The sequence below is a fragment of the Rhinoderma darwinii genome, chromosome 1 (genome assembly GCF_050947455.1).
Source record: "Rhinoderma darwinii isolate aRhiDar2 chromosome 1, aRhiDar2.hap1, whole genome shotgun sequence".
Taxonomy (NCBI): Eukaryota; Metazoa; Chordata; class Amphibia; order Anura; family Rhinodermatidae; genus Rhinoderma; species Rhinoderma darwinii.
The window spans coordinates 483224904-483493955 of record NC_134687.1 but is presented as its reverse complement, the minus strand read 5'-3'; the positions used below and the strand labels follow the sequence as shown (position 1 = coordinate 483493955).

The 269052-nt window shown below is 43.1% G+C and overlaps 1 protein-coding gene and 1 long non-coding RNA gene across 7 annotated transcripts; one reads left to right on the top strand and one right to left on the bottom strand.

The window, feature by feature from the left end:
- Positions 1-25722: 25722 nt before the first annotated feature.
- ATXN2 (ataxin 2) lies at positions 25723-172903 on the bottom strand. 6 transcript variants are annotated; one of them, XM_075834827.1, is made up of 25 exons: positions 172380-172903; positions 140737-140770; positions 105086-105145; positions 100772-100843; positions 99718-99868; positions 97520-97665; positions 93228-93319; positions 91444-91644; positions 91120-91304; positions 90524-90733; positions 77244-77426; positions 76794-76988; positions 73234-73338; positions 72773-72843; positions 71688-71995; positions 70451-70514; positions 59079-59231; positions 56511-56577; positions 53364-53548; positions 52013-52145; positions 37030-37080; positions 33948-34090; positions 31272-31496; positions 26423-26588; positions 25723-26322 (listed from the first exon to the last, which is right to left on the bottom strand). In XM_075834827.1, the coding sequence occupies exons 1-25, from the start codon at positions 172466-172468 to the stop codon at positions 26294-26296; spliced, it is 3318 nt and encodes a 1105-aa protein (XP_075690942.1). In that variant the 5' UTR covers positions 172469-172903; the 3' UTR covers positions 25723-26293. The 6 variants fall into 6 exon arrangements, with proteins under 6 accessions (XP_075690942.1, XP_075690960.1, XP_075690968.1 ...); XM_075834845.1 differs by having other exon boundaries at positions 56517-56577; XM_075834853.1 differs by having other exon boundaries at positions 56517-56577; positions 91444-91641.
- Positions 171576-179367, top strand: LOC142659106 (uncharacterized). The gene is made up of 3 exons (XR_012850267.1): positions 171576-173021; positions 177617-177691; positions 178941-179367. It is a non-coding gene; the product is annotated as an uncharacterized LOC142659106 (long non-coding RNA).
- Positions 179368-269052: the final 89685 nt, after the last annotated feature.

Sequence of the window (269052 nt, the reverse complement as noted above, 5' to 3'; positions counted from 1 at the left end):
ATATTTGTGTAGCAACTTCTCCCGAGTACGGAAATACCAAACATGTGGTCATAAATTGCTGTTTGGGCAAGCAGCAGGACTCAGAAGGGAAGGAATGCCATTTAGCTTTTGGAGTACAGATTTTGCTGGATTGATTTCTCTGCACCATGTCGCATTTGTAATGCTCCTAAGGTACCAGTACAGCGGAAACCCCCAAAAGCGACTCCATTTGGGAAAGCACACCCCTAGAGGAATTCATCTAGGGGTGTAGTGAGCATTTTACCCCCCAGGTGTTTCATAGATTTCATTAGAATTGGGTAATGAAAAATTAAATTTTTTCCACTGAGACGTAGCTTTAGGTCAAAATGTTTCATTTTCTCATCAAATAAAGGAGAAAAGGCACCCCAACATTTGTAAAGCAACTTCTCCAGAGTACGGAAATGCCCCATATGTGGTAATAAACCACTGTATGAATACACATCAGGGTTCAGAAGGGAAGGAGCGCCATTTGACATTTGGAGATCAGATTTTGCTGGATTGGTTTTTCTGCACCATGTCGCATTTGCAAAGCCCCTTAGATACCAGTACAGTGGAAACTACCCAAAAGTGACTCCATTTGACAAACTACACCCATTGAGGAATTCATCTAGGGGTGTAGTGAGCATTTTGACCCCACAGGTGTCTCATAGATTTTATTAGAAATGGGCAGTGAAAATGAAAAATTACGTTCTTTTCCAATAAGACGTAGCATTAGTTCAAAATGTTTAATTTTCTCAACAAATAAAGGACATAAAATTTGTAAAGCAACTTCTTCAGAGTACGGAAATACCCCTTATGTGGTAATAAACTGCTGTTTGGATACACGGCGGGATACAAGGGAAGGATCACCATTTGGCAGTTAGAGCGCAGATTTTGCAGGATTGATTCCTTGGCGCCATGTTGCATTTTCAAAGCCCCTGAGGTACCAGTACAGTAAGAACCCTTGAAATGTGACTCCATTTGGTAAACTACACCCTTTGAGGAATTAATCTAGGGGCGTAGTGAGCATTTTGACCACACCGTTTTTTGCTGAATTTATTAGAATTGGGATGTGAAAATAAAAAAAATTAAACATTTTTTTTGCAAAAAGATGTAGTTCTAGCCCAAAATTGAGCATTTTCACAAGGACTATAAGAGAAAAGCACCTCAACATTCGTAAAGCATTCTCTCCAGAGTAAGGCAATACCCCACACGTGGTCATAATCTGCTATTTGGACACACAGCGGGGCTCTAAAGGGAAGGAGCGTCATTTTGTATTTGGAGTGGAGATTTTACAAGATTCGTTTTTTGACACCATGTTGCATTGAGCTATAGTACCAGTACAGTGGAACCCCCAAAAAATTACCCATTTTGGAAACTAGATCCCTCAAGGAATTTATCTAGGGGTGTAGTGAGCATTTTGACCCCACAAGTGTTTTGCAAAAATGAGTACAGAATAGATGTTGCAGATTGAAAATTGGCGTTTTCCACAGATATGCCATTTCAGTGCCCAATGTGTTGTGCCCGGCTTGTACCACCGTAGACAGACACCCCATAAATTATGTTAAGCGGGTTCTCCAGAATACAGTAATACCCCATATGTCGTCATAAATTGCCGTTTGGGCACACTGCCAGGCTCAGTTGGACCACCATTTGGCTTTTGAAGCACAGATTTTACTTGGTGTTTTACTAGTATTTCAGCTTATAATGTGAGGGCATATGTAAACTGGGCGGAGTACATCAGGGTATATGTAATCCCTGCAGAGTACATCAGGGTATATGTAAGATGGGTGGAGTACATCAGGGTATATGTAAACTGGGCGGAGTACATCAGGGTATATGTAAGCTGGGCAGAGTACATCAGGGTATATGTAAACTGGGCGGAGTGCATAATAGGATGATGTAATAATTGGGTGAATGAATAATCCATGGATTGGTGTGGTATGCTTTGAACCAATCCTTTATGCACAGGCCGGGTTTATTGGGTATTATACAAAATATCTGTGCTCCAGTATTGCCTAATCTTTGACTTCTTCACTAGCCCTATAAGCAGCACAAGGCCCTAAAGTTTCCTCATCTCCGCTGCATCTACAGGGTCCACCTGTGGGATCCAGCAAATGACAATGTGGGGTATTTAATGAAATTCTACTGGACCTAAAAAATTAGTCTGGGCCGTCATTTTGCATCATTGCATTTTCAGAGTCATAACGTGTTATTTTTCTGTTGACGGAGCTGTGTGAGGGTGCGTTTTTTGTGGAACGAGCTGTAATTTTTATTGGTTTCATTTTGAAGTACATGCGATTTTTCTTTATCACTATTTATTACATTTTTTGGGAGATGAGGAAACCAAAAAACAGCAATTCTAGCACGGTTTTGTTATTTTTTTTACAGTGTTCACCGTGTAGTATAAACAACATGTTAACTTTATTCTGCAGGTCGATACGATTACAGCGACACCAAATGTATATCTTTTTTTACGTTTCACTACGTTCCCACAATAAAAATACTATTTTCTAAAAAAAAAATCATGTTTTAGTGTCGCCATTTCCTGACAGCCATAACTTTTTTATTTTTTAGTTTATATCGCTGCGGGAGGACTTGTTTTATGTGTGACGAACTGTAGTTTTCATTGGTACCATTCTGCTTTACTTGCAACTTTTTGATCACTTTTTATTAAAAAAAATTTGAGACAGGATGACCAAAAAATGAAATGCTGTCATTGTTTTTTATTAAAAATGTTTATGGTGTTCACCGTGCGGTAAAAATAATGTGATATTTTTATAGATCAGGCCGTTTCCGAACGCGGCGATACCTATTACGTCGTTTTTTTCAGGTTTTAATTTTTTTTCTAATTATAAAGGAGTTTACCATGGAAACAGGACGATTATTGTTTTTATTAGCTAAAACTCTTATTTATTAATTTTTCTTTAACTTTTTTTTTTACACGACCTGGGGACTTGAAGATCTGGTCTACTGATCCCCGGTACAATACACTGCACTACTTATGTAGTGCAGTGTATTGTAACGGTCATTCTTCATCTGACAGTTAGCGTATTAAGTCTTGCCTCGAGTAGGACCGAATAGGCTTCCATACCTGGGCAACCAGGAAGCCTAGCAACGGCTTCCTGGTTGCCATAGCAACCATCGCGGGGGGGCCCAGAGGAAGCCCCCTCCGTCAACCACTTCAATGTGGCGGACGCCATTGACTGCCGCATTGAAGGGGTTAAACGGCGGCGATCGGCGTTATAAACGGCCATCGACGCCGTTGCAGCGGGATGTCCGCTGTGTATTACAGCAGACAGCCACTGAAGGTGAAGCGCACACAGCTACTGTGCCCGCTTCATCTACAGGGCGTGACTGTACGCCCTTGTGCGGGAATGCACTGAGAATCAGGACGTACAGTCAAGCCCAATAGCGGGAAGAGGTTAATTTACCCATTAGAAGTCTATGAGGGACAGTGTCAAATACCTTTGCAAAGTCCAAAAACACTGTATCCACAGCAGCCCCTCTGTCTAGGTTTCTGCTCACCTCTTCATAAAAACAAATCAGGTTGGTTTGACAGCTTGTGTCCTTAGTAAAACCGTGCTGGCTGTCACTTATAATACTATTTTTTGTCACATAATCCTGTATGTAGTCCCTCAATAGCCCCTCAAACATTTTCCCCACAATGGATGTTAAGCTTACTATAATTACCCGGGGAAGACCTAGAGACCTTTTTGAAAATAGGCACCACATTTGCAGTGCATGAATCCCTTGGCACTATACCAGTCACTACTGAATCTCTAAATATTATGGAGAGGGGGACAGAAATAACTGAACTAAGCTCTTTAAGAACTCTAGGGTGTAACACATCTGGTCCCATGGCATTGTGTACATTTATTTGATTTAATTTAGCTTGGACCATATCTACATTCAGCCAATTCAGTATATCAACTGATATATTAACAGTACTGGCAGCGGCTACATCAGCTGCTCTTTCTTCTGTTGTATATACAATGCTAAAGAACCCATTTAGTAACTTTGCCTTCTCTTGATCCCCTGTGACCAACTCCCATTACCACTATCTAGGGGTCCTACATGTTCAGACCTTGGCTTTTTTGCATTTGGGATTGGTTTTACTATCCTTGGCCACCTGCCTTTCATTGTGCATTTTTGCTGATTTTATTACCTTTTTACAAATTGTATTAATTGCTTTATAATTTACAAAGGCTACAGCTGTACCCTCAGATTTGTATTTTTTAAATGCCCTTTTTTTTGTCAAGTATTGCCCTTTTTACAGAAGGTGTAAGCCATGTGGGGTTTAATTTTAGTAGTTTATACTTGTTTCCTATAGGAATAAATTTTGCACTATAATTACCCAAAGTAGATTTGAAAATCTCCCATTTATTATTTGTACCATTATTTGACATTAGTTCTTCCCAGTCTATATCTTGAATTGCAGCCCTCATCCTGGGGGAATTGGCCTTCTTAAAATTAAGTGTTTTTGCCTTCCCAGCCTGTGTTTGTTTTTTACAGTATAGGTAAAATGTAACTATATTGTGATCACTGTTACCGAGGTTTTCACGAATATTGACATTCCCAACAAGCTCTGCATTATTTCGAAATGACCAGATCTAACAGAGCTTCACCTCTAGTCAAGTCTTCCACAAACTGGCCCATAAAATTTTCCTGCAACAGGTTGAGGAAATTTCTCCCCTTTGCAGTTGAAGCCGAACCATGACACCAATTAATATCCCGGTAATTAAAATCTCCCATTATCACTACAGTACCCCCTGTGCAGCCCACTCCATCTGTTTATATAGCTGAACTTCCATCTCCTCAGTTATATTGGGGGGTCTATAGATTACACCAAAAGTCATTTTTTCAGTGTTTACCTCCCTTTGTAATTCCACCCACAAGGTTTCAACCTCCTCACAATCTTCACCCTCTAATGTCTCTTTCACACTCGCCTTCATATCACTTCTCACATACAGACATACACCACCGCCTTTCCTATTTGTCCTGTCCTTCCGAATAAGTGTAAAACCCTGTAGATTTACAGCCCAGTCATGAGAAGAGTCCAGCCATGTTTCAGCAACACCAACTATATCTATATTTTCTTCCAGTGCCAAGGCCTCTAGCTCCATTTTGCTTGCTAGACTTCTAGCATTTGTGAACATAAACTTTAAAGGAACAGTGTCACCAACTATTTTTTTTTTATATCAGTTTGATGTTAGTGTTTTATTAAAAACGTTTGTATTTGTGTGTTACTTTTTTTTATTTTTACACTTTTTCTTCCCTATGGGGGCTGCCATTTTTTTTTCCATTTCTGTATGTGTCGATTAACGACACATACAGACATGGAATACGGCAACTCCAGTCCCATAGGGACTGCGAACAGGGCCCGTTCTATCCACTATGGTGTACGCCGTCTCCCACACTATGGCATGCGCCGCTCCCACACAGTCCAATTTGAAATGCGCGTCGTCCGGCGCCATTTTCCTGTGGACCGGAAGTCGCAGCCGGACAGTAAGATTACTACTTCCGGTCGCGGCTTCCGGACTTGTGCACATGGAGCAGCGGCAGCAGACGGAGCGGACGGTCCGGAGGGAGCGGCGGCGACTGGAGCAGGTAAGTGATTTCTATGTATGTTCGTGTTTTACTGTGTGTTTACTAGTGTATGTTAACCTACTACACTGTGTGTTAGCTCAAAAAATGGCGACACACAGTGTAGGAGGTTAGACCGTTCAATCCCCTCGTTTCTCCCGGCACTAGCCAGGATAAAGGAGGGGGGATTCTGAGAGCTCACTAGAGCGAGGGATTTTTTCCCAATTTTGCAGCATAAAGCAATGTGGTTGCTTTACCACATGCAATGCTGCAATTTTGGGAATTGCTCCATCTAGTGACCAGCAATGGGAAATATTATAAATTAGAATCCAATTGAATCCAATTTATAATATTTCCTGACTCGTGAAAAAAATAAAAAAAATTAGAACAATGTTTAATCACCCACACACTAATTGTTTAACTAAAAAAAACAAAACATTTTTTGCTAACAACACATTCCCTTTAACTTGCCTTTCAGATTTTCACTTTCAGTATCAGAAATGTGATGACATTATTTGGGCATTTTTATTTTCATAGCTGTTTTGGAACGAAAGGATCTCCTTATCTTGTTGCCAATTATTGGTTTGGGGAGGGAGAGGGAGTGGCTGCTTAGTAGGCTGTGGATACAAATGCAAGGTGAACATGCTTGCTGAACGAGAGATTAGTTTGAAACGCGTAGGCTTGCTGCATCCTCCCCTTTTTTGCTCAATGTATTTTAAAGTGGATTTCTAATAAAGTTGGAAGAATTTCCTTTTAAAACGCTGGATCAATTACCTTTCTATGAAGCACTTTCCTCCACCCTTGGGAACCTTCTATTTCCCCTCTTTCTCCCTTGCGGATTTCTCTAGCCTAAATCTTCTTAAAGGGACGAAAAGGTATTTTTTAAAACTCGGGATATCCTTTCCTCTATCTGTGGCCTTTTCCAAAATATCATCTAAGATAGGGCCAAAAAGAAATTCACCATGACCTGGGATAGCACATAACTTTGATTTGGAAGATAAACCACCCTCAAGTTTTTTAGCCTTAGATCTCTATGGGCTGATTTAGAGAGGGAGGAGGTATGAGCAGTTAATTTGACCACATCTAATAATACGCCGGTCAGGAAATCTACTACTTTTTGGATAGTGGGCAGGGAAGCAAGAATGTGTTCTCTGAGAATTTACTTGCGATTCCAGCCACTTAAGCCAAATAAGGGCTCTAGCGGTGCATGCGGCTGCAATTTTGGGCTTAAAAAGGAGACGGCTGCTGACTACCAGGCTCTCTTTTAGAAGCTTTCTGCTTTTTCTGTTAGAGCAGGGGTCTCAAACACACTGCTCCTGGGCCACATGCGGCCTCTGCGTCTCATCTGCGGCCCGTGGTGCACCGAAGCTCCCGAGACATCCTCAGGACAGCAGTGAGCAGGCTGAAGGAGCACCGAACACACACCCCCCTGTAGAAAATGCTGCACCGCCCCTCTGTACATTACGCAGGGCCGGCATCTGCACCCGGTGAACCCGGGCAAGTGCTCATCATGGCTCCTTAAGAAGTGGAATCCCTGCCCAGACAATTGCCGACACACTTGCTGGGGATTTCACTCCTAGAGGGAGCCCCTGACTAGGAGCGGAATCCACCCTCTCTGGTAGTGCCACCCAGCCCCCCTCCCGGTAGGTAGCACCTTTGGGTGGTCCCTCAAGGAGAGGAATCCCCAGCGAAAAGCATTGCTGACACTCTGGCCTAGGGTCCCGCTTCAGGAGAAGCCCCTGACGTCACTGTCCTGTAATGTAATATTTTTATAGTAATGTAGTATTATTATAGTAATATATTCTAGTAGTGTTATAGTAATGTAGTATTATTATAGTAACGTAGTATTATTATAGTAACGTAGTATTCTAGTAGTTCAAATAACTAATTGATTAACAATAATTTGTATTGTATCAAATTTGAAAGTAATGCGGCCCTTTTATCTGACCGAGTTTGAGACCCCTGGGACAGAGGATCTTTAATCCCTTAACGACATCCAATGTACTAGTAAATTGTTGTCGTTAGGTAACGCAACACAATGTACTGGTATGCCGTGTTGCTGACGCAGGCTCAGAAGCTGAGCCCGTACCCTCGCCAGCGTCAGCTGTTTATTACAGCGGACGCCCTGCTGCATGGCAAGGACCGGAGCTAGCCAACAATCCGTCCGATTAACCCTTTAGATGCAGCTCTTAAAAGCGAGAGCGCTGCATCTATTGTGTTTACTAGCAGATCGGAACCCCACAATGCAATCGCGGGGTTCCGTAGACTGATCTGGCAGCCTGGAAGCTAACAATGGCCTCCTGTCTGCCAAGTACTTCGAGCTTCCGTCCGGAGGTGGGGCCTAAAAGGCTTCTGGCCGAAAAAGACGGCGCAGGCTCAGAAGCCGAGCCTGTGACATCAGCCGTGGGTGTCAGCTGTAACGGCAGGGAACGGAACTAGCTCCGATACCTGCCATTAACCCCTTAGATGCCGCGATCAAAAGCAATCGCGGCATCTTAGAGGTTTGTAGTGATCGGCATAGACACGATTTGATCGTGGGGATGCCGATTGTTGCTATTGCAACCGGAGGCCTAAGAATGGCCTCTTGGTCTGCCACGTTTGATAGCCTATGAGGCCCCGCCCACAGATGGGACTTAATAGGCTTGCGGTCAGTGAATGACTGACAGCTCTAATGCATTGCAATATGTGGGTAGTGCAATGTATTAGAGTAAAGATCAGAGGTGCAGGCCTTCAAGTCCCCTAGTGGGACAAAAAGAAAAGTTAACAAAGTTGAATAAAAGTGTAAAAATAAAAAAAGTTTCAAGTTAATAAAAATAATAACTGCCTTTTTCCCTATAAGAAGTTTTTTATTATAGGAAAAAAATGAAAACTTAGAAAAAAAAAAAAAAGTAGATATATGGTATCGCTGCATCCGTGGCGACCCAAACCATAAAACTATTTTTCCCGCATGGTAAACACTGCAAAAAATAAAAAATAAATACCAGAATCGCTATTTTTTTCAATCACCCAAAACATGGAATAAAATCAGTACCAATAAAAAACCAAGTCCTTACACAGCATTTTTTGACTGAAAAATAAAAAGTTATGGCTCTCAGAATATGGTGACAAAAAAATAAATAATTTTTTTTTTAATTAAAAAAAAAACAATATACATTTGGTATCGTCATGATTGTATTGACCCGCAGAATAAAGTACATTTGTTATTTATAGCCTACGGTGACCACTGTAAAAAACAGAAAAAAACATTGTCAGAATTGCTGGGTTTTGGTCACCTTGCTTGCCAAAAAATTGAATAAAAACGTGACCAAAAAACTGCGTGTACCCCAAAATGGTACCAATGAAAACTAAAGATTGTCCTGCAACAAATAAGCCCTCAAACAGCTCCGTTGGAGAAAAAATAAAAGTGTGCAGATAGTTCCAGAAGCAAGATCGGGCGCCATTTATCAGTACAACACCGGCCACATATCTATGAATTATTTTTTATTTATCGCATTATTATTCCCTCTTATTATACCCTGATGTACTCCGCACAGATTACATATGCCCCCACGTTATAAACTGAAAAACCATTAAAACCCACACAGAACTGCCAAGCTAAATCTGCTTGCGTTCCAAAAGCCAAATGGCGCTCCCTCCCTTCTGAACCCCACTGCGTGCCTAAACAGCAGTTCACGTCCACATATATGGTATCGCCATACCCGGGAGAACCCACTTAACATTTTATGAAGTATTTGTCTCCATCTCTCCAGTGGCACAAACAGGGCGCAACATATTGTGCACTAAAATGGCGTATCAATGCAAAAGGGGTTAAGGAGGCCAATGTCATCAAAGGGTAAGGCTGTTTTCCTATATACTTTAGAAATTGTCACATCAATATTGGGAGCCCTATCCCAACTGGTACAGGCACTATTTAAAGGAATATTTACAATTTACCCCCTTAGAAATAAACACCTTTCTTGTCTGGCTTTTTCCATTCTTTTTTAGATAGGAGATAAAACATTAACATGCCCACGAAAACATCTTCTCTTGCGCCCCTCCAGACCGCCCACCATGACATCATGAGCGAATCTAGGTTCCTTAGTGTCCTCAATCCTCATAGTAGACTTTTGTCTTTATACGCAACCGGCAAGCATGGATGGCCCCCTTATCGATAAGCGGAAGAACAATCTTAATGTAATTCTCCACTCTTGTAGATCAGATTTCCTTCCCCTAGACTACACACTAGGTAAACCTTATATTTTCCCGAGGACACTTGGGGCCTCCCCAGGTTGGCTACTCCTCTTAAGGGAAAAACTATTTTTGAACTTGACAAAAAAAATAAAATAATGGATCCTTCATAGATGGTCTTCTCAATACAGGCTCGGCACAACTTTATAGCATAAGGTTTCACTTTGCCAAAAATTAAGAATAAGTAATGCACATTGTACAATGTTTTCGGTTAGAAGTTTGTCGAACATTTAGTTACAATTTGACATGGCGTAGACCTACACCACTTTTCTTTCTACAAAAGGCCAGATAGCAATCAGATTAGCCGAAGAGCGGGCACTGAAGATGGCTAACTTAAAGGAAAGAGAAACATGAATTATCTGAGAAGTGAGATCAGCCATATCCTGTTGTGGCACTCCTTCCAAGATACTGCAGTGCAGCAGTTTACTCTAAGATGGGCAGGCCTTACTCAGGCGAATGAAAATGCTGGGTGCAGAGCAGAACCTGCAGTCACACATGCAGATTCGGTCTGGAAATCCAGCTTCTTGTCAAGAAGGTCACGGAGTGATGCCGTGTCGGACAGTAGAATGGTGGTACTCTTAGACAGCCTCGAAATAGGCAGATTCTCATTTTGAGAAATGACAATTTAGAGCTCAATTCTTCCTGAAACAGTATTAATGCATTTTGTAACAGCCAGATGGCTGTTAGGATGCTTCCATTCCTTTGTTTGGAAAACATAGCCTTTGGCGCTTCAAGGGTGCCTTTTCCTAAGAACGGGTGACTGGGTCATCCTTTATATGAAAGGGAACTGAAAGAATATATCAACGCATGCATAGCGGCTGCCAATTGTGAATCCTGCTTAGGTTCTGAATTAGAGGATACAGTGGAGGAATGCGACTGATACTGGTTTGAAGAAGTTTCTCCATTGACAACCAACAGAGGACCTTATAAGGGAACATCTGCGCAGCTTATAAGATCTACCATGTAAACTTTTTATGAAATCTGCCTGGTGGAATACTTGAGGACATGTCACAAGGGAGTAAAGAAAAAGAAAAAAAAGAAAAACTAAGGGTGTGTTGACATCAGCGGTCGGTTTCCGTTGATGGGTGCCGTCAGACCTGAAATCAATGGTAATGGAAATGAAAGCTATTGCGTTTATGGGTTCCTCCAATGGAAAAATGTGACGGAAGCCACCAACGGAAATCGAACGCTGATGTGAACAGGCCCGAACAGTGTCAATGGGAGAAGCGATTCCTGGAGAGAGCTGAAGCTACAAAAAAAATAAAAATAGAAATATGTGACCCCCCCCCCCTTGTAGAAAACAGATTAACAGCCCTAATTGATGGACAATCAGACCCCTGGTGTTGTGTACCACCCGACAGACTGAAGATGGAATCTCACGACTTCTGGAGCACCAGCTGGCGATAGGATTGCTTCTGCCCATTTTGGGCCCCATGCACACAATCGTGCCTGTAATCGCTGTCCGTGATCACAGGCACAGCCAGCCACCCGCATCTGCGGGCCTAAGGCCCCCATGAACATGACCATAGATTTAGTCCGTGATTACGGATCCATTTATTTCTATGGTCGACTGACACTATATTTACGTGTTTGTGTCACAGAAAGGCTCCGCAAAAAATGTCCTTTTTTTCAGACTGTGTTTCTATACTTTATATGGGAGCACGGCACGCAAATGCGGTTGGGCTTCCGTGCCTCTAATCATGGACTGTGATTACAGGCACTGTCATGTGCATGGGGCCTTAAGCTGGAAAGTGGTGCTGGTACTAAGGAGCTGCAGAGGCACGATGCGGGAAACCACCCCCAGAAAAGCTCGCTTTGGAGAGAGGTCACCCTACTCTGATCCCGCCTCCAGAAAGAATACTCCCTACCAGCAGCCAAAGAAAGAATGCCGACAGAATGTGAAAGAGAGGGGGCGATGTGTTAGCGGATAACGGTGGGAGCAGCGCAGAGTGCTGTTTGTACCCCTACCGATGGGAAAATATTTAATTAGCAGGCTCTCCTACAAATGGGCCTTTTACAGAAAAAAATTATAGGGTTCACTGCAAGATTCTCCCTTATATAAGGAATGGAAGTCTATGGCCTATAGAGTCCCAGTGCGACAACCCACCTGCATCTAAAAAAAAAAAGAGAAAAAATACATATATATATTATATTTAAAAAAAAAGTATCAGGACATGGCTGCCTCATACAGACACTGGATCAGTGCGGAAAAAATTTATTCTATATATATATATATGAAATAATATTAGAGGAAGTCAAGAAGCGCTACTTCATCCGGAGGTGGAAAGAAATTGAGTTAAGTATTTGAGTATTTAACCCCTTCACGCACATGATGGGAACTGGTGTTTTCACGCAATTCCACATAACTGTACGTGAAGGAGATGGAGCTGGCTCAGGAGCTGAGCCAGCGACATAACCGCCGGGTGACAGCTGTATGTTACAGCTGGCACCCTAAGGTATCGGACAAGGCCGGAGCTAGCCTCCGATCCGAACGATTAACCCCTCACATGCTGCGTTCAATATGGATCGCAGCATGTGAGGAGATTATAGCCACCGGCATCCCAGCAACGTGATCGCTGGGTTGCCGGTGGATGCAAAGGCGATCGGAGGCCTAATACTTACCTCCCGGTCTGCCAACAACGAAATCCTCCTATGCCCCGCTCGTCGGCGGGGCCAAAAAGGCTTCCGGTACCATCGACAAGAAGCTGAGCCGGCGTCACCACCAGTGGGTGTCCGCTGTATGTTACAGCGGACATCCCACTGTAAAGGCAGGAACCGGAGCTAGCTCCGATTCCTGCCATTAACCCCTTCAATGCAGCGATCCAATGTGATCACTGCATCAAAGTGGTTTGTATCAAATCGGCAGCCTGCCATGCGATGGCAAGGCTAGCGACTGCTACTATGGCAACAGGAGGCCTAACAGTGGCTTCCTATCTGCCATTACGGAAGCCGATTAGGCCCCATCCGGAGGCGGAGCCTGATCGGCTTGCTGTCAGTGAACAACTGACAGTTCGAATACATTACACAACATAGGTAGTGCAATGTATTAGAAGATCAAACAAATAGTTGGACCTTCAAGTCCCCTAGTGGGACTAAAGAATAGTGAAACTTTTATTGTATTTTTTACAACTTTTATTTTACAAGTAATAACATAAAACACAAATCACCCTTTTTCCCTTATCAAGTCATTTATTATTGAAAAAAAATGATAAAGCCATACATATTTGGTATCGCTGCGACCGAAACTATAAAAATATTGTTATTTATTCTGCACAGTGAACGCCGTAAAAAAAACAAAAAAAACAATACTGACATAATTGCTATTTTTTGGTCACTTTGTCTTCCAAAAATTGAAATAAAAACGTGATCAAAAAGTCGCATGTACCCAAAAATGGTACCTAGAAAAACCATAACTCGTCTCGCAAAAAACAAGCCCTCATATAGCTCCGTCGACGAAAAAATTAAAAAGTTATGGCTCTCAACTTGGTGACAGAAAAAATCCATTCTCTTTACAAAAGTTATTATATTGTGCAAAAAGTTGTAAAACATAAAAAAGTGCTATAAATTAGGTATCGCTAGAATCGGACTGACCCGCAGAATAAAGGTAACATGTAATTTATAATGCGTGGTGAACGCTGTATAAAAACAACTAAAAAAAATGACAGAATTGCTGTTTTTTGGTCACCTTGCCTCCCAAAAAAAAAAAAGGATAACAAGTGATCAAAAAGTCGAATGTACCCCAAAATGGTACTAATAAAAACTACAGCTCGCCCCGCAAAAAAACAGCCCTCATACCACTAAGTCTATGAAAAAATAAAATTCGTTAAGGCTCCAATAAGTCAGGAAAGAAAAAATATTCAGTTGTGCCGACCCGAGGGGAACATTTCTTCTGTTTCAAGTGGCGAATTATCAAGGCCCCTAAAATTAAGGAACCAGGAAGGGGAGGGACCAAACATATCTGCTGGAAGCGAGGGCGCCCGTATTATACCAGGACAACACTTTCCCAGCAAAATTCCCGAAACTGCAAAGATGCCGAGCGTGGACCAAAAGGGGAATAAGGAAGGACCATTTATTAGTGCTACACCGGCCTGTGCAGAAAGGATTGCTTCACAGCGTAACACACATCTATGGATTTATTTATTTTTTTACCCCATTATTATACCACCTGACTATGCCCCTTATATACGCCGCCCGGCTTACATGTACCCCCACATTATAAACAGAAACACCAGTAAGACTCCAAACAAAACTACTACCAAGCAAAATCCACGCTCAAAAAGCCAAATGGCGCCACCTCTCTTCTGAACCCTACAGTGTGCCCAAACAGCAGTTTACTGCCACATAAATGGCGTCGCCATACTAGGGAGAACCCTTTTTCCAATTTTTGGGGTGTGTGTCTCCAGTGGCACAAGCTGGGCACGACATTTGCCACTGAAATAGCATATCTAGGGAAAAAATTTAATTTTTACTTTGCACCTTCCGCAATCATTCATGGAAAAGGCCTGTGGGGTGAAAATGCTCACTACACCCCTTAATAAATGCCTTAAGGGTTGCAGTTTCCAAAATGGGGTCACTTCTCAGCAGAGCCTCTGCAATTGTGATCCAAGACTTTGTAAATTGCCAAATTAGGCCTTAATTTTACATGGTACGGTTTCACTCCTGAGCCTGGTTGAATGTCCAGGCAAAAGATTAGGGCCACACGTAGGGTGTTTCTAAAACCAGGAGAAACAGCATAATAATAAGAGAGCTGTGTTGTTATGGTGGCACAACTATGGAAAAAATCCAATTTTCACTCTGCAACATAGAGAGCACACCAATTTCTGCCAATCACCTGCGGGGTTAATATGCTCACTATACCCCCTAGGTGAATACCTTGAGGGGTGTAGCTTCCAAAATGGGGTCACTTCTGGAGGGGATCCACTGTTTTTGTCCTACAGGGACTTTGCAAATGCGACATAGCGCCCAGAAACCAATCCAGCAAAATCTGTACTCCAAAACCAAATGACGCTCCTTCCCTTCTGAGCCCTACTCTGTGCCCAAACAGCCGTTTATGACCACATATGGGGTATTGCCGTACACAGGAGAAGTTGCTTTACAAGTGTTGGGGTGCTTTTGTTCATTTATTTGTTGAGAAAATGAGAAATTTTCAGCTAAAACGACGTCTTATTGAAGAAAAAGGATTTTTTTTTATTTTCACTGCCCAATTCTAATAAAATCTATGAAACACCTGTGGGGTAAATATGCTCACTAGATGAATTCCTCATGGGGTGTAGTTTTGTGAATCGAGTCACTTTTGGGGAGTTTCCACTATACTGGTACTTTAGGAGCTTTGCAAAAGTGACATGGTGTCAAGAAACCAATCCAGCAAAATCTGTGCTCCAAAAGCCACTCCTTCCCTTCTGATCCTTGCCGTGTGCCCAAACAGCAGTTTATGACCACAAATGGGGTATTCTTTTACTCGGGAGAAATTGCTTTACAAATGTGGTGGTGCATTTTCTCCTTTAGTCCTTATGGAAATTAGAAAAAATTAGCTAAACCTACATTTTCTTTGAAAGAATGTAGATTTTCATGGCCTACTTCCAATAATTTCTGCAAAAAACCTGCGGGGTCAAAATGCTCACTATACCCCTAGATAATTTGCTCCGGGGTATAGTTTCCAAAATGGGGTCACTTTTGGGGGATTTCCACTGTTTTGGCACCACAAGAGCCTTTCAAACCTGACATGGTGCCTAAAATATTTTCTAATAAAAAGGAGGCCCCAAAATCCTCTAGGTGCTCCTTTATATTACTATCTCTCTTACAAGCAGATACATTTAAATTTAGAAAAATGCAAATTTTTGCAATTTTTCGCTAAATTTTGGCGTTTTTCACAATTAAATACTCAATGTATTGAGCAAATTTTGCCAGTAACATAAAATCCAATGTGTCACGAGAAAACAATCTCAGAATCGCTTGGATAGGTAAAAGCATTCCGAAGTTATTACCACAAACTGAAACATGTCAGATTTGAAAAAATTGGCTGTGTCCTTAAGGGGGTTAAGGTAACGCGTTTCAACGCCGGACTGGCGCTTTCGACTGACCTAATACTTTAAAAGCTACAGGCAGTGTGGTTTATATACATAAAAAACGCCAAAATGCCCCCCTGACAGTTCCAACCACCAATCAGAGGAGACAAAGGTATACAAACAATGATTAAAAACAAAAAAAAACTTTATTTAAAAAACATATAACAAAGGGTACAATAGAATGCCTATTCATATGTTAATGTTGATTAGCTGTATTTATTTGATTAAAAAGACTAATATAGAAAGTTGTAAGATATGCCCAGAGAAGTGGACACATCTACTTGGCACCAGTAAATTTCTAAGGGTAGTCGACCTTCTAAAAGTCATATTAGGTTTAACAGGTAGAACTTTTGTTCAAGTGTTGATCATTAAAGGGAACCTGTCACCAGCATTTCACCTATTGAACTTTACTTATCCCTCACTGGCCGCTGCTATCAAAAGTTCATTGCCGTTATCCCCTCTCCTAAACTCCTCCGACTGTTAATAACGGTCTGCAAACATTTTGCGCCTTTTATCGTAATAATTCGGTGTCCCTTTGTGCGCACACCCCAGAAGAGGACATCAATACACAAGTGTGCTGGGGGAAGGCGAGGAGCTGTCAATCAAAAGTAAGGAGGCGAAGTAAACTCGGAAAGGCTTGAGGAATGAAGATATTACTCTTTTCAAATGAAGATTTGACTCTTTTCAAATGAAGATCTTACTCTTTTATGCTCATTAGCATACAGTGTGGGAACAATCAAAAACTGAATACTAAAAGGTACAGAGCCGACTAAGAAGACAATTATAGGTCATATAGAAATTATTTTTCACCCACTTCCACCAGGTATTGCTGGTTTAATAGGTGAAATGCTGGTGACAGGTTCCCTTTAAGTAAAATATACCAATACTTCATTAAAATACCTTCATTTAATTTATGGTCAGAATTAAAAGTGGTTAAAAAATTATGTTTTGTCCTTAAATCAACATCAGTTGTTCTTGGTGGCGGCTTATTTTGTATTAGGCAGTCACTTTGTGAGTATGCAGACGCCTTTTTAATAGCCCCCTGAATTAGGCTTTCTGGATAGTTTTTCACAGTACCGTTTAGTCAATGTTTTACACAGTGTTAAATATGCATCATCACCGTTTTTTCTAATCTTTTTAAATTGGCCAAAAGGAATATTTGTTAGCCATGGTTAAAATGGGGGTTGGCCGAATGCTGAACTCTGATTGGCCGCCTCCCGTCCCTGCGCTCACGGTCTACTGAGCCTTATACTTCGGGGTTATTTATTTGTTTTTGGGGATGCAGTGCATTTCCACTCCACTCACTCCCTTTCCTCGGCTTCTGACATATCATGCCCTAACCTCTAAACTCCCTGGCTTAGATCCTTCGGTCTATGTCGATTTCTCTGGGCACATCGTTACATACTTTCTATATTAGTCTTTTTAATAAAATTAATATAGCTAATCAACATTAACATATGAATAACCATTCTAGTGTACACGGTTATGTTTTGTTTTTTTTAAATAAAGTTTTTGGGATTGAATTTTTTTTATTGTTTGTATACCTTTGTCTCCTCTGCTTGGTGGTTGTAACAGTCACTCAGGGGGCATTTTTTTTAATTTTTTTTATGTATATAAACCACACAGTCTATAGATTTTAAATGTATTAGGTCTGATGAAGGCGCCAGTTCGGCATTGAAACACGTTACCTTAACCCCTTCCCGCATTATCACGTACATGCACGTCGGGGAATGAGGCTGGTTAGCGCATTCCCACGTGCATGTACGTGATGCAGTTAAACTGTCACAGCGCCGCGGGGCGAGGTGACAGTTCAATGCAAACTGCTGTCCGAGACAGCTTAGCAACAGAGGTAGCCGACAGGGGACCAATGAAAGTGGTCCCCTGTCGGCGATCGCTGTGATAGGTCTGTCAGTGCAGACAGACCAATCACAGTTAGTGTGACTTGTTTTTCTACAGTCTCCGTCTCTGAGCTCCTCTGTTGGTTTTGAGAGGAGTTCAGAGACGGATCTAATTTTACTTGTGCATGAAATATACCCCCACAGCCTGATTAGTCACCCCCAGTGCTGACCAGTCAGTCACCCCCAGTGCTGACCAGTCAGTCACCCCCTGTGCTGACCAGTCAGTCACCCCCTGTGCTGACCAGTCAGTCACCCCCTGTGCTGACCAGTCAGTCACCCCCTGTGCTGACCAGTCAGTCACCCCCAGTGCTGACCAGTCAGTCACCCCCAGTGCTGACCAGTCAGTCACCCCCAGTGCTGACCAGTCAGTCACCCCCTGTGCTGACCAGTCACCCCCTGTGCTGACCAGTCAGTCACCCCCTGTGCTGACCAGTCACCCCCTGTGCTGACCAGTCACCCCCACAGCCTGATCAGTCACCCCCACAGCCTGATCAGTCACCCCCTGTGCTGACCAGTCACTCCCACAGCTAGTCAGTCACCTCCTGTGCTCCATCAGCACATCCCTGTGCCCCATCAGCAAATCCTTTTGCCTCCTCAGCACCCCAGTGTGCCACATCACCCAATCAGTATCGTCTGTTGCCTAGTGACAGGCATCACTGAATCAGTTCAGTCTTTTTGTACTTTAAAAAATACAAAAAAATATATATATATAAAAAAATATTAAAAAAAACATTAAAAAAAAAAAACCTATAAAAAAAGTTTGTTAGTGAGCGACAGGGATAGTAAATTAGTTAGGGATAGTACCAGACTAGCTTGTTAGAGTGTACGGGGTGTAAGGTTAGGTAGTCAGGGCTAGTTAAAAATAATTTAGGGTAGGGCTAATTAGGGTTAGAGGTTCAGGGAGTTAAAAACTATTATAATGACAAAGCGGGTATTCACTGCTGAAGAGGCGTACGCCTTATTCTGTGCAGAGTCAGAGTCTGACAGTGGAGATGAGGTGACATTTTTGATGTCGTCATCCTCAAGTGACACATCTAGTGATGAACCCCCCCCCCCTCGTAGACGTTCTAGGGCTAGTGCGCAATCACAACCAAATTCAGATGCCCCTGCGTGGATTGCCCCTGATAATTATATGCCCCAGGTGCCTGAATTTACTGCCACCCCAGGCACCAACGTGGACACTACTGGATTCAGAGAGATAGATTTTTTTAAATTATATTTCTCTGATGAACTAATTTGTCTTATGGTACAGCAGACAAATATTTATGCGGCACAATTTATTGCCCGCAATCCCAACAGTTACTATGCCAGGCCCCAAAAATGGACCCCTACCAATGCAAATGAAATACTGAAATTTTGGGGCCTATTACTTAACATGGGCATTACAAAAAAGCCCTCTATTCGCGCCTATTGGAGCACTGATATGCTACACCATTCCCCACTTTACCGCCTCACCATGCCTAGGGCTCATTTCGAGATCCTGCTACGGTTCCTGCATTATAACAATAATGAGGAATGCCCACCCACAAATGACCCCAGTTTTGACAGACTGTTCAAAATTAGACCTGTAGTGAACCACTATAATTCAAAATTTAAAGAGATTTACACCCCACAAAAATGCATTGCAGTGGACGAATCCTTGGTTCATTTCAAAGGCAGGCTACACTTCCGCCAGTACCTGCCCAACAAAAGGTCTAGGTATGGCGTGAAGCTGTATAAAGTGTGTGAAAGCGCGTCTGGATACACTTTTAAATTCAGAATCTATGAGGGAAAAGATTCTGCAATAGAGCCCCCGGACTGTCCCCCTGTCCTAGGAATAAGTGGGTAGTATGGGATTTGCTGCACCCCATACTAGATCAGGGATACCATCTATATATTGATAATTTTTACAATAGTGTCCCCCTTTTGAAGTGCCTTGCTGTTAGAGGAACCGCAGCATGCGGCACAATCAGGAGAAACCAAAAGGGTCTCCCCAAGGACTTTGTAGATCATACAGTGCGCCGAGGGGAAAGCAGGGCTGTTTGCAGTGACAATTTGCTGCTGGTCAAATACAAGGACAAGCCTACAATGCCCTCAGAAAAACAAGAACTGGTATAAAAAATTGGCCGTATACCTGACACAAGTGGCACTATATAATTCCTTTGTTTTGTATAAAGGACTTTTTGCATAGGGGGACTTTTCTTGATTTTCAAGAAAAAATTATTACAACTTTGATTTTTGGAGACCAGGAAGGGGAGAGTGGCAGTGGAAGCAGCAGTGCTTCTGGAATAGTGGGCTCAAGAATTGTTCATGGGCAGCATTTCCCTGGCGTACTTCCCCCCACTGAAAAGAAAAGGAGGCCCCAAAGAAGGTGTCGAGTGTGCTCGATGAGGGGCATTAGGAAAGACACCACTCACTGCAGTGAGACCTGCCCCTCTAAACCGGGCCTCTGCATTGGAGAGTGCTTTCGAGTATACCACACCTCTGTTGATTTGAATTAAGTCCCTTTTCTTCCTGCCTTCTATCGCCTGGGTATTTACTTTCTAAAATTTATTTTATTTCCCATTTTGTCCCAATTGACATTTAAAAAAAAACAAAAAAACTACCAAATAAAACTAAAAATTCCCATTATACCCCTAGATGAATACCTTGAAAGTTTCAATTTTATTCAAGGAGGCATTTTATGAATTTTCTAAATGTTCTGACACCCGTGTTGCATAAAATCTTACGAGTAAAAAGTGGGCCCTAAAAACCTCCTCGCACTCCTTCAATTCTGAGTTCTGATGTGCAATCCTGACATCCCAGTAAAACCACTAAATAGAACTAAAAATTTCCATTATACCCCTAGATGAATATCTTGAAGCACAGGAGAAAAGGCACGCTAAATATTAAGGCCTCAATATTTGCAGGGTCTAAATACTCACTACACACCTAGATGAAAAGCATAAGGGTTATAGATTTCAAAATGTGACCCTATGTTGTCACTGAAATGGCATATCTTTTTTTTTTTTCAAAATGTAAGATGACCTGTAATGACTATGTCCTGCCGCACAAAGCTCAATTTGTTTTACTGTATCGTGAAATGGGAATATTTTTTTTATTTGGAGGATCTCTAATAATCGAGCTGTTCCATATCAATACACAATGGGCTTTACTACAGTTTTCTACGGGTTTTTACTGGATCTCTTACACCACGACAATACTTCTGGCAATACTGACATTATTTTGGCGACTAGTGATCCATTACTGTTCCTATATATGGTTTTGGACACGGTCCCTTTATATATTCTGTAGGTGATTGGTTGTTTGTGTGCATAGCGGTTCCTACCTTGCCGGGCAGGGGTCTGTTATGGTGTACCGCGTCGCTTGGTACGTTCGTCCCTTATATAGGGATTGATGAGGCTAAAGAGACGTTGTATGACCTGTCACTATAAAAAAACAAGATGTCATCATAGCCCTTCAGGTGTTTTTATCTCGTGAACAAACTCCAGTTTGCCACATAGTTGGATACGTTTTCCTCCATTTTTTTATAAATATATTGGCGTTCACTCCAGAACAGTTGATTTTTTCCCACTATAATTTTTTATATATCAGACTAGAATGCTGTTCACAACGGCATCAGAATGACACATATGTGGGACAATTGCTTTGTTAGCAAGACATAGTCAAACAGGCAAATACATTTTTCAGGACATGCCTCCTTTATGAGAACATAGTGGTCAACATGCTCACTACACTCCTGAATAGCTTAAGGTGTGTAGTTTTAAGAATGGGTCATTTCTTGGGGGTTTCTATCATTCTGTCAGTTCAAAGCCTCTCCAAATGTGCATTTTCAAGCAAAATTGGTGCCCTAAAAGCCTCCGTGTACTCCCTTCCTTTTGGGCCCTGCCGTGTGTCCAGGCAACGCATTAGGGCCACAATGTGGGTATTTTTGAAAACAGGAGAAACAGGGTGATAGATTTTGTGGTGTGATTCTTCATTTTCATGTTCGCTTTACAAAGAAATCGGTCTTCAAACTGATACTTTTAGGAAAAAAGTGAAATTTAATTTATTTTCACCTGCTATGCATTCAATTTAGCAAAAAACTGTTGGGTCAAAATACTTACTATACCCCTAAATAAATACCTTAAGGGGTCTAGTTTCCTAAATGGGGTCGTTTATGGGGAGTTTCTATTGTTCTGACAGCTCAAAGCTTCTCCAAATGTACAGTGGGGACTAAAACATTTTCAAGCAAAATATGAGTCCTGAAAGCCTCCGGGTGCTCCCTTCCTTTTGGGCCTAGCCATGTGTCCAGGGGTCTAGTTTTCTAAATGGGGTCATTTATGGGGGTTTCCATCATTCTGAGACCCATGAGCCTCTGAAAACCTGGCTTGGTGCAGGAAGACAAAATGTACTTCAAAACGTAAAAAATTATTATTCAATTTGTAAGTCCTCTAAATTGCTGAAAATGTATTTAATTTTTTCAAAAGTGCTGCCAAAATAGAGTAACGAGATGGAAATATATATTTAATAAAAAAAATTGTACAGTATGTATGTACATATGTGACATATTGCAGCTAATAGGAAAAAAATTTTAATTTTTACAACATTTCTTCAATTTTTTAATTAATTTCCGCAAATCGTATCAGTCTACTTTTACCACTAAAATAAAGTACAACATGTGACGAAAAAACAATGTCAGAATTACTTGGATATTCAAAACTTTCGCAGAGTTATTCTCTGATAAAGTCAGACATACCAGATTTGAAAAATCTGGCTTGGTCATTAAAGGAACAGTGTCATCACAAATAATTTTTTTATATGTTAAAGATGTTAGTGCTTTAATAAAAACGTTTATTTTCATTTGTGTGTTTGTGTTTTACTGTTTCTTATTTTTACACTTTTTCTTCCCTATGGGGGCTGCCATTTTTTGTTCCATTTCTGTGTGTGTCGATTAACGACACACACAGACATGGAATACGGCAGCCACAGTCCCATAGGGACTGCGAACGGCTCCCGTCCCATTGACTGCCGTGTACGGCGTCTGTGTGGGAACTGCGCATGCGCCGCTCCCACACAGTCCTATTCGAAATTGGCGCCGTCCGGCGCCATTTTCCTGTGGACCGGAAGTCGCGGCCGGACAGTAATATTACTACTTCCGGTCGCGGCTTCCGGACTTGTGCACATGGAACAGCGGCAGCAAAGGGAGCGGACGGGCCGGAGGGAGCCGCGGCGGCAGGAGCAGGTAAGAGATTTCAATGTATGTTAGTGTTTGTGTGTGTTTACTACTGTATGTAAACCTACTACACTGTGGGTTACCTCAAAAAATGGCGACACACAGTGTAGGAGGTTAAACCTTTCAAACCCCTCGTTTATCCCGGCACTAGCCAGGATAAAGGAGGGGGGGATGCTGAGAGCTCACTAGAGCGAGGGCTTTTAACCCAATGTTGCAATGCTGCAATTTTGGGAACTAGCTCCATCTAGTGACCAAAAATGGGTAGTATTATAAATTAGAAAAAATTTATAATATTTCCTGACTCGCGAAAAAAATAAAAAAAATTTGAACAATGTTTAATCACCCACACACTAAATGTTTAATTTTTAAAAAAAAAACATGTTTTTCTGGCAACACATTCCCTTTAAGGTCCAAACTAGCTTGGTCATTAAGGGGTTAATAAATACTCCTTAAAATACTTAAACTGTAGCTAAACGTTCACAAACTTCGGACGTCAGAAGTTTGTATTGGTGGGGGTCCGAGCACTGAGACCCCCACCAATCGCTAGAACGAAGCACTCGTGTGAGCTGCTTCATTTCTGTTCGGCTTTTTCCGGAAAGTCGATGTATCGGGAGTACGGGCTCATAGGCTCCGTGCTTGGACCCCCACCAATACAAACTTCTGACATGTCACTAAGACATGTCAGAAGTTTGTCAAACATTTAGCTACACTAACTCAATTTCTTTCCACCTCTGGATGGAGTAGCGCTTCTTGACTTCCATATATATATATATATATATATATATATATACATACACATACACACATTTTTTCACACTGATCCATTGCCACGCGGTGGAACTTTTTTGGTCCCATTGGCTAGGAAGCAGCAGCAACTTCATCCATTGTATGCCTTTCAACAGCGTTGTGCCTGGACACTGCACAACTTTCCCAGGTTGGATAATTCTTACACCTGTATTTCTGTTCAGTGTTGTTTTGGGATTCCGCACCATGAGGCGCTTCTTCCTTTGATTTATTTCAGATATAAAGTCGTACGGACACTAGGCTAAAAGTGAATTAGCCAGTGCCAGAGAATGGCCTGCCTGGGCAGAGCAAAGACTTTTTCCTACCTAGAGTCAGCCTTTTAGTAGGAAGGGTTTATACCCATGGTGCAGTGTCCTCCAGTGATATAAACAAGAAACAGAAAACAACTAAACATCTATCATTATAGGTACTGTTTCAAGCCCTAGAAACTTATTTTAACCTAAAAAGGTACACGGATGCATAATAGGATCCTATAACATTAGCAATGGTGCAGATTATATATATATATATATATATATATTTTTTTTTATTTTTTTCTTCTTAATTACCTTAAAATTGTATGGTGAAGTGGGTGGCATGTGAGATTTACACAATCTGCTACATGCAGTTTTCTAAACTGTGGGGTATACAATTAAATTGCAGGAAGTGCATTCTAGGATTGAAGCTACATACTTGCGTCGCAATTTATACAGCTTATTATTTTGTAAAACGAGTTATCATATTGCATAATTGTTTTAGTAATTTTTGCATAGCGGCAAACCTGACACTGTCGCTGCACTTGTAGAAACCCTTCTATTTTAACCAGGGAGTCTATTGTTTTTGGTTACAATCATAACTAATATATTTAGAAAATTCCTTTTGCTAAAGACACAACGGACACATCTTGATCTTATTTTTGATGATCCTTAATATTTTTTTTCATGTGCGGTACGGTTTTTTTTCATGTACGGTTGAAAATACCACTGTGGATTTAAACAAACTTGTGTGGTTTTGAGCAGGTACTATTTGTATCACTATTAAATAATGAATCTCTAGGTCTGTTAAAAATTGGATGCTGGATTGTGCAGATTGTTTCGAACTCTGCTGTATTCTTGCCAAGACCTGCACTACATGAACAGCATGAAAACTGTGGCAAAACCAAATAGTTGTGTTGACATTTTTCAGTGGTTGCACGGTTTAATAAAGAACCATTTCTTAATAGGTTTCCTAGAAGTACTTTGAATTTAAAGAAACAGTCTCAGTTTTCCATCAATTTCCAATGCTGCAGCTTTTCTTCATTGACGACAATAAGTGATATGAATAAGTCTCATTCACATATAGGTAACATCTGGGTGATGCTGTTGACACGATGCACGAACAAAAAAAACATGCAAGAACCATATATTTAGTGTCCAAAATAGTATATCATGTGTAATCACGAAAGCCTTTCCTACATAATAAAAAAAAAAAGTTGCTTTTGTGGAAAAAGTGTCATTGTTTCCTATAGCAACCAATAACAGTGCAGCTTAAGAAATAACTGCTAAGCTCTGACTGGTTGCTATTGGCAACAAGGCCTATTTTTTCTCAGTTTTGATAAAGGAGGCCCTACATGCCTAGGATTAGGTTTGCCAAGTTACTATTGTTTTTTTTTCCCCCAGAATGAACACTAAAGGACACAGGAACAGAAACAAAGCCAAACACCTTTTTATCTAGTGGGGGCCTAGCAAGTTCACCCCCACGGCTCAATAAACCATCATATCAAATTTCTCAGACATCTGGCATTAAATGGGGTTCTTCCAGTGGAAGCATTTAATCGCCTATCCAAAAGGATTGCTAGGGGTCTGACCCCAACCGATTACAAGAACTGCTGGCGATAAAGCGGTTTTCCCACAACCAACGGTTAATAACATGAACAATTAAAACAAAGTCAATTTTCAGTTTTTAAAACTTTTTTAATTTTTATTTATTTTTTTTACGTTTTTATTTTATATTATCTACAAAGTAAAAGTTTTTTTTCCCTTAACTTAAAAGTTACTCCACTGTTGCAAAACAGTGGCCACATCAAACCGGATTCATAAATAATAATCCATCAGTTTGATAAGAATCTTATTGAATCGGTTTTAAGTTTAGACATAAAAAGGGGTTTTAGAGTCTTGAATTTTTGTTTTTAAGGTGTAGATAGCAGCAAGAATCACTCGTGTTATTTCCATCGCTAGCTGATGAGTTCATAACTTAGAAGGGCCTTTAAAAATAAATAACTTCCAGTTATCAGCAAGCAAAGTGGGGCTGTAGGAGGACCAATGCAGTGCACCGACATTCGGCAAGCTCCTGCATGCCTCTACTCCGTTCGAATTTTTTCACTGCAAGATGATCAGTTAGCATTCCTATTGGAGGTTAGCAGAAATCAGGTGTTTTTTACTTTTTTTTTTTTTTAAACAAAAATGAGAAATTCTAGATGTTGCAACTTCCACTGGAGGTAAGGTGGGAGAAATTTTGGCCTACAAAAGGGTTCCAGCCTTTTTCACAGAAACGAAACTCCAAGTTCAGAGCTGTTGTTGGTGATGTGCTTGCACTAAAGGACAAACAAGAAAAGAAAAGTTGTTAGTACTTAGGAACTGAGCAAAAGAAGTGTTATTTATAAAAATCGATTGAGATTCTGAACCACCGCTCACCTGAAGGATGTGTCATATAGGGAAAGTGTGCAGTTGTAGAAACAGGAATGGGCTGTAAACCACTCTGTGCAAGCGCAGCTTGAGGACCACCTGGTGGCTGTGCTGTCATCAGCATCATCGGATGAGCAGATGGATGAGAAGGTACCATTCCCGACTGAACATGAGCCTTAATAGTAAAAGAGATTGAAAAATTCAGACATGCTCAGAACGTTAACTACTTAGAGGCTCGGTCACCAGATTTTCAAACCCCTATCTCCTATTGCAGCAGATCGGCGCTGCAATGTGGATAACAGTAACGTTTTTGTTTTTTTTTCAAAAACAAGCATTTCTGGCCAAGTTATGACCATTTTTATATTTATGCAAATGAGCCTTTCTTAAGTACAACTGGGCGTGTTTAAAGTTATGTCCAAGTGGGCGTGTATTGTGTGTGTACATCTGGGCGTTTTTACTTGTTTTACTAGCTGGGCGTTGTGAATAGACGTGTATGATGCTGACGAATCAGCATCATCCACTTCTCTTCGTTACCACCCAGCTTCTGGCAGTGTACAGACACACGTGCCCTCGCTCATCCGACGCGATGAAGTTCCTGTGGGAGGAAGTGAGTGACGTCACAGCGTGATCTCGCGAGGACACGCTGTGTGTCTGTGCACTGCCAGAAGCTGGGTGTTAACGAAGAGAAGTGGATGATGCTGATTCGTCAGCATCATACACTTCTATTCACAACGCCCAGCTAGTAAAACAAGTAAAAACGCCCAGATGTACACACACAATACACGCCCACTTGGACATAACTTTAAACACGCCCAGTTGTACTTAAGAAAGGCTCATTTGCATAAATATAAAAATGGTCATAACTTGGCCAAAAATGCTGGTTTTTGAAAAAAAACAAAACGTTACTGTTATCTACATTGCAGCGCCGATCTGCTGCAATAGGAGATAGGGGTTTGAAAATCTGGTGACAGAGCCTCTTTAAGGACTATAAACCAATAAACTATAAACATTTACAGGTTACAAGAAGTTTTTGGTGCTTTCTATGGGTGCTTCCTGGGACATGTGACAAGTTCAAATGAAGTTTACAACGTCCGTGTAAAACTGAAACACGGAACAGAAACGGAGTGCACACGGAAACAAAAATGGACACACGAACCCGTCAAAAACGGCCGATAAAACGGTGATGGAAGTGTGCATGAGGCTTAAGGGGTTTAGACCCCTAAAAAATACCTGGTCATGAAGTGAATGGAAAAGTAATCGTTTTCAGGCTATTTAGCAGGCCAATGACAAAAATGGCATTTACATGCGTTTCCATTCAAGGGTTTGTCTAGTGTAGAACCTCATTTACATATAACCCCAAGAACCCCTTAACAGTCAAATTGAAATAGGAAAAACCATCCCGGACCGATGCGTCTTATTGCAGACCTTTAATTTATGTCCCATATGAATATACAGTTAGGTCCAGAATTATTTGGACAGTGACACAGTCTTCATGATTTGGGCTCTGCATGCCACCACACTGGATTTGAAATGAAACAACTGAGATGCAATTGAAGGGTCGACTATCCGGTTTAATTCAAGGGGTTGAACAAAAATATCCCGTGAAACGTTTAGGAATTGCAACCATTTTTCTACACAGCCTCATCATTTCAGGGGCTCAAAAGTAATTGGACAAATTAACATTACCATAAATAAAATGTTGTTTTTTTAATACTTTGCCTGCAAAGGATTCTCTACAATGACGCCTGAAGTCTGGAACCCATGGACATCAATAAACGCTGGGTTTCCTCCTTTGTGATGCTTTGCCGGCCTTTACTGCAGCTTCTTCAGTTGTTGCTGGTTTGTGCGTCTTCCTGCCTTAAGTTTTGTCTTAAGCAAGTGAAATGCAGCTCCATCGGGTTGAGATCTGATGAGTGACTTGGCCATTGCAGAATATTCCACTTCTTTGCCTTAAAAAACTCCTGGCTTGCTCTCGCAGGATGTTTTGAGTCATTGTCCATCTGTACTGTGAAGCGACGTCCAATCAACATTGCTGCATTTGGTTGAATCTGAGCAGAAAGTAAATCCCTGAACACTTCAGAATTCATCCGGCTGCTTCTGTCACATCATCAATAAACACTAGTGACCCAGTGCCTTTGGCAGCCATGCATGCCCATGCCATCACACTGCCCCCACCATGTTTTACAGAGGACGTGGTGTGCTTTGGATCATGAGCCGTTCCGAGCCTTCTCCATACTTTCTTCCTCCCATCATTCTGGTACAGGTTGATCTTAGTTTCATGCTGTTCCAGAACTGGGCTGGCTTCTTTACATGTTGTTTGGCAAAGTCTAATCTGGCCTTTCTATTTTTGAGGCTGATTAATGGTTTGCACCTTGTGGTGAACACTCTGTATTTGCTCTCATGAAGTCTTCTCTTTATGGTAGACTTAGATACGGATAAACCTACTTCCAGGAGAGTGTTCTTCACTTGGGTAGATGTTGTGAAGGTGTTTTTCTTCAACATGGAAAGGATTCAGCGATCATCCACCCCTGTTGTCTTCCGTGGACACCCAGTGCGCTCTTTTTTTCAAGAATGTACCAAACTGTTGATTTGGCCGCTCCTAACATTTGTGCTCTCTCTGATGGATTTCTTCATTTCTTTCAGCCTAATGATGGTCTGTTTCACTTCCATTGAGAGCTCCTTTGACCACATGTTGTGGGTTCACAGCAACAGCTTCCAAATGCAAATGCCACACCTGGAATCAACTCCAGACCTTTTACCTGCTTAATTGATGATGGATTAACGAGGGAATAACCCATGCAGCCCATTACATAGATGATTGTCCAATTACCTTTGGTCCCTTGAAAAAGAGGCAGCTACATATTAAAGAGCCGTAATTACTAAACCCTTCCTCAAATAAGGATGTGAATACCCTAAAATTAAAGCTGAGAATCTGAACTTTAAGCCCATATTGAATATACAGTTATATAATCAATGTTTTGGTAAACCGCTAAAATTTGTCATGGTCCAAATAATTCTGGACCCAACTGTAGTTAGCATACTTAGCTAATATGCACTGATGGGACCGAAATTATTTAGGCTCTAATCACACGACAGGGTCAGAGTGTTGGCCGATAAAAATGGCAGTTTGTCAAGTTTTTCTCGGCCGTTTTGCATCCGTTCCGTGTTTACGTTTTTGACTCATTTTGAATCAGTTTTTTTTTCCTGTTCGTTTTAAAATCGGATGAATTTGGCAATTTTTTGCCCCACACAGCCACCCCTCTAGGCAGTGCGTCACACAGACTCGCCCCCCCCGGGCAGCGCGTCACACAGACTCGCCCCCCCCCGGGCAGGGCGTCACACAGTCGTCGTCCCCCCGGGCAGCGCGCCACACATGCCCCCCTAGGCGCTGCGCCACACAGCCCCGCCCCTCTAGGCGCTGCGCCACACAGCCCCCCGCCCCTCTAGGCGCTGCGCCACACAGCCCCCCGCCCCTCTAGGCGCTGCGCCACACAGCCCCCCGCCCCTCTAGGCGCTGCGCCACACAGCCCTGCCCCTCTAGGCGCTGCGCCACACAGCCCCCCCCCTCTCTAGGCGCTGCGCCACACAGCCCCCCCCCCCTCTAGGCACTGCGCCACACAGCCCCCCCCCTCTAGGCACTGCGCCACACAGCCCCCCCCTCTAGGCACTGCGCCACACAGCCCCCCCCCCTCTAGGCACTGCACCACACAGCCCCCTCCTCTAGGCACTGCGCCACACAGCCCCCCTGTAGATGGCCCCCCCTTCCAGTAGGGGACCGCTCCAGGAAAAGTCCCTGACGTCACTGTCCATATAGTGACGTCAGGGACTTCTCCTGGAGCGATATCACCAGCCGCTGATTCTGCTTCAGGAGTAGGGGACCGCTCCTTGAGAAGTCCCTGACGTCACAGTCCATATATGGACAGTGAAGTCAGGGACTTCTCCCGGTGTGGAATCCACAGCCACTGCTTCGGCAACGCTGTGGCCAGTGATTAGGGAGCTCCTACAGGGAGCAAAAGAAATAAAAAAAAAATCTCCTCACATACACTTCGCACTGTGAGGGGGAGAAGAGAGTGAGCTTAAGTCAGAAAGCACAGCCGTCACTCGGATCACATCCAAGTGACAGCCGTGTTTTACAAGGCCTCATAGACTTCTATAGGAGCCTTGCAGCCGGGAGAATGGTCCAAAAGAGGGCATGTTCCATTTTAAACCGGGCTGTCAAAAAAAAAAAATCGGCCGTGTGAACAGCCCCATTTGGGTCTATTGTACTAATCAAGCCGCGTGACGGCCGTTGAAAAAACGGCCATCACATGGCCGTGAATCCCTGTCGTGTAAATAGGGCCTTAGTTTGCCATGAATTTTGTTGCAATTTAAAAAATGTTTACAATAAAGACCAGATAATATTTTCACTTTAAAACGGAACTTTTACTGTGCAGGGAGGCGTTGCTGCCGACTACAAACCGCTCTGTCTGCACACGAACTGGCGCCCTGAGTACAGTATTGTACTTTCAACCTTGCCTGAACACAGCTCATGATAATCAGTAGGAAGGTTAAATTAATTCTGAGTTAATAAAGGGGTCCCTCGTTCAGGATCTTCAGAGAGGAAAGCAGTTACAAAAAGTATTTCTCTGGAGGACCTGTCCTGCTTTTCAAAGACAATTTATTTGAATGGGCAAGGTGTAATGCTTAATTTTCTTCGGTGAACGCACTGCTGGAAACTAAAAAAAACACACTAACAGGTCTCCCGACAGATTACAGCTGATTGCTGGGGGACACTTTGTAATCGGTCTATCGTCAAGGGACCGTTCTAACAAGTAGAGGTTGTCCAAAGGTGTCAATCTCTTTATATAAGCTTACTTACCTGAGGCACATGAGCCATATGAGGTGGATTGGTATAGGCAGGCTGCACATGTGAAGGGTGAATTGTGAAAACAGTCTGCTGAGTTGGGAAGCTGTTTTGTGGGGACTGAGCATTAGAACCTGGGGTCATAGAAGGTGGTGTTGGAGCCAGCCCTGTATGGTAAATGGCAGACTGTTGTTGCTGATTTGCAAGGTGCAAAGCTTGGGCTGCCTGGTGTTGATGGTGCTATAAAGAAATAAGAACATTATTATTCATTTTTTCATCATAGGAGGAAGACCAAACAAATTATTCTCTTGCGGGGCTAATAAAGGTTTCCTGGGTAAAAAAATGAATTTAAAAAAAAAATGAATTTTCCAGGTTCACATAGGGATACTCAATGTGGCAGAGAGAGGCAAAAACATTAAATCCGTTATTGCCGAGGTTACAGTGATTGTGCTTTTGAAGTTTCCCTCTTTGATACAAATGCAAAGGGACCATATAAATTCACCAGGAATAGTTCTAAAGGCATTTTAAAAAAAAATTGTGGGCAAGGCTTGAAAACTTAGTGCCTTACCACTGTCAGAACTCTTTCTTGAGAAACAACCTATAGTATGCATGTATTGTATTCAAAGATTGGAAATTTTATCTTAAAGGGAATGTGTTGCCAGAAAAACATGTTTTTTTTTTTAAAATTAAACATTTAGTGTGTGGGTGATTAAACATTGTTCAAATTTTTTTTATTTTTTTGCACGAGTCCATGTAATATTATAAATTATTTCTAATTTATAATACTACCCATTTTTGGTCACTAGATGGAGCGGTTCCCAAAATTGCAGCATTGCAACATTGGGTTAAAAGCCCTCGCTCTAGTGAGCTCTCAGCATCCCCCCCTCCTTTATCCTGGCTAGTGCCGGGATAAACGAGGGGTTTGAACGATGTAACCTCCTACACTGTGTGTCGCCATTTTTTGAGCTAACCCACAGTGTAGTAGGTTTACATACAGTAGTAAACACACACAAACACGAACATACATTGAAATCTCTTACCTGCTCCTGCCGCCGCGGCTCCCTCCGGCCCGTCCGCTCCGTTTGCTGCCGCTGGTGCAAGTGCACAAATCCGGAAGCCGCGACCGGAAGTAGTAATATTACTGTCCGGCCGCGACTTCCGGTCCACAGGAAAATGGCGCCGGACGGCGCCAATTTCGAATAGGACTGTGTGGGAGCGGCGCATGCGCAGTTCCCACACAGACGCCGTACACTGCAGTCAATGGGACGGGAGCCGTTCGCAGTCCCTATGGGACTGTGGCTGCCGTATTCCATGTCTGTATGTGTCGTTAATCGACACACACAGAAATGGAACAAAAAATGGCAGCCCCCATAGGGAAGAAAAAGTGTAAAAATAAGAAAAAGTAAAACACAAACACACAAATGAATATAAACGTTTTTAATAAAGCACTAACATCTTTAACATATAAAAAAATAATTTGTGATGACACTGTTCCTTTAAGAAATGTTAGAGGATTTCCCCAAAAACTTAAAGGAACAGTGTCATCACAAATTTATTTTTCATATGTTAAAGATGTTAGTGCTTTATTAAAAACGTTTATATTTATTTGTGTGTTTGTGTTTTACTTTTTCTTATTTTTACACTTTTTCTTCCCTATGGGGGCTGCCATTTTTTGTTCCATTTCTGTATGTGTCGATTAACGACACATACAGACATGGAATACGGCAGCCACAGTCCCATAGGGACTGCGAACGGCTCCCGTCCCATCCACTTCTGTGTACGCCGTCTGTGTGGGAACTGCGCATGCGCCGCTCCCACACAGTCCAATTTGAAATTGGCGCCGTCCGGCGCCATTTTCCTGTGGACCGGAAGTCGCGGCCGGACAGTAAGATTACTACTTCCGGTCGCAGCTTCCGGACTTGTGCACTTGGACCAGCGGCAGCAGACGGAGCGGACGGGCCGGAGGGAGCCGCGGCGGCAGGAGCAGGTAAGAGATTTCAATGTATGTTCGTGTTTGTGTACGTTTACTATTGTATGTTAACCTTCTACACTGTGTGTTAGCTCAAAAAATGGCGACACAGTGTAGGAGGTTAGACCGTTCAAACCCCTCGTTTATCCCGGCACTAGTCAGGATAAAGGAGGGGGGGATGCTGAGAGCTCACTAGAGCGAGGGCTTTTTACCCAATTTTGCAATGCTGCAATTTTGGGAATAGCTCCATCTAGTGACCAGCAATGGGAAATATTATAAATTAGAATCTAATTTATAATATTTCCTGACTCGTGAAAAAAATAAAAAAAATTTGAACAATGTTTAATCACCTACACACTAAATGTTTAATTAAAAAAACAAAAACATGTTTTTCTGGCAACACATTCCCTTTAAAGGGGTTTCCCCTACTAAATACATTTATCATAACAAATACTGCTGCACTTCCAGTTAAGGTCGCAAAAATGGCCTCCGATACAAGCCAATAACCTTAGCAAAAGAAACATAGCCAACAAACTTTGGCAATCGCTCCAAATTCCGATTTGGCCATTTTACATTTGGACGGAAATCATCTTTAAGCGATGGCACCATTAACATTAATAAACCATAATAAGGAGACCATAGATGTGGGTTTTATTAACGCCATAAGGCAAGATAAGACTATATATGTTTCACATAATCTAAGAATAGAACATTTATTTTACCTGAACTGGGCTTGGTGCTGGATGACTGCCTCCATGTTGAGATTGTTGCTGTCCAGTAGGGGTGGCTGACGGCTGAGGATGAGGGGTGTGTGCGTGTAATGCAGCATTGTGTGCGTACTGCTGTGCTAGTGAGCTAGTAGAAACTGGAAGCAAGAAAAAGAAAGTTAGATTAAAAAAAAAAAAAAGAGTCATGCCTACTTGAGCAGATCTGAGGGTCATTCAATACAAAGGATTATATCACAATGTGTTATCCGTGGATTGCAGGGTAAATTTACATTAGCCTAAACAGGCATTTCCTCTCATTGTACTTGTTTACATTACTGCTTGCTCTGGGGTTGCCATGGCATCAACACACTAGCTCTGCATGTACATCCTGTCATGTGACCTCCATACCTTAGCGCACATTCACATTCAAATGAGTAGAGGTCACATAATAGGAGGTCAGGCTTTATTTACAAGGATTTATTACTGCCAAGTATGAGAGCTGTATATTTGGTGTGAAAAGGGATAGGATTATTCGGGAAAGCAGGTAATAGATTGCACAGAGGCCATGTGAAGACTATTGATGTTATGAACTGGTACAGGACCAGGCTGTTTGGAGACTTTGGGACCAGACACCATCAAGCCATTTTTAACATTCATTAAATTGCTATAATTTTTTTTATTTGTTGGGCTAGCTAGTGATTTTTGCGAAGATTTTTTTCTTAGACAATGCACGTTTCTCTCTTCATCATTATAGTACACATCCTTTTTATTATTTTAGAATTTTTAGGCTTACAGCTTTAAAATAGTAAAAACAATTAGCTTTTTTTTCATTTTAGTGTAATTGTGTCAGGGATAAAATTAAGTAAACCATTGGCGTGGGGAACGTTCCTTTTTTGGGTGGGTATTTTATGTGTATTTATTATTTAGCTCAATTGTTCTTTATTAAACTTTATTATGGCGGCTTGTCCCACATTAACGTCCTTGGGGGGGGGGGGGGAATAGAAAATAGCATCATTTTGGTATAGGTATAGATAGATATTCATATATAGATAGAGATATATATATATATATACCTACCTATACCAAAATGATGCTTTACCAATGATAATAATACCTTCAGAAAATGGAACCATTTTTTTTGTGATGACTTTTGAACCTCCATGTGCCTCACATTAGTAGTAATTAACCCCATCATGTACCTGACACTAACCAAATGTGGTCTATTATGACTGAGGAACATGATGGGGTTAATTACTATTAATGTGAGTCACATGAAGGTTAAAAAGTCATAATAACTCGTTCACATTAACGTTACTGAAGTGTTTAGACAGTGAATAGACATTCCTTGCAGCCAGGACGGGACGTCTCTTCACAATCCCGGCACTTCGTTAACGTTTCTATGGTACTTACAGCAGAGCAAGTGTAATCTCGCCAGATCTCGCTGTAGATGACAGGTTACAGGGAGTATAAAAGAGTATCCGGCACACCAATTTTGAAACAAAGGTATTTTTATTTTGTTTTTAATGCCAGTGGCAGAGTGCAACGTTTCGGTCTAAGTGACCGGATAGCGGCTGGCCGCTGTGTCATGGCGCTCCTGACACAGCGGCCAGCCGCTATCAGCACCACTAGCGCTCATCTATGCGGTTTTCCAGCACGGCCCAGTGCCTGATGAAGGTCACTTAGACCGAAACGTCGCACTCGGCCACTGGCATTAAAAAAAAAAAACAAAATAAAAATACCTGTGTTTCAAAATTGGTGTGCCAGATACTCTTATATTTATATTTGGGTTGGGCCCCTATCCGTGCAAAACCCCACCCTTCCACGTATCTGGTGCTGTCTGAACCTATACACAGGTTACAGGGAGATTATGCTTTGCTCTGCTGTAAATACTACAGAAACGTTAACGAAGTGCAGGGATTGTGAATAGACATCCCGTCCTAGCTGGAAGGAATGTCCATTCACTGTCTAAACACTTCAGTAACGTTAATATGTCAGTATAAGACAGCACATAGCGAACAAAGCAGTGTCACTATGCGCTGACTAAATGAATGGAGAGAAGTGCATGACGCCGATTGGTCACTGATAGGAGTGTATGACGCTGACCACTGTACAACGCCCACTTGGTCTAAAGTAAAAACACGCCCACTTGGGCATTAAGAAACTAATTAGCATAAAGCTAAAATCGCTCCGAACGTGGTAAAAATATATTGTTTTTCTAAATAAAAAGCATAACTGTCACCTACATTATAGCGCCGATCTCCTTATGTAGGAGATAGGGCACTTATAATGTGGTGACAGAGCCTCTTTAACAGGCAAATTTGGCTAGCTATGCACTGAAATACTCTGCTCCCATACAGCTATATGAAACAGGCTCATTTGCCTTAATAGGGTCTGGGAATAATGGGTGACAGCCACTGAGTAGAGGGGCAGTTATTACAAACATATTGGTCGTCAACCCAGCCTTCCTAATAGGCTGTTCTATATTTATAAAAAGTATATATTTTTACAGGTGATTTTTCTTAAAATATCATGTCAAAAATAAGGAGATACTTATTCTTTGCAGAGATAACCTAACTTTCCCCTTCATTTTAATGGACCGTTACTGGACACCTCTCCTGAGAATGGGGAACAGGAACTCTCTTTCTTGGGTTCACATTTTAATGTATGTCTAGTTGACAAGCCAGAAAAGTTATTCATGGGTAAAAACCTCTTTAGGTTGCCCATATCACAGACAATGTAGTATCACGTGTGGTCTGGCTGTCTGTGCAATACCTGGACAGTTAATATCTGAACAGCTGCCTCTAGGATAACCATATAGCCTAAAAACGTATATGGAAAGAGGGTGTGTATGTGTTTGTGTGTTAATCGTACACAACCAAGTAAAAAAACAAAACAAAAACACCCTATATGCAATCTATGGCTGGTCTACTACTATCTGAAACGTAACAAATCCTTCGAGACTATAATGCATCTTTTTATGAGCTCTTCATCCTACCCCACATTTTATGGTTTAAAAAGATGGTATTTGCTTGTAAACACAAATGGTGATTGTAAAAAACATAGTCAAGTAAAAGAAAGGGAATCAAAAACAACTCACTGGCAAAGTAGAAAGAAGGGGCAGTCTCCTTGTTTGGAATTTTAGGACATGCTGAATTTGGGGAAATAGAAATGCAGATTAGCCTTTGATGAAAGCATTGTAAGGCTGACATGATGGACATCGAGTATGACATTTATTCTGCTACAGCTTCCAACTGAGGCAGAAGAGAGACATCATTGTATCTATGTCGTCATGCACACAAACACTGCCACCTAGAGGTCAAGCTATGAAATGACAGCTTAGAATTCTCCAGATTGTTCAAAAAGTCACTGGTTTACTCTCGCCAGACTACACACGCAGCTTTCAATGACACAATAACCAACTGCGGAGGCCTAACCAGTTTAGGTATTGACAGGGACTACACAAGGGCATCACGTTGGGAGTGGCACCGAAGATATACATCTGCTCCCTTTCTCAAGACATTTTTATAAAAAGTTCAGTGCCAAAACCTTTAAGCTGCAACAGAAATCAATGGTTGGCCAAATGCCTCGTAGGTCTTTCACACAGTTTTCCATATTAAATAAATTACTTTAATTAACCCTAACATCACCCTCTTCTATGGTCAAAAATTATTTAAGTAACACCTGAATGTTTGAACACAGTTACTCAGTTTTCACATCGCGGCTTAAAATTAGCCCATTGACCAGCCCCTTTTTTTCCTGCGTTGAAATTCCGTGTGGCATCCGTGTACAGTGTGCGTCTGCGTTTCTTGCGCGCATTTGTTATCTGTATGTCACGCGTTTTTTTTTTAAGTCAGCCAAAAAAATAACTGAAGGAGGGGTTTTATTTTTTTCCCATCATTTCTTTAGCAACTGGGTGCGTGAAAAACACAGACAGCACATGGATGACATCAGTGTGCTGCCAGTTTCTTTCACACACCCATTGATTTCAATGGGTGCATGATACGCAAAAAACGCCCAAGAAAAGGATATGCAGTGAGCTTCACTCAGCAGACCCATGCTGCGTGAAAAACACTGAATGTGCCCCATTGAATTGCATAGGTTCGGGTGACGACCGTTTTAACGCTCGTGTGAATAAGGCCTTATGGGGACTATAGGAGGAGGTTTCAGAAGATTTACAGAGTCTGCAGGAGAGCAAAAAGGAACCACAAGCTGCTGGAAGGTGACAAAAATGCCACTTTCCCAGTAAGAAATATTCTAAAGTTTCATACATTCACATGTACAAAAATCAAAACCACACACACTAATGATAGGAACGCTTTAAACTGTAAAGTGCCAGAGACATTGGATGCCAGTTGCAAATGCGCAAAACATCCACCTGCTGTGCGCTTTTAATAAACGTATGCGGATTACCTGAGCATTCATGCAAACAGAAGGTGGCACACAGAGCCAAGTACAGACTCTTAAGTCAACCCAACAACACAGATTGTCAAGTGATGTCACAACCATAGAAGCACAGATTCAGCCGGAGACCATCTAATGTCTATGGCTGGAAAATAAGACTGGTTTCTATGTTCATGTCAATTTATATTCTTTTTTTTTTCTTTAACAGTAAAATAAATTTAATAAATTAAACAAAAAAACATTTGTCTAAAAGCAAGACAAAACTCTGTGTTCAAGGGCTGAAAATATACATGTTAAATACCAGTAGAACATTAGATGACAAGGCAGCGATTGTCCATATCCTATACAGCATACACTTATTTATAGGATGTGTAACAGGGCTTCTTCTGAATAGGGAATGAAAAACCTCCAACTGTAGAGAAAGCTACAGACAAGGATTCTCTGTTTGGCAAAGCAGCAGCTGATCTTCTGAGAGGGAATTCCCATGATTATTAAAAAGTTCCTTTATATTAACTGGGAAAGTGGACAAAGCTCAATATGTAAACAAAATAAAATGAAAACACGCAAACCTGCTGACATTACTGGTCCTAGAAACAAAAAAAAGCAGTTCTTGTTAGATTTATAAATTGAAGCAGTTCGTGCAAGTTATTTTCCAGCGTATGAACGCGACCAATAAGTCGTCTTCACAGCACCTACCGATGAGAAGTCTCTACAAGGTGATCTACATTCATTACACACAAAATGCACAAGTATTTCATTTAGAAGAGGCGCCTTTGGCAGCCTTGACGTGGATGATGCAAAATCCAAGCTCTGTCAAGTTGCATATCATTAACACTTTATGTGAATATATCCTTACTATATACACTGCCTTGCGAAAGTGTTCACCCCATTGGTGTTTTTCATGTTTCGTAGCATTACAACCTTGAATTAAAATTAATTCTTGGGAGCTTGTACCATTTGAATTTAAACAAAACATGCCTACCACTTTGTTAGGCATGTTACTCCGATCGCTCTTCCCTATACAGTGAAGGAAATAAGTATTTGATCCCTTGCTGATTGTGTATGTTTGCCCACTGTCAAAGACATGAACAGTCTAGAATTTTTAGGCTAGGTTAATTTTACCAGTGAGAGATAGATTATATTTAAAAAAAAACAGAAAATCACATAGTCAAAATTATATATATTTATTTGCATTGTGCACAGAGAAATAAGTATTTGATCCCCTACCAACCATTAAGAGTTCAGCCTCCTCCAGACCAGTTACACGCTCCAAATCAACTTGGTGCCTGCATTAAAGACAGCTGTCTTACATGGTCACCTGTATAAAAGACTCCTGTCCACAGACTCAAGTAATCAGTCTGACTCTAACCTCTACAACATGGGCAAGACCAAAGAGCTTTCTAAGGATGCCAGTCAGGGACAAGATCATAGACCTGCACAAGGCTGGAATGGGCTACAAAACCATAAGTAAGACGCTGGGTGAGAAGGAGACAACTGTTGGTGCAATAGTAAAAAAATGGAAGACATACAAAATGACTGTCAATCGACATCGATCTGGAGCTCCATGCAAAATCTCACCTCGTGGGGTATCCTTGATCATGACGAAGGTGAGAGCTCAGCCGAAAACTACACGGGGGGAACTTGTTAATGATCTCAAGGCAGCTGGGACCACAGTAACCAAGAAAACCATTGGTAACACATTACACCGTAATGGATTAAAATCTTGCAGTGCCCGCAAGGTCCCCCTGCTCAAGAAGGCACATGTACAGGCCCGTCTGAAGTTTGCAAATGAACATCTGGATGATTCTGAGAGTGATTGGGAGAAGGTGCTGTGGTCAGATGAGACTAAAATTGAGCTCTTTGGCATTAACTCAACTCGCCGTGTTTGGAGGAAGAGAAATGCTGCCTATGACCCAAAGAACACCGTCCCCACTGTCAAGCATGGAGGTGGAAACATTATGTTTTGGGGGTGTTTCTCTGCTAAGGGCACAGGACTACTTCACCGCATCAATGGGAGAATGGATGGAGCCATGTACCGTCAAATCCTGAGTGACAACCTCCTTCCCTCCACCAGGACATTAAAAATGGCTCGTGGCTGGGTCTTCCAGCACGACAATGACCCGAAACATACAGCCAAGGCAACAAAGGAGTGGCTCAAAAAGAAGCACATTAAGGTCATGGAGTGGCCTAGCCAGTCTCCAGACCTTAATCCCATCGAAAACTTATGGAGGGAGCTGAAGATCCGAGTTGCCAAGCGACAGCCTCGAAATCTTAATGATTTACAGATGATCTGCAAAGAGGAGTGGGCCAAAATTCCATCTAACATGTGTGCAAACCTCATCATCAACTACAAAAAACGTCTGACTGCTGTGCTTGCCAACAAGGGTTTTGCCACCAAGTATTAAGTCTTGTTTGCCAAAGGGATCAAATACTTATTTCTCTGTGCACAATGCAAATAAATATATATAATTTTGAGAATGTGATTTTCTTTTTTTTTAATTTTATATAATCTATCTCTCACTGGTAAAATTAACCTAGCCTAGAAATTCTAGACTGTTCATGTCTTTGACAGTGGGCAAACTTACAAAATCAGCAAGGGATCAAATACTTATTTCCTTCACTGTACATCATGTCGGCAGCGCGTCTCGCTGTTTACACAGGGAGATGTGCTGACGACAACGATAATATTTCACTTTAAAACTATACAACCAGCAGATGATCGAGGGTTTGCTCGTTCATCTGCTGATCGTTCCCGTTTACACAGGGCAATTATCGCCAATGAGCTTTATATGAACGCTCGTCTGCACAATAATAGTCCTGTGTAAAACCCCCTTAACAGCCATGAACGGCAATCGCTCTGTTCCTGACCGTTTAACCCTTTAGATGCTGCGATCGGAACGAATCGCAGCATCTGAGTAGTTCGAAAGAGGGGGCACCACCCTCTGGCAGCTCATCGCCCTCCCCGTGTCCAGACCGGGAGGCACAGATGATTGTCATGGCAGCCCAGGGGCCTAATGAAGGCCCCCTGGACTGCCTTTATTAACCTCTTCACGGGCTGCGCCGCAACTGTACGTCCTGCAGAGGGCTTGCTTCCCGCACCAGGACCTACAGTTGCGGAGTGGTTCCCGGTACAAACGGTCTTAACGGACAGTGTCTGGGAACCGGGAGGTCAGCTGTCCCCGACAGCTGACACTCCACTCTAGCCGATCAGCGGACCATCGCCGCTGATTTCAGGAATGAACCCCATAAATGCGGCGACTGATTGCGATCGCCGCATTTAAGTGGTTTGAAGCATATCAGCAGACCCCACTAAGTGATTGTGGGGGCTGCCGATGCTTGTTGTGGCAATCGGAGGTCAGACAATGGCCTCCGGGTTGCCATGTACGGAAGCCTCGGAGGAGCAGCCTCTGCCGGTCCTCCGAGGCTTCCTGTCAGTGTGACTGTCACGTCACAATGACAGTTGGGATGCAGTCCCCTTTGCGCACTATGACTTAATAGCACGTCATGGTGCGGGGGTTGATATATGGAGCGGGCTCCATACGCTGCGGGTGTCAGCCGTGTATTAAAGCTGACACCCGAGACTAATGGACAGGAACAGCGATCGTTAGTTAGTATTACAGTATATTACACCAGCGATCCAATGATCGCTGGTTCAAGTCCCCTAAGGAGACTAATAAAATGTGTAGAAGAATTAAAAAACATTTTTCTCACTACTAAAAACTTAAGAAAAATGGGAAAAGTTTTTTTTTTAAACTTAAAGTAATGTAAAAAAATAAACAAAATTGGTATCGCTACGTCCGTAAAAGGTTGAACTATTACAATATACCATTATTTAACTCACGGTGAACACCGTAAAAAACTTAAATAATTTAAACCGCCAAAATCTCCGTTTTTTTTGTCGCCTAAGCTCTCCAAAAAAAATGTAATAACTTTTTGATCACTTATGTACCAAAAAATGGTACCAATAAAAACTACAGCTCGTCCCGCAAAAAATAAGACCTCCCACCGCCCAATCAACCGAAAAATAAAAAAAGTTACGACTCTCAGAATGTGGTGAAACAAAACAATTTTTATTTTAACAAATAGATTTTTTTTTGTAAAAGTAGTATAATATTAAAAAAAAAACTATATAAATTTGGTATCACCGTAATTGTATTGAGCCGCAGAAGTTAAGTAAAAACGAAACCCCCCCCAAATTATGGAATCCGATTTTTTTCCAATTTCAGCCCGCAAAGAATTTTTTTTTCAGTTTCCCAGTACATTTTATGGTACTTTAAATGGTGTCAATAGAAACTACAACTCCTGCCGCAAGAAATAAGCCCTCGCAACACTCTACTGACGGAAAAAGAAAAAAGTTATGGCTCTTGGAAGGCGGGGAGTGAAAAACGAAAATAAAGCAAAAAATGGAGCTGGGTCATGAGCCAACGTCATCAGCGGTGGATGTCTGCTGTATGTTACAGCTGACATCCACCTGTAACGGTAGGAACTGGAGCTATCTCTGATTCCTGCCATTAACGCTTTAGATGCAGCGATCGCTGCATCTTAGTGGTTGGCAGCAGATCGGCAGCTCTGCCCTGCAATCGGAGGACTGCCGATTGCTACTATGGCAACAGGAGGCCTAACAATGGCCTCCTGCTTTGCCATTACAGAAGCCGACTAGGCCCCGGCCGGAGGCGAAGCCTAATCGGCTTGCTGTCAGTAAATGACTGATAGATCTAATACATTGTACTACATAGGTAGTGCAATGTATTAGAAAAAGTATTTGACAGTTGGACCTTCAAGTCCCCTAGTGGGACTAAACAAAAAAGTGTAAAAAAAAAAAGTAAAAATAAAAGTTGTCAAAAGTAAAAAGTAATAAAATAAAACACAACTGCCCTTAGGATTCGCCGGTATCATACTGACCCGCAGAATAAACTTAACATGTAATTTATAAACGCATGGTGAACACTGTATAAAAAGAATTAAAACTCTATGCCAGAATTGCTGTTTTTTGGTCACCTTGCCTCCCAAAAAATAGGGGAAAAAAATAAAAAAAAAAAAAAAAAATAAAAAAAAAAATCGCATGTACCCCAAAATGGTACCAATAATAACTACAGCTCGTCATGCAAAAAATAACCAAAAACAGTCCTCATACCACTACGTGTATGATAAAATAAAATTAGTTAAGGCTCCAATATGTCAGTAAAGAAAAATATGCGGTTGTGCCGGCCCGAGGGGAACATTTCATCTGTTTCAAAAGGCAATTTATCAAGGCCCTAAAATTAGGGAACCAGGAACGGTAAGGCCTAAAACATATATGCTGGAAGCGAGGGTGCCCGTATTATACCAGGACAACACTTCCCAGCTACATTCCCCAAACTACAAACGTGCGGAGTGTGGACCAAAAGGGGATAAGAAAGGACATCATTTATCAGTGTAACAAATATTTTATGGATTATTTTATTGTTTTTTTTACCCCATTATTGTACCACTTGACTATGCCCCTGATGTACTCTGCCCAGGTTACAAGTACCCCCACATTATAAACTGAAATACCAGTAAAACTCCAAACAAAACTACTACCAAGCAAAATCCACGCTCCAAAAGGCGCTACCTCACTACAGCGTGCCCAAACAGCGGTTTACTTCCACACATATGGCATCGCCATACCCAAGAGAACCCTTTTAACAATTTTTGGGGTGTGTATCCAGTGGCACAAGCTGGGTATGGCATATTTGCCACTGAAATGGCATATATAGGGAAAAATTTATATTTTTACTTTGTGCCATCCACAGCGCAATCATTTATGGAAAAGACCTGTGGGTGAAAATGCTCATTACACCCCTTAATAAATGCCTTGAGGGGTGTAGTTTCCAAAATGGGGTCACTTCTCAGCTTTTCTTTTTTTTATTTTCACTGCCCAACTCGAATACAATCTATGAAACACCTGTGAGGTCAAAATGCTCACTACACCCCTAGATGAATTTCTCATGGGGTGTAGTTTCCTAAATAGAGTCACTTTTTGAGCGTTCACACGGTTTTAGTCCCTCAGAGGATTTGCAAATGCGACATGGCCTCCGTAAACCATTCCTGCTAAATTTGAGCTCCAAAAGCCAAATGGCGCTACTTCCGTTCTAAGCCCTGCTGTGAGTCCAGTCATTAATGAACACACGTGGGGTATTGTTTTACTCGGGAGAAATTGCTTTAACAAACGTTGCGGTGCTTTTTCTCTTTTATTCCTTGTGGAAAAGAGAAAAAATAAGCTAAACCTAAATTTTCTTTGAAAAAATTAAGATTTTCATTTTCACAGCCTACTTCCAATAATTTCTGCAAAACACGTGGGGTCAAAATGCTCACTATACCCCTAGATAATTTCCTTGAGGGGTGTAGTTTCCCAAATTGGCTCACTTTTGGGGGATTTCCACTGTTTTGGCACCGCAGGAGCTCTTCAAACCAGACATGGTGTCTAAAATATATCCTAATAAAAAACGGAGGCCCCAAAATCCACTCGGTGCTCCTTTGCTTCTGAGGCCGGTGTTTCAGTCCATTAGCGCACTAGGGCCACATGTGGGATATTTATAAAGACTGCAGAATCTGGGCAATAAATATTGAGTTTCCCTGGTAAAACTTCCTGTGTTACAAAAAAAATAAAAAATGGATTAAAAATAAATTGCTGAAAAAATTATACGAAATTTGTAAATTTCACCTACTTTGCTTTAATTCCTGTGAAACGTCTAAAGGGTTAAGAAACTTTTTAAATGCTGTTTTGAATACTTTGAGGGGTGAAGTTCTTAAAATGGGGTGACTTATTGGGGGTTTCTAATATATAAGGCCCTCAAAGCCACTTCACAACTGAACTGGCCCCTGTAAAAATAGCCTTTTGAAATTTTCTTGAAAATGTTAGAAATTGCCGCTAAAGTTCTAAGCCTTGTAACGTTCTAGAAAAATAAAAGAATGTTCAAAAAACTATGCCAATCTAAAGCAGACATATGGGGGATGTTAATTAGCAACAATTTTGTGTGGTATAACTGTCTGTCTTACAAGGAGATGCATTTAAAGGTAGAAAAATGCTAATTTTAGCAATTTCTCTACATTTTTGAGTTTTTCACAAATAAATACTGAAACGTGTCGAGGAAATTTCCCATTAACATAAATTCCAATGTGTCACGAGAAAACAATCTCCGAATAGCTTGGATAGGTAAAAGCATTCCGAAGTTATTACTACAAAGTGAAACCTGTCAGATTTGAAAAACGAGGCTCTGTCAGGAAGGTCAAAAATGGGCAAAGCAGGAAGGGGTTAATAGCCCGTGCTGCACTATATAGGCAAAAAAATAATAATTGCTGGATTCTTTATTTTCGCAGTGGGCTCATCCAAAAAACTAAAGGTTTAAAGTCCTAAGCGTAATTTCTGTAGGGTTTGACCAGATTTTTAAAAAGCGTTTGGCAAATTTTCCTTTAAAAATTATGAATTCAGTGTAAAGCTACATTCTCTGATTACCCATAATTATGTAAATAAAGATTAACCATTGCATTTAAAAAAAACTATGCAACATTCTTATATACATTGTGATTCAATTTGTCACCATTTCGAAAAGATCTTCTCGATGACCGTGAATGCACGTTCTTGTTTGTGAGAAGAGTAGATCATCAGTACAGAATTTTAACATTAGATTTAAAGGGAAGATGTCAAATGATTATTTTTTTTTTAATATATAATATTGCTTTTAGTTTGAGATTAAAATAAATTTTATTTATTTGTGTTACACTTTTTACTTTACTCTTACTTCTCTATGGGGGCTGCAATTTTTTTTTCATCTCTGTATGTTTCGATTAACGACACATACAGAGATGGAATACGGCACATACATCCCCATAGAGAATGCGAACGGGAGCCGTTCCATTCACTATAACAGACGCCGTCTGTGTGGGAACGGCGCATGCGCTGCTCCCACACAAACCAAAAGGAAGGTCTTCCGCAGAGCGAAATCCGGCGCCATTTTCATGTTGCCCGGAAGCCGCGCCGGGACAGTAAGAGGACTACTTCCGGCCGCGGCTTCCGGCCATATGTTCAAGGCAGCGAAGACGCAAGGAATAGGAGCGGAGGCGGCAGGAGCAGGTAAGTTATGTTTGTGTATGTGATGTGTGTATTACGTTTGTGTATGTTATACTGTCTGATTACCACTGTATCTAATCTTCCTACACTGTGCATTCGCTCAGAAAATGGCGGTACAGTGTAGGAGGTTTGAAGATTCAACCCCCTCCTTCTCCTGGCACTAGCCAGGATAACGGAGGGGAATTGTGTGAGGACACTAGAGCGAGTGTGTCTACCCCAAATTTGCAGCATAAAGCAATGAGGTTGCTTTACCACATTGCCAATGCTGCAATTTTGGGAATTGCTCCCTCTAGTGACCAGCACATGGAAATGTTATATATATTTATTAGAAAATTTCAAAAGCCTTTTTTAAGGTGCCTGTTCAGTTCTGAAGTGGCTTTGAGGGGCCTATGTATTAGAAACCCCCATAAAACACCCCATTTTAAAAACTAGACCCCTCAAAGTATTCAAAACAGCATTTAGAAAGTTTTTTTTAACCCTTTAGGCATTTTACAGGAATTAAAGCAAAGTGCAGGTGAAATTTTCAAATTTCATTTTTCTTGCTGAATTTCAATATTATTCCATTTTTTTTTTCTGTAACACGGAAGGTTTTACCAGAGAAACACTACGAAATATGTATTGTCCAGATTTTCAAAATGTCCCACATGTGGATCTAGTGCGCTCATGGACTAAAATACAAGCCCCAGAAGCAAAGAAGCACCTAGTGCATTTTGGGGCCTCATTTTTATTACAATATATTTTAGGCAGCATGCCAGGTTTGAAGAGGTGTTGAGGTGCCAACAGTAGGAATACTCCAAAAGTTACCAAATTTAGGAAACTACACCCCTCAAGGAATTAATGTATGGTTGTTACAATTTTGACCACACCCTTTTTTCACAGCGCGTATTTGAATTGGGCTGTGAAATTTAAAAAATGAATTTTTTTACAATATGTATTTTTGGCTAAAATTTCTTATTTTCACAAGAAATAAAAAAACAAAAACATTTTGTTGCCCAATTTGTCCTGAGTGCAGCAATACCCCATTTGTGGTGATAAACGGCCGTTTGGGCCCATGTGAGAGCTCAGAAGGAAAGGAGCGCTGTGTTCTTTGCAGTGAAGATTTTGCTGGATTGGTTTTCGGGTGCCATGTCGCATTTGCAGAGCCCCAGAGGTATCAAAGCAACGGAAACCCACTAGAAGTGACCCCATTTTGGAAACTACACTCCTTAAGGCATTCATCTAGAGGTGTAGTGAGCATTTTTATCCCACAGGTATTGTGTAAAAGGTAATGCGCAGCAGATGGTGCAGTGTGAGATTTGCAATTTTCTATATATGTATGCCATTTCAGTGTCCAATATATTGTGCCCAGCATGCGCCACCTGAGATATACACACTATAAATTGTAATGTGGGTTCTCCTGGGTACGGCACTACCCTACATGTAGCGGTTATCTGCTGCCTGGGCACACGGCAGGGCTTAGAAGGGAAGGACCACCATTTGGCCTACTGGATCTTTTCTGGTGCTAAGTCGTGAATGAAGAAGCCCCTGAGGTACCAGTACAGTTGAAATCCCCAAGAAGTGACCCCATTTTAAAATGTACACCCCTTAAGGCATTCATCTAGAGGTGTAATGAGCATTTTGATCCCACAGGTATTGTGTAAAAGATAATGCGCAGCAGATGATGCAGAGTGAGATTTGCAATTTTCTATACATATATGCCCTTTCAGTGTCCAATATATTGTGCCCAGCATGCGCCACCGGAGATATACACCCCATAAACCGTAATGTGGGTTCTCCTGGGTACGGCAATACCCTACAAGTGGCTGTTATCAGCTGCCTGGGCACACAGCAAGGCTCAGAAGGGAAAGATGAGGAGGATAACCCAATGCGGAGTGTGTCAGGGTAGATTAAAAATCTAAGGGATCTATGATAAATTTTAAAACACGATCATACAGAACCCTGGTTTTTCGGGACACTTGTCACATTGATATCCTGTGTCCTCCCTTATCCCCCTCTTATAGCAGACTTTGCAACTCTTGACTATTTTCCTTGTTGCCAGTTTGGGGAACTTCTCCTGGAAAGTGTTGCACTGGTATGATGCTTGTGGCCTCGCTTCCAGAAGTACTTCTTGGTCCCTAAAGATTAGGTTCTTGATAACCACCTCTTGAAATTACAGGAAAGTTCCCCTCTGGCCTGCACATCGATGTAGCACGTGCGCATTGTACAATGCCATCTGTATGATGTGCACGGCCAGCTTCTTATACCAGACCGCATGGCGCTGTAGGGCTTCAGGACTTGATCTGACAAGTCCACCCCTCTCATGTACCTATTGTAGCCCAAGATGCAGTCTGGTTTGGGGGTCTCTGTACTGGTACCTCGTACAGGTACATGGGTACTGGTGTGGCCATGTATTGTTGTCAATACAAGGACATCTCTCTTGTCCTTGTACTTGACACACAATATGTTGCTGCTGGATTGTGCCCAGCTTTCACCCCTTCTGAGTGTTTGCCCAAGCAGAGTCTTAGGGAGGCCTCTCAGATTTCTTCTAGCAGTGCCGCATGCCGCAGGACTTCTGGAAGCGGGACACTTGGAGTAGGACGCTGGTATAAAAATTATCCAGGTAGAGGTGGTAACCCTGGTCCAGCAGTGGGTGCACCAAATCCCACACAATTTTTGCATTAACACACAGTAGGGGGGGGGTGTCATTCTGGGGCTGAATACTGGTGTCCTTCCCTTCATATATCCTAAATTTGTAGGTATACCCTGGTGCACTCTCGCACAGCTTATACATCTTCACGCCATACCTTGCCCTCTTACTCGGCAGGTACTGGCGGAATTTAAGAATTGAAGCCTCCCTTTAAAACGTACCAAGGACTCAGCAATAGAAATACACGTCTCGTGGTGTATGCTTGGGAAAACCGAGCACTGAAACGGTCTAATAGGGGTCTCCATTTTTACAAACGGTCAAAACTGGGGTCATCTCGGGGTGGGCACGGCTCATTATCAATATAATGTAAGTAGCGAAGTAGTGCCTAATTTCTTTTAGGTTCCAGTTCAGTTCTGAAGTTGCTTTGAGGGGCCTATATATTAGACACCCCCATCAAACACCCCATTTTAGAAACTAGACCCCTCAAAGTATTCACAACAGCATTTAGAAAGTTTATTAACCCTTTAGGTGTTTCACATGAATTTAGAGCAAAGTAGAGGTGGAATTGACATATTTATTTATTTTTGTCAGAAAATCCTTTTTATTCCATTTTTTTCTGTAACACAAAAGGATTTACCAGAGAAACGCAACTTAATACTTATTACCCAGATTCTGCAGTTTTGAGAAATATCCCACATGTGGCCCTAGTGCGGTAATGGACTGAAACACAGGCCTCAGAAGCAAAGGAGCACCTAGTGGATTTTGAGGCCTCTTTTTTATTAGGCACCATGTCCGGTTTGAAGAGGTCTTGTGGTGCCAAAACAGTGGAAACCCCCCAAAAATTACCCTATTTTGGAAACTAGACCCCTTGAGGAATTCATTGTAGTTTTCTTGGGGTGCATGCGACTTTTTGATCAATTTTTATTCTATTTTTAAGTGGCGCGGTGACTAAAAAACAGCAATTCTACTATTGTTTTTTTATTCTATTTTTTTTTTTTACAGCGTTCACCGTGCGCTATAAATGACACATTCACTTTATTCTGCGTGGCGATACGATTACGGCGATACCAGATGTTTATAGTTTTTTTTTATGTCTTATGCCGTTTGCACAATAAAATACTTCATATTTTTTTTGTGTTACCATATTCTAAAAGCCAGAACTATTTTATTTTTTCATCAATAAAGCCGTGCAAGGACTTGTTTTTTGCGTAACGAACTGTAGTTTCGATCAGTACCATTTTTAGGTACATGCGACTTTTTGATCTCTTTTTAGGGAGGTAAAGTGACAAAAAAATGGTGATTCTGGTATGGTTTATTGTTATTTTCTTTTATGGCTTTCACCGCGTGGGATAAATAACGAAATAATTTTGTAGTTCAGGCCGTTACGGACGTGGCAATACCAATTATTTATAGTTTAATTATCTATTTTTATTAATAATAAAGGGAAAAAGGGGGATTTTTACTTTTAAAACTTTTATTTTCTTAATTTAACACAACTTTCTTTTTTTAACTTTATTACTTTGTCCCACTAGGGGACTTGAGGGCAGGAGGCCGTGATCGCTATTCTAATACACTGCATTACATGCGTAGTGCAGTGTATTAGAGCGGTCAGCTACTCACTAACAGCAAGCATAGTGGGTCCTGACTTTGTCAGAACCCACTAGGCTTCCGTAGGATAGCCGGACGCCATTGTTAGGCGTCCGGTTGCCATAGCCACCATCGCCGGTCCCCGCTGTAGGAGCTGCGGCAACTGCTGTACGAGACAGCAGCTGTCACAGCTCCTGCATGTGTCGGGAAGACGGCCGAAATGGCTGTTACTCCCGTGACGTACTATAAGGTCATGGAGCGCGAACGATACAGCTACCATGACCTAATAGTACGTCCAGGAGTGGGAAGGGGTTAATAAAAACTCTTTCCATGTACAAAAAGATGCCTTTACATAGCTCTATACACAGAAATATATATGGAAAAAAATAAAAAATAAAAAGTTGTCAGGGGTCACAATATGGTGATGCAAATTAAAAAAATTAATACATTTTTTAAAAAAAATGTAGATTTTGAAAGAATTTTTTTTTAAAGGTACGAAAACCTAACAAGAACTGTATACATTTGGTATCACCGTGATTGTACTGGCCCACAGAATAAAGGTAATGTGTCACTTTCACCATACAGTTAACACTGTAAAAATGAAACCCATAAGAAAATGAAGGAACTGCTGTTTTATTCCAATTCCACCCAATACTGAATTTTTTTCCAGCTTCCCAGTCCATCATCACACATAATATTAATTAGTAACATTAGAAAGTACAATTTGTCCCGTAAAAATTGAGCCCTCATGTGAGGAAAAAACAAATCCATAAAAACGAAAATTAGTCTGGTCCTGAAAGGGTTAAACTGCACAGAGTTATCTTGCGAGATCACGCTGTGATGGGACTTCCTCCCACAGGTTCTTCACCGGAGCCATGGAAGTCTAAACAGACATCGCCTCCAGTCGCTGCAGATCCGGATAAACGTCCTGGTACGGCTGGAGGCGATGTCTGTTGACACTTCCATCGCTCCGGTGAAGGACCCATGGGAGGAAGTCCCGTCACAGCGTGATCTTGCAAGATCACGCTGTGCAGTGAAACAAGCTGGGCTGGAATGAAGAGAAGTGTATGACGCTGATTGGTCAGCGTCATACACTCCTCTGTACAACGCCCACTTGGTAAAAAGTAAAAACGCCCAGTTGGTCATTAACTAATTAGCATAAATCTAAAATTGTTCATAACTTGCTCAAAAATTTGCGTTTTTCAAAATAAAAATCACTGTGCTCTACATTACAGCGCCGATCAGATTAGGTAGGAGATAGGGCACTTGTAAACTGGGGACAGAGCCTCTTTAAATATCAAAAATGAATCGAAGGAGTCACATAATTTGTATTCAGAAAGAAAAGCAGATGCAGAGATTAAGCTGGTGTCTTACCATACATAGCATGTGTTTGTTCTGGAGCTCCATACTGTGCAGCAGATGAAGACACTAAACCAGCCTGAGCATGTGATGGCGGAGCCATCATTCTAGAGTTTCCTTGAATTACAGGGCTATACACATGGGGATGCTGAAAAACCAAAGAAACCAGAAAATCAAATTGTAAATTACCATACAAAACTGAAGTACAAAAAAAAAACAAACAGCTCAGCTAATAGTTGTATTACAAAATATGTACTATTGTAATATGTTGCATTATTAAATATTAGTAATGCATAACATGTTCATATGCAACCAACATTTCTCTAATCAATGCGTGCATGACCCCTTCAGATCTTAAAGGAAGGGTGTCGCGAAAAAAAAATTTTTATATCAATTTGCTTTTAGTGTTTTATTAAAAAATGTTTTATTTATTTTTGTTTGTGTTTTACTTTTTTATTTTTGAACTTTTTTTTGTCTATGGGGGCTGCCTTTTTTTTTCCATCTCTGTATGTGTCGATTAACGACACATACAGAGATGGAATACGGCACATACATCCCCATAGAGAATGCGAACGGGAGCCGTTCCATTCACTATGCTGTACGCCGTCTGTGTGGGAATGCGCAGCTCCCACACAGTCCAAATGGAAGATCTTCGGCCGAGCGACGTCCGGCGCCATTTTCTTGTGGACCAGAAGCCGCGGCCGGACAGTAAGATTACTACTTCTGGACGCGGCTTCCGGACTTGTGCACTTGGAGCGGAGGGAGCAGACTGAGCGGACGGACCGGAGGGAGCGGCGGCGGCAGGTAAGTTATTTCTGTGTATGTACGTGTTTTAGTGTGTGATTACTACTGTATGTAAGCCTACTACACTGTGTATTCGCTCAAAAAATGGCGGCACACAGTGTAGGAGGTTTGAACGTTCAATCCCCTCCTTTCTCCTGGCACTAGCCAGGATAAGGGAGGGGGGAATCTGTGAGCTCACTAGAGCGAGTGTGTCTTCTCAAATTTTACAGCATAAAGCAATGTGGTTGCTTTCCCACATGCCAATGCTGCAATTTTGGGAATTGCTCCATCTAGTGACCAGCACTGGGAAAGGTTATAAATTAGAATCTAATTTATAATATTTCCTGACTCGTGAAAAAATTAGAACAATGTTTCATTTATACACTAACAAAAAAAAAAAAAAAAAAATTTTTTTTTTTCCTAGCGACACATTCCCTTTAAAGATACATTTTCATGTAAGGGTAACGCGAACTGAATTATAGAATCTGTACAAGTATAGGGAAGATAAAGTAAAATCATATTTTCCTAAAATAGACAAGCTTCGTAAACTAATAAGAAATAAAACATTGAAAAGCAAGGTTACCTGTGACTGATAGTGCTGAACATGCTGCATAAGAGGCTGACTAGGGAATTGTTGTGGGCTATAAGCAACATACTGTGCAGAGTAGGCAGGTGAAGTAGCTACTATAGGTGGTCCTGCTGCAGACACCGGGTGCATCATCGTGTTCTGGTGATGCTGATCCTGGCGTTGCTGAGGCATATTTTGTACTGCACAAAACAAAGAAAAACCAAATCAATAATATTTTATACTGTATAACCAGACATCAGATGAAAGTTTAATGTTTTTACCCTAAACTATAATACCACATAATAGTTCAAATAAAGTTGGAATTATTTTTTTATTTGTTTTTCAATAATTCATAGTTAGAACTTGGGAGATGGATATATGGCATAAAAAAAATAGAAATTTGATTTTTTTTTTAATGAGTCAATCTACTTCCTCAGTTTCCTCATCTCTGCTTGTAATAGATCTTATTAGAGATAAATGCCTCTCTCACAAGTTATCAGGCTACTCTCCTCCTCCCCTGGTCTATTGCACTGGTCACTCTTTCAATTCACTGTTAAAATCCCTATTCAGTGAGGTAGAAATGCAGATCGATCACTGAGGGATCAGGTTATAGCTGCCCATATAGGTCTATTGAGAGGGGACAGGAGAACAGGAGTGAGATTCTGGAGAGAAACAGAGCAGTAGGACACCAACAGATGCTGCGGCTTTGGTAAGGGTTTTAGATTATCCTAGTGCTTGATTGACAGCTAGACTGCTCCTTACTGCTGTGTAATGTCCTGCTTCTAGTAAGTGTTTTACAGTTCCACCCCAGTGCTGAACTCTAGTAAAACGTCTATGTCCCCCTCCAGAAGCTCCATACGCCTTCCCCTTCTCTCCATAAACTTCTATCGGCAGCTGTAACATGTTCTTTCAGTGAACTGTCTATCTCTGTCTTGCTGAATAAGAATCGTAGCAGTAAATTCAGGGTGATCGAAATGTTGGGCTGCAGGGGGAAGGAATCTGATAAGTGGAAGGAAGAGACATTTTTCTCTTTTAGTATATCTTACAAAGGTTCTTATATTCGCTTGTGCTATTTATTTTTCGGAATTTTTTTTTTTGAAAACGACAGTTACATTTTAAGCCAGGCAGATCTGCAGATGGCAACAATGGATGCCGAGCCACAAGCCACAAGGCGACCTGTATCCAGGGAGGCTTTGCACGGATACTCGGTAGCACTAGACAGCCGATGAGACACGTCCAGTAATTATTCAGTGGGTGCTCCAGAGAGAATAGCATGAAGGAGTCGGCAAACCCATTCAGTGGAGGTACTGCTGACCCATGCAGAAGCAAAAATTAGTCTAAAGGCCGAGCCAGCAGCCTCAAAGGAGGACCTATAGAAGAACTCTATGCGGCGGTCTGAGGGATTGTGGAACAAGGCTGCGTCCGCCATTAGAGGAGTAGTCTCGGCTGGGCGAGAGACAGGATGGTCCACTGCTGGCGATTTCATTAATTTGGAGAAGCTATCCTCTGGAAAAGAATACATAAGATCCAAGTGTGAAGTCTGGGGAAAAGGTCAGGATGTTTCTATTCCTTGGAGACAACTTCTTCAAACTTTGATAGAGTAAAATGGCTTACGAGGTTCGGTGATATGGAAGGCTAAGTTCACATTTGCGTTGTATAATCTGTTGTTACGCCGATCCGTTTTTAGATCAGAATAAAAATGGATGTGTTAAAAATCCCATTGATTTCAATGGGATTTTGAAACTGCATCCGTTACATCCGTTGTTTTGATTGATTTTGATTTGTTGAATTTTTAACGGATCTGTTTTTATTCTTATTCTGATCTAAAAACGGACCAGAGTAACTGATTATACAACGCAGTGTGAACTCCGCCTAATGTGTCTCGGACCAGATTGATAAGACTGTCCATAGTAGAGGATTTCTTGTTGTCTAGTTCAGATTTTGAATCTGAAATTTCACCTTCAGACAAAACCTTTCCTTTGAGGGTAGGGGAGAGATTGACGAGATAGGAGACACAGATGGCGGGTGGGAAAAAGCAGATCTGACCCGTTTTGGAGGCCTGCCATACGAGGAGGATTTGGATGGGCAGTTCAGAGAGGGTTGGTCGGAAAGGCGGCTCAAGATGCCCACCATGGCCCCTCATTAGTTAAGGCCATCAACAACCGAGGAAAGGGAATGGTCACATTCAGTTTCGGCATGTTTAGCATTAGGCGTTTCGTAATATTGCAGGTGGTCAAGATGGGGGCCATGGATTCTTGGTTTGAATGCTGACATGAATCGTACAAAGGAGTAACATAGAAACTTGGCTGCATGTGGGGCAAACACAGCGAGTTGCATAAGGTTCCTATTAGGCTGGATTCACACGAGCACATTACGTCCGTAATGGACGGAACGTATTTCGGCCGAAAGGCCCGGACCGAACACCCTGCAGGGAGCCGGGCTCCTGGTATAGTTATGTACGATACTAGGAGCCCTTGCCTCTCCGTGGAACTACTGTCCCATACTGAAAACATGATTACAGTACAGGACAGTTTTGCGGCAGGGACTCCTAGTATCGTACATAACTATGATGCCAGGAGCCGGGCTCCCTGCATTGTGTTCGGTCCGGGACTTGCCAGACAGCCCGCTGACCCAGAGCAAAGACAGCCCGCTGACCCAGAGCAAAGACAGCCCGCTGACCCAGAGCAAAGACAGCCCGCTGACCCAGAGCAAAGACAGCCCGCTGACCCAGAGCAAAGACAGCCCGCTGACCCAGAGCAAAGACAGCCCGCTGACCCAGAGCAAAGACAGCCCGCTGACCCAGAGCAAAGACAGCCCGCTGACCCAGAGCAAAGACAGCCCGCTGACCCAGAGCAAAGACAGCCCGCTGACCCAGAGCAAAGACAGCCCGCTGACCCAGAGCAAAGACAGCCCGCTGACCCAGCAGGGACTTCTGCTTTCTACAAACACCAAGCTAAGACTGCATTAGCTCAGTCTCACGCTTCCAAGTGGCAACTACATATACCACGGTCTGTGTCCCTCCAACGAGAGACGAGAAACTAGTTTCTGCACCATGGTCGGAAAAATTCTTCGACATGCTTTAAATCAGTAAAAGCTACTCCATTATTTACATGGTCAACGAATACATAATTATAAAAGCATGTAGACACTTTGTAGTCTCACCTTTACCTGCTCTGTATGTCTTGGCCTGATTGACTGGCACTGTTGTCATTGGAATAGGGTATAATGGCTATAGAGAAAGAAAAAAAAGAAAAAAAAAAGTAAAGAGAAACGTACAGCTGAAAATGAATTGTGCTGAATATGTGCAAGCTGTCAAGACAATCCATGATCTATCTTTCCATATATAAAAAAAAAAAAAAAAAAAAAGATATTTTAGATAACTGATAACTTAGACAAACAAATTGAAACATAAGGGTGTGTTCACACGCAGAGTCAAAAACGTCTGAAAATCAGCTGTTTTCCCTTGAAAACAGCTCCGTATTTTCAGACGTTTTTTTGAGCAACTCGCGTTTTTCGCGCCGTTTACGGCTGTTTTTTGGAGCGGTTTTCAATAGAGTATGAAAAACGGCTCCAAAAACGTCCCAAGAAGTGTCCTGCACTTCTTTTGACGAGCCGTCATTTTACGTGCCGTATTTTGAGTGACGTGTAAAAAAAAGGCTTGTGGGAATAGAACATCGTAATTCCCATTGAAAGCAATGGGCAGATGTTTGTAGGCGTATTAGGGGCGTTTTTTCAAGCGTAATTCGAGGCGTAAAACGCCCGAATTACGTCTGAAACCACTGCGTGTGAACATACCCTAATAATTTTAGACAGCTCACTGAGCTGTTGATGTGGAGTTATAACTGGGGGTAAGAGATTAAAGGAACAGTGTCATCACAAATTATTTTTTTATATGTTAAAGATGTTAGTGCTTTATTAAAAACGTTTATATTTATTTGTGTGTTTGTGTTTTACTTTTTCTTATTTTTACACTTTTTCTTCCCTATGGGGGCTGCCATTTTTTGTTCCATTTCTGTATGTGTCGATTAACGACACATACAGACATGGAATACGGCAGCCACAGTCCCATAGGGACTGCGAACGGCTCCCGTCCCATTCACTTGTGTGTACGGCGTCTGTGTGGGAACTGCGCATGCGCCGCTCCCACACAGTCCAATTTGAAATTGGCGCCGTCCGGCGCCATTTTCCTGTGGACCGGAAGTCGCGGCCGGACAGTAATATTACTACTTCCGGTCGCGGCTTCCGGACTTGTGCACTTGGACCAGCGGCAGCAGACGGAGCGGACGGGCCGGAGGGAGCCGCGGCGGCAGGAGCAGGTAAGAGATTTCAATGTATGTTCGTGTTTGTGTGTGTTTACTACTGTATGTAAACCTACTACACTGTGTGTTAGCTCAAAAAATGGCGACACACAGTGTAGGAGGTTACACCGTTCAAACCCCTCGTTTATCCCGGCACTAGCCAGGATAAAGGAGGGGGGGGATGCTGAGAGATCACTAGAGCGAGGGCTTTTTACCCAATTTTGCAATGCTGCAATTTTGGGAATAGCTCCATCTAGTGACCAGAAATGGGAAATATTATAAATTAGAATTAATTTATAATATTTCCTGACTCGTGAAAAAAATAAAAAAAATTTGAACAATGTTTAATCACCCACACACTAAATGTTTAATTAAAAAAAAAACAAACATGTTTTTCTGGCAACACATTCCCTTTAAGGATTAAATAACTTAAAGAGGCTCTGTCACCACATTATAAGTGCCCTGTCTCCTACATAATCTGATTGGCGCTGTAATGTAGATAAGTGTTTTTTATTTTGAAAAACGAAAATTTTTGAGCAAGTTATGCGCATTTTTAGATTTATGCTAATTAGTTTCTTAATGGACAACTGGGCCTGTTTTTACTTTTGACCAACTGGGCGTTGTGAAGAGAAGTGTATGACACTGACCAATCAGCATCATACGCTTCTCATTGTTCCATCCCATTGTTACAGTGTGATTGTGCAGTGAAAGAAGCTGGGCTGGAACAATGAGAAGTGTATGAGGCTGATTGGTCAGCGCCATACACTCCTCTGTAAAAACCATTGTTATCTACATTACAGCGCAGATGAGATTACGTAGGAGATAGGGCACTTATAATCTGGTGACCGAGCCTCTTTAAAGAGGCTCTGTCACCAGATTATCAAATCCCTATCTCCTATTGCATGTGATGGGCGCTGCAATGTAGATAACAGGAATGTTTTGTTTTTTTGAAAAACGATCATTTTTGGCCAAGTTATGAGCAATTTTATATTTATGCAAATGAGCCTTTCTAGTGGACAACTGGGCGTGTATTGTGTGTGTAACATCTGGGCGTGTTTACTTGTTTTACTAGCTGGACGTTGTGAATAGAAGTGTATGATGCTGACATATGATGCCGACACTTCTATTCACAACGTCCAGCTAGTAAAACAAGTAAACACACCCAGATGTTACAAACACAATACACGCCCAGTTGGAAATGAGAAAACACGCCCAGTTGTCCATTAGAAAGGCTCATTTGCATAAAAATATTAAATTGCTCATAACTTGGCCAAAAACTTTACTGTTATCTACATTGCAGCGCCGATCACATGCAATAGGAGATAGGGATTTGATATTCTGGTGACAGAGCCTCTAAGTATTTGTAGAACTGTACTAAAATACGCATATGCAACGTATACTACTCCGTAGAGGCTAAATTTTCATACATTACCTGTACACCTGGACTCACAGGAACCGGATACATCATATTTGGTGCAAAACAAACTGGCTGTGTGTACACAGGGGTTGGCTGCTGATGTCCCACCATTGAAGGGCTTGGCTGAGCTTGTGGTCGAGGGGAAGTTGGCGTTGTAGAAGGCTTGGGCTGCATTGAGAAGAAAAATGTAAAATTGGCTACATTCTGGGCCTTGAACATCTGTTATAATTGTTCTTGGTGTACCTTGTAACTGCAGTATCCGAGGACTTTAACAGAGCTAGCTCCCTCTGTTAGCCTATCAGAACCCCTGCAATGTGATTGCGAGGTGCCGATGGTTCTCATGGTCTAATAGAGTGCCTTTCAGTTTTACACCGACAGGCAATAATGCTTTGGTATACTAAGTATACCAAAGCATTATAAAAGCAATAAGAAGACTGCATTGTGAATTCCCCTAGTGTGAATAAAAAATAAAATAAATTTTACAAATTGTAATTAAGAAACAGTGAAAACCGTAAAAATAAAATTATTTTTTCCCATATAAATTATTTTTTTGTGCAAAAGTGTTAAACAAAATTAAAATGCAAATGAAAATACAAACGTGTTATCGCTGCCATTGTAATGACAAGCTATTCTAAATGCACCTTGAACCACATAAAATTAAAGATCAGAACGGTGAAGCTGCTGTTTTTCCCAAGCCCCCCCCCCCAAAAAAAATTAAAAGTAAAAATAAAAAATAGTGATATAAAAATATGACTCGCCCCACAAAAAAATAAGCCCACATAAGACATCAACAGAAAATAAAAAAAAATGTTAAAAAAATGTATGGCTCTTGGAATGAGTTTTTTTTTCTCCTACGAAACGTGTTATTTTGCAAAAGTAGTAAAACAAAAAAATAAGATCCTGCCGTAAATCGTATCTTTTTTTCTGCTATTCGGTAACGTTACAAATGCTGCAAGTTCTGTTTTTTTAAGCCGTTCAATGACAGACTCGCTGTTTTTCTTGTTTCCACCCCCCCCCTAAATAAAGCTAATAAAATACAATGAATAATCTTTATGTACACCAAAATGGTTGTATTAAAAAAATACTACTCGTCCTGCAAAAGACAAGACCTCATGCAGGGACAAATAATAATAAATAATAACAACAACAACTATTAACCCCTTTAGGACGCAGTCTATTTTGGCCTTGTGACACAGACTATTATGTTTTCAAATCTGACGTGTCGCTTTATTTGATACGAACTTCGGAATGCTTTTACTTATCCAAGTGATTCCGAGATTGTTTTCTCATGACAAATTGTACTTTGTTAGTAAAAAAATTGTCGATAAATTCAATATTTATTTGTAAAGAAAATTCTCAAAAATTCACATTTTTCTACATTTAAAAGTATCTACTTGTAAAACAGATAATAATACCACACAAAATAGTTACTAGGTAACATTTCCCATATGTCTACATCGTTTTTTTCACATCCTTTTTCTAAGACGTTACAAGGCTTATTAGAACTTCAAATTTTCAAGAAATTCTCAAAAGGCTATTTTTTCAGGGACCAGTTCAGTTGTGAAGTGGCTTTGAAGGCCTTATATATTAGAAAGTCCCCATAAATCACCCCACTTTGAAAACTGTACCCCTCAAAGTATTCAAAACAGCATTCAGAAAGTATTTGAACCCTTTAGGCGTTTCACAGGAATTAAAGTAAAGAAGGTGAAATTTACAAATTAAATTTTTTGGCGGAAATTCATATGTAATCCATATTTGTTCTGTAAAACAAAAAGTTTTTACCAGAGAAACGCAACTCAATATATATTGCCCAGATTGTGCAGTTTTTAGAAATATCCAACATGTGGCCCTAGTGCGGTAATGGACTGAAGCTCTGGTCTCAGAAGCAAAAGGAGAACCTACTAGGGATGCACGGTGCATCGAAACTTCGATACTGTTTCGATACTTTGCATCCCTAAACGGTTCGATACCGCTATTTCCTGTATTTCGATACTTCGCTGCGCAGCCGCACAGCTCAGTATAGTAATACATGAATGTATGGGAGCGCGGCTGCGGCTGTGTAATTCAGCCACAGCCCCGCTCCTGAGTCCTGATAACATGTGCGCACGGTCAGGATGATGCGATGTGGCCAGCGCTGTACTTATGAGCGGCGGCACTGGAGACAGAACATGGCGGGCGCTCTGCAAAACACCCCCATGTTCTGTCCTCCGTGCCTGAACCGCCGCTCATTAGTGCAGCGCCGGCCGCTTCTCCTCATGCTGACCGCGCGCGCACTTTCTGTCAGGAGCGGGGCAATGGCTGTATTACACAGCCCCGCTCTATAACGGCGGAGATCAGAGAAACCTCTCATCTCCGCCGTTATTCCCCTGAATGCTGCGATCACAGCTGACTGCAGCATTCAGGAGAAAATGAGAAGGGGGGATGCCCCTGGATCGCGTCACAGGGAATTCCTGTGACGCGATCGAGGGCCATACCATATATGGGCAGACAGCCCAGGGTCTATTGACGGACACCAGGGCTGTCTTACCATATTTCTTGTTGTTAGGACATACCCAAGTATGTCCTAACAACTGCCTGTGTATTATCCGTCCACAGGTTAATGTACTGGGATATATCTGATATATGTCAGTACATTAAAGTTTAAAAATAAAGTAAAAACAAAGTATTGTTAAATGTAAAAAAAAGACACATTCACCTTTTTTACAATAAACATTAAAATAAGTCTCAATACATAAAATATTCACACATTCAGTAATGGCGCGCACAACAATTTTTTTGCATCCTTTATGATGTGTACGCTGTAAAAAAATGAAATAAACACGGCTTTCTATCACTTATTAATGTGAGGCGCGAGGTGTGATGAATTTACCCTCCATGTTCCTCACATTAATAGTAATTAACCCCATGATGTACCTCACACATTAACCCATTATGACTGAGAAACATGATGGGATTAATTACTATTAATGTGAGGCGCGTTCAAAATTCATCATCACACCTCGCGCCTCACATCAGAAAACGGAAGATTTTTTTTTTTATTACTGTTGGCAAAAGTATCGAAATTGGTATCGAAATCGCAATACTAAACGAAGTATCGGTATCGAAGTCCAAATTCTGGTATCGTGACAACCCTAGAACCTACTGTGTTTTGGGGCCTCCTTTTTTTAGGAAAATATTTTAGGCAACATGTCAGGTTTGAAGAGGTCTTGTGGTGCCTAAACCCCCCAAAAAATTACCCCATTTTGGAAACTACATCCCTCAAGGAGGTTTTTCTGAAGGTATAGTTAGCATTTTGACCACAGGTTTTTTTTGCAGAATTTTGTGGAATTAGGCTGTGAAGATGAAAATCGAATTTTTAAACCCAAAATTTTAAAAAGCATTTTCTCCTGATTACAGCAATACTCCATACGTGGTAATAAACAGATGTTTGGACCCACAACAGGGCTCAGAAGGGAAGGAGCGCCTTTTGGATTATGGAGCGCAGATTTTGCTGGAATAATTTTCAGTGCCATGTCTCGTTTGCAATGCCATGGAGGGACCAAAACAGTGGAAACCCCCAAAAGTAACCCCATTTTGGAAACTACACCCATCAAGGAATTTTTCTAGGGGTATAGTTAGCATTATGACCCCGCAGGTTTTCTGTAGAATTTAGTGGAATTAGGCCGTGAAAAATTAATATCAACATTTTTGTCCACTAAAACGTTAAATGTTTTAATTTTCACAAGGGATAAGAGAAAAAGTCGCCCCACATTTGTAAAGCAATTTCTCCCGAGTACGGCAATACCCCATATGTGGTCATAAATGTTTATTAGAAATTAATTAACCCTTTCAGGACTGATCCTTATTCATTTTTGTTTTTTACTCCGCCTTCCAAGAGCCATAACTTTATTTTTCCGTTAATAGAGTGGCATGAAGGCTTATTTTTTCCGGGAGGAGTTGTAGTCTCTATGGACACCATTTAAAGTACCATATAATGTACTGGGAAACTGAATTTTTTTTTTATTTACGGGCTAAAATTGGAAAAAACTGATTCTTCCATAGTTTTTTGCCTTTTGTTTTTAAGTCTTTCACCGTGCGGTAAAAAGAACAGCTGAACTTTATTCTGCGTCTCAATACGATTACGGTGATCACAAATTTATCAAGGTTTTTTTTTTATATTTTACGACTTTTACAAAGAAAAGTCTATTTGTTAAAAAAAAATCTAAATAAAACTAAATTGTTCTGTATCGTCATTTCCTGAGAGCCATAACATTTTTATTTTTTTTGGTAGATTGAGCGAGGCGAGGACTTATTTTTGGCAGGACAAGCGGTAGCTTTTATTGCTACCATTTTATGGTACATACAACTTCATCACTTTGTCACATTTTTTTTTTTAGAGCAAAGGTGACCAAAAAAAACAATGATTTCGGCATTTTAAATAATTTCTTACAGCGTTCACCGTGCGCAATAAATTATATGTTTTATTTCATTCTGCCAGTCGGTACGATTACGGTGATACCATATGTATATAGTTTTTTTAATGTTTTGCAGCGACTGCACAATAAAATCACATTTTTATAAAATACAGTTTTTGTGTTGCCATATTCAGAGAGCAATAACTTTTTTACTTTTCAGTCAAAAAAAAAACTGTGCAAGGGCTTGTTTTTATTGGTACTATTTTGGGGTAAATGCAAGTTTTTGATCACTTTTTATTCTATATCTTGGGAGGGGTGGTGACCAAAAGATAGGGATGCTGGCATAGTTTTTAGTTTATTTTTTTTGAACATTTTAATTATTTTCCCTTTAATAGCAGGATGTGTGTTTTTTAGCTTATAACTTTTATAAAAAAGTGCGAAAATAATACATTTTTAACCCCTTCAGGACCCAGTCTGTTTTGGCCTTCAGGACATTTTTCAAATCGGACATGTGTTACTTTATGTGGTAATAACATCGGAATGCTTTTACCTATCCAATCGATTCTGAGATTGTTTTCTCGTGACATGTTGCACTTTATGTTAGTGAAAAAATTTGGTCAATAATTTCGGTATTTATTTCTGAACACCAAAATTTGCAAAAATTTGCATGTTTCTAAATTTAAACGTATCTGCTTGTAAAACAGATAGTAATACCACACAAAATACTTACTAGTTTATTATTTCCCATATGTCTACTTTATATTTGCATAGTTTTTTTGAACCTTTTTTTATTTTTCTAGGACGTTACAAGGCTTAGAACTTTAGCAGCAATTTCTCATATTTTAAAGAAAATTCCAAAAGGCCATTTTTTTCAGGGACCAGTTCAGATCTGAAGTGGCTTTGAGGGCCTTATATATTAGAAAATCCCCAGAAGTCACCCCATTTTGAAAACTGAACCGCTCAAGGTATTCGAATCAGCATTCACAAAGTGTTTTAACCCTTTAGGCATTTCACAGGAATTAAAGCAAAGTAGAGGTGAAATTTACAAATTATTTTTTTGCCGAAATTCATTTTGAATACAGATTTTTTTGTAACACAGCAGGTTTTATCCGAGAAATGCTACTCAATATTTTATTGCCCAGATTCTAAAGTTTTTAGAAATATCCCACATGTGGCCCTAGTGCGCTAATTGACTGAAACACAGGCCTCAGAAGCAAAGCACCCAGTGGATTTTGGGCCTCCTTTTTTTTTTTTAGAATATATTTTAGGCACCTTGTCAGGTTTGAAGGTCTTGTGGTGCCAAGCAGTGGAAACACCCCAACAGTTACCCCATTTTGGAAACTACACCCCTCAAGGAATTTATCTAGGGGTATTTGTAGCATTTTGACCACACAGGTTTTTTTGCAGAATTTAGTGGAATTAGGCCGTGAAAAAGAAAATCTACTTTTTTTTCTGAAATAGCATAGAAATGTTAGGAATAAAAGGAAAAAAAGAACCACAACATTTGTAAAGCATTTTCTCCTGATTACGGCAATACCCCATATGTGGTAATATAACTGCTGATTGGCCCCATGGCAGCGCTCAGAAGGGAAGGAGCGCCATTTGGATTTTGGAGCACGAATTTTGCTGGATTGGTTTTCGGTGCCATGTCGCGTTTGCAACGCCCTGGAGGGACCAAAACAGTGGAAACCTCCCAAGTTACCCCATTTTGGAAACAACCCTCAAGGAATTGTTCTAGGGGTATAGTGAGCATTTAGACCCCATGGATCTTTTGCAGAATTTATTAGAATTAGGGCGCGAATATGAATATCACCATTTTTTTCCACTAAAATGTTGAATTCTCATTTTCATAAGGGATAAAGGAGAAAAAAAAAAACCACCAATTTTTGTAACGCAATTTCCCCGAGTACGGAAATACCCCACATGGGGTCATACATTTTTTTTTTCATTAGAAATGAATTAACCCTTTCAGCACTGATCCATTTTTTGCTTTCTTATTTTCATTTTTCACTCCCCGCCTTCCAAGAGCCATAAGTTTTTTCTTTTTCCGTCAATAGAGTGGTGTGAGGGCTTATTTCTTGCGGGAGGAGCTGCAGTTTCTATTGACACCATTTAAAGTGACATAAAATGTACTGGGAAACTGAAAAAAAAAAATTCTTTGCGGGCTGAAATTGGAAAAAAATCTGATTCCATTTTTTGGGGTTTTCGTTTTTACAGCTTTCGCCGTGCGTTAAAAAGGAAAACTTTACTTTATTCTGTGGCTCAATACAATTACGGTGAAATCAAATTTATATAGTTTTTTTTAGATCATACTACTTTTACAAAGAAAAATCTATTTGTTAAAATAAAAATAGTTTTGTTTCACCACATTCTGAGAGCCGTAACTTTTTTATTTTTCGGTTGATTGAGCGGAGGTCTTATTTTTTGTGGGACGAGATGTAGTTTTTATTAGTACCATTTTTTGGTACATAAAGTGATCAAAAAGTTGTATTACATTTTTTTTGAGAGCGAAGGTGACCAAAAAAAAAAAAAAAACTGTGATTTTGGCGGTTTAAGTTATTTACGTTTTTTACGGTGTTCACCGTGCAAGTTAAATAATGGTATATTGTAATAGTTCGGCCTTTTACAGACGTAGCGATACCAATTTTGTTTCTTTTTTTGACATTAAAGTTATTAGTAGTGAGAGAAAAAAGTTTAAATTCTTCTACACATTTTTAGTCCCCTTAGGGGACTTGAACCAGTGATCATTGGATCGCTGGTACAATATACTGCAATACTACTGTATTGCAGTATATTGTTATTTTTACAGGCTTCTGTAACCGCACTATCGCTCTTCCTGTCCATTAGTCCTGGGTTTCCTCTGTAATACACAGCTGACACCTGCAGCGTATGGAGCGGGCTTAGCACGTGAGCCCGCTCCATACATCAATCCCCGCACCATGACGTGCTATTAAGTCATAGTGCGAATAGGGGTTAATGCACAGCGGATGGTGTGAATATTGCAATTTTCCACTGGTATGCCATTTTAGTGCATAATATGTTGTGCCCAGTTTGTGCCACTGAAGACAAATACCTCATAAAACTTTAAGCGGGTTTTCTCGGGTATGGCGATGCCATATATGTGGGCGCAAACTGCTGCTTGGGCACAGAAAGGAGTGACACCATTTTGCTTTTGGAGCGCAGATTTTGCTTGGTAATAGTTGTTTTGGGGTATTGCTGGTATTTCAGTTTATAAAGTGGGGGGGCATATGTAAGCTGCGCGGACTAAATCAGGGCATAATAAGTGTATAACGACGCGGTAAATAAATAATAATGCATAGATATGTTACCGGTGTCGCACTGATAAATGGTGCCAGATCTTATCAGATTTTGGAACAAACTGCACATTTTGCATCGCCACATTCTGAGAGCCAGAACTTTTTTATTTTTTCACAACCGGAGCAATTCGGACAATGTTTTTTAGTTTATTTTTTGCAGCGTTCACCATGTGCTATAAATTACAGTTTTAATTTATTTTGCGGGTCGGTACGATTACGGCGATACCATATGTATTCTATTTTTTTTATGTTTTGCAGCTTTTGTGTAATAAAATCACTTTTTATAAAATAATATTTTATTTAATATTTATTTTCTGTGTCACCATATTCTGAGAGCCATAACTTTTATTTTTTAGTCAAAAAAGCTGTGTAAGGGCGTGTTATTTGCGGGACGGGTTTTAGTTTTTAATGGTAATATTTTCGGGTACATGCAACTTTTTATGCACTATTTTGGGAGGGGTGGTGACCAAAAAAATAGCAATTCTGGTGTAGTCTTTATTTTTTTGGGGGTGTTTGTGCGGGAAAAAAACCAGTTTTATAGTTTGGGTCGTTACATGTGTACTTATAACATAACGTGTTCATTTTTTCCTAAAATGAAAGTTTTATTATAGGAAAAAAAGCTTTGTTTATATAACTTATCTTTACACTTTTTTTTTTTTTTTTTTTTAAAACACTTATTATTACTTGTCCCACTAGGGGACATTTAGACTTGCAGCTTTGATCGCTGCTAGAGTACATTACACTACCTTCGTAGTGTAATGTATTCTAACAGTCATTGTGACGTGACAGTCACAATGACAGTAAGCCCCGGAGGACCGGCCGGAGGCTGCTCCTCCGAGGCCTCTGTACATGGCAACCCGGAGGTTATTGTCTGGCCTCCGATTGCCACGACAAGCATCGGCAGCCCCCATAATCACTTAATGGGGGCTGCCGATGTGCTTCAAACCCCTTAAATGTGGCGATTGCAGTCGGTCACCACATTTATGGGGTTAATTGCCAAAATCAGCAGCGATGGTCCGCTGACCGGCGAGACTGGAGTGTCGGCTGTCGGGGACAGCTGTCCTCCCGGTTCCCGAACACTGTCCGTTAGGACAGTGTGTGCTGTGAACAGTTCCACAACTGTACGTCCTGGTGCGGGAAGCAAGCCCTCTGCAGGACGTACAGTTGCGGCGCAGCGCGTGAAGAGGTTAATTAACTTTTTTTTTTCCAACCTGCAGCACTGATTGCTGCTAGAATACATTACACTACCTAGTAGTGTAAAGTATTCAGACTTTCAGTGTGACGTCACAGTCACTTACAGTAAGCTTTTGAGGTCCAGCCAGAGGCTGGTCCCTATAGGCTCCCATACATGGCAGATCAGGAGGCTGTTGTCTGGACTCCGGTTGCCATGGCAACCATGGGCAATCCCCTTGATAGAATGGGGGCTGCCAATGTGCTACAAACCCCCTAAATGCGGCGAGCACAATAGATTACCGCAAGGGGTTAATGGTTAGGGACAGCTGACCTCCCGGTTCCCGATGCACACGGTCAACACAGTGACTTCCTGTCACTCTGACAGGAAGCGTACCAGAGCCCGATAGCTTATGTCCATGGCAGACACTGAGGCCATTGTTTAGCCTCTGATTGTCATGCCAACCATTGGCAAACCCCGCCATTTCATCGTGGTGTCTGCCGATGTGCTAGAAACCCCTAAAATGATCACAAACGATCACTGCATTTAAGGGGTTAATTGCCGAATTCAGCGTCAAGGGACCGCTGGATGGCAAGAGTGGAGTGTCAGCTGTCACAGACAGCTGACCTCCCTGTGCACAGTTGCCGACACGGTGCACCGGGAACGACTCCGTAAGTATACGTCCTCGTGCGGGAAGTAACCTCCCGCGACGAGGTATAGTTACTGAGTCGTGCAGGTAGGGGGTTAATAATAATAAAAAAAAACAAGCTATGGCTCTATGAGACTTAAATAATAAAAATAAATACATAAAAAAAAAAAAAAAAAAAAAAAAAAAAAAAAAGATGCTACATTCTAAAGACCAAAAATGGGCTGGTCCTGAAGTGGATAAGGGCTCACACAATGGTGGAACAATTAGCCCTAATGGCTGGCCCTCCAAACTAATAAAAATTAGTAGATACAATGCTGTATGTATACAGGAGTGATTTGACATGTCAGCAGTAACTAGAGCTACAATATTGTAAATTGGAAAGCTAGCCTATCCTCCGGATAGGCCATCAATATCTGATCAGTCGGGGTCAGACTCACGGGACCCCCGCCGATCAGCTGTTTGGAAGGGACCACAGCGCTTGTTTGAGCGTGGCTTCCCTTTCTTGACTTATCTGCTTGTACATTAAAGTGAATGGGAGAAGGCTGTAATACTGTGAACTGCTGCTACAAGTATGTCGGCAATTCACAGAAGGAATGAAGCGGAAGCAGCACTTTTAGAGACTGGACAACCCGTTAAGGACACAGCCATCTTTTGATTTTTTATTTTCATTTTTCACTTCAAGAGCCATAACATCTTTATTTTTCCGTCAATAGAGTGGTGTGAGGGCTTATATTTTGCGGTAGGAGTTGTAGTTTCTATTGGTAGCATTTAAAGTACCATATAATGTACTTGGAAACTGAAAAAACATTATTTGCGGGCTGAAATTGTGACAAACTGCGATTACGCCATTATTTTTTGGGTTCCGTTTTTAAGTCTTTCATCGTGTGGTAAAAACAACAACTTAACTTTATTCTGTGGCTCAATAAGATTACGGTGAGATCAGATTTTTTATATTTTACTACTTTAAAAAAACAAAAAACGTTGTTAAAAAAAATAAAAAAAAAGTTTTGTTTTACCACATTCTGAGAGCCGTAACTTTTATTTTTCCGTGCATTGAGCGGTGGGATGGCTTATTTTTTGCGGGACGAGCTGTGGTTTTTATTGGCACCAGTTGTTGGTACATATGACTTTTTGATCACTTTTTATGACTTTTTTTGGGAGCTAAGGTGAGCAAAAAACTGCGATTTTGGCGGTTTACAATTTTTATTTTTTACGGCCTTCACCGTGCGCATTAAATAACACTATATTGTAATAGTTCAGACTTTTTCGGACGCAGCAATACCAATTTTATTTACTCGTTTTATTTTTTACATTACTTTAGCGGAAAAATCGTAAAAGGGGTGTTTTTTGAACTTTTTTATTTTTTTTAAACTTCTAAAAACTTTATATTACTTCTTTTTACACATTTTATTAGCCCCCCTAGGGGACTTGAACCACGGATTGTTAGATCGCTGGTACAATATACTGCAATACTAATGCATTGCAGTATATCGTCATTTTTACAGGCATCTGTTAAGCCCTCATTAGGTCCCTGGGCTGCCATAACAGCCATCGTCACCCCCCGATCTCGTTGCGTTGGGCGGGGGGGGGGGCGATGAGCTGTCGGATGCTGCGGTTGCGATTGACTGCAGCATTTGAGGGGTTAAACATACAGGAGCAGCGCGATCGCTGCTCCTGGCAGTTAGCCCTGAGTGTCGGCTGTAAAACACAGCCGACACCCGCAGCATATGGAGCGCGCTCCAGACATCACCCCCCGCACCAGGACGTACCATGCGTCCTGGTGCGCTAAGGGGTTAATAAGTAAATAAATATATGAAACCAAATAAACAGAAGTAAAAAAAATAAAAAGTAATTACTTGAGCATACGATCGTGGATTGAACTCCTTGGCATTCGGATTTAAAGTAGATTTTCTCACTTGCCTGAAAGAGAAAGACAATTATTATTCAAGTGCAGGGCTCTAAATTAAGTTGGAGGCTGCACTACTGAGATATTCTGATGACAATAGGTCCCATTCTAAAATATTTCAGGTGCAGTGTTGTCATACAAATTTTGAATAAGAGCAATACATTTCTAAGACTATAAGATGAGGAAGTATTACCGTATTTCTCAGACTAGAAGACGCAGTTTTTAGCAAGAATAAATCTGATTGTTTCCTTAATTAACCCCATCCCGACCCACGTCATGAAGGGGGGGGGGGGGGGTGAGGTTTCCAGTGGGCTGCGCTGAGGTGTCAGCTGCTCGAACACTGCAGGTGTCAGCTATGTTTTACAGCTGACACACTGCTATAACGGCCTGGAACAGCGACCGCTGTTAGCGGCATTTATAGGGGTTTTCCCATGAAGGACATTTATGACATATCCACAGGATGTGATAAATGTCAGATAGATACAGTGCCCACCTCTAGGACCCGCACTTATCTTTAGATAGGTGCTAAGCTGCTTCTGTACCTGCCATTCACTAGGATACAGATACGCTGTTTCCATAACTCGACCATGTAATCATTAAGTGGACGGGAGAGCACAAAAAGCTAGAAAGGGGTTATCTATCGGACATTTATGACATATCCTCTGCCTCAAAAACCCCAGTGAAATCAGTGGGAGACGGAAAATAAGCCACGAATGGCTAACGCGGTTTTGAAGGTTTTTTCCTTTGCCTGTTGAAGAAATAGGTAAAAAAAAAAAATAAAAAAAAAATTATCTGCCTGCAAAAGAACTGTGTGAACAGGATCTAAAAAGGGGAAAAAATGTAATTCCTGATCCAGGGAGGAGATCAACAGTCAAGAAATCTATACATAACCACTGATGTTATTTTTTTTTTTTAGAAAATATCTATGCCTTTTTTTTTTTTTGAAGCGATCAACAATTTCTGATCAATAGGGGAATAGTCTACATCAAGAACTGGTTTTAACAGCTCTTATAGTGCAGAAGCCGAGTTTTAACCTTTAAAGTGTTGAGGGGACTTTACATGAAACAGTAGCATCCCCCTCCCTCAAATTTATCATGCCCCCTCCTCTTACACATCTCTTCTGAAGACTAGCTTGCTTTAAATGACTCCACAACTCATTTGTTCAAGGCAAATGGTAATACACTCACTCTGAGGCATTTTCCTTTTTGTCATCCTTGTCTTCGCGATCCTGCTTTCCAGGTCCAGAGGTCTGTACACCTTGTGATGTAACCTCTGGCCCTCTTTTGTGTTCAGAACCACTACTGCTAATAGACGGGGAGATGCTGGGGCTGCAAGGCTTACTGCTGCTGTTGCTTGTAGGTGCATTACTGCCACTTTCACTGGCAGACTCCTTGGAGTTAGAGTCAGACTTGTCCTTCAAAAGTTCTCTGGGCTTCTCCAAGTTATCACAATTTTTTCCAAGAAGCTGATCAATAGCATCAGGACTAGAACGTAACTATAGAGACAAATAAAAATCAGCAAACACCTCTGAAACTTCCAACCCTTAACCCCTTTGTGCTGGGACAATTTTCACAATTTGACAAGCACAAATGAAGATTCTAAAATAAAAAATATATTATTCCCCCCTACATCTATATATTTTATGAAAGAAGACATTGCGAAAACATCACCCAGGACTTAAAATCGCATAATATAATTTGGCATCAAAGCATAACGTTTTGCAAAACATGCAAAAAATTTGCCAAAAGCCCCAAATATTGCTGCCAGAGCTCGATATCACGGTATTAAAGGCAAAAATCTGCATTTAAAGAGTCTCTGTCACCACAATATAAGTGCCCTATCTCCTACATAATGTGATCGGCGCTGTAATGTAGATAAGTGTTTTTTTATTTCGTTTGAGTTATGACCTATTTTAGATTTATGCTAATTACTTTCTTAATAGACAACTGGGCGTGTTTTTACTTTTTGACCAAGTGGGCGTTGTGGAGATAACGTGGTGACAGAGCCTCTTTAAGTAAAACCAGGATCGAAAGATCTATGCTCTAGCACTCTACTTTTTAAGATACAGTCTCTATGTATCCTGGATACAGTAAATTATTTTTAATAAAAACCAAACAAAACAAAAAAAAAAAGCCTTTTTTTTTTTTTTTTTTTTTTTTTTAACTAAAACAGACTCCAAAAAGTTTTCCATGTTCTTTAAGAAGTCATGACGTATTACCATACGCCCTTAGAAGTGATCGGGTTTAAATCCAAAAGGAATTCCAATACATACCCTGAAATCATTTTTAAACTTCTTTAAATCATCCAATTGCTTTCGTTGCTCTGAAACCATTGGCGACACAGCTGAAAATTAAAACAGACAATTGTTTCACATTTTTATAGACCTGTGTTGGACAGTCACAGATGCTTACAAAGGGATTTAGTTAAATACAAACATTTGATTGTACTCCAATGGTCAAACAGACCAAAGAAAATTCTCATCAACATACTAGGAATAGGGCTCCGAACAGTGTTTTTTGGGTTTATTTGTATTGAAAATTCAACAAATCGTAAGGAAAATACATTATAGTAACAATTTAACAACATTGTACTTTGCACGTACTAGAATAAAGCGTGTAGCAACACTTGTTTTTTTGTATCTGAAAACTTTTTTATGGTCCAACATGAATCGGTGCATAGGTGAAAGGTGAATTTTCCCATCAAATTTTATAAAATTTGTATTTATGCACATACCTTTGCTTTCAGATTTGCTAAACGTAGAAGAATCACTTTGTTTAATAGTGTCTCTGCCACCAGCAGGGGAAATTTGCCTCTGATCTTGTAATCGAGAATCCTTAGCTACAAAGACAAAGTAGTATTTAAAGAGGCTCTGTCACCACATTATAAGTGCCCTGTCTTCTACATAAGGAGATCGGCGCTGTAATGTAGGTGACAGTAATGCTTTTTATTTAGAAAAACGATCTATTTTCACCACTTTATTAGCGATTTTAGATTTATGCTAATGAGTTGCTTAATGCCCAAGTGGGTGTGTTTTTACTTTAGACCAAGTGGGCGTTGTACAGGGGAGTGTATGACGCTGACCAATCAGCATCATGCACTCCTCTCCATTCATTTACTCAGCGCATAGGGATCCTTTTAGATCGCGATGTGCTGTCTTATACTAACACATTAACAATACTGAAGTGTTTAGACAGTGAATAGACATTCCACGGGATGTCCATTTACAATCTCTGCACTTCGTTACTCTGTCTGTGGTAGTTACAGCAGAGGAAGCGTAATCTCGTTGTAACCGGTCATCTACAGCGTAATCTCGCGAGATTACGCTTCCTCTGCTGTAACTACCACAGAAACAGTAACGAAGTGCAGAGGAAGCGTAATCTCGCGAGATTACGCTGTAGATGACAGGTTACAACGAGATTACGCTTCCTCTGCTGTAACTACCACAGACAGAGTAACGAAGTGCAGAGATTGTAAATAGACATCCCGTGGAATGTCTATTCACTGTCTAAACACTTCAGTATCGTTAATGTGTTAGTATAAGACAGCACATAAGGATCTAGCAGGATCCCTATGCGCTGACTAAATGAATGGAGAGGAGTGCATGACGCTGATTGGTCACTGATTGGTCAGCGTCATACACTCCTCTGCACAACGCCCACTTGGTCTAAAGTAAAAACGCGCCCACTTGGGAATGAAGCAACTCATTAGCATAAATCTAAAATCGCTAATAAAGTGGTGAAAACAGATCGGTTTTTTAAATAAAAAGCACTGCTGTCTCCTACATTATAGCGCCGATCTCCTTATGTAGGAGATAGGGCACTTATAACGTGGTGACAGAGCCTCTTTAAAGGGAAGGTGTCATGATTTTTTTTTTTTATATTGCTTTTAATATAATATTAACAACAATTTTATTTAATAGTGTTCTCATTTTTTACTTTTTAATGTATGTTTACTTTTACTTCTCTATGGGGGCTGCCATTTTTTTTTTTCATCTTTGTATGTGTCGATTAACGACACATACAGAGATGGAATACGGCACATACAACCCCATAGAGAATGCGAACGGGGGTCGTTCCATTCTCAGAAGCGTACGCCGTCTGTGTGGGAACGGCGCATGCGCCGCTCCCACAAAGACCAAAACGAAGCTCGTTCATAGAGCGAAATCCGGCGCCAATCTCATGTGGCCGTGGCCGGACAGTAAGAGGACGACTTCCGGACGCGGCTTCCAGCCATATGGTCAATGAAGCGAATGCGCAAGGAATAGTAGCGTAGACCAGCGGAGGCAGGAGCAGGTAATTTTTGTTTGTGTATGTGATGTGCGTGTATGTTCGTGTGATACTGTCTGCTGAGCCCTGTATCTGATCTTCCTACACTGTGCAGTCGCTCAGAAAATGGCGGCACACACAGTGTAGGACGTTTGAAGACATTCAAACCCTTCCTTCTCCTGGCACTAGCCAGAAGAAGGGAGGGGGGATTGTGTGAGGACGCTAGAGAAGTGTGTCCACCCCAAATTTGCAGCATAAATCAATGAGGTTGCTTTACCACAGTGACCATGCTGCAATTTTGGGAACTGCTCCCTCTAGTGGCCAGCACATGGAAATGTTATAAATTAAAATCTAATTTATAATATTTCCTGACTTGTGAAAAAATAAAAAAAAATGTGTAATCACTTAAATACAAATTGTTTAACTGAAAAAAAAAAAAATTTCTAGCGACACATTCCCCCTTTAAATAATGTCACCGAACGGGGTGGATATCTGAACCCCTTTTTAAATTAAATGTGCACAAACAAACAACTGATACTCTTATTACAATGTGAACATTATGTGAATGCAATTAGTCCCTTTCGTTTGCTGTGGTAACACTGAACCGGTGGTATTGTCCGGATGATCTGGAAGTAGTACAATAACACGCTTCGGCCCCATGCACACAACCGTAGATTTTGTCCGTAATTATGGACACATCAATTTCTATGGCCAACGGCACCTTCCCGTAAGTCCTATTTTTTTATTTTACAGATCGTGCTCCCATACTTTATAATGTGAGCACGGTCTGCAAATGCGGACAGCTGTGCGCGGCCATCTGTGCCCGTAATCACAAGCCGTCATTACGGGCACAGTCGTGTGCATGGGGCCTTAGAGCCTGTAACTTCAAGCACTGAAATCTTGGCCACTACACAACTTTTTGCACGTGGGAGGGTGGGTTAGGACGGGACTGTACAATGTTTGTAAAGGTTTTATCTTTGTAAAATGGTCAATAAAAACTTATTTGATTTAAAAAAATAAAATAAACCTTGGCCAAATAGTAAGATTTTAAAATGGTTACATTCTTATGTAAAGTAAAGGACCTACCAGGTATTTCCTGTAGTATGTCTAAGTGTTAGGGCTCATATACATAACAGAACCATATGTGCGGAGCAGTAAATGCTCCACTGGACTCAGTGTATAGAGATATCCTGCGCCAAAAGAAATGCTTCTAGGGGAGACTACCTCCTTACAGATCAAGTCCAATTAAACAGGCCTTGTTTTTGGCATCTAGACTTGAAACGATATGTAGGAACTAATATGTAGGGAGAATTAAAATGTAGGGGAAAATAAAGCACTCTAAGCCAGTTTTCTGGTGTTGAAAAGTTTCAATTTGCGCAAAAACTCAGTTTGGGTGCAAAAATGTTAGCGGGACTAAGTGGGAGGGGCGTGGCCACTTACAGCTTCACAAATTCATCATAATGCCAGAAATTATACTGGAAATCTACTCCAGCTCATAGCTGGCTGAGAATTCCTTTTCTGGCACACAGACAGCCAGAGATGCGCCTAATTTATAACGGAGGTGTGTTACTCTTAATAAGTTAGGGCCATTTTACTTCAGCGCTCTGTTCAGTAAGACTGGGGTACGAAATGCCAGTCTTCAAAAAATATGCCCCAAAGTGCAACCATGGTACACATTGTTCTGTTTTAAAGTCTATGACATTAGACAGCTTGTGAGTGTAAGTACTGTCCATAATTTGGTTTTGTGTGAGCACCTGTGAACATAGAAGAACAGCTCCTAATGCAAGTAATTTCTAGGTATATTAGAAAAATTAAGCCAGGTCCTAGATCAAAGGATTCTATATGGACTACAGGGACGCAGGATAAATTACAAAGGTAGAGCAGAAAACGCACTGTTAGTTTAGCTAGCTTTCTTACAAAAGTATGAAACTTGAGACAAGCTAAACAAGTTGTTTTTTTCCCTTCCAAGAAGAAAACAAAATAAAAAAATGTCAACCTAACAACATACATACACACACACACACATACCTTCATTAGAGGGAGTAACTGCTCTATTGGAAGCTGGGCTAGCAGGCGTTGGAGATCCAGTGGGTACCGGCATGGTAACAGATTCTGGTGCAACAGAACCAGGCTGGGGTGAGCTTACAGCTGGTCCTGTGGCACCACTCAAAGCACTTTGTCTTGGAGATCTGGGCCTGTGGGTTTTGGGTGAAAGTCTTTGCACTACAAACAAAGCACAAATTCAGAAATTAAAATAATTTGACAATTGGAACTAGTACATGACATGCACGGTGCCAGATGAGGATTACCATTCTACAAATAAGTAATTTACCGGATGTATATACTGGGCATTAACAGATATTACCCAAAATGACATACATTTGCCTTTTTAGGATTATGTCACACCTCATTAGAAACAAAGTTTAGTTTAAAAAGGCTGCCAGCAAAATAGAGAATTTTTTTTTTTTTTCGACTGACCTCCACTCACAACTGATGACCAAGTGCCACCTGAGGAGCTGTTTCGAGCCACAGGTGGCGCAGACCCTTCTCCAGGCTCATTGCGAGAAACAAATTCAAGACCTCCACACATTGTGCTCCTACCATTAGAAACTCTATGGGTTCGAGGATGCCGCTGTGCCTTGGGAGACATCCTTGGAGGTCCTAAAAATCATAAAACGCTCCAAGTAAACTTCAGTTTAATAATATACATACAAACACTGGTAAATGCTACGCTTGGGAAGTGGGGTTTCACAATTCTTTGCTGAAAACAGGTGCAACTCCACAAAATTTTTGCCATCACAGCAGTCATGAAAAGCAGACAGAATAGCAAAGAGACTACCACACATCTGTTAGCACAAGAACAAGCTTCAATATTTAATTGCAGAAAAGTTAGAATCGGCATGCAGCCAACAAAAGCCATGTAAGTATATTTTTAACACAAATACACAATACATACATCTGGCATAGACATAGGATTTTTGGACCATTTGATAGGAACTACCAGAAGTAATTTAAAATAAAAAAAAATTAAAAAAAATTTAAAATTCCTAAAGCTACATTCAATTTTAAATTAAGTAGTTTACTCCTTTGCTAAGCCATCAGTGCTTCAAGGCTACGTACACCTTTGAAGCCTTTTTTCTTTTACTAAAACAGTATTTTAGGGTGTTGTGCAACTCTAATTTATTTTTATTAAAACATTTTCAGATACAGCTTCTATGTATCCTGGATACATAGAACCTGTATAGTGCGCTGAAACCTGAATTAGTCAGGTCAGCGGGACTAACGGCTTCTGTAACAGCAGGTCTATCAAATGGAAGTTCACAACTTACAAAGTTGCACAACACACTAAAGTATACGTTTTTGTTTTTTTTTAAACTAAAAAATGGAAGAAGCTTCAAAAAGGTTTACCTAGCCTTTAAAGAGGATCGGTCATGGAGTTACAAAGTGCAGTAATCATGCAAATTGTACCTTTGACTCGGGAGCTCCTCCTACAAAGAATACAATCTTATTTCAGGTGCATACAACAGCACCAGCACCGTGCACAGTGGAAAAGACAACAGCACCATCATTTGCCATTACGTCCAGACGTAGTGTAGATTTTCCGCCGGGAAAAAAAATCTGTATGTCTTACATGTGGATTTCACCCTTTGCACTGCAAGAGGCGAAATCTGGAGTGAAAATCTGCCACATTTCCACAGCATGTCCTGAATTCCGCAAAGATTATTTCCGCAATGGCTGAAGAATGTTTTGAAAACTCCACCAACATGTATTGTATTGTAAATTAAAGCAGGCTCATGAGCACAAAGTCGCCGTGTAGCTCTAGACTCGACAGCAGTAGGCTTAAAGGGAACCAGTTCAATGCATTTCGCCTATCTAACCAGCAATACCTGGTGGAAGTGAGCAAAAAATCATTTTCATGTACCCTATAATGATCTTCTAAGTAGGCTTTATAATATTAGTATTCAGTTCTTTAGTGTTCCGTGCCATATGGTAATGAGCATAAAAGTCATATCTTCGTTCGGGAAGAGTCATCTCTTCATTCCTCAGGGCTTTCCGAGTAAACTCCGCCTCCTTACTTTTGATGGACAGCTCCACTTTTCCCCCAGCACACACGAAATCCCGCGCCTGCGCATTGATGTCCTGTTCTGGTGCGTGCACACAACGGGACACCATAGTGGCGCATGCACAGTAACTAGATTTAAGGACAGGACGAAACAGGGAAGGGTATGGGGAACATACACGACGGGCGCATGCGTGCCATCTCAGATGAGATTTTGGCATTGTGGGCGTGCCAGTTTTTGAGCAATGAACTTTTGACAGCAGCTGCCAGAAAGGGGTGGGTAGAGTTCAATAGGTGGAATGCTGTAGACAGGTTCTCTTTATGGCGGTTGTGGTGACGACCGGACAATACGGCTTGTTCCACTTATTCTCACGTTCACGGTTGCCACATACACACCATTTTGATTCAAATCACCTTTCATATTAATGTCCACACCTACCTGATGGTACTCAAGCTAGTTAGTATTTCAATACTGGCAGGTATGGAGTGTGTATGTGGATATAGACGTAAAGCGTGATTTAAGTCAATATAATGACCCTGTAATAACACAAAAAATATTACAGAACCCAGAATGGGAGGTGTGCAACACGGATAACGGTCAGACACGAGATTGTCAACCCATTTTCACCTAAGAGAAGTGGATGAATCAACATTCAATTCAGTTTTCTTCAGGATACACTGTGGCAGATATCGTAGGTCTAGCAACGATTTGTTCATTTTAAGGATGTTAATGGGAGAAAACAAAATTACTAAAAAAAACAAAAACAAAAAACAAAAAAAAACAAAACATGTGAGCTTGTGGCCGATAACCATTTTATATCTGGTCTGTACAACAGGTCATCTAAACGTTAAAACATTTTAAAGATAATTTTATTCCTCCCTTTTGTAAAGATCCCATAAAAACACAATTAAGAAATCGGTTAAGTATTTACATAAAACGTTGGGTGGCCTCGCTCTGTTCCCAATCTAGTAAAATATTGATCAGCTAGTTTAGCTCAACTTACATTGGTTAATGCAATTACTCCTGGTCCTCTTTGGATTTCCTTAGAGACTTCCCTTTTAACCCTGTACTCCTAGTCTGCCCTGATGTGGCACAAAGGTCCACTTCCTAGTGGTTTACACCTTCAAGCTACATTACCCTTCCACGCTTTACTCCTATGGAGAATTGTCCGGTTTAAAGGGGTTTTCCCATGAGGGACATTCATGACAAATACACAGGATGTGTCAAATGCCAGATAGATGCGGGTCCCACCTCTGGGACCCACACCTATCTCTAGAACGGGCCCCTTAAACCCAGTCCTAGCTTTTTGTGCTCACGCGGATTCCGACACTTCCTGATTACATGGTCGGACGTTACGGAAATAGCGTAACTCGCTGAGCTACGCGGTTTCCATAACTCCCATAGTAGTGAATGGCAGTTACACAAGCAACGTAGCATGCGAGCTATGCAGTTTCCGTAACAGTTCGGTAACCAAATCTAGAACGGGGTTTATGGGACCCCCTTCTAAAGATAGGTGTGGGTCCCAGAGGTGGGACCTGCATCCGACATTTATGTCATCCTGTGGATTGGTCATAAATGTCCCTCATGGGAAAGCCCATTTAAGCTACATCTCCAATCTAATATTTCCCCAGCCCCCCCCCCCCCCCACATACCACATACTCATTTATTCCCACCTGGACAGGATTCTACCCTTTTTAGTGTTGGATTGGACGTAAATTAACTAGAGTTCATCACTTTCTTGCAAACAGCCGATTACTATGCAGAGAAACCTTCCCTTCCGCTCATAAACCTTCATCTGAGGAGGAGTTTAGAGTTAATCAAGTATTTTATTTTTTACGATCCTACGTGGGGCAGGATGGGACCTTGGACTATTCTACCTATAAGCTGTTGGCATTATATTCCCTATCTAGAATTGGTCAGCTATCTCTGCTTTATGAATTGAATACACCACAGGATAACGGTAAACTCCAATTTAGGTTACAATGGGAGGAGGATATAGGGTCTCAATTGCCTATCTCCATGAGGCATTGAATGTGTGAAACACTGAGCAGGAGCAGCTGGCAAGTGTCCTTTATGGAAAAACCACTGAAAATCCTCCATAGAGCTTATATGGTCCCAGACAGAATACATATAATATAACCTAGACTACCCCCCCCCCCCCCACACACACGTTTTTGGGGTTACCTTTCCCTTGACTCTACCCATCATACCTGGTGGGCTTGCCCTATAGTACGCACTTTCAGAAAGGATATATGTCTATCAGTTTGTGATGTTCTTAAAGGACGGGTTTCGCGGGGAAATTTTTTTTTAGATCAATTTGCTTTTAGTGTTTTATTAAAACATTTTTTATTTATTTGTGTGTTTGTGTTTTACCTTTTTTTTTTTTTCAAACTTTTTCTTCTCTATGGGGGCTGCCTTTTTTTTTTTCATCTCTGTATGTGTCGATTAACGACACATACAGACATGGAATACGGCACATACAGCCCCATAGAGAATGCGAACGGGAGCCGTTCCATTCACTATGCTGTGAGCCGCTCCCACACAGTCCAAATGGAAGGTGTTCGGCCAAGCGACATCCGGCGCCATTTTCTTGTGGACCGGAAGCCGCGGCCGGACAGTAAGAGGACTACTACCGGTCGCGGCTTCTGGACATGTGTTCTGAAGCAAAAACTAGGAGCAGACGGAGCGTACGGACCGGAGGGAGCGGCGGCGGCAGGAGCAGGTAAGTTATGTCTGTGTATGTTCGTGTTTTACTGTGTGATTACCACTGTATGTAAGCCTACTACACTGTGCATTCGCTCAAAAAATGGCGGCACACAGTGTAGGAGGTTTGAACATTCATTCAACCCCCTCCTTTCTTCTGGCACTAGCCAGGATAAGGGAGGGTGGATTCTGTGAGGACACTAGAGCGTTTGTGTTTACACCAAATTTGCAGCATAAAGCAATGTGGTTGCTTCACCACATGCCAATGCTGCAATTTTGGGAATTGCTCCCTCTAGTGACCAGCACAGGGAAATGATATAAATTAGAATCTAATTTATAATATTTCCTGACATGTGAAAAAATTTAAAAAAATTATAACAATGTCTAATCATGTATACACTAACTGTTTAACTAAAAAAAAATAAAACAATTTCTAGCGACACATTCCCTTTAAAGTATCTCTTCATAGGACTCAGGCAGTATGTTTATTAGGCTAAGTTCACACTACCGTTAAGCTCAGTTTAACTCTCTTCTCTCAGAGGAAGAGATGAACGAGAGTCCAAAACAGAAAGCATCGCTTCCGTTAGAACGACCATTGGATTGAAAATGCTGCAGACTGCACTTTTGCTTTAGTGACAAAAAACAGAAACCTAGCGAACAGAGGCAAACGGAATGCATCTGAAACAAAGGAATTACCATTGAAATCGAATGCTTTCCGTTTGGACGCTCATTCAAAAAAACATTTGCAAAGTTATGAGCATTTTTCTAAACATGCTATTGTGGCTCTAATCGCCAAATAGAAGGTGACTTTCTTTTCACCCCCTTCCTTGCCAAGCAACAGTGTGATCATATAGTACACAGCTTCTACTCCCAACTGTGTATTCAACTGGGGATATCTCCAGTTGTGTCACAGCTAGAACTGCGATCCTGATGTCATATGAAAGATTAGAATCTCCTCTTTTATATGCCACAAGAGCTGTTCTAGGTGGTCGACAGCCGAGCTATGGTTTTGGAAGTGATCCCCCTTCCCTCCAGCCTCCATCTCTCACACTGTGTGAAGCAGCTTCATGCTGATAGGACAGCGTCCGAGGCTGTGAGATAGCTCCACCTCAGGAGAATCGCTGTGGTCACCTCTCACTTCTTTGAAAAAATGCTCATTTACATATTTAGAAAAAAAGCTCATAACTTAAAATAATAAACGCTTTGGGACACAATTTTCACTAGCATTATCAGTGTGACAGCGCCTATTAGATTAGACAGAAGATAAGGCATTACTAAACTAGTGACAGAGCCTCTTTAAAGAGGCTCTGTCACCAGATTTTGCAACCCCTATCTCCTATTGCAGCAGATCGGCGCTGCAATGTAGATAAGAGTAACGTTTTGTTTTTTTCAAAAACGAGCATTTTTGGCCAAGTTATGACCATTTTTATATTTATGCAAATGAGGCTCTCTTAAGTACAACTGGGCGTGCTTAAAGTTATGTACAACTGGGCGTGTATGGTGTGTGTACATCGGGGCGTTTTTACTTCTTTTACTAGCTGGGCGTTGTGAATGGAAGTGTATGATGCTGACGAATCAGCATCATCCACTTCTCTTTGTGAACACCCAGCTTCTGGCAGTGCACAGACACACAGCGTGTTCTTGAGAGATCACGCTGTGACGTCACTTCCTGCCCCAGGTCCTGCATCGTGTCGGACGAGCGAGGACACATCGGCACCAGGCGACAGAGGCTACAGTTGATTCTGCAGCAGCATCGGCGTTTGCAGGTAAGTCGATGTAGCCTCTGTCGCCTGGTGCCGATGTGTCCTCGCTCGTCCGACACGATGCAGGACCTGGGGCAGGAAGTGACGTCACAGCGGGATCTCTCGAGAACACGCTGTGTGTCTGTGCACTGCCAGAAGCTGGGCGTTAACGAAGAGAAGTGGATGATGCTGATTCGTCAGCATCATACACTTCTTTTACTAGCTGGGCGTTGTGAATAGAAGTAAAAACGCCCAGATGTACACACACAATACACGCCCACTCGTACTTAACTTTAAACAAGCCCAGTTGTACTTAAGAAAGCCTCATTTGCATAAATATAAAAATAGTCATAACTTGGCCAAAAATGCTCGTTTTAGAAAAAAAAACAAAACGTTACTGTAATCTACATTGCAGCGCCGATCTGCTGCTATAGGAGATTGGGGTTGCAAAATCTGGTGACAGAGCCTCTTTAAATAGAAAAAATTAACTGTGGAAGCGGTGTCCCCCAATAAACTCAGAGAAGATTACAGCGATTGACAAAAATACTCTTTCCTCGCTCGTGTCATTGGGGGACACAGCGGGGCGTCCAAAAGCAGTCTCCAGTGGAAGGGGATAGAAAACAAAAAACAAGGGGTAAACAGACTTATCTACTCCAGTGCTGCCTGCAGAACCTTACAACCGAGGGATGCATCTGAGGAAGCAAAAAAGTGTGTACCCTTTAAGACTTTGCAACGGTATGGGAATTATGGGGGGGGGGGGGGGGGGGGAGAGAAAAAAACAAAAAACAGGAAGCAGCCTTTTATACCTGCTGAGCATAGGCTAGATGGAGCACCGCACGAGAGGTACCAACATATCTGATGGAGGAACCTTGCCTTTAATGCGATACACCTCACTGCCAATAGCCAACATGATCAGTTAGCCTCGAATGCCTCCCTGTATTCAGATAGTAGATCAGCCTTGCGTGGCAGATGGTAGGGAATGTTGGACAGGATGGAGATTAAGAAGACGCACCACACCTGTCAAGGCCAGTCCGGGACCACCGGGACTGTTGCGATGCCCTCTGCTTTGAGTCGCCTGAGAATCTTGGGAAGAAAAGGCAGGGGAGGAAAGACGTGCAGAAGGCTGAACTGGCTCCTGGAACTGACCAGAGCATCCCGTCTCCGTGATACAAACTATGAACGTTTGAAATTGTACCTAGACACCATCAGCTCCACATCTGGGGTTCCCCGTCTAGTGCATAGCTGCTCAAAGGCATCCGGATGGAGAGCACTCATTGGTCTAGACACTCTCGGCTGAGGAAGTCCACTATCCACTGTGGAAAGTGGACCGCAAATTGAGCCGGAACGCGACCTTCCGCCCTTGACAGGATACTGGCTGACTGACATCACTGTCAAACTGCAGGTCGCCTGCCTTGATAGTTCAGGTAGGGTACTGCCGTGGCATTGTATGGCTGGATACCTCTAGCAAGGGAGTCCAGTAAAAAAAAAAAAAAAAAAAACAAGAAGATCGCCCATAGCTCCAGAATGTGGAGAGATATTCAAAGACTTTCCAAACGCCTCCACGCCTCGAAGACTGGCATCCATTGTTAGAACCGTCCAGTGAAGCAGGAGGAAGGAACCACCCTGAGAGATGGATGAGGGCCATCATTGGAGTGCATGACACACAGTCAGTGGGAGCAGAATAGGATGGTCTAGCTAGGCCGGGTGACAATCCCAGCGGAATAGAATCACCTGCAGAAGTGGATGAAGATGGGAACAAAGTGGTCTAGATTAAATGGTGAAGAGTGGTCTAGTCTGCCAAAGAGATGATAAACTGTCCTGGAAACGAAGAACCTGAGCCCGAAGCCGTATTGAAAACCACTCAAGAAGATTATCTGTATAGATGGAATGATCGAGGATCTCTGGTAATTTTTCACCCAGCCCAAGCAGGCAAGTGTGTCTAGAGTGATTTTAATACTGTCCAGGTTTCCGGAACAAGCTTTCACCGTAATGTCTAGGGAGATCGTGGAGATCCCACTGGACTGGAGGTGCCATGACTGGAGAACACCTTTGTGAACACATTAATGATCATTTGCCAGTTCGAAGGGAAGATCCACAAACTAATAGTGGTGGGACTGAACTACAAACCTGATAAAATGATGTTTGGCCGGACATATTAAGATGTGAAAATAAACTATTTTGCAATGCGCAGAAACTGCCTTGCAGACCATTGCATTTGAGACATGTGCGATCCAAAAATCCTGAAAAGGGTGCAGGCCTGAGTGGGGGGTGACCTTCAGGCAGAGGTTGCCCTGTCGGCACCCTGTTTGGAGGGCTGCAGACGCCAGGAAGGTTGTGCCTTGAAGCCTTGTTTCCTTTTCATGCCCTGTTAAACTGGCTGCCTTGTTAAACTGGGGCATGTGTAGTGACAAAAAGGACTGAACACAAGGACCAGACTTCATGAGAAGACCGGAACGCCAGGGTCTATTCTGAGGCAGAAACATGCTTTTGCTGCCTGTAGCCTCAGAAACTATCTTGTCCAATCACGGTCCAAAGAGACAGGTGCCAGCGAAGAAGAGTGAGCGTTTGGAAGGCAGAGTGGTTGCCCTAGTTTTGAGCCAAAGAGCGCAGCAGATCAACACAGTAAATTCCATAGAGTGAGCAACACGTTAACCTGTGTCTAGCGAAGCTTCATAAAGATACTTTCCTGCATAGTAGTGTTGGTGAGCCATACCAGTCAATTCATATTGGGTGGCGCCAGACACTATACCCTGGCAAAGACAACAGGCCCATTCCATGGCAGCTTTATTTACCAAACTGGAAATTCAACCTAATCTGGCACTCAGACCCGTATTTAAGTCACAGGAAAGAATTAGGTCTCTTAAATAATGTAAAGCCAACTAGTTAATTGGCATTCCAACCAAGTATGGAGGATGAACAACCTAAAGCACATAATCGTAAATAATTAATTTAAAACAAGTTAATAAATAAATTACACTGGTTCCCCAACTGGATTAGGTTGACCACTTTTCATGTGCTCTATCAGGGCATATAGGGGTCATAGAGAACCCCCTTTGTAGCAGCTCTGAACTAATAAAGAGTGGCTCCAACTCTGCAGTACAGTGAAATTACTGCAGAATCCACTAGTGATAGCTTAAAGAGGCTGTCACCACATTATAAGTGCCCTATATCGTTCATGCGGCGCTGTAATGTAGATAACAGCAGTGTTTTTTTATTTAGAAAAACTATCATTTTTGACTGAGTTATGACCTATTTTAGCTTTATGCTAATGAGTTTCTCAATGGACAACTGGGCGTGTTGTACTTTTTGGCCAAGTGGGCGTTGTACAGAGGAGTGTATGACGCTGACCAATCAGCGTCGTGCACTTCTCTCCATTCATTTACACTGCACATAGCGATATAGCTATATCGTTATGTGCAGCCACATAAACGCACTATAACGTTACTGCAGTGTCCTGACAGTGAATATACATTACCTCCAGCCAGGACGTGATGTGTATTCAGAATCTGGACCACATCTCTGCACGTCTCTGATTTATAGCACAGCACAGCACAGCGAGCTCTCGCTGTAAAAGACAGTTTACAGCGTAATCTCGCGAGACTACGCCTGCTATGCTGTAAATCACAAAGACATGCAGAGAAGTGGTCAGTATTCTGAATACACATCCCGTCCTGGCTGGAGGTAATGTATATTCATAGTCAGGACACTGCAGTAATGTTAGTGTTAGTGTATGTGGCTGCACATAGCGATATAGCTATATCGCTATGTGCTGTATAAATGAATGGAGAGAAGTGTACGACGCTGATTGGTCACCGATTGGTCAGCGTCATACACTTCTCTCCACAACGCCCACTTTGTCAAAAAGTAAAACATGCCCAGTTGTCCATTAAGAAACGCATTAGCATAAAGCCAATATAGGTCATAACTCCGTCAAAAATGATCGTTTTTCTAAATAAAAAACACTGCTGTAATCTACATTACAGCGCAGATCACATCATGTACAATATAGGCCACTTATAATGTGGTGACAGAGCCTCTTTAACGACGGGGAAGTCGGATGACCGACCCACAGTGATTAGCTTTCATCCCCAGTGTGTCTTCATTTAGGGAACAGGTTGTACAGCTAGGATTCTATGTAGTGAATATAATATACAGCACATTATTGTAAGATACACTTGCAAAAGAACAAAGAAAAACATTACGTAGACAAAGCTCACATCTACTATAGGTTCTGCTCACACTCATCAGAATCTATCAAAGCCCCAGCAAATTTAAAGGGAAGAATAGCACTGCATGCAGCATTGTTGCTTCCGTTATAAATTGAATCCACAACTCAAATGTGAACATGTTTTTAGGTATCACATGGTCTAGTCGAAAATGATAATTAAAAAGGATTTCTCTAGGTCATCAATATCAGATTGGTGGGGGTCTGACTTCCGGCACCCCCTGATCAGCTGTCTGATTAGGCCTCATATGTCCTCAAAGTTTACCGGGCGCGGTGTCGTACAATGCCACAGCAGCTATGGCTGCGATTGCAGCCCTGACCCACTTGAATGGGACAGGAACTGCAATACCAGGCGCAGTCGCTATGGTGTTGTGACCCCACCGATCTGATATTGATTCCCGATCGTAAGGAGAGGCCATCAATATAAAAGTCCTGGAGAACCCCTTCCCGACATCCGCCGTGCATAAACACTGCGAAAGTCGGGCGGTGGAGTACGGAGCGGGCTTATGGGCTGAGCCCGCTTCTTACAGCCAACACTTCAGCGGGATCCCGCTCATTTAAACCATTGAATGCCGCAGTCAATAGCGACTGGGGCATTCACATAGGTTAGAAACAAAAAAAAAAAAGTTATTGCTCAATTTTCAAACAGTTTTTTCCTTGTAAATGTAGTAAAACATAAAAAAACAAAAAACAACCCACTATATAAAATTTGGTATCGCCGTAATCGTATTGACCCGCAGAATAACGTTAACATGCAATTTACGCTGTAAAAACAAGACCCTCCAAAACATGGTGAGGAATCGCTGCTTTTTTTCCTTTTCCACCCCACACATTTTTCATTTCCAGTATCCCACTACATTATATGGTACAATAAATGGTGCCCTGAAAATCTACAACTCGTCCCCCAAAAAACAAGCCCTCACACGTCAATACTGATGGAAAAAAAATAAAATAAAAAACGTATGACTATTGGAGTGTGGGGAGGAAAATGAAAATCCGAAAAAGGTCTGCGGTGGGGAAGGGTTAAGTGACCTGTATGCAAATTAATAAGGAAGGTGTTGGGAGGATGGGGAGTTGCCGTGCAAACATTAATTCACAGAAAGAAAAAAAAGTGCTCCTATGACATATGATATTTGCAATTTATCATTTAGTAAAATGGAAATTAAATATATGGTCAGAATGTATTAATTCTGTCTAGAACACAAGCAACCATAATCTAAAAGAATAAAATCCACATTCTACAGAACAGATAGAGATGAAAAAAAACTAGGTAGGGGTTCCCTATAGCAAACACACGTGCTATCAGTACATGGGTGACTATAGGCCTGGGCTTCATAGACTTTGCAGCACAACTGATCGATTTTAACAGTTGCAGTCCTACAGATTAAAAATAATTTACGGTATGTATTCTTTTCTTCAATAGTTAAAATCCATCAGTTGTACCGCAGAAAGTCTCCATGCAGCCCAGGCCTAAATAGTTTGTCAGGAATTTGGTATTAAAAAGTGTTTCAATTATTTTCCTTTTTTAAATAGGCTTCATATATACAATTTGGGGTGGCAAAAAAAGTTCACAGAAACACACTATTTCAACCAGCACACAATCTAAATCAGGGGTGAGGAACGTCCGGCTGGACCTTACTCAGACAGCGCTGGTGCCGCGTCATTCGCTACTTGGCTCCGTCCGACCTACCTCACTTGCATTTAGGAGCAGGAGAAGGGTGGATGGAGTCAAGTATGGTGGCGCTCTGAGGGAGGTCGGTGCGTGCCAGCCCAAGAGTGAACCAGTCCAGTCATCTGACCTGAGTCAGTGACGTGAGGTCAGGTGACCGGACAAGTCCACTCCCGTCACAGCACGCCCTGACCGCCGCTACCACCATGTCATACCCTTCTTGGCTCAGTTCGCCCTACTCACTTACATTTAGAAGCAGGAGGGCGGCGCTCTGAGTGAGGCCGGTGTGTGCCGGCCCGGGTGTAGACCAGTTCAGTGACCTGATGTGAGGTCAGGTGACTGGACTGGTCCACTCCTGAGCCGGCACGCACTGACCGCCTCACTCAAACCGCCGCATCCTCATTCACTAGTAGTGAATGACAGTACTTGGCAGGCCCTGTTCTAGAGATAGGTGCAGGTCCCAGAGGTGGGTCCCGCATCTAACTGACATATACAGTGATTATGGCATAAATGTCCCTGATGGGAAAACCCCTTTAAGTAAGTCGGAACAAGTTACTGCTGTGAGCAGTTCTTTTCAAAACTTAGCATTGTAGTCGACTGAGCTCCAGACTGACCGACGTGGTAGCAACATCATCAATAGCGGCTAACATCACACGCCTCACCAAAGGGAAGCAGTTCCAGCCATCACGTTAGGGGTGAGTTATTTAAACGTTTGAGCAAATATAGCAGGCAAACTTTTAAGTTGATAATTTGGTATGGCCTGCTAATGATGGTAGAAATATCCGAATGGCACTAGGCAGAAAAAAAAGGTTGCCCACCCCTGATCTAAATCGAACTCAAACTTCTGAATTAAAAAATAAATGGTTAATGATTGGTGCTCCCACAAGCAAGGGGAAAAGCAGAAAGGAGTGAAAAGTTAAAATGACATTTCATTATCCTACGTCGAGGTAAACCATAACTATTATAAAAAAAGTGAGTGGATAAAGAGATTAGTAGTCAATGCACAAAACATATTTTACAGTAACTAAGGAAATCTCTATAGTAATGCCAGCATTTCAGATACTCAGAAATGACCAACTCCCTAAATCCTCAGTGATGCTGTCTGAGCAATGAATGCAAGCAACACAATGACAAGCTGATCATGCTTTGCAGAACGCACTACGCGCTAGTGCAAGGAATTACTGCATTCCAACTACGCAGTCTTAAGCCAATTATATAGATTACATTAGGAAGCCTGACCAGGGTTGCAGAACACTGAAGCTGTAGATGTGATTATCAAAGTCCTATGAAATCCATAAGCATAGTTGCAGGATGTGGAGGGGGTTTTACAAAACAAACAAAAAACAGAGGCATTGTACCTTCTGAAGACATGCGTTTAGGCATAGTAGAGACAGGAGCTGGAGAACCATGAGCAGAGGGGTGAGACGGGGGCCTGGATGGCCGCGAAGGGGGCCTGGAGGGCGGCCTTGTAGGGGTGGCTGCCCGAGGTGGAAGAGAGTTAGGACCTGACTGGTAGCGAGAAGGTGGGCGGGAGGAAGGAGATGGACAAGGCGATGGCCAGGGAACACCTGACAGAACAAATGAGATGAAGGAAAGTATAAAAAATAAAAATATGGGATGAAAAAGGAGGGAAAAAAACAAGTCAACAGAAAAAGTAAAATAACAGAGGGGAAATGGTTTCTCGCACTAAACCTGCAGTTTTGGCAAATGAATTAAATATGGGAGTAATGCTGAGAGTTTCAATTTACGGATCTGTACTTCTTAATACCTTCAATAATAACATACCTGCCACACATGAAACGTCTCAAAGTCGAAGGGAAATTACAATCTGATACTATTGATATCACTAACTGTATCGAACAATAGAGTAGATTAAAGGCAACGCACTTTGCCTCAATCATAGGTAGAGTGTGAGAATTCAATAAATCCAGACAATACATTTCCAGAAACTTGCCTCCATTTACTACTCTTTGATCAGCTCCAGAATTTGGGCTGAAGTCTGAAGAATGGGATCCAGTTCTTGAAGGAATAGGACCAGAACCAGACTGGCCCATTCTTGGTGAATTCTGTCTTACACCGTGGCTACTCCAGGACATGCCATCTTTACTTCTCTGTCCAGGTGGAACATACTTATTTTCCCTTTAAAGAAAGAAAGAAAAAAATAATAATACATATAAACAAGAAAGCTTAGCCACATTCTTTCAGGAACACACACACACACACACACACACACACACACACACACACACACACACACACACACTTTAACATCTCCTACCTAGTAGCAACAGAGTGTCCTTCTCGCTCACAAACGTTGCGTTGTACCGCAGTATATTTTTCTTCTTCAGACCGGTCATCATTTTCCAAGGCAACACGGGCTTTATACTGGGTACTTGACTCAATCTCTTCAGCTATTTGAGCAGCTCTTGCTTCTCTCTTTAAATACTCTTCCGAATTGTCCCGTTCCAAAGGAACACTGCTTAAAAAGTAGTTAACGTTCTTACATATGTATTAGGAAAGAATAGAATATTAACATGGCACAGAATTTGAAGGGGGTTTTCAGGTTTCAGAAGAAAAAAAAAATGAAGTAACTTTTTCTTATATAATGTAAAAAGTTTTATTTATGTGCGAATATACTTTGCGTAAAACAATGGCAGCCTTCATTGTTACATTTCGAAGGATTAAAATCTGTCTTGAGGTTGTAATGATCACTCAGGTGCATGTACGGTTACAAGGGGGCGCTCTCATAAAATACCTATACCAGAGCTGTGCATCTACCTAATAAGATTTTCAACCTCTGCTCGCTGTAATTCAATGAGAACTCATTGTTTACATCCAAAGTTATTTAACCCCTTCCCGCCGCAGCCATTTTTCGGATTTTCACTTTTGTTTTTTCCTCCCCACCTTCCAAAAGCCGTAACTTTTTTTATTTTTCCATCAATATTGGCGTATGAGGGCTTGTTTATTGCGGGATGAGTTGTAGATTTTCACAGCACCATTTATTGTACCATATAATGTAGTGGGAAATTGGAAAAAAAAAATATTTTTGGGGTGGAATAGGGAAAAAAACTAGCGATTCCTCAATCTTTTCAGTGGTTTTGTTTTTACGGCATTCACCATGCGGTAAAAACTGCATGTTAACTTTATTCTGCAGGTCAATACAATTACAGGGATACCAAATGGATATCGTTTTTTTTTTGTGTTTTACGATTGCTAAAAATAAAATTTGAGTCGTCGCCATATTCTGAGAGCCATAACTTTTATTTTTCCGTCGATTTAGCGGTATGTGGGCTTATCTTTTGCAGGGCGAGCTGTGGTTTATATTTGTACATTGTGGTACATGAGACTTTTTGATCAGTTTTTATTTCATTTTTTGTGGGAGATTAAGTGACCACAAAACAGCAATTCTTAGTTTTAGTTTTGTATTTTCTTACGTTCACCGTGCGGACTAAATAATGCTATATTGTAATAGTTCAGACTTTTACGGACGTGCCAATACCAGTTAGTTTTGTAAAAAAAAATTACATTGTGCTTTAGGTAAAAAAAAACAAAAAAAAACGTTTTTTTGTTTTTTTTTTAAACAAAAACACGGGCTTCATAGGAGTACAAAGATGGCAGACCTGGGGGCCTTCATCAGGCCCCCATGCTAACCAACGGCACCCCCTGATCTCACCGGGGACGATGACGACGACCGTTGGAACGTTACAGGGGGCCGCCCCTCTGTTTTTAGTAATTTAAAGGCGAAGGTCGCTATAGACCGCAGCATTTAACGGGTGAAACTAGCGGGATCGCGCTGAGTGGGATGCAGCTCGTTACCTGGAATTGTCTGCTGTAACACAGCTGACACGCTCATCCTATGGAGCGGACTCAGCCCGTGAGCCCTTCCATACTTCCCACCCGGCGTGCGCCATATATATACGGCTGATATCGGGAAGGGGTTAAAACCATAAAAAACGGATATGCAATGCATACTAGAAAATTTTCTAACTTTTTAGAATACAATGAATAAAACCATTTTCAGAAACCAGAAAACCTCTAATGCAAAACTACTTTTGTACTTACGTATAGGAGGATAGGCTGCTGTCATATGTTGATACCACACCATAATTTTCTTCATTGTATCGAAACATTTCATTGGGATCCCAACCATTAGACTAAAACAGAACAGAAAATGACCGATATAAAACAAGTTTAAGATATAGATATGCACAAGGATCTATCTTTGCTGGCTGTGCCGCTTGGGGGGGGGTGTCTAAATCCCATTCATCGTCCATAAAAGGGTTATTCGAGCCAAATGCATCACCTACCCACTGGATATCCCTTCCAATTGCTAGAACAAGGGCCTCCAGCCCCTTCTCCCCCCTAGTCGCATGACCGTGGCTTGGAGAAGTTTGAATGGAGCAGTGGTTAAAGGAACAGTGTCACCAAATTTTTTTTTTTTATATCAGTTTTATGTTAGGGTTTTATTAAAAACGTTTATATTTATTTGTGTGTTTGTGTGTTACTTTTTCTTCCCTATGGGGGCTGCCATTTTTTTTTCCATTTCTGTATGTGTCGATTAACGACACATACAGACATGGAATACGGCAGCTCCAGTCCCATAGGGAATGCGAACGGGGTCTGTTCCATCCACTATGGTGTACGCCGTGTGTGTGGGAACGGCGCATGTGCCGCTCCCACACAGTCCAATTTGAAATGCGCGCCGTCCGGCGCCATTTTACTGTGGACCAGAAGTCGCGGCCGGACAGTAAGATTACTACTTCCGGTCGCGGCGTCCGGACTTGTGCACATGGAGCAGCGGCAGTGTATGATAACCTACTACCTACTACACTGTGTGTTAGCACAAAAAATGGCGACACACAGTGTAGGAGGTTAGACCGTCCAATCCCCTTGTTTCTCCCGGCACTAGCCAGGATAAAGGAGGGGGGGATTCTGAGAGCTCACTAGAGCGAGGGATTTTTTCCCAATTTTGCAGCATAAAGCAATGTGGTTGCTTTACCACATGCAATGCTGCAATTTTGGGAATTGCTCCATCTAGTGACCAGTGCTGGGAAATATTATAAATTGAATCCAATTTATAATATTTCCTGACTCGTGAAAAAAATAAAAAAAATTAGAACAATGTTTAATCACCTACACACTAATTGTTTAACTAAAAAAAAACAAAACATGTTTTGCTGGCAACACATTCCCTTTAAGAATGTGCCTCACTGATCCATTAAAAGTCCATGACCCGGATAGAAACAGCCAATCGCTTTAGTGATCGGTTCTAGCAATCGGACCCCCACCTATCTAACATTTATCACCTATCCAGTGTATAGGTGATAAATGCTTTTAGCTAAAATACCTCTTTATAGCAAAATCACACGTGTAGTCTATTTTTGATATAACATCACAATTTTCCCCAAATCCGCAACCCAACAGGTCATGATGTGGTAATCATAAATAAAATTTTAAAAAAAATTACCAACACAGTGTCAATGGGATTTCATAAAGTCCCATTAACTACAGTGTAATATCTGGCTAGTGTGAATTCTGGTCTGCAGCCTGTGATTCCACAGATGTCAAACTATACATTAAATCTGAAGATTTTTGGCATGTTGGGACTTTTAGTCCCAGGATGGCTGGACAAACACAGGTTGCAAATGTACAAAAAAAAATAAAAAAAAATTAAAGTACGTATGGAAATATTGAAAGCACACATTGTGACAATATACAGACAGGAATTGTGGGCTTTGGGAGTGTTCACATCAGCCTTCAGGTTCCATTCAACCTTTCCGTCAGAGGAACCGATGAACGGAAAACCGAGCGGAAACTATTGCTTCCGTTTCCATACACAGAAGAAAAGACCAGAGCTTATAGCCAATTTTGTATAAAAGTAAGAAATTATTTATTAAACATATAACAGACAAGCATATAAGGACAAGACCCTAGTGAAATCAACGGAGCGAATAATGACAATTGCTGGATAACGTGTATAAATATGAAGGCTATATTGAATGGTATAGAGGGTATATATTTGGACCCAGAAAGGGTTCCCTATTCATAGTAAATAAACCCTGTAAACCTATTAGATTGGTGGAAAAAGGGGAGAATGGGATAAAGTGTCAGTGCATAAATATATCATTTAGAACAGCCTTACCCATAGCAGCAAAGGGAAGTAATGATCAATATGCGCTCGTCTACATGAACCCCAATGCGCGTTTCGCTATAGGTGCTTCCTCAGGGTGTGTTGTTCTAAATGATAGATTGATGCACTGACACTTTATCCCATTCTCCCCTTTTCCTACCAATCTAATAGGTTTAACAGGGTTTATGTACTATGAATAGGGAACCCTTTCTGGGTCCAAATATATACCCTCTATACCATTCAATATAGCCTTCATATTTATACACGTTACCCAGCAATTGTCATTATTCGCTCCGTTGATTTTACTAGGGTCGTATCCTTATGTACAATTTTAATATATGGTCTGTTAGATGTTTAATAAAATTCTTTATTAAACATCTTTTATACAAAATTGGCTATAAGCTCTGGTCTTTTCTTTGGTGTATGGTTCATAATATGGAGCTGCCTGCATGGTAAATCATGGGGGGATGTTTTTGTTATAAACCGTACCCAGCCCTCATAACTGCTTTTGGAGTTTATATATTGATTATTGCTTCTGTTTGCATTACCATTGATTTTGATGGTAATGCTTCCGTTTGTTTTTGTTCTGTATTGTTTTCACGGAAACAATAGCGCTGTCAACTGCGCTACTGTTTGTGAAAAAAAACAAAAAAACTTTACGGAACGGAAATAAACTGAAACAGAAGCATTACAATTGAAATTAATGGTAATGAAAAATGGAAGTGATAGTTTCCGTTCATCGGTTCCTCTGATGGAAAGGTTGAACGGAACCCAAACGCTGATGTAAACAGGCCCTAACCAGCAACTAAGTACGCTTTCTAATATAGTACAACGATCATATCAAGGGATAACTTCATGCGCTGCATTTAGAATCCTCCTGTCACAGAAGACAATGGTGTCTGCAGTTTATTTGTTGTCTAGGGCATCCATTTTTTTTAAGGAGGAGTTTTTTAAATCTATAGCAATTTTTAATTTTAGAACCTATTATACATACCGAGAAATGTTTTTCTTAAAAAACAAACAAACACAAAACAAACTTTGTAATTTACGGTTTTCCCTCAACATTGCCAAAATGGTCTGAAATGAGACTTTGGCTATATTGGATTATTTTCCCGTCTGTACACACCAGAAATGAATTTTAAAAAAAACAAAAAAAAAACAAGCGGTGGAGGTTCTACAGCATCGATTACATACGTGAGGTACCATTAATACAGGTATCCCTTACAAAAATAAACTAAATGCCACTGTAACTGGAAAAAAAATAAATGAGGCCAGGTTCTCTGTAAGGCTGGGTTCACACGACCTATTTTCAGACGTAAACGAGGCGTATTATGCCTCGATTTACGCCTGAAAATAGGGCTACAATACGTCGGCAAACATCTGCCCATTCATTTGAATGGGTTTGCCGACGTACTGTGCAGACAACCTGTCATTTACGCGTCGTCGTTTGACAGCTGTCAAACGACGACGCGTAAATTGTCTGCCTCGGCAAAGAAGTGCAGGGCACTTCTTTGCAACGTAATTTGAGCTGTTCTTCATTGAACTCAATGAAGAGCAGCTGAAGATATACGAGCGTCACAGACGCCTCGTATATTACGAGGCGCTGTTTTTACGGCTGAAACAGGCTGAAAACAGGCTGTCATTTCAGCCGTAAATGACAGCTAGCATGTGAACATACCCTAAAGCAGAGCACCATCTACAGGTTTTCCCATTGCTCATTATTTAAGAGGATCAGATTGCTGCGCTCTAGGACTATCCTTTAACATGCTTTACACTGCAGCTCTGTTTGTTCAGATGAGATGACAACTGTGTATAAAGCTCAATTCTATTATAAGCCCAACATGAAGTCAGCACAGGAGTAAGTGTGTATTCACACGGTGCGGCAGAAAACGGCACCGAAAAAAAAAAAGTGCGTTTTGACCTTGATTTGCAAATTGCTGTAAAAATGCATGTCTTTTTTTTCTGGTGTGGTTTCAGCCACGTGGCAAAACCACACTGTATGAATACAGTCGAATGGTTTCCAACATAGCAGGGACATAATGGCTATGTACATAACGGACACTAACCATTGCATACATTATTTAATAGTATTAAGTTGGGAAAGAATGTTGTAAATACTCCGAACACAAACATTGTAAACTCATTAACAGAACGCATTTTGAATACAATTAGGCGTAAACCTGCATTTTATACTACGGCTTCAACCATAAGATCTTTTACTTACTACATCTGTATCTAGAGACTCCAGCTCCTCGCTATTAGCAGATAAACTGCTACTAATGAGACCATCGCCGCCATCCCATGGTTCCAGATCTTTCTCCTTGTGCTCACCATTCACTTTAGCAGATATGCCAGAATCGGTGAATCCATCTAAAAGACAAGCATTTGAAGTCAGAATTACAGCTTCATGCCTGATCAACTGTAGTGGAGAGGCCAGAAGTCACCACAATAATAAGGAACTCTCCTGTGTCAGATATCACATTATGTCTAGTGTTCAACCACCACTCTTGGTAGCAACTCCATGATAGGGATAAGATAGAAATTAAAGATCTAGATATAAATATATGTATCTATTTGTGTTCTACTGCCCAGCCTGTAAGCATATGCACATGTAAATCAATCTCCCTAGACCTTGTGGACTGCTTCTTGAGCACTAGATAGCCTCAGATGTAGGCTTGTTACAAGCCAGTAACCCAAGGGGTTTTTACCACAATTTCCATTTATCACCTATTTACAGTATCGGTGATAAATGTATGATCGATGGGGGTCCCACCACTGGGACCCCCACCGATCTCTAGAAAGGGAATCCCGACTCCCATTCCTCCTCACTGCACAATCGCAGTGAGAAGAATTTTGAATGGAGTGGCTGGTTCAGTCGTGAATAGGTGATGCACGTTAATTGTAGGAAAAACCCCTTTAAAGGACCTGGCATGTCAGCCTTCTATGGCTTAGACCAAACACAAGTTAGGCCACGTTCACGTAGAATGGATTTGTTGCATATTTTCGTTGTAGGTTCCGTACCAAAAATTTGCAACATAACTAAAGTACAAAGAGCTTAAATGTGATTTTCTAGAACCCCATTTACATGCTAAGGACAGAAAAATTAATAGGGACTCCGAGGATATGCTTTGAGAATTTTAAATACGGAGCATTCCCTCTCTGTCCCAAATTTCCTATGGATTTCACCTATTGTATTGTGAGGGGCGAAATCCAATTTAAAATCCACATGAAGACCTTCAAAAGTATTAACACAACACCATCATTTCTTCCCATATATTTAGCAGATTTCATCCATTTCAATAAAATGGAGAAATCCGCATCTAAATCCACATTATTTACAATAAGGACACTGCGTCTGGTATTTGCCTTGGGCAATGTAATTAGGCATCAAGGGTAGGAAAAAAATTTAAAAAATAAATTATATTTTTTTACATTTAAAGGAACAGTGTCATCACAAATTATTTTTTTATATGTTAAAGATGTTAGTGCTTTATTAAAAACGTTTATATTCATTTGTGTGTTTGTGTTTTACTTTTTCTTATTTTTACACTTTTTCTTCCCTATGGGGGCTGCCATTTTTTGTTCCATTTCTGTGTGTGTCGATTAACGACACATACAGACATGGAATACGGCAGCCACAGTCCCATAGGATAGGGACTGCGAACGGCTCCCGTCCCATTGACTTCAGTGTACGGCGTCTGTGTGGGAACTGCGCATGCGCCGCTCCCACACAGTCCAATTTTAAATTGGCGCCGTCCGGCGCCATTTTCCTGTGGACCGGAAGTCGCGGCCGGACAGTAATATTACTACTTCCGGTCGCGGCTTCCGGACTTGTGCACTTGCACCAGCGGCAGCAGACGGAGCGGACGTGCCGGAGGGAGCCGCGGCGGCAGGAGCAGGTAAGAGATTTAAATGTATGTTCCGTGTTTGTGTGTGTTTACTACTGTATGTAAACCTACTACACTGTGTGTTAGCTCAAAAAATGGCGACACACAGTGTAGGAGGTTACACCGTTCAAACCCCTCGTTTATCCCGGCACTAGCCAGGATAAAGGAGGGGGGGATGCTGAGAGCTCACTAGAGCGAGGGCTTTTAACCCAATGTTGCAATGCTGCAATTTTGGGAATAGCTCCATCTAGTGACCAGAAATGGGTAATATTATAAATTAGAATTAATTTATAATATTTCCTAACTAGTGAAAAAAAAAAAAAAAATTGAACAATGTTTAATCACCCACACACTACATGTTTCATTTTTTTTAAAAAAACATGTTTTTCTGGCAACACATTCCCTTTAAAATGGCATGACCATCTCAAATCCTTTACTGGAACCCTCTGACTTAGGTTTATACATAAACTACAAATAAAACCAATAACAAAAGTCAGTGTGAGTCGTGCTTAATACATGTAAAAACAAAACATACCTCTTTTTGCATAATTCACATCCATGTCTTTAAATTGCACCATAACAAAATCTGAAGACTTGAATAAGATACTATCCACTATGTCTTCACGCTTTGGCCCCCCAGTAAAGTCTTTATTCTTCTTATGAGCTGCATCAAGCACTAAGTCACACTAAAAAAAAACAGAATAGAAGACAAATCAGATACAAATCTTGGAACGATTCTAACCGATCATTCTGATTAACTACAGTGGTCACAAATATTTCCGACATATCAAAAACGTCATAATAGCAAAGAAAAACATGAAGATTTTAGGTTGATTATTCAGAATTTTATTTATAACATTTCAAGGGGGAAAAAAAAAATCCTAAAGATAAAAAAATAAAAAAAAATTCTCAACAAAACACTATGGATCCTAGGATCAGGCTACGTTCAGGCTTTTGCAGAGTTTTGTTGCAAAGCTTCATGGATCAGTCAACGGGTCCTATTAATTTCTATCCGACAAACTAATACAACAGTCTTCATCCGTTCCATGAATTGTTTTGTTTACAGGGTTGGTCAAGACTATATTTTATTCTTTTTCATTGAATTCAATGGCTGTCAAGCAGTTATTTCATCAAAGTGAGTGTAGCAGTGTAAAAAAATAAACAGCATTAACACACCAATGTGAATCCAGCCATGTAAGCTTAAGGCCTTGTTCTCACAGAGCAGTTTAGATGCTGGGACTCCACAGTACTATGTAAGCAATGTGTCTCCTTCACAGTTACCGGTAACGTGAACTGTAATACAGCCCAATTCATTTGGACAGAAGTGCATCTTGCAGGGAAAAAGCCAAGGGAACCTCAGCGTCTTTGTTCTAACGATCAGTATGGGCCCCATAGTTTTGGGCCCTCACAGATGAGAACGTTAGCAATGTGCCATAACAGTACAAGATGGAAATACCCCTTTAGATTCTATTTAGGATCCACTGCAAGGAGCTACTCTGGTATAGATTGTGAAGCAAATGTAAAAGGAGGAGCAAGGTAGGATAAAAGAGAGACTCAGAACAGGTTTTTTATTGACGGACCACACTTACCTTAGGACTATAGGTTTTAAAAACGCCTTCATACACACTACCATTTTTCACATGTACTTCACACTTCGAACCCTAACAGGAAGTGAAAAAAATAAATAAATAAAGATTGCATAACCAAAACGGATAATGTTCTGTAAATAGCATTTTATCTGGGACAGCATAAGGGGGAACCTAGAAGTCGCCAGTAAGCTGAAGACTGATTTGAAGGGTGACAGCAAGGAATCTGTCACATTCCCTATTAAGAAAAGCCTGTGTGGGGTACATGAAAATTCAGCAAACGTTCTATCTATAAATTACATTTTACAATGATTATGGAAAGGGAAAAAAACACTTTAAAATTGATGACACTCAGGAAAGAGCTCAAAAGTTACAGGAATCAATTTTTTGGTTTTACTTTTTATTATTTTCCTTGTTACATAAATGGAGAAATTAAAGTGGTCGCGCGGCTCTTTCCATTCAAGTAGAAGAGGCTTACAGAAGTAGCCCTGCTCTCCGGATACCTGGGGGTTCCTAGAGATAGCACCCCCACATACCAGATATTTATGGAACATCCTGAGAATGTACAACACATTTCGGAGATGAAAATACCCCTTTAACCCCTTAATGACCAGCCTATTTTAGACCTTAATGACCAAGCTATTTTTTACGTTTTTGAATCGTCGCATTCCAAGAGCTATAACGTTTTTATTTTTGCATCGACATAGCTGTATAAGGTCTTCTTTTTTGCGGGACAAGTTGTATTTTTTAATAGTACCATTTTGGGGGACATATTTATTGATTAACTTTTATTAACTTTTTGGGGGGGGAATAGAAAAAAATCAGAAATTTCGCCACACTTTTTTGCTTCCTAAATCTACGCCGTTTACCGTGTAGTATAAATAACACAATAAGTTTATTCAGCGGGTTGTTACGATTGCAACGATACCAAATTTGTATAGTTTTTGTATGTTTTAGTGTCTCCATATTTGAAGAGCCATAACGTTTTTATTTTTTCGCCGATGCAGTTGTATGAGGGCTTTTTTTTTTTTGCGGAAAGACTTGTAGTTTTTATTGGTACCATTTTGGAGTAGATGCGACTTTTTGATCACCTTTTAATCACTTTTCTTTAAAGTCAGGATTCACAGAAAACAGCAATTTTTACGTCGTTTTTTATTTAATTTTTTACGACGTTCACCGTGCGGGTTAAGTAATGTAACAGCTTTATAGTCGGGGTCGTTACGGACGCGGCGATACCAAATATGTGTAACTTTTTAACTTTATTTTGTTTTGTTTTTTTAATACTAAAGCAGTTTGTAAGGGGAAAAAGTGGGTTTTTCATTTTTTTTTTATTAACTTTATTAAACTTTTTTACTAGTCCCATTAAGGGACTTCACTATGCAATGGTCCGATCGCTATTATAATACACTGCAATACTTTTGTATTGCAGTGTATTACTGCCTGACCGTTTAAAACGGACAGGCATCTGCTAGGTCATGCCTGCGGCATGATCTAGCAGGCATTCACTCCAGGCAGACCTGGGGGCCTTTATTAGGCCCCCGGCTGCCATTGGAGACACAGACACTCGGCGATCGTATCGCCAGGTGTCAGTTGGATGAGAGTCCCTCCCTCTCCAAAACCACTCAGATGCGGTGCTCGCTATTGAGCACCGCATCTGAGGGGTTAAACGGGTGAGATCGATACGAATATCGATCTCACCCGGCAGAGCAGGGACGCTCCCAGCCCTCAGCTGCATCTGAGAGCAGGGAGATTTGACAGCTCCCTGCTCTGTTTACTTATTCCGATGCCGCGACGTAAAAATTCTATGGCATCGGAATAAGGCCCGTTAGTGACCGACGTAAAAAGACTATGGGCCGGTCACTAACGGGTTAACTAAGTAGTAGTTAAAATGCATGCATGTAAACAATAAAGTTTGGCAATGAATAGGAAATGTGATCTGTAAAAACGGAATTAAACCCCCTTCAGCATTTGGTGTATACTTAAAGAGGCTCTGTCACCACATTATAAGTGCCCTATCTCTTACATAATGTGATCGGCGCTGTAATGTAGATTACAGCAGTGGTTTTTATTTAGAAAAATGATACATTTTTGACAGAGTTATGACCTATTTTACATTTATGCCATTGACTTTCTTAATAGATAACTGGGCGTATTTTTACTTTTTGACAAAGTGGGCGTTGTGGAGAGAAGTGTATGACGCTGACCAATCAGTGACCAATCAGCGTCATACACTTGTCTCCATTCATTTACACAGCACATAGCTAGATCATGATGTGCTGTCACTAATGCATTATTCACACGAGCTTGTGCGTATAGCGTGCACAAAAAACGCTGCGTTTTGCACGCGTAGCAGCTCCGTGTGTCAGCAGTATTTGCTGCGTGCCTGCGTGATTTTCGCGCATATGGCACAGTTATGACACTCCGTTTTTATGTTTAGAAACATAAAAAGGCGGTGCTTTTATTTTTACTTTCATTCATGTAAAAACTGTAGCGCGAATCACGCTCGGCACACGGAAGTGCTTCAGTGTGCGATTTTCTCGCACCCATTGACTTCAATGGGTACGTGATGCGCGATAAATGGCCAAGTATAGGACATGTCGTGAGTTTTACGCAGCGGACATACGCTGCGTGAAAATCACGGACTGAACGGCCTCATTGAGTTACATAGGTCCGTGCGACGCGGACGTTCGTGTGAATAAGGCCTAACTCACATTAACGTTACTGAAGTGTCTGGAGAGTGAACAGACATCGCTTCCAGCCAGGATGCGACGTCTATTCACAATCCCAACACTTCGGCAACGTTTGGGTGGGACTTAAAGAGGCTCTGTCACCACATTATAAGTGGCCTATATTGTACATGGTGTGATCGGCGCTGTAATGTAGATTACAGCAGTGTGTTTTATTTAGAAAAACGATAATTTTTGACGGAGTTATGACCTATGTTAGCTTTATGCTAATGAGTTTCTTAATTAACAACTGGGTGTGTTTTACTTTTTGGCCAAGTGGGTGTTGTATAGAGGAGTGTATGACGCTTACCAATCAGCGTCATACACTACTCCCCATTCATTTACACAGCGCTATAGCTATATCGCTATGTGCTATGTGCAGCCACATACACACACTATAACGTTACTGCAGTGTCCCGACAGTGAATATACATTACCTCCAGCCAGGACATGATGTTTATTCAGAATCCTGTCACTTCTGTAGAGTCTCTGTGATATTTACAGTAAGGCAAGCATAATCTCGTTTGAAATGACAGGTTACATAGTAATCTCGCGAGATTACGCTTGCCTTGCTGTAAATATAAATTCGTAAATAGAATTCGCAATAGGAAACGCGAGACAAAATTGACATGCCGCAGTTTCGAAAATACGCATCGTAGGTCAATTTACATCCCAAAAAAATAAAAATCGCAGCATGGACATACTACTTGGAATCTCATGGTCTATTGCTGGTACTATATTACGCTGCATTTTTGCTGCACGCAAATACACGCGGCAAAACTGCACGTAATACGCATAGACCCTAAAATGTCCAAACTATTACAATATAAAAATCATTTAAACAGCACAGTGAATATCATAAAAAATAAATTAAAAAAAAAAAGGCCAGAATTGCTGTTTTTTTATTCATTTATATTTTTTTTCTTTAAGACACCCTTTTCTTATTTCCACCCCCAAAGGCATGGAATAAAAACTACGCTTCTGCCATTCTAATTTTAGTCACCTCACACAAAAAAAAAAAAAAGTAAATAGTAGCATATGCCCAAAACGATACTACAGTTCGCCCTGCAAAAATAAGCCCTCACATCGCTGAATTGACAAAAATCTGAATATGGCGACAATTATAATTTTTTTTTCCAACAATTTCTTTCCTTATTAAAGTAGCAAAACATAAAAAGAAAACGATATAAATTTGGTATTGCCGTAATTGTATCAACCCACAGAATAAAGTGATCATGTCATTTTTATTGCACGGTGAAAGTCGTAAAAAACGAAACCCAGAAAACAATGGAGGACTTGCTGTTTCACCCCACAAGGTTTATTTTTTGCAGTTTCCAAGTACATTATATGGTACAATAAATGGTGCCATGAAAAACTAAAATTTGTCACGCAAAAAACAAGCCCTAATATGGCTTTACCGATGGAAAAATAAAAATTGTTATGGCTTTTGGAAGGTGGGGAGGAAAAAGCGAAAATGAAAATCTGAAAAATGGCTGTGGCAGGAAGGGGGTTAACATCTAAAGAATCAGCTGGTGGTAGTCTAGATTTCATGGATGAACAACAAAGGAAAACCCATGCAGAAAGAACTTACCACAACTGAAGTAAGAATGTGGACCATTCTCATATTTGCATAGATTCCATCAAAAGAAATCTGAAAAGAAGTTAGAAAAACAAAATATCACACTGCACTGTGGTGGTGACTTTTCCAAGTGTCTTCCTGTAAACATGGGGATCGTCTCGATTAGAAATTCACATTTTCATAATGGAGATACAGCAAGAAAGACAAAGACAGCACTTACACACAATCAATGGAACCACTCATTGACATTATGCTGCGCTCACTGAGGGCAGCACAAGGAAGTAACAGACACCAAGATTTCAGCGGTCAGTCAATCATTTGTTTAAGTTAAGAACTTTATAGGAACATACATGCAGTGCCCGGCCAGCCCTGCCAGAGAGTAGAATGGCGCATTTATGAGTTGCCGCTAGCGTCGCCCACTCTCTCCGATTGACAGGTGTCTCCCTATTCAAAGTATTTGGCCATGTTCACACAGAGCAGATACGCAGTGTACTTTTATGCAGCATATCGGCCCTGGAAAGCGCAGGGAATTCCGGCCGATAAACCCAGTTTTTCGGAAAGAATGTCCGCTGCGGAAAAGAGTGGTTGAAAATAATTAAAAAAAATGAAAAGAAAACCACAACAAAGTTTATACTTGCCATGCAGGCCGGCCTCCTGGAATGACGCTGCAGCCCATGTGGCCACTGCAGGCTGTGATTGGCTGCAATGGTCACATGGGATGAAACTTAATCCCAGGAGGCCAACCTGGATGAAGAACAAGAAAGCATAAAAACCTTTTATTTATTTGAAACCGCCCAAAAAATATTTCCCTTTTGAGTTGCAATTTTTGCGACTGAATCTCAGCTATTCCTCCACAAAAATCGCAACACATACTATTCGCTGGAGGTTAAACCTCCCCATTGAATTCAATTAGAATAAAAAGCATAACAGAAAAACCGTGATAACGACGAATAAAATGGACATGCTGCAGATTTGTTAAAAAAAACATCAGATCATCGCAGATCACTTTATGAACGTTTTTTTCGGCTATTTTTTTTTTCTTTTAACGCAGAATACGGATGAGATTTGTTCGCATCACATCCACTCTGCGGACTTTCCGCAATTTAAATCAGTTGCGGAAAACCCAAAAAGTGTTTATGCAACGTGTGAACATACCCTTCGAGAGACATCTGCCAGAGAGTGGGTGTAGCTATTTACAATACAGTTATCCATAGTATCCATGTATCGTTCTCTCAGCTGCTTCTAATGCATACAGTATACATAGAAGCTGTAGTGTGGAACGTAAAATAAAAAATAAATACAATTTAATAAAAAAAACTAGATATTTAAAAAAAAAAAAAAAAAAAAAAACATTAAAAAAGGTTTCCATAGGGAAGGCGTCCCGAAAAATGTTTTTTTTTTTTTTATATATATTATTTCTTTTAGTATGTCATTAAAATAAATTTCATTTATTTGTGTTGTACTTTTTTCTCTTTTACTTCTCTATGGGGGCTGCCATTTTTTTTCTCATCTCAGTAGGTGTCGATTAACGACACATGCAGAGATGGAATACGGCACATACATCCCCATAGAGAATGCGAACGGGAGCCGTTCCATTCACTATAGCGCACGCCATCTGGAAGGTCTTTGGCAGAGCGACATCCAGCGCCATTTTCATGTGGACCGCAAGCTGCGGCCGGACAGTAAGAGGACGTCTTCCGGTCGCGGCTTCCGGCCATATGTTCAGACGCAAGGACTAGGAGTGAAGGCAGCGGCAGGTAAGTTATGTTTGTGTATGTATTTTCATGTTATAGTGTGTGATTACCACTGTATCTAATCCTCCTACACTGTGCATTCGCTCAAAAAAATGGCAGCACACAGTGTAGGAGGTTTGAACATTCAACCCCCTCCTTTCTCCTGGCACTAGCCAGGATAAAGGAGGGGGGATTGTGTGAGGACACTAGAGCGAGTGTGTCTTCTCCAATTTTGGAGCATAAAGCAATGAGGTTGCTTTACTACATGCCAATGCTGCAATTTTGGGAAGAAAATAAGTATTTCCACCGTTGCTTTTGAGAGGTTTTTTGTACGGTTTTCACCCAGCGGTTTAGTTAATGTGGTTACTTTATTATTCAGGTCGTTTCGATCGCGGCGATACCATTTTTTTATTTATTTTTTACACTTCTAGTAAATAAAATCACTTTTTACGGGGGAAGCGGTTTTATTTTTTTTCTGTAATTTTTTAAACTTTATTTAATGGTTTGAATTTTGTTTTAATCCCGCAAGAGGACTTTACAATGCGATCTTCTGATCGCAGATATAATGCTTTGGTATACTTCGCATGCAAAAGCATTAATGCCTGTCAGTGCAAAACGGACAGCGAATCTATTAGGCCATGGCTCTGGCATAGCCCAATAGGCAAATAGCCAGGTCAGGCCCCCGGCAACCCGTTGGCGACCGTGGGCCGCCGATCGGTGACAGAGGGAGCCACCTCCCTCAGTCAAACTACTGAAATGCAGCGGTCTCTATTGACTGACATTTAAGGGGTTAAAAGGCTGGGATTGGAGGTTTCTCCAATCCCAGCTGTTGTAGCAGGAGCATGGCTGTCATTCACACCCAGGTTCCCGCGGAGATCGTGCAGGCACAGCTTGCACGGCGGAATGTGTGAATGGTTGCCTTTCCATGCCGTGTATGTACGTGATTATGCGCCAAGGTGGTAAAGGCTATGTAAACCTTTGAAGCGATTTATTTTTATTTTTTTATTGAAATAATGTATTATGTGATTTAATGCAATTTTGAGGGTTTGACCACTACCGGACAATGGATTACCTATCCACCAGATAGGTCTTCAGTATATCATCGGTGCGGGTCCGACACCCAGATCCCGAACCGATCAGCTGCTCCGGTTGCCTTCAGACATTGGATGTTATTGCCCATTATGCAATGTACGGAGCCAGAAGCAGTTGGCTCTGTACATAGCATAGTGGCCGTGGTCCAGAACCGCAGCTGTGCCGGCATAACGTGGCCGGAGGTTCTGGAATGTATGTCCAGTGCCCGGATGAAGCCAGAGCGGCTTAACGGTGTTGGGTCCGGCTATCAGACCCTTATCCCCTTCAAGACTGAGCCCGCTTTGGCCTTTAGGACGAAGCCGATTTTTCAACTCTGACATGTGTTAATCTATGTGGTAATAACCCTGGAATGCTTTTACCTATCCAAGCAATTCTGAGATTGTTTTCTCGTGACATATTGTACTTTATGTTAGTGAAAAAATTGTCGATAAATTCAATATTTATTTGTAAAAAACACCAAGATTCAGAGAAAATTTGAAAACATTTGCATTTTTCTAAATTTGAATGTATCTACTTGTAAAACCGATAGTAATACCACACAAAATACTTACTAGTTTATATTTCCCATATGTTACAAGGCTTAGAACTTTAGCAGCAATTCTCATATTTTCAAGAAAATTTCAAAAGGCTATTTTTTCAGGGACCAGTTCAGTTCTGAAGTGACTTTGAGGGCCTTATATACTAGAAAGTCCCGATAAATCACCCCATTTTGAAAACGGCACCCCTCAAAGTATTCAAAACAGCACTCAAAGTGTTTTAACCCTTTAGGCGTTTCACAGGAATTAAAGCAATGTAGAGGTGAAATTTACAATTTTTTTTTGCCAAAATTCATTTGTAATATATATTTTTTCAGTACCACAGAAGGTTTTACCTAAGAAACGCAACTCAGTACTTATTGCCCAGATTCTACAGTTTTTAGAAATATCCCACGTGGCCCTAGCGTGCTAATGGACTGAAACACCAGCCTCAGAAGCAAAAGGAGCACCTAGAGGATTTTGGGGCCTCATTTTTTTAGAATATATTTTAGGCACCATGTCAGGTTTGAATAGGTCTTGTGGTGCCACAACAATAAAGACCCCCCCCCCCCCAAAGTGACCCCATTTTGGAAACTACACCCCTCAAGGAATTTATCTTGGGGTATAGTTAGCATTTTGAACCCACAGTTTTGTTGCTAAATTTTATTTGAATTAGTATTGGAAGATGAAGATCTACTTTTTTTCTGAAAAAACAAATTTTTACAAGGAATAAAGTAGAAAAAACACCCCAACATATGTAAAGCAAATTTCTTCCGATTATTACCACATATGGGGTATTGCTATAAACTGCTGTTTGGACCCACAGCAGGGCTCAGAAGGGAAGGAGCACCATTTGGATTTTGGATTTCTGATTTTGCTGGAATAGTTTTCAGTGCCGTGTTGCGTTGCGTTTGCAATGCACTGAAGGGATGAAAACCGTGCAAACCCCCAAAAGTGACCCCATTTTGGAAATTACACCCCTCAAGGAATTTTTTTTTAGGAGTAAGGCACACGACCGTAAAAAAACGGAGCCATTCACTTTCATTGAACACGGACACCTTTCCGTAGCACTACGGAAGGGTGCCCGTGCCGTGGAAATGTTCCGGGAATTATGGAACATGTCCGTTCTTTCGCATTTTGCGGGCCGTGCTCCCATACTTTGTATGAGAGCACAGCCCGAAAATGCGGCTGTCAGTCAGCTGCCGGCCGTGCCCGCAATCGCGGGCCGTGATTGCGGGCACGGTCGTGTGCATGGGGCCTAAGTTAGCATTTTAACGCCACAGTTTTGCTGAATTCATTAGAATTAGTCTGTAAAGTAAAAATTAAAAAGGTCTACGTTTTTCAGCAAAAAAGTAGATTTTTACCAAGGTATAAAAAGGTGAAAAAGCACCACAACATTTGTAAAACAATTTCTCCAGATTACGTAAATACGCCATATGTGGTAATAAAGTGCTGTTTGGACCCACAACGGGGCTTAGAAGGGAAGGAGCACTATTTGGCTTTTTGAGCTCAAATTCAGCTGGAATAGTTTTTGGGTGTCATGTCGAATTTGCAACGCCCCCGAGGGGCCAAAATAGTGGAAGCCCCCCACAAGTAACCCCATTTGGAAAACTACACCACTTAACCCCTTAGTGACCAGCCTATTTTGAACCTCAATGACCAAGCCATTTTTTACGTTTTTTCCATCGTGGCATTCCAAGAGCTATAACTTTTTTATTTTTGCGTCGACATAGCTGTATAAGGTCTTGTTTTTTGCGGGACAAGTTGTATTTTTTTTTTAATAGCACCATTTTGAGGTACATATTTATTGATTAACTTTTATTAACTTTTTTTTTGGGGGGGGGGGGGGAATAGAAAAAACAGAAATTTAGCCCCTCTTTTTCGCGTCCTAAATCTACGCCGTTTACCGTGTGGTATAAATAACACAATAACTTTATTCAGCGGGTTGTTACGATTACGATACCAAATTTGGATAGATTTTGTATGTTTTACTACTTTTACACGGTAAAAACGTTTTTTTTTTCTTCAAAATTATTTGTTTTTGTGTCTCCATATTTGAAGAGCCATACCTTTTTTTATTGTTCCGCCGATGCAGCTGTATGAGGGCCTTTTCTTTGCAGGAAGACTTGTAGTTTTTATTGGTACCAGTTTGGAGTAGATGCAACTTTTTGATCAGGATTCACAGAAAACAGCAATTTTTCCATAGTTTATTTACTTTTTTACGGCGTTCACCGCGCGGGTTAAATAATGTAATAGATTTATAGTCGGGGTCGTTACGGACGCGGCGATACCAAATATGCAAAACTTTACTTTATTTTAGTTTTTTAATAGTAAAAGCAGTTTGTAAGGGGAAAAGTGTGTTTTTCATTTTTTTTTTAAAATTAACTTTATTAAACTTTTTTTAAATCTTTTTTACTAGTCCCACTAGGGGACTTTAATATGCGATTCTCCGATCGCATTTATAATACACTGCAATACTTTTGTATTGCAGTGTATTGCTGCCTGTCCATTTAAAACGGACAGGCATCTGCTAGGTCATGCCAGAGGCATGATCTAGCAGGCATTCACAACAGGCAGACCTGGGGGCCTTTATTAGGCCCCCGGCTGCCATAGGAGACACACTCTGCGATCTTATCGCTGGGTGTGTCGGTGGGGGAAAGAGGGAGCTCTCTCCCTCTCTCCAAAACCACTCAGATGCAGTGCACGCTATTGAGCACCGCATCTGAGGGGTTAAACGGGTGAGATCGATACGAATATCGATCTCAACCGGTCGAGCAGGGACGCCCCCAGCTGCCTCTGACAGCTGAGAGAAGGGAGATTTGACAGCTCCCTGCTCTGTTTATTTATTCTGATGCAGTGACGTAAAAAGTCTATTGCATCGGAATAAGGCCCGTTAGTGACCGACGTAGAAACACTATGGGCCGGCCACTAACGGGTTAAGGAATCTATCTAGGGGTATTGTGGGCATTTAGAACCCACAAGTCTTTTGCAGGATTTATTAGAATTAAGCCGTGAAAATTAATATCAACATTATTTCCACATGTGGTCATAAATGCTTTTTCATTAGAAAGTAATTAACCCTTTCCGGACTGATCCATGTTTTGCTTTTTCTTTTTAATTTTACCCTCTCCGCTTTCCGAGAGCCATAATTTTTTTATTTTTACATCAATAGAGCGGCGTGAGGGCTTATTTTTTGCGGGACGAGCTGTAGTTTTTATTGGTACCATTGTTTGGTACACACACAACTTTTTTAGCACTTATTACATTTTTGGGTTGAGCCAAGGTGACCACAAAACAGCGATTTTGCCATTTTAAATTCTTTTTCACGGCGTTCACCGTGCGAGTTAAATAATGGTATATTGTAATAGTTTGGACTTTTACGGACGCAGAGATACCAATTTCGTGTTTTTTTTTAAATCTTTTTACACTACTTTAGAGAAAAAAAATGTGAAAAGGTTGTTTTTTTTTTGGACTATTTATTAAATTTTTTCCACTAATAACTATTTACTTTTGTTTTTACACATTTTATTAGTCCCCATAGGAGACTTGAACCAGCGATCGTTAGATCACTTGTAGAATACACTGCAATACTAATGTATTGCAGTATATTGTCATTTTTACATGCTCCTGTAACAGCGCGATCGCTTATTCTGTCCGTTAGTGCCAGGTGTCAGCTGTAATACACAGCTGACACCCGCAGTGTATGGCGTGGGCTCAGTGCATGAGACGCTCCATACATCAACCCCCACACCACAACATGCTATTAAGTCATGGTGTGCGAAAGGTTTCATGCGCAGCGGATGGCGCAAAGTGAAAATAAAATTTTTCGACTGATGTGCCATTTTAGTGCACTATATGTTGTGCCCAGTTTGTGCCACAAATAAAACATTAACCGGGTTCTCCCGGGTATGGCGATGCCATATCGGTGGACGTAAATGGCTGTTTGGGCACGCTGTAGGGCTCAGAAGGGAGGGGACTCCATTTGGCTTTTGGAAAACAGATTTAGCTTGGTAGTAGCTCTGGCGTTTTGCTGGTATTTCAGTTTATAATGTGGGGGTACATGTAGGCTGGGCAGAGTACATCAGGGGCATAATAAGAGGGTATAATAATGGGGTAAATAAATAATCCGCAGATATGTGGCCAGTGTCGCACTAATAAATGGCGCCCGATCTTATCCACTTTTGGAACACTGCACATTTTGCATCGCTATATTTTAGGAGCCAGAATTTTTTTATTTTTTTCACCACCGGAGCAGTGTGAGGGCTTATTCTTTGCGGGACAATCTGTACTTTTCATTGGTACCATTTTGGGGTACATGCCATTTATCACTTTTTATTCCATTCTCCGGCAAGCAAGGTGACCAAAAACCATCAATTCTGACAATGTTTTTTTATTTTTTTTTTACGGCGTTCACCCTGGGCTATAAATTACCATTATATTTTATTCTGTGGGTAGATACGATTACAGCGATACCATATGTATATCGTTATTTTTACATTTTGCAGCGTTTGCTTAACAAAAGAACTTATTTGTAAAATAAACTTTTTTGGATCACCGTATTCTGAGAGCCATGACTTTTTTATTTTTCAGTCAAAAAAGCGGTGTAAGGGCTTGTTTTTTGTATTGGTACCATTTTGGCGTACATGCGACTTTTTGATCACTTTATTGTATATTTTGGGAGGCCTTGTGACCAAAAAAATAAATAGTGGTTCTGGCATTGTTTTTCGTTTATTTTATTTGAGGTGTTCACCGTGCGGGAAAAATAATATAGTTTTAGATTATAGTTGGGGCCGTTACGAACGCGGAGATACCAAATATGTACTTTTTTTTACGTGTTCATTTTTTTCCCCTATAATAAAAGACTTATAGGAAAAAAAGCAGTTCTTGCTTATGTCACTTATAACTTTTATTTTTTACACTTTAAAAAAAAAAAAAAAAAAAATATTTTTTAAAAACTCTTTTTTACTTGTCCCACTAGGGGACACTTCGACTTGCAGCTGTGATCGCTGCTAGAACACATTACACTACCTACGTAGTCTAATGTATTCTGTCATTGTGATGTGACAGTCACACTGACAGGAAGCCTACGACGACCAGCCTCCGGCCAGTCCTCATAGGCTTCGGTACATGGCAGCCATTGTCTGGTTGCCATGGGTACCATCGCCAGCCCCCGTGATTTCACGTGGGGGCTGCCGATCTCCGCTAAACTCCTTAAATGTGGCAATCGGAATCGACCGCCGCATCGAAGGGGTTAACTGCCGAAATCAGCGGTGATGGGTCGCCGATCGGCAACAGGGAATGCCGGGCAGACACCATGCACAGTTAACCGCCGCTGCGGTGTAGCGCGGCGGTTAACTGTCAAAGCACTGACGTAACTGCACGTCGAAGTGCGCAAAGTTACTGCTCATCCCGACGTGCATGAACGGCAAGGTGCGGGAAGGGGTTATAGATCATATACCGATGACCTATCCGGTGGATAGGTCATCAGTGGTTTGGTAGCAGACAACCCCTTTAAATCACAATACAATTTTCTTTTTTCGCTAGGTTTTATACATAAAAAAAATAAAAAATAAAAAAAAGCATTTAGAAAATGCCATTTGCGCCGAAACGTGCGTTGGGGGTGGACGCCTGGCTGTGTGGGTCTCTCCCGGCATCTCAATATGGGTATGGTTCATCCCATGTAAATACGCCATTCTTTTTGTATATTTATTGACTTCCCTTCCAGTCTTTATTCCTCTACACGTATAGTGACTGTATATGTACAAAATATTGCTGTGTATATTTATTTTGAACCATATGCATGGTCTGTTTACCTTCCGTTTATGCTTATGTGGTTTATAATACCTTGCATAAATGTTCTGCCGGTATTTTATTTAGTGATATATATATATATATATATATATACATACCCATTTGACAAATCTGTCATCACATTGTGGGCCCTACCTTTTCCCACAAACTTATATAAATATATTTCCTATTTTCATATATGGTCTCTCATTATATATGTCTTTTTCTGGATCAAATCAATAGGGCCATTTAGACGCAGGATTTTACACGCAGCGTTTGTCTGCTGCGTAAAACTCACTGCATGTCTTATTTTAGCCGGTTTTGCGGACCTTTTCGCCCATTTAAGTCTATGGGTGCGTTAAAAAAAATAAAAATGGACAGCATATGGACGACATCCATGTGCCGACAGTGTTTCACGCATCAGTTGCTAAAGAAATGCTGAGGAAAAACAAAAAAAAGGAAGTGCTTGCTGAGGAGAAAAACTGACATGAGAAACTTCTGCCACACGCAAAGCACACTTACGCGAAACGAAAAGCACACAGACAAGACATGCGGTACTTTTTTTGTGCATGCAAATCGGACACGCTCGTGTGAATAAAGCCTATGGGTAATTCTGCAATATCTGGCTCGTGCTGCTATTCTTAAAAAAAATAAAAATAAATATCCATCTATAAAATATATCTATATCTATAACATATATCTATAAAATATATCTATCTATCTAACGGAGGCGTGCTTACCTGTGGCGATTCCACAATATTCATATGTCATTTTATAGTCTGCCTGGTTGGCTTAATAGCCAGACCAGAACAATTGCATTTACATAGAGATTTGTAGATCATGTGTTCAACATTTTTAGAAAACCGGAGTGCCTGCACTCGCGATTACGAATAACGAAAATGGTGGTCTACGAGTATTTAGACAATGAGACTATCGTCAGCAACAATAAAAACAAATTGCTGAAACGCGCACAATATTGACACCTAGAAAGGCACCTAAAGGCTTGGACTCTAAACTGTTTTCACACTGCCTTATTATGGCTCCTTTTTAAAGAGGCTCTGTCACCACATTATAAGTGGCCTATATTGTACATGATGTGATCGGCGCTGTAATGTAGGTAACAGCAGTGTGTTTTATTTAGAAAAACGATAATTTTTGACGGAGTTATGACCTATGTTAGCTTTATGCTAATGAGTTTCTTAATTAACAACTGGGTGTGTTTTACTTTTTGGCCAAGTGGGTGTTGTATAGAGGAGTGTATGACGCTTACCAATCAGCGTCATACACTTCTCCCCATTCATTTACACAGCACATAGCGATACAGCTATATCGCTATGTGCAGCCACATACACAAATACTAACATTACTACAGTGTCCTGACAATGAATATACATTACCTCCAGCCAAGACGTGATGTGTATTCAGAATCCTGACACTTCTGTAGGGTCTCTGTGATATTTACAGCGAGGCAAGCGTAATCCCGCGAGATTACGATGTAACCTGTCAATTTAACATCATGTCCTGGCTGGAGGTAATGTATATTCATTGTCAGGACACTGCAGTAACGTTACTGTGTGTTTATGTGGCTGCACATAGCGATATAGCTATATCGCTATGCGCTGTGAAAATGGATGGAGAGAAGTGTATGACGAAGACTCCTCTGTACAACGCCCACTTGGCCAAAAAGTAAAACACGCCCAGTTGTCCATTAAGAAACTCATTAGCATAAAGCTAAAATAGGTCATAACAAATTATAGTTTTTCTAAATTAAAAAAAAGCACTGCTGTAATCTTCATTACAGCGCCAATCACATGTACAATATAGGCCACTTATAATGTGGTGACAGAGCCTCTTTAAGCGCAAAACTGAGATTCAATAACATTATGGGAAAGTAGTAATAACAAAATTCCTGGTGTGGCTTCTGTATACACGCGACGGTATCTGGTACGGTTTTGGGCACTAATTATTCACGTAGGGCCGTAATGTGCCCATGTTCATGTAACCTTAACCCCTTCCCGCTTTGGCCACTTTTGACCTTCCTGACAGCCTCATTTTTCAAATCGGACACGTTTCACTTTATGTGGTAATAACTTCAGAATGCTTCTACCTATCCAATCGATTCTGAGATGGTTTGCTCGTGACACATTGGACTATGTTAATGAAAAAATGTGCTCAATGCATTCAGTATTTAATTGTGAAAAACACCAAAATTTTGCGAAAAATTTGAATTTTTCTCAATTTAAATGTATCTGCTTTTAAGACAGGCAGTTATACCGCACAAAATTGTTGCTATTTAACATCACCCATATGTCTACTTTAGATTAGCATCTTTTTTTGAACATCCTTTTATTTTTCTAGGACAAGACTTTGAACATTAGCAGCAATTTCTCACATTTTCAATAAAATTTCAAAAGGCTATTTTTACAGGGGCCAGTTCAGTTGTGAAGTGACTTTGAGGGCCTTATACATTAGAAACCCCCAAAAAGTCACCCCATTTTAAAAACTTCATGCCTCAAAGTATTCAAGACAGCATGTAGAAAGTTTCTTAACCCTTTAAAAGTTTCACAGGAATTAAAGCAAAGTAGAGGTGAAATATACAATTTTTAATCCATTTTTTTTGTAACACAAAGTTTTACCAGAGAAATGCAACTCAATATTTATTGCCCAGGTTCTGCAGTTTTAGGAAATATCCCACATGTGACCCTAGCGTGCTACTGTACTGAAGCACCGGCCTCAGAAGCAAAGGAGCACTAGTGGATTTCGGTGCCATATTTTTATTACAATATATTTTAGGCACCATGTCAGGTTTGAAGGGCTCTTGCGGTGCCAAAACAGTGGAAATCCCCCAAAAGTGACCCCATTTGGGAAACTACACACCTCAAGAAAATTATCTAGGGGTATAGTGAGCATTTTGACCCCACAGGTTTATTGCCGAAATTATTGGAAGTAAGCCGTGAAAACGAAAATCTACATTCTTTCAAAGAAAATGTAGGTTTAGCTAATTTTTTCTAATTTCCACAAGGACTGAAGGAGAAAAAGTACCGCAAAACTTGTGAAGCAATTTCTCCCGATTAAAACAATACCACACATGTGGTAATAAACGGCTGTTTGGACACACGGCAGGGCTTAGAAGGGAAAGAGCACTATTTGGCTTTTGGAGATCACATTTAGCAGGAATGGTTTGCGGAGGCCAGGTCGCATTTACAAATCATCTGAGGGGACAAAACAATGAAAACGCCAAAAAAGTGACTCCACTTAGGAAACTACACCCCTTGAGGCATTCATCTAGGGGTGTAGTGAAAATTTTGACCCCACAGGTGTTTCATAGAATTCATTACAATTGGGCAGTGAAAATAAAAACCATCCCTTTTTCATCAAGACGACGTCGTTTTAGCTCAAAATTTTTCATTTTCTAAACAAAGGAAAAAAAAGAACCCAACACTTGTAAAGCAACTTCTCCAGAGTACAGCAATAGCCCATAGGTGGTCATAAACTGCTGTTTGGGCACACGGCAGGGCTCAGAAGGGAAGGAGCGGTATTTGGAGTGCAGATTTTGCTGGATTGGTTTCTGGGCACCTGTGGGAACAAAACCGTGGAAACCCCCCAGAAGTTACCACATTTTGGAAACTACACCCCTCAATGCATTCACCTAGGGGTGTAGTGGGCATGTGAACCCCGCAGGTGTTTTGTAGAAATTAGTGTGCACTCGATGTTGCAGAGTGAAAATGGGATTTTTTTTCCATATATATGCCAATATGTGGTGCCCAGCTTGTGCCACCATAACAAGATAGTTCTCTAATTATTATGTTGTGTTTCCCGGTTTTAGAAACACCCTACATGTGACCCTAATCTTTTGCCTGGACATTTGACAGGGCTCAGGAGTGAAAGAGTACCATGTAAAATTTATGCCTAATTTAGCGATTTACAAAGTATTGGTTACCAATTGCAGGGTTCAAATGTGAAATAAAAAGTGACCCCATTTTGGAAACTACACCCCTCAAGGTAGTTTCACCCCACAGGTCTTTTCCATAAATGATTGCGCTGCGGATGGTGCAAATTAGAAATTAAATATTTTTCCCTAGATATGCCATTTCAGTGGCAAATATGTCGTGCCCAGCTTATGCCACTGGAGAGACACCCCAAAAATTATTAAAAGTGTTCTCCCGGGTATGGCGATGCCATATATGTGGAAGTAAACTGCTGTTTGGGCACGCTGTAGGGTTCAGAGGGGAGGGAGCGCCATTTTGCTTTTGGAGGATGGATTTTGCTTGGTAGTAGATTTGTTTGAGTATTGCTGGTGTTTCCGTTTATAATGTGGGGAATATGCAAGCTGGGCAGAGTATATCAGGGGCATAGGCAGGTGGTATAATAATGGGGTAAAAAACACAATAAAATGATACATAGATGTGTGTTACGCTGTGAAGCAATCATTTCTGCGCAGGCCGGTGTCGCACTGATAAATGAGGTCCTTTCTTATCCCCCTTTTGGTCCACACTCCGCACCTTTGCAATTTGGGTAATTTTGCTGGGAAGTGTTGTCCTGGTAGAATACGGGCGCCCTCGCTTCCAGCAGATATGTTTGGGTCCTCCCCTTCCTGGTTCCCTTTTTAGGGCTTTGATAAATCGCCTCTTGAAACAGAAGAAATGTTCCCCTCGGGCCGGCACAACTGAATATTTTTAATTTCCTGACTTATTGGAGCCTTAACTAAATTTTTTTTTTCATAGACGTAGTGGTGAGGGCTGTTTTTATGCTGGATGAGCTGTAGTTATTATTGGTACCATTTTGGGGGTACATGCGACTTTTTATCCCATTTTTTGGGAGGCCAGGTAACCCAAAAAAAAAACTGCAATTCCGGCATAGTTTAGTTTTTTTTTATATATATACAGCGTTCACCACGCATTATAAATTACATGTTAACTTTATTCTGCGGGTCAGTACGATTCCAGCGATACCTAATTTATAGAACTATGTTTTACAACGTTTTGCACAATAAAATTACTTTTGTAAAAAGAATGTATTTTTTCTGTCGCCAAATTGTAAGAACCATAACTTAACTTTCGACTGAGCTGTATGAGGGCTTGTTTTTTTGCGAGACGAGCTATAGTTTATATAGGTACCATTTTTGGATACGTGTGACTTTTTGATCACTTTTTATTCCAATATTTGTGGGGCAAAGTGACCAAAAAACAGAAATTCTGGTATAGTTTTTTACGTTTATTTTTTACGCTGTTCACCGCGTGCAGTAAATATAATTTTTTTTAGCTCAGGCCGTTACAGTTGTGGCGATACCAAATACGTATGGTTTATAATTTTTTCCCAATAATAAAAGGACTTTATTAGGGAACAGGGTGATTTTGTTTTATTTTATTACTTGAAACTTTAATTATGTTTTCAAACTTTCACTTTTTCACACTTTTTCCACTAGGGGACTTGAAGGTCCAACTGTCTGATTTTTTATTTTTTTTCTAATACATTGCACTACCTACGTCAGTTATTCCCGGACAGCAAGCGGATAAGGCTTCGCCTCCCGTCGGGGCCTAAATCGACTTCCGTAATAGCAGTAAGATACCGCTGACATCCGGTGCTTCTGAGCCGGTGCCATGCATTTGGCGTATGGATACGGCAAAATGCGGGAAGCACTGGTTTTCAATGGCGTACCCATACGTCAAATGTTGGGAAGGGGTTAAACAGGAATGGGAACTATTTCTTCCAGTAACATATACTAGTCCTTCTCAATGAATTAGAATATCGAAAAGTTAATTTCAGTAATTCAATTTACAAAGTGAAACTTATATTATATAGATTCATTACACACAGAGAGATCTATTTCCAGCATTTTTTTTATTTTCACGTTGATGATTACAGCTGTTAATGAAAACCCAAAATTTAGTGTGTCAGATAATTAGATTATTATAGAAGCCCAATTTCAAAAATTATTTTTAACGCCAAAACGTTGGCCTACTGAAAAGTATGTCCAGTATATGCCCTCAATACTTGGTCGGGGAACCTTTTGCATGAATTACTGCATCAATACGGTGTGACATGGAGGCGATCAGCCTGTGGCACTGCTGAGGTGTTATGGAAGCCCAGGTTGCTTTGATAGCGGCCTTCAGCTTGTCTGCATTATGGGGTCTGGTGTCTCATCTTCCTCTTTACAATTCCCCATAGTTTCTCTATGGGGTTTAGGTCAGGCGAGTTTGCTGGCCGATCAAGCACAGTGATATTGTGGTTATTACACCAGGTATTGGTACTATTGGCAGTGTGGGCAGGTGCCAAGTCCTGCTGGAATATGAAATCAGCATCTCCATAAAGCTTGTCAGCAGAGACGCATGAAGTGCTCGAAAATTTCCTGGTAGACGGCTGCGCTGACTCTGGACTTGATATAACACAGTGGACGTATACTGTTTCTCAGTGTCCAAAGTTCTGTTTTCAGATGAAAGTAAATGTTGAATTTCATTTGGAAATCAAGGTCCCAGAGTCTGGTTGAAGAGTGGAGAGGCGTCAATCCAAGTTGCTTGCGGTCCAGTGTGGAGTTTCCACAATCCGTGATGGTTTGGGGGCCATGTCATCTGCTGGTGTTGGTCCACTGTGTTATATCAAGTCCAGAGTCAACGCAGCCGCCTACCAGGAAATTTTAGAGCACTTCATGCTAAACTCGTTCATCAGCTGATCGCATCTTTTACGCAGCACTAAATATTATCCTTGTCGGCAGCACATCTCCCTGTGTAAACAGCTATGGTTTCCGTTTGGCTTTCCGTTCATCGGTTCCTCCGACAGAAAGGTCGAATGGAACCCATGAACGGAAGCCAGACGCTGATGTGAACAGGCCTTTATCTAATGCGCCGAGTCAGATAGCCAGCCCCGTCATCAAGTTACCGACAGAGGGGAGGGGGGAAGCTCCCTGCATCCTGAAGCTGTGTTGGTACGTCACAGCTAGAGAAGAAGCTCCACTTTCGGGACCATATATTAGTAAGTGTCTCTATTTTACATATTCTAACCAATTAGGAACATTTTCTGTCTGCGGGAAACCCCTTTAATAATTCTGGAGCATCTTTTCTTAGAACTCAATTTTGTGCTGTTCCTTTGTTATTGCTCCTACAAATTTATGTATAAATTGACCACTGGGTGTTAACCAGTTGGGAGCGTGTCCCTACAGACTGACATGGTCTAATCAGTGCTGACAGAGTAAGGCCACATGCACACGAACGTAAAAACGCCCGTAATCACGGGCCCATAGACTTCTATTGGCCACGGGTACCTCCCCGTATGCTTATGGGAAGGTGCCCGTGCCGTTGAAAAATATAGAAAATGTCCTATTTCAGGCCGTAATTACGGCACGGGCAGGCCCATAGAAGTCTATGGGGCTCCCGTAGTTACAGGTGACTACGTGTGTGCACCCGTAATTACGGGAGCGTTGCTAGGCGACGTCAGTGTATAGTCACTGTCCAGGGTGCTGAAAGAGTTAAACGATAACTTTCAGCACCAGGGACAGTAACTGCCGATCACAATATAGCTAAAGCTGTAAAAAACAAAAACAAAAAACGTTCATACTTACCCAGAACTCTGCTTCTTCCTCCAGTCCGGCCTCCTGGGATGACGTTACAGCCCACGTGACCGTTGCAGCCAATTACAGGCTGCAGCGGTCACATGGACTGTGCGTCATCTAGGGAGGTCGGACTGGATGTCAAGAGAGGGACGCATCACCAAGACAACGGCCGGGTAAGTATGAATTTTCTTTTACTTTTACTACGGAAAAGGCTGTCCCTTCTCTCTAACCTGCACTGATAGAGAGGAGGGCTGCCGATTACTGCAGTGTAATTTTGCAGCAAAAACGTGCCCGTAAATACGGGCACGGGTCCGTAAATACTGGTGCAATACGTGTGACCAAGGACCCGTATTCACGCCAGTATTTACGGGTGGACAAAAATATGGTCGTGTGCATGGGGCCCAAGACTGTTTAGGGACACGCCCCTTTAAATATGGTAACGGGATGAAATGGACTGGTAACACCCAGTTATCCCTTTATTAATACATATGTAAGAGGAATAACAGAGGAATGCCACAAGAGAGTTCGAATAAAAGATGCTCTAGAATGGTTATTAAATAGGGAACACAAGTATCTACTAAAACAGACCTGCCAGGAGAGGTGAAAGCACCTCTTTAACCACCTTGCCACTTTTCGGTTTTAAATTTTGACTTTTTCCTCCCCACCTTTCAAAAGCCATAATTTTTCTTTTTCAGTCGATATACCCTTAGGAGGGCTAGTTTTTCACAGCATCATTTAACGTACTAAGAGACTGGGAAAAATAAATTGCGTGGTGGAATGAAAAAAAACACCTGATGCCTCGATGGTTTTTTTTGGGGTTTGAATTTTACAGCTTTTATAGTGCAGTAAAAACGACATGTTAACGTTATGTGGGTCAATACGATTACTGGGATATAAAATTTCAAGTTATTTTTATGTTTTACTACATATACAAAGAAAAAGCTAGTTGTTAAAAAGTAAAGAAAAATTGTTTTGTGTCGCCATATTCTGACAGCCATAACTTTTTTTATCCGTCGATTGAGCAGTGATAGGGCTTGTTTTTTTGCGGATTGAGCAGTTTTTATTGATACAATAGACTTTGGGGTACATAAGACTTTATGATCACTTTTTATATCATTTTGTGAGACTAGGTGACCAAACAAATAAAAATACAGAAATTCTGGCATTTTGAAACATATTTTTTTACGGTGTTCATTGTGGGGGTTAAATGACATATTATAGAAGTTCGGACCCTTATGGAGGCGGCGATACCAAATATGTTTATTTTCATTATTGGGGGGAAAAAGGTAAAATGTGCTATTGACCGTGGCATCTAAAGGGTTATACAAGTTTTTTCTCCGATTCAGCCCATTGTTTGGGAGTGTCGGCTGGAACATCCACTGACACCCACTTAGTACAGTGCGGGCTTAGCCCGTGTGCCCGCTTCATACTTCTCCTTGCCGGCTGATGTAACCCTACAGGCCCGTTCACACCTGAGATGGAGGCTTCAGTTAGGGGCCTCCGTCACAGAATCCATTGTTTTTGCCTGACAAAATAGTACAGCATGCTATTAGGTCTGGCAAAATGACAGAGACCCAACGAGACCCATTAAAGTCAATGTATTCCATCAGACGCCGTTGTTTTCCATTACGCAATGGATTCAGAGATTCAATTTTTTCCGTTCTGCTCCTGTGATGGAACAAGGCAACGGAAACACCGTACGCAGATGTGAACCTGGCCTAATACAGTAAAAGGTTTTGTTTTTAAAATTACAATTTTAAAAACCCCATTCACATGCAGCAGAAAAAAAAAATCTGTGCGGAAATGACATCACAGTGTGGATTTTGTAATCAGCAGCACGTCAATTCTGTAGCAGATTAATTGCAGTTTTCACGCTTTGAAATCAATGGGGGGGGGGGGGTGTGTGCTTTAGGGCATTTCTTGGCACGGATTCCGACGTGGTTTCCACGTAAAAATCAGCGCCACAGAACCTTGTGTGAACTTCCCCTAAAGGGTAGAATGTTTACCGGAGTGAAAATTTTCAATATTAAAACGACTGAATGGGCTCTCTGGGAGTTTTAACATTTTAAAGAAGAGCAGGGAAGGGCATAAAATTATAAACTTAATAAGGTACCCACAAATTCAACAGTCCCCTACATCAGCACTGATAGACCCCTGTGCCTCCCTCTTTTGGTCCTGAAAGCTCCACCATTGGTCACGTGCTGCCAATTGCTGGCCTCAGCAATCACATGCGGTTCTTGGAAGCATTGGCTGCAGCACCACAAGACCGATGAACGGCGCATGACCACACCTGGAGCTTTCAGGACCAGAGCGGTGGTGAACGGGGGTGTCATTGCTGAATTGCTGGGGGGGGGGGGGTAAGTACCCGTTCCTTATTTTATACCCTCCCCTGCCCTCCTGCAAAAGCTTTAACTCTTGGATAACCCCTTTAATTATTAATTCATGAACAAGTTAAATCAACTACATAAGACCAATAATACAGAAAGTCCACTCTTGGGATAAACAAAGAAAATTCAATTTAGTGACCCCTATCAGTAATAATGATTTCTTTGCATCAAAATGTAACCAAATGTCACTAAGACATTAACAGCAGCTTTGGATCCATGCACATTCCTCACTTTTAGCAGCTACAATACAGGCTGTGTGTTCAGATAAGATTCCTTAGCTGCTGCTTATTCAAATGACAAAGAGACCCTTTATAGAATATTATTTATATAGGGTTTAAAAACCACAGCATATATAAGGGGCAGTACTGTCAAAAATGCTGTTTATATACACAGAGGAGTTTACTTTTCAGAAAAATAGATCTCGAATAGTACTGGGAAAAACCTGTCTCAAACTTATTACATAAAAACAAAAAAAGTTGGATAGAAGGTGATTTATTACGGAATTAGTTTGACACCTTTCAGAAAGGGACAAATTATTTGCTACAACATTATTTTCTTTACCATGTTCCTAGAAGTATGTTTAACCCCTTAATGGCCAGCCTATTTTAAACCTTTATGACCAAGCCATTTTTTACGTTTTTCCATCGTCGCATTCCAAGAGCTATAACCTTTTTTTTTTTTGCGTTGACATAGCTGTATAAGGTCTTGTTTTTTGCGGGACAAGTTGTATTTTTTTAATAGCACCATTTTGGGGGACATATTATTTATTGATTAACTTTTATTTGGGGGGGGGGGTAGAAAAAAAACCAGAAATTTTGCCACGCTTTTTCACGTCTTAAGTCTACGCCGTTTACCATGTGGTATAAATAACACAATAACTTTATTCAGCGGGTTGTTGCGATTGCAGTGATACCAAATTTGTATAGTTTTTGTATGTTTTACTACTTTTAGGCCTGATTTACACGAGCGTGTGCGTTTTGCGCGCGCAAAAAACGCTGCGTTTTGCGCGCGCAAAAGGCATTTGACAGCTCCGTGTGTCATCCGTGTATGATGCGCGGCTGCGTGATTTTCGCGCAGCCGCCATCATAGAGATGAGGCTAGTCGACGCCCGTCACTGTCCAAGGTGCTGAAAGAGCTAACTGATCGGCAGTAACTCTTTCAGCACCCTCGACAGTGAATGCCGAACACAATATACACCAACCTGTGAATAAAAAAAGACTTTCATACTTACCAAGAACTTCCTGCTTCCCCCAGTCCGGGCTCCGGGCCGTTGCCTTGGTGACGCGTCCCACTCTTGTCATCCGGCCCCACCTCCCAGGATGACGCCGCAGTCCATGAGACCGCTGCAGCCTGTGATTGGCTGCAGCCTGTGCTTGGCCTGTGATTGGCCTGTGATTGGCTGCAGCTGTCACTTGGACTGAACTGTCATCCCGGGAGGTCGGACCGGAGTTATCGGTAAGTCAGAACGTCTTTTTTTTTTTACAGGTTCATGGATTTTCGGAGCGGAAGTCACTGTCCATGGTGCTGAACCAGTTTAACGCTTTCAGCACCGTGGACAGTGACTGTCTCCTGACGTCGCGTACCCGAACATTTTTTACCGGTTTCGGTCAAAACGAGTTTGGCCGAACCCGGTGAAGTTCGGTGCGCTCATCTCGAATTTGACACTCCGTTTGGATGTTTGTAAACAGAAAAGCACGTGGTGCTTTTCTGTTTACATTCAGGAGTTTGACAGCTCTTGCGCGAATCACGCAGTTCGCACGGAAGTGCTTCCGTGCGGCATGCGTGGTTTTCACGCACCCATTGACTTCAATGGGTGCGTGAGTGCGCGAAAAACGCACGATTATAGAACATGTCGTGAGTTTTTTTCTGCGCACACGCGCTGAGCGCAATTCACGCATCGTCTAAACTGCCCCATTGACTAATATAGGTGCGTACGACATGCGTGCAAAGCACGCGCGTCGCACGCGCGTATATTACAGTCGTGTAAATGAGGCCTTACACAGTAAAAACGCTTTTTTTTCAAAATTATTTGTTTTTGTGTCTCCAGATTTGAAGAGCCGTAACGTTTTTATTTTTTCGCCGATGCGGTTGTATGAGGGCTTTTTTTTTTTGCACTCTTCTCCCACTCTTCACACACTGATAGCAACACCGCAGAAGAAATGCTAGCACAGGCTTCCAGTATCCGTAGTTTCAGTTGCTGCACATCTCGTATCTTCACAGCATAGACAATTGCCTTCAGATGACCCCAAAAGATAAAAGTCTAAGGGGGTCAGATCGGGAGGCATTTCTTCTGCGGTGTTGCTATCAGTGGGTGAAGAGTGGGAGAAGAGGGTTGCATTGACAATCCAACACAATGGGCAGCACTTTGAACACATTTTATAAGTGGTCGGAATCTTGTAAATAACTCATGAAAGAATAAAGTAACGTTAAAACCAAGCACACCATTGTTTTTCTTGTGAAATTCTTGATAAGTTTGATGTGTCACATGACGCTCTTCCCATTGAAAAAACTAAAGTTGGATACAAAATGGCCGACTTCAAAATGGCCGCCATGGTCAACACCCAGCTTGAAAAGTTTCCCCCCTCCCATATACTAATGTGCCACAAAAAGGAAGTTAATATCACCAACCATTCCCATTTTATTTAGGTGTATCCATATAAATGGCCCACCCTGTACTATGGATGCCTAAAAGACAACTGCTACTTTACAAAACCAAAAAGGAGGTCGCTGCAAGAGAAATTAATGGGAGAGGGTTTCAGAACGAGAGATATGGGTTGTAATGAGGAGACCAGCGCTATAATATCTAACTGTGTAGCTAATTAAAGGGAACCCGTCACCAGCATTTCACCTATTAAGCCAGCACTACCTGGTGGTAGGGGGTGAAAAATCATTTCTATATAACCTATAATTGTCTTCTTAGTCGGCTCTATAGCTTTAGTATTCAGTTTTTTAGTGTTTCCACAACGTATGCTAATGAACATGAGTCAGATCTTCATTCCTCAAGTCTTTCCGAGTTTACCCCGCCTCCTTACTTTTGATTGACAGCTCCTCACCCTCCCCCAGCACACAAAATCCCGCGCTTTTGCATTGATGTCCTATTCTGGTGTGTGCGCACAAAGGGACACCGGATTATTATGATAAAAGGCGCAAAATGTTTGCAGACAGTTATTTACAGTCGGAGGAGGAGTTTAGGAGAGGGGATAACGGCAATTAACTTTGTATAGCAGCGGCCAGTGAGGGATAAGTAAAGTTCAATAGGTGAAATGCTGGTGACCGGTTCCCTTTAACCCCTTAAGGACACAGCCTAGTTTGGGCTTAAGGCTCAGAGCCGATTTTTCAAATCGGACATTTTTCACTTTATGTGGTAATAACTTTGTAATGCTTAAACCTATCCAAGCGATTCGGAGACTGTTTTCTCGTGAGACATTGGGCTTTATGTTAGTGGTAAAATTTGGTCGATATATTCAGTGTTTATTTGTGAAAAATGTCAAAATGTAGAGAAAATTTAGAAAATAGCATTATTCTGAATTTAAATGCATCTGCTTGTAAAACAGATTGTTATACCACCCAAAATAGTTACTAGTTCACATTTCCCATACGTACTTTAGATTGGCATCGTTTTTTTATCACAATTATTTTTCTTGGACGTTTCAAGGCTTAGAACATAAACCGCAATTTCTATTTTTAACAAAATCTCAAAAGCTCTTTTTTTTTTTTTAAAGGTACCTGTTCAGTTCTGAAGTGGCTTTGAGGGGCCTATGTATTAGAAACCCCCATAAAACACCCCATTTTAAAAACTAGACCCCTCAAAGTATTCAAAACAGCATTTAGAAAGTTTTTTTTTAACTCTTTATGCATTTCACAGGAATTAAAGCAAAGTGGAGGTGAAATTTGCAAATTTAATTTTTCTTGATGAATTTCAAATTTTATTCCATTTTTTTCTGTAACACAGAAGGTTTTACCAGAGAAACGCCACACCAGCAGTGACTAGCAAGGAGGGAGGTTGTGTGAGTGAGAGCTGCTGTGTGTGTGCTGTGTCTGAGTTGAGTGGACCACACCCGGAATCCAGGGAGTTTCCTTTCTTTCACCAGCCCAGGTTTCTATCACCTGCCTGGGCTAAGGAAGCTTCCCTGAAGGAGGCTCCATTCATACATGGAGCCTCAGACCTCTACCCCCTGGAGCATGCAGGCGGGGGGTAGAGGGTCTTCCCAACCTGCTGGGAACGTGCAGCCAGCATCAGGGGTGAGAAGGTCATCCCGTGGAAAGATCTGTGCGGCCCCCCCTGATGCTGGGGCTCTGGAAGGAGCCAGGAGGAGAGACCTGGAGGATCACCCAGGTGGAGGACCAGAAGGCCCAGCAAGGCAAGTCACCCGACCCAGGGACCAGAGTACGGTCGAGGAGTGGGGGCTACTGCGGTCGGGAGAGTCTGTGGAGACCTTCAGCTCCCGCCTAGCTGCCCGGCTGGAAGAATACCGGGACCTCGGTAAGTCCCTGCGGCGGCTGCGGGAAGATCTGGCGGCCGCAAGGGGACGAGCCGCGAAAACATCAGGCGCCAAGAGGTCCCGGTATAATCTACAGGTAAAGGAACTACTTGAAGAAATTAATATGGTGGAGGAGAGGAAGATGGAGATTGTGGTCGGTGGGGGAGCCTTCGGGGAGAAATTGGAGGATGAAAGGTTTTCCCTGATGGCGTCCCCCACGCAAAGTAATGAAACCCCCTGCAAAAGGGGAGTAAAAGCATTGGCTGCTAAAAGTGCAGAGGCAGTGGAGGCCGCAAAAGTGGAGGCCGCAAAAGTGGAGGCCACAGAAATGGAGGAAAGCGTGGAGGTGGAGAGGACGCCTACCCGGGAGGAGACGGGCTCGGAGGACCCCTGGGAAGGCAGTAACGGAGGGGCAAGTGGGGAACTTTCCTGCAGCCAAGGTGTGCAAGACATTGAATCGGGCAGTGGGCACCCCCCGGGGTTGCTCACGCAAATACGGCTGCAGGAGTCCCCAGTGTCCCTCCAGAACTTTACTTTTGGAGCGGAGTTGCCACCAGAGGAGGACAAAGTGCAGAAGAAGAAGTTATGGAAGTTAAGGCGGAAGAAAACAAAGGCGAAGACAGGTGGGGTATCCTATAAATATTCCTACCTGTCTTCCTTGCGTTCCGGACCGGGTGAGAGCTCGGTTCGGGACGCAAACCCCGCAAATCCCCCAGCTCCGGCCTCTACAGTGGGGTCGTGGCGGGTATGTGGGCAGAAAGATATAGTGCTGGTTTTGAGCAATGTGGCCAAGATGGCGCCAGACGCCGTCTCCTGTAAAGGAGGTGGTGTCGATGGCCATGTGGTGCTAGGGGGCGTGTCCCCGTGTCCGGCGGATGGGGAACCTCAGAAGCCGGCCTCTGGCGCAAGCCGGAGACCGGGGGGAACCGGAAACCGGATGTGGCGCCGGAAAACCGGAAGTCCGCTGGTCATGTGACTCGGCCGGCGGACGCACCAAAAAGTGTTGCGGAAGTGAGTTGTGGCGGTAGGAGAGGCTCCGGCACTGCTGGCCACCCCCCGACGGGAGGGGGGGTGTGGTTTGGTGCTGGGAGCGGCTCTAGCTGTGCCTGCGGCCCCTCCATCTGCATCGCCGCAAGGCGGTGGGAGTTGTTTAGCGGACACGGGGGGTGACGGCACCCCTCCTCCCGAACATTGCATTGGTGGCGCAGCAGAAATGGAGGTCGGTGAAGCGGAGGGTGCTGAGGGATTGCCGCCTGAGATATCCGGCGGCACCCCAGAAGTAGCGGCACCTGATAATGTGGAGACCCCAAAAACGACAAACACAACATATAAAAAGCCTATGGACAAAAGGAAGAACTCCGTAACCAGCCTGGCCGGTATGAAAGTTGTGGAGAGGAATGTAAGTGGAAATGTAAATATTGATGGTAATGTTAGTAGTGTTGGTAATATTGTTGGTGGTGGTAATGTTGTGGATATTAATGTTATGGATGTTAATGTGGGTTGTAATATTGTGGGGGGAGTGTCAACCAGTGGCGGGCCGGTTGCTCCTTCTGCCAGAGCGCCCGTCGGCCCACCCATCCTCATCTTCTGGGCCCGGGGACAGCAGTTTGCAACAGCGCCTCCTAGAAGCCTTAAGGGAGGGGAAGCAGACGATAACAGTAGGGGGAGTGCAGAAGGACCTATCCTTTTGGATAAATAGGTATGGTCTGGATGCCTTCCGAGAGAGACGGGGAGATCAGTGGTCGCTCCCAACAACCGGGCCGGCCGTGGCCAGGAGGAATGTGGTCCGTCTCCAGTGGCGTGGCAATGATGCGTGCCCTCCTCGTAAGAGGGTGGTGGAGCTGCTGCTGGAGATGGGCTTCAAGGCGAGTGACATCTACGCCTTGATACATCCTCATGGTACGGCTGAGTTTGACATCAGCTTTGTTCAGCCGGGGGGCCTTGAGGTCTTCTGGGGGAACTAGGAGCTGGTGAAAAGCGAGCCCAGCTGGCGAGGGTTTGCTGCGCAAGCAATCTCTCGCCAGAATGGTCTCAGGAAAGTGACCGTTCTTACCCGTAACGAGTCGCTTTCCTGTGTGGACATCATGACCTGGTTGGGAAGATACGGTGAGGTAGCAGAGATGCCACGGAAGAACTGCGATGAGTTTGGCATCTGGTCGGGAGCCTGGACGTTTATGGTAAAACGTAAGCGTCTGGGGCAGACGGTGTCCCACATACCATCATCTGCTTTCTTGGGAAGAGATCGAATCCTTGTCTTCTACCAGGGGCAGCCGAAGCTGTGTCACCGGTGTGGCGACCCCTCACACTTGAGCGCAAGCTGCACTGTGCAGAAGTGCGCTCATTGTGGGGGGGGGGGGTAGGCCATCTGGCCGCATCGTGTGAGCAGATTAGGTGTAACCTGTGTGGTGACCTAGGTCACCCTTTCAGTCGGTGTCCGCGCTCAGTCGTCAATGTCTGTTCCAACCCTACGGAGAATGTAAGGAGGGAGGTCTCCGTGGGCGAGGGGGTGGACAGAGACGATAGAGCCCAAGAGCAAAGGACGAACGCCAGGAGGGGACCCCCTTCTCGTCAGAGAAGGGCGGAAAAACGCAGAAGGGAACGAGAGCTGAGGAGGACCCAGGAAACTGGGGACTCCTCTGGCTCGGACATGCATGCCCCCCAGGATACTGATGCTCTTGGGGAGGCCGTACTGGACGAGGAGATAAGGAGGATAGAGAGAGAGCAGAGAGCAGAGGGCTGAGGACTCCCAGTCCTCCCACTATGAAAGTGTGGAAGAGGAAGGGAGGTCACAGCCTAAAACAAAACAGGGGACACCGGGTAACATCAAAACAGGGCTAAAAACATCTGGCCCTGCCCCGGCAAGGAAGGCAAAACCTGCACCCCCCTGGTGTGCTCCCCCAACCGATACCGTGTTCTCATGGATATTCCAGACCCCCAGGCCGGGGGGGAGAGCACGGTAGGGAGTCTAGGAGTCGTTGAGCCTCCTCTTCTGCGGGGGCCACTGTCCCCGGGGGAGGGGGTCGGCCCGGACCCAGGAGATGAGAATGGGAGGGGGGTGGTGGAGGTTATGGACTCCTCAACAACAAAAAAAAAAAAAGAGGTAAAGAGGGTGAGGGGTCCTCCTCAGAGGAGAAAGCAAGGGGTGGGAAGAAGAAAACAGTCTAACTCAATCATTTATGATGGCGGCACCCACTCCGTTGACGCTGGCATCGATTAACGTTGCCAGCATTAAGTCGAATATGGCTAGATTTGCAGCCTTTGATTTTCTCGGCCGGGTTGAAGCTGACATTTTGTTTTTGCAGGAGACCAGACTGTCACTTTTGGCAGAGGTCGTGAAAGCTAGGAGGGAGTGGCGACGTGGGCCCTCCTACTGGTCTCTTGCGGCTGAGCCATATAGCGGTGTGGCGGTACTTTTTACCGCACTGGTCACATGCCGGCGGATGATCGAGTTAGAAATGGGGCGGTGCTTGATCTTAGATGTTCTCATGAGGGGACAAGAACTAAGACTCATTAACATCTACGGTCCCCAGACAAAGTGGGACCGGAAAAGTCTCTTCATGAGGATTAAGCCCTTCCTTTTTACAGGCCGACAAGTCATTTTTGGAGGGGACTTTAACACTGTCGTTAGGCCCCAAGATAGAGGAGGTTCCAGAAAGGTACTGGCCTATGATAGTGTCAAGTTGAATAGAATAGCTAGTGATGCTCGCCTGGAGGACATCCACATTCGGTATACCCCAGGCCACTCGGGGTTCACCTATCATAGTGGTAGTCGTAGGTCCAGAATAGACAGGTTTTTTTTAAAGGAGGACGCCATCTCTTCGGCAGTGTCCGTCGTTGAGGTTGAGTTCTCCGATCACTGTATGATTATGTTTTCTTTGAATGTTGCAGAGTCCCTCCAGATGGGAAGAGGTATATGGAGGCTGAATTCTACTCTCCTGGAAGAAGCAGAGATAAGACAGGCCTTCGAGGATTTTCTTCAGAGCCAGGTACCTTTATTGGATCTAGGTGGTACTAAGTCTGAGTGGTGGGAGGTGTTCAAAGAACGGGTGGCTGAGTTTTTCCGTCACATCTCGTGCCTCAGGTCTATGAGCAGGTATCACCTGTATCAAGACATGAGGAGGAAACTCGAACATCTAGTCTCAACCGGAGGTAGCCGTGAGGAAATCTCCGTGGTGAAAGCTCTGCTCAAAAGATGGCAATATGATAGGCACACGTCTTTGGTTCTTGAACGGGATTTCGGGAGGTACCGCTCGCCCGACCCTTACAAGAACTGCAAGATGTCAGTGAGTCGTAAGGTGGTGACAGGACTGGTAGATAGTACGGGCTCCCTGATGAGATCCAAATCAGGGATCCTGGAGGTCATCAGATCCTTTTATTCACAGCTTTTGGGTGAGCAGGATCTAAACCGAGACGAAATGTCGGCTTTCCTGGCTGAAACCATCCCTGAGCCAGGAGCAGACCCCTCGCTTGGTGTTTTGACAGAGTCGATCAAGGAAGAGGAAGTGATGCTGGCGATTGATGGGTTGGCCATCAAAAAGTCGCCAGGCCCAGATGGCTTAACATCTGAGTTTTATAAGGCTTTTAAGGGAACCTTAGTTCCCCTCTTGACTGCGGTTTTTAATGACTGCCTCTCCTCGGGCGCTCTGCCAAAGTCAATGGGCAAGTCGGCCTTGATCATTCTGTCAAAGGGTAAGGATTCGACCCGTATTGAGAACTGGCGTCCCATAGCGCTCCTCAATACGGACAGAAAGGTTCTCGCGAAAGTACTGTTTAATCGGCTGGTGAAGTTTGCACCCCGGCTCCTTTCGTCGGCCCAGCATTGCTCTGTTCCAGGCCGCAGCACCTTTAGTGCTGTCCTCAGTGTCAGAGAGGCAGTGGAGCAGGGACATTCTGGCCGATGGGAGGGGTACATGCTGTCCTTTGATCAGGCCAAAGCTTTTGACCGGGTGAATCACAAGTACCTATGGTCAGTCCTTCTGAGGTATGGCCTACCGGGTGAGTTCGTTAATTGGCTCCAGACCCTATACGCTGGGGCTGAGTCTTTTGCACTGGTGAACGGTTGGACTGGAACCCCCTTTGAGGTTGGGTCTGGTGTCCGCCAGGGTTGTCCCTTAAGCCCCTTGCTGTATGTTTTCGCGATCGACCCCTTTCTTAGGCGGCTCGATCGTGGGCCATTGGCGGGGATGGGGATGGACTTGGAGGATCCGGAAGCCACTCAGAGGTTGGTTGCGTACGCGGATGACGTCACTATCTTTGTCTCCTCGAGAGGGGAGGCAGAGTGGGTGATGTCAGAAGTTGAGCGCTACTCACGGGCATCTGGGTCCAGGATCAACCGGGACAAGTGTGAAAGTCTCTGGCTGGGGGGAGGGGATCCTAGTTTTGATCTCCCGGACACCCTCCCAGAGCCCAAAGGGTCTGCTAAAATCTTAGGCATTGAATTTGGCCCGGGTGATTACCCCAAGAAAAACTGGGAAGGTAGGCTATCAATAGCTGCCCAGAAGGTTGGCCAATGGAAGGGATGGTCTTTGTCCCTTAGAGAAAGGGTTCACCTGGCCAAGGCTTACCTGATGCCCATGCTGCTCTACCTTGGCAGCGTGTGCATGTTGCCAGAGCCTCTCTGGACTCGGGTCTATAGCCTGTTCTTCCAACTGTTATGGGGAAACAGGCTTAACCTAATCAAGAGGGAGGTTACTTACCTACCGAGGAAACTAGGTGGGTTAGGTATGGTTAACCCAGTGGTGTTTCTATTTGGCGAACCTCTTTGAAAGAGAAAGGGCTCCTCTGTGGATATCCTCCTGCAGGGGATGGTTTCGGCCTTTCTTCCAGGAATGGGAGACAGGAGGCCAAGCGAAAGACCTACGTGCACCCCATGGGCACCTCCCGGCTTATGCCGCCCCGGTTCTGAAGGTTGTTCGTCGGTGGGGTCTGGAGGCGAGGGAGATCAAGACCATGTCGAGAAAATTTCTTGACAGAAAGGTCTTGTTGACCTGCTTCCAGAAGCCCCTGGCGCTCAGGGACTGCCCAAGTAGCGACCTCGGGGTGGGATTAAAACTTTTAAACTCTGTGAGGATTCCCCAGAAGTTTTGGGATCTGGCTTGGCGCTGCTTCCATGGGAGGCTGTATGTAAGGGGCAATCTGAAGTTCAGAAACTCCGATGAAAGAGGTTGTCCTCGGGAGGAGTGCGATGACACTCTGGAAAGCATGGACCATTTCTTGCTTCAGTGTCCCTTCAATGCAGAGGTTTACAAACGGGTGGGTGCCTCCATCGGTTGGCCCGGTCTGACCAACCTCTCCTATGCTGGTTGGGCCTATGGGGCATTCGGAGACCTGGGTGGAAGGGATCATTGCACTTCTTTTTTAGTTAGTTTAGTGATCAGGTATTTCACGTGGAACGCACGGTGCTTAGTATCGACTCAGTGTAAAATCCTCCTGGAGGACGAGGTGTGTAGGAATATCATGGGTGACCTGGTGAAGGTCCGGTCTCTGGAGGTTGAGAAACTGGGTGCATCCAAGGCCTCTCGACTTTGGAGGGGCTTTAATTTTAGGGTGCCCTAGGTGGAACCAACCTTCAGGGGGAGGGGAGGGGGTGCCCCTGGGTATTAGACTGGAGGTAGGGGTCTACGCCTGGCCATGACACCGGGAAATAGCAATAGGGACAGAATGAGAGACAGCAGGAGGGACAGACTAGTTTATAAAGTAATAAGGGATAGAGATAGGGCAAGCAAGATAGGTTTAGCGATAGGGACCGGGGTGGTGGTTGGGGGTGGCTTTGGCCTCTGGGCTGGTGCTCTAGGGGGGCTTTCCTCTCTCTCTCCTCTGGTGATGCGCTGAGTAAGCACAAGTAGGTTTTTGTTTTGAGCTTTTTTGGAGACAGAAAAAGGGCTTACAAGCAGCCAAACTTAAGTTTTCGGGTTTATGTATATAGTATGGTATTTTGTTATAGTTATGTGTCGATATGGTGTATAGGTCTATGCATGGGTTTGTGTGAATGTTTAGGTAAGATGGGCAGTAGATAGGTGGGGTGGGGGGCCTGGGGGTGTGCCCAGCCTGATTCTGGACTACGTGGACGTGAGGAGGACATGAGACGTGGGATCGGGCTGGTTGGGTGATGTGTTGGGTGGTGGGGGCCAGCATCTGAACTATGCGGACATGGAAGGACATGAGGCGTGATGCTGGTTGGGGGAGGTGATGGGTGGTGATGGATAAGGTAGTATGTACAGGGTTAGGTATGAATGTGGATAAGTTAATAAAAAGGAAAAGAAAAAAAAACAAAATATATTAAAAAAAAATATATTTTTTTTTAAAAAAAACATAAAAAAAACAAAACAAAACAACAATTTCTTTTTTTATGTTTTGTTCTTTTCTTTTCATTTACATGGTGCACTGAAGTGCACCATGGGATGGTAACTTATTTTTAGAGTTTATTATTATTATTATTTTGTTTATATTTTTATTGTGATTATTATTTATTTTGTTTTGTTTTATATGTGGTGTTTTTTTTTTAGGGGGCCATTGGATGGCACATGGTTTTTAAGAGTATGTTGTATATAGTGTTATAGTTATGTTTTCTTGGGGTTGGGGGGGTTTAGGTGTGTGTATGAATGAGTATGGGATTATAGTTATGTATGTATGGGGATTTATGTAAGAAGGGCCAGGCTGTGTAAATTGTACAGAAATGTACATAAGTTTTGTTTTGTTGTGTTTGTTTTGTAAATACCGTTTATTTTGTAATGTTTTATATTTTTCTATTAAAAGAGTACCAGAGAAACACTACTAAATATGTATTGTCCAGATTCTGCAGTTTTTAGAAATGTCCCACATGTGGCTCTACTGCGCTCGTGGACTAAAACAGAAGCCCCAGTAGCAAAGAAGCACCTAGTGCATTTTGAGGCTTCTTTTTGATAAGAAAATATTTTAGGCAGCATGCCAGGTTTGAAGAGGTGAGGTGTTGGTGCCAAAAGTAGGAATCCCACAAAATTGACCCGATTTTGGAAACTACACCCCTCAAGGAATTCATTTATGGTTGTTACCATTTTGACCCCACAGGTTTTACACAGCACGTATTTGAATTGGGCTGTGAAATTTAGAATTTTTTTTATTTTCACAGGGAACAAAAATACCCCATTTTGTTGCCCAATTTCTCCTGAGTGCAGCAATACCCCCATTTGCGCTGTGCGTTCTTTGGAGTGCAGATTTTGCTGGATTGGTTTTCGGGTACCATGTCGCATTTGCTGAACCCAAGAGGTATCAAAGCAATGGAAACCCACCAGAAGTGACCCCATTTTGGAAAATATACTCCTCAAGGAATTCATTTATGGGTGGTGTGACCATTTAGACCGCACAGTTTTTTCACAGAATTTATTTGAACTGGGCTGGGAATTTAAAAAAAAAATAAAATTTAATTTTTTCCAATAAAATGTCGTTTTGGCTCAAAATTTCTTATTTTCACAAAGAATAAAATACACCATTTTGTTGCCCAATTTGTCCTGAGTGCGGCAATACCCCATTTGTGGTGATAAACTGCCGTTTGGGCTCATGGGAGGGCTCAGAAGGAAAGGATCACATTTGCCCTGCTGAGGATTTTCTGGTGCGAAGTCATGTATGCAGAAGCCCCTGAGGTACCAGTACAGTTGAAACCCCCGAGAAGTGACCCCGTTTTAAAAACGACACCCCTTAAGGCATTAATCTAGAGGTGTAGTGAGCATTTTGATCGGAGACATACACCCCATAAACTGTAATGTGGGTTCTCACGGGTATGGCAATACCCTACATGTGGCTGTTATCACCTGCCTGGGCACACAGCAGGGCCCAGAGGGGAAAGATGAGGGGGATAAGCTGTGCAGAGTGCATCAGGGTAAGTAAAACTGGGGTAGATTAAAAATCAAGGGATGTATGATAAATTTTAAAACACTTTCATACAGAGCCCTGGTTTTTCAGGACACGCGGTACATTGATATATTGTGTCCTCCCTTATCCCCCTCTTATAGCAGACATTGCACCTCTTGACTTTTTCCCTTCTTGCCAGTTTGGAGAACTTCTCCTGGAAAGTGTTGCCCTGGTACGATGCGTGTGGCCTCGCTTCCAGAAGTACTGGGTGCCCCCCCTTCTTGGTCCCTAAAGATTAGTTTCTTGAGAACCACCTATTGAGATTCCGGGAAAGTTCCCCTCTGGCCTGCACATCTACGTAGCATGTACGCATTGTATAATGCCATCTGTATGATGTGCACGGCCAGCTTCTTATACCACACCGCATGGCGCTGTAGGGCTTCAGGACTTGTCAGATCAAGTCCACCCCTCCCATGTACCTATTGTAGTCCAGGATGCAGTCTGATTTGGGGGTCTCTGTACTGGTACCTCGCACAGGTACATGGGTACTGGTGTGGCCATGTATTGTTGTCAATACAAGGACATCTCTCTTGAGCTTGTACTTGACAATATGTTGCTGCTGGATTGTGCCCAGCTCTCACCCCTTCTGAGTGTTTGCCCAAGCAGAGTATTAGGGAGGTCTCTCAGATTTCTTCTAGCAGTGCCGCATGCCGCAATACTTCTGGAAGCGAGGCAGTTGAAGAGTAGGACGCTGGTATAAAAATTATCCAGGTAGAGTTGGTAACCCTGGTCCAGCAGTGGGTGCACCAAATTCCACACAATTTTTGCATTAACTCCCAGTAAGGGGGTGGGGGGGGGGGGCATTCTGGGGGCTGAATACTGGTGTCCTTCCCTTCATAGATCCTAAATTTGTAGGTATGACCTGATGCACAGCTTATAAATCTTCACGCCATACCTTGCCCTCTTACCCGGCAGGTACTCGCGGAATTGAAGCCTCCCTTTAAAATGTACCAAGGACTCATCAATAGAAATACACTTCTCAGGGGTGTATGCTTGGGAAAATCGGGCACTGAAATGGTCTAATAGGGGTCTCCGTTTATACAAACGGTCAAAACTGGGGTCATCTCGGGGTGGGCACGGCTCATTATCAGTATAATGTAAGAAGCGAAGTATTGCCTCATTTATTTATTTTTTTTAGGTTCCAGTTCAGTTCTGAAGTTGCTTTGGAGGGGCCTATATATTAGAAACTAGACCCCTCAAAGTATTCACAACAGCATATAGAAAATTTATTAACCCTTTAGGTGTTTCACAGGAATTTAGAGCAAAGTAGAGGTGAAATTTAAATTATTATTTTTTTTTTCGAAAAACCTTTTTATTCCATTTTTTCTGTAAAACAGAAGGTTTTATCAGAGAAACGCAACTCAATACTTATTGCCCAGATTCTGCAGTTTAGAGAAATATCCCACATGTGGTCCTAGTGTGATAATGAACTGAAGCACCGGCCTCCGAAGAAATGGAGCACCTAGAGGATTTTGAGGCCGCCTTTTTATTAGGCACCATGTCCGGTTTGAAGAGGTCTTGTGGTGCCAAAACAGTGGAAACCCCCCAAAAGTGACCCTATTTTGGAAACTAGACCCCTTGAGGAATTCATTGTAGTTTTCTTGGGGTGCATGCGGCTTTTTGATCAGTTTTTATTCTATTTAAGTGGCGTGGTGACTAAAAAACAGCAATTCTACTATTGTTTTTTTTATTCTATTTTTTTTTACAGCGTGCACCATAAATGACACATTCACTTCATTCTGCGGGGCGATACGATTACGGCGATACCAGATGTTTATAGTTTTTTTATGTCTTATGGCGTTTGCACAATAAAAATACTTTCTGTAAAAAAATCATTCACTTTTTGTGTTACCTTATTCTAAGAACCAGAACTTTTTTTATTTTTCCCATCAATAAAGCCGTGCCAGGACTTCTTTTTTGCGTAACGAACTGTAGTTTCAATCAGAACCATTTTTAGATACATGCGACTTTTTGATCTCTTTGTATTCCATTTTTTGGGAGGCGAAGTGAACAAACAATTGTGATTCTGGTATGGTTTATTATTATTTTCTTTTATTGCGTTCACCGTGCGGGATAAATAACAATCAATTTGTAGTTCAGGTCGTTACGGACGCGGCGATACCAATTATGTCTACTTTACTTGTTTTTATTAATAATAAAAGGACTGATAAGGGAAAAGGGGGGATTTTTACTTTCATTTTCATACAACTTTTATTTACTTTGTCCCACTAGGGGACTTGAGGACAGGGGGCTCTGATCGCAATTATAATACACTGCACTAAATGCGTAGTGCAGTGTATTAGAGCTGTCAGCTACTCACTGACAGCAAGCATAGTGGGTCCTGACTTTGTCAGGACCCACTAGGCTTCCGTAGATGGCATAGCGGGACGCCATTGTTCGGTGTCAGGTTGCCATAGTAACCATCGCTGCCCGCTATCATGTAGTGGGCAGTCGATGGTGGTTTAACCCTTAAGAAGCCGCGATTGCTACTGAACGCGGCTTTTAAAGGGGTTAATCAGCGGGGACACCGTGATCGTTCCACGCTATAGGAGCTACTGCAACTGCTTACGAGACAGCAGTTGTCACAGCTCCTGTATGTATCTGGAAGATGGCCGAAATGGCCGTTCCTCCCGTGACGTACTATTCCATAATGGAGCGCGAACGCTATGGTTAGCATGACGGAATAGTACGTCAGTGAGCGCGAAGGGGTTAAACATATTGGGGGAGATTTACTAAGCTTAATGTGCCCAAATTCCAACTCCATTTGCACCCAAAAAATGGCGTACATGCTTTATGCCAGATTTATTATGACGGACACTTTTTGTGCCCCACTAGATAGTTTTGAAAAAGGGTCTAGAAAAGGGGGCTTGGAGCAGTGTTAAAATGCGGCAAAATTTTAACGCAAAACATTAGTCTATAGTAAGCCAACCAAGAGGTGGAAAAAGAGAAACAAAAACAAAATTGTCTAACATGTCTAGCAAGATGCGCCAAACCTATCACAGCGTGCACCACTGATTAATTTGGCGCATCGGTCGGCCTTATATAGTTTTAAACTGTGTAAATTTAAGACCGTAATAATAATTCTCCCCCAAGGTTTGTGGATACTGAAAAAATGATCCAGTGTCTTCAGATCATTTGTCTTGTTAGAAACTAAACTAGTATTTGTAACAACTATCTAAAACAAGCTGAAAATCAGATCGTGTAGGAATAAAAATAGTCTTATCAGAACTTACAGATTGAGGAGGTCCTTTTCCACTGCTTCTCCCTCTGCAAAAAATTAAAAAAGCGAACGTTAGTTTTAGAATAGTGTGATGTATAAAGGTATAAAGACACGCTACAGTCTATTATGGAGGTTGTGAATTAAAAACTAGCAACAATACAGCAAGCAGTGCATTTTTTTTTTCTACTAAACCACTAACCATTGCCCCACAAAAAGCCAGTCCTGTTTGCCACTAGGGCTGAAATGTAAACTTCGTAGTCTTGTAAATGTTACTGAACACAGCAGATAGATAAACAGCACACACCATCAACCGTCATGTCAATTTACATGTAAACGTTTTGAGGGGAAAAAAAATAAACAAACCCTCGTTCCTAAGGGCTCATTCAGACAAGTGTAAAACTCGTCCGTGTAAACAACGCACAGCACACCGACTCATTGATTTCAATGGGGCTGTTCACACTAGCGTGAGTTTTCACGCAGCGAGAGTCCATTGCTTGAAACTCACTGCAGGTCCTATATTGGTGCGTTTTCACGCATCTACGCGCCTATTGAAGTCCATGTGTGCATGAAAACCACGCACAGTACACGGGTGCACATCCATGTGCTGTGCGTGATTTACGCATCAATTCCATTGAAAAAAAAAGTGCTTTGCGGGTGCATGAAAAAACACATACCACACGGACCAGATATACGCACATTTTTTACGCGCGTAAATCTGTCAGGCTCGTGTGAATGTAGCCTTAGGCTCCTTTCACACCACCGTTAAGCTCCGTTTAGCTCTCTTCCATATGCAGAAGAGATGAACGGGAGTCTAAACGGAAAGCATCGCTTCCATTAGAATTACTATTGCCTTCAACGGTAATTCTTTTGTTTGACATGCACTCAGTTTACCTCTATTCGCTAGGTTTCTGGGGGTTTTTTTTTATTCACAGAAGCAAAAGTGCTGCAGACTGAAATCAATGGTAATGCAAACAGAAGCTATGGTTTCCACCGACTGAAAGGTCTGACGGGACCCATCAACGGAAACCGAACACTGATGTGAACACGTCCTAAAGGCAGGGGTTCACACTGTGCGCTTTTAACATAGGTTTTTTTATTTTGGTAGATGAACTACTGTTCAGAGACACAGAAGGTTATAACCAAAACTGAGTGTGAACCCAGTCCAGTAATAGAGGTTACAGCCGGATACATTTAAAGTGGTTACTCATGCTCTTTAAATCTCCTTGGTTATGTTAAAATAAATACACAAGGCTGGTGAAAACTTTTCCCAGGATATCTGACCACATGTAAAGCTAGATGAATAAAGGCTTCACTCGGACCCATGGTGGCTACGAGCTCTAGAAAACCATTGGTATTTAGAACTATATGAAAGAATAACCGATATGAAACAATCTTCAGTTCTCATATGCAGCTTGGATTTGTGATCTAGAGAATTTGGCAATTGGCGCAATTAGGATATATCCATACGTGGCAGATTTGATGCAGAAATCTGACTATCCTTTTCATCTGAATGGGGTTTGCACAAATCCGTTCACATGCTGCCCAAACAACCCTATTCAGTTGTACGAGATGAATTAGTTGCAAAAATTCCTGCAACGAATCTGCCACATGTGAATGTACCCCAAGCAACTTTATATACAGGTTTATGCACAATCTAATGCCCTATAAATGTGTCAGCTAACAGACTGTCTTATGACAATACTATGGGGGGTAGAAAACAATTCTCAAGAAAATGTGTCAAGAACCCTCATAGCTGCCAAGAGAAACGTCACCGGACCCACTAAACATTTTCTATAGCACATGAGCTACTGCTACTCCACAGCAAATAGATAGCGTTATCCACATTTGCATTTACATGTACAGTGACCATCTGGGAAATGTGGAGTACAGTACTGCTTTACAGAAGCTCCAATATTAAGTTCAATGGACTTTGGAAGTTACATGTACTAGCAGCAAGATGCGCAAACTGCTAGAAGTTTTTGCCAGAATGTTAAATCTAAACCCAATATATCAGTTAAAGAGGCTCTGTCACCAGATTTTGCAACCCCTATCTGCTATTGCAGCAGATCGGTGCTGCAATGTAGATAAGAGTAACGTTTTTATTTTTAAAAAACGAGCATTTTTGGCCAAGTTATGACCATTTTCGTATTTATGCAAATGAGGCTTGCAAAAGTACAACTGGGCGTGTATTATGTGCGTACATCGGGGCGTTTTTACTAGCTGGGCGTTCTGATGAGAAGTATCATCCACTTCTCTTCAGAACGCCCAGCTTCTGGCAGTGCAGATCTGTGACGTCACTCACAGGTCCTGCATCGTGTCAGACGAGCGAGGACACATCGGCACCAGAGGCTACAGTTGATTCTGCAGCAGCATCAGCATTTGCAGGTAAGTAGCTACATCGATTTACCTGCAAACGCCGATGCTGCTGCAGAATCATCTGTAGCCTCTGGTGCCGATGTGTCCTCGCTCGTCCGACACGATGCAGGACCTGGGGCAAGAAGTGAGTGACGACACAGCGTGATCTCTGGAGAACACGCTGTGTGTCTGCACTGCCAGAAGCTGGGCGTTCTGAAGAGAAGTGGATGATACTTCTCATCAGAACGCCCAGCTAGTAAAAGAAGTAAACACGCCCCGATGTACGCACATAATACACGCCCACTTGTACTTTTACTTTTCAACACACCCAGTTGTACTTTTGCAAGCCTCATTTGCATAAATACGAAAATGGTCATAACTTGGCCAAAAATGCTCGTTTTTTAAAAATAAAACCGTTACTGTAATCTACATTGCAGCGCCTATCTGCTGCAATAGCAGATAGGGGTTGCAAAATCTGGTGACAGAGCCTCTTTAAGGCAGGATTAGACAAAACCAGGGCATCATGGCAACTAGAAAACCAGCCAAGACTACTGGGTTTTGCTTCCTGCCCTTCATGCATTTGGCAGCCGTGTGTTTACACGCAGTGCCCAATGTATTAACCCTTTCCCGACCAATGACGAAAATCAACGTCATGGTCAGCTGCTAGATCGCGCACCATGACGTTAATTGTCGTCAGTATTTCAAACTGTCACTCTGTGTAAACACAGAGTGACAAGCCCGCGCTGACAGCTGTCCTAGACAGCTGACACATCAGTCTTGCCGGTCAGCGGACCATCGCCGCTGCTTTCGGCAATTAACCCCTTAAGTGCGGCGACGGATTGGCTGTTTTTTTCCTCCTTTAGCCCATGCGAAAATTCAACATTTCAGTGGAAAAAATTTTATTAATTTTCACATCCTAATTCTAATAAACTCTAAATGCTCACTATACCCCTAGAAAAATTCCTTGAAGGTTTTTCCAAAATGGGGTCACTTTTAGTCGGTTTCCACTGTTTTGGTCCCTCCAGTGCATTGCAAATTCGACATTGCACCGAAAACCATTCCAGCAAAATCAGAAATCCAAATGGCGCTCCTTCCCTTCGAAGCCCTGCTGTGGGTCCAAACAGCAGTTTATTACCACATATGGGGTATTGTTGTAATCGGACATTGCTTTACAAATGTTGGGGTGCATTTTCTTCGTTATTCCTTGTAAATATTAAAAATTTCTATGTTGTTTCAGAAAAAAGTAGATTTTAATTTTTACAGACTAATTCCAATATATTTTGTGAAAAACCTGTGGTCAAAATGCTAACTATACCCCTAGATAAATACCTTAAGGGGTCATTTATGGGGAGTTTCTATCGCTCTGGCAGCTCAAAGCCTCTCCAAATGTGCAGTGGGGCCTAAAACATTTTCAAGCAAAATATGAGTCCTGAAAGCCTCCGGATGCTCCCTTCCTTTTGGGCCCGGCCGTGTGTCCAGGCAACGCATTAGGGCCACAATGTGGGTATTTTTGAAAACAGGATGATAAATTTTGTGGTGCGTTTCTTCATTCTCATGGTCGCTTTACAAAGAAATCGGTCTTCAAAGTGATAGTGAAAATTATTTTTTTTTCACCGGCTATGTATTAAATTTAGCAAAAAACTGTGGGGTCAAAATACTTACTATACCCCTAGATTTAAATTTTTTTTTTTTTAATATCAGTTTTATGTTAGGGTTTTATTAAAAACGTTTGGATTAATTTGTGTGTTTGTGTGTTACTTTTTTCTATTTTTAGGCGGGATTCACACGACCGGGTCGTTCCCGAGCGTCGGCCGGTAAAATCGGCCATTTTGCCCAGCCGGTTTGCATTAAGTTTTGCATCCGTGCCGGGCCGGGCAGATCCGGACAGTGACATCAGCGGCAACTCCTGAAGGGGAATCCCCATGTGTTCGGGGATTCCGCTTCAGGAGTTTCCCCGGATGTCACTGCCCAGATATGGACAGAGACATCAAGCGCTCTGTCCAGGAGCGGAATCCCCGAAAACACGGGGATTCCGCTCCTTCAAGGAGCTAAAGTGCGGCTAGCACATAGCAGAGCGGGAAGATACCTCCCTGCTCTGCTATAGTGGCGTCGCTGCAGTAGTAGCAGCCGCAGCTGCTAGCGGCGCCATCGAAGGTGTCGCCGGGCCAGGGTGCTTTTCAAGCAGGGGAAGGGAGCCAGCGCAGCGCTCCCTTCCACCTGCTGTACACCCCGGCCCTGCCACACCGTGTACAGCGATGTCATTCATCAGAATGGCATCAACTCCTCCTCCTCACATGCACTCTGCGCTGTGAGGAGGAGATAGAGCGCAGGCTCCGGAAAACCCGGCCATCACTCGGGACACATCCCGGTGATGGCCGTGTATTACCCGGCCCCATAGACTTCTATGGGAGCCGGGCACCCGGGCGAAGATAGAGCATGTCCTATTTTTTGACGGGCGGTTTTTCCATTAGGGGTCTATAATTCCTAATGCAGCCGGGTGCCGGCCGATTTATGAACGGCCGGCACCCGGCCGGGAAACCCTGCCGTGTGAATGAGGCCTTACACTTTTTCTTCCCTATGGGGGCTGACATTTTTTTTTCCATTTCTGTATGTGTCGATTAACGACACATACAGACATGGAATACGGCAGCTCCAGTCCCATAGGGACTGCGAACGGGGCCCGTTCCATCCACTTGTGTACGCCTTGTGTGTGGAAACTGTGCATGCGCCGCTCCCACACAGTCCGATTTGAAATGCGCGCCGTCCGGCGCCATTTTCCTGTGGACCGGAAGTCGCGGCCGGGCAGTAAGATTACTACTTCCGGTCGCGGCTTCCGGACTTGTGCACATGGAGCAGCGGCAGCAGACGGACCGGAGGGAGCGGCGGCGACTGGAGCAGGTAAGTGATTTCTATATGTGCGTGTTTCAGTGTGTTTTACTAGTGTATGTAAACCTTCTACACTGTGTGTTAGCTGAAAAAATGGCGACACACAGTGTAGGAGGTTAGACCGTTCAAACCCCTCGTTTCTCCCGGCACTAGCCAGGATAAAGGAGGGGGGGATTCTGAGAGCTCACTAGAGCGAGGGATTTTTTCCCAATTTTGCAGCATAAAGCAATGTGGTCGCTTTACCACATGCAATGCTGCAATTTTGGGAATTGCTCCATCTAGTGACCAGTGCTGGGAAATATTATAAATTGAATCCAATTTATAATATTTCCTGACTCGTAGAAAAAAATAAAAAAAATTAGAACAATGTTTTATCACCTACACACTAATTGTTTAACTAAAAAAAAAAAAATCATGTTTTTATGGCAACACATTCCCTTTAAAGGTAATGTGTCGCTAGAAAAACATTTTTTTTTTTTTAGTTAAACAGTTAGTGTATAGGTGATTAGACATTGTTCTAATTTTTTTTATTTTTTTCACGAGTCAGGAATTATTATAAATTAGATTCTAATTTATAATATTTTCCAGCGCTTGTCACTAGATGGAGCAATTCCCAAAATTGCAGCATTGCATGTGGTAAAGCGACCACATTGCTTTATGCTGCAAAATTTGAGAAAACTCACTCGAACTAGTGAGCTCTCAGAACCCCCCTCCTTTATCCTGGCTAGTGCCGGGAGAAACGAGGGGATTGAACGGTCAAACCTCCTACACTGTGTGTCGCCATTTTTTGAGCTAACACACAGTGTAGTAGGTTAACATACAGTAGTAAACACACACTAAAACACGAACATACATAGAAATAACTTACCTGCTCCTGCCGCCGCCGCTCCCTCCGCTCCAAGTGCACAAGTCCGGAAGCCGCGATCGGAAGTAGTAATCTTACTGTCGGGCCGCGACTTCCGGTCTACAGGAAAATGGCGCCGGACGTCGCACAGTTCAACTTGGACTGTGTGGGAGCGGCGCATGCGCCGTTCCCACACAGACGGCGTACAGCATAGTGGATAGAACGGGCCCCGTTCGCATTCACTATGGGACTGTATGTGCCGTATTCCATGTCTGTATGTGCCGTTAATCGACACATACAGAAATGGAAAAAAAAATGGCAGCCCCCATAGGGAAGAAAAAGTGAAAAAATAAAAAAAAGTAAAACAAACACACAAATAAATAAAAAAAATGTTTAATAACACACTAAAGTCAAATTGATCTAAAAAATTTTTTTTCTCATGACACTGGTCCTTTAAGGGGTCTAGTTTTCTAAATGGGGTCATTTGCGGGGGTTTCCATCACTGAGACCGATGAGCCTCTGAAAACCTGGCTTGGTGCAGGAAAACAAAATGTACTTAGAAAATTATTATTCAATTTGTAAGTCCTCTAAATTGCTGAAAATATATTTTATTTTTTCAAAAGTGCTGCCAAAATAAGAGTAACGAGATGGAAATATATATTTAATTTTAAAAAAAATTGTACCGTATGTGTGTACATGTGACATATTGTATTTAAAAAAAGGGAAAAATTTTAATTTTTTAGAACATTTCTTCCATTTTTCTATATTTTTATTAATTTCCGCAAATTGTATCAGTCTACTTTTACCACTAAAATAAAGTACAACATGTGACGAAAAAACAATGTCAGAATTACTCGGATATTCAAAACTTTCACAGTTATTCTCTGATAATGACCAAGCCAGATTTGTCAAATCTGGTATATCTGACTTTAAAGAGGCTCTGTCACCAGATTTTGCAGCCCCTATCTCCTATTGCAGCAGATCGGCGCTGCAATGTAGATAAGAGTAACGTTTTTATTTTTAAAAAACGAGCATTTTTGGCCAAGTTATGACCATTTTTGTATTTATGCAAATGAGGCTTGCAAAAGTCCAAGTGGGCGTGTTTAAAGTAAAAGTCCAACTGGGCGTGTATTATGTGTGTTACATTGGGGCGTTTTTACTTCTTTTACTAGCTGGGCCTTCTGACGAGAAGTATCATCCACTTCTCTTCAGAACGCCCAGCTTCTGGCAGTGCAGACAGCGTGTTCTCGAGAGATCACGCTGTGACGTCACTCACTTCCTGCCCCAGGTCCTGCATCGTGTCGGACGAGCGAGGACACATCGGCACCAGAGGCTACAGATTATTCTGCAGCAGCATCGGCGTTTGCAGGTAAGTAGCTACATCGACTTACCTGCAAACGCTGATGCTGCTGCAGAATCAACTGTAGCCTCTGGTGCCGATGTGGCCGACACGATGCAGGACCTGGGGCAGGAAGTGAGTGACGTCACAGCGTGATCTCTTGAGAACACGGCTGTGTCTGCACTGCCAGAAGCTGGGCGTTCTGAAGAGAAAAGTGGATGATACTTCTCGTCAGAATGCCCAGCTAGTAAAAGTAGTAAAAACGCCCCGATGTACGCACATAATACACGCCCAGTTGGACTTTTGCAAGCCTCATTTGCATAAATACAAAAATGGCCATAACTTGGCCAAAAATGCTCGTTTTTTAAAAATAAAAACGTTACTGTAATCTACATTGCAGCGCCGATCTGCTGCAATAGCAGATAGCGGTTGCAAAATCTGGTGACAGAGCCTCTTTAAGGTCCAAACAGGCCAAGTGATTAAGGGGTTAAGCTGTGTACTGTCACTGACCACAATCAGCTCAATCTCTCCATGCAAAAACAAACACAGACCACTCTAGTGGGGGAGTAAGTACACAGCAGCTGACATACAATCTTCCAGCAGAGGGCGCATTGCTGGTGCACTCTGGAGGTGACTGCATTGGGGAGGATATGCAGTCACACTAAAATCACTGGTGAGGGGACTGAGGGGAGAATCGGAACAGTGAGACTAATATACTTTTTTTTTTTTTTATATAGAAGGGGGGGGTGGATGGTGCATGGCCGCAAAAATATGCAATAGATTTAAGAGGCAAACAACTCCAGTATAAAATGCCAGTCTTCGTAAATGGGAAAGATAGTGATTCCTTTGTTTCTTGGGTTTGGTTTTTATGGGGCTCAATACACGGTAAAAATGAGATAACTTTACTCGATATGATTACAGCAATACAAAATTCATATAATTTTTATATACAATGTATTTTACAGAGGGGAAAAAAATGTGTTTAACAAAAAATGTAAAAAAATAAATAAAATAAAATGTTTTTTTCTTCCTTTCTTTACTTACATCTATTATTTGTGCGTTACAAAGGTTTTTAACTTGTTCCAAACCGTGGGCTGTGTATTTACAGCCAGCGGTCAGGGTCCTTAAAACCCACACCATATACTATTTACGGCGCAGGTTTTAGCTTGCTGCCCGAGCAAATCGGGCAGCTGAATGTTAGGTCTACGGCAGTCAGTGACTGCCGGGGACCCAGAGGAGAGGCTAGAAGCAGCTTTCGCTGCTTCCATCTTCTCTGATCTCTTCTACACAGCGCTCAATAAGCACTGTATATATGAATAGAATAGCGGCGGTCCCGGTGATCATGTCACTGGGCACACGATCGCCGGGATGTCGTTTGTGGCAGGCTTCTGCTGAGTCTTACTAGACCCAGCACAGCCCTATTAGTGACAATAGTCATCATACTTATGTACGATGCTAGGAGTCCCTGCCTCGCTGCAGGACAACTGTCCCGTAGTGTAATCATGTTTACAGTACGGGACAGTAGTTCCACGGAGAGGCAGGGACTCCTAGCATCGTACATAAGTATGATGCTAGGAGCCCGGCTCCTTGCACTGTGTTCGGTCCGGGACTTGCGGCCGAAATACGTCCGTCAATTACGGACGTAATTAGTGTGTGTGCACATACCCTTAACAGCTATAGGAGCACAAAGAGGTCAGACCTGGGGGCCTTCATTAGGCACACAGAACAACCATCGGCACCCTATGATTCTTCAACGGATTAGATGCCGCTGTCACTATTGACCGAGGCATCTCAGTGGTTAAAACGGTCGGGATCGGAGTTACATACAGCCGACACAAGATCGGTATGGCAAGCTCCGGCTGTATACCCTCCCCATACTCCCTTACCGGCTAGAAGGTAGTTATGTCATATGTAAGGAAGGGGTTAAAGGAGTATTCCCATTTTACTATGCTTTAGCCAAAATTATTAGGATACGCCATAACGTTATGAATAGTAGCGATCCAACCTCTGAACCCCAACCAATCCAAAGAATGAAACTGAAATCTATGGTACTGCAAGTTCAGTAGAACTAAGTCACGGTGTTACGTGGGGAATACAGACAGTTAAAGAGGCGCTGCAATGTAGATAAGAGTAACGTTTTTATTTTTTTAAAACGAGCATTTTTGGCCAAGTTATGACCATTTTTGTATTTATGCAAATGAGGCTTGCAAAAGTCCAAGTGGGCGTGTTTACAGTAAAAGTCCAAGTGGGAGTGTATTATGTGTATGTACATCTGGGCGTGTATTGTGTATGTACATCTGGGCGTGTATTATGTGTATGTACATCTGGGCGTGTATTATGTGCGTACATCGGGGCGTTTTTACTTCTTTTACTAGTTGGGCGTTCTGACGAGAATTATCATCCACTTCTCTTCAGAACGCCCAGCTTCTGGCAGTGCAGACACAGCCGTGTTCTCGAGAGATCACGCTGTGTCGTCACTCACTTCCTGCCCCAGGTCCTGCATCGTGTCAGACGAGCGAGGACACATCAGCACCAGAGGCTACAGATGATTCTGCAGCAGCATCGGCGTTTGCAGGTAAGTCGATGTAGCTACTTACCTGCAAACGCTGATGCTGCTGCAGAATCAACTGTAGCCTCTGGTGCCGATGTGGCCGACACGATGCAGGACCTGGGGCAGGAAGTGAGTGACGTCACAGCGTGATCTCTCGAGAACACGCTGTGTCTGCACTGCCAGAAGCTGGGTGTTAACGAACAGAAGTGGATGATGCTGATTCGTCAGCATCATACACTCCCATTCCTAACGCCCAGCTAGTAAAAGCAGTAAAAACGCCCCGATGTACGCACATAATACACGCCCAGTTGGACTTTTACTTTTAAACACGCCCAGTTGTACTTTTGCAAGCCTCATTTGCATAAATACAAAAATGGTCATAACTTGGCCAAAAAGCTCGTTTTTTAAAAATAAAAACGTTACTGTAATCTACATTGCAGCGCCGATCTGCTGCAATAGCAGATAGGGGTTGCAAAATCTGGTGACAGAGCCTCTTTAACCCCTTAACGACCAAGGACGAAAATGAACGTCATGGTCGGCTGCTAGTTCCGCACCATGACGTTCATTTTCGTCCGCATTTCAAACTGTCACTCTGTGTCTAGACAGCTGAGACATTAGTCTCGCCGGACAGCGGACCATCGCCGCTGCTTTTGGCAGTTAACCCCTTAAGTGCGGCGACGGATTGCCGTCGCCGCATTTAAGTGGTTTGAAGCACATCAGCAGCTACCGATGCTTGTCACGGCAATCGGAGGTCAGATAATGACCTCCGGGTTGCCATGTACGGAAGCCTCGTAGGAACAGCCTCCGGCCGTTCCTCCTCTGCTTCCTGTCAGTGTGACAGTCACGTCACAATGACAGTTAGAGTACATTACACTACGTGTGTAGTGTAATGTACTCTAGCAGCGATCAAAGCTGCAAGTCTAAATGTCACCTAGTGGGACAATTTAAAAAAGTAAAAAAAGTAATAAAAATGTTTTAAAAAAAGTGTAAAAATAAAAGTTATAAGTTCTATAATCACTAAATGCTTTTTTTCCTATAAGACTTTTATTATAGAAAAAAAATGAACACGTTAAAAAAGTACACATATTTGGTATCACCGCGTTCGTAACGAACCCAACTATAAAACTATAATGTTATTTTTCCCGCACGATGAACACCCCAAAAAAAAATCAATAAAAAAACGACAGAATCACAATTTTTTTGGTCACCACCGATCTCTAAATAAAGAATAAAAAGTGATCAAAAAGTCGCATGTACCCGAAAATAGTACCAATAAAAACTTCTATCCGTCCCGCAAAAAACAAGCCCTTACACAGCTTTTTTGACTAAAAAATTACGGCTCTCAGAATATGGTGCCACAGAATTTTTTTTTTTTTTTTATAAGTAAGTCATTTTATTGCGCAAACGCAAAAAAAAAAGGACCAAACCTATATACATCTGGTATCGCCGTAATCGTACAAACATGCAGAATAAAGTAAAAATGTCACCTATAGCGTACGGTGAGCGCCGCAAAAAGAAAACCTAAAAAACTGTGTCAGAATTCCTGTTTTTTGCTCAGGAATGCAAAAAAAAATTGAATAAAAAGTGATAAAAAAAAAATAAATAAAAGCATGTACCCCAAAATGGTACCAATGAAAACTACAGATTGTCCCGCAACAAATAAGCCCCCACACGGCTCCATTGTGAAAAAAAAAAAAAGTTCTGGCTCTCAGAATATGGCGATGCAAAATGTGCAGTGTTCCAAAAGCGGATAAGATCGGGCGCCATTTATCAGTGCGACATCGGCCACACATCTATGAATTATTATTTATTTACCCCATTATTATACCCTGATGTACTCTGCCCAGCCTACATATGCCCCCACATTATAAACTGAAATACCAGCGAAACCCAAAACAGAAAAACTACCAAACAAAATCTGCGCTCCAAAAGCAAAATGGCGCTCCCTCCCTTCTGAGGTCTGCAGCGTGCCCAAGCAGCAGTTTGCGCCCACACATGTGGCGTCGCGATACCCGAGAGAACCCGCTTAACGTTTTATGAGGTATTTGTCTTCTGTGGCACAAACTGGGCACAACATATTATGCACTAAAATGGTGTATCAGTGAAAAATTGCAATTTTCACTTTGAACGATCCGCTGTGCACTAACCCCTTTGCGCACTATGACTTAATTGCCCGCCATAGTGCGGCGGTTGATGTATGGAGCCGGCTCACGTGCTGAGCCCGCTCCATACGCTGCGGGTGTCGGCTGTGTATTACAGCAGGCCCCCTCGGTACTAACGGACAGGTACAGCGATCGCTCTGTTACAGAAGCCTGTAAGAATAACAATATACTGCAATACATTAGTATTGCAGTGTATTGTACCAGCGATCCAATGATCGCTGGATCAAGTCCCCTAAGGGGATTGATTAATAAAATGTGTAGAAGAATTATTGTTATTAGTAGTGAGAATTTTTTTTTTTTTAAAGTTAAAAAAACAAAACACCTTTTCGCATTTTTCTTCTAAAGTAATGTAAAAAAATGAACAAAATTGGTATCGCTACGTCCGTAAAAGTCCGAACTATTACAATATACCATTATTTAATTTGCAGTGAACACCTTAAAAAAATTTAATAATTGAAACCGCCAAAATTGCTATTTTTTTTTTTTGTCACCTTCGCTCTAAAAAAAAAAAAATGTAATAACTTTTGAATCACTTTTTATGTACCAAAAAAATGGTACCAATAAAAACTGCAGCTCCTCCCGCAAGAAATAAGCTCTCACACCACACTATTGATGGAAAAATAAAAAAAAGTTATGGCTCTTGGAAGGCGGGGAGTGAAAATCTAAAATATGAAAGCAAAAAATGGATCAGTCCTGAAAAGGGTTAATTCATTTCTAATGAAAAAACTTTTGACCACATGTGGGGTATTTCCGTACTCGGGAGAAATTGCTTTATAAAAAAATGGTTGTTTTTTTCCTCCTTTATCCCTTGCGAAAATGAGAAAATGCAACATTTTAGTGGAAAAAATTTTGATATTAATTTTCGCGCCCTAATTCCAATAAACTCTGCAAAAGACCCGTGGGGTGTAAATGCTCACTATACCCCTAGAAAAATTCCTTGAAGGTTTTTCCAAAATGGGGTCACTTTTGGTGGGTTTCCACTGTTTTGGTCCCTCCAGTGCATTGCAAATGCGACATTGCACCGAAAACCATTCCAGCAAAATCATAAATCCAAATGGCGCTCCTTCCCTTCTGAGCCCTGCTGTGGGTCCAAACAGCAGTTTATTACCACATATGGGGTATTGTCGTAATCGGGAGACATTGCTTTACAAATGTTGGGGTGCATTTTCTTCGTTATTCCTTGTAAATAATAAAAATTTCTATGTTGTTTCAGAAAAAAAGTACATTTTAATTTTTACAGACTAATTCCAATATATTTAGCGAAAAACCTGTGTGGTCAAAATGCTAACTATACCCCTAGATAAATACCTTATGGGGTCTAGTTTTCGAAATGGGGTCGTTTATGGGGAGTTTCTATCGTTCTGGCAGCTCAAAGCTTCTCCAAATGTACAGTGGGGCCTAAAACATTTTCAAGCAAAATATGAGTCCTGAAAGCCTCCGGGTGTTCCCTTCCTTTTGGGTCCTGCCGTGTGTCCAGGCAGCGCATTAGGGCCACAATGTGGATATTTTTGAAAACAGGAGAAAGAGGGTAATAGATTTTAGGATGTGTTTCTTCATTTTCATGTTCGCTTTACAAAGAAATCGGTCTTCAAACAAATACTTTTATGAAAAAAGTGAAATTATGTTTTTTTTCACCTGATATGCATTCAATTTAGCAAAGAACTGTGGGGTCAAAATACTTACTATACCCTTAGGTAAATACCTTAAGGGGTCTAGTTTTCTAAATGGGGTCATTTGTGGGGGTTTCCATCACTCTGAGACCTATGAGCCTCTGAAAACCTGGCTTGGTGCAGGAAAACAAAATGTACTTCAAAATTTATAAAATTATTATTCAATTTGTAAGTCTTCTAAATTGCTGAAAATTTATTTTATTTTTTCAAAAGTGCTGCCAAAATAGAGTAAAGAGATATATATATTAAATTATAAATAATTAAAAAAATTGTACAGTATTTGTGTAGATATGTGACATATTGCAGTTAAAAATAGGGGAAAATGGTAATTTTTACAAAATTTCATCCATTTTTTTATTAATTTCCGCAAATCGTATCAGTCTACTTTTACCACTAAAATAAAGTACAACATGTGCCGAAAAAACAATGTCAGAATTACTTGGATATTCAAAACTTTCACAGAGTTATTCTCTGATAAAGTCAGACATACCAGATTTGACAAATCTGGCTTGGTAATTAAGGTACAAACATGCCCGGTCATTAAGGGGTTAAAATGGCATATCAGTGGAGAATTTTAATTTTCACTTTGAACCATCCGCTGCGCATTAACGCCTTCGCGCACCACGACTTAATAGCATGTCGTGGTGCCGGGGGTTATATATGGAGCGTACTCATGCGCTGCGCCCACTCCATATTCTGAAGGTGTCAGCTGTGTATCTCCTTTATTCATTGTAAAAATTAAACATTTCTATGCTTATTCAGAAAAAAGTAGATTTTCATTTTCACTTCATAATTCCACTAAATTCAGCAAAAAAAACTGTGGAGTCAAAATGCTAACTATACCCCTAGAAAAATTCCTTGAGGGGTGTAGTCTTCAAAATTGGGTCACTTTTGGGGGGTTTCCACTGTTTTGCTCCCTCCAGGGCGTTGCAAACGTGACATGGCACTGAAAACCAATCCAGCAAAATCTGTGCTTCAAAATCCAAATGGCGCTCCTTCCCTTCTGAGCTCTGCCGTGGATCTAAATAGCGGTTTAGTACCACATATGTGGTATTGCCGTAATCGGGAGAAGTATCTTTACAAGTTTTGGGGTGCTTTTTATTCTTTATTCCTTGCAAATTATTTTTATATTTTTTCAGGAAAAAAGTAGATTTTCACTTTCACAGACAAACTCCAATAAATATAGCAAAAGACCTGTGGGGTCAAGATGCTAACTGTACCTACCCCTAGATAAACTCCTTGAGGTGTGTAGTTTCTAAAACCGTGTCACTTTTGGGGGATTTCCACTGTTTTGGCACTACAAGACCTCTTCAAACCTGACATGGTGCCTAAAGTAGAGTCTAAAAAAAAGGAGGCCCCAAAATCCACTAGGTTCTCCTTTGCTTCGGAGGCCGGTGTTTCAGTCCATTACCGCACTAGAGTCACATGTGGGATATTTCTAAAAACTGCAGAATCTGGGCAATAAATATTGAGTTGCGTTTTTCTGGTAAAACCTCCTGTGTTACAGAAAAAAAAAATGTATTACAAATGAATTTCAGCAAAAAAATAAAAATTTGTCAATTTCCCCTCTACTTTGCTTTAATTCCTATGAAGCGCCTAAAGCGTTAAGAAACTTTCTGAATGCTGTTTTAAATACTTTGAGGGGTGCAGTTTTTAATATGGCGTTTAAATTTATTTTTTTACGGCGTACACCATACGGGTTAAATAATGATATATTGTAATAGTTCAGACTTTTACGGATGCGGCGATACCGATTAGGTATATTTATTTTATTTTTTTACAATGCTCTAGGGGGAAATTTGTTTTTGTTTTTTTAACTAAACATTTATTAATTTTTTTACATAAAAAAAATTTAATTTTTAATTATTATTATATATATTTTTTTTTTATTAGTCCCCCAAGGGGACTTCAACCAGCAATCGTTGGATCGCTTGCACTATATACTGCAATACTAATGTATTGCAGTAGATAGTCTTCTGACCGGCTTCTATTAACCCCTTAATGACCGGGCCATTTTGCACGTTAATGACCAAGGATTATTTTTTGTTTTTCCACGGTCGCATTCCAAGAGTCGTAACTCTTTTTTTATTCCGTCTACATAGCCGTATAAGGGCTTGTTTTTTCCGGGACGAGTTGTATTTTGTAATTGTACCATTTTTAGATGCTTATAACATATTGATTAACTTTTATTAACTTTATTTTAGGAGAGAATTGAAAATAAGCAGCTATTCCAGCATTAATTTTCACGTTATAAATTTACGCCGTTTACTATGCAGCGTAAATAACATGTTAACTTTATTCTATGGGTCGGCACGATTACAGGGATACCAAATATGTAAAGGTTTTATATGTTTTTTCTACGTTTGCACAATAAAAACCCTTTTAGAAAAAAATTACTTGTTTTTGCATCGCCGCGTTCCAAGAGGCGTAATTTTTTTATTTTTCCGTCGATGTGGCCGTACGTGGGATTGATTTTTGCGGGACAATGTGTAGTTTTCATTAGTACTATTTTGGGGTACATAGGACTTATAGATGAACTTTTATTTTATTTTTTATGGGGGGAATGGGAGAAAAGAGAGAATTTTGCCGTTGTTTTTTGCGTTTTCTTTGGACGCCGTTCATCCGGCGGTTTAATTAATGTGTTCATTTTATTGGTCAAGTTGTTACGATCGCGGGGATACCATATATGTGTATGTGTGATTTGTTTTGACCGTTTTATTAAATAAAACCACTTTTTGGGGCAAAAAAGTAGTTTTATTTGACTTTGACTGTAATTTTTTTTATTTTTTTTTTCACAAACTTTATTTAACGGTTTTACTTTTTTTTTTTTAGTCCCACCAGGGGACTTCACTATGCGATGTGCCGATCGCATATATAATGCTTTGGTATACTTCGTATACCAAAGCATTATTGCCTGTCAGTGTAAAACTGACAGGCAACCTGTTAGGTCATGCCTCTGGCATCGCCTAACAGGCAGATGCTGAAGACAGACCTGGGGGTCTTTGTTAGACCCCCGGCTGTCATGGAAACCCGACGGCGACCCGCGATTTGTTTGCGGGGGCGCCGATCGGGAGACAGAGGGAGTTCCCCCCTCTGTCAAACACATTAAATGCCGCTGTCACTGTTGACAGCGGCATTTAATGGGTTAAACTGCCGGAATCGGCGCGTGCTTCGATTCCGGCAGTTGCAGCAGGAGCCAGGCTGTGTATAACAGCCGTGCTCCTGCCGCTGATCGCGTGGGTAAACTGTCAGTACCCGCGCGATCACAGGACGGATATATCAGTCCTCCTGCGCGAACTAGCAGCTGCTGAGGACGGATATATCCGTCCTTCGGCGTTAAGGGGTTAAAGAGGCTCTGTCACCAGATTTTGCAACCCCTATCTGCTATTGCAGCAGATAGGCGCTGCAATGTAGATTACAGGAACGTTTTTATTTTAAAAAAACGAGCATTTTTGGCCAAGTTATGACCATTTTTGTATTTATGCAAATGAGGCTTGCAAAAGTACAACTGGGCGTGTTTAAAAGTAAAAGTACAACTGGGTGTGTATTATGTGCGTACATCGGGGCGTTTTTACTTCTTTTACTAGCTGGGCGTTCTGACGAGAAGTATCATCCACTTCTCTTCACAACGCCCAGCTTCTGGCAGTGCAGACACAGCCGTGTTCTCGAGAGATCACGCTGTGTCGTCACTCACAGGTCCTGCATCGTGTCAGACGAGCGGGGACACATCGGCACCAGAGGCTACAGATGATTCTGCAGCAGCATCGGCGTTTGCAGGTAAGTAGCTACATCGACTTACCTGCAAACGCCGATGCTGCTGCAGAATCATCTGTAGCCTCTGGTGCCGATGTGTCCTCGCTCGTCTGACACGATGCAGGACCTGTGAGTGACGTCACAGCGTGATCTCTGGAGAACACGGCTGTGTCTGCACTGCCAGAAGCTGGGCGTTCTGAAGAGAAGTGGATGATACTTCTCGTCAGAACGCCCAGCTAGTAAAAGTAGTAAACACGCCCCGATGTACGCACATAATACACGCCCAGTTGTACTTTTACTTTTCAACACGCCCAGTTGTACTTTTGCAAGCCTCATTTGCATAAATACAAAAATGGTCATAACTTGGCCAAAAATGCTCGTTTAAAAATAAAACCGTTACTGTAATCTACATTGCAGCGCCTATCTGCTGCAATAGCAGATAGGGGTTGCAAAATCTGGTGACAGAGCCTCTTTAAGCTGCTAGAGGGGGTCGACGCCCTCTTTCTAAAGATTTAAATGACGCGGTCGCTATTAACCGTGGCATTTAACGGGTTAAACGAGCGGGATGGCGCTCGAGCGCGATCCCGCTTGTTACTGTGAAGTCGGCTGTAACATACAGCCAACACCCACATCGTATGGGGCCCGTTCCATACCTCCCCTACCTGGCTATGACGTATGGATACGTCAAATGTCGGGAAGGGGTTAAACTCTGTATATGTGCTGCCGTGATTATGTATTCTCCATATTGAAATCAGGCTGCATGACTGCAGCCTCCAATCACCTCCCACAATAGTGGCACAACTGGCATCTACACCACACGGCAGAGGTCTGAGAAGAACGGTGAACGTTATCTATATTGCAAGCTTCAATGTATTACAGCTGTGGACTTCTAAAAAGGTTCATACTCTCTGGCCCCTTTATGCCTCCTGCACATGTGTTTTCACTGCAGTTTCCACAGCATTTTAACATAAATTGACATGCTGCAGATTCAGAAACCACGCGGCAGGTCAATTTCCGCAGATTTTTTACACAGCGTGTGCAAGAGGCCTCAGGCTGGATTCACACATTGCGCATCTGTCACAGATTTTGAGCCAAAGCCAGAAGTGGAGTCAGGAGGAATGAGAAGTATAAGGGTCAGTTCACATTGACACGGAAACCGGCGTGATTATTACAGTCTCTATAATTTCCCCAGGTAAAAAAATGTAAAAATAAATATAAAAAAAACTATCCAACAACGATGTTTTCTGCCTGTCGAAAGTGTAAATTAAACCCAATTTCTTCCCTTATATTTCCCATTTCAACCACTTCTGACTTTGGCTGAAAAATATGCAAAAAAAAAAAACAAAAAAAACCCAAACAAACGTTGTGTGAATCCAGCCTCAGGGTAGTGAGATTATGGAGTGGGCCAACAGGCTGAGCGAGCTCCATACTCAGCGGGTGTGTAATATAGCAGACACCTCACAGCAATGGGCGGAATCAAAGATCACTTTGATTCCGCCAGTTTAACACCTTAAATGCCACGGTCAAAGATATAAAAACACGCAAATTGCTGTTTTTGGTCACTTTAGCTCTCCAAAAAAAAAAACTGAATAAAAAGTTGCATCTACCACAAAATGGTATAGGAAAAAACTACAGCTAGTCCCGCAAATTATTATCTCACATAGCTTAATTGACGGGGAATTTCCCAGTACATTATGCGGTACAATAAATGGTGCCTTAAGAAAACTACAGCTTGTCCCACAAAAAACAAGCATTCATACGGCTACGTCGACAAAAAATAAAAAACTAGGTTTTCGGAAGGGAGGAAAGAACGAAAGCGAAAACTCTAATTGACCTAGTCATTAAGGGATTAGACACAGAAGGAAGGTTGTTCAGTTCGTAAAGAGTTCAATAGAGTACAATATGGCAGATTTATCAATGTATCTACACCAGCTTTCTGGCACAAATACATTGAAAAAATATGGCATTCAGTGCAAACACCATGTTTATGAAGACCCTGCTCCACTTTGACACATATGAACTTAGGAAACGTTAGGAGTTGCACTGAGCAGAAACTATTACCCTCTTAGGGTATGTGCACACGATGAGAGGCTTTTACGGCTGAAATGACACTGTTTTCAGGAGAAAACAGCTGCCTCGTTTCAGCCGTTAAGCTCCTCCTCGTATTATGCGAGGCGTCTGACGCTCGTAAATCTTGAGCTGCTCTTCATTGAGTTCAATGAAGAACGGCTCAAATTACGTTGCAAAGAAGTGCCCTGCACTTCTTTGCCGAGGCAGTCAATTTACGCGTCGTCGTTTTACAGCTGTCAAACGACGACGCGTAAATTACAGGTCGCCTGCAAAATACGTCGGCAAACCCATTCAAATGAATGGGCAGATGTTTGCCGACGTATTGTAGCCCTATTTTCAGGCGTAAATCGAGGCATAATACGCCTCGTTTACGCCTGAAAATAGGTCGTGTGAACCCAGCCTCATAGCATCAGGTCCAACCTAAGCATTGCTTTTAGTCAATGCCAGTTTCATCAACAGGGTGTGCACACATTTGATGAATCTGGCGCATGCTGTACTAGATGAGAGAATAGTGTACCATATACACTAGTCCTTCTCAATAAATTAGAACATCAAAAAGTTAATTTCAGTAATTCAATTCAAAAAGTGAAACTCATTATATAGATTCATTACACACAGTGATCTATTTCCAGCATATTTTTTTTTCCGTTTAATGTTAATGATTACGGCTACCAGATAATGAAAACTTCAAATGGAGTCTCTCAGAAAATGAGAATATTAAAAGTTGAAGATTGTAGACTCATGGTGTCACACTATTTAACACTAAACACCTGCAAAGGTTTCCTAAGGCTTTAAATGGTCCAACAGTCTGGTTCAGTAGGCTACACGATAATGGGGAAGACTGCTGACTTGACAGTTGTCCAGAAGACTGTGATTGACACCTGCCACAGGGTAAGCCGCAAAAGGACATTGCTAAAGAAGCTGTCTGTTCAGAATGTTGTATCCAAGCATATTAATGGAAAGTGGAGAAGAAAAAGGTGCACAAGCAACAAAGATAACCGCAGCCTTGAAAGAATTGTCAAGAAAAGGCCATTCAAGAATCTGGGGGAAGATTCACAAGGTGTGGACTGTGGCTGGAGTCAGTGCTTCCAGAGCCACCACACACAGACGTATCCAGGATGTGGGCTACAACTGGCGCATTCCATGAGACGACAGAAGCCTCTTACCTGGGCTAAGAAGAAAAAAAAAAAGAACTGGTCTGTTGCTCACTGGTCCAAAGTCCTGTTTTCAGATGAAAGTACATTTTGCATTTCATTTGGAAACCAAGGTCCCAGAGTCTGGAGGAAGAGTGGAGAGGCATCAATCCAAGTTGCTTGCGGTGCAGTGTGAAGTTTCCACAGTCCATGATGGTTTGGGGAGCCATGTCATCTGCTGGTGTTGGTCCACTGCGTTCTATGAAGTCCAGAGTCAACGCAGCAGTCTACCAGGAAATGTTCTTGCACTTCATGCCTCCCTCTGCTGACAAGCTTTATGGAGATGCGTATTTCATTTTCCAGCAGGACTTGGCACCTGCCCACACTGCCAATACCTGGTATAATTACCACAATATCACTGTGCTTGATTGGCCAGCAAACTCGCCTGACCTAAACCCCATAGAGAATCTAAGGGGTATTATCAAGAGGAAGATGAGACCAGACCCCACAATGCAGACAAGCTGAAGGCCGCTATCAAAGCAACCAGGGCTTCCATAACACCTCAACAGTGCCCCAGGCTGATCGCCTCCATGCCACGCCGCATTGATGGAGTAATTCATGGAAAAGGAGCCCCACCCAAGTATTGAGCGCATATACTGGACATACTTTTCGGTAGGCCTACGTTTCCGTATTAAAGAATTTTTTTGAAATTGGGCTTATATAATATTCTAATTTTCTGAGACTAAATTTTGGCCTTTCATTAACCGTTGGCCATAATCAACATTAAAAGAAAGAAAATGCTGGAAAGTTTCACTTTAATTGAATTACTGAAATAAAATTAACTGTTTGATGATATTCTAATACATTGAGAAGGACTAGTATATTGAGAAGTCTCCCCCAATATTCCTTAGTGATCATTTATGTACACAAGCCTTTACAGGGTTTGTCTGACTTAGGCGGGATTCACACGACAGGGTCCCGCCCGAGCCAGTGTCAGCCGGTAAAATCGGCCATTTTGCCCGGCCGGTTTGCATAAAGTTTTGCATCCGTTCCGGGCCAGGCAGATCTGGACAGTGACATCAGCGGCAACTCCCCATGTGTTCGGGGATTCCACTTCAGGAGTTTCCCCTGATGTCACTGCCCAGATATGGACAGAGACATCAAGCGATCTGTCCAGGAGCGGAATCCCCGAAAACACGGGGATTCCGCTCTTTCAAGGAGCTAAAGTGCAGCTAGCACATAGCAGAGCGGGGAGATACCTCCCTGCTCTGCTATAGTGGCATCGCTACAGTAGTAGCAGCCGCAGCAGCTGCTAGCGGCGCCATAGAAGGTATCGCCGGGCCAGGGCGCTTTTAAAACAAGCAGGGGAAGGGAGCCAGCGCAGTGCTCCCTTCACCTGCTGTACACCCCGGCCCTGCCACACAGCGTACAGCCATTCGTCCGAATGGCATCAACTCCTCCTCCTCCTCACATGCACTCTGCGCTTTGAGGAGAAGATAGAGCGCAAGCGACGGAAAACCCGGCCATCACTCGGGACACATTCCGGTGATGGCCGTGTATTACCCAGCCCCATAGACTTCTATGGGAGCCGGGCGGCCGGGTACCCGGCCGAAAATAGAGCATGTCCTATTTTTTGACGGCCGGTTTTCCCCGCCGTCAAAAATCGGTCGTGTGAATAGCCCCATTAGGGGTCTATTATCCCTAATGCAGCCGGGTGCCGGCCGATTTATGAACGGCCGGCACCCGGCCGGGAAACCCTGTCGTGTGAATGAGGCCTTAGGCGTCATGCACACAAACTTATTTTTTCCCTCCCGTAAATACGGGTCCTTGGTCAAACGTTCGATCCGTATTGCACCAGTATTTATGGACCCGTGCCATAAATGGACATATATCTTTTTTCAGCCGTACTAACTATAACTATATGTGCCCGTAAATACGGGTCCGGTGTCACCAGTATTCCACCCGTATTTACGGGCACATTTTCGCTGCAAAATTGCACTTCAGTAATCGGCAGCCCCTTCTCTCTATCAGTGCAGGATAGAGAGAAGGGACAGCCCTTTCTGTAATAAAAGAAAAATAAATTCATACTTAACCGGCCGTTGTCTTGGTGACGCGTCCCTCTTTCAACATCCAGCCCGACCTCCCTGGATGACGTGGCTGTCCATGTGACGGCTGCAGCCTGTGATTGGCTGCAGCGGTCATATGGGCTGAAACGTCATCGCGGGAGGCCTGACTGGAGGAAGAAGCAGGGAGTTCTGCGTAAGTATGAACTTATATTTTTTTTACACATTGATCTATATTGTGTTCGGAAGTCACTGTCCAGGGTGCTGAAAGTTACTGCCGATGGGTTTTCAGCACCCTGGACAGTGCCTATCCCATGACGTCGCCTAGCAACGCTCCCGTAATTACGGGTGCACACACGTAGTCATCCGTAATTACGGGAGCCCCATAGACTTTTATGGGCCTGCCCGTGCCGTAATTACGGCCTGAAATAGAACATGTTCTATATTTTTCAACGGCACGGGCACCCGTGGCCAATAGAAGTCTATGGGCCTGTAATTACAGGCGTTTTTACGTTCGTGTGCATGGGGCCTTAGTTTGGATTTCTTTTTTAGCCCTCTGCATCATTAACCCCTTAAGGACGCAGCCTAGTTTGGGCCTTAAAGAGGCTCTGTCACCAGATTTTGCAACCCCTATCTGCTATTGCAGCAGATAGGCGCTGCAATGTAGATTACAGTAACGTTTTTATTTTTAAAAAACGAGCATTTTTGGTCAAGTTATGACCATTTTTGTATTTATGCAAATGAGGTTTGCAAAAGTCCAAGTGGGCGTGTATTATGTGCGTACATCGGGGCGTTTTTACTACTTTTACTAGCTGGGCGTTCTGAAGAGAAGTATCATCCACTTCTCTTCAGAACACCCAGCTTCTGGCAGTGCAGACACAGCGTGTTCTCGAGAGATCACGCTGTGACGTCACTCACTTCCTGCCCCAGGTCCTGCATCGTGTCGGCTACATCGGCACCAGAGGCTACAGTTGATTCTGCAGCAGCATCAGCGTTTGCAGGTAAGTAGCTACATCGACTTACCTGCAAACGCCGATGCTGCTGCAGAATCAACTGTAGCCTCTGGTGCCGATGTGTCCTCGCTCGTCCGACACGATGCAGGACCTGTGAGTGACGACACAGCGTGATCTCTCGAGAACACGGCTGTGTCTGCACTGCCAGAAGCTGGGCGTTCTGAAGAGAAGTGGATGATGCTTCTCGTCAGAACGCCCAGCTAGTAAAAGTAGTAAAAACGCCCCGATGTACGCACATAATACACGCCCACTTGGACTTTTGCAAGCCTCATTTGCATAAATACAAAAAAATGGTCATAACTTGGCCAAAAATGCTCGTTTTTTAAAAATAAAAACGTTACTGTAATCTACATTGCAGCGCCTATCTGCTGCAATAGCAAATAAGGGTTGCAAAATCTGGTGACAGAGCCTCTTTAAGGCTCAGAGCCCATTTTTCAAATCTGACATATTTCACTTTATGTGGTAATAACGTCGGAATGCTTAAACCTATCCAAGCGATTCTGAGATTGTTTTCTCGTGAGACATTGGGCTTTATGTTAGTGGTAAAATTTGGTCGATATATTCAGTGTTTATTTGTGAAAAATTCCAAAATTTTTAGAAAAAAAATAGCATTTTTCTGAATTTAAATGCATCTGCTTGTAAAAGGCTCACACGGAGCTGAAACGTCGCACACGAGTGGAATAAACGAATACATTTTTTCACAAATCTGGTAGTGCTGCCTCACTTATCTTTTACGTATATTGAAGGGTCATTGGACTGTGACCTAAGAGGCTTGCACCCAACCTATATCTTTCTGTTCAGTGCTGCGGGTATATACTTGTTGCTTGTAAAACAGATGGTTATACCACCCAAAATAGTTACTAGTTCACATTTCCCATAGGTCTACTTTAGATTGGCATCGTTTTTTGAACATTATTTTTTTTTTCTTGGACGTTACAAGGCTTAGACCATAAACAGCAATTTCTCATATTTAAGAAAATTTTAAAAGCCTTTTTTTTTTTAAAGGTACCTGTTCAGTTCTGAAGTGATTTTTAGGGGCCTATGTATTAGAAACCCCCATAAAACACCCAATTTTAAAGACTAGACCTCTCAAAGTATTCAAAACCGCATTTAGAAAGTTTTTTAACCCTTTAGGCATCTCACAGGAATTATAGCAAAGTGGAGGTGAAATTTGCAAATTTCATTTTTCTTGCTGAATTTCAATATTATTCCATTTTTTTTCTGTAACACAGAAGGTTTTACCAGAGAAACACTACTAAATATGTATTGTCCAGATTCTGCAGTTTTTAGAAATGTCCCACATGTGTCTAGTGCGCTCGTGGACTAAAACACAGGCCTCAGAAGAAATGGAGCACCTAGTGCATTTTGGGGCCTCTTTTTTATTAGAATATATTTTAGGCAGCATGCCAGGTTTGAAGAGGTGTTGAGGTGCAAGAACAGTAGGAATACCTCAAAAGTGACCCCATTTTGGAAACTGCACCCCTCAAGGAATTCATTTGTTACCAGTTTTGTCACAACGCGTATTTGAATTGGGCTGTGAAATTTAAAAAATGACTTTTTCCAATAAGATGTCATTTTTGATCAAAATTTCTTATTTTCACAAGGAATAAAATACCCCATTTTGTTGCTCAATTTGTCCTGAGTGCGGCAAAAGCCCATTTGTGGTGATAAACTGCTGTTTGGGCCCATGGGAGGGCTCAGAAGGAAAGGACCATTTGGCCTACTGGGGATTTTCTGGTGCTAAGTCATGTATGCAGAAGCCCCTGAGGTACCAGTACAGTTGAAACCCCTGAGAAGTGACCCCGTTTCAAAAACGACACGCTTTAAGGCATTCATCTAGGTTTAGTGAGCATTTTGACCCCACAGGTACTGTGTAAAAGATAATGCGCAGCAGATGGTGCAGAGTGAGATTTGCAATTTTCTATACATATATGCCATTTCAGTGTCCGATATATTGTGTCCAGCATGCGCCACCAGAGATATACACCCCATAAACTGTAATGTGGGTTCTCCCGGGTATGACAATGGCTGTTATCTGCTGCCTGGGCACATGGCAGGGCACAGAGGGGAAAGATGAGGATAAGCGGTGCGGAGTGAATCAGGGTAAGTAAAAATGGGGTAAATTAAAAATCAAGGGATGTATGATAAATTTTAAAACACTTTCATATGGAGCTCTGGTTTTTCGGGACACGTGTCACGTTGATATATTGTGTCCTCCCTTATCCCCCTCTTATAGCAGACTTTGCAACTCTTGACTTTTTCCCTTCTTGCCAGTTTGTGGAACTTCTCCTGGAAAGTGTTGCCCTGGTACGATGCGTGTGGCCTCGCTTCCAGAAGTACTGGGTGCCCCCCCCCCCTTCCTGGTCCCTAAAGATTAGTTTCTTGATAACCACCTCTTGAAATTCCAGGAAAGTTCCCCTCTGGCCTGCACATCTACGTAGCACGTACGCATTGTACAATGCCATCTGTATGATGTGCCCGGCCAGCTTCTTATACCACATCGCATGGCGCTGTAGGTCTTTAGGACTTGATCTGACAAGTCCACCCCTCCCATGTACCTATTGTAGTCCAGGATGCAGTCTGGTTTGGGGGTCTCTGTACTGGTACCTCGTACAGGTACATGGGTACTGGTGTGGCATCTCTTGTCCTGGATACCCAATATATTGCTGCTGGATAGTGCCCAGCTCTCACCCCTTCTTGTTTGCCCAAGCAGAGTCTTAGGGAGGCCTCTCATATTTCTTCTAGCAGTGCCGCATGCCGCAGGACTTCTGGAAGCGAGGCAGTTGAAGAGTGGGTCGCTGGTATAAAAATTATCCAGGTAGAGGTGGTAACCCTGGTCCAGCAGTGGGTATACCGAATCTCACACAATTTTTGCGTTAGTAAGGGGGGGGGGCATTCTGGGGGCTGAATACTCGTGTCCTTTCCTTCATAGATCCTAAATTTGTAGGTATACCCTGATGCACTCTCGCACAGCTTATAAATCTTCACGCCATACCTTGCCCTCATACCCGGCAGGTACTGGCGGAATTGAAGCCTCCCTTTAAAATGTACCAAGGACTCATCAATAGAAATACAATTCTCGGGGGTGTATGCTTGGGAAAACCGGGCACTGAAACGGTCTAATAGGGGTCTCCGTTTTCTGGAATTTAAAGCAAAGTAGAGGTGAAATTTACATATTTCATTTTATTGTCAGAAAATCCTTTTTATTCCATTTTTTTCGGTAAAACAGAATGTTTTACCCAAGAAATGCAACTCAATACTTATTGCCCAGATTCTGCAGTTTTGAGAAATATCCCACATGTGGCCCTAGTGCGGTAATGGACTGAAGCACCGGCCTCAGAAGCAAAGGAGCACCTAGAGGATATATGGACAGCAACGTCAGGGAATTCCACAGAGTCCCGGAGCAGAGCCGACACTAGCGGCTCTGTGTCCCGCGGGCCGCAGATGACAGCCACAGGGGCCGCATGCGGCCCGCGTGCTTGACGCCTGGTATAGAATATAATGCTATCCATTTAAAATATACATCAGGAAATGCTGCTGAAAAGCCCCTGACGTATGTTAAAGAGGACCTGTCACTAAGTCATAAAAAGTGAACAAGCAGTCTCAACTTACTACCGCAGTCTCCTAGACTCCAGCAGTGCTTTTGTTTCATTTCTACAGCCCTCCGTTTCCTGAGATATGGCCCGTTTTTTTTGTGCCAAATATGGTAACAAATTGCTTAGGGCGTGTTCACATCAGCGTTCGTTTCTGTTGAACGGTCTCGTGAGACCTTTCCATTGGAGGAACCCAATGACGGAAAGGCAAACGGCAAACCATAGCTTCCGTTTGTATTACCATTGTTTTCAATGGTAATTCTTTAGTTGCAAATGGTTTGTTTGTCTCCGTTCCGTAAGGCTTCTTTTTTTTTGCGGAAACAATAGCACTGTCGACTGCGCTATTGGCCAGCCAAAACAACGGAAGCTTTACGGAACGGAGACATTACCATTGAAATCAATGGTAATGCAAACAGAAGCTATGGATTCCGTTTGCCTTTCCATTGATGGGTTCCTTCGACAGAAAGGTCTGATTTAACCCATGATTGGAAACTGAATGCTGATGTGAACACACCCTTACTAGCCAAGAGGGCATCAACACCAGTGATTCTCCTGAGGTGGAGCTACCTCACAGCCTCGGACGCTGTCCTATCAGCATGAAGCTGCTTCACACACAGTGCTAGCTCAGCATGAGGCTCACTGTGAGCCTCTACAAGAATCCACAGGATGGAATAATGAGTCTATGCTAATCTATCCTTCAAAAAAGGAAACAAATAAATATACTAACCCAAGTACTATACTAAGAACACCAACCCAACTAAACCCAAAAACACACTCTTGGCCTCTGTTGGTGTAATGGAGCCCTATGTACCCCCATTTCAATGGGTTGTCAGTCGTTCTGGAGGACCTGTCCCGTATTACACAAACACTCTTTGTAACATCTCTCCACTGTGACCAAGCGATGAGGATGCTGAAAAGAACAACCCCCGCTATTAAAGACGACTAGTCAGGTCCCCAGAAAAATTAATCTGGTTTACCTAACCGCGGGGCTCAGGTTCACGCCCCTTTGAGACTGGGCACCGCCCGGTTGTAAATTTAGATATAAATTAGCACAGTAGCCACACGAGATGAACTGGCTGATTGCAGGAGGAACGGTGGCACCTACAAAAATAAAAAACCGTGCTGGAATCAGGGAGAAGCCAACTATAAATAGGTATGGTGCCTATTACTCACACAGTGCATCGAGATCACGCTGTACTGTCATTTACAGCGAGATCTCGCGAGATTACGCTTGTTGTGCTGTAAGTCCCACACAAACGTTACCAAAGTGTCGGGATTGTGAATAGACATCACGTCCTGGTTGGATGCAATGGCGATTTACCGTGAAGACACTTCAGTAACGTACGTACGTGTGTGTGCGCACGTACACAGATAGTGAACAACGCCGGATCACTATGTGCAGAGTAAATGAATGGAGAGAAGTGTATGAAGCGGATTACTCAGCGTCATACACTTCACAACGCCCAATTGGTCAAAAGTAAAAAGACGCCCAGTTGTCTATTAAGAAAGTCATTAGCATAAAGCTAAAATAGGTCATAACTTGGTGAAAATAATCGTTTTTCTAATTAAAAAACACTGATCACATTATGTACAAGATAGGGCACATATAATGTGGTGACAGAGCCTCTTTAAGATACGTTCTACCCCATTACTAGCAAAAGGCTATACCGCAAGTGCAAACAGTCTTATATTTAAAATAACTAGCAAGGCCTCATGCACACGACCGTAGCCATGTACGACCGGGATTTCCGGGTCGGTCGGCCGGCCAGCCACGGAGTGACAGCCGCGAGACGCCTGCAAATCGCGGGCTGTGCACATGGCCGCGACCATTATTTTCAATGAGCCCGGACCGCAGAACACGACTGTAATAAGGCCCGTTCTTTCTGCAGTCCGGACTCCGGGGCCATGAACGGACCGTGAAAACCACGGTCGTGTGTATGGCCCTATAGGAATGAATGGGGCCGCAATTCTCCAGTGGATTTTCGGGGGAATTGCGGCCGCAAAAGCACGTTCGTGTGCATGAGGCCTTAGGCTTCGTTCACATCTGTGTTGGGACTCCTTTCATGGGTTCCGTCCGAGCTTTCCGTCAGGATTCCTCATGGGTTCCCCTGAGACAAACGAATTTCAATGGTGACTGATCCGGTGCAAACATTTCCGTTTGTCACCGTTGTTTAAGGGTTCCGTCGTTTTGACGGAATGAATACCGTTGTCGACTGCGCTATTTTGACTTGTTTCAGTTAGGATTCCGTTCATGGTCCCCTGACAGAAAGATCTGACGGAACCCATGAATGGAGTCCCAACGCAGATGTGAACGGAGTCCCAACGCAGATGTGAACGAAGTCTTACTGGTTACCAGGGAGCCGGGTGATGTACACTTGTGTTGACGCACTGATACTAGCACTAAAAAGACTAGGGCAGCTTCCACCCCCACCCTATCGTCAGCATGCATCACCCAGGACCACAGAATCTATGAACAGGCAGGAGGAGGGCTTCCCAGTATCAATTTAAGAAACTGTCCTGGGGTCACAATCTCGTTGGCAGTCAGATAGTTTGTGGAAAGAACGTTTCAGATAAAGTGGGAGATCCTTTTGAAAAAAAAAAAACAAACAAAACATTTCAAGTTATAAACTGAAGTAGCAGTAATGTGGACCGGTCACAACTTGGTAGATCTCAAGACCATCCCAAGTTACTACAGCAGATCTCCACCTCCCTGAGGTTGCCTAGCCCTGGTTTAATGTAGACTATATTACGCACTCATCTTGGCTCAGTATGTATAATCACCTGCGTGAATTAACCAAGGAAAGTAAATAAAAAAGACTAAACGACGAATTTCCACTACTAAAGCAAAGTCACATGTAAATGCTAGTCCTTGAGTTGTCCTCTTCTGTTCAATAGCTTTATCAGTTTCTGGTGGAAGGACACAAATGATAGATGGTTGTATTGGCAGCCTAACAAGGGATGTCACACAGCTTTCCTGGACTCCTGCACAGCAATTAATCCCGGTTTTGCAGGGCTGAGTATGTATCCTGCATAACAAAGCAATTTTACCAGCCAGGAGATGGGTGACAGACAGCACCTGTGGGAGCCATAATGCCAGGTATATATATTGGCACCTAGATTTCTCAGAAACAGATATAACTAAGAAATGGCTGAAGAGGATTTTTGCTTTTCTTTATTTCAGAGGTAACGGTTTTTATTTTCTTTATTTTACAGATCATGCTTTTGACGTAGACCTCATCTGGCATATGAGACATAATGGGAGGATAAAGCTGCTCCGTATGCCTGGTGTCTGATCATCTCCTGCAGAGAATCTTACTCGGTATACCTTGTGACTAACAGCAGGGACAGACATGAAGCAGCGTCATAAACATGTCAGTCGCTCGTCTATATACATGGCTATGTGCAGGGCAGAGAGCGCTGCGACACTTGCAGATCGGGGAATGTCAGCATTCCAGGGAATGGCTTCTCAGTCATCTGTGAGGTCATGAGCCCCCGCTGTATCCGGCAAGGAGACACGATCACGCCGAGGTAATCCACATGCCGGCACCGCACATCAGTGGCTAACCTCGGCAATGATCGTGTACCGCTGCATGGGCAAGCGATAGCACGGGAGAGGGGAGGATTTCAGGAAGCAGCAGAACAGAATGCGCAGCCGGCATAGACGCCCTGTCTGCCATTGGAGAGCACTGCGGATTAACCCCCTCTGCTCCGCCATCAGCATCTCTCGCACAACACATGGAGGAATGGGAACACATGACAGGAGCTCTGTGATCATCCAATGTACTGGACTAGACATGACCCAGCCGGGCCTGATCTCCTCCCGTCCTCTATGTGTACATCCATACCGTACATGATATAACAATCTGTCAATACTCCCTCCCCGGCAATGTCACCATGAGCAGGTAGATCTGTCACCACCTGCCTGCCATGCGTCACTCCAGCCATTACATCCCAATACACAGGCGAGCAAAACACGGTCATCCTGTCTCTGCGGTCATACGTGACCACAGATTACATGGATTCCTGTAGAACCGGCAGGGAGTCCGGCAGGCTGCGACACATACAGGCCTCCACCATGGGCCGGACAGAACACTATTGTCCGTGACTCAAGCAGCAGCCCTGAAGGTGAGGCCTGGAGAGCCCCGCGGCCTAGTCCCTCCGTCACCCCTCCTCCCACACCCGCAACGCCCTTTAATAATATGGCTTCCCCTAGACATCACCCACCTGCCCATGTTCTGTCTGCCTCCTCCTCCGGGCGCCGGCACGTTGGCCCCGCCGGGCTTCCTGTTATTACCGGTCTGCTTCATGGACATGACGGTCCCATAAACAACCGGCAGTCAAAGCAGCTGACGAACCGGGTAAAAAGAAAAACAGCGGCTTCTCCTCTACGTTAAAAATCAGCCACAAAAGTGTTAAAAATAACGACGCAGTCAGAGTGCGGGCCTAGCGGCAACGAGACGCCGGGAACTGGAGCTGGAGGCCGCGCCGGGTGTAGGAGATCACAGCGGCTCAAGTCTCCACGGTTGCCACAGGCGAGCAAGACCAAAACAGTCTGATGAAAACGGGCCGCGGAGGAATACAGCCCTGCGACGTTACTATATCCGCCAGCACAGTGTCCGCGATGTTCGCTCCGCTGTCCACGACCCAAACCAGTTGTAAAATAAATTCACGTCTCCGGTGACTGAATGCCGGGGTGAGCCGAGCTAAACGTGCACCTGTAGATAAAAGCAGAGGCAGCACGTCGGGAACTATTTACGGGAAGTCGGAAGGATACCTGAGAGGGGGCGGGCAGTACGCTATAGAACACGTGAGCCGGTTTGTGCTGCTGCCGCTTGGTTGGAAACTGTGCAGGACTATATTACTGAGGTCGGGAAGGATTATTATAGATTATAAAAACTTGTGTACATTCTGTCTGAATGTATATCTGTTTACACAGAGGGCTATCTGTTGTGGATGCTTCCAATGCTTGCTATCTGAAGGTGTCAGGTTAGGGTTACTCTATAGACTACTTGTACCTAAGCATAGATGTAGTATGTCTAAGAGCCTGTTCACATCAGCGTTGGCTTTCCGTTCCGGGGTTCCTTCGGAGGTTTCCGTTGGGTGAACCCCTAAACGGAAAGTCAAACTGAAACCACAGCTTCCGCTTCAATGGTGACGGAAACATTGCTAATGGTTTCCGTTCGTCACCACTCCGGCAGGTATCCGTTTTAATGACGGAATCAATAGCGGAGTCAACTGCGCTATTGATTCCGTCGGAAAAACGGAAACCTGCCAGAATGGTGATGAACGGAAACCATTAGCAATGTTTCCGTCACCATTGATACCAATAGTGACGGATACGGAAGCTGTGGTTTCAGTTAGACTTTCCGTTTTGGGGTTCACCCGACAGAACCCCGGATCGGAAAGCCACCGCTGATGTGAACAGGCCCTTAGGGCTCATTCAGACGAGCGTATATGTAGTCCGTGTGACGGCCTTAAAACAACGGCTGTCACACGGACTCACGAACTTCAATGAGGCCATTCCCACGACCATTTCAACGGAGCTTGTGATGGTTTCGCAACAAAGTATAGGCTCTGCTCCAGGACTCTGTGGAATACCCTGACATCGCTGTCCATATATGGACAGTGTTGTCAGGGGCTTCCCCAGAGCCGGAGTCCCGGGCTGAGCGCTAGTATAGGCTCTGCTGCGGGACTTTGTGGAATTCCCTGACATCGCTGTCCATATATGGACAGTGTTGTCAGAGGCATCCCCAGAGCCGGAGTCCCGGGCAGAGCGCTAGTATAGGCTCTGCTCCGGGACTCTGTGGAATCCCCTGACATCACTGTCCATATATGGACAATGTTGTCAGGGTCTTTCCCAGGGCGCAGTCCCGGGCAGAGCACTAGTATAGGCTCTGCTCCGGGACTCTGTGGAACCCCCTGACATCGCTGTCCACATATGGACAGCGATGTCTAGGGCTTCCCCAGAGCTGGACCGTGATGTCGGGAGCACAGCTGGAGTACCAGTAGGAGCGCTACTAACGCTCTGCTCGGGACTCCAGCTCCGGAGTAGCCCCTGACATCTCTGGCCGTATATGTATGGACAGTGATGTCAGGGGCTCCTCCAGCAAAGGAATCCCCGGCCAAAGCATCGGCATTCCACTCCTAGAGGGAGCCCCAATAGAGCTATCTACTGGGGGGGGGGGGTGGCTGGCACTATCTACAAGGGGTGTGTGTGTGGCAGCATCTGCAGAGGGCACTGTGGCTGCATCTACAGAGGGCACTATGGCAGCATCTGCAGAGGGCACTATGGCAGCATCTGCAGAGGGCACTGTGGCAGCATCTGCAGAGGGCACTGTGGCAGCATCTGCAGAGGGCACTGTGGCAGCATCTGCAGAGGGCACTGTGGCAGCATCTGCAGAGCGTCCATTATTAAGGCGGGGCTTAGTGTTAGCGGGTGCAGAGGCTAGCACTAACCACCCATTATTACCCCGGTACCCACCGCCACCAGGGATGCCGGGAAGAGCTTGGTACAATCCAGTACCCGACCACCTGTTGCGATGGTCGGGCACTGGGGCGGCCGCTGGCTGGTATTATGAGGCTGAGAAGGGCCAAAAACAGTGGACCTTCCCACCCTTGTAATGCCAGGCTGCTGCTGCTTGCTGGTTATGAAAATGGGTTGACCCCGCGTTGTTTTTTTTTTTTTATTTATTAAATTTAACAATAGCCGTGGGGTCCCCCTAGGGGTGAACCTAGCCCCTCTGCTGCCTGAGGCGAACTAGAAAAAGCCGCCCCCCCCCCCCCCCAAATCTATCAGAGTGCAAATAGTACAGTCTGCACTGCACAGCCCCATATCTTTCCTCGGCAGCCAGTCTCATTTGCGGCGTCACTCTCTGCAATCACATTCAAGCCAGTCCAGGAAGGATCACATTTAGCGCTGTTTTGAAGCGGCACGTCCTGGGCTGGTTTCTTTGCTCTACCTGCTGTATTGTAGTGGTCTGCTTGTGCTGGCTTGATGCCAGTGGTGGATTAATATGATCTTAGGCCCGTGGCTGTACACAAGTTATGGGCCCACATCCCACACGTAAGTATCACCTACATGTCAAAGTACATCACATGCCACTCTGCGGACAGTCTCTTAGCCTGATCATCTGCTGCCACACTCACACTTTCCCACAGCCCACACCACAGTAATTTACATAGATTGTAAGACCAACATTACCAATAATACCCCATACTGTTACTGAATAATACCCCCACACCATAACCACATAGTGGCTTAATAATACCTCCACTCCATGAGAACATATTACTACCACATAGTGACTGAATAATACTCCCATACTGTTACTGAATAATACCGCCACACCATAACCACATAGTGACTGAATAATACCCCCATATTGTTACTGAATAATACCACCACACCATAACCACATAGTGACTGAATAATACCCCCATATTGTTACTGAATAATACCACCACACCATAACCACATAGTGACTGAATAATACCACCATACTGTTACTGATTAATAGCACCACACCATAACCATATAGTGACTGAATAATACCCCCATATTGTTACTGAATAATACCGCCACACCATAACCACATAGTGACTGAATAATACCCCCATACCGTTACTGATTAATAGCACCACACCATAACCATATAGTGACTGAATAATACCCCCATATTGTTACTGAATAATACCACCACACCATAACCACATAGTGACTGAATAATACCCCCATACTGTTACTGATTAATAGCACCACACCATAACCATATAGTGACTGAATAATACCCCCATATTGTTACTGAATAATACCACCACACCATAACCACATAGTGACTGAATAATACCCCCATACCGTTACTGATTAATAGCACCACACCATAACCATATAGTGACTGAATAATACCCCCATATTGTTACTGAATAATACCACCACACCATAACCACATAGTGACTGAATAATACTCCCATACCGTTACTGATTAATAGCACCACACCATAACCATATAGTGACTGAATAATACCCCCATATTGTTACTGAATAATACCACCACACCATAACCACATAGTGACTGAATAATACCCCCATACTGTTACTGATTAATAGCACCACACCATAACCATATAGTGACTGAATAATACCCCCACATTGATACCGAAAAAAAACAAGATCACATATTACTACAACACAGTGTCAGAAAAAAAAACCACGATACTGTTAGTGAATAAAACACACTATATATAGACCAATATTACCACCATACAGTGACCATATAAAGGTAGATGCCAGTTATACACAGGAAATCTGCAGACCATATAAGTGATTACAGTATAGTTATATTGAGTGAGTCACAGGTGACGTCTTCTCAGACTGAAGTCGCTCACTTTCACCTTTTCTTCTTCATCCAGCCAAGACCACAATGATAACTTCTCCCGGACATGATTTTCTAAGCCCTGCAGAATATGACACAGATATCTTTTGGCTCCTTGCTTTTCTCGCGCACTCCCTAACTATTCCCTACCTCTACACAAACTCCCTATACATACTATACCTGGTGCCCCACACAGTAATAGTGCACACACCCGTTTGTTCCCCCAAAGGCCCTACACAGTAAGTGCTACTTTTGTTCCCCTACACAGTGTTAGTGTCCCCTTTATACCTTACTCAGTGATAGAGCCACTTTTAGGGCCCTCACCCAGTAATAGAATTCCCACTCTACTAATATCCCCTTTATGTCCCCACAGATATAATGTCTCCACTCAGTAGTAATGCGGCCTTTTATGTCCCCATTCAGTACTAATGCCACTTTTTCTGCCACACTCAAATGCCTGCTTTATGCCCCCACAATAAGGATGCCCCCTTTTGTATGCCACTTTTTTATGCCCCCTTTTTATTACCTAATAGACTTATGAATTTTAACTGAGTTCAGTGGCCCGGCATGGACGGCATGATGCAGTGACGTCATCGTGCCAGGCTGTTGACGTCATCAGCGTGCTCCTGATCTCTTGGTAGGCCTCAGGTCTAAACCAGGCTGTGGCCTACAAGAGCAAACGGCGGAGCAGGGTGCCAATTGCCAGGGATTGGCTGGAAAATTTTAGTCTGCGGGGCAAGCACACAGCACTGGCCCAAGAGTAGCGGCCCATTCTGGGGGCACTGGGCAATTGGCGCGTTTGCCCCCCCCCCTAACAAGGCTGTGGAAGAACTCTGCTACCTGTCAACAGAAAGATCATCCGCCAGGAGGAAAATTGTTTCTTGATGGCGGTGTACAAGAAAGCCTGACCTGGGAATTAGACTTTTTTGTACTCCGCCATGGGGAAATATTTTTCCCTCTGGCGGATGACTTTTCAGTTGACAGGAAGCAGAGTTACATGAATGGGAATTATTTTTCCTTGACCTCTAGTTTCTATTGTGGCAAATGGAAGTTTTTAACATTTTTATACTGCTAACTTTTTTTTGGTAGGTTCCGCTGGACCGTTTGGACTACGTCGTAGATTCTTTGGACTACTTCGATGATCTACTTTAAAAAAAAAAAATGGTGAAAGAGGGTTGCATGGGGGAGTTTAGATTTCAGTAAAAAAAATTTTTTCTTATGTGTGATTTTTTTAATACTTTATTATGGCCTTAGTAATGGCTGCTGTCTGATTGAGAGTGTCCATTACTAAGAAGGGGCTTCGTGTTAGCCAGTAAAAAGGCTATCACTAACCCCTATTATTACCCCAGTTCTCACTGCCGCGTGGGGAGTACGATCCAGTGCCCGACCATCTGAAGCAACGGTAAGGCAGCAGGGCGGCCACAGGCTGGTTTTACCAGGCTGGGAAGGGACAAAAACCGTGGCCCTTCCCACCCTGGTAATGCTAGGCTGCAGCTGCTTTATTGTATCTGGCTGGTTATGAAAAATAGCGGGAACCCCACGTCATTTTTAAAAAACAAATAATAGAAAAAAAATTATGTGAGATCCCCTCCATTTTTCATAACCAGCCAGATACAATAAAGCAGTAGCAGCCTAGCATTACCAGGGTGGGAAGGGCCACGGCTTTTGTCCATTCCGAGCCTGATATTACCAGCCTGCGGCCACCCCAGTACCCGCCCTTCACGTCAGACAGTCGGGTGCTGGATCGTACCCAGCTCTTCTCGGTACTCCTGGTGGCGGTGGGTACCGGGGTAATAATAGGGGTTAGTGATAGCCTTATTACTGGCTAACACTAAGCCCTTTCTTAGTAATGGACGCTCTTAATCAGACAGCTGCCATTACTAAGGCGGTAATGAAGCCTAACAAGGCTGTGGAAGAACTCTGCTACCTGTCAACGGAAAGATCATCCGCCAGGAGGAAAATTGTTTCTTGATGGCGGTGCACAAGAAAGCCTGACCTGGGAATTAGACTTTTTTTTACCTCTAGTTTCTATTGTGGCAAATGTAATGTCGTGGAAATCCATCGCTCAAAATATATTAGACTGAAATTTATACCAGTACAAACAGACTCTCAAGGCCAGACTCCATTAGTCAGTATCCTAATTAGGATATTTCACCGATATATATCGAGAGAGGAGAAGAAAACACACAGACACAGCTGATATGTTCAAAAATACTCCTCTGAAGGATTTATTACCAAACTCAAACTGTTAAACTGAAATTCAGAAGGGGTGTAAGCTTGAGGTAAACCAATCAGAGACAATGTAACAATATTTGTTATTCAGTAAAAAGCATACAATAAGATACATCCCAGATACATCATTATAATTCTTCACACATTATGTTTACAAGTGTCTTATCTCTCTCTTGGACAGAATATTCTCGTGGAGATGGGGGAGACCTTCCCTCACGCATACTTGCCATCCTCCCATCTCACTCCCTGTCCATCTTCGCATGGGAACCAAGGTCAAAGATAAAACATACGAAATCAACATTACTTGTATTAAAGGAACAATGACTTTCCTATTCACTACAAAAGAACCAAGATGGGAACTCCAGACAAGATGGCTGCTGCACGAAACGAAATCATTTAAACATTATCATCACTTTCACATAATACATATCTTAGTAATTCGGCATCCTGCTTCATAATTCACAATGTAATTTCATACAGAGAATATAAGCAAATAAATCATCCTTCACAGTAAGTTTTTTAAATTTTTATACTGCTAACTTTTTTTGGGTAGGTTCCGCTGGACCGTTTGGGCTACGTCGTAGATTCATTGGACTACTTTGATGATATACTTTAAAAAAAAAAAAAATGGTGAAAGAGGGTTGCATGGGGGAGTTTAGATTTCAATAAAAAAAATTTTTTCTTATGTCTGTTTTTTTAAATACTTTATTATGGCTTTAGTAATGGCTGCTGTCTGATTGAGAGCGTCCATTAATAAGAAGGGGCTTAGTGTTAGCCAGAGGCTAACTAGGTTCTCCAGCATCCAGGGCAAAGATTCAGTTTGGAGGCCCCCCCCCAACCTCTTTCCCGACATCTCCTTCCCCCTCGCCGTGTTTGTTTTCTCTACCAATCAACAACGTGTCATTTCTTTTCCACATTTCTTTTTATGTAACTCGAGCATAAAAACATTTGTACATATTACAAGCAATATAGTTCTATACACAACACCAGAACCAAGCTCAGTGCATAAATACAGCCCCAGAACCAAGCTTAATACATATATACAGCACCAGCACAAATACAGCTCAATTTAGTGCAACCCCTGCTGTATAGGTATGTACGGCGTAAAACTACAGCTCTCAGCATGGCCCGAACAATGACAAGGTTATGCTGGGAGATGCTGTTTCACAAAAAATAAATCATATCATAATCATACCACCCATCATCTCGCTGTAGATCATACAGTGACTACAGTACTGATTAGAGGCAGAATAAATATTTACATTAAGTGACTCACCGGTGACGTCTCAGATTCTAGTTCTTTTTCTCCATCCGGTCCAGACCTCTATGATGACTTCTCCCGGTCACAGCCCATTTCTGCAGTTTGCACCTATAAATAAAGATAAAGTTATCATTATACCACACACTACGCCCCTAAGTATAATAGCGCCATACACTGCAACTCTAATTATAATAGCACTATACACCGTGTCCCACACACACACACTGTGCATAGAGCCCCCTGTAGATAGTGCCCCCATAGAGCCCCCTGTAGATAGTGCCCCCATATAGCCCACCCCTGTATATAGTGTCCCACAAATAGCTCCCCCTATAGTGCTCTACAGATAGCCCACCCCTGTATATAGCCCCCCTGTAGATACAGCCCAGCCCTGTATATAGTGCTCCACGTATAGCCCAACCCTGTATATAGCCCCCTGTAGATATAGCCCACCCCTGTATGTAGTGCTCCACAGATAGCCCACCCCTGTATATAGCTCCCCTGTAGATATAGCCCACCACTGTATATAGTGCTCAATAGATAGCCCACCCCTGTAGATATAACCCACCCCTGTATATAATGCTCCACGGATAGCCCACCCCTGTATATAGCCCCCTGTAGATATAGCCCACCCCTGTATATAGTGCTCCACATATAGTCCACCCCTGTATATAGTGCTCCACATATAGTCCACCTCTGTATATAGCCCCCTTTAGATATAGCCCACCCCTGTATATAGTCCCCCTGTAGATATAGCCCACCCCTGTATATAGTATCCCACAAATAGCTCCCCCTATAGTGCTCCACAGAAAGCCCACCCCTGTATATAGCCCCCCTGTAGATATAGCCCACCCCTGTATATAGTTCTCTATAGATCGCCCACCCCTGTATATAGCCCCCTGTAGATATAGCCCACCCCTGTTTATAGTGCTCCATAGATCGCCCACCCCTGCATATAGCCCCCCCCGTAGATATAGCCCACCCCTGTATATGGTGCTCCATAGATAGCCCACCCCAGTATATAGCCCCATTTGTAGATAGACACCCCCCCCGTGTAGATAAAGTTCCCCTTGTAGATAAAGCCCCCCGTGTAGATAAAGCCTCCCCAGGTAGATAAAGTCCCTCCGTAGATAAAGTCCCCCTTGTATATAAAGCTCCCACGTGTAGATAAAGTCCGCCTTGTAGATAAAGCCCCCCCTGTAGATATAGCCACACACTTTTTTATTACAATTAAAAAAAACAACTATTCAAACTCACCTTAATCCTGTTCCCACGCCGCCCTGCAGCAATGGAGACCTGCTCTCTTCTGCGCAGGTCTCCCGGGGGTTGAACGACACGTATATGAAAGGCGCTGATTGGCTGGGCAGGATGAATTTGCCTGTCATTCAGCGACGGAAGCGCGACTTGTACAAAAGAGCTGAATGGACGGGCATGAAACGTACCCGGCCATTCATGCTTCTAATTGTACCTGTGTCCTATAGACACAGGTACAATTATAGTGCAGGAGGAGGTTGCGCTGGCGCCCCCCACTAAGTTGCACATGGGGCACATGCCCCGCCTGCCCCACCCTAGATACGCCCCTGTATATATATATATATATATATATATATATATATATACTAACGTTCAAAAGTATAGGGTCACTTAGAAATTTCCTTATTTTTGAAAGAAAAGCACAGTTTTTTTCAATGAGGATACCATTAAATTAATCAGAAATACACTCTATACATTGTTAATGTGCTAAATGACTAATCTAGCTACAAACGTCTGGTTTCTACATAGGTGTATAGAGGCTCATTTCCAGCAACCATCACTCCAGTGTTCTAATGGTACATTGTGTTTGCTAACTGTGTTAGAAGGTTAATGGATGATTAGAAAACACTTGAAAACCCTTGTACAATTATGTTAGCACCGCTGTAAACAGTTTTGCTGTTTAGAGGAGCTATAAAACTGACCTTCCTTTGAGCTAGTTGAGAATCTGGAGCATTACATTTGTGGGTTCCATTAAACTCTCAAAATGGCTAGAAAAAGAGAGCTTTCATGTGAAACTCGACAGTCTATTCTTGTTCTTAGAAATGAAGGCTATTCCATGCGAGAAATTGCCAAGAAACTGAAGATTTCCTACAACAGTGTGTGCTACTCCCTTCAGAGGACAGCACACACAGGCTCTAACCAGAGTAGAAAGAGAAGTGGGAGGCCCCGCTGCACAACTGAGCAACAAGACAAGTACATTAGAGTCTCTAGTTTGAGAAATAGACGCCTCACAGGTCCTCAACTGGCAGCTTCATTAAATAGTACCCGCAAAACGCCAGTGTCAACGTCTACAGTGAAGAGGCGACTCCGGGATGCTGGCCTTCAGGGCAGAGTGGCAAAGAAGAAGCCATATCTGAGACTGGCTAATAAAAGGAAAAGATTAATATGGGCAAAAGCATACAGACATTGGACAGAGGAAGATTGGAAAAAAGTGTTACGGACAGACGAATCGAAGTTTGAGGTGTTTGGATCACACAGAAGAACTTTTGTGAGACGCAGAACAACTGAAAAGATGCTGGAAGAGTGCCTGACGCCATCTGTCAAGCATGGTGGAGGTAATGTGATGGTCTGGGGTTGCTTTGGTGCTGGTAAAGTGGGAGATTTGTACAAGGTAAAAGGGATTTTGAATAAGGAAGGCCATTTTGCAACGCCATGCCATACCCTGTGGACAGCGCTTGATTGGAGCTAATTTCATCCTACAACAGGACAATGACGCAAAGCACACCTCCAAATTATGCAAGAACTATTTAGGGAAGAAGCAGGCAGCTGGTATTCTATCTGTAATTGAGTGGCCAGCACAGTCACCAGATCTCAACCCCATAGAGCTGTTGTGGGAGCAGCTTGACCGTATGGTACGCAAAAAGTGCCCATCAAGCCAATCCAACTTGTGGGAGGGCCTTCTGGAAGCATGGGGTGAAATTTCTCCCGATTACCTCAGCAAATTAACAGCTAGAATGCCAAAGGTCTGCAATGCTGTAATTGCTGCGAATGGAGCATTCTTTGACGAAAGCAAAGTTTGAATGAGAAAATTATTATTTCAAATAAAAATCATTATTTCTAACCTTGTCAATGTCTTGACTATATTTTCTAGTCATTTTGCAACTCATTTGATAAATATAAGTGTGAGTTTTCATGGAAAACACAAAATTCTCTGGGTAACCCCAAACTTTTGAACGGTAGTGTATATATATATATATATATATATATATATAGACAAATCAAGGGTAGGAGCAGCACTGCGATTCCTTGCCTGTTAAGGCTGGTGCTCAGCTTTCAAACAGGGAGTGACCTCTCCCTGCACAAACGTGTATCCAAAAAAGAGAGATAGAAGCAGCACTCAAAAAAACTCTGGTTTATTCATCCAGCATGCACTGCAACGTTTCACCTTCTCTATGAAGGCTTTTTCAAAGAAAAAGCCTTCATACAGAAGGTGAAACGTTGCAGTGCATGCTGGATGAATAAACCAGAGTTTTTTTTAATGCTGCTTCTATCTCTCTTTTTTGTATATATATATATATATATATATATATATATATATATATATATATATATATATAAAGATATCTATCAATGTGATTGGTGCAAGTTTAAATTACTTTTTATTGAAAATTATTGTTACTTTTTGAGATACAGCTGCTTTGTATCCTGTATACAGAGCAGCTGTATATAGCGCTGAGACCTGAATCCATTAGGTCGCCTATTATCGATCACATCTAAGTTATGAACTTAGATGTGACCAGTAACGGCTCGATCCTGCAGGACCCGCTGACACTGAATCAGTCAGTCCCGCTGACCTGTCGGATACAGGATTCAGCGCTATATACATTATATATATATATATATATATACAGTGAAGGAAATAAGTATTTGATCCCTTGCTGATTTTGTAAGTTTGCCCACTGTCAAAGATATGAACAGTCTAGAATTTTTAGGCTAGGTTAATTTTACCAGTGAGAGATAGATTATATTTAAAAAAAAACTGAAAATCACATTGTCAAAATTATATATATTTATTTGCATTGTGCACAGAGAAATAAGTATTTGATCCCCTACCAACCATTAAGAGTTCAGCCTCCTCCAGACCAGTTACACGCTCCAAATCAACTTGGTGCCTGCATTAAAGACAGCTGTCTTAAATGGTCACCTGTATAAAAGAAAAGACTCCTGTCCACAGACTCAATTAATCAGTCTGACTCTAACCTCTACAACATGGGCAAGACCAAAGAGCTTTCTAAGGATGTCAGGGACAAGATCATAGACCTGCACAAGGCTGGAATGGGCTACAAAACCATAAGTAAGACGCTGGGTGAGAAGGAGACAACTGTTGGTGCAATAGTAGGAAAATGGAAGACATACAAAATGACTGTCAATCGACATCGATCTGGGGCTCCATACAAAATCTCACCTCGTGGGGTATCCTTGATCCTGAGAAAGGTGAGAGCTCAGCCGAAAACTACACGGGGGAAACTTGTTAATGATCTCAAGGCAGCTGGGACCACAGTCACCAAGAAAACCATTGGTAACACATTACGCCGTAATGGATTAAAATCCTGCAGTGCCCGCAAGGTCCCCCTGCTCAAGAAGGCACATGTACAGGCCCGTCTGAAGTTTTCAAATGAACATCTGGATGATTCTGAGAGTGATTGGGAGAAGGTGCTGTGGTCAGATGAGACTAAAATTGAGCTCTTTGGCATTAACTCAACTCGCCGTGTTTGGAGGAAGAGAAATGCTGCCTATGACCCAAAGCACACCATCCCCACTGTCAAGCATGGAGGTGAAAACATAATGTTTTGGGGGTGTTTCTCTGCTAAGGGCACAGGACTACTTCACAGCATCAATGGGAGAATGGATGGAGCCATGTACCATCAAATCCTGAGTAACAACCTCCTTCCCTCCACCAGGACATTAAAAATGGCTCGTGGCTGGGTCTTCCAGCACGACAATGACCCGAAACATTCAGCCAAGGCAACAAAGGAGTGGCTTAAAAAGAAGCACATTAAGGTCATGGAGTGGCCTAGCCAGTCTCCAGACCTTAATCCCATCGAAAACTTATGGAGGGAGCTGAAGATCCGAGTTGCCAAGCAACAGCCTCGAAATCGTAATGATTTACAGATGATCTGCAAAGAGGAGTGGGCCAAAATTCCATGTAACATGTGTGCAAACCTCATTATCAACTACAAAAAAACGTCTGACTGCTGTGCTTGCCAACAAGGGTTTTGCCACCAAGTATTAAGTCTTGTTTGCCAAAGGGATCAAATACTTATTTCTCTGTGCAAAATGCAAATAAATATATATAATTTTGACAATGTGATTTTCAGTTTTTTTTAAATATAATCTATCTCTCACTGGTAAAATTAACCTAGCCTAAAAATTCTAGACTGTTCATGTCTTTGACAGTGGGCAAACTTACAAAATCAGCAAGGGATCAAATACTTATTTCCTTCACTGTATATATATATATATATATATATATATATATATATATATATATATATTTTAATTAGCGGGGGCAGGTTTATGGGGAAGGATTAGAGCTTGTTCACATCAGCGTTGGCTTTCCATTCCAGGGTTCCGTCGGAGGTTTCCGTCGGGTGAACTCCGCAACGGAAAGTCAAGCTGAATTAGGCCTCATGCCCACTTCAGTTTTTTCCTTCAGGGTGCTATCCGTTTTTGTCACTGATAGCACCCTGAACCCATTCATTTCAATTGCCCCATGCACACCGTTTGATCCGTTCCGTGCAAAGTAGAGCATGTCCTACTTTGCTCAGTGATTCAGTGACCGTGTGGCCCATAGAAGTCAATGGGTCAGTGAAAAAAACGGATGGCACACGGAAGGCTTCCGTGTGCCGTCCGTTTTTGACGGATCCGTTGCCATAGCAACGGCTGGGTGAGCAAAAGTTCACAGACTCACAGACTACAGTAAACATTCATTCCTGAAGATAGGCTCATATTTTCACTCCAAAACACCAAAGTAAGCCAAGCAGAGTAATCTCAAACTGTTCTCTATGCTCTGAAAGCTGCAGAAAACAGCACTAAAAACTTCTTGTAAACATTCTATGGGTGTTTCCTGGGACATGTGACAAATTCAAATGAAGTTCACATCCGTTTTTTAAACGGAAAAACGGAAGCCAAACGGAAGCAAAACGTCCATGTAAAACAGAAACACGGAACGGAAACGGAGTGCACACGGAAACAAAAACGGACACACGGATCCGTCAAAAACGGCCGAGAAAACGGTGATGGAAGTGTGCATGAGGCCTTAGATGACGGCGCTTTCTTCTTGTGTTGGGGGTGCTTTATTTCAATAACATTTTGTATCTATATCTGTGTATTTTCCTTGAATGTTTTATTCCTACCAGTTTAGTAATGGACGCTGACTGATTGACAATGTCCATTACTAAGGCGGTACTTAGTGTTAGCTGGTGCAGAGGCCAAGACTAACCCCCATTATTACCCCGGTACCCACCGCCAACAGTGTTGTTGGAAAGAGATGAGTATGATCCAGTACCCAACCATCTGTAACGATGGTCGGGAACTGGAGTGGCTGCAGGCTGGTATTCTTAGACTGGGAAAAGAAAAAAACAGTGGCACTTCCCACCCTTGTAATGCTAGGTTGCTGCTGCTGTGTTGTATGTGGCTGGTTATGATAAATTGGGTGGAACTCCATGTCTTTTTTAAAAGATATTTCCAAAAAATTAAATAAATAAAAAAATTGCGTGGGGTCCCCCCCATTTTTCATAACCAGCCAGATACAACACAGCAGCAGCCTAGCATTACAAGGGTGGGAAGGGCCACTGTTTTTGGCCATTTCCAGCCTCATAATACCAGCCTGCGGCCACCCCAGTACCCGACCATCACAACAGATGGTCGGGTACTGGATCGTACCTGGCTCTTCCCGGCAGCCCTAGTGGTGGTGGGTATCGGGGTAATAATGGGGGTTAGTGTTATCCTTTGCACCGGATAACACTAAGCCCCGCCTTAGTAATGTACCTTGTCAATCAGACAGCAGCCATTACTAAATCGGTAGTAATAACAGTTTAAAAGAAAAGAAAAAGATATAGATAAAATATTTTATTGAAATAAAGCACCCCCAACACAACCCTCATTAAGCATTTTATTGTAGAAAAAAAGAGCCGTCATCAAAGTAGTCCTCGAAACCGACGTAGTCCAACGACCAAACTGTAAAAAAAACACAAACAAAAAAAAGTGAATAAAACATGTCGTAGGCTTAGATTAAGGCCCATGTGTGATACTGACTGTTATACAATGTATAGAAGCCACAAAGTTGGCTTAGATACAGGGCCCCAGCAGACAGTATCATACATGGCCATACATACATACAAACTAATGTCCGTGGCTGGGGGCTGTCAGCTCCAACCTCCCCCTGACACCCGCAGTCACGAGTCGGCAAGCACTCACATCCACTCACCTCAGCCGGATCCCATAGGGTGTGCGCGCGCGCACGCTCGTGCCCGCTCTTAAAGGGGCAGCACGCGCAGCAGACCTCGTGGATAAACTTTGACCCATGAGTACCCTGGATTATAAGAGGGGTCCAGCCCCCTAGTTCTATGCCTGAGCGTTGTTAAGTTCCCTATCGTTTGTCTCTGTGATGGGCTCCTAGTGTGTTTCCTGTTAAAGGTACCTATATATATATATATATACACCTGTTTCCAGTTCCTGTTCCTAGCAATCCATACATTCCTGGTCTAGCACTGAGCTGTGCCAAAGTCGTGCTGCGCTACATCCACGTCTGACCTGCTTCACCTCGCCTGACGCCCGCCTGCTACCTAGTCCCAGCCGAGCCTGCCCTGCTGCTGTCTAAGCTGCCACAGGTACCTATAGAACTATAGACATTCACCTGCTCCCTGTTGGCCAGCTGCCTTACCGCCAAGGCGTTACGGCTCAGTGGGTCCACAGACCCTTCGTGACACAAACATACATGCATACATACAAACATACTGTAAGGGAATTAGGTAGCGGGACAGTCGTCTCCTGGGGTAGACGGGCACTCGATATCAAACACGCCAGTAAATTTCAGTCCGCACAGCAAAGATGTGGTACTACTGGCCTCAGCCAGTTTTATTTACAGGTTGTACATGAATAAAAAGAAAACAAATAAAAGAAAACTCCATGCCTGTCCGGCACTAACTATACAGTCAGGTATCCTAACTAACACAGTGCAGGCCTAATGCCTGGCACCATAAACCATGCAGACCATACAACCTGTTATGAATGCAGTCGGTTTGCTCTCACAAGCTCCTCTCCCAAGGCTGAGAGAGAGTGTGACTGAACTGCAGCCTTTTTAAAGGGCTATCACACCTGACCCCTGATTAATAGCTAGACAGCCCAAGACCAGGACTGTGTGGATGGAGTGGGGACCCACCCATCTCTCCCCACTCCAACAACCAGGCCCTTTTCCAGGTTTTAGACAAAACCTATTGCAGAGGGAGAACCACATTCTCTGCTGAATTTATTCCGTGGTTGTTTTCAGAAACCAGAAGACAGAAATCTTGGGGAAATATAGACCCCATCCACAACCTCTCCACATGGTCTGTCACAATACATACATGACCCCATATAGTAGTTAGTCCGTTGTCTATGCTCCGAGATTTGATGACTTCGCTCCAATGAAAAGAAAAAAAAAACTCACATAAGACGTTCCCACGAAGATCTGAACGGTCCCATCACTTTTCTTTTTACTCCTACTTTTTCGCCGCTCCCATTCACAATAAAAAAGCGGTGGGCGTAGATGACGTAATCACGTGAGCGTGATATGATTACGTCATCTGCGCCACAACGCAATGTTACTGTGAATGCTAGCGGCGCCAAGTAGCAGTAAGATGGAAAGTGATGGGACCGTTCAGATCTTCATAGGAACTGAAGGAGCTTCTTTTTTTTTTTTAAATCTTTCTTGTGGTTCGCCGGGTGCTGATGCAGGACCGATGCGGCGACTAAACATGTTACATTGGTGGGGGGGGGCAGCTTAGCTAGAGGGGGAGAAGTGGCTTGCCGCAACGGGGTGAAGTGTGTTGCAGAGAAGGGTTGCGTGCTGTTGAAATTCACGGTGTGTTCGTCAAACCAGGCCTGGTTGAGACGAAAATTCTCCCGATGCTGCTAGAACTACAGTATCTAGCAACGTCGGGAGCGCGCACACTGCAGAGCGGCTTGATTGACATCGAGCCGCTCACGCCCCTTTTTATAAAAAATAACCAGCACTTGCTGAGTTATCAAGTTTAACCAGTTCAGGACCGGGCTATTTTGAGCCTTCAGGACCAAACACCGTTTAGCCCTTTTTGGCACGCGTTAGTTAAATGGCTATAACTTTTTTGTTTGTTGGGCTAACGACGTGATATTTGCGATGTTCTTTTCCGTAGACAATGCAGGTTTCTTTTTTTATCATTTTTATACACATCCTTTTTGCTATTTTAGAATTTTTATTCTTAAAGTTTGAAAACAATAGTAAAAAAATAAGCTTTTTTACGTTTCAGCTGTTTGTTTTTGGTAATAACATAGTTTTACCCTAAAATAGACCTTTTATTTGTGATCGTCATTGTCTACCATAAATTTTAATATATTACATGTCTATATTAGGGTAATTGGGTCAGCACTAGCGTTACAACAATGATTGGCGGGGCGGAACGTTTTTTTTGGGGTGGGTATTTTATGTGTATTTATTATAAAAAAAAAATGTGCACTTTACTATTTTTTTATTACTATAGTCTGTCCCTCAAAGGTCAAAAAAGACCTTTGGGGAACTTTATATATTTTTTTTCTTTCTTTTCACCATGTTTTTCCACTGTAACTGGGGCTGCACAGCAGCCCCAGTTACAGGGGAAATCAGTCCTCTCATAGTGACGATTGTCACTAATAGGGCTGTGCTGGGTCTAGTAAGACCCAGCAGCAGTCTGTCAGTAATGGCACCCGGCGATCATGTGACCAGTCACATGAACACCGGGAGGAATAGAGACAGTGGCGTGGCCGCTGCCTCTATTCCTATACACAGCGTTCATTGAGCGCTGTGTACAAGTCATCAGAGAAGACAGAAGCAGCGAAAGCTGCTTCTATCCTCTCCTCAGAGTCCCAGGCAGTCACTGACAGCCGGAGACCCGACATTCAGCTGCCCGATCGCGCGGGCAGCAAGTTAAAACCCGAGCCGTAAAAAGTCTATGGCTCGGGTTTTAAGGACCCTGACCGCTGGCCGTAAAAACACAGCCAGCGGTCGGGAACCAGTTAAAAAAAAGGTAGTTAGGGAATTAATTTTTTTATTTTTTTTAACAGCAAATGATTTTTTATTGAATTTCAGCTTAGAATGTCTAAAAAAAATATTTGACTCAACTTGGGAATTGTAGTAATTGTTATGGCAGGAAGGAGGTGAAGGGAACAAGTGAGCCCTAATCTACCCACCGCCCTGTCCCTGCCTACTTGCAACGACCCGCCCTAGGCGACGGGGTACAACTTGGCGGCGGTCCCTACGCTGACTAAGTGCAAAGGGATACAAACAGGGAACAAGCAAGGGAAGGGGCAGTAGCCCACGGAACACCGTGAGGAAACGGAGTGGTGAACGAGCCAGTCAGGATCAGGATGTAGTGGAGTATACAAACGCAGAGCACGGAGCAGGAAGCAAGCCAGGGGCAGAGCGAAGCAGGATAAGCGGGAACTGAAGCACGGCAGAAGCAGGCTGGAGCAAGGCTGGAGCAAGGCTGGAGCAAGGCTGGAGCAAGGCTGGAGCAAGGCTGGAGCAAGGCTGGAGCAAGGCAGCAGTGGGGCCAGGAATCCAAGAAGAATAACAAGCAATGAGGAAGAGAAAAAGGCAGGTATAAATGGACAGGGGGCGGAGCTAACCCCGACTGACAAGGCCGCGATAGGCTCTCCCACTCCTGAGCCTGCCACCCTGATTGGTGGGAGCCGGTGTCAGTCTAAGAGGTCTGGCCTCAGGTGTCGACTGATTAATCCTGGGAGTATACCCAGACGTAGTGCCTGGCAGATCCTTTACAGTAATGCAGTATTGTTATAGTAATGCAATATTGTTATAGTAATGTAGTATTGTTATAGTAATGTAGTATTATTATTATAGTAATGTAGTATTGTTATAGTAATGTAGCATTATTATAGTAATGCAGTATTGTTATAGTAATGCAATATTGTTATAGTAGTGTAGTATTGTTATAGTAATGTAGTATTGTTATAGTAGTGTAGTATTGTTATACTAATGTAGTATTATTATAGTAATGTGGTATTGTTATAGTAATGTAGTATTATTATAGTAATGTAGTATTGTTATAGTAATGTAGTATTATTATAGTAATGTAGTATTGTTATAGTAATGTAGTATTATTATAGTAATGTGGTATTGTTATAGTAATGTAGTATTATTATTATAGTAATGTAGTATTGTTATAGTAGTGTAGTATTATTATTATTATAGTAATGTAGTATTGTTATAGTAATGTAGTAGTATTATTATTATAGTAATGTAGTATTGTTATAGTAATGTAGTATTATTATTATAGTAATGTAGTATTGTTATAGTAGTGTAGTATTATAGTAATGCAGGATTGTTATAGTAATGTAGTATTGTTATAGTAATGCAGTATCGTTATAGTAATGTAGTATAGTTATAGTAATGTAGTATTATTATAGTAATGCAGGATTGTTATAGTAATGCAGGATTGTTCTAGTAATGTAGGATTGTTCTAGTAATGCAGGATTGTTATAGTAATGCAGTATTGTTATAGTAATGTAGTATTATAGTAATGTAGTATTATTATAGTAGTGTAGTATTATTATAGTAATGTAGTATTGTTATAGTAGTGTAGTATTATTATAGTAGTGTAGTATTGTTATAGTAATGTAGTATTGTTATAGTAGTGTAGTATTGTTAAAGTAATGCAGGATTGTTATAGTAATGCAGTATTGTTATAGTAGTGTAGTATTGTTATAGTAATGTAGTAATGTTATAGTAGTGTAGTATTATTATAGTAATGTAGTATTGTTATAGTAATGTAGTATAGTTATAGTAATGTAGTATTATTATAGTAGTTCAAATAACGAATTAATTAACGATACTTTTGTATTGTATCAAATTTGAAAGTAATGCGGCCCGTCAACTTAAAATTTTTTCTATATGTGGCCCACTTACCCGGCCAAGTTTGAGACCCCTGCTCTAGTCTATGGGGGATCCGTGACAACGAGCCCTCCACTGGTGCACCGCGGACGTGAAAAACTGCAGTTTTGAACGTCTGAGGTTAGCTACGCTCATCTGAATGTAGCCTTATTTAATGGATGTACTATGGCTAGCGGTTTCAGAAACCTGTAAGGGTATGTTCACATGTAGTGTTTTCAGGCATATTCTGCGGCGTTTATGCCTTGAAAAATGGCTGAAAAAAACGGAAGCAGAACGCATACAAACATCTGCCCATTGATTTCAATGCAAAATACGGCGTTCTGTTCCGACGGGGCATTTTTTTACGCCTCGTTTTCCAAAAACGGCACGTAAAAAGACGCCCGCAAAAAAGAAGTGCATGTCACTTCTTGAGCCATTTTTGGAGCCGATTTACTTTGGCTGTAAAAAACGCTGCGAAAATCGCCAGTGGCTTAAAAAATATCTCAAAATCAGTAGCTGTTAACAGCTCCGTATTTTCAGACGTTTTTTAGTAAGCGTGTGAACATACCCTTTGGGTATGTTCACACGCAGAGTCAAAAACATCTCAAAATACGGCACTGTTTTCAAGAGAAAACAGCTCCTGATTTTCAGACGTTTTTTGTGCCACTCACGATTTTCGCTGCGTTTTTTACAGCCGTTTTTGGAGCTTTTTTCAATAGAGTCTATGGAAAACGGCTCCAAAAATGTCCCAAGATGTGTCCTGCACTTCTTTTTCGCGGCCGTTTTTTAATGCGTAAAAAAACTCAGCGAAAAACGCTCCGTCGGAACAGAACGCTGTTTTCCCATTGAAATCAATGGGCAGATGTTTGGAGGTGTTCTGCTTCCGATTTTTGGCCCTTTTTTCGGGCGTTTACGGCCCAAAAACGGACGAAAATAGGCCGTGTGAACATACCCTAAGGCTGTGTTCACACAGAGTTTTTTGCAGGAGAAAAACTCTGCCTCAAAATTCCGTTTGGGATTTTGAGGCAGATTTTGTCCTTCATGCACGTAGTTTGCCGCGATTTTCGCTGCGTATTTCTCCTGCGGCCATTGAGCGCTACGGGCAAAAAACTCAGCAAAATATGCTCTCTCTGCCTCCCATTGATGTCAATGGGAGGTCAGAGGCATAAACGCGCGAAGATAGGGCATGCCCCCGCCTCCCATTGAAATCAATGGGAGGCATTTTCGGCCGGTTTTTGATGAGTTTTGCGGAGCGGTTTCAGCTCCAAAAAGCTCGTCAAAATACTCTGTGTGAATAGGGCCTAAGAATTTAGGTCCATTTATTTCTGATACTTATATAGCACCAACCTATTCTGCACTGCTGTACAGAATTTGTCACTAAATTTTGTAACTCTTCGAGGAAACCCACAGAGAACATATAAACGCCATGCAAATGTTGCCCTGGATCAGATTTAAATCCAGGACTCCTGCACTGTAAGGCAACAATGCTAACCACTGTGGCAACTTAATACTACAGCAACAACTCATCTGTCATCAGGGCAGGATCAAAGTTGGTAAAGGCTCGTGGGCAAAATGATGGGTGGGGGTTCATTCTCATTGTTAGGTTATATTCACACGAAGTGTAAATACTGCAGGTTTTTTGCAATTAATTTCATTGCGGAAAATTCACAGCGTATTACAATAGCAGAGTGGATGAGATTTGAACAAATAACATCCACACGCTGCAGAAAAAAACAGCCAAAAAAATGTTTTTTTAAATTGATTTTTTTATTTATTAATTTTTTTTAAATCCGCAACGTGTTCATTTATGCTTCGGAAAAGCTGCTCTTCTGTTGCAGGTTTTCCACAATTAATTCAATGGGAGATGTAAAACCTGCTACAAGTAGCTAGTGTGGCAATTTTTGCGGTGGAAAAGCTGTGATTCCACCACAACAATCACAAATCAGAAAAAAATTTACCTTTTTGGGTTTAAAATGAATAAAAAGCTTATGCTTACCCCGTTCTCCATTGTTAGGGTATGTTCACACGCAATGACCAAAAACTTCTGAAAATACTGAGCTATTTTCAGGCGAAAATAGCTCCTGATTTTCAGGCGTTTTTGTAGCAACTCGCGTTTTTCGCTGCATATTTTACCAGGGGCGTAGCTAGGGGGGGGGCAGGCGGGGCATATGCCCCGGGCGCAACCCGGAGGATAGGTAAGGGGGGGGCGCCGAAGAGCAGCTGATCGCTGCTGACAGGCGCCCCGTATGTGGGACACCTGCAGCAGCTTAGGAAGAGCCAGGACATTACGGTGTTCTGACTGGGGTCTGTGACGGCCAGGGAGTGGACCAGTCCAGTCACCTGACCTCACGTCAGTGACATGAGGTCAGATGACGTGCTGCAGCCTCTCTGCATCTGCCTCTACTCTGTGCTCTGTGCTCTGCCGAGAAGCAGAGAGGAAGCTCCGCCCACAGCCTGTCCTGACCTGTCAGCAAGGAGACATGGTGAGTGTCTGTGTGTGTAGTGTGTAATGTGTGTCTCTGTGTTTGTATGTGTATATGTTACAGTGTGTGTGTGTGTGTGTGTGTGTGTGTGTGTGTCTGTGTCTGTCTCTGCATGTGTTTGTCTCTTACATCTACTACATTATCTGTACTCAGAGAGTTATCTCTGTGTTATCTGTGGTGTTACATAGGACTGCAGATAACACTACTACATTATCTGTACTCAGAGATATGACTGTTATCTGTGGTGTTACATAGGACTGCAGGGAACATCTACTACATTATCTGTACTGTGTGCTAAATTACAATCTCAGCTCTGTTACACAGTACAGATAATGTAGTAGATGTTACCTGCAGTCCTATGTTACACCACAGATAACACAGTGATATCTCTCTGAGTACAGATAATGTAGTAGTGTTACCTGCAGTCCTATGTAACACCACAGATAACACAGTGATAACGCTCTGAGTACAGATAATGTAGTAGATGTTATCTGCAGTTCTATGTAACACCACAGATAACACAGTGATATCTGAGTACAGATAATGTAGTAGTGTTACCTGCAGTCCTATGTAACCCCACAGATAACACATTGTGCTAAATTACAATCTCAGCTCTGCTACAATGTGTTATCTGTGGTGTTACATAGGACTGCAGGCAACAGCTACTACATTATCTGTGCTGTGTACATATGTGCCTGTGTGCGTATATATGGGTTTGTTTGTGAATGTGTCTTTGTGCTTCTATATTTGTGCCTTTTATGTATTTGTATATGTTCCGGTCTGTGTATTTATCTGCCGGTGTGTGTGCGTATATGTGTCTGTACGTCTATATATTTACCTGTATGTATGTATTCCAGAATGTGTGTATGTATATTTGCCTGTATGTCTAAATATCTGTCTTTATGTATGTACAGTATATACAGTGAAGGAAATAAGTATTTGACCCCTTGCTGATTTTGTAAGTTTGCCCACTCTCAAAGACATGAACAGTCTAGAATTTTTAGGCTAGGTTAATTTTACCAGTGAGAGATAGATTATATAAAAAAAAAAAAAGAAAATCACATAGTCAAAATTATATATATTTATTTGCATTGTGCACAGAGAAATAAGTATTTGATCCCCTACCAACCATTAAGAGTTCAGCCTCCTCCAGACCAGTTACACGCTCCAAATCAACTTGGTGCCTGCATTAACGACAGCTGCCTTAAATGGTCACCTGTATAAAAGACTCCTGTCCACAGACTCAATTAATCAGTCTGACTCTAACCTCTACAACATGGGCAAGACCAAAGAGCTTTCTAAGGATGTCAGGGACAAGATCATAGACCTGCACAAGGCTGGAATGGGCTACAAAACCATAAGTAAGACGCTTGGTGAGAAGGAGACAACTGTCGGTGCAATAGTAAGAAAATGGAAGACATACAAAATGACTGTCAATCGACATCGATCTGGGGCTCCATGCAAAATCTCACCTCGTGGGGTATCCTTGATCCTGAGGAAGGTGAGAGCTCAGCCGAAAACTACACGGGGGGAACTTGTTAATGATCTCAAGGCAGCTGGGACCACAGTCACCAAGAAAACCATTGGTAACACATTACGCCGTAATGGATTAAAATCCTGCAGTGCCCGCAAGGTCCCCTTGCTCAAGAAGGCACATGTACAGGCCCGTCTGAAGTTTGCAAATGAACATCTGCATGATTCTGAGAGTGATTGGGAGAAGGTGCTGTGGTCAGATGAGACTAAAATTGAGCTCTATGGCATTAACTCAACTCGCCGTGTTTGGAGGAAGAAAAATGCTGCCTATGACCCAAAGAACACCGTCCCCACTGTCAAGCATGGAGGTGGAAACATTATGTTTTGGGGGTGTTTCTCTGCTAAGGACACAGGACTACTTCACCGCATCAATGGGAGAATGGATGGAGCCATGTACCGTCAAATCCTGAGTGACAACCTCCTTCCGTCTCCACCAGGACATTAAAAATGGCTCGTGGCTGGGTCTTCCAGCACGACAATGACCCGAAACATACAGCTAAGGCAACAAAGGAGTGGCTCAAAAAGAAGCACATTAAGGTCATGGAGTGGCTTAGCCAGTCTCCAGACCTTAATCCCATCGAAAACTTATGGAGGGAGCTGAAGATCCGAGTTGCCAAGTGACAGCCTTGAAATCGTAATGATTTACAGATGATCTGCAAAGAGGAGTGGGCCAAAATTCCATCTAACGTGTGTGCAAACCTCATCATCAACTACAAAAAATGTCTGACTGCTGTGCTTGCCAACAAGGGTTTTGCCACCAAGTATTAAGTCTTGTTTGCCAAAGGGATCAAATACTTATTTCTCTGTGCATAATGCAAAAAAATATATATAATTTTGACTATGTGATTTTCTGTTTTTTTTTAAATATAATCTATCTCTCACTGGTAAAATTAACCTAGCCTAAAAATTCTAGACTGTTCATGTCTTTGAGAGTGGGCAAACTTACAAAATCAGCAAGGGATCAAATACTTATTTCCTTCACTGTATGTTCCAGCGTGTCCATATAAGTGGTTCATTTTTGGTTTGTGTAGGGGGCGGCAATAGAGAGTCCCGCACAGGGCGCCATCCAACCTAAGGCTGGCCCTGGCTGTCACCAACCCTAGTCAGAAGGAACTCCGCTGCTGCCTGCGCCGAATGACCTCCTCGGCTCCTCCAGTAAGTCACACCAGGCAGAGCGGAGAGTGGTAGCGGTAGGCTACCGCTCACCGGTCTGTTCACAGTGTGGCGCTATTTACAAGGGGTGGGAGTGTGGCGCTATTTACAAGGGGTGGGAGTGTGGCGCTATTTAAAAGGGGGGGGAGTGTGGCGCTATTTACAAAGGGGCAGCGGGCTGTGTGTGGCACTATCTACAAGGGGGGCTGTGTGGCACTATTTATAAGGGGGGCTGTGTGTGGCACTATTTACAAGGGGGGCTGTGTGTGGCACTATTTACAAGGGGGGCTGTGTGTGGCACTATCTACTGGGGGCTGTGTGTGGCACTATCTACAGGGGGCTCTGTGTGGCACTATCTACAAGAGAGGGGCTGTGTGGCGCTATCTACAGGGGGCTGTGTGTGGCCTCTTTAATTTATTTTTATGTTAATTACATTATAGAACTATATTGCTTCTAAAATGTAGAAATGCTTTTATACTCAAGTTACATTAAAAAAATTGTGAACAAAAAATTACATCTCATTGATTGGTAGGGAAAGAAAACATGGCGAGGGGGAAGGAGATGTCGGGAAATAAGTTGGGGGGGGGGTGCCAATCTGAATCTTTGCCCCGGGTGCAGGAGAACCTAGCTACGCCTCTGATTTTACGGACGTTATTGGAGCTGTTTTTCAATGGAGCCAATGAAAAACGGCTCCAAAAACGTCCCAAGAAGTGCCATGCACTTCTTTTTCGCGGGCGTCTTTTTACGCGCCGTATTTTTACAGTGACGTGTAAAATTAAGCCTCGTGGGAACAGAACACCATAAAACCCATTGAAAGCAATGGGCAGATGTTTGTAGGTGTAATGGAGCCATTTTTTCAGGCGTAATTCGAGGCGTAAAATGCCTGAATTACGTCTGAAAACAGTGCGTGTGAACATACCCTTATAACAACGCTTTAGTCTGTTTTCAGGCCTGTCTCATGGGATGACGTTTTATCCCATGTGACTGCAGCAGCCAATCACAGGCTGCAGCGGTCACATGGGCTGCAGTGTCATCCCAGGAGGCCAGGCTGCATGGAGACCAGAGCCATGTGTCGCTATGAGAACGGGGTAAGTATAAGCTGCTTCTTTTTTCTTTTTTTTTAATCACTGCTTTCCGCATCGGAGATAAAACTGCACCACAATTAGGAGCGTTTTTTCGGGCTGAATTCCCTGCGGGTTCTAGGACGGATAGGCTGTGTACTTTTACGCAGAAAATCCGCCTTGTGTTAACATATCTTTATTTGGAAGGAATCACAGAATATACACTATAAGGCTAAAAATATGTTGTCATCCTTCCTAATTATTCAGTTCAGGTGTTGCAAACAGGTGCAAAAAATCAAGCCCACAGTCATGCAATCTCCATAGACCAACATTGGTAGTAGTATGTGTCATACTGAAGAGCTTATGGACTTTAAACATGGTATCGTAATAAGATTATATCTTTCTACAAGTCTGTGAAATTTCTGATCTCCTAGATGTGCCTCTGTCAACTCTAATTGCCATTATTGTGAAGTGGAAGTGTCTAAGTGTAGCAACAACTCGAAGCAGTGGATGACGCATGGTGTGTTAAAATCAATCTCCTATCCTCTGTTACATAACTTACTACAGCGTTCTAACCTGCCTCTGGAAGTGACATCGGCCTATGAACTGTGTCAGAAGCTTTTAATAAAATGGCTTTCCATGGTCGATCAGCTACACACATGCCTAAGATCACAATGCCAAGCATCGACTGGAGTGATGTAAAGGTGCAACCTCACTGGACTCTGGAGCAGAGGAAAGGTGTTCTCTGGAGTGATGACTCGTGTCAGTATGATGCATGAATCTGGATTTGGCAGAGAACGCTACTTATCAGAATGTATAGTGTCTACTGTAAAATATATTGGAGGAAGGATAATGGTTTGTGGCTGTTTTGCAAGGTTTGGGTTAGGCCCCTTATTTCCAGTAAAGGGTAATGTTAATTCTTCACCATACAATGACATTTTAGACAATTGTAGCTACTAACTTTGTGGCATCAGTTTGGGGAAGGCCTTTTTTCTATTCCAGCATGACGGCCCCAGTGCACAAAGCAAGGTCTATAAAGACATGCTTAGAAGAGTTTGGTGTGGGCAACTCGAGTGGCATGCACAGAGTCCTGACCGCAAACTCATCTAACGCCTGTGAGTTGCACTGGAACGCAGATTGAGGGCAGGCCCTCTCCCCCAACATCACTGCCTGACCGCACAAATGCCCTTTTGGCAGAATAGACACAATTTCCCTCAGACACACTCAAAAATCTTGTGAAAAGCCTTCCCAAAAGAGTGGAGACTGTTATAGCTGCCAAATGGGGCTCAACTCCATCAATGGCGGATTATAATATGGGCGTTTCGGGCGGCCGCCCGGGGCCCGAGGCTGCCAGGGGGCCCATCGCCCACGCACACAATCTTAAAAAACTATGCAACTATGCAGTGCTGCCGCGCTGCCCGCTTCCAACTGAATCTGCGTCCACACTGTGTAGCAGCTATGGGGGCATTATACTGTATAGCAGCTATGGGGGCATTATACTGTGTAGCAGCTATGGGGGCATTATACTGTGTAGCAGCTATGGGGCATTATACTGTGTGACATCTATGGAGGCATTATACTGTGTAGCAGCTATGGAGGCATTATACTGTGTCACAGCTATGAGGGCATTATACTGTGTAGCAGCTATGGGGACATTATACTGTGTCGCAGCTATGGAGGCATTATACTGTGTCACAGCTATGGAGGCATTATACTGTGTCGCAGCTATGGAGGCATTATACTGTGTAGAGGCAGCTATGAAGGGCATTATACTGTGGGGGCAGCTATGGGTGGCAATATACTGTGGGGGCAGCTACGGGGGACATTATACTGAGCAATTACAAGAGCTGCAGGTCCAAGGGGGGAGACGCTGTGGTTTTGAAATGGGATGTCCAACAAGATGGCTAGGTGTCTGCAGTAGGCTTTTTGGACAACATTCTTCAAGCAGTAAGTCGACGGTGCAAACAGAATTCCATAGCAACTGTGATTCATATAATAATGGTGGTGTATTTGTACAACTAATAGCCTCATTCAAACAGGCATATTGTACCAGTGTTTAAACGGGTGCGGAATCTGTGTGTATGGTAGGGTTCCGGTTGGCAATGAAAATGTAGATATCGTTCATGTTTAAAGGGAATGTGTCGCTAGAAATGTTTTTCTTTTTTTTTAGTTAAACAGTTAGTGTATACATGATTAGACATTGTTATAATTTTTAAATTTTTTCACAAGTCAGGAAATATTATAAATTAGATTCTAATTTATAACATTTCCCTGTGCTGGTCACTAGAGGGAGCAATTCCCAAAATTGCAGCATTGTCATGTGGTAAAGCAACCACATTGCTTTATGCTGCAAATTTGGTGTAAATACACATGCTCTAGTGAGCTCACAGAATCCCCCCTCCCTTATCCTGGCTAGTGCCAGGAGAAAGGAGGGGATTGAATGTTCAAGCCTCCTACTCTGTGCGCCGCCATTTTTTGAGCGAATACACAGTGTAGTAGGCTTACATACAGTGGTAATCACGCACTAAAACACGAACATACACAGACATAACTTACCTGCTCTTTCCGCCGCCGCTCCCTCCGGTCCGTACGCTCCCTCCGCTCCTAGTGCTTGCTTCAGAACACATGTCCGGAAGCCGCAACCGGAAGTAGTCATCTTACTGTCCGACCGCGGCTTCCGGTCCACAAGAAAATGGCGCCGGATGTCGCTCGGCCGAAGACCTTCCATTTGGACTGTGTGGGAGCGGCGCATGCGCCGTTCCCACACAGACGGCGTACACCATAGTGAATGGAACGGCTCCCGTTCGCATTCTCTATGGGGATGTACCCATAGTGAAGAAAAAGTTTGAAAAAAAAAATTGTAAAACACAAACACACAAATAAATATATTTTTTTTAAATAAAACACTAAAACACTAAAACACTAAAACACTAAAAGCAAATTGATCTAAAAAATTTATTTTTCGCGACACCGCTTGACAACGCTTGTCTTTATTGCAGTCCAAATTTAAACAAGTGCCTATCCAGCATATAAGACTTGCAGTATATTAGTAAAACAAATACCTGGCCTGTCTGGGCACTAACTAAATAGCAGGTTTTCTCACCTATTATAAACCATGCATACAGTCTTTATTGTGTCAGGTTTTCCACGCTATCCTTGTGTGGATTCCCAGGTTCTGACACACTCCGCACTCTGCCAAGCTTTTATGGCTCAGTAACAAGCCCAGTAACTTCACCACCTGTACTGATTTGAGCTAGGAAAAAACTGTGTACTGGAGTGTGGAGAGAATGGCAAGTCCCTCTGCCATTCCATATAAATACAGGCCCGGAAAACAGACCTCAAGGGTAACTAAACTTTTGAAAAAACTTGTGACAAGTCAGAAGGGTCATTTCCATCTTAGACATTTGCGGGATATACATATATGCAAAACAGAAAGCAGCAGCACTCACAGCGAACAAAAGTACGGGTGCCCAGCAAGTAGTCCCGATCCTTGGACTAAGGCTGGATTCACACGAACGTGGCGTTTTTGCGGACGCAAAAACGCGGCGTTTTGCGCGCGCAAAAATCACTTGCCAGCTCCGTGTGTCATCCGTGTATGATGCGCGGCTGCGCGATTTTCGCGCAGCCGCCATCATAGAGATGAGGCTAGCCGACGCCCGTCACTGTCCAAGGTGCTGAAAGAGCGAACTGATCGGCAGTAACTCTTTCAGCACCCTCGACAGTGAATTCCGATCACCATATCTAGCAACCTGTTAAAAAAAAAAGAGGTTCGTACTTACCGAGAACTTCCCGGCCGTTGCCTTGGTGACGCGTCCTTGGTGACGCGCCTCTCTTGACATCTGGCCCCACCTCCCTGGATGACGCGGCAGTCCATGTGACCGCTGCAGCCTGTGCTTGGCCTGTGATTGGCTGCAGCTGTCACTTGGACTGAATTGTCCTCCCGGGAGGTCAGACTGGAGGAAGAAGCCGGGAGTTATCGGTAAGTCAGAACTTCGTTTTTTTTTAACACGTTCATGTTTATTGGGATCGGTAGTCACTGTCCATGGTGCTGAAACAGTTTAACTCTTTCAGCACCCTGGACAGTGACTATCTCCTGACGTTGCGTACCGGATATTTTTTTGCCGGGTTCGGCCAAAACGAGTTCGGCCGAACCCGGTGAAGTTCGGTTCGGTTGTCCGGGTTCGCTCTTCGCAAAGACACTCCGTTTGGATGTTTGTAAACAGAAAAGCACGTGGTGCTTTTCTGTTTACATTCATCCTTTTGACAGCTGTTGCGCGAATCACGCAGTTCGCACGGAAGTGCTTCCGTGCGGCATGCGTGGTTTTCACGCACCCATTGACTTCAATGGGTGCGTGATGCGTTGAAAACGCTGAATCAACGGACATGTCGTGAGTTTTTTGCAACGGACTAACGCAGCGCAAAACTCACGCACATGTCTGCACGGCCCCATAGACTAATATAACTCCGTGCAACGAGCGTGAAAATCACGGGCGTTGCACGCGCGTATTTCCCGTTCGTCTGAATAAAGCCTTAATAATACAGTCAAAAAGATCTTGAAGCACTCCAGTAGATGATAAAAAAAATTGTGGTTTTTATTCAGTCAACATAAATGCTGTTGGTGGCAGTGTGCACCGGGAACGGGGAGGACAGCTGTCCCCAACAGCTGACACTCCCCAGTCACCGGCATTGGACCCGTAAAAGCCGTCCAATGCTGGCGATCGGTGAATCTGTACAGATCCACCGATTACATCATTTCTGCAGATAAAGTGTAAAAAAACGTTCCGGGACTTGTAATTAGTCCCGAAACGGTTACTATAGACACCCCCCCTGCCCCATGTGACCGGCAATTGACCAATAGCAGTGGTCCATTGCCGCCAATTGCCTTGATTGGTGCGTCTGTTCAGACCCACCAGTCACAGTGCATTCTAAGCCGGGGGCGGGTAAACCCCCCGACAGCTAACACTCCCCAGTCACCGGCATTGGACCCATAAAAGCGGTCCAATGCCCGCGATCGCTTCTGCAAATAAAGTGTTGAAAACTGTTTCTGGACTTGAAATTGGTCCGGAAACAGTTACTATGGACCCCCCCTCCTGCCCCATGCCCCATATGACCGGCAATGGACCAATAGCAGTGGTCCATTACCGGCGATTGCTGTGATTGGTGGATCTGTTCAGACCCACCAATCACAATGCATTTTCCACCCAGGGCGGGTGAAAAATACCGGACACAGGCTCTGATCTCTTTGTTGGTGAAGATAAGTTGGAGAGATCAGAGCCTGTGTCATGTTGTGTGCCCCACAAAAAGTTAAAATCAGAATTAACCCCTAATTTCCCTCTCCCCTGTTCCCAGTGTATAAGGGAGATTTTCTTTTTTTTCATCCAATTCGTCACGTCTGTTAGTCAGCGTCAATCTGTAGCGTTAGTTGTCAGTTGGTGTCAATCCGTAGCGTCAGTTAGCGTCAATCCGTAGCTTCTGTTGTCAGTGTCAATCCGTAGCGTCAGCGTCAATCCGTAGCATCAGTTGTCAGTTAGCGTCAATCCGTAGCGTCAATTGCGTCACTTGTCAGTTAGTGTCAATCCGTCACTGTTAATCGCGTCACTTGTCAGTTAGTGTCAATCCGTCACTGTCAGTCTCGTCACTTGTCAGTTAGTCAGCGTTCGTGTCAGTTAGTAAGTGGTACTAAGTGTTATACAAAAACAAAACCCCCAAAAAATAGTTTGTTTGTGTTTTTAGTGTTTTCAGTGGAAAAAAAAACAAAACAAAAAAACTTAGTGTGTTAGTGTTAGTTAGTGTTTAGTGTTTTAGTGTGAAAAACAAAGAAAACTTTGTTATACAACGGTTTGTTACAGCTATGTGTGTATAAACTACATATATACTTAGACACAAATTAATAAAATGGCTGTGAAGCGTTACACCGCTGAAGAGGCGTATGCCATGATCGCATCCGATACGGACTCAGCGAGCGGTGAGGAACAAGAGTTCTTTCTCTCATCCTCATCCTCTAGTGACAGCGAAGAACCTCCTCGTAGTCACAGGAGGGTTAGTGCCCAGGTTCTGCCTGACCCTGAAACTGACGTTCTGCCTGACCCTGGTACTGCCAGCAGTGATTGGACACCCCCAACCAATTACACCCCCCAAATCCCAGAATATACTGCTGTGGCAGGAATTCATGTGCAGATGGAAGGACTGCCTGTAATTGGATATTTCAAATTGTCCTTTACCAACAATTTGATAGAGCTTAAGGTGGACCAAACCAACATCTACGCCCACCAGTTTATAGCCGAACACCCAAACTCGTTTTATGCCCAGCCCAATCGTTGGCAACCAACTAATTGTGCAGAAATGCAAAAATATTGGGGATTAGTCCTCAACATGGGTCTCACTAAAAAGCCCAAAGTGAGATCCTACTGGTCCACGGACATTCTCTATCATTGTCCACTGTACCGCAATACAATGACCAGTGTAATGTCCGTGGCTGCAGGCTGTCAGCTCCAACCTCCCCCTGACAGCCGCAGCCACGAGTCAGTAAGCGCTGGCCCCAGCCTCCTACTCAGGAGACGCCAGCGCTAGCGTCCACTCACCTCTGCCGGATCCCGCTCTTAAAGGGGCAGCACGCGCACTGGACCTCATGGACGAACTTTGACTCGTGAGTACCCTGGACTCTAAGAGGGGTCCAGTCCCCTAGGTCTATGCCTGAGCGTTGTTGTGTTCCCTATAGTTTGTCTATGTGATGGCCTCCTAGTGTGTTTCCTGTTCCAGTCCCTGTTCCAGTCCCTGTCCCTGTACCTATACTTGTTTCCAGTTAATGTTCCTAACAATCCATACCTTCCTGGTCTAGCACAGAGCTGTGCCTAAGTCATGCTGCGCTACATCCACATCTGACCTGCTTCACCTCGCCTGACGTCTGCCTGCTACCTAAGTCCCAGCCGAGCCTGCCCTGCTGCTGTCTGAGCTGCCACAGGTACCTATATAACTATAGACAAATTCCTGCTCCCTGTTAGCCAGCTGCCTTACCGCCAAGGTGGTACGGCCCAGTGGGTCCACAGACCCTTTGTGACAGTACGCTCAGGCCATGGACCCCGCTGGTCGATCCAAGACTATGACAACGTCACAGGAGATGCGAGCGGATATGCTGGACCTTCGGTCTCGACAGGATCAACTCCTCCAGGCGTTGAACTTTCTTGCACGTCGGCAGGAGGCACAAGCTGCCGTTCCTCCTACTACACCTTCTGGCAATGCGGATCCTCAGACTACACCTCTTGGCAGTATTGACCCACGTGTTTCTTTGCCACTTCCTAAAAGCTATGATGGAGAAGCAAGTACCTGTTGTGGTTTTCTTCATCAATGCCAGATCCATTTCAGCCTCTATGCTAGGACTTTTTCGTCTGATGGTGCCAGGGTCACTTTCATCATTTCTCTCCTCACTGGCAAGGCTCTTGCATGGGCGAACCCTATCTGGGAGAGACAAGGACCAGAGACCCGTGACTTCCCTGCCTTCCTCCGGACTTTTCGCGTGGTGTTTGAGGAGCCTGGACGGGTCTCATCTGCAGCGGCCTCTTTGATTAACCTACGCCAAGGAGACACCTCCGCTGGGGTCACTCCTCTAGACTGGCAGGTCACGCTGGGTTACGTAAGACCCGGGATTAGATTGCTCATCATTTCTGGTGGCCCACTCTGCCCAGAGATATTGTGGACTTCGTTTCTTCCTGTGCTGTATGTGCAGCCAACAAGGCCACCCACTCCAGACCTGCTGGTCTGCTCCAGCCATTGCCTGTGCCCAATGCTCCCTGGCAGCATATAGTGATGGACTTTATCACGGACCTGCCTCTCTCTGCTGGATGTAGTGCTGTCTGGGTGGTGGTGGACCGATTTTCGAAGATTGCCCACTTCGTTCCTCTGACCGGTCCTCCTTCTGCTCCTCAGTTGGCCAAGTTATTTATCCAACACATCTTCCGCCTGCACAGCTTGCCGCAGCATATTGTGTCTCATCGGGGAGTTCAGTGCACCTCGAGGTTATGTAGAGCCCTCTGCGGACTTCCTGGTGTGAAGTTGGACTTTTCTTCTGCCTACCATCCTCAGTCTAATGGTCAGGTCAAGAGGATCAACCAGATTTTGGAGAACTGCCTACGCCACTTTATCTCCAAGCAGCATGATGACTGGGTGCAGCTGCTCCCGTGGGCGGAGTTCTCCTACAATAATCACACCAGCGAGTCTACTAGGAATACACCTGTAATGAATCGGGGTGGAAGATGGACAGGTGAGCCCTAATCTACCTGCAACTCAGTCCCTGCCTACTTGCATGGCCCGTCCTAAGTGATGGCGTACAACTGGGCGACGGTCCCTACGCTCAGTAAGTGCAAGACAGAACAACACAAGATAAGGGCACACAGAAGCAAGGGGGGGGGGGGCAGTTGCCCACGGAAACACCGTGAGCAACAGGCAGTGGTAAACGAGCCGAATCAAACCAGGGGAGTAGGTAGTAGCAACGCAGAGAAGGAGAATAGTCAGGCAAGTCAGGGTCAATAACTAACAGCGGTCAATAGGGTGAATAGCAGGAATCGCAGAGTCAGGAAACCAGACAATCACAGGCAAGGAGCATGCTGCAAGTGAGGGTATAAATAGACCAAGGGCGGGAGCTAGAGCCGTCACGTCAGGCCAGGCTGTGATAGGTTCTCCCTCTCCTCAGCCTGCAAGCCTGAGTGGTAACAGATCGTGTCACTCTAGCAGACCTTGGAGCTGATGAGGGCTGATTAACCCCGGGCGTCGACACAGAACCTGTGTCTGGCAAACCCTTTACAGTACCCCCCATTTTATGAGGGGCCACTGGACCCTTACTAGGTGGGCCTGGCTTGTTGGGGAACCGAAGATGAAATTTCCTGAGCAATATACCCAGCGTGAACATCCCGGGTGGGTTCCGAAGTCCTCTCCTCAGGCCCGTATCCTCTCCAATGGACCAGGTACTGGAGGGAGCCTTGGACCATAATGCTGTCCACAATCTTGGCTACCTCGAATTCTACCCCATCCAGAGTAACAAGAGGGACCGGAGGTTTCCTCGATGAAGCCAAGGACGGGGAGCAGCTTTTCAAGAGGGAGGCATGGAACACGTTGTGTATCTGAAAAGACATGGGTAACTCCAACCGGAAGGAGACAGGGTTGAGGACCTCAATGATTTTGTACGGCCCTATATACCGGGGAGCAAATTTCTTGGACGGAACTTTAAGGCGCAAATTTTTAGAAGACAGCCACACCAGATTCCCGACCACAAATAAGGGGTTAGTAGAACGTCTTTTATCTGCCTGAGTCTTTTGTATGTTCTGGGACGCCTCAAAGTTCTTCTGAACCTGGGCCCAGACTGTGCACAGTTCCTGATGCACGACATCTACCTCGGGATTCTTGGAACTACCAGGTGAAACGGAGGAGAACTGTGGATTAAACCCAAAATTACAGAAGAAGGGGCAGACCCCTGACGAGTTACTGACCTGGTTATTAAGGGAAAATTCGGTGAGGGGAATAAAGGAGACCCAATCATTTTCACAGTCCGAGATAAAACACCTTAAATATTGTTCTAGAGACTGATTAGTCCTCTCAGTTTGGCCATTAGTTTCAGGATGGAAGGCCGAGGAAAAGGACAGATCAATCTCCAGCTTCTTACAGAAAGCTCTCCAAAATAATGAAACAAATTGTACCCCTCTGTCAGAAACAATATTGACCGGGACCCCATGGAGACGCAGGATGTGTTTGACAAACAAGGTAGCTAACGTCTTGGCATTGGGTAGTTTCTTGAGGGGTACAAAGTGGCACATCTCACCGAAGTGGTCTATTACATCCCACACCACCGACTTGCCTTGGGATGGAGGTACATCGGTGATAAAAATCCATAGAGATATGGGTCCAAGGTCTCTGGGGAATGGGCAAAGAACATAGTAAGCCCGCAGGTCGGGACCTGGGAGTCTTAGACCTAGCACAAATTTCACAAGCGGCGACGTAGGCCTTAACGTCTTTAAGCAACCCAGGCCACCAATAGGTTCTAGAAATGAGGTGCTTGGTACCCAGGATGCCTGGATGACCAGATAGTGTGGAGTCATGATTCTCCCTGAGCAACTTTTAGCCGGAATGGCAGGGGAACAAACAGCTTGTTCTCAGGAGCAGAACCTTGATCAGCCGCAATTTCGGAGACTAAGTCTGAATCCACGGATGATATTATTATACCTGGGGGCAAAATACAAGCGGGGTCCTCCTCAGGAGGAGAGCTAGCCATGAAGCTACGCGACAGAGCATCAGCTTTAATATTTTTTGACCCAGCCCTATAGGTAACCACAAAGTTGAACCTCGTAAAAAACAACACCCATTGAGCTTGTCTCGGGTTTAGCCTCCGGGCAGATTCTAGGAAACCAGATTCTTGTGGTCAGTAAGGACCGTTACCTGGTACCTAGCCCCCTCCAGGAAGTGGCGCCACTCTTCAAATGCCCATTTAATGGATAGGAGTTCGCGATTGCCAACGTCATAATTTCTCTCGGTGGAGGAGAACTTCCTGGAGAAGTAGGCACAGGGACGGAGATGGGTGAGAGACCTAGTACCCTGGGAATAAACAGCACCCACTCCCACCTCGGAGGCGTCAACCTCCACGATGAATGGCTCCATTTGGTTAGGCTGAATCAGCACTGGGGCAGAGACAAAGCACCTCTTAAAGGAACAGTGTCATCACCCAAAAAAATTTTCATATGTTCAAGATGTTAGTGCTTTATTAAAAACGTTTATATTTATTTGTGTGTTTGTGTTTTACTTTTTCTTATTTTTACACTTTTTCTTCCCTATGGGGGCTGCCATTTTTTGTTCAATTTCTGTGTGTGTCGATTAACGACACATACAGACATGGAATACGGCAGCCACAGTCCCATAGGGACTGCGAACGGCTCCCGTCCCATTGACTGCAGTGTACGGCGTCTGTGTGGGAACTGCGCATGCGCCGCTCCCACACAGTCCTATTCGAAATTGGCGCCGTCCGGCGCCATTTTCCTGTGGACCGGAAGTCGCGGCCGGACAGTAATATTACTACTTCCGGTCGCGGCTTCCGGATTTGTGCACTTGCACCAGCGGCAGCAAACGGAGCGGACGGGCCGGAGGGAGCCGCGGCGGCAGGAGCAGGTAAGAGATTTCAATGTATGTTCGTGTTTGTGTGTGTTTACTACTGTATGTAAACCTACTACACTGTGGGTTAGCTCAAAAAATGGCGACACACAGTGTAGGAGGTTACATCGTTCAAACCCCTCGTTTATCCCGGCACTAGCCAGGATAAAGGAGGGGGGAATGCTGAGAGCTCACTAGAGCGAGGGCTTTTAACCCAACGTTGCAATGCTGCAATTTTGGGAACAGCTCCATCTAGTGACCAAAAATGGGTAGTATTATAAATTAGAAATAATTTATAATATTTCCTGGACTCGTGCAAAAAAATAAAAAAAATTTGAACAATGTTTAATCACCCACACACTAAATGTTTAATTTTTTTTAAAAAAACATGTTTTTCTGGCAACACATTCCCTTTAAGGATCTCAAAAGCCTGGACCGCCTCCGGAGGCCAGTGGAGGAGATCAGCACCTTTACGAGTGAGGTCCGTAAAAGGCTTAGCGATGACTGAGAAGTTAGCAATAAATCTCCTGTAATAATTGTCAAACCCCAGGAAACACTGTAAGGCCTTCAGGTAGGCAGGGCGGACCCATTCTGCCACAGCCTGAACCTTGGCAGGGTCCATGCGGAATTCGTTAGGAGTGAGGATTTGATCCAAAAATGGTATCTCCTGCACCCCAAACACACATTTTTCGGTTTTTGCAAAGAGTTTGTTTTTCCAAAGGGCCTGGAGCACCTTTCTGACATGCTCAATGTGGGAGGACCAGACTTTGTAAAACACAAGTATATCATCAAGGTACACTACAAGAAATACCCCCAGATAGTCTCTTAAAATCTCATTTATGAAATTCTGGAAAACCGCGGGAGCATTACACAACCCAAAGGGCATGATGAGATAGTCTAAATGACCTTCGGGTATATTGAACGCAGTCTTCCACTCCTCCCCCTCTCTGATCCGGATAAGGTTATAAGCCCCCCAAAGATCGAACTTAGAGAACCATTGGGCCCCCTGAACCTGATTGAAGAGATCAGGAATCAAAGGAAGGGGATATTGGTTCCCTGCGGTGATCTTATTTAAATTTCGGTAATCGATGTACGGCCTAAGACCACCATCCTTCTTCCCCACGAAGAAGAAGCCAGCACCTACCGGAGAAGTAGAGGGGCAAATGTAACCCTTGGCGAGGCTTTCCTGGATATAACCTCTCATGGCTTCACGTTCAGGACAAGAGAGATTAAATATCCTTCCTTTAGGGGGCCTTGCTCCTGGTACCAAATCGATTGCGCAATCGTACTCTCTATGAGGAGGTAACTCTTTGGAGGCCCTTTTAGAAAAGACATCAGTGAAGTCCTGAATAAACTCAGGTAGAGTGTTCACCTGCTCAACGAGAGAAACCAAATTAATAGAAAAACATGACGTCATGCATTCATTACCCCATTTAGTAAGATCACCAGTATTCCAGTCAAAAGTGGGATTATGCGTCTGCAACCAAGGGAGACCTAAAATCAAATCGGACGATAACCCCTGCATCACTAACACAGAACACTGCTCCAAATGAATGGAGCCAACCATGAGTTCAAAAACAGGGGTATGCTGCATAAAATAACCATTGGCAAGTGGTGTGGAGTCTATACTCACTACCCGGACAGGTTTAGGCAAATCAATTAGTGGCATAGCTAGAGACATAGCAAATGCCTCAGACATAATATTAGCAGCAGACCCTGAATCCACGAAGGCACTCCAGGTGGCACACCTACCATCAAAAGAAACCTGAAAGGGAAGCAAGATTTTATTAGGCTTCATGTTTACGGGAAATACCTGTGCTCCCAAGCGACCTCCCCGATGGTCACTTAGGCGCGGAAGTTTTTCCGGCTGCTTATTCTTGCGTCTGGGACAGGAGTTCAATTGATGCTTGTCATCCCCACAGTAGAAGCAGAGACCATTCCTCCTGCGGAAATCTCTACGTTGTTGGGGAGACACGGAGGCCCCGAGTTGAATCTGTTCATCCGAGTTCTCCGTGGAAGAACGAAGCAAGGGAACCTCTGGAGCCATCATAGGGTAGCCCAAGGTGAAGGCACCAGAACGTTCAAGTCGTCGTTCCCTGAGACGTCAGTCAAGACGTACCGCTAAAGCCATAGCCTGATCTAGAGAATCTGAGGAGGGATAGCTAACTAACAGGTCTTTCAGGGCGTTCGACAGACCAATCTAAACTGGCACCTCAAGGCAGGGTCATTCCACCGAGAAGCAACACACCACTTCCTAAAGTCAGAACAGTACTTCTCAACAGGTCTCTTACCCTGACGTAAGGTCACCAGTTGACTCTCGGCCAAGGCAGTCTTGTCAGTTTCGTCATAGCTGAGCCCGAGAGCAGAAAAAAAAAGGTCAACAGAAGAAAGTTCAGGGGCGTCAGGAGCCAAGGAGAAGGCCCATTCCTGGGGGCTGTCCTGGAGCCGGGACCTAATTATACCCACTCGCTGGCTCTCAGAACCTGAGGAGTTGGTTCTTAATCGGAAATAGAGTCTAAAACACTCCCGAAAAGAGAAAAAGGTCCTCCGGTCCCCTGAGAACCAGTCAGACAAATTGAGGTGGTGTTCAAGAGGTGAGGTGAAGGGCACTACCTGGGTAGCATCACGCTGGTAGAACCTCTGAGCGAGTTCTTGGACCTGTAGGGAGAGACCCTACATTTGCTGAGCCAGGGCCTCAAGGGGGTCCATAGTAGAGTCAGGGACCAGGGTAAGAAAATGTATGTGGCCTGTGATTATGTAATGAATCGGGGTGGAAGACGGACAGGTGAGCCCTAATCTATCCGCAACTCAGTCCCTGCCTACTTGCACGGCCCGTCATAAGTAACGGCGTACAACTGGGCGACGGTCCCAGGGCTCAGTAAGTGCAAGACAGAACAACACAAGACAAGTGCACACAGAAGCAAGGGGGGGGGGGGTAGGGGCAGTTGCCCACGGAAACACTGTGAACAACAGGCAGTGGTAAATGAGCCGAATCAAACCAGGGGAGTAGGTAGTAGCAACGCAGAGAAGGAGAATAGTCAGGCAAGTCAGGGTCAATAACTAAGAGAGGTCAATCAGGTGAATAGCAGGAATCACAGAGCCAGGAAACCAGACAATCACAGGCAAGGAGCGTGCTGCAAGTGAGGGTATAAATAGACCAAGGGCGGGAGCTTGAGCCGTCACGTCAGGCCAGGCTGTGATAGGTTCTCCCTCTCCTCAGCCTGCAAGCCTGAGTGGTAACAGATCGCGTCACTCTAGCAGACCTTGGAGCAGATGAGGGCTGATTAACCCCGGGCGTCGATACAGAACCTGTGTCTGGCAAACCCTTTACAACACAGTTCTGCATTGTCTACGGCCAGCACCCACGAATTTCTCTCCCGGTGCCTGATACTTCCGAGGTACTTGCAGCTGACTCCACATTTAGAGACTTTTTGAAGATCTGGCAGCAGACTCGATCCTCCATCCTAATGGCAGTGGGCCGCATGAAACGGAAGGCTGACACAAGGAGAAGAGAGCCTCCTCGGTTTCTTTCTGGCACTAAGGTCTGGCTGTCGTCCCGGAATATCCGACTGAGGGTGCCGTCATGTAAATTTGCCCCCAGGTTCCTCAGACCATTCGCGGTTCTGCAGCACATCTATCCTGTCGCATACAAGCTTCGGCTGCCTCCTTCTCTCAGGATTCCCAACTCCTTCCATGTCTCCCTCCTGAAACCTGTGATCCTGAACCGCTATTCCAAGACTCCCAGCCCTGCGGTTGCCTCCAGCGGCCCCTCTGACATCTTTGAGGTCAAGGAGATCTTGGACACCAAGAGAGTGAGAGGAAAGACTTTTTATTTGGTGGATTGGAGGGGGTTTGGTCCTGAAGAGAGGTCCTGGGAGCCAGAGGAGAACCTCAATGCCCCTACTCTTCTGAAGAATTTTCTCTCTCGCTCTGGTCCCAAGAAGAGGGGGCGTAAGAGGGGGGATACTGTAATGTCCGTGGCTGCGGGCTGTCAGCTCCAACCTCCCCCTGACAGCCGCAGCCACGAGTTGGCAAGCGCTGGCCCCAGCCTCCTCCTCAGGAGACGCCCACTCACCTCTGCCGGATCCCGTAGGGTGCGCGCGCACGCTAAAGGGGCAGCGCGCGCAGCGGACCTCTAGGACGAACTTTGACCCGTGAGTACCCTGGACTATAAGAGGGGTCCAGCCCCCTAGTCCTATGTCTGAGCGTTGTTGTGTTCCCTATAGTTTGTCTATGTGATGGCCTCCTAGTGTGTTTCCTGTTCCAGTCCCTGTCCCTGTACCTATACTTGTTTCCAGTTCCTGTTCCTAGTACTCCATACCTTCCTGTTCTAAAACGGAGCTGTGCCTAAGTCGTGCTGCGCTACATCCACGTCTGACCTGCTTCACCTCGCCTGACGTCCGCCTGCTGCCTAAGTCCTAGTGGCATGTGGGACGGTCCGAAAAAAACAGCAGCACCTTCCCAAGACCCTCATCGGCCAATCCCTGCAAATTGGAGAAAGCAGAGCATTGCTGCAGGATGGGGTCCTATGTTTGAAATACCGGGATAAAAAAGATGTATGCATGCTGACATCTATGCATGACACCAGCTGCACCCCTGTCCCCACACGTGGATTCACAACGATGAAGCCTGTGTGCATTCAAGCATATAATGAATTCATGGCGGGGGGTTGACCTGAATGCCCAGGTGTTAAAACCGTATAGTGCCACACGGAAAAGCTACATTTGGTACAAAAAATTGTAAAGCTGGCCACCCGGGTACCTATTTGGAGTACCAAGAGAAAATTATAAAATTTCTATTGCTTTGGAGACAAGGTGGGGGAAACATCTGCTGCTTCAAGTAGTTCTTGCCGTATCGTTCCTGAGCAGCACTTTCCAAGTTAAGTGCCTGCAACACCTAAAAAACGGCGGGCACAAAAAAGGTGTCGTGTCTGTGCAAAAAGTGGTATCCGTAAGGATAACATATATCAGTGCGACACCTGTCCATCAAAACACGGACTCTGCATGAAGGACTGCTTCCGCATCTTCCACACCTCCCTGGATTAAAAAAAATGTATACTTTTAAAACCCACCCCCCCTTTATCATTCTGGTCTTTTACCCATTTTTAAAATTGGACACTCTAAAAAAACGTGTAACAAAACTAAAAACCCTCCTTATACCGCTAGATGAATATCTAATACTATAACAAATGTGTATGATCTGCACACTTTTTTTAGGCCTATGCTTGTGGCTAAAAATTATCCAAGTAAAAATAAGGCCTCAAAATCCTTGTGGTGCTTCTTCACTTCCAGGGACTGCTATGTGTCCAGACAACATATTTAGACCACTTTGGGGGTATTTCTAAAGTCAGAAGAAATACCCCAATAAATATTGAGGCACTTTACTTCACTTATATACTGTGTCTGAAAAATCTGCCCAAACAAATGGTGCATTTGTAAAAAATTTAACATTTTATTTTTCAAGCCAGAAAAACTATGGGGGTCATAAAAGTGATCACACCCCTACATAAATTCTTTGAGGGGTGCAGTTTCCAAAATGGGGTCAATTCACTGTACTGGTACCCCAGGAGCTCTGCAAATGCGACATGGCACCTGAAGACCATTCCAGCAAAATCTGTGCTACAAATTGCGCTCCTTCTCTTCTGAGCCCTGCTGTGGGTCCAAACAGCAGTTTATTATCACATATGGGGCATTGCCGTAATCGGAAGAAATTGCTTTACATATTTTGGGGTGCTTTTTTTCCTTTATTCCTTGTAAAAATGTAAAAATTCTATGTTTTTTCAGAAAAAAAAGTAGATTTTCATCTTCACAGTCTATTGCCACTAAATTCTGCAAAAAACCTGTGGGGTAAAAATGCTACCTATACCACTAGAAAATTTTCTTGAGGGGTGGAGTTTCCAAAATGGGGTCACTTTTTGGGGATTTCAACTGTTTTCCTTCTTCCAGGGTGTTGCAAACACGACATGGCACCGACAACCATTCCAGCAAAATCTGCGCCCAAAAATCCAAATGTTGGTTCTTAATTTCTGAGCCCTGCTGTGGGTCTAAACAGCAGTTTATTACCACATATGGGGTATTGCCGTAATCGGGAGAAATTGCTTTACAAATGTTAGGATGCTTTTTCTCCATTTTCCCTTGTAAAAATTTAAAAATTCTATGTTTTTTCAGAAAAAAAGTAGATTTACATCTTCACAATCTATTTCTACTAAATTCTGCAGAAAACTTGTGGGGTCAAAATGCTAACTATACCACTAGAAAAATTCCTTGAGGGGTGTAGTTTCCAAAATGGGGTCACTTTTGGGGGGTTTCCACTGCTTTGGCACCACAAGACCTCTTCAAACCTGACATGGTGCCTGAAAACACTACGTGTGCACATACCCTAAGAGTCAGTTCACACAGAGTTTTTGGACGCGGAAAACGCATCGGAAAACGCACCAAAAAACGTCTGAAAACGCCTCCCATTTAATTCAATGGGAGATGGAGGCATTTTTTTTTCCCGCAAGTGGAAAAACCGTCTCGCGGGAAAAAGAAGCGACATGCCCTATCTTCGGGCGTTTACATCTCTGACCTCCCATTGACATCAATGGGAGGCAGTAAAAGCGTATTTCGCTGCATTTTTACCCATCAATGGCCGTGCGCGAAAAACGCTGCAAACGGCATGCAGGGAGATCAAAATCTGCCAAAATTCAGTTTCTGCCTGTAAAAAAACTCAGTGTGAACATACCCTTATCCTCTAAACATAACTCTCAATGTCTTGATTAGTAGGGATTGATTTCAGGTAATAATTACCCAGATAATGTAGAGTTTATTTCTCCTCACTGGGATCCTCAGGAAGGCTCTGTGACTCCACAACTGAAGGAGGTTGCCCCCTCCTCCCATCCCATTAGTTATCCAACTTAGGCTGGATTCACACGAGCGTTGCGTTTTTGCGCGCGCAAACAACGCAGCGTTTTGCGCGCGCAAAAACCATTTGACAGCTGCGTGTGTCATCCGTGTCTGATGCGCGGCTGCGTGATTTTCGCGCAGCCGGCATCATAGAGATGAGGCTTGTCGAAGCCCGTCACTGTCCAAGGTGCTGAAAGAGCTAAATCTTTCAGCACCCTCGACAGTGAATACCGAACACAACAGCGAAAAACCTGTAAAAAAAAAGATAAAGTTCCTACTTACCGAGAACTTCCCGGCCGTTGCCTTGGTGACGCGTCCTTGGTGACGCGCCTCTCTTGACATCGGGCCCCACCTCCCTGGATGACGCGGCAGTCCAAGTGACCGCTGCAGCCTGTGATTGGCTGCAGCCTGTGCTTGGCCTGTGATTGGCTGGAGCTGTCACTTGAACTGAAGTGTCATCCCGGGAGGTCGGACTGCAGGAAAGAGACAGGAGTAATCGGTAAGTTAGAACTTCGTTTTTTTTTACAGGTTCATGTATTTTGGGATCGCAAGTCACTGTCCATGGTGCTGAAACAGTTTAACTCTTTCAGCACCATGCACAGTGAATGTCTCCCGACGGCGCGGACCGGAATTTTTTTTGCCGGGTTCGGCCAAAACGAGTTTGGCCGAACCCGGTGAAGTTAGCTTCGGTTGTCGGGGTTCGCTAATCGCAAAGACACTCCGTTTGGATGTTCGGAAACAGAAAAGCACGTGGTGCTTTTCTGTTTACATTCATCCTTTTGACAGCTGTTGCGCAAACACGCAGTTCGCACGGAAGTGCTTCCGTGCGACATGCGTGGTTTTCACGCACCCATTGACTTCAATGGGTGCGTGATGCGTTGAAAACGCTGAATCAACGGACATGTCGTGAGTTTTTGGCAACGGAGCAACGCTGCGCAAAAAACGCTGCCATGTCTGCACGGCCCCATTGACAAATATAGCTACGGGCAACGCACGTGAAAATCACGCGCGTTGCACGCGCGTATTTTACGTTCGTCTGAATAAAGCCTTATAAGAATTTTGAATGCTATGCAGCAAATCTTTGTGAACATGGATTTAAACGGGTTATCAGCAGGATCACAAAATAAATAAAAAACCCACAATTTGTAAAAGCACATTTCTACACTACTACAACTACTCTGCCTGCACAAAATCACACTTCCGCAGTACTCACCACTTTTGATATAGCCGCTCACGAATCTTTCAGATAGCCGCGACAAGCAGTTTCTGCATGCTTTGAAACTACAGTTCCCTTCATGCCCTTCCTTTCCTTATAGGCCTGTATCTTCGCTCCGCTCGCTGATACAGTGTGCATGCGCTGGGAAATGCCAGCCGGAGATAGAGCTGAGGAAGAAGGGGGCTGGCTTACTTCCTCTGTGTCGTGACAGTGTCAGCCCCCTAGCTGTGACATGCTTTGATGATGCGCCGACACTATGGACTGGGGTGACCGCTATTTGTCACGGTATGTGCCGGCGCGTCATCAAAGCAGAAAGAACTACAGGACTTCCAGACGTGTGACTGTTTTCCCAAACGGGGCATCACCACAATATTGGAGCTAAATGTATATTAGTAAGTGTCCTTATTTTATGCATTTAGCGCACTGAAATATAATTTTCTGGAGCTGGATAATTCCTTTAACCGGTTTTACAGCTAAATGACCATAGAAAATGTCACAATTTTGCTATGCGCTTCTTTAGATGATTATAACTCTGTAGGTGAATAAAGTTTGTCAGGGATCATTACCATGTATATTGTTTGCAAAAATATTATCCTCACACATATGTATATACATTTCAGTTCTTTGTGTAATATACTGATATATCAAGTTCTTTGTTCATGACGGACACGCCTATGGAGACACCGCCCCTGGAATGAAAGAGGAATGCACAGAAGAACTTACAGCTGAGGAGCCAATGGGGCTTAAGCACGTCCCACATCTCTAGGGAGGAGACATGTGTCTCTTTGTGTTCTTTGTTCTAAAATAAAGTTCAGTTGACTTCCTGTTCTATCTGAGGAAAGCTGTGTACCAACATCTCTCTGGCTGGTTTACTTCTTTCCAGGCATGCCTTCAGCTTTCAATTTACAGAGGTGGTTATTCGGTGTGAAATAACAGGGAGAAGGAAGCTACCCTGAAATTCGGACCTGACATTTTAATCTTTGAATTTTACACTCTTTTTAAAGGACAGATAGGGCTTTGTTTTAGTGGCATTTGTCAGTATACATAATTTTTATTTTTTTCTCTAAAGTGGGCAAAATTGGAAAAAAATGCAAGAATTTAGCAATTGCGTCAGTTTATACTAGCATTTTTCACACACAGTATAGACCACAGACAAAATTAATCTCCTTTCACATTCTTCCTCTTCTCCCGTGCATGGGGATACCAAATATGTGTGCTTTATTCACTGTGCGGGCATGTGCCAGGGCTTGGCATAAAAGGAGGCTTTTTGGCCTTTTCAGTTCAGGAATTCTGCACTTGATTTTATAGCTGCATACTGTTTTCTGGGGGGCCTAATGCTGCTGAAACATTAGAAACACCCCATAAATGACTTAATTCACACAAGTAGACCCATAAGGTTTTCTACAAGGGGTTTATCATATTTTTAGAAAGTCTAGTTTTCTTCTGAAAGTTTCTTGAATAAGATGGAACAAAATAAAATTAGCATTTTTTGGCAAATGCGTCAGTTTAATTCTAGCATTTTTCACACAGTATAGAGTACGGACAAAATTAATCTCCTTTCACATTCTGCCACTTCTCCTGTGCATGGGGATACCAAATATATGTGCCTTAGGCTGGATTCACACGAGCATGTTCGGTCCGTAAAGGACGGAACGTATTTCGGCCGCAAGTCCCGGACCGAACACACTGCAGGGAGCCGGGCTCCTAGCATCATAGTTATGTACGACGCGGAAAACCAATTGTTTTTCGCATGGTACCACATGCCCCAGTTCTTGCAGCATGCAAATGCCTAAACAGGGGCACACTGGAAAAAAAATTATCGCAGTACAGGTGGTACCCCTTGTGAAGCAGAGGCTGCATTATCTCCCACATTATCTTACTGCTGGTGGAAAGATCAGGGGGGCATCCAGGAACATTTATTGTGCGGTCCCGCCTTTCATAAATTCTGAAGGCGGTGGTATATCCTGACCCACTTTCACACAATTTATAAAGCTTAACGTCATATCTTACCATTTTGGAAGGTAGATATTGGTCGAAAGCTAAGTTTTCCATGGAAGTTGAGGAGGGATTCGTCCACACTTACATTTTGCTCAGGGGTGTAGAGTTGCAGAAATAAATTATTAAGGGAATTTTTCAGTGGTCTTATTTTGAACAACCGATCACGGTTTGCATCGGTACTTGGGGGGGGCCTGTGCATTGTCAGTGAAGTGGAGGAACCTCATTATTGTCTCATAACGAGACCTGGGCATTACTGCAGAATACACTGGGGTGGCTTGGGCGGGTCTTGTTGACCAGTAAGACCTAATGGAGGGCTTTTTTTTACAATACCCATATTTAGGGTGAACCCCACATTTTTTTTTAATTCCTGCAAATTGGTGGGCATCCAATCTCTGGCATGGGTGGATGAAGGTTTCTGCCTTATATACTGAGCGGCATATAAATTAGTTTTGTGGACAATCATATTTAGGATGTCGTCAGTAATAAATAAATGGAAGTAATCCATTTGGACAAAATTTGTATTGTCCACAGTTATGCCAGGAGTAGCAGTAAATCTGTGGATTCTAGACCCAAAACATGGACCTGTTGCCCATACAAAGCCCTGAACTGGAGGGACCAGGTTGTCCCATGCTACAGCACTACTAGGCCCTGCGCTTTCATGTTCCGCTGTTTCTACTGGGATAACGTCCCCTGAAGAGGAACCTGAAGTGACGCTATCATCGTCACTGCCTACAACAGGTTCCATTTCTGACGCCCTCTCTGATGCAGTCTCAGACTCTGACCACAGTATGGCATATGCCTCCTCAGCACTAACGAACTTCCTCGCGATAATGCCACTAACACTAACTAAACAAACAATTATTTTTTTAATTGTTTTTTTTAAAAACGCACAAACTAACTGGTATAAATATATATATCTACACTACCGCTAACAAAAAAATAAACGGCTATTGATATATATATTATATATGTGGATATATATTTAATTATATATTCCCTACCTGCCTATTCTTATAGAACAAAAGATAGATGGATAGATTGTATAGATAGATAGAAATCTATCTATACAGAGAATGTTTTATAGTGTAAGGCCCCATGCACACGACCGTAAAAACGCCCGTAATCACGGGCCGTAATTACGGGCCCATAGACTTCTATTGGCCTCGGGTACCTCCCCGTATGCTTATGGGTAGGTGCCCGTGCCGTTGAAAAATATAGAACATGTCCTATTTTAGGCCGGGCAGGCCCATAGAAGTCTATGGGGCTCCCGTAATTACGGGTGACTACGTGTGTACACCCGTAATTACGGGAGCGTTGCTAGGCGACGTCAGTGTATAGTCACTGTCCAGGGTGCTGAAAGAGTTAAACGATCGGAAGTAACTCTTTCAGCACCAGGGACAGTGACTGCCGATCACAATATAGATAAAGCTGTAAAAAAAAGAAAGACGTTCATACTTACCCAGAACGCCCTGCTTCTTCCTCCAGTCCAGCCTCCTGGGATGACGTTACAGCCCATGTGACCGCTGCAGCCAATCACAGGCCAATCAATGGCTGCAGCGGTCACATGGACTGCGCGTCATCCAGGGAGGTCGGACTGGATTTCAAGAGAGGGACACGTCACCAAGACAATGGCCGGGTAAGTATGAATTTCTTTTACTTTTATTACGGAAAGGGCTGTCATTTCTCTCTATCCTGCACAGATAGAGAGAAGGGCTGCCGATTACTGCAGTTTAATTTTGCAGAGAAAACGTGCCCGTAAATACGGGTGGAATACGGGTGACACCGGACCCGTATTTACAGGCACGGGTCCGTAAATACTGGTGCAATACGGGTCGAATACGTGTGACCAAGGACCCGTATTTACGCCAGTATTTACTGGTGGACAAAAATACGGTCGTGTGCATGTGGCCTAACACTGTATTTATTTTTTTTCACAGTATTCTTCTGGCAGCAATTCTCTCAAGTCTCTTCTTCTTCTCACACTGAAACAATGTGTGAAGACAAGAAAAGAGGCAGGAGATTTGCTGCCAGGAATTCCAAAATAAAAACAAATGTGATCGCTGTGATAGGTTTTTGCAGCAATCACATGTTCAGGGACCATCAGATTGGTCCCTGATACTCTGCCCAGTGCCTAGAGCTGTTAGTAACAGCGTGGGCACATGGCTGTGTGCACGCGCTTGCGTGCACACTATATTCTGCATTGAAATGCATGTGATCGCTGTGATTGGTTGTCACAGCGACCACAGGTTCAGGGACCAAAAGATTGGCCCCTGACACTCTGCCCAGTGCCCAGGGCTGTTAGCAACAGCCAGGTCACAGGGCTGTGTGCACACAATCGCGCGTGTACACTCTCTGAAGTGCCGCCGTAATTAGTATATACGGCGGACTTCACAGACCCTGACTGCTGGCCGTAAAAATACAGCCAGCGGTCGGGAACCTATTAAAGGGGTTTTCCTATGAGAGACATTTATGACATATTCACAGGATATTATCCAAAAAATAAAGTATTTGAAGCAGCACAAATCCCGATATCAGGAGCGGTGTCACGCTGTAAAATCAGACAAACCCAGTCTGACGTCATGTAATCCTCAGAAAAAGCATGGTTGAACAGCAGCACATTCAACCATGCTTTTTCTTAGGATATCCACAGGACATGTCATAAATGTCAGATAGATGCGGTTCCCACTTCTGGGACCCGCACTTATCTCCAGAACGGGGCCCCCTAAACCCCGTTCAGCCGCTCTGTGTTGCGGCTGAACCCGGTGAATTACGGCCATAAAATAGGTTATATGGTCGTAAGTTATGAAAACAGCATAGCTTGCTGAGCTATGCTGTTTCCGTAACTCCCATAGAACAGAATGGTAGTTACGGAAACGACGTAGCTCGCATGCTACGCTGCTTCCGTAACTGCCATTCACTACTATGGAAGTTACACTGTTTTCATAACTCCCGACCGTACAACCAGGAAGTGGCCGGGAGGCAGCGAGAGCATAGAACGGCAGAACGGGGTTTAGGGGCCACGTTCCGGAGATAGGTGCGGGTCGCAGAAGTGGGACCTGCATCTATCTGACATTTATAACATATCCTGTGGATACGTCAGAAATGTCCTACATGGGAAAACCCCTTTAAGCATTAGCTTATCTGGGTTAAACTGTAAAGATGGGGGTAAGGAAACAGACAAGTGAGCCCAAATCTACCCGCCACTCAGTCCCTGCCTACTTGCAACGACCCACCCTAGGCGACGGGGTACAACTGGGCGACGGTCCCTACTCTCACTATGTGCACGACAGACAAACAGACAAGGGTAAACAGAAGCAAGGGAAAAGGGGCATTTGCCCACGGTAACACCGTGAGCAACAAGAGTGGTGAACGAGCCGAGTCAAACCAGGAGTATACGAAGTACCAAACGCAGAGCAGGAGAGTAGTGAACAAGCCGAGTCAAACCAGGAGTGTACGAGGTACCAAACGCAGAGCAGGAGAGTAGTCAGTAAGCCAGGGTCAATATGAAGCAGGGTCAAATGGTTCAAGAAGCTGCAGCAGGGCCAGGAAACCTAACGAGAAGAATCACAAGCAAGAAGGAAAAGGAAAGGCAAGTATAAGTAGACAGAGTGCGGGAGCTAGCTCCGTCTGGCCAGGCTGTGATAGGCTCTCCCACTCCTAAGCCTGCCATCCTGAGTGGTGGAAGATGGAGTCAGTCTCACAGACATAGAAGCAGGTGCAGACTGATTACCTATGGGCGTAGATCCAGAAGCTGTGCCTGGCAGATCCTTAACAGTACCCCCCCTTTTATGAGGGGCCACCGGACCCTTTCTAGATGGACCTGGTTTATTGGGGAAACGAAGGTGGAACCTCCTGACCAATACCCCAGCGTGAACATCCCGGGCGGGTACCCAAGTCCTCTCCTCAGGCCAGTATCCTCTCCAATGGACCAGGTACTGGAGGGAGCCTTGGACCATCTTGCTGTCCACAATTTTGGCCACCTCGAATTCTACCCCCTCAGGGGTGAGAACGGGGACAGGAGGTTTCCTCGAGGGAGCCAAGGACGGGGAGCAGCGTTTAAGGAGGGAGGCATGAAACACGTCGTGTACTCGAAAAGATGGGGGCAACTCCAGTCGGAAGGAGACCGGATTGAGGACTTCAGTGACCTTGTACGGCCCTATAAACCGGGGAACAAACTTCTTGGATGGGACTTTAAGGCGCAAGTTCTTGGACGATAGCCACACCAGATCCCCGACCATAAACAAGGGGTTAGCAGAACGTCTTCTATCTGCCTGAGTTTTTCGTATGCTCTGGGACGCCTCTATGTTCTTCTGAACCTGGGCCCAGACTGTGCACAGTTCCTGATAAACGACATCTACCTCGGGATTGTTGGAACTACCAGGTGAAACGGAGGAGAACCGTGGATTAAACCCAAAATTACAGAAAAAGGGGGAGACCCCTGACGAGTTACTGACCCGGTTATTAAGGGAAAATTCGGCGAGGGGAATGAATGAGACCCAATCATATTGACAGTCAGAGATAAAACACCTTAAATATTGTTCTAGAGACTGATTAGTCCTCTCAGTTTGGCCATTAGTTTCAGGATGGAAGGCAGAAGAGAAGGACAGATCAATCTCCAACTTTTTACAGAAGGCTCTCCAAAACAAAGAAACAAATTGTACCCCTCTGTCAGAAACAATATTGACAGGGACCCCATGGAGATGCAGGATGTGTTTGACAAACAAGGTAGCTAACGTCTTAGCATTGGGTAGTTGTTTGAGGGGTACAAAGTGGCACATCTTACTGAAGCGGTCTACTACAACCCACACCACCGACTTGCCTTGAGATGGAGGCAAATCGGTGATATAATCCATGGAGATATGGGTCCAAGGTCTCTGGGGAATGGGCAAAGAATGTAGTAAGCCCGCTGGTCGGGACCTGGGAGTCTTGGACCTAGCACAAACCTCACAAGCGGCGACGTAGGCCTTAACATCTTTAGGCAACCCAGGCCACCAATAGTTTCTGGCAATGAGGTGCTTGGTACCCAGGATGCCTGGATGACCAGATGGTGCGGAGTCATGATTTTCCCTAAGTACCCTTAGCCGGAATTGCAGGGGAACAAACAGCTTGTTCTCTGGAAGGTTCCCGGGAGCTGAACCTTGATCAGCAGCAATTTCAGAAACTAAATCAGAATCAATAGAGGAAATTATTATACCTGGAGGCAAAATACAAGCAGGATCTTCCTCCGAAGGAGGGCTGGCTATGAAGCTACGCGACAGTGCATTGGCCTAAATATTTTTAGACCCAGCCCTATAGGTAACCAAAAAGTTGAATCTGGTAAAAAATAATTCCCATCGAGCTTGTCTCAGGTTTAGCCTCCGGGCAGATTCTAGGAAAACCAGATTCTTGTGGTCGGTAAGGACCGTTACCTGGTGCCTAGCCCCCTCCAGGAAGTGGCGCCACTCTTCAAATGCCCATTTAATGGCTAAGAGTTTGCGGTTGCCAATATCATAGTTACTCTCAGTGGGCGAAAACTTCCTGGAGAAGTAGGCACAGGGACGGAGATGGGTGAGGGACTTGGTACCCTGGGACAAGACAGCCCCCACTCCCACCTCGGACGCGTCAACCTCCACGATAAATGGCTCCATTTGGTTGGGCTGAACCAACACCGGGGCCGAGATAAAGCACTTCTTAAGGACATCAAAAGCCAGGACAGCCTCAGGAGGCCAGCGGAGGAGATCAGCACCCTTGCGAGTGAGATTCGTAAGAGGCTTAGCGATGACCGAGAAGTTAGCAATAAATCTCCTGTAATAATTAGCGAACCCCAAGAAGCACTGTAACGCCTTCAGGGAGGCAGGTTGGACCCATTCCGCCACAGCCTGGACCTTGGCGGGGTCCATGCGGAATTCATGAGGAGTGAGGATTTGACCCAAAAATGGTATCTCCTGCACCCCAAACACACATTTTTCGGTCTTCGCAAACAGTTTGTTTTCCCGAAGGACCTGGAGCACCTTCCTGACATGCTCAATGTGGGAGGACCAGTCCTTGGAAAACACAAGTATATCATCAAGGTACACTACAAGAAATACCCCCAGGTACTCTCTTAAAATCTCATTTATGAAATTCTGGACCGCGGGAGCATTACACAACTCATGAATTCCGCATGGACCCCGCCAAGGTCCAGGCTGTGGCGGAATGGGTCCAACCTGCCTCCCTGAAGGTGTTACAGTGCTTCTTGGGGTTCGCTAATTATTACAGGGGATTTATTGCTAACTTCTCGGTCATCGCTAAGCCTCTTACGGACCTCACTCGCAAGGGTGCTGATCTCCTCCGCTGGCCTCCTGAGGCTGTCCAGGCTTTTGAGGTTCTTAAGAAGTGCTTTATCTCAGCCCCGGTGTTAGTTCAGCCCAACCAAATGGAGCCATTTATCGTGGAGGTTGACACGTCCGAGGTGGGAGTGGGGGTTGTCTTGTCCCAGGGTACCAGGTCCCTCACCCATCTCTGTCCATGTGCCTACTACTCCAGGAAGTTTTCGCCCACTGAGAGTAACTATGATATTGGCAACCGTGAACTCTTAGCCATTAAATGGGCATTTGAAGAGTGGCGCCACTTCCTGGAGGGGGCTAGGCACCAGGTAACGGTCCTTACCGACCACAAGAATCTGGTTTTCCTAGAATCTGCCCGGAGGCTAAACCCGAGACAAGCTCGATGGGCGTTATTTTTTACCAGATTAAATGTTTGGGTTACCTATAGGGCTGGGTCTAAAAATATTAAGGCTGATGCACTGTCGCGTAGCTTCATGACCAGCCCTCCTTCGGAGGAAGATCCTGCTTGTATTTTGCCTCCAGGTATAATAATTTCCTCTATTGATTCTGATTTAGTCTCCGAAATTGCGGCTGATCAAGGTTCAGCCCCCGGGAACCTTCCTGAGAACAAGCTGTTTGTTCCCCTGCAATTCCGGCTAAGGGTACTTAGGGAAAATCATGACTCCGCACTATCTGGTCATCCAGGCATCCTGGGTACCAAGCACCTCATTGCCAGAAACTATTGGTGGCCTGGGTTGCCTAAAGACGTTAAGGCCTACGTCGCCGCTTGTGAGGTTTGTGCTAGGTCCAAGACTCCCAGGTCTCGACCAGCGGGCTTACTACGTTCTTTGCCCATTCCCCAGAGACCTTGGACCCATATCTCCATGGATTTTATCACCGATTTGCCTCCATCTCAAGGCAAGTCGGTGGTGTGGGTTGTAGTAGACCGCTTCAGTAAGATGTGCCACTTTGTGCCCCTCAAAAAACTACCCAATGCTAAGACGTTAGCTACCTTGTTTGTCAAACACATCCTGCGTCTCCATGGGGTCCCTGTCAATATTGTTTCTGACAGAGGGGTACAATTTGTTTCTTTGTTTTGGAGAGCCTTCTGTAAAAAGTTGGAGATTGATCTGTCCTTCTCCTCTGCCTTCCATTCTGAAACTAATGGCCAAACTGAGAGGACTAATCAGTCTCTAGAACAATATTTAAGGTGTTTTATCTCTGACTGTCAATATGATTGGGTCTCATTCATTCCCCTCGCCGAATTTTCCCTTAATAACCGGGTCAGTAACTCGTCAGGGGTCTCCCCCTTTTTCTGTAATTTTGGGCTTAATCCATGGTTCTCCTCCGTTTCACCTGGCAGTTCCAACAATCCCGAGGTAGAGGTCGTTCATCGGGAACTGTGCACAGTTTGGCCCCAGGTTCAGAAGAACCTAGAGGCGTCCCAGAGCATACAAAAAACTCAGGCAGATAGAAGACGTTCTGCTAACCCCTTGTTTATGGTCATGGATCTGGTGTGGCTATCGTCTAAGAACTTGCGCCTTAAAGTCCCGTCCAAGAAGTTTGCTCCCCGGTTTATAGGGCCGTACAAGGTAATTGAAGTCCTCAATCCTGTCTCCTTCCGACTGGAGTTGCCCCCATCTTTTCGAGTACACGACGTGTTTCATGCCTCCCTCCTTAAACGCTGCTCCCCGTCCTTGGCTCCCTCGAGGAAACCTCCTGTCCCCGTTCTCACCCCTGAGTGGGTAGAATTCGAGGTGGCCAAGATTGTGGACAGCAAGATGGTCCAAGGCTCCCTCCAGTACCTGGTCCATTGGAGAGGATACGGGCCTGAGGAGAGGACTTGGGTACTCGCCCGGGATGTTCACGCTGGGGTATTGTTCAGGAGGTTCCACCTTAGTTTCCCCAATAAACCAGGTCCATCTAGAAAGGGTCCGGTGGCCCCTCATAAAAGGGGGGGGGGTACTGTTAAGGATCTGCCAGGCAGAGCTTCTGTATCCACGCCCATAGGTAATCAGTCTGCACCTGCTTCTATGTCTGTGAGACTGACTCCATCTGCCACCACTCAGGATGGCAGGCTTAGGAGTGGGAGAGCCTATAACAGCCTGGCCAGACGGAGTTAGCTCCCGCCCTTCGTCTATTTATACCTGCCTTTCCTGTTCCTCCTTGCTTGTGATTCTTCTCTGTTGGTTTCCTGGCCCTGCTGCAGCTTCTTGAACTACTTGTCCCTGCTTCGTATTGACACGGGCTTACTGACTACTCTTCTGCTCTGCGTTTGGTACCTCGTACACTCCTGGTTTGACTCGGCTCGTTTACTACTCTCCTGCTCTGCGTTTGGCACCTCGTACTCTCCTGGTTTGACTCGGCTCGTTTACTACTCTTGTTGCTCACGGTGTTGCCGTGGGCAACTGCCCCGTTTCCCTTTGTTCTGTGTTTCCTTATGTTGTCTGTCGTGCACTTACTGAGTGTAGGGACCGTCGCCCAGTTGTACCCCGTCGCCTAGGGCGGGTCGTTGCAAGTAGGCAGGGACTGAGTGGCGGGTAGATTAGGGCTCACTTGTCTGTTTCCCTATCCCTGTCATTACAGATACTGGTTCCTTACAGTGACCTTATTCAAGTTACGGTAGTCAATGCATGGCCTAAGACCACCATCCTTCTTCCCTACGAAGAAGAAGCCAGCACCTACCGGAGAAGTAGAGGGGCGAATGTAACCCTTGGCCAGGCATTCCTGGATATACTCTCTCATGTCTTCACGTTCAGGACAAGAGAGATTAAATATCCTACCCTTAGGGAGCTTAGCTCCTGGTACCAAATCGATAGCGCAATCGTATTCTCTATGAGGAGGTAACACTTCGGAGGCCTCCTTAGAGAAAACATCAGCGAAGTCCTGAACAAACTCAGGTAGCGTGTTCACCTCCTCAGGGGGAGAAATAGAATTAACAGAAAAACATGACGTCAAGCATTCATTACCCCATTTGGTATGATCCCCAGTATTCCAGTCAAACGTGGGATTATGCAACTGCAACCAGGGAAGGCCTAAAACGAAATCGGACGATAATCCCTGCATCAACAGTACAGAGCACTGTTCCAAATGCATGGAGCCAACAAGGAGTTCAAAAACAGGGGTATGCTGTGTAAAATAACTATTAGCGAGAGGAGTGGAGTCGATACCCACTACCGGAACAGGTTTAGGCAAATCAATCAAAGGCATAGCTAGAGACATAGCAAATTCCACAGACATGATATTAGCAGACGACCCTGAATCCACGAAGGCACTGCCGGTAGCAGACCTACCACCAAAAGAGACCTGAAAGGGAAGCAAGATTTTATTATGTTTCATATTTACGGGAAATACCTGTGCGCCCAAGTGGCCTCCCCGATGATCACTTAGGCGCGGAAGTTTTCCGGCTGCTTATTCTTACGCCTAGGACAGGTGTTCACTTGATGCTTGCCATCCCCACAATAGAAGCAGAGATCATTCTTCCTGTGGAACTCTCTACGTTGTTGGGGGGACACGGAGGCCCCGAGTTGCATAGGTACCTCCGAGTCTTCCATGGAAGAACGAAGCAACGGAACCTCGGGATGCATCATGGGGGAGTCAGAGGAGAAAACACAAAAACGTTCACGTTGTCGTTCCCTGAGCCGTCGGTCAAGTCGTACCGCTAAAGCCATAACCTGGTCTAGGGAGTCAGAAGAGGGATAGCTAACTAGCAGGTCTTTCAGGGCGTTCGACAGACCCAACCTAAACTGGCACCTTAAGGCAGGGTCATTCCACCGAGAAGCTACGCACCACTTCCTAAAGTCAGAGCAATACTCCTCCACAGGTCTCTTACCCTGACGTAAGGTCACCAGCTGACTCTCGGCAAAGGCAGTCCTGTCAGTCTCGACATAAATGAGTACGAGAGCAGAAAAGAAAAGATCAACGGAGGAAAGTTCAGTGGCGTCAGGAGCCAAGGAGAGGCCCATACTTATGTTCAGGCCCTTCCTGGAGCCGGGACATAATTATACCCACCCGCTGACTCTCAGAACCTGAGGAGTGGGGCTTTAAGCGAAAATAGAGCTTACAACTCTCCCGAAAGGAGAGAAAAGTCTTCCGGTCCCCTGAGACCCAGTCAGGCAACTTGAGGTGGGGTTCAAGAGGTGAGGTGAGGGGCACTACCATGGTAGCGTCAGGCTGGTTGACCCTCTGAGCCAGGGCCTGGACCTGTAAGGAGAGACCCTGCATTTGCTGAGCCAGGGTCTCAAGGGGGTCCATAGTAGTGTGAGGGACCAGGGTAGACTAGGTATAAGGGCTTGTGATTATGTAAAGATGAGGGTAAGGAAACAGACAAGTGAGCCCTAATCTACCCGCCACTCAGTCCCTGCCTACTTGCAACGACCCGCCCTAGGCGACGGGGTACAACTGGGCGACGGTCCCTAATCTCACTATGTGCACGACAGACAAACAGAAAAGGGTAAACAGAAGCAAGGGAAAAGGGGCAGTTGCCCACGGTAACACCGTGAGCAACAAGAGTTGTGAACGAGCCGAGTCAAACCAGGAGTGTACGAAGTACCAAACGCAGAGCAGGAGATTAGTGAACAAGCCGAGTCAAACCAGGAGTGTACGAGGTACCAAACGCAGAGCAGGAGAGTAGTCAGTAAGCCAGGGTCAATATGAAGCAGGGTCAAAAGGTTCAAGAAGCTGCAGCAGGGCCAGGAAACCTAACGAGATGAATCACAAGCAAGGAGGAAAAGGAAAGGCAGGTATAAATAGACAGAGGGCGGGAGCTAGCTCCGTCTGGCCAGGCTGTGATAGGCTCTCCCACTCCTAAGCCTGCCATCCTGAGTGGTGGAAGATGGAGTCAGTCTCACAGACATAGAAGCAGGTGCAGACTGATTACCTATGGGCGTAGATCCAGAAGCTGTGCCTGGCAGATCCTTAACATAAACATTCATTTTTGTCGGGTATTTGAAAACCCATGTAGCCATTTGTTCGGTTAAAAAAAAAAAGAAAAGGTTTTACAAAGCTGTTTTTAAGGGAAAACAGTCTCTGATTTTAAGTCGTTTTTAAAGCATCAAACTTTTTTAAGGCGTTTTTTGGAGCTGCACTTCTTTTTACAGGACGGTCTTTTACGCGCTGATCTTCAAACGGCCACGTAAAAAAATGCCCCGTCGGAACGAAACGCAGTTTTTCCTTTTGAAATCAATGGTCAGGTGCTTGGAGGTGGTTAGCTTCTGTTTTTTCAGACGTTTTTCGGTGCGTTTACAGCCCAAAAAACAGCTGAAAAAAAGCTGTGTGAGCATACCCTTAGGGTATGTTTACACGCTTAACAAAAAACGGCTGAAAATACGGAGCTGTTTTCAAGTGAAAACAGCCTCTGATTTTCAGCCATTTTTTTAAGCAAATAGCCTTTTTGTGCGGCGTTTTTTACAGCTCAAGGAGTGACATGCACTTCTTTTTACGGTGCTTCTTTTTACGCGCCGTTATTTGAAAATGAGGCGTAAAATAACCCCCACGTCGGAACAGAACGCAGTATTTCCCATTGAAATCAATGGGCAGATGTTTGTAGGCGTTCTACTTCCGACTTTTCATTAGTTTTTTGGGACGTTTACGACCCGAAAAACGGCTAAAAATAGCCCGTGTGAACATACCCTTACTGTTTGACCTTGAGCTGAGCAGTGCTGAAGGTCTGGTAGTGGCTAGCCTGAAGCAAATGTTCATGTTATTTGGGAAATCAGGGACAAAAGTTACCATCTTTAAACGTTTTGATTCACCAGTTATTGTATAACTGTGCAGCTTTAGTGTCTACATACATGTGATTTATATAAATTGATGCCCATTGTTTTTTTTTTACAAAGCGCATAGATAAAATAGTATGTATCTATAACAGACACAACATAGGTACACTGTGTATAAATATGTCCTTCTAAATAGGTACTTACAATACACCTATTTTTATTAGATTAGAGAAGGGTCAATTGAAACCACTTTAATGGATCAAAATAATCCTTTTTAATGTGTTTCCATACAATAAGTCAATTGCTTTCTTCCTTAATGGATCAGAATAAGCTTTTTTAATGTATTTGCATACAATAAGTCTATAGTCTTCTTCCTAAAAGGTTATTTTCTTAACAGGTAAAATCCTTGTTGATGGTGTAAACTGGGATTGATCAATCACCTTTTCTTTTATTATGTACCCTATCACAAAAGATTGCTATTGTCTTATTGTACAGACTACACTAAATTAATCATGCTAAGAACAGACATTAAATTAGTGTATTTTTGCCTTGCTCTATCTCTTTCTTTGTAGTCTGGTCAAAATAAATTAATATTTTCATGTTGCTGTGCTTTTATGGTTTTAAAGTTAAAGAAAAAAGTGAAAACCTCAAAAGTTATGATGTATTTCTCAGCACTAAATAATGTATAGATAATGGCAATTCCTGTTCAATTATCTCAGCAAAATTTAATAATGATAATTAAATGTACAGTTTGGATTGCATCACAGGTGCTTCTCTTTAATTTCCAAGTACTGCCAATCTGTACTCACTTTTTGTTCTCTAGCTTGTCATCAGCTCTTGAATTGTGATCTGGGTATTCCCACTGACCTACTCCTTCTCAAAAGAGGAGTTCACACAGAGTTTTTTATGCTGATTTTGACACGGAAACTACGTCGGAATCAGCGGCAAATAACTCCCGAAAACCCCCTTGGGAGGCTGAGGCGTTTTTTTTCTGCGGGCCTCATTGAAATCAATGGGAGGCAGAGAAAGCGCTTCTCGTGGTGTTTTTTTGCCTGCGGCACTCAATGGCCACGGCTGAAAAATGCTGCCAAAAACGGCAAAAGAAGACAGAGACAGCACCACACCTGCCACAGGTTGTATGTGGTATTGCAGCCCAGCCCCTTTGATTTCAAGGCAGCTGAGAGCTGCAATACCAGACACAACCAGTGGTGTAACTACCACTGTAGCAGCCATAAGGGGGCCCGTTCGCACCGCTTGCAGCTGCTATGGCTGCTACAGCAGTAGCGACGCCACATTCAATAGTATCTGCGTCCTTAAGATGCAGATACTATTGAACACTATGGCAGAGCAGGGTGGTATCTCCCTGCTCTGCCATTTACTAGGCTACAGGTCACGTTCGGCCTTCAGCCTATGAGGCGCAGTGACTGGATTCCTGCGCAGGCCGGCGTGATGACGTCACTGGTTCATACCGGTCTACGCAAGCATCCCATCGGCGTTGATGCTTTGGAGCAGCTCTATTAGTCGCGGGAACAGGGTCTAGGTGTGTATAACTTTTTTTGTTTTGGGGGCGCTATCTACAGTGGGGGGGTTGTATGATGTTATCTACAGGGGGGCTGTATGGCGAAATCTTCAGGTCAGGCTGGCTGTATGGCATAATCTTCAGGACAGGGGCGCTGTATGGCGCAATCTTCCGGGGGGCTGTGTGGCGCAATCTTCCGGGGGGCTGTATGGCTAAATCTTCCAGGGGGCTGTATGGCAGAATCTTCAGGGGGGCTGTATGGCACAATTTTCAGGTGGCACTATGTACAAGGGGGGGCTGTGTGTAGAACCCAGGGGAGGTGAGGCCCAGTCAAAAATTTGCTATGGGGCCCAGTCTTTCCTAGTTACGCCCCTGGACACAATCCATGGACAGGTGTGGCGCTGTGTCTGGAAGAAAGCAGCAAATTTTTCCTGATCCTGAACCTCCCCTTTAAGGTCCAGAGATCTGTGAATGATGAAATGTTCAGTGCCTTAGAAACCAAGAAAATTAGGCTTAGGCCCCATGCACACGACCGTAAAAAATATCCGTAATTGCGGACCCATTAAGTCATGAATTGCTACGTATAGGTGTCCGTGCCGTAGAACTGTGCCAAGAATTATGGAGCATGTCCTATTTTTCGTATTTTACGGCCCATGCTCCCATACATTGTATAGGACAACGGCCCAAAGATGCGGGCTGTGGCCCGCGGCCAGCCATGCCCGCAATTGCGGGCCATGATTACGGGCACGGCTGTGTGCATGAGGCCTAAGCCAGTGTTTTTTGGAGAATCTCGGTGTTGATAAATATCGAACTATTGAAATAAAAAATAAATATATAATTATGTGACTAAATATAAATCCTTGGTTGTCCCTCATATTTTTAATGCAGCAAAAGCTCTCATTGTTAGGCATTGGAGAGATGAAGAACCTCCAATTTTTTCCAGAATGGTTGAGAGAAATGAACATTTTTAACATATATGAGAAGACTAGATGGACCCCAAACCATCAATACGACATTTATTTTCAAAATTTGGGAAGATTGGATGCAATTCTCTACTTCAACAGATTGGGACTCAATTTTCCAGTAAACCCACGCAGAGTCAGTTTACACATATATTTTTAATATTATATTGATTGTAATACTTATATGCGATTTCCAAACATTGTTCTTAAAAGACTAACTTAATGATCAGCCTGGTTAGCAGAGATGATGATTGATGTTGTTGTTTGTACTTATTGTTTACTTACCTGTATTGTCATTTCTTTCCATCCCTTGACTAATTGTTCCCCCAGATATTCCTTCATTCCCCTCTCTATGTACTTTCACCCAAAATTAAAAATAAAAAATTAATCATTTTTTTTAATAATTATGCTGTAGGTATGCTATAACCTGTAAATCCTCCATAAACATGGAAGATCACATCATCTGAGAGTGCATGTTTACCTCATTAAGAGAAGGGGGATTAGCCACTTCTAGACACCTCTGGTAGCAACTTATTTATTCCCCCTAGTCATTATCGATGGATCCAGAAATATATTTCTAATCTTCAGTCTACCTATATTGGTGGGAATGTCTCATGAATTTTGTTTAGTTCAAGTACGACTCCCAGGTTTGGTGGCATCTTTTTCACAGCTGTCACTTCAGAAGTCCTGGACCAAGCCCAGTTACAATGAATTGTTGGCAGTTTAGAAAACCCTGTATAATTTTTTCCCCCCACACTGAAATTTCAGAATATACCAATTTGCTCATAGAACATCACAGTTTTCGCATAACTGAAAAAATAAATCCTTGTGAACAATGAGCAAGCTATCTAGTTTTATTATAGAGAAGATAATTCATCTAAACACAACATTTTAGCGGTTCATTAAACCCCTATAGGACCCATCCATTTTTGGTCAGTTCAGGACTACACAAATGTTTTGCATTTTCTGAATGTATATTTTGTTTTTATATTTGCATCGATGTGGCTTTATGAGGTCATGTTTTTAAGTTGTGCTGTCATGCCTGTGGGGTATGTGGACCCACTAGGCCGCACCGCCATAGTGGAGTAGCATCTGACCAAAGTACAGTCAATAACAGTCTCTGGGGTAAGAGTACTGGGATGCTCGGAGTAGCAGACACGTGGCACAGGTGATGCTTGGCGTTACAGATGACACCAGACGTGGCAGATGACACCAGCCATGGCGGATGACACGGACGTGGCAGATGACAACACGACTCCAACACTAGATGCAGCTCAGAAACAGGATACAGGTAGTAGGATAAGGGAACGCTGGGAGCAGGATAACAACTAAGGGACTATTTGCAAGACTAACATGGGAATACAACAACGCTCAGGCATGGAGTGGAAGGACAGAGCCCTTTATGTAGTCCAGGAAGTAAGGCACCCTAGATGCAGGAGAGTGCAGCAACATGAGTTGACGGCTCCTGGGAGGGAGACGCCGACAAGCTCTTAGTGTCCCGCGGTCACTGCTGCCAGTAAGCACAGCGGGCACAACAGTACTTCCCCTTACACCCCCTCTTTGTAGGTCCAGAGCGTAGGAGGAATGAATGTCTTGAGGAGAGTTGGGGCATTGATGTTTTCTTCTGACTCCCAGTACCTCTCCTCAGGACCAAACCCTTTCCAGTCCACCATATAGAAAGCCTTTCCTCTTACTCTATTGTAGTCCAGGATCCCCTTCCCCTCAAAGACATCAGAAGAACTGCTGGGAGCAACTGCAGAACCAGGAGATTTACTGTAGCGGTTCAGGACCACAGTCTTTAGAAGGGAAACATGGAAAGAAATTATTTTGAGAGTAGGAGGCAGTCAAAGTTTATTGGAAACTGGGTTGATCTCTTGTAACACCTCGAAGGGACTGAGGAACCTGGGAGCGAACTTGTGGAAAGGGATCTTCAGACGAATTTTAGAGGAAAGCCAGACCTTAACTCCGGGGAGAAACTGAGGAGGACCCCTTATTTTCTTATTGGCATATGTTTTCATATGATTCACTTCCTGAAGAATTGGTCTGATGCCAGATGTGAAGAAACTACCCGAATGAAGAATTGGCTGCAGGCACTTCAGACATAGTTAGCACAGGAACAGGAACTCGTGGGTGCTGACTGTATACAATATAGGAGAGGAAGTAGTAGACTCGCTAGTATGTGTCACGATCCGTGCGTGTGTGGACCCACTAGGCAGCACCGCCATAGCGGAGTAGCTGCTGGTCAAACAACAGTCCTAGCACAAGAGTACCTTTAATAGTCCAGACAGTAATGGAGGCTCGGCACAGATGAACTTTCAGACACCAGACGTAGTGTATATCAGCAGGCGTGACAGGTGGCACAACATGACTCCAACACTCTAAGGCACAGGAACAAATATAGCACGGGATACAGGTAGCAGGGCACGGGAACAACGGGAACAGGATAACACTAGGGGACCATTTTCTAAGACTAACATGGGTAAACACAACAATGCTCAGGCATTGGGTGAAAGGGCAGAGCTCCTTTTATAGTCCAGGGTGATCATGGGCTAATTAGAGATTATTTTCATGTGCGCACACTGGCCCTTTAAGAACGGGTGCGAGCGCACGCGCTCTATGGGACCCAGTGATGCAAGGCGGAAGTGAGTGGTGGCGTCTCCTAGGAAGGAGATGCCGGCCAGCACTAACAGAGTCATGGCTACGGCCGTTGAGGGGTGAGTAGGAACGATGGTCCGCAGCCATGGCCGTTATAGTATGGTTATTGTATGAGAATTCCGCCCAAGGCAGGAGCTGTACCCAATTGTCATGTTGGACAGAGACATAATGACGGAGATAATTCTCTAGTATCTGGTTGATCCTCTACACTTGACCGTTAGAATGTGGGTGATAGGCAGAAGAGAAATCCAGCTTCACATCTAAAAGATTACACAGGGCTCTCCAGAATTTGGACGTGAATGGTACACCCTGGTTAGAAACAATATGAAGAGGTAGTCCAAGTAGACGAAAGATGTGTTGGACGAACAGATCTGCCAGACGATGAGCTGAGTGGAGGTCCGCAGGAGAAAAGAGTTTAGAGAAGAATCCGCAAAATACTGCCTTACACTTACAATTTTTTTGAAACAGGAGCGCTCCAGCACCAATGGAAGAGGCATCAACCTCCACGGAAAACTGCTAAGTAACATCAGGATGATTAAGAACAGAAGCAGACATGAAGGCACTCTTAAGGTTGGAGAATGCCGACTCTGCCTTAGGAGTCCAGTCCTTACCGTTCACTCCCTTTCTGGTGAGAGCTGAGATGGGAGCAGTAAGGGACGAGAAATTTGAAATGAACTGGCGATAGAAATTAGCGAATACAAGAAATCTTTGTATAGCTTGGAGACCCTAAGGATGTAGCGACGCGAAGTCGGCGTTCAGGCTGGATTCACACGACCATGTTACGTCCGTAATGGACGGAACGTATTTCGGCCGGAAGTCCCGGACCGAATACAGTGCAGGGAGCCGGACTCCTAGCATCATAGTTATGTACGATGCTAGGAGTCCCTGCCTCGCTGCTGGACAACTGTCCCGTACTGAAAACATGATTACAGTACGGGACAGTTGTCCGGCAGCGAGGCAGGGACTCCTAGCATCGTACATAACTATGATGCTAGGAGCCCAGCTCCCTGCACTGTGTTCGGTCCGGGACTTCCGGCCGAAATACGTTCCATCCATTACGGACGTAACATGGTCGTGTGAATCCAGCCTCACTTTCTCTGTGTCCATTTGAAGACCAAGATCGGAGACAATATAGCCCAGGAAGGGCAAGGACCTCCTTTTTTCAGATACGCACTTCTCCAGTTTTGCGTGCAATTTATTCCCCCTAAGCGGCAACAAGACTTGCTTCCGATGCGTCGTCAGATCAGGTGAGTAGATCAAGATGACGTCCAGATATACCACCATACAGAAATGCAGGAGATCACGGAAGTTGTCGTTCACGAACTCCTGGAACACTGCAGGAGGTTACACAGTCCAAAGGGCATGCCAGAACAGGAGGCAGGCAGCGGTGTAGACATCGTGGTCCCCACTGGAGGACCTCTCTAAAATTCCAATCTAGGACTGGAGCATGTTGGCGAAGCAATGGTAATCCCAATAGGATGGGGTTGATAGCTTTGGACAGGACGTAGAAAGCAATCAGCTCAGGCTAGGGCTATGCAGCAATTTTTGCCACGACACAGAGTCAAAAATCGCTGTCGCATGTAATGAAAGTGAATGTGGTTGCTTTACGACCAGTAAGTTGCCACGACACAACAGTTGCAATAAGTCCAACAGGTTTGGATTCCTTGCGACTGTGGTGATGCTGTCAAAGCAACTTGTGGGTTGCAAATTGACCACATTCACTTTCATCACCTGCGAAACAGCGAACTTTGGCTGTGAGAACTGTGGCCAAAGTCCATGTGTAACCCTAGCCTTAGTGGCAGCCGAGGGTAAGGGTATGTTCACACGACCTATTTTCAGCTGTTTTTCGGGCCGTAAACGTCCTGAAAAACAGCTAAAAATGCGGGGGCTGAACGCCTCCCAACATCTGCCCATTGAATTCAATGGAAAAAAACGCGATCCGTTCCCACGGGGCGTTTTTTTGTTTTTTTCATATTCAAAGTTTTTTATTGTTTTTTTATACAAACAGGTACAAACACAATTAGGGAAAATGTGTCCCCACAAATAAAGAGAACATGACAGATGAGGGCACAGCCCAAACATGAGGGTGAACATCACATCCTATAAAAAGCGCAAAGTACAATAGGAGTCTAAGGAAGCATATGAGAAAGGAGCATCGCTTAAGAGAGAAAATAAATTTACCACAGTTCAGCTTCCCATACGTCCTAAAATGCAATGGCAATAGTGGGCAAGAGTAATCACAGGAAGCCGATGGCCACTTAAGACAGACACAAGAAGGGAAGGAGAAGATAGAATGGGAAACAAACAAGAACAAAGAAGAGACAAGGGAGGGGGTTCATGGTGAGCCTGGATTCCGGTCTGGATTATTGTGAGTAATTAAGAAGCAGCTATGCATCTTGCAGAAACATGATTGGAGCAAGCAAACCCTCGCACATCTGTATGTATATATTTTTTTTTTTTAAAAAGCCAGAGCCGTGCTTTCCATCAACTAAGTGCATAAAAAGTGCAGAGGTGCCACACAAAAAGTGCACAAGGATGCGGTCTATCGCAACCCTTCTCTTAAAAGAGAGAGGCCCCGCATAACCATTCCCTGACCCTCCAAACCATAGGCCTAGAGGATCGAGGATTGATGATCCCCCCTCGCCGAAGCTTAGGGAGACCCAAACACACTCCTAGGCTTCTACCTGGGCTGCCACCCCAGTGTCCACATAGGAGCCTGCATCAAGGTTGCACCTTCCCTCCGAAGAAGGGAGGCCGGGATGCAGGGGAAAACAGAACCAGATGGCCACACATTTTCCCCCTAGACCTCAGGAGGGTCCCAAAAGGGCACCGCATCCCAAAGTCCTTGTGACAAAACGTGACAAACACACAGTGAAAAAACAAAATTAAATAAGTGGATGTGCGCTGTGATACAGCCTGGACATCCGCCAGGTATAAAAAAAATCCTCATCTCCCAGCCAGAAGGCCGGGAGAATAAAGGTGTGTGCTCATATAGTGTGAAAGAGAGTGAGTGCAAATGTGCCTTCACTCAGTGGGATCCCACCCCCCAGTGAGTTAGGGCACCCCAGGGTCACCAGCCCTGGGGCACATAGCAACTCGGGCTTCCAAACTACCCGACCTCCTGACTTCGATCTGGCAGTCGCCTGGTCACCTACAAATGGTACCTTTAAACCAAATGCGTACACCAGAGCGATGACCGTTGTGGTTCCCTGCCCTCACCTCGGTGTTCTGTCATTCCCCTACGATGGCCCCTGAACCACCGGTAGGGATGATTACTAACCTCAGCTTGTGCAGGTACTACACTTGATTTTAGTCAAAAGGCCGAGAAACGATCTGTATGTAGTCCCCGCCCCGAGGAAGTCCCATGGGAGAGGATATGCAGTGTATCTCAAGTCACCGCATTCCGGTAGGTGGAGGAGCAAAGGAACATAAGCCGTGGAGACCAAGTGTCCTTGTATCTGGTAGAAGCAGCAGCAGAATGAGCCAGAAGGTGCTCCATTCGCTGCAATAAGGCTACCTCCTGGAACCACTCATCCAGCAGTGGAGGAACCGCCGTTCGCCACCTACGGGGAATAACTGATTTGGCCGCTTGGAGGAGGTGTCTAAGTAGAGAGCGTTTGTAAAGGGCTATTGGCATAGGGAACATAAATAGAAGGGCCGCCTCGGGTGAGCTAGGGACCGAGACCCCAGTGACATCTGATAGAATTTGGAGAACCGCCTCCCAGAAAGTCCGTAAGGAGGGGCATGGGGCGTTTTAAAAGCCTCGTAAAAAGAAGTGCATGTGACTTCTTGAGCCGTTTTTGGAGCCGTTTTTCATTGACTCAATAGAAAAACAGCTCCAAAATCGGCCGTAAAAAACGCTGCAAAAACCGCAAGTTGCTTAAAAAACGGCTTAAATCCAGAGGCTGTTTTCCCGTGAAAACAGATCCGTATTTTCAGCCGTTTTTTTAAGCGTGTGAACATAGCCTAACAGGAGCTCATTCCTGCAGAAATGTTGCTCAGCTGTTTCTGTATCACCAGTAGAGTTGAATAGAGCAGCAGGGACTGGAGTCCCAGTTCTAGCAATCTTAGGGAATGTGCACACACAAACTCAAAAACGTCTGAAAATACGGAGCTGTTTTCAAGGGAAAACAGCTCCTGATTTTCAGACGTTTTTTAAGCCACTCGCGATTTTCGTAGCGTTTTTTACGGACTTTTTTGTAGCTGTTTTTCTATAGAGTCTATGAAAAACGGCTTCAAAAACGGCTGAAGAAGTGACATGCACTTCTTTTTCGTGGCCGTTTTTTTACGTGACTGTTTTGAAAAACAGCCGCGAAAAAAACGGCCTGTCAGAATAGAACGCCGTTTTTCCCATTGAAATCAATGGGCAGATGTTTGGAGGCGTTCTGCTTCCGATTTTTCAGCTGTTTTTCGGGACGTTTACGGCCCGAAAAACGGCTGAAAACACTCCGTATGAACATACGCTAAGGCCTTTTTCAGACATATGTACATCACACGGACATATGCAATTCAATGGGGCTATTCAGACGTCAGTGACTTTTCACGCAGCCTGTTTCCGTTGTGTGAAACTCACTGCATGTCCTATTTTGGTCAGTTTTGCGGACCAAATCGCCCATTGAAGTCTATGGGTGCGTGAAAATCACGCTCCAGTTGCTAAAGAAATGGAGAGAGGAAATGAAGTAAATAAAAAGTGTGCACCAACACTGACGTTAAAAACGGATGCCACATGAAACAAACACTGATGGCACATGGAACTGAAATTCGTTAAATATGGTCTGTTTTTTGCAGACGCAAAACGGACACGTTCGTGTGAATAAGGCCTAATAATTACCACCTATCCTGTGCATTGTCTTCAGGGGCGTAGCTAAAGGCTCATGGGCCCTGGTGCAAGAATTCAGCTTGGGCCCCCGACCCCTCCCTAACACCACCAGACCCCTGCGCACGCCTATGCCCAGCTGCCTTGCCTGACAGACCCCATGAATGCCCACACCATATAATGCCTCCCATAGCTGCCCCACAGTATAATGCCACCACACAGTATAACGCCCCCCCATAGCTGCCCCCACACAGTAAAATGCCACCATAGCTGCCCCCACACAGTATAATGCCCCCCATAGCTGACCACCGCAGTATAATGCCCCTATTGCTGCCCCCCACAGTCTAATGCCCCCCATAGCTGCCCCCACAGTATATTGCCACCCATAGCTGCCACATACGGTATAATGCCCCCCATAGCTGCCCCATACACTATAATGCCCCATACAGTATAATGCCCCCCATACAGTATAATGCTTCCATAGCTGCCCCATACAGTATAATGCCCCCATACAATATAATGCCCCCATAGCTGCCCCATACACTATAATGTCCCATACAGTATAATGCCCCACGTAGCTGCCCCATACAGTATAATGCCCCCCATACAGTATAATGCCCCCATAGCTGCCCCATACTGTTAGAAGAATTTTTGTATCTATCAATGAAATTCAAGGAGTCATCGGAACAAATTGAAGTATTGCAGCCTTTTATTCTCGTTAACGAGGAGACAAAGCAACATCAGATTAAGTCGTCTGCTGATATCTTTCATATCATGGTTTTTGTACATGGGATAAACTTATTTCTTATTCAGCCAATTACAGACACACAATATATTCCAGATACATCATTATAATTCTTCACACACCAGGTTTGAAGGTGTCCTTATCTCTCTCGGCAAAAATATTCTTGTAAGATGGGGGAGGCACTCCCACAAGCATCTTTGTCCTCCTCTCCCACACTCCCTGTGCCTTCTCTGCAAGCTTCGTATGAGAACTAAGGTCAAAGATAACTAACTTTAATAACATGAAAACCTGTCTTAAAGGAACAATGTCTTTATTATTCATTACAAAAGAAACAAGATGGGAACTCCAGACAAGATGGCTGCTGCACAAAATTACACACCTCATATAAAGAATAGAAAATGGACACTTGCCCACCACCCTCACACTTGATACCATATTCAACACTTTGGTCTCCATCACATAAGTATAAATTTAAAATAAAACTTTTCTAACATTCCTCCCTGTTGTACATTTATCAAGAAGGGTTCTATGAGACATCTAAAACATATTCTTTCTTTAAAGAGGCTCTGTCACCACATTATAAGTGCCCTATCTCCTACATAAGGATATGGGCGCTGTAATGTAGGTGACAGCAGTGTTTTTTATTTAAAAAAAACGATCTATTTTTACCACTTTATTAGCGATTTTAGATTTATGCTAATGAGTTGCTTGATGCCCAAGTGGGCGTATTTTTACTTTAGACCAAGTGGGCGTTGTACAGGGGCGTGTATGTCGCTGACCAATCAGCCTCATGCACTCCTCTCCATTCATTTACTCAGCGCATAGGGATCCTGCTAGATCCTTATGTGCTGTCTTATACTAACACATTAACAATACTGAAGTGTTTAGACAGTGAATAGACATTCCACGGGATGTCTATTCACAATCTCTGCACTTCATTACTGTTTCTATGGTAGTTACAGCAGAGGAAGCGTGATCTCGTTGTAACCTGTCATTTACAGCGAGATCTCGCGAGATCACGCTTCCTCTGCTGTAACTACCATAGAAACAGTAACGAAGTGCAGAGATTGTGAATAGACATCCCGTGGAATGTCTATTCACTGTCTAAACACTTCAGTATTGTTAATGTGTTAGTATAAGACAGCACATAAGGATCTAGCAGGATCCCTATACGCTGAGTAAATGAATGGAGAGGAGTGCATGAGGCTGATTGGTCAGCGTCATACACTCCCCTGCACAACGCCCACTTGGTCTAAAGTAAAAATACGCCCACTTGGGCATTAAGCAACTCATTGGCATAAATCTAAAATCGCTAATAAAGTGGTAAAAATAGATCGGTTTTTTTAAATAAAAAGCACTGCTGTCACCTACATTATAGCGCCGATCTCCTTATATAGGAGATAGGGCACTTATAATGTGGTGACAGAGCCTCTTTAAGTCTTCACCAGTCCTTCAGAATTTTGACAATCGTAATGGGGTGTTTCCAAGTCATGGTATACATTCCTACTTTGAATCTCTTGGTACATTGTTTTAGTAATTGAAGTGTCAATGAGTCTCTGAATTAGTCCCCTTATGCAGGAAATGCAACAACATCCATGAGTTACAAGTATGGCTGCCACTGCTGCTAAGGAAATCAATAGGCTGGATATGTGGTTACTCCATTTTCCAAAACATTCTTCAAGTCAATTAGTGAAGATGTCATTTATTCCGGAGTTTTCCTCAAGCTCTTCGGACAGGGAATTGAGTCCTTCCATTGCCTTGGTAATACTGCAATCAGGAGCTGTATTATTGGGAATAAAAGTACAACAGAAGATACAAACATTTTGCAAACACCCACTTTTTCTGCTTGTAACATATCCAGGGCCATTCTATTTTGCCATGTCATTAAAGATGTAGGTCCCAACTGATCTGCAATGCCCTTTATTGCATCTCTGGTATAATCAACAACTCTCTCTTGATTGTAATAAATATAATTAAGCCAGTCGACATTCTTATTTATCGTAGACCACCAGAAAAGTATAGACTCGAATCCTGATGCAATCTGATTTCGGGCCTTAAACTCATTTGGCACCCCTCGGGGTACTCCTACTTCATCTATGTATGTTCTATAGTCAAAGGAACCTCCAGGGATAGACAGCTTCAGTGAGGTTCCATACACTCCTCTGTACAACGCCCACTTGGTCTAAAGTAAAAACACGCCCACTTGGGCATTAAGAAACTCATTAGCATAAAGCTAAAAATCGCTCATAAAGTGGTTTAAAATAGATCGTTTTTCGAAATAAAAAGCATTACTGTCACCTACATTATAGCGCCGATCTCCTTATATAGGAGATAGGGCACTTATAATGTGGTGACAGAGCCTCTTTAACTTCTTGTTCTTGTAGCTACTGTTAGAAGAATTTTCCATACTTATCAATAATGATTCAAGTTTTCATCCCAATAAGAGTTTTATTCTCATCGATGAGGAGACAAGTCAAAATCAGCAGTTGTCTGCCTTCATTACATAAGCATAGGTTTATATACACATATACCAACTGAAAACCGTTTGTGGCTTTCCTGTCATATGAAATTTTACACTTCAGAATGAGATTAGGCCACGTTGGACTTCCTCTGGAGATTGCAATCTTTATTAAAAGTCCAACCACCTCATACACTTAAGAATATAACATATTTAACCCTTTGTCAACTAAAGCATTTTCTGAGAACCCTGCATGCACATTTAATATCTATTACATGAAGTAACAATAAATTTAAAATAAAACTTGTCTAACATTCCCTCCTCTTATAAATTTATGTAGACATGTTCTGTAAGATTATCCAGGACAGGTTCTCTTCTTTTGAATCTCTTGGCACATTGTCTTTGTTACTGAGGTCTCAATTAATCTTTGGATCAATCCTCTTATGTAGAGTGTCGCATCGACAAACAGTCAATATACTGGCAACAACGGCAATGGTCATGAGTACAGATGTTACCAGGCCAGTCCATTTTCCAAACTACCCCTCACTCCATGAGGTAAAGATGTCATTTATTCTGGAGTTTTCCTGCAAGCAATTCGGACAGGGAATTGAGTTCTTCCAATGCCTTGGTAATACTGCCATCAGGAGCTGTATTATTGGGAATAAAAGTTCCACAGACGATACAAACAGTTTGCAGACACCCCCTTTTCCTGCTAGTAACATATCCAGGGTTATTTTATTTTGCCATGTCATTAAAGATATTGGTCCCAACTGATCTGCAATGTCCTTTATTGCATCTCTGGCATAATTAACAAATCTCTGTTGATTGTAATAAATATAATTAATCCAGTCGACATTCTTATTTATCGTAGACCACCAGCAAAGTACAGACTCGCAGCCTGATGCAATCTGATTTTGGGCCTTAAACTCATTTGGCCCCCTTTGGGGTACTCCTATTTTCTATGTATATTCTATGGTCAAAGGAACCTCCAGGGATAGACTGCTTATAGCGATTCAGATAGTCTCCAGGGCGTTTACTCCTTCTCTGAAACTCAGGTGCTAAAAACAAGTGGAATGGCATCAGAAGCTGAACCAGAGCACAGCTTCCCTGCCACTTGGCCAGTAGCCTCCCCATAGCCACCAGAGATCAGTCCTTGCCCTTGTCTGGTTGGTAAACCAATTAGAGGAGTAATTACCATTATCGGTCACAAAATTGTTCAGTGAGGTTCCCGACTTTCTTACCTTGCCCATTCCTCAGAAAGCAGGTGTAGTTGCCTGGGTAAACAACTACTAAGGGAGGGATTTCATCTCTCCCCACAGGTGGGTACAATAAAGAGAATGTCTTACATAATTTATCACCTGGATTATATGATGCATTATATAAAGATAACACGTACTGCAGACCTTGTAGGTTCTCCTTGTCTGGTAGCCTAAAAGGTATAGTACCCAGATGAGGCCTAGCTTTTGCGCAAGCGATACAGTTAGTTCTATTATTTTGGATTGCAGTGTATCTCATCCAGGCTAACCATTCATGTTTATCACTGTAACCTGTTTCTAATGTCAATTTATCTTCATAAGTGAAGTTGGCCAGATAAACTTTAGAGGGTAGGTCTATCTTTGGAACTAAAAAACTTTCAGTTGCAAGAAATGCCCTATAGGCCAGTACCTGAAACATCAATTCCTATATCATATAGTCCCTTATCCTTTTTATTAGGGTATTTACATAGATAGTACAAATGTATTTATCTGAATATGCGCTAGTTTGTAAGCTATGTTTCTATCCTTGCATTGATCTATAACACAGCGCGGAAATCTATTTCATATGTTGCAGTCTTACCTTCAGTGAAATTAAAATATTTAACTCTTTAAGCTAAGTCTTTAGGAAATCATACTCTGACCCTGTTTCCCTGCTATCCCATACCTTTGGTTGACACACCTTGGACCCCCATAGGATACCTAGAATAACATATAACATTTCGCCCTGTCTCCTCTCAGGCTCTGGATGTTTTCTTCGCTGAAGTTTGAGACCAGTCACTTCTAACAAATGACCACCCTTTGTAATCAGTCATTTATAGCCTAGGAGGATAGTGCCAATTCCCTAACTACCTTACAGTGTTATAATTGTATCCAAGAGGTACGTTCAGCTATCTGTACGGCCGTAGGTGTGGTAAGCAGAACCTGATATGATCTTTTTCAATGAAAATAATATCCAATTTCCTGGCTTCACAGGTTCAGGTTCAGGTATAGGGTCACCTGGAATACAATTAGAGATAGAAACTTCCTTGTTGGTTAGCAATTTTGCCATAAATTCAGCAAGTGTAAAATCAAACTCTTCATCCATCCTAGAGAATGGATGTAACTGTGGTATTACAAATGGTCTACCCATTTGGTGAATACATCAATAATCACTAAACAATATTTCTTCCCTTTGGGTTTCGCATAAGAACTAATGTCAAAAATAACTATTTTAATAACATGCGAAATCAGCATTAATATACTTGTCTTAAAGAAACAATATCTTTCTTATTCACTACATAAGAACAAGATGGGGTCTCCAGACAAGATGACTGCTGCACAAAATAAATTAATCTAAACATTATTTTAATCACTTTCATTTTTCCCACCTTTTGTTTATTTTAGGACATTTTGTACCCAAGCCAGGTACTTAAAATAGGGCTTATCCCCCTTGCGGACTTTATTTTCATACTTGCTCTACGGTCATACTTGTCCTGCATAATGCCAAAAAGGTCTATACAGTGGAAACAGGCTGGGCCAACTACTTGGCAAATGCCCCTTTGGGCAGAATTCAAAACATAAAACACGTAATCTGTACCAGTTTCCAATCTGTTGGCCACTTTCTCTATATTATGAGCATTCTTTACTGCTAAACCTACTAATATTGGCAATAATCCAAACTTCTCCTCCACGGTACATATTGGTCATAATTGTCGCACTGTCACTTACTGTCCTAATTCGACTTTTACCCCTGCAGATATAACAGGTCGTGGGCAGCATCTTTCTCAAACCTAAAGACACACAGGTCACATAACCTCCGGGCTCTCATTGCTGCCATGTACTTGTTACATATGAGTGACAACAACCAGTGACCTTCACCTCATACCTCAAGTTGTTATTCACAATACCGTGGTATGTTTACACACATTATAATTATAAACCTCAGACAATATAAACAATAGGGTCTCAACTAAGAAAATAATTCTATCACCAATCTCATGCTATCACCCCTCAGGTTTGGGTCCCATCAGTTCATTGACAAATCCTGTACATCAAATCAAACAAACACCTTTATATGAGAGAAACTTCTCTGTCCCTCTGGACAGGGCACATAGATAATATGTAGTTACTGGGTACATTTTATGTCACACATGTTGTTACCCTTTTCAGCAGGATTTGTACCTTAATCTCAGCTTATTACCTGTAACATCTTCTACTCACAGAAATATTCACAGATACCATAGATACCATAATATTCACAGATAGTTTATCTGACAAGTGTCTCAAGCCAAATTTTTTCAAATCAACACCCTTATACATATACCTAATATCTTAGGAAGCAAAAACAACTTCAATGAAATCCATACAAATGTGTTAGAATGGATATTGTGGATTTGGGAACTGTTCTCTCTTTGGTCTTACATTCACCTGTAGATTATGTTTGGCGCATGTTAAACAAGTTAAACAAATTTTTTTTTTAGAGTAGTTAGTAAAGCCATATGCCGTGAACACTTTAGATATGAATTCTACCATCCCCCCTGTTGAGACATGGCTTGTCCCATGGCTCAATATAACTTCATATCTGAATAAGTTGCTGGGTAGGATGTATTTGTTCTTACAAGATCCATCTACAAACAGTATGAGATCACTATCTAGTAGTGGAATGTCTTTAAGATCTGATCTTGGTAACACTCTTTCTGCTATGGAGGATAGGCAATCAAGTGGTTCACCATCCTCCGCAGTAGACATCAAGGTTGAAAAATTTAAAGTGGTACATCTTTCTATCATAAATAACACTAATGTGATGGAAGCTCTTATAGCTTCTACGGCGGCTACAACTGATTGAACACAGGGAGGTAAGGCTCTAGCTACTGGGTCGAGTTTTGATGAGTAGTAAGCTAGAGGTCTATCCTTTACCCCATACTCATGTGTTAGCCCCGAAGTCATATATCAATTTTTACAATCTAAAGTTTGAATAAAGGTTTTTTTTTTTTTTGTTTTTTTTTTAATAATCAGTTAGTCCAAGCACTGAAGATCCTACAAGAACCTGTTTTATCTGAAAAAAAATGCCTCTTCATAAATCAAAGACATCAATGGTCCTGTAATATCAGCATATCCAACTCCTGCAGAAGTTAGTCATACCCGAAAAGGACATCATTTGTCTTTTTGTCAGAGGTTCGGTGCTTGGAGTATTGCTGACTTTCTTCCTTCATCTAGATGTTTACCTTCTTGGGTAATATGGTGTATGGAATGCCTGTGTGTTACCGAGGCTAGTAAGTATATGCCCTAATACTCCTCCTGTTTAATGGGTTCCTCTATCACTCTCAATTACTTCAGGACCCCATATCGGCATACTACTGCACTGAATATTTTTCTAGCAGTGTTTTTAGCTATGTTTTTGGTTACTGGCCATGCCTCAGGCCAATTTGAAAAAATTTCAATAGATACAAGGACATATTCATATACACCTACCTCGAGTAGCTGTATGTAGTCCACCTGCAGTCGCTGGAAGAGGTAATCAAGGCAAGGCATGCGCTTACTGGGTGTTTTTATCATTTTACCGGGGTTGTGTCTGACGCATGTCAGGAAACCCTCTACATGTTGAGCAGCTGCGTTCTGAAATCCAGGTGCAAACCAGTGTTGTATTGGTTTGCCTGCTGCAGTCAGAAAGCCTCTTACTCGCCATATTGTGTCATAATAGTGTGACTCCAAAGGTGTACCTCGAGTCTATATAGACATTCACCCTTTTACCTGTGCCCAACTTACATGCTTCTGCGAGTGCCATGAGTTCTGCCTCCTGGGCAGAACTGCTGGAGGGCAGTGACTTTTGCAGCACTGTCTTACCTTCCTGGACTACTGCATACCCGGTGGTGAAATGTCCTGTCTGCTCATTCCAATATCTGGATCCGTCTACAAAATACTGAACATCATAGTTAGTCAAAGGTACATCAGTGACAACTGGTAACCCTTGGGCGTCAAGTTACATTAAACTGTGACAATCAGACTCTTGTTCCATATCAAACAAGTCTTTGTCATTTGCAAATTCGTACATTAAGGAAACTGTATTTATAACTTTAAAACTGGATTTTTATACAGCTAACTTTAATTAATTACTTAAAAAATCAGTCTATTTACACAATCTTGTACTTTAGTTCAATGTTCTAGGACTTTTTACACACTAATTTTACATATAATAATAATTTGAAATTCAATTAATTCAGTTCTTAATCTGGATTGAAAAAAACATCTCGCATCAAACAGTACACAATTTCATTTCCTCCTTAGACTAGTCTGCAACACACACCCTGTATACACGTCTACATCATACTTCTCGTTCTCATCCACCTTACTCATTGCAATGTACCTATCTGTATTACTCTTTATCACTACTACAGTCACTATTATTGAATGCTATTATTTTATGCACATGCTATACATATCAACATTTATTGACACACTCTTCTATAGTTCTGCTTTTCCGATCATTTCATGGTCTTTCAACCAGCCAGAATTTTGTTCTATGAAAGTTTTTCAACTTGAACTATATAAACAACCTTCTTTAACATTCCTTATCATTTTAACATTCTGTCAACCTTCTACCTTGTTCCCCTTTGTGAGATTCTTCCAACCGTCGTCTTACACAATCAAAACCACACTTCTCTTTTTCCTTCACTAAATTATAACATTCAATTACCCTCAAAGTCCTTTTAAATCCAAATTTGCCACACCCTTATCATCATCATCATCATTTTACATTCACCACATCTAATTTGTGCATATACTTAACATCCCCTTCTAAAGGAATATTTAATACTTTTTAACACAAACAACCACATCCTGAAACTGTTCCTGATACGTTACACATGTTACAAGCAGTGTCCTTTTGAAAGGAAATCTAATTTAGCAATTTTAGTATATATTGATCTCTCTATTTAATGGACACCTCAATAGTTTATTTTCTTTTTTCTAGAATAGGCGTCTTACGAGCACTTTTAATATGAAAAGATTTGATTAACTTTGTATACTTTATCAATTATTTTGACTATTCTCCAACCTCCAGTAGAAATAGTCAACATTAATCCAAACATACAATCAGAATAAAACATTCTAAAACAATCTGGTGTGCCTTTGTCCTTTTCTAATATTTTCAATAGATGTTAATCCATCTTTTTGCTAAGTGACAATTTGACTTACTAATATTAATTTATCCCTTTATTCTATTTGTTCTTGGTTCTATGATCTGACTCTAATTTGATCTCATTCAAAGAGTCTTGTAGAATTTTGATGGTCAGTTGGGAATATTGAATAACAGTGTTCGCTGCACCTTATAAATAAGGCCGCTTACCAAAACGTTATTCTCCCTGGACTGTAGGACTCGCTGCACTCTACACGCCTAGAGCTGCTTACCAAAACACAGTCCCAAGACAGTAATGTCGCTCACCCAAGGTGACCACAACGAGGAAATGTGAAAGACTGTCTCAACTCTCACTTTTATCACATTTAGACAACGATTAACAAACAGACAAATTCGATATGAATAACAAAACCTACTATCATATTCTATATTTCTGCATACCTCATATATCTTGACCACAAGGTATTTTCACCAAAGTTTCACAGTACACACACAAAACACAACAATATTTACAAGTATTATGCTGATCAGTCATATACTTCATGTTCCTGGGTGTTTTACAGTATTTTTCCTACTGATTTGTCCTTGTAACAATTTTACAAAGGACCATTCCTAATTGAACTCCCTTATACACACAGGGTTTTATTTATTTAACCCTCATACATTCAATCTTCACAGTCAAGGAGTCTCATATATGTTTCATCTATAACAACCATTTCTTTCAACTGCACCAAAGAAATACTTGATTACCTTAAAACTTCTGGTGTCAGGGGCGTCCACAGACAATAAGAGGCTGGTCAGACCAGCAGCAGATGTCCTGGATGTGTCTTTACACCACAGTTTGAAAGTCTTTATCTTTCTTTAACTTTGGATTTAGTTTATCTCAATCATTCAATACTTTTAGTCACAATCTTAAACTTTATAAAACAAACAATCCTAATACTCTATAAGCAATAATCATAATACTCTAAGAAATAATCATAATACTCTAAGAAATAATCATAATACTCTATAATCTATAGGAGATCCTCCAAATCTCCAAGTACTTTATCTTTTACGTGCTGCACGGAGTTATTTATTACCTGTAGCCTTCTCACACAGGCTATGGACTTCTAACCTCGAGAACCACTATTCCCAGGTGTTTATATTAAGACCTGTGCTTAATATAACTAAGACCCAGTCTTAGTACCTAAGTTCCAACTTAGGTTTTTTACGTTTTCTTTTTTTTTTTTTGTTTTTTTTATCACATAACCTTATACATCTAAATATGAAAAATAATAAAAACATATATATACAAAATTATATTACCGTTATTCAGATGAAAACTCGAATCCTCAATTCTCCTTACTATGTTCTTTTAAAAACCGTCATTCCACACCTCGTCCCTCCGTCTGACTGGCCTCTTTTTAACGGTAATTTAACCGGAGGTCTTTGAATTAAGTGAGTATTTTGATGACTCACCCCATGCATGGTGTGCAGTCCTTGGGTGGACGAGGGTCTGGAAATATTGGTTTCCGGCTTCGAAGGACCAAGATGTTAGAAGAATTTTCCATACTTATCAATAATGATTCAAGTTTTCATCCCAATAAGAGTTTTATTCTCATCGATGAGGAGACAAGTCAAAATCAGCAGTTGTCTGCCTTCATTACATAAGCATAGGTTTATATACACATATACCAACTGAAAACCGTTTGTGGCTTTCCTGTCATATGAAATGTTACACTTCAGAATGAGATTAGGCCACGTTGGACTTCCTCTGGAGATTGCAATCTTTATTAAAAGTCCAACCACCTCATACACGTAAGAATATAACATATTTAACCCTTTGTCAACTAAAGCATTTTCTGAGAACCCTGCATGCACATTTAATATCTATTACATGAAGTAACAATAAATTTAAAATAAAACTTGTCTAACACTACTTTTCTCTGAAATCAGCTATTTTTGTTAGACTAGCTTTAATACATAGGTTGCCTACTAGATGAATGTAATGGCAACAGTTTTTTATTATTATTATTATTATTATTATTATTATTATTATTCCCTTTCTCTTTGTTTCTTCAACTCCAACAATTTAGTATAAGTTCAAGGCTTTCTATAATCACCTAGACTTAATCACATTGGAGATATCTACATTAGTGTAACCATCAGTCATCAAACATTCTTTTACTTACTGTAACTCACTAACTGGATATATTCCCCTGTTCTAGGCTTTGGCATTCTGCTTGTCATGGTTAGTAGATCATCATTATCATCATCATCATCATCATCATCATCATCATCATCATCATCATGTTAGGTGACATACAATACATTGGTGAAGCATGTAGGGTTATAATTTCTGTAAGAGCATTGCTCTAATATCTGTGTTAACTAAATCCAACCATTTATAATACATTTTCTTTTCTAAATCATTTTTACAATACAGAGTAATAGTTTTTAGCACTTTAATATCTGGTGTACTTCCAAATGTGGAGCTGGAAACACAGTTCTCCACCCGTTCCACATTTTGTATACTTTCTTATCATGTGTCTAGATCATTATGATCATACGGCTTCCTTCTGGATATGCCACACACCTTGTCCCCTGCGTTGGGGTTTTTACCATAACCCCAAATTTCACTCTCATCTACGGATGTCCCAAAATACAGAGACACAATATGAATCTTATCAGACCACCTTTAACCCCTTCCCTCTTTAGCCACTTTTGACCTTCCTGACCGAGCCTCATTTTTCAAATCTGACATGTGTCACTTTATGTGGTAATAACTCCAGAATGCTTTCACCTATCCAAGCGATTCTGAGATTGTTTTCTCGTGACACATTGGACTTTAAGTTACTGGCAAAATTTGCTCGATATGTTCAGTATTTAATTGTGAAAAACACCAAAATTTAGCGAAAATTTGCTAAAATTAGCATTTTTCTCAATTTAAATGTATCTGCTTGTAATACAGGCAGTTATAACACACAAAATTGTTGCTAATTAACATCCCCCATATGTCTACTTTAGATTGGTATCGTTTTTTGAACATCCTTTTATTTTTCTATGACATCACAAGGCTTAGAACTTTAGCAGCAATTTCTCACATTTTCAAGAAAATGTCAAAAGGCCATTTTTACAGGGGCCAGTTCAGTTGTGAAGTGGTTTTGAGGGCCTTCTATATTAGAAACCCCCAAAAAGTCACCCCATTTTAAAAACGTCACCCCTCAAAGTATTCAAAACAGCATTTAGAAAATGTCTTAACCCTTTACACATTTCACAGGAATTAAAGCAAAGTAGAGGTGAAATTTACAAATTTCATATTTTTTTGCAGAAATAAATTTTTAATACAATTTTTTTTATAACACAGAAGGTTTTACCAGAGAAATGCAACTCAATATTTGTTGCCCAGTTTCTGCAGTTTTAGGAAATATCCCACATGTGGCCGTAGCGTGCTACTGGACTGAAGCACCGGCCTCAGAAGCAAAGGAATACCTAGTGGATTTTGGGGCCTTATTTTTGTTAGAATAAATTTTAGGCACCATGTCAGGTTTGAAGGGCTCTTGCGGTGCCAAAACAGTCAAAATCCACCAAAAGTGACCCCATCTGGGAAACTACACACCTCAAGGAAATTATCTAGGGGTACAGTGAGCATTTTGACCGCATAGGTTTTTTACAGAAATTATTGGAAGTAGACCATGAAAATTAAAATCAACATTTTTTCAAAGAAAATGTAGGTTTAGCGATTTTTTTTCTCATTTCCACAAGGACTAAAGGAGAAAAAGCACCATAAAATTTGTAAAGCAATTTCTCCCGAGTAAAACAATACCCCACATGTGGTAATAAACGGTTGTTTGGAGACACGGCAGGGCTGAGAAGGGAAAGAGCGCTATTTGGCTTTTGGAGCTCAAGTTTAGCAGGAATGGTTTGCGGAGGCCATGTCACATTTACAAAGCCCCTGAGGGGACAAAACAGTGGAAACCCCCCACAAGTGACCCCATTTTGGAAACTACACCCATTGAGGAAATTATCTAGGGGTATAGTGAGCGTTTTGACCAAACAGGTTTTTTGCATAAATTATTGGAAGTAGACCCTGAAAATGACAATCTAAATTTTTTCAAAGAAAATGTAGGTTTAGCTAATTTTTTCTCATTTCCACAAGGACTGAAGGAGAAAAAGCACCGCAAAATTTGTAAAGCAATTTCTCCCGAGTAAAACAATACCCCACATGTGGCAATAACCGGCTGTTTGAACACACGGCAGGGCTTAGAAGGGATGGAGTGCCATTTGGCTTTTGGAGATCACATTTAGCAGGAATGGTTTGCGGAGGCCATGTCACATTTACGAAGTCCCTGAGGAGACAAAACAGTGGAAAACCCCCACAAGAGACCCCATTTTGGAGACTACACCCATTGAGGAAATTATCTAGGGGTATAGTGAGCGATTTGACCCCACAGTTTTTTTGCAGAAATTATTGGAAGTAGGCCCTGAAAATAAAAATCTACATTTTTTCAAAGAAAATGTAGGTTTAGCTTATTTTTTCTCATTTCCACAAGGACTGAAGGAGAAAAAGCACCACAAAATTTGTAAAGCAATTTCTCCCGAGTAAAACAATACCCCACATGTGGTAATAAACGGCTGTTTGAAGACACGGCGTGGCTTAGAAGGGAAAGAGCGCTATTTGGCTTTTGGAGATCACATTGAGCAGGAATGGTTTGCGGAGGCCATGTCACATTTGCAAAGCCCCTGAGGGGAAAAAAACAATGAAAACGCCCAAAAAGTGACTCCATTTAGGAAACTACACCTCTTGAGGAATTCATCTAGGGGTGTAGTGAGCATTTTGACCCCACAGATGTTTCATAGAATTTATTAGAATTGGGCAGTGAAAATAAAAACAATCCTTTTTCATCAATAAGACGTAGCTTTAGCTCAAATTTTTTCATTTTCGCAACAAATAAAGGAAAAAAAAGAACCCAACATTTGTAAAGCAATTTCTCCCGAGTACGGCAATACCCCATATGTGGTCATAAACTGCTGTTTGGGCACACGGCAGGGCTCAGAAGGGAAGGACCGCCATTTGGAGTGCAGATGTTGCTGGATTGGTTTCTGGGCGCCTGTGGGCCCAAAACAGTGGAAACCCCCCAGAAGTGACCCCATTTTGGAAACTACACTCCTCAATGCATTTACCTAGGGGTGTAGTAAGCATTTTAACCCTGCAGGTGATTGGCAGAAATTGGTGTGCACTCGATGTTGCAGAGTGAAAATGGGATTTTTTTCCGTAGATATGCTAATATGTGGTGCCCAGCTTGTGCCACCATAACAAGACAGCTCTCTAATTATTATGCTGGGTTTCCTGGTTTTAGAAACACCCTACATGTGGCCCTAATCTCTTGCCTGGACAGTCGACCAGGCTCAGGAGTGAAAGCGTACCATGTCAAATTGAGGCCTAATATGGCGATTTACAAAGTATTGGTTCACAACTGCAGAGGCTCTGATGTGAAATAATAAAAATAAACCCCTGAGAAGTGACCCCATTTGGAAACTGCACCCCTCAAGGCATTTATTAAGGGGTGTAGTGAGCATTTTCACCCCACAGGTCTTTTCCATTAATAAATGCGCTGTGGATGGTGCAAATTCAAAATTTATATTTTTCCCTAGATATGCCATTCAGTGGCAAATATGTCGTGCCCAGCTTATGCCACTGGAGACACACACCCCAAAAATTGCTAAAAGGGTTCTCCCGGGTATGACGGTGCCATATATGTGGAAGGAAACTGCTGTTTGGGCAGGCTGTAGGGTTCAGATGGGAGGAAATGCCATTTGGCTTTTGGAGCGTGGATTTTGCTTGGTAGTAGTTTTGTTTGGAGTCTTACTGGTGTTTCCGTTTATAATGTAGGGCATATGTAAGCGGGGCGGAGTATATAAGGGGCATAGTCAGGTGGTATAATAATGGGGTAAAAAAAAACAATAAAATGATCCATAGATGTGTGTTACGCTGTGAAGCAATCCTTTCCGCACAGGCCAGTGTCGCACTGATAAATGGCGTCCTTTCTTATCCCCCTTTTGGTGCACATTCCGCGCCTTTGCAGTTTGGGGAATTTTGCTGGGAAAGTGTTCCTGGTATAATATGGGCACCGTCGCTTCCAGCGGATATGTTTGGGCCCTCCCTTTCCTGGTTCCCTAATTTTAGGTCCTTGATAAATCGCCTCTTCAAACAGAAGAAATGTTCCCCTCGGGCACAACTGCATATTTTTTTATTTCCTGACTTATTGGAGCCATAACTAATTTTATTTTTCATAGACGTAGTGGTATGAGGGCTGGTTTATTGCGGGACGAGCTGTAGTTATTATTGGTACCATTTTGGGGTACATGCAACTTTTTGATCACCTTTTATCCTATTTTTTGGGATGCCAGGTAAACAAAAAAACGCAATTCTGGCACAGCTTTTTTCGTTTTTTTTATACAGCGTTCACCATGCGTTATAAACTACATGTTAACTTTATTCTGTGGGTCAGTACGATTCCGGTGATACCTAATTTATAGGACTTTTTTATGTTTTACAACTTTTTGCACAATAAAGTAACTTTTGTAAAAAGAATGTATTTTTTCTGTCGCCAAGTTGTGAGAACCATAACTTTTTAATTTTTTTGTCGACGGAGCTGTATGAGGGCTTGTTTTTTGCGGGACGAGCTATAGTTTTTATAGGTATCATTTTTGGATACGTGCGACTTTTTGATCACTTTTTATTCTAACATTTGTAGGGCAAAGTGACCAAAAAACAGAAATTCTGGTAACGTTTTTTTACGTTTTTTTTTTACGCTGTTCACAGCGTGCAATAAATAATATAATATTTTGATACCTCCGGTCGTTACGGTCGTGGCGATACTAAATACATATGGTTTATTATTATTTTTCAATAATAAAGGACTTGATAAGTGTAAAAGGGGGATTGTGTTTTATTTCATTACTTGAAACTTTTATTGTTTTCAAACTTTTATTTTTTGCACTTTTTTTTTACACTTTTTTATACTTTTTTTACACTTTTTCTCAAGTCCCACTAGGGGACTTGAAGGTCCAACGGTCAGATTTTTTTTTTTCTAATACATTGCACTACCTATGTAGTGCAATGTATTAGATCTGTCAGTCATTCACTGACAGCAAGCCGATTAGGCTTCGCCTCCCGGCGGGGCCTAAATCGGCTTCCGTAATGGCAGAGCAGGAGACCATTGTGTCTCCTGTTGCCATAACAGCAGTCGCCAGTCCTGATTGCCTGTCAGGGCTGGCGATCTGCTAGTAACCGCTACGATGCAGCAATCGCTTTCAATTGCTGCATCGAAGGGGTTAATGGCAGGGATCGGAGCTAGCTCCGGTTCCTGCCGTTACAGGTGGATGTCAGCTGTACAGTACAGCTGACTTCCACCGCTGATGACGCCGGATCAGCTCCTGACCCGGCGCCATCTTGCCGGCGGCTACGGAAGCCGATCAGGCTCCGCCGCCGGGCGGATCTTGACCGGCTTCGGTGCTAGGCAGACCGGGAGGCCAGTATTAGGCCTCCGGTTGCCATTGCAGCCACCGGAACACCGGCAATTTCATTACTGGGGTTCCGATGAGCTGCAAACACCTTACGTGCAGCGATCGCGTTTGAGCGCTGCACTTAAGGGGTTAATGGCGGGGATCGAAGCTAATTTCGGTCCCCGCCGTTACAGCCGGATGTCAGCTGTAAGATACAGCTGAGATCCGGTGATGATGGCACCTGCTCAGCTTCTGAGCCGGTCCCAAACATTCGGCGTACATGTACGGCAAGATGCGGGAAGTCAATGCTTTCCATGACGTACATGTACGGCAAATGTCGGGAAGGGGTTAATAGACAATATCATCGTACTAAGCCTTACTACTACACGTCACATTTTGCTTCTATAGCATAGCAGTCAGAGATTAGTAACTCAAGCACAAAAATGTACAATAGAAAAACTATTATAGATACAAAGAATCAAACTATCAGTCAGTACACAAACATTCCCTGCTTCACTGCCTACTAACTCCTGCTACTGAGTGTAACACGGAGCATTAGATTAGACAGCGGACCTTTTATGGGATTCAGAGACTTTTACCGTCCCTCATAGCAGACAGACAGTTCAGGGGTAACCCTTCACTTGCCTTATACATTCACACACACCTTTCAAAGGTCCTTCTAATACCCATTCACTGTATGGTTAGTGAGAGAACAGTCCATACATCCACATCACAAAAGAACACAACATAGAAGTATAGTAGAAAACACTTATAAAAAATGCAGAACTTATAATAGTCACAACGTGGACGTGCAAAAGTGCTGTCCAGATTCGCGGACGGGAGTGGTTACCCTCCACTTCACACACAGAGTTTATAATAAAGCGTCTCAACTTAGACCCACATTCTGCTGGATAAGTCTGTATAACACAGAGAGACTATACCATATACTTCCGTTCATTCAAACAGCAAACATACAGTTAGTATAACAATATTACATATTTTACAATATTACACATATTCTGCAACCTGTAATATAACCCAAAATCTTCTTATGGAGATTGGATATCAAATCATTAATTACAGCAGTTTATATAGCCAATGTGACGTATGCACACCAGAAGATAGAGAGACTAAATATACAATACCACTGGCACATTTCTATATAATATAATGCGGTAAAGATAAAGGTTATGTTAAGGATCTGCCAGGCACAGCTTCTGTATCCACGCCCATAGGTAATCAGTCTGCACCTGCTTCTATGTCTGTGAGACTGACTCCATCTTCCACCACTAGGGATAGCAGGCTTAGGAGTGGGAGAGCCCATCACAGCCTGGCCAGATGACGGAGCTAGCTCCCGCCCTCTGTCTATTTATACCTGCCTTTCCTGTTCCTCTTTGCTTGTGATTTTTCGGAGCCATTTATCGTGGAGGTTGACGCGTCCGAGGTGGGAGTGGGGGCTGTCTTGTCCCAGGGTACCAGGTCCCTCATCCATCTCCGTCCCTGTGCCTACTTCTCCAGGAAGTTTTCGCCCACTGAGAGTAACTATGATATTGGCAACCGCGAACTCTTAGCCATTAAATGGGCATTTGAAGAGTGGCGCCACTTCCTGGAGGGGGCTAGGCACCAGGTAACGGTCCTTACCGACCACAAGAATCTGGTTTTCCTAGAATCTGCCCGGAGGCTAAACCCGAGACAAGTTCGATGGGCGTTATTTTTTACCAGATTCAATTTTTTGGTTACCTATAGGGCTGGGTCTAAAAATATTAAGGCTGATGCACTGTCGCGTAGCTTCATGGCCAGCCCCCCTTCGGAGGAAGATCCTGCTTGTATTTTGCCTCCAGGTATAATCATTTCCTCTATTGATTCTGATTTAGTCTCTGAAATTGCTGCTGATCAAGGTTCAGCTCCCGGGAACCTTCCTGAGAACAAGCTGTTTGTTCCCCTGCAATTCCGGCTAAGGGTACTTAGGGAAAATCATGACTCCGCACTATCTGGTCATCCAGGCATCCTGGGTACCAAGCACCTCATTGCCAGAAACTATTGGTGGCCTGGGTTGCCTAAAGACGTTAAGGCCTACGTCGCCGCTTGTGAGGTTTGTGCTAGGTCCAAGACTCCCAGGTCCCGACCAGCGGGCTTACTACGTTCTTTGCCCATTCCCCAGAGACCTTGGACCCATATCTCCATGGATTTTATCACCGATTTGCCTCCATCTCAAGGCAAGTCGGTGGTGTGGGTTGTAGTAGACCGCTTCAGTAAGATGTGCCACTTTGTGCCCCTCAAAAAACTACCCAATGCTAAGACGTTAGCTACCTTGTTTGTCAAACACATCCTGCGTCTCCATGGGGTCCCTGTCAATATTGTTTCTGACAGAGGGGTACAATTTGTTTCTTTGTTTTGGAGAGCCTTCTGTAAAAAGTTGGAGATTGATCTATCCTTCTCCTCTGCCTTCTATCCTGAAACTAATGGCCAAACTGAGAGGACTAATCAGTCTCTAGAACAATATTTAAGGTGTTTTATCTCTGACTGTCAATATGATTGGGTCTCATTCATTCCCCTCGCCGAATTTTCCCTTAATAACCGGGTCAGTAACTCGTCAGGGGTCTCCCCCTTTTTCTGTAATTTTGGGTTTAATCCACGGTTATCCTCCATTTCACCTGGTAGTTCCAACAATCCCGAGGTAGAGGTCGTTCATCGGGAACTGTGAACAGTCTGGGCCCAGGTTCAGAAGAACCTAGAGGTGTCCCAGAGCATACAAAAAACTCAGGCAGATAGAAGACGTTCTGCTAACCCCTTGTTTATGGTCGGGGATCTGGTGTGGCTATCGTCTAAGAACTTGCGCCTTAAAGTCCCGTCCAAGAAGTTTGCTCCCCGGTTTATAGGGCCGTACAAGGTCATTGAAGTCCTCAATCCTGTCTCCTTCCGACTGGAGTTGCCCCCATCTTTTCGAGTACACGACGTGTTTCATGCCTCCCTCCTTAAACGCTGCTCCCCGTCCTTGGCTCCCTCGAGGAAACCTCCTGTCCCCGTTCTCACCCCTGAGGGGGTAGAATTCGAGGTGGCCAAGATTGTGGACAGCAAGATGGTCCAAGGCTCCCTCTAGTACCTGGTCCATTGGAGAGGATACGGGCCTGAGGAGAGGACTTGGGTACCCGCCCGGGATGTTCACGCTGGGGTATTGGTCAGGAGGTTCCACCTTCGTTTCCCCAATAAACCAGGTCCATCTAGAAAGGGTCCGGTGGCCCCTCATAAAAGGGGGGGTACTGTTAAGGATCTGCCAGGCACAGCTTCTGTATCCACACCCATAGGTAATCAGTCTGCACCTGCTTCTATGTCTGTGAGACAGACTCCATCTTCCACCACTCAGGATGGCAGGCTTAGGAGTAGGAGAGCCTATTACAGCCTGGCCAGACGGAGCTAGCTCCCGCCCTCTGTCTATTTATACCTGCCTTTCCTGTTCCTCCTTGCTTGTGATTCTTCTCGTTTTGTTTCCTGGCCCTGCTGCAGCTTCTTGAACCATTTGACCCTGCTTCATATTGACCCTGGCTTACTGACTACTCTCCTGCTCTGCGTTTGGTACCTCGTACACTCCTGGTTTGACTCGGCTTGTTCACTTCTCTCCTGCTCTGCGTTTGGTACCTCGTACACTCCTGGTTTGACTCGGCTCGTTCACCACTCTTGTTGCTCACGGTGTTGCCGTGGGCAACTGCCCCTTTTCCCTTGCTTCTGTGTACCCTTGTCTGTTTGTCTGTCGTGCGCTTATTGAGCGTAGGGACCGTCGCCCAGTTGTACCCCGTCGCCTAGGGCGGGTCGTTGCAAGTAGGCAGGGACTGAGTGGCGGGTAGATTAGGGCTCACTTGTCTGTTTCCTTACCCCCATCATTACAGGTTAATTTATTATATACAAGTTGAACAGATGGAATTCCTGTGACTGTCTGGTAACTCACACAATAGAAGCAGTATACCTTCTGTTCTCCCACAAGACACGTCATTATTCTCCATGTTAATACATTAGTAAAAAGTTTAATTTCTTAATTTTTCTATCACACTCACACCAATATTTACAAGTATTATGCTGATCAGTCATATACTTAATGTTCCTGGGTGTTTTAACAGTATTTTTTCTACGAATTTGTCCTGGTAACAACTTTACTTAGGACCATACCTAATTGGACTCCCTTATACACACAGGGTTTTATTTATTTAACCCTCATACATTCATTCTTCACACTCAAGGAGTCTCATATGTTTCATATCATACATTCACAGAAGCATAAACCTATACACATCATTACCTTACACAGCACAATTCAGACACTTACAGACAAACAGCTGTTCCCCTCATATCTCAATCATTCAATACTTTTAACCACAATATTGAACTTTATACAACAAATAATCCTAATACTCTATAATCCTTAATCCATAGGAGATCCTCCAAATCTCCAAGTACTTTGTCTTTAACATGCTGCACAGAGTTATTTATTACCTGTAGCCTTCTCACACAGGCTATGGACTACTAACCTCGAGAACCGTTATTCCCAGGTTTTTATATTAGGACCTGTGCTTAATATAACTAAGACCCAGTCTTAGTACCTAAGATCCAACTTAGGTTTTTATTAGATAACCTTATACATCTAAATATGAAAAATAATAAAAACACACACACACACACACACATATATATATATATATATATATATATATATATATATACACACAATATTATATCACCTTTATTCAGATGAAAACTTGAATCCTCAATTCCTCTCTATAGGTTCTTTTAGAATCCGTCACTCCACCTCGTGCGTCCCATAAGACTGGCCTCTGGTTGACAGACTTCAGCTGGAGGTCTTTATATTTAGTGAGTTCATAGAATAACTCACCCCGTGCACAGTAAGCAGTCCTCGGGTAGATGAGGGGTCAGGAGGTGTTGGATTCCCAGCCAACGCACCAATTGTTAGAAGAATTTTTGTATCTATCAATGAGATTCAAGGAGTCATCTGAACAAATTGAAGTATTGCTGCCTTTTATTCTCGTTAACGAGGAGACAAAGCAACATCAGATTAAGTCATCTTTCAGCCTCTGTCTGCTGATATCTTGCGTATCATGGTTTTTATACATGGGACAAACTTATTTCTTATTCAGCCAATTACAGACACACGATATATTCAAGATACATCATTATAATTCTGCACACATCAGGTTTGCAGGTAGCCTTATCCAGGGATGTAGCTAGGGGGGGGGGCAGGCAGGGCATGTGCCCCGGGCTCAACTTAGAGGGGGGTGCCAGCGCCACCCCCTTCTGCACTATAATTGTACCTGTGTCTATAGGACACAGGTACAATTAGAACCAATGAATAGCCGTGTACGTTCTGTGCCCGGCCATCAATGGCGGATTATCATGGTACATTGTAGTTTTGTCAAGATTTTGCTGCGAATCGCAGCAAAAACCGCGACGAAACTGCATTGTGTAAGTCCTGAAAAAGGACCTTTAGACATAAGGTCACATGACCTTAACTCTGAAGTTCTTACTATTGCTTAGAGACCTGCTGGTCACATGACCGCAGGAGCTCGAGCAGCAGCAGAAGGCAAGACTCCACAGAGAAGACTGACTGTAAGTATAAGGGGATTGATTTGTTTAACGGGTCTGTATTTAGGGGGACTGTATTCAGGGGGTCTGGTGTGGGGTCTGTATTTAGGGGGCCTGGTTTGGGGACTGTATTTAGGAGGTTTGGTGTCTATTAGTTTAAGGGGTCTGTATTTAGGGGGTCTGTATCAGTTTAGGTTCTGTATATTTAGGGGTCTGTGTTAGTTTAAGTGGTCTGGGGTCGGTATTTAGGGGCTCTGTTTTTGTTTTAGGTCTGGGGTTGGTATTTAGGGGGTCTATTTTAGTTTGAGGTCTGGGGTCGGTATTTAGGGGGTCTGTTTAATTTGAGGACTGGGGTCTGTATTAATTTATAGGGTCTATTTAGGGGGCCTGTTCTAGGGTCTGTATTAGTTTAGGGGTCTTTATTTAGGGGTCTGTATTTAGGGGGTCTGATCTGGGATCTGTATTAGTTTACAGGGTCTATTTAGGGGGCCTATTCTAGGGTCTGTATTAGGTTAGGGGTCTGTATTCAGGGGTCTGGTCTGAGGTCTCTATTTAATAGGGGGTCTGGTCTGGGGTCTGTATTTAGGGGGTCTGTATTAGTTTGAGGTCTGGTGTCTGTATTTATGGGTCTGTATTTGGGTGTGTGGTCTGGGGTCCGTATTAGTTTATGGGTTCTGTATTTTGTGGTCTGTATTAGTTTAGGGGGTCTGGTCTGAGGTCTGTATTAAGGGAGTCAGGTCTGGGGTCATTATTAGTGTAGGGGGTCAGGTCTGGTGTCTGTATTTAGGGGTCCGGTCTGAGGTCTGTATTTATTCAGGGTGCTTGTGATGGGGTCTGTATTTGTTTAGGGGGTCTGGTCTGGTCTGGGGACTGCAATAGTTTAGAAGGTCTGGGGTCTGTATGTATTCTATAATCTAGTCTGTGGTCCAAATTTTTTAGTCTGAGTAAAAGGGGTTGTCCGGGCACATCGATAGGTCATCAGTATAAAAAACGGTTTGTGCCTGCACCACCCCTTTAATGTATGGTCCTGGGCCTTGGTATCTCAATTTGTGTGATTCTATAGGGGCTGGAAATGGCTGCAGAAGTGATAGGCAAAGATGTCTCATCAGGACAAGTCGCCATAATGGTCTGTGTCAGATGGAGAAGAAAAGAAAACGGCTCCCATCAGAGAAGACGTCACTGGATCTATAGGGGATCTCCTCTCCTGACATGTCTGTTGCGGGTAATCCTTGTATTCTACATATCTCTGTGTACCCAGAGCTAATAGACAAATGCGTGTTACCATTCACATTGTCAGGAGGATGTGTCCCTACACGGTGTGATACGGTCAGCGATGGTTGGAGACTGTCAGTATGTAGGGACACAGCCCTTTGACAAGGGGAATTGTAACAACCATTTGTCAATGCTCACACAAAAAGGTGGTGTTCACTATAGACACGGCAGAGCGGCGGTAGGGAAGGGGGGCCCAAGTTTGTGGAACAGCCCAGGGCCTATAGTCTACTTAATCTGCCACTGCCGGCCATTCAGCAGCTTTCTATGAGTGAAGCAGTGCAATACTTTGCGCCGCTTGCGTCGTTTAAAGGCGCTGGTTGACAGCGAAGCGTTCAACCCCAGGAGACCTGCGCAGAAGAGAACCAGGGGGGCTTTTTCTATGGTGGGCCTCTATCTACAGGGGAGCTATATACAGGGGTGGGCTATCTGTGGAGCACTATATAAAGGGGTGGGCTATATCTACAGGGGGCTATATACAGCGGTGGGCTATCTGTGGTGCACTATATACAGGGGTTGGGTATATCTACAGGGGGCTATATACATGGCGCTATTATATTTAGGGGCGTAGTGTGTGGTATAATGAGAACTTTATCTTTATTTATAGGTGTAGAAATGTTGGAAAAGTGAGAAGCTGAAGACATCTGAGCGGCAAACGGCAGAAATGGGCTGTGACTGGGAGAAGTCATCATAGAGGTCTGGACCGGATGGAGAAAAATAACTAGAATCTGAGACATCACCGGTGAGTCACTTAATGTAAATGTTTATTCTGCCTCTAATCAGTAATGTAGTCACTGTATGATCTGCAGCGAGATGATGAGTGGTATGATTATGACATGATTTATTTTTTGTGAAACAGCATCTCCCAGCATATCCTCACCATTGTTCGGGCCATGCTGGGAGCTGGAAACAATTTAGTGTGAACCTATACGTCAGGGGTTGCACTAAATTGAGCTGTATTTGTGCTGGTGCTGTATACATGTATTGAGCTTGGTTCTGGGGCTGTATATATGTACTGAGCACTATTCTGGTGTTGTGTATAGAACTATATTGCTTGTAAAATGTACAAATGTTTTTATGCTCGAGTTACATAAAAAGAAATGTGGAAATAAAATGACACGTCGATTGGTAGAGAAAACAAACATGGCGAGGGGGAAGGAGATGTCGGGAAAGAGGTTGTGGGGGCGCCAAACTGAATCTTTGCCCCGGGTGCTGGAGAACCTAGCTACGCCTCTGGCCTTATCTCTCTCGGCAAAAATATTCCTGTAAGATTGGGGAGGCACTCCCACAAGCATCTTTGCCCTCCTCCCATCTCACTCCCTGTGCCTTCTCTGCAAGCTTCGTATGAGAACCAAGGTCAAAGATAACTAACTTTAATAACATGAAAACCTGTCTTAAAGGAACAATGTCTTTCTTATTCATTACAAAAGAAACAAGATGGGAACTCCAGACAAGATGGCTGCTGCACAAAATTACACACATCATATAAAGAATAGAAAATGGAGACTGCCCACAACCCTCACACTTGATAGCATATTCAACACTTTGGTCTAGTCTCCATCACATAAGTATAATGCCCCCATATAGTATAATGCCCCCATAGCTGCCCCATACAGTATAATGCCCCCCATATGAGCCCCCCTCCAATACCCAGTATAATCCCCCATATGTATGTACCTAATAGAAAAATAATAACATAATTACTTACCTATCCCCTTTCCCACGACGGGTGGAGGAGATCCTTCTCCTCATCTGCACTGTGCTGTTAGTGACGCAGTGCAGACAGGCGCGATGACGTCACTACACCGCGCCTGCCTGCGACGAGCAGCTCGCGGATCAGTGAATGCTCAGCAAGGCTCCAGCTTCAAACTTACATGAATGTGCGTCTTGCGGACGCAGATTCATTTGGAAGCGGGACCAGCGCAGTCAGTGCTGTGTGTCAACGGGGGCCCGGTTGCAGTTGCGACGTCTATAGCTACACCACTGAATGTTGTTGAGAAAACACCTACAACCCCTTCCCGCTGCAGCCATTTTTTGGATTTTCACTTGTTTTTTCCTCCCCACTTTCCAAAAGCCGTAACTTTTTTATTTTTCCATTAATTTTGCCGTATGAGGGCTTGTTTTTTGCCGGACAAATTGTCGATTTTCACGACACCATTTATTGTACCATATAATGTATTGGGAAACTGAAAAAAAATATGTGTGGGGTGGAATAGGAAAAAAACAGCTATTCCTCAATCTTTGGGTGCTTTTTTTTTTTAAACAGCGTTCACCGTGTGGTAAAAACGGAATGTTAACTTTATTCTGCGGGTCAATACGATTACAGTGATACCTAATTTGTATCGTTTTTTCATGTTTTTCTACTTTTACAAAGAAAAAACTGATTGTTAAAAAAAAAATTTTAGTTTTGTCGCCATATTCTGAGAGGCATAACTTTTTTATTTTTCTGTCGATTTAGCGGTATGGGGCTTATTTTTTGTGGGGCGAGCTGTAGTTTATATTGGTTCCATTTTGGTGTACATGAGACTTTTTGATCACTTTTTATTTCACTTTTTGTGGGATATTAAGTGACCACAAAACTGCAATTCTGACGTTTTTAATATTTATTTTTTATGGCCTTCACCATGCAAACTAAATAATGATATATTGTAATAGTTCAGACTTTTACGGACATGTCGATACCAGTTATATTAGTTTTTTGTTTTTTTTACATAGTGCTTGAGGGAAAATGGGAAAAGGTTTTTTTTTAACTTTGAAATGTTAAAAAAAAAAATATTTATAAAAAAAACTTTATTTCACTGTTTTTTACTTTTTTTTAGTAGTCCCCCTAGGGGACTTGAACCAGTGATCATTGGATCGCTTGCACAATATACTGCAATACTAATGTATTGCAGTAGATTGTGATTCTGACAGTCTCCTATGAAGCCCTGCTGGAGTACTAAGATGGCGGACCTGGGTGCCTTCATCAGGCCGCCAGGCTGCCATGCCAACCAACGGCACCCCCTGATCTCACCGCGGGGGAGTCTTTGGAACGTTACACGGGGTCGCCCCCCTGTTTTCAGTGATTTAAATGCTGCGGTCGCTATTAACCACAGCATTTAACGGGTTAAACTAGCGGGATTCCGCTCGTTACCTGGAAGTGTCGGCTGTAACACACAGCTGACACACTCGACCTATGGAGCGGACTCAGCCCGTGAGCCCGCTCCATATTCCCCCACCCGCTGTGCGCCGTGTATATACTGCGGATGTCGAGAAGGGATTAAAGTGTTTTTTTTTGGTTCTGATAAAAGCTATCTCTGGTCCGAAAATGTTAAATTGATACAAACTTTTCATACAACTTGTTCTAATCTTATAGCATACCTAATATCTAGTGAATTTACTGAGGCCCCATGCACACGACCGTAATTACGGAATCTGTAATTGCAGATGAAATTGCGGACTTATTCATTTCTATTTGCCACGGACCCCTTTCTGTATATTTACGGATGTGTGTCCGGGCTGTAGAAATGATCCGCAAATTATAGAACATGTCCTATTCTTGTGCGCATTTACAGCACGGACTGGCCCATAG

Excerpts from the sequence above, each read along its gene's own strand:
- ATXN2 (XM_075834827.1), bottom strand. The coding sequence starts at position 172,468 with ATGTCCATGAAGCAGACCGGTAATAACAGGAAGCCCGGCGGGGCCAAC. Across the intron at positions 71,996-72,772 it reads AGTTTAAAAATGATTTCAGG|TTACGTTCTAGTCCTGATGC; the intron begins GTATGTATTGGA and ends TTGTCTCTATAG. Across the intron at positions 52,146-53,363 it reads TTCAGCACTATCAGTCACAG|CATCCCCATGTGTATAGCCC; the intron begins GTAACCTTGCTT and ends TTGGTTTTTCAG.